The 288358-nt window shown below is 44.1% G+C and overlaps 3 protein-coding genes and 1 long non-coding RNA gene across 5 annotated transcripts; 2 read left to right on the forward strand and 2 right to left on the reverse strand.

Annotated features, from left to right (window-relative positions):
* Nucleotides 1-94076: 94076 nt before the first annotated feature.
* Nucleotides 94077-199973, forward strand: LAMA4 (laminin subunit alpha 4). The gene is made up of 38 exons (XM_033007996.2): nt 94077-94737; nt 119330-119431; nt 130955-131079; nt 135046-135126; nt 140224-140438; nt 144478-144573; nt 145883-146034; nt 146168-146278; nt 149686-149797; nt 153122-153289; nt 154024-154217; nt 156156-156272; nt 158257-158405; nt 160094-160235; nt 161330-161426; nt 162202-162321; nt 163352-163537; nt 168341-168480; nt 169707-169880; nt 170877-171019; nt 171392-171554; nt 173685-173818; nt 174962-175133; nt 176965-177096; nt 178192-178334; nt 181683-181818; nt 182912-183049; nt 184562-184695; nt 186013-186177; nt 186836-186989; nt 187691-187884; nt 189498-189687; nt 190561-190716; nt 191502-191661; nt 192705-192835; nt 194688-194781; nt 195678-195797; nt 197241-199973. Exons 1-38 carry the CDS (start codon nt 94537-94539, stop codon nt 197384-197386), a joined length of 5487 nt encoding a protein of 1828 aa, XP_032863887.2. The 5' UTR covers nt 94077-94536; the 3' UTR covers nt 197387-199973.
* An 851-nt stretch (nt 199974-200824) lies between these two features.
* Nucleotides 200825-201836, reverse strand: LOC116965334. Its single transcript, XR_004409294.1, has 2 exons — nt 201730-201836; nt 200825-200959 (listed from the first exon to the last, which is right to left on the reverse strand). It is a non-coding gene; the product is annotated as an uncharacterized LOC116965334 (long non-coding RNA).
* A 1588-nt stretch (nt 201837-203424) lies between these two features.
* On the forward strand, nt 203425-219254 carry TUBE1 (tubulin epsilon 1). Of its 2 annotated transcripts, XM_042795625.1 has the most exons (12): nt 203425-203517; nt 203702-203775; nt 205090-205142; nt 207790-207847; nt 208449-208564; nt 209576-209697; nt 211037-211224; nt 212051-212226; nt 214063-214203; nt 215763-215903; nt 216801-216975; nt 218046-219254. In XM_042795625.1, the coding sequence occupies exons 1-12, from the start codon at nt 203493-203495 to the stop codon at nt 218202-218204; spliced, it is 1428 nt and encodes a 475-aa protein (XP_042651559.1). In that variant the 5' UTR covers nt 203425-203492; the 3' UTR covers nt 218205-219254. The 2 variants fall into 2 exon arrangements, with proteins under 2 accessions (XP_042651559.1, XP_042651560.1); XM_042795626.1 differs by lacking the exons at nt 203425-203517; nt 203702-203775; nt 205090-205142 and having other exon boundaries at nt 207790-207864.
* A 618-nt stretch (nt 219255-219872) lies between these two features.
* CCN6 (cellular communication network factor 6) lies at nt 219873-224843 on the reverse strand. The gene is made up of 5 exons (XM_042796150.1): nt 224765-224843; nt 223790-224029; nt 223134-223370; nt 220552-220745; nt 219873-220154 (listed from the first exon to the last, which is right to left on the reverse strand). Exons 1-5 carry the CDS (start codon nt 224841-224843, stop codon nt 219873-219875), a joined length of 1032 nt encoding a protein of 343 aa, XP_042652084.1.
* Between the last annotated feature and the right edge of the window lie 63515 nt (nt 224844-288358).

Below are 288358 nucleotides of genomic sequence, written 5' to 3' on the forward strand. Positions count from 1 at the left end.
TGCCAGAAAAGATTGGATCAGATGATTCTTGAGATCCCTTCCAGCCTGGTATTCTATGATTCTGTGATTCTATGTCTGGCAGATGGATGCTTTCCAGCACATATATCTTCACCTGTATGTATCCAGTGTAATCTCAGGATATTTGTTGATCCCAGTGGACGCACGGAGGAGATTCAGCTGTCTTTCTCATTATATATTCTTACATACACTTCTCTTCTTAATGCTTTCAGGATTTTTGAGTTAGGATGAGGGGAGAGAGAAAAAAGAGGAAGGATATATTTGGTTTTAAATTATCTTGTGAAATCTTCTTTGTTGGAAATTGTATATCCTTTATCATTTTTTCATCACAAACACAGTAGTGTGAAAGAAATAAAAACCCGCCCCAGATTGATATTCACATGGGTGTTCCGTTCACCACCAAGTTTTTCTCTCCCACTAACTCAGTCTCTCTCTGTGTCACTCTGTCCTAGAACTGAGCACCCTTTGTAACAACAGTTTTGAAGTCAATACGTTGCTGCAGAAATTTCAGTTTCCCTATGCTGATATTCTTCATCAAGAAAAAGAAGAAAAAAACATTACAAACTTTTTCATCATCTCTACTTCTTTGGTTCTTTTCTGCTGACAATATATCACCATCTCATTCTGGATAAGAAGACAGTTTCTGTCTTGGAGAAAGATTCAAAGATGCAGTTTCACTTGCACATGCAGAAATCTTTCCAAAGCTGCTAGCTTTAATTTATTCTTTTAGCCCAGGAGTTGTATCCACAGCACTGTGGATGCGTGACGTAGCAGGTGAACACTGAGGTGGTAACTTTGGCGTGCTACTCCTCTGCCTGTGGAGGCTGAAGGATTTTTTCACAACAAAAAGCCTTGGATTTTTTTACATAATTAGATAGTTTCTGGGATTATTTAATATCTTCTGGTATGGGCTTTGCAATATTTTCTGGGTTGAATGACAGCCCAGTGCAGGCCAATAGGTTGGTACTTTATAACCATTTCCCCTTATTTCCATTCGGATCTGTTCCCGTGAGTCTTTCAAGCTGACAGGGAAGGATATGGTTGCACCCCATCTGTCAGGCCAGCTCTATGTCCCTCCAACAGAAGTCATTCATTTTGATACAACTCCTTGCAAACCTGAGTACTTCCTTCTGCCACTGTTAATACTGTCCTGCAACTGGCTTGATCCCCAAAAGTTTGTTCAGGCACCTCTACTTGTTCGAGATGCTAGACGTGGCCACAAAGAACTTTTTTATGCAGGGGCACTTGCCAACATCCATCTTCAGCAAGGATACTACTTTTACTAAGTCAATGCCATTACAGGCATTGGGCAAGGAGCTATCTTTAGTGCTTTGCTTAAGTTGCTTGGGACCACATGAATGACAAGTGGCTTTCTCATGCTTTTCCCCGTGAGCTCAGAGATATTTTTCTGCATTGTGTTTGGTTTCTTCTCCCTTGATGTTTTGCATTTGTTTTCGCACAGTGCTGATGCTGGGCTGTCTGTACTCTCATTATTACCGACGGTTTATCTCTGAGGCTGCTCCTCTTCTGCTCTGCATTTATGTATGAACTTTCAATTTGCTTTACCTGCCAACAACTTTTGACAGAGTTAGCGTGGGAAGTCTAAGTATTTTTCATCTAAATATCTGCATTTTACAGTCCATTTACTAACCTACCATGAATCAATTTCAAAATGTGTTAACTGCATGAGTGAGGTCACCAAAACATGGACACATTGTTTCTCCAGTTCTTGATTAGACTCACTAAATAGAAACCTCTCTGGCTGTTAGTTGAAAATACTTTTGGAATACTTGCAGCACTTTATATATACCCCCCTCATCTGCTCCACACTTGGCCAACACTCTTCAAACAGGGAACATATTGAGCTGAAAAAGGTAAGAATCTGGATGGAGTCTTTTTCCCTTTTACCCTCTTTTTTTCCTTCTTTTCACCTTTTTCCCTTTTTTTTTTCCCCTTTTTTTTTTTTTTTTTTTTGTTTGTTTGTTTGTTTAGCCCCATCAGAGTAGCATCATTTATCCGGCATTATCTAAAGGAAGGCCAGCCCATGGGCAACCCCAGCTCTGCCCCCTTATATTTCCTTAGGGTGATGTGGGCACTGGGGCTGCTCCTGCCAGTGCTGTGGCCTGGGGGAGGAGAGGGGTGTCAGTGAGCAGCAAGGCAGAGCCTTCTCCTCTGGGATGGGGAGATACGGGAGGACGGAGGGGTGAGGACAGCTCTGAAGCAACCGGCAATCTCTACCGTGTCTGCACATAGCGGTAGAGAGGGGCAAGAAAACCATTTCTTCTATTCCCAGCCACCACTGCAAAGAGTGACAGGGACACTGGCAGCCAGCTCCTGCTGCTGGCCGCTTCTGCCTGCTGTGAGCTAGAGCGCATCCACTCACTGAATGCAACTGCGCCATCTGCTCAGGGACAGGAATGTGACTTGCTGTTCAAATAATCTGCTTCGATGAGGTAGTTTTTGTTTTCCTGCCTGCTTCGTTTTCAAATAGGCTTTTTGGTGGGGAGGATCGGAGGAGGTTGGAAATACTCATTGTTTCTGATTTCACAAACCTGCAGGAGCCAGCTGACTCCTGATACCAGTCGGTGTTTGAGAGACGGCGAGAAGGCACCAAGACAACACGGCGTCCCAAGGCAACATCTTTATAGCCTTTTCTCCATGTGCAATATTCTTTTCCATCAAGCCCTGTCCGTTGCTTTCCCAGTCGAAGGCCCCATGGGAAGCTTTCTGTGCCAGTCAGTTGGATGCTGGGTTTGAAAGCATTCTCCTTCCCTGCAGAGAAAGCACCAGGGGCATGGGATTGAAGTGGGGAAGTAGAGCTGTGAAATGAGGCAGAAATAGCTCAGCTGCTCTTCTGTGGCCCACAAAGAAGAAATCCTTCCCCTTACCCCACAGAAATCCCTGCCTGGGCTGGGTGGAAGAAGGACAGCCAGGTGTCCCAGAGGACACTCAGGGAAAAGGCTGGGCATTGTACATCTCTGCTCTGTATAGACTGTAAACATTGCTAATGCACTTACTGCCTAGCTGCCAAGCTCTGCATCACATGTAACACATGGCTTAAAGAACAGTCCATGTGCACAAAAAACATTTCCCCACTTCAGTGGTAAAAGATACAAATATTTACTTGCAATAGGGGTCACAAATATTTGCCTGCAGAAGGGGTCACAAATATTTACCTGCAGTAGAGGCCACAAATATTTACCTGCAGTAGGGGTCACAAATATTTACCTGCAGTAGGGCTCACAAATATTTACCTGCAGTAGGTGTCTTCATACATAAAAGGCAACATCAGTAAAACTTTGGCAAATGCCTGGGAACCTCAGGCACGGGCACCCTGAAGGAAGGAAGCAGCTAAAGCGCCACCACAGGAAGCGGGTGACCACGGCTTGGATCCAAGCTTAGTCACTGTCACCCTCCTCAGCTTGCAGCTTCGGTTGAACTGTGTTTGGCCTGGGCCTCTGAAGAGCTGAGGAAACTAAGGGCAAAGTTTAACAGTTCCTAAACATGAAAAAATAAGAGGTGGCTAGAGCATATATTTTGAATTTTTTTAATACATTGGAAATCTGTTTTTTTCCTCTTTGATAGAGGGAATATTATTCAATTCCTATTAAATCCAGTATGTAACCTTATTTAAAATAAGTCATGGCAACTTGGACAGAAACAGTTCTGTTGCAGAAACTAAGCATAACCTCAAAGAGACGTTTTGTCCTCCTTTTCTGTGTCAGCTTCCATCAAAACCGTTCCATTGCATTCCTTCTTTTACACTCCTAAAAGCTAAGAAGGGATGAAATACCCAGTGCTAGAGCCTGGAAGACACAGGGGCAAACACAGCCCACTCCACAGAGCTTTACCCAGGGGGTCCCGCATCCTTCCTTGGACAGCAGGCACACAGCTGCTCTTACATGCCTTCCTCCTATTGTAACCACTCCGGGATGGGACAGGTATCCACCCTCACCGCCTGTGCGCCAAGAAGACCTCTTTCCGGGAGAAAAACCAAAAAGTGTGTTTTCCCATCTCCGTCAGGGAGCCCACCTCCTGGTCCAGTTCTCCTCCATCTCCTCTCCCCGCTTCCCTGTCCATGCAGTTGCTCCCACTTCCCTCCCGTTCCACCCCCAACTGGAAAAGTGCTGATCACTCTCTTTCCTGAAGGGGATCACATAACATCCCTCTGGCAATGGCACCAGCTGAGTGAGGAGGAAAGTAACATTAGGAAAATGTTCATGGTGCTTTGCTCCTTATGTAATTTAGAGCTGGAAAAAATGAAGCAAGCCTGAATGAAGCTCGCTGCCAGCTCCCCATCAACCAGCAGCCAGTGATCCCAGAAGCTGCGTTCAGGAACCGGTGACCCAAGGACAGGAGGGAGAAGGAGGGAGACATCAAGGGCTTTGGAAAAGATTACAGTATGCACAGGAACTGACTTTCCAGCCCGAGAGTCGCCTTAACTGGTGCCAAAGGAAGAAGTAATGAAAGGGATTTATACCGACACAAAGAGGAAGGAGCCGACAAAATGACATTCTGAGTCTAACCCCGAGGAAAGAGTTTAATGAAAGGAACAAAAATATGTGCTGAGAAGCCAAAAGGTCAGGAAGCCAAACTGTGAACGCTGAATGGGTCTATCATGTTCAAATCCTCAGTACTCCCAGAGACCTTGCTAATTTTACTGACAGAAACAGGAGAAATTAATAACTTACATAAAATCTCTATGAATATAAATTAAGTGTAGTTGGGTCTATATATTGACAAACATATAGATGGAATTCAGATTCAGAAAAAATGTCAGGTCAGAAATACCTTTGTAAACACTGCCACAATTAGCAGAAGGAAGTACATACAGAAAGAGAGACAGTATTCAGGATTTACTACCAGACAGCACAAAATACTGGTCAGTTATAATTAAAAAGCCAAGTGAGTCTGGACTTGGTCATGGAAATACCCTCAGGTGAAGCAAGATAGGCATGGGGACTTGACATTGAAAAGATTGTTATTTTTATGTGCTTTTTCTTTGGGGTGCCATCAGAAAATTATGGGAAGAATGTGTTGATCCACAGGAAAAAATACTTTGGTAAACCCTTTTTTTCAGTTTCTGTCGCCATCAGAAGTCATGGGCACATGTTTTCCCAGATGATCTTTAGGAAAATACTTCTCTGCAATGGCAGTGTATACCTTCAGTCAGTAACTAAAAGTACTTGTAAAATCAGGTAATTTCCCCATAGAAGTTTTTAACATCAGACAGCTACTGAGAAGTCATAACTATAAATGCAACATCACTCATAATTGCTGTAGCTGTGACAAAAGTGATGGATCATTTATACCAGACAATTTTTTTCTGTTGCAAGCTGTTGCGAGGGTAAAGCATGGAGTTATTTCCCATGAAACATAACTGTTTTCTGTGATAGATTATCTAATTTCATAGCCAGGGCTTGTGCTTCCAACATTAAGTTGAACTATTAGAAACTTTGTAAATTAGAACTTTGAAAAAATACTTGAAATACATTTGCAACTGGACTTGATGAACTTAAAGGTCTTTTCTAACTTAAATGATTCTATGATTCTATAAATAGTTTTACTTTTTTTTTTTCCCCTGGGAGGGAGAGGAGATGAATATGTTCATTTCTACTCCTAAACATGTAATCAAGATACATGACAAGGCTAATCCCTGAGCTCTTACTGAGACAAATGAAGTCAGATTTACTGTGGCAGATTTTGAATGGGAAAAATTGAGACAAGTCAACATGTTCATCAATATTTGCATTTTTCTCTTTTCAAAGTTGGACGAAAAGATGAGTTTTCCCCTCTACATAGGCTTTTTTTCACAGTGGATTTAAGATCAGTAGAAATCAGTCAGTCGTGTCTAGCACAGACAGCCAGACCTCGCACTCTCACTACCCCAAAACCAGATTTACCCTTTTAGGTCTCTCCAGCCTCCTCTCCTCAGCCCCGCTTCCATACAGGCACTTTATCACCAGGCTGTTATTGGAGGTCGTGCTGCTGGAGGCAAGACACACAGCTACACAAGGTCAGCATCACAAGGTATTTCTTGGTAGAAAATCCTGCTTCCTTTTCCTCCCCTGCCGCTGCCTGGAGACTGCTGTCCCAAAGCCTGCCATCTAAAAAGAGAGCAAGGGGATGGTTATACGAGAAACCTGCGCTGTTCTGTTGCCAAACTTTTTGCTTAACATTTTTCTATTTTTTTTTTTTTTTTTAGAGGATTCCAGTCTTCAGCTCACAATTTTCTGTAAATGCACTGATAGGTGATATTAACTCCAACGACCTTTTTTTGGCAGGGAATTCAGCGGCAGATATACACAGATACAGCTCAGGAGCCAACCCAAGTGACTACAGATTTTTTCTTTTTTCAATTCCTTTTCAAAAGCAATTATAATCACATTAAACCTCTTTGTTATTAATTCAGGCCCAATACAACTCAGTTCCATAAATTTCTTGCAGTAACAACAACAATTTTTTGACATTCATAAATATAATGAACATGATATATAAATATCATCAAACATACACTGAACATTCATTTATCATACTGAAGTACTACAAATGTATGATTGGAAGCACAATGAGCTGTAATAACTTCTGAATACATTCCATATTTTTACACTCCATGTAGTCCATGTTAGTCAATTAACATTTGCTATGCTGGAACTGGAATTTATTAAGGTAAATCAGGAGCAAGATGGGGATTCATATTTCAGATTTTTGTGCCATTCTCCCATGTGAAATCAGAATACAAGTGTATTATTGAGGCTGATTATTCCCACCACTGCTTTCTGGAGTTTCTCTGATTTCCTATCCAGCTGAGAAAATATTTTGCTGTGAAACATCTGGCTAAGGAATGCTGGGAGCTCTGAAATGGCTGGTGCATCCTCTGAAGTAGACAGCTTTGAAGCAAAGTAACAAAGTTTTAAACAATTCCAATAGACTGAAAAATATTTAACAAAAACTCACCAGAGACTACCCAAGATCCTGTAGCTGTTGTCATAGACTTGTCTGAGTATGTTGCTCTGGCACATGCAGATGTAACTGAGACTGTGAAGATATTATGAGCATAGAAGAACAACCCAAACAGAAAAGCTGTAAGGGGATGCACACTGGAGTAAAAGAATGAATTGTAAAAATAGAGGGAAATGGAAAATCAAAAGCAAAGAAAATCTGTTTTGTCCAGCTAACAGTTTTTCTCTCACAAACGTTTCTCAGAGGTGAGAGCTACCCAGGTCTATTGCAGTTACCCCAAAAAGAATGGAAAATTGTCAGAGAAGCAGAAAATAGTAACCTCTTTACCACATTTGTGCTTAAGTAAAAAATAAATTACTGAAAACAGAAAATCAGTAATTGAAGATAAGAATAATCCGGTATTTATTTCATTCATTACAGTCTTGGGCCAAATGTTGACCGCACATACAATTACAGCATCACCAGCCAGGGATGCCTGCTGAACTTCAGGCACTTGTGCAGCCACTTCCAGCCCTGTGCATAGTTAGTTAGATCTGGCTGAAAGAGCATTTAGCCTTTCTTGAACTCAAGGATTTTATTCTGATTGCTATTCAGAAAAAAAAAAATAATGAAGTTCTTCTGGTGTTGTTTTAACACAGCTCCCATTAATAGGAAGGACAAAACAGTAGCAACTGCTCACGTCTAATCCCTTGTGGGGCAGTGGAATGATCACAGACGATGTCCACAGTCAGTGAAGTCATGTGAGGTCTCATGAGAGAATAGGTTGAGAAGGAAAGGGGTTGAAGAGCAAGGAGTTCCTGGAAAAGGCACCAACATAAATTGCATCATCATGAAAGAAAGATACGAAGTGTTGCAAGGAATTATCTTGGCTAAGTGAGGTGTCCTTCACGCATCTTACACATCACAGCAAAATATGCAGGCAGGAGAAATAGGGTCAGATTACTAAGGACAAGCTTAACAGTAGAACACGTTGAGACACGACTAGCAGGTAGAGACATAGAAAATGCTCTGTTAAAGGTAAAGCTTATGAATATGTTCACAGATAAGAGGAAAGACAAAGAAAAGTTTGATTCACTAAGCAACAGAGATGAGAAGTTATTGAGACATTGCTCTAAAAAGATATGGAAGTCAGCTGTGATCAGATAGAGAGTATCATTAGTCCTCATAAACGAGCAAATACATCTGCCTCTGGTAGGGAAATAACAGCTTAAAAAGTACTGTAAGAAGTTACATTTTTTTCAGACTGGCCAGTCTCAACACAATGTCATCATAGAGCATTTTAAAAAGCTAGTTGCTTGAATCTTCAAGTCATTAGCAGTTATGTTTGAAAAGTAATGGAAAAAAGTGAGATGTCTGAAAACAAGTAGAGGGCAGATATGACATCTACCTTCAAGGAAGAGGGAAAATAAAAGGCTTCAGGGAACTACAGATGTGTCCACTTTGTTCCATTTTCAGGAAAAATACTGGAACAGCTAAATGAATAAATGATTACAAGCATGTAAATGGAAACAAAGTGTTGAATAATAACACATATGGATTTTTCAGGAGCAAATTCTGTCAATCCAATCTCATTTATTTCTCTGACAGGGCAGCAGGTCTGGCAAATAAAGGAGAAACAATAGATGTGATGCATCTTGACATTAGTTAGGAGTTCGACTATTTTATATCACATTTTCCTAAGCAGACTAGGGAAATATAGATGAAAAGCTACATTCTGCCTGTACTTCTGTGCACTGAAGACACAAAAATACAGACAACCGTTGACATGAGCAAAACAGTGGGTCAAGGGATCAGTGGTTCAATCTCATCTATAAAGGTGGCCAAAGATAAATACCTGGGGAAGAGTGGAAGAAAAAGTAAAAAATACCACAATCCTTTACCTGAATACTCTCCTTGATTCAAACAGCTTGTGGCTCAGGGACTGTCTAAGAAGAGGGTGATCTCTTTGTACTTTTTCCTTGTGAATTGTTTGGTTGCTTTTCTGAACCAGCACATTTTTCTGGTATCCAAAACATCATGAGGCAAGAAATAGTAGGAACTTAATTTTGTGGTACGTGATGAACTCTGTTATTTTGAATATGATTCTTGCTATTTAATTTGATTTTCCCTAGTTCATATGTTGGAAAATAGAAAAAAATAAATCTGTTTTCCCCTTTTGTATGGTGCTTATGATATGGCAGACCTCTACTATATGACCACTTAGCTACTCTTATCCTGTCTGAAGTTTCCTAATAGGATTAGCTGATTTTCATGCTGAAGCTACTTTTGATCATCTTCTCTCAAACTTCTCCAGTTGTGATGTACCTTTATTTTGATGGGAGATTAAATCTGCTTTCATTACATAGAAGTACAATCAGAACGTGTGCTGTTCTGAAGAAAAGGATTTGGATCATTGTTAATCAGAAATTGAGCATGAGTCAAAAAGGGCCTGCTATTGCAGAAGAAAAGCAAAACAATACCAATATGTATAAAGAGATGTAGCCTGCAAATCATGTGAAGTTGTCTTTCCATTCTGCCCTGTCCTGGTCAGGATGTAGTTGCAGTACTCCACTCAGCACTAGTCAATGATATCAGTGATGGAGAAAACCAAGAGGAAAGTATGAACCCGTTGGAGAAGAACTCAGTAATAATGATTAAGGTCTACGCAAATAAACAGGCTGGGAGGAAAGAGTAGGGAAACTGGACTTGGTGATGCTGTTGAGCATGATCCAGGAGGTGAAATGGACCAGAGGTCTTTAAATGTATGACAGAGCAAGGAAAATTCCTGTGTTCATTTCTGTAGCAACCAGGACAAGAGGTGATGCCCTTGCCTCAGAGCAAGGAGAAGCCCGGGGACACTCGAGAAAAAGCCGGTGGGTTGTAAGGAAAATGAAGCAGTGGTGCCTGGGGGGGCTGCGGGACCCCATGAGGAAAGACCGTGAAGACAAGGTTAGGCAGATCTCTGTGTGATTCAGAACACCTGATTCTGCCCTGGGACAAGTGGATGGAGAAGACAACCTCTCCAAATTCTTCCCATCCCTGGAGTTTTCTGAAGCCCTAAAAGGAGGGGAATCAGGAGAACAGCTAATGCTTGAAAGACTTTTTCTTTAAAGCATTGCTAAATTAACTTTACATAAAATTTGTGTGTTTTATTTAGCTTATGTGTTGAGGGTTTGTTTACACCTCAGCAAAGATCTCTGAAAAACTCACTGACCTCACCAGACACTTCCCATATTCCAGATAGCAAAGCCAAATATAATCTTTTAAAATAAGTAGTATTGCTTCACTTACCATTTTCGTTCTCGGAAGTCATTAATCTGGGTTAGATTATATACCTAGTTCAACACTATTTATGGGACTTTGTGTGACTCGTGGTTCCTGCATGTAACAGTTGGGAACGATCCCACTCTGATTACACAGCTAGCAAAGCTATCAGGCTTTGGGGAGAAGGCTCAAAAGCTCATTCTCAGATTTTTAGCTCATGTCTGTCTCTATCAATGCAAAATTGTTTTTGTTGTTCAGTCACCAAAGAGATGAAACAGTTTAGAGATGTTTAGTAAATCTGTTCATATCTTTATTTCTAGCTTCCTCTCCTGAAAATAATTTTCCCTGAGGAAATCTAGTACAGGATATGCTTATGCTTTCTTTTCACTCTTCAGACTGCTCAGCAAATGAATATTTTTTTCTCTTCTACAGGATTTCCCACTCAGTCTACAATCCATTAATAACATTTTTTCAAGAAACAGGAAAAAAAATCAACAATAGGTCACATCCAGCAGTTTCCACGGAACAGGGGTTAATAATACAACCTGGCTTAACATTCCCTTTTTAGCACTTGCAAGTCCTTGACTGGAGAACATTGCAGCTTCATCCTGAAAATAATTACTCTTCGTGTTTATAAAATATTTGAAATATTCCAGTGTGGAATGGTATTAAAAGGAAAGGCTAGGTGAGGGCACGAAGGGGTTAATGACCTTTCTTGGGGAAAGGGTTGCTTTAGAGTTTTCCCACAGCCTTTGCCAGCAGTGACAAATCTGGAGGAAGGGACCTTCCTGCGGGATGAGGGAGGGAGAGGAGGGAGCGGAGAATAAAGACCGGGAGGCAGGAGAAGTGTCGGAGAGGAGTCGGAGATTTTTCTGGTTTAAGGGGCTACATGGAAAAGAGCGGGAGCGTGAGGAAACCTGTTGCTATGCCCACATAGCCTTATCTCTGGTGTACAATAACAGCAACACCCCACAGCAGCCGCTGTGCCCTATCACACCTGCCAAATTAACTGACAGACAGGAAATCTCTGGATTTATCCCCCGCCTTTATCTGGTTCAGCATTTACTTCTAAGAATTTGTAAAACTAGGTCCCTCTGGGCATATTTTTCTCCTCCGAAAAACCAGTAGCAAGGCAGACATTTAACCTCCATCTTGGGTTTATCATCCCAACTTGCACGTGTCAGCAAGGTGCCTGGCTGCACCAGGCGACGCCGTGTCCCTCGCTGCTCCGGCTGGGAGCCTCGAGGTGGCTCCCCAAGGCCCTGGGTGGCACTGAACTACAGGTAAGCACAAAGAAACACCATCTACTCTTTTTTTTCTTTTTTTTTTTTTTTGAGGGGAGGGGCCCAGGAGGGAAGGAAAGCATCTACCCTTTTCTCAGCGGCTGATTTGCCCATATTGATAATAAGCCCCTACACTTGCCCCAGCCTGCAGGCAGGGCCAGGTTGTAACGCCTGTGCACATAGATCCTTGATGAGATTTTCCAGAGCACCTTCCCACGACGTGCCCCTTGCGCTTTGTGGGACACGTCTAAGGTAGGGCCTCGAGGAGGTATGTGCTGTCCAGCTTTCACTCAAAAGTGAAGAAACGGAAGAGGGAATTACCTGCCTGTTATTCAGTTACACCACACTGTTGTGAAACTCATCCGTTACACAGGACCCTTACAAAGCATCTTCAATTTTCTTCAGATATTCACGGAACTTCATAAATGTTTGAGCAATCAAAGAGTCCTTAAAGTGAGGAGGGGAAGCCTATAAAACTAATACCCAGACTTTAAGAACAGCTTGCTATAGAATGTTTTTGCAAGCACTAAAGGAAATGAAAGAGAGTCTTTCTGTACCAGGAGATTATTTTTCTCCTTTTCATGGTTAAATTTGAAATGACTGGCTCCAAGTAAACATCTGAATTTCATCTGGGCTTCTACTGAAAAAGAGAAATTTGAGATGTGGATTCATTTAGGCAATAAAAAAACAAGTAAATTGTGCTTTTGCTAAAGGTTACAGGTTTGGATTAATGTCTGAATTTGAAATGATCAGCTTTCACACTGCAAATAATCTCTTTTGAAAAATTAAGGGTATTTTTCTTTTGATTCTCTCAAGTCAATTTAGTTCTGGTGAAAGCTGCTTGATCGACAGCCCTGGAAACCAGCACTCTGTGCTCATAAGCAGTCTGGGCAGAGGGATGTAACGTGCATAGCACCAGCATAAATTTTCACAAATTGCTTATACATCTCAAAATGGACTTCAAGCATCTAGCTCCATGGAACACAGACGAACTGCCCAGGCAGATGCTGGCTTTTCAGGTCTGTTAGCAATGGTGCCAGTCAAGCACCTCCCATTTTGAAGGATTTCTGTGAGAAATCACGTGGAAATACTGGTGAGAAATTTGTCCTTCCAGAGGTCGGAGAAGGAAGAGAAGCAAAACCAACTCTGAACGCTTTTTCACAAGCTCTTCAAATTCCACTTTATGCAAACTAGTGACAACTTTCAACTCTGTCCACCCACCAGTAATTCCTGTTTTGCAGAAGAGTGGAGGGAAGGGTTAGAGAGCCAAGGTTCATTTCCTGTCTGCATCACTAGTGAAAAAAATATTCCTGCAGCTTTTATTATTATCATCTGTGCGTGCTGTACAACTCAAAGGCAAATTCATCTTTTCTGAACAAATTTAATTTACAAAGCTGAACTACATCAACACACAAATAGAAGTAGGAGCGGGTGGTCAACAGCTCCCACTCTATGTTGTTGTGTGTTGTTTCCCAACCTTTCTGAAGAAATTTTCCTGTGACAGTGTCCCAGAGCAGCATTCAGGAAGGAGGTTCTTTACATGTCCAAATTTCTATTGCTGTCCCAAAGGTGGAGCCGCATGCACCAAGGCTCCTACCAGAGGGTTAGTCTATGAGAACCCGGAGCTGATCCTTACGACCACACAGAGCCTTGAAAATAATGCCAGACTATTGTAGGAATGGGCATGTGAGGGAGGCAAAAGATTTGGAAGCAGCCCTCTCTTACCGTGAGAGCAGTTGTAACATACTCGCCCTATCAAACATCCACTGGTCGCAACCAGAATAGGTCGTAGCAGTGCAGTCCAGACTCTTTAAATGTTTCACACCTGAAGCGCTGCTCAGAGGGCAGCCAGACTTATCCTGCTCAACACAGCTTGTAAGGTGAGAGAAGGGCAGAGCCAGGCTTTATGTTCTCTCCAAACACCCCCAAACATCCTTCAAACATTCTCCAAACATCCAGGTGTCCTCTCCCCATAAGTGGTGTTAGGATGTGAGCAACTCTTGTAACGCCCTGAGCCCTGTGCCTCAGGCCTATGAGCATGTGATTGTAATAGTAATGCAACTAAATATATAGCTTCCAATATTTTTTGCATGTATATACACATATACATAGATATGCTGTTGCATTGCAACCAAATTCTCCATACGTCTCAGCTCCACTTGATACACTTTTGATGAAGCAGTCAAACCACTGCATTGTGAATCTGGCTGTTGTTACTAGGTATTAAAATTAGAATATATCTCCCAATCTCCAGTTTTTTACACCTGCTTATTATATGCTTTTTTACAACACAATATTCTATTGTGTCTCCCGTCTCCCAATCTACCAGTGTTGTTCCAAAATGTATGAAAAAAAAAAATTTTTGCAGTAAAATAGGCCACCTAACAAAATGGAAAGAATAATCATTTCAAGGCAAACGAGGTGTTTTGTTGCCTATAGAGCTACATATACCATTTTGTTCTCATATTATTCCATGTTTAAAAACAATGAATGGGAGCAAAATTTCAAAACAGGACAATTGTTTCAAAATGTTTTCTGTGAAAAGTTTCAAAATAAACATTTTCATGTACCTTCCAAATTAATCACCAAGTTCAAGACAAAGAGATATACGTTTTGAGAAGTATTCTGAGTTCCACTGCTCATTTTCCATTCTTACTAACAATTATCTCACAGTTTTTCCCTGTTACCCTTGATAGATGAAGCACATTCTTCAAAAAGATCTATACTCTGGCCCCATCAATATACACTTTTATACCGATGCTTTTAAGAAACTGCCAGTCAGGAATAACAATGTTATCCCGTAAGCAGCACGGAGTCTGATGAAATTCTGCCCTAATTAAGTCAGTGCCAATGCTTTCATTAACTTCAACAGACTTAGAATTTCACCCATGATATTTCTCCCATTTCTGATGCATCAGTATATGCTTTTATGGTTGCTTCCCTTCTCATCTGTTTTGTATTTTAGTCACTCACTGCACTTATTTTGCTGCTTTTTCTTAGAGCTGGGTTATGTGCCGGTAGTGTCTTTAGAGTCCCATCTGAGCCCCGAAGACATCGGGACAGAGGCATTTGCAGGATGAGTCCTGGTCTCGAAAGCAATTCAGAATAGGAAACGCTTTTCGTCTGTTATTGTACAGCACTCAGCATGAAGGTTGCCAGAACTCACGAGGACTTGGTTATCACACAAAAAATCATTTACTGTAACTGCTCAGAACAGAAGAACAGTGCAGCACATAATGCATAGCACATAGCACCTCGCTAAACCATCCGATGGGCAGCAGTGGTGGGTGGTGTGTACGAAGAGCAGGGACTTAAAGCGAGTTTATGCCCCACACCTATTGGGAATTCCTCATTCACGGGGAAAAAATTGCAATTCCCAATTCCCACCACAAATGCATGTGATGTGTAACGCACAATGCATTATGTTTCATTTTATCCAAATGCTGTAAAAATTAGACTCCTTGTAGTGTAGTATCCAACTTGGTACCACAAACGGCCTGAATGCTTTTCAATTACAAGTCTGTTGTCACTAGAATTTTGCCTCTGTTAAAACTGTTCTGTCAAACAATTAACGACTTTAATTGTCAGCTCAAACAGGCAAAAGGAAAGAACAGTCCTAGATCAGCTAATGCTTATACATCTTGCTATTGCTTTGCTTGGTTCTCCTCGCAATACTCTGTAACTGCCAGCTCTCATTTTTCACTAGGTGCCTACTTAATAGATTTGTTTTCCCCTGCAGTACTGAGCTTCGGTGCAAAATAGGTTCCCATTCAGTCGTGATCTCCAGCCGGCAAGGCTCATGTACCAGAACGTATTCCTGTGGGGGCAGATGGGTGAGCGAGGGATCATCCAGTCTGATTTCAGAAATTATCCTCTGTTTCTTTTAAAGCAAACTAAATCAATAGGTTCAGACATCATTTCAGGCTTGCCCATCTGAGACTTAAGTGGTTCTCCAATGAGCAGGGTGTATTTCCCATTCAGCAAGCAGGCAGTTTCACATCTGTCAAATTTTGCTGAGGTTCAGTAGAGAGAAGCTTAATTAGTAGCAGTAGCAGGTCACTTTACTTTGATCAAGAGCAAATCTTACAGAAATACTTCACTGGTTTCAGTGGGATAACTTGCTCCAACGAGGTGAAAAGGATTTGGCCCTGGAATTGTAAAATAGACTTAGACTGACAGCCACTTCTGTATTTGCTTTCTGCCTTAATGAAAGCTAAATGATACTTTAATGAGATCACAGCGGGGCAGGCCCAGGGGGACTGGCATGTAGACAGTCAGCACAGTTTATTCATAAGGTTACTTGCCTTCAAATATCTAAGTATCCACAATACATTCTGCAAAAAAAAAAAAGCAATGAATCTTGCCTCCACATGCATTTCCATAAGAGATACTCTCAATTTTCAAAATCCAGGAGGTAAATGCGTATCTCGCACCAACAACTACCCATCCTTTGATCACCTTGCTGTAAAAGGACTAGTGTAATAACCTAATTGGAGATGCCTATTTTCTGGGGCCAGAGCAAAATGCGATAGGCACACCTAAGCTATTCCATGGGATGGTCAGGTATTTTCAGTGAAACATTTTCAGGGGCCTGCCTGAGGACGGGACAGACTGTGAAAGCTTGGGGAGCACGTGGAAACTAAACCACAGCTGGATTCTGCACTCATCATGCACTGACACGGGGCGATTTGCTAAGGGTCTCTTTTGGGGCATCTCCTAACAGACAACACACCTGGAAACCAGACGGTGTCCGAATCAAAGCCGTTTGGAAGCCACCTGCCTCAGCACAGTGAAGATGCGGTGCACAAAGCTGTGCTACTGCCAACTGCTGCTGACTGAGCTTGTCATCACTATGTGCTGCTCTTCAGGTCCTGCCGTGGAAAAGCGGATTTGATACCTCAGCTTTGCATCTTCTCTGACAAGATGATACCAGCCTGAAATGTGTCAGGAAAGCAAGCTCCACCTATATTCCACCTCTGCCCTGACGTGTGCTCCCAAGATTCATTTTCTCACTCGTACAAGTGAATTGACAAGATACAACTTGTGAATCAGCAGAAAAAAAAAAATGTCTAAAAGATCAATAACCAACTAGATTTGAGACCAAGGGTTGGCACAGAATGCTGGTCTGGGTGTTAACCGGTGCCTCTTCCCACTATAGTCCCTTTTTCCTCTATCAAGCCATGCCAGTGCAAGTTCTCACAAGTTGTCTCTAGCTGAAACTGCAAACATTTTAGCTGAACGGAGTCACACACCTTGGGATATATGTCAGTTCTGTCTGACATCTATCTCTGAGTTTTAATTTCCTCTGCCTTTGTATTTGGATATTTTCTTTTGATCTTCCATTCCATATAAAGTACAACACTCAGATCGTCCCAAAAATACTTTCTCTCTTTCCAGTCCCTTAAAAATATCAAGTTCGCCATAACAGGTTACTTTCAACACCTCACAAAGCAAGTTCTTTCTCTGCCCACTCATTTTCTCATCAGCTACCTCTTCCTTTCCACTATGCTACTGGCTTCAAACCTGTAATTTGTCTCCATGAATTTCTTATTGGTAGATGTTTTCTGACATGACTGTGTGAAATACTCTGCTTGTAGCTATCTTGTAGCTATTATAATACTTTTTCTTCTTTTTCAGCCCTTCCAGTCTAAAACAGAAATTGATTTTTCATTTTAGCAAATTTTTTTCATTAGTCAAATTTTGAAGTTAAAAATGGCCATTTGGAAACTGTTACAAAGCAATAGAAAAATATATTTCATATTCCTGTGTGAAAAAAAAAAAAAAAGTTTTAAAAAGAGCTAAAGTGAAGGAAACACACCTATCTATTTTGTCCTCTTTTTTTTTTTTTTATTTGTGATGCAAAAAGATTTTTAAAAATAGTGTATCTTTAGTAAAAGGAAGTAAATTTTTTGAAACTACTTTGGATGTTCCAATAAACAAACCCTTTCCTTGTGTGGGGTTTCAGACTCGATAACTGTATCTTTTTAATTAAAGTAAAAACATCCAGGAGTGCCAAGACTCGGCCACGCCCACTTCTCCATTTGGATTCGCAGCGACAGGCAATGGGGTGACACTCCCCGTATTCGTTCCTGCAGATGCTGTTCAGCTCCTCACAGCCATCAGTGGAAGATGTCATATGATTGCACAGACCTTTCTACTCACCTGTATATTTTGCTCTTCCATCCCGAAGCACCAAAGCTCTTTATAGCGGAGGCTGTGCTTTTTCCATGCATTTGAACAATGTTTAACACCACCAATAAAACTCATAGTTCGTTACATTTCAGCGGATGACAGGTTAACCTGGCATTTTTTTGCACTATAAATTTCACTCTCAAGATCCCAGCAAACATTTCTGTTTTTGCAAAGATTGCTTTGGTCCAAATCCCATGACACTGGAGGCACACACAGGCATATGGGGAACCTTGCCTCACGTTTCACTCCCTCTCTCTCCTACTCTTATCACATTGAAATAATAATGCAATTTTCCCTGTTGGGTAGCCTTTCAATTTTGTACCTTTCTTACAAATAGAGGGCAGAAGTTCACAGAACAACCTTTCCAAGCTTCAGGGATCAGAAATTACACTGATGGGGCTCAGGAAATGCGACACTCTCAGGCAATGAGCGGAGTTGTCTCTGGATCACTGCATACACCAGCTTAGGGCTTGAATTTACATCTCTGTTTCAGTACAGAACTCACCAACTACGCTGTTGAAACTGAGACTTGCTGAGAAGCTTGGCTGCGGTACCTGTGAGGCTCACAGTCCCTTTGTCCCACTACCCAAAACTCACAGTAAAATTTCCCCATCTTCTGGGGGGAAAACAATGACAAACAAACAAACAAACAAACAAACAAACAAACAAGACTACTAATTGATTCTGAAAATCTGAACCCAGCCTGAGCTCCAGAAATGAGTTTCATGAGCTGTTCTGTCTCAGTGTTATGCTGTGTACAAACCAACGCTCATGTAAGCACATGGACCTACAGCACCATTGGCTAATTTCAAGGTAGACCCTGCTTTCTATAAATTTATAATCTTAATTTTTTTGCTCTCTTCATTTGAGCATAAATTGTTCTTCAGATCCAGGGTGAGCTTTGAGGAAAGAGAGGGAAAAGAAGCATCACTGGACACATCAAAAGGTATCTTCCCACAACTGCATTATAGATACTGTTCTCATGGGTTTTAAGTAGGGAGCTTGAGTTCTTTGTCATCTCTCTCTCAGCTGGAATTTGCTGTCTCACATGCTTCTGCCCAACTTCTATGTGGCTGTGGGCTAAAATGAGCCCCACACCATGCATTTCTGGGTAGGGTCCTGGAATTGACCCTTTGGTAAACCCCATCCCAAAACAGCGATGTATTTTTTTGCTCTTCCATTATAGTCCACAGAGATAGCCGCTTCCCAAGTCAACTCTCACTGCCAGGCTCCTTGTAGTCTGAGGCATTTTGCTCTTTATGGCAATGAAGAAGCAGTACAGCATGTTCCCGCCCCTCTCTCTCTTCCAAAACCCTGGAGACACATTTTCTTCCCCAAGATAACACAGCTTGGTCCCAGGCAGGATGTCCCATCAGGAACCATTCATTCCAGCCCTTGCATGTTGGAGGTCTGTGGCCAAGGGGTCTAGTGGGACACAGGCAACTTGAATGCATTCACCTCCCAGAACTGGCAGAATTCACTTTAATCTCCCCCTAAATCTGTTCACAAACCTAAAACTTTAGACGATATAACGTCTTCTTCTTTTTTTTTTTTTTTTTTTTTTTTTTTTTTTTTTTTTAACTCCATAAAATGTCTGGGAGCTCCAGGTTTGTGGTTATGACTACAGTATCCTTCTACATACTTTCCAGCCAATGTTTTGGGTTTGCCTACATAACCCGATAAAACGAGGGAAACAGTGACTTTGTCCATTCCTTGTAGATGAAGCTCATAGGAAATGTCTGTTATTAGACTCCAAGCCCTTAAACTAGTTCAAAAATCAGGCCTTCTCATGACCTCTGCCTGTTTCAGAACCACGTGCTGCTCGTGGCCCAGGTGTCTTCCCACTGAGTGACAGAAATTATCTTCTCAGAAGGTGCAAAACAGGGTCCCGTGTCACCTTTATCTCCCACTTGTTTCACATCTTCCCGCACTGGTTCCTGGTGCTCTGTCTTTCATTTCAGTACATCCTGCATATTCCCTGCCAGGGCAGAAGCAGCTTGGTCCTATACATACTCATGTGTCACTTCCAGACAGCTCTGAGTAGAATATACCCATTTGTTCTTCTCCATATGTCCCCCGACATGTTTGTTTTCACTGTGAAAGCAAATAATAACGAACTGTAAACCAAAGTGTCGACCAAAACATGGAGGTTTCTGCCATTCCTCTAAAAAGACCAGATTGTTCCAACACCAGTTTCAGCTGAAAAGAGACACTCTACTCTGTACTATACCCTATAGGTGGTAGGACACAAAAACGGAGGAAGAAAAAGTAATAAGATTTCTGTGGAGTGTTCAAGCATATTCCTTCTGAAACAGGAGAGAAATCCAGCTGCAATGAGTTTCTATCAGTAAATGGGGCCATAAGTAGACAACATACCTCTAAATGGCTTCGTCTCTCAACTGAAAAATTAATCCATGAGAAACCATATCCTTCCAAGTCTATAACACTATTTTCACTTAAACAAGTTTTTAATAAACTGAGTTCGCATTTGAGATTTATACATGCTAAATGGCAGGAATGTTTTTTTTTTTTTTTTAATGATCACAGCTAGATAGAGCTGCGACATGGCCAGGGGATGCGCAGTGGTTAGCCATCCTGTGCCCACTGAGTATCGCCTTGTACGAAATGAAAACATCTGGGGTTTCCTTATGCACTCACTGTTAGCAGAGATACTGCAAAATGACCAACCTGCTTATATTTAAGATATTGTGTTGTGACCCTTATTAGTAAAATAAACAACCACGCGCTCTTTGCTACCCACAGCTGCACAAGATATTGAAATGCAGATAACAAAGTTTAAGTCTGGAACAAAAATACCGAGCTCTTTTTGCTGCCTTCTTTCTGGCTGTGTACTTTACTTTGATTGCATTTGCTCTGACATATTCCAGCTAATCGTTGTGCTTGCACCTGAATGGAATATAAAATTACAAATACCATTAGAGGATTTTTACAGGTATCACATGACAAATACTGTGTATTTGATTTTAGTGATTATTTCAGAGAATTCTGCATCTACCTAATTCATTACCAGTGATATCCCTCCAAAATCAATTAAAAAAAAAAAAAAAAAGTACTATAAAGTTACATACAAATTGCAGCCACAACTGACAAAACATATATTTCAGAGACAGACTGTATCTCTGCTTAAAATATACCCATAACTGTCATGATGTATGCTAGTAAATCAAGCTCACAAATGCATGTGCTAAGATTTGAAATGTTTCCATGAATAAATCCATATCCTGTCTGTCTCCACAGTCTAGCTGACTTTAAAAAAATACATCAATTTGCTGAACATGTCTCCTTAGGATCAGTTTGCTGAGGGGGTAAAGGCTTTCGCCACTGCCTTACAGCCACTGGAACAAGGCAGCGCATCCCACGCATTCATGAGCAGTGAATGAATGCAGCGAGGTGCCTACTGAAAACAAAAACCTGGGAAGTTTTCTTTACGTGCGATGCCATTGTGCCCCAGTCCAATCTAGACAGAATGGGACGTCTGGGAAACAAGAGTTGACGGAGATTTCAAGATGCAGGTTTCTGCTTTGTTGCCTTGTAAAGTCTTGTGCCGTTAAAGTGTTCAGCTTAGTTTCCAAGCTTCCGTCAACATCAAAAGTTTCTGCCTAGCAGATTTTGAGTTTGACCGACATACACGTTTTGTTTCTTTCCATTTCCTTAATTCTCATCAATAAGTTGCAGAGATGAGTGCCTTGAAAATCATGTGCTTGCTGGCACGGTGAGAGAAATGGTGGTTAGTGGACTATCCCTGCGACTGGATCGCAAGTGTAGATTTCCCACTAAAGGCTTGACCGTGTTAAAATCAAAGTAGGAAGAGAGTTGATTTAGCCCTGCAAGCAGAGGAACTGCTCCTCAAAAGGCCGGGCCAAGTTTGGGCATGGAGCAGGCTACTGGGAGCTGTGAAACAGCGGCTGCTTATTTTGGCCAGTGCCCAAGGCCCAGGCAGCCAGGCTGGCTGGGTCTGTCCCTGCCCCAGGCTGCTCCATCACGGACAAGGCGGCGTGAAACAAGCAGGATGGGAGAAGGAGCCCTGCAGCCCCAGTCTCTCTGCCCCCTCCCCATCCCCTCTCGCCTGCGCTTTGGAGAACCCTGGTGTCACATTTGTGACGTGACAGGGGCCATGACATTGGTGTTGGGATCCATTTAGGCAGTACTGAAGAAGCCCTAATGCCCCAAATCATATAGATCTGTCATCACTCCTCGTGTGACACCCATGTCAACTCAGCCCAATTCTCTGCTGGGAATAAATAATCTGTAGCAGTTCTCAGTGGCAGGCAGCCAGCCTCTGTCTCGGGAAAAGTCAGATGTCTTTGAGGTTTCACATCCCATCAGGCACTAAGGTTGGAAACAATTAACAGCAGGGTGACAACAATCCAAATAGCTCAGTTAATTAAAGGGATTTGGAGAAAGACCATCCAGCAGGTGACTCTTAGCAGAGCTGGGGTGTTTCTTCAAGGATGAAAGAGTTTATTTTGAGTACAGTTCTGTAAATACAGAGTAACGCCCTGTTTGCAGTTAAACAGCCTCAGTGTAGTCATAAGCAGCAGCGCAAGATTTAGGAATTACTTTTGTGATGTCCCATGTCAGTGAGATTTCCTAGCTCAGATGCTCGGAGGTCCAGAGTGCAGGGTCCTGCCTGCCACTGCCATGGATTCTGGGACTGTACTTACACAGGGGACCTCACCGTATACGTGTCCAGTGTGGCCTTAAATACAAAGCTGCACAACCTCGGTTTTTAAGCGTGAACTTACACAAGGCGCTTGAGTTATCTGAAAAGTCTCTCCCTTTGCACCACCTCACACCAAAGCACTCCGAAGGACTAGTCACCTGGGAAAACGGCATCTCCTGGACCTTCTGATGGATTCTTGAGCAAACGTCCCAGGAGCGAGGACACGTGTAAACAGTTGGCTTAGACAAATGAGCATTAAGGAAAATCTCTTAATGAGGCATCATCGTTCACCTTAAATTCTGTAATGGTAAAGCGTTTCGAAACTCTGCACCGCAGCTCAGTGTGGTCCACAGGGAATCACGTCTGACATTTTGCTTCTCTCTTCACACAGCTTCTCCACACAGATCCCCGTTTTCTCCAATGTATCTGCTATCTTGAATGGTTTATTTTGTGCCTTATACATGATCCTAGAGAGGAGAAGCCTCTGCTTCATTGTCTTGCTATGACTTTATGCTCTCTATTTCAAAGAAAAACGCATTTATTCCTAGGTTTTGGGAAGCACTGCATTTAGTAAGTAAGCTCGTCTTTCCTAAGTCTCATAAGTCACATTTTCCCTATGATCACAGAAGCATAAAACTTGCTTTCTATGATCATTCATGCTCATATAATTCAGTCACAAAATGCTTGAATGTAACAAATATTAAATGAGTGAAGACAAAGTCTCTACAAACTCTCATTTACTTTCAGACAAATATTGGCAAAAATGTTTTGTGCTACAACTTCCATCGTAGTATGAATAAAAATTACTAGAATTGAATAAATTTTAATTGAATTTGCTTTTGAACATGACTGTGCCTTGTTTATCGTGTTTCCCTGAACCTGTAAAATGAGAGTTTGTGTAAGCACATGTAGGCCCCATGAGTTCGAAATTCTCCTGCATGTGTTGCAAAACCTGAAAGGAAATATTAACATATGTGGTAGTGGACATAGGTAAAAATTTTCAGGTCTTATTTTCACTGAACGTTTTCACTACAGAGTCCCCACAGAGATACCAGCCCCTCCAAGACATTATGCTGTAATCAGACTGACATTCATTAACTTGGAAATCTTTGGGCTCCAGAACCTTGGTTTGCAGGTTGAAACAATACAATATTTGACAGTAAGATACACTGCTAATCCTTAAATGTATGTGTCACAGATTTACTGCTGTTCTGGGCTTGTTAATTCAGTTCCTACTGAGAAAAGAAAAAAATCTGCCTCTCCAGCAAATCACCGCAAGGAAAAATCAAGTATTTGGTTTATAAGACAGAATCACTTATTGATTCCTCTCTAACTTTTTTTGATCTTATCTACTGTTCTGTATTCAGGTCTAACTGCCTTCACACATTAAATATACTTATAAAAAAGGAAGGCTACAAATTTGTCTTATCATTTCATTGCGTTAACTGCACATTGATAGATGAAGAGCAAAATATCCCCCACCCTGCGTGCATGTGCGGCAACAACAAATTGTGAGCTGCCTCTGGGCTTGGTGACCTAGAAACCAGAAATAAGGCTCATAAAAATCAGACACTGAAGAACAGCATCAGGGACAGTCTCAGAAAGGGGATGACAAATCATTTGACAAGGCCATAAGATATAAGTTCTTCTGAAATAAAAAAGATAACTCTTTAAAAATATTTTCCAGCACAACTTTTTTCTGTCATTTTTGGCTCTTTGAACATTCTCAGAGACCCCATCCTGTGCACAACAGCATGCTGAATGTCATATTTTTCATTACAGAATTAGGCATTTTACATCCCTTCTCCTAACTCACCTTCTTTCATTCACACTACCAGGAATGGCAGTTGTTAATGCACAAAATCCATGAGAAAATCAAGGTTGTGGAAGTACGCAGAAGGAAGACATCATAAGCGGTTCAGCAAGGCAGTTTTCAATCAGTGAGAGTTTCAAGTATGGAAATGGGCATACTCTTATCTTATCAAAGACCCTGGAAAACAGAGAAAGAAAGTCACCTGAATCCAAGCGACTGGATTTTATCTTTCACATAAAATCCTGCTGCTCTTGACCAGTTTCATCCTCTGAGGTGGGTCAGCTGGAGACACTGTCCACAGCACGTGATCTATAGCAGCCAAATAGTCATGAAACTCAGCCAAACTAAACCAGAAAATTTATATAGTTTTGGTTCATAATTCAGAAAAAAAGCATTCCTGTAAATACCCAGGAAACCTGAGGAGATTGGTTTGGAGTTGTGGAATGGTTAAAACTCTGACAAAGGCTTATTTCTAGGCTGGTTTAGCATTTTTGCAGGTGGGAGGTGTTTTGTGATTCCAGTATTTTGCATAATTTTAGATGACAGGCCAAGAAAGAATGAGGTAAAGGCATTATGTCAATACACTGTGTGGGTACTTACTGCTAATGGATTATCTCTTTACTGTAAATTGCTTAGACCTATTCTGCATGGATCATTGTTAGCACTGTTGAAATCTAAATAATAATAGCTAATTGACAGGACACAGAAATGATGTGGTAATGACAACAACATTACTTCCCAAAGAGAAAAGCTAAGAGGACACACACCATAATGTTTTAGCTGTTTCACACGTGGTGACAGTGATGATGCTCGTTACCAGGAACCCCAGGCACAGCTCGGGATCCCACTGCGCTGAGTGCTGCACAAGCACAGAATAAAACAGATTAAGCCGTTCTCACACAGGAGACAAAACATATCAAAAATAGTTCGATATCAGATCTTAGCCGTGCACATGTGTCTTTTCATGTCTGTGTATGCAAAAAAGACACAGGCAAGAAACAGCCAAGGATTTGCTGCTTTCAGTTTTAACAGCTTAACAAGCCAATTAGGTAGGAGCAACCCTTGGGCTTCTGGCACTTTCTCAGTGTGATTCGCATTTCTCGCCAGTGTGTTTTGCTCTTAGCCTGAAAGAATCGAGTACATTATGCCATTTTTTAAATGCCTTCTTCCATGCCTTTTTCCTGTGTGCTTTGTTTCTGTCCTACCCAGAACAACCTCTGCACCATAGGAGGTAAGCAGATAAAGGCTCCAGCAAGGTACTGGATAAAGGCTCCAGCTGTCCTGGGAGATTTGTTTCCTTTCTCTCATACAACCTTCATCTGGGAAGGTCTCAACAATAGAAACACAACCTGCACTTGCCACTATCCCCTGCCATCTTGGTGATTCACACGTTTATCTGCTTAATAGAGTTAAATTTACATTTTCTGGAATTGAGTAATGTACACACCACTGTCTATCAATAGGATGGTGTGGGAAGTCACCCCATAAGCTCAATTTATGTGGCCTTGTCTAGGCCATCTCAAATTTAAAATAAATAAATGCAAACGGGAGGAAATAGGTGGGAAACATAGCTACCTTCTCTCTTCTCTTGTTTACAGTAATTGTTTTAATTGTAATTGTTCAGTCACCTGGCCTGCCATCAGTTCCATGCTGGTGGCTGAGAAGGATAACAAAAAAGATCAGGTCCTGCTTTCCCACCCAGTGCAGACAAGAAGTAGGTCTCTGGAAATAAATCCGATGTTTCTCAGCTGATGCATTTGCTTTGTAACTGGTAATGATGTGGGTGAAAGAGGGGAAAGCAGGAGGGAGAACTGGAATGAAGGGCCCCTTCTTCTTCACTTCTGCCTCTCCTGGTTTCTGCAACATCATGGACAGGAGTGTTTATATTTCATGGGTGGGTTTGCCATGTGTTATTTCTGTCTTGATCAAAATCAGCAAGTGTTCAGAGTTTTCAGAAGCAGATTGTTTCAGATTTTTCAGCTTGTTTTGCAGACAAAAGAATCAAAACCATTTGAAAGGGGGCCATTAGGAGTTAAGTATATAATCTGTTTAGGATTTAGCAAATCTGACACAGACCTTTTTTGCATTTCTAGGCATCTACCTACCTCTGTAAAGTGGACACTGTAGAAATTTCTGAAATCTGGACGCTGAAGAGAACCAAACCACTGACTCACTCAGGTTTGCTTCACCGTTCCTGCTACTGCGGAAAATGTCTCGCCAGACCCCCCAGTCTGGTGGGTTGTTGTGGGGCAAAGTCAGGAAGAAGGAAAGGGTGCAGAGATTAGGTTGTTTTTTATGAAGAAGCGGAAGCCTCTGTTTCATTCTGCACATTTAGGATAGCACTGGCTCTAACAGAGTATCACAATTATAATAATAAAAAAGAAGGATTTTGTAAGACATACTTAAGGAATAGGATGTTGTCATCAGTTTTACTGATCTCACAGTGTTCTCAAATCTTTTTGTAAGAAAGATATTGGATTTGGTCAATGTATTTGAAGAAAATAAACATCTGGTCAAAATAAACGCAGTTTGCTACATAAGGATTGCTAAGGCACACTGCTGACAGCTGTTAAATACAGATGGCACTATCGTAATAGCTATGACAGCATGACAGTAAGTTATGACAGTAGCTTAGCAGTTATGACAGCACAAATAGGCAAGCACTTAATCACATTAAAGGACATACAGGATGACAAAAGTAGTGATTCCAGGCCAGAATGGAAACATTTCCACGTGCCTTCTAAAAATTAAAGACACTTGTACTGAGACGTTAGTTACTACAGAGATTATTCTAGTTGTGAAATGGCAGCACTCCCCAAGAGTGCTCAAATCACGCTCCCCGAGCCAACGCACAGGCTGCTGCAGAGGGCTGTTGGGATTTGCTCTTTCAGCAACCAGCATTCTCTTTCCTTTAGGTCAAAAAAAGATTAGCATCAAGCCCCTGGTTCTGGGTACCCGTAGCCCAGGTTTCAAGGCCCGAGAGGAAGGTGCCCATTTCTTCCTGACCCAGGTGAGTAGGCGGGTGTACATCGAGCCCTTTATTTTCAATTAGGGCCATACCCACGCAGACACCGAGCAGCCCCAAGGTGCTCCAAAACGAGCCAAGGGACCCTCCCACTAAATGGAGGGGGAGCAGAGGAGGAAAAGAGCTATGGTTACCCCTTTCCTGCCACTCTTCCCGCTGGCTGAGCGCCCTATCTTTATGCTTGACGGATGCCTTCAGCCCTCCCCCAAAGGCTCGTGTTTCACCAGGGGGAAGTGAGCAAAACCCCTGTAAACATGTTTTTAGGATGGAGGCCGGGCAGAGCCACGGGCCCAAGGCTTGGGTTGGAGAGACACTTCAGCGTGGCGAAGGCGCGCCAAGCGGAGAGCCCAGCCGGACTGCAGTCCTTGCCTCTGAAGAGCCGTCGTTTAGAACGCACAAGCAAAAGGAGTCGTTTGATACCGTCAGCTGCAGGTTACAAACTGATAGTGTGTGATGCCTTTTCCCTGGGTGAGATTAAAATGTATAAATTCTGCTGGCCCTCCCATGCACAAACAGTGGAATGTCAATCAGAAGATGAAAATATTGTTAAAATGGGTATTTTCACTCTACACTGAAATTACCTCGACGAGTGATTTATATTTTATTTCATCCTTCCCCCCTCAAAAAATAATCAAGTTTCTGTTATTTAAAACTGCTTATAATGTTGTGTATTTAACGTACACATAAAAAGTTCACTCTGCTTGTTACTTGGACATGGATAAATGCATATAATTCAACATACACTTGACAGTTTTGAATGATGAAAGACAACCTAGACAGCTGAAACGGGTCAGACAGGAATCACAATTATTTTTAGTAGTGCCTTCATATTATCTAACTGAATGAGCAAGACTACCTTTAACAACATATCTTTCTTTGCAGTATTCTACCCAGAAAAACAATCTCAGGTTTTAGCTGGGCCTCTAATACTCTATAGTTGACCTGAGCAGTTCTTGGGTCAAAGAGCAAAAATTAGGGCAAATGCAATATGAACAAAAGCCTGTAATTTGTTTGGTTCATTTTTTCTTTTTGCACAGTAACATTAAACAAAAATCTGTAGCCTGTCATTCATCTTCATCTATCCTTAATTACTGCTCTGAAATTAAAAGACGAGCCACAGTGGGAGCATGTATAAATGACCTCTGCATGCCAGGGAAAACATCTCATATCTCTTGGCAATGCCTGGGGCTCAGAGCTTTGCTATGGACCTGGGAGCTTCATTATTTGTCAGTCAAGACGACAAGATTTTCTCATTGATAACAATTGTTCTACATTTGTGTGGCAAGGTTTTGGTAGGGGGGGGGGGGGCTACAGGGGTGGCTTCAGTGAGAAGCTGCTGGAAGCTGCCCCTATGTCCAATGGAGCCAATGTCACTGCCTCCAAGATGGACCTGGCACTGGCCAAGGCCATCAGTGACAGTGGTAACACCTCTGGGATAATGTATTTAAGAAGGGAGAAAACCTGCTGCTCAACAGCAGCTGCAGCCAGGGAGAGGAGTGAGAATATCTGAAAGAAACAGCTCTGCAGACACCAAGGTTGGTGAAGAAGGAGGGGGAAGAGGTGCTCCAGGTGCCAGAGCAGAGATTCCCCTGCAGCCCATGATGAAGACCACAGTGAGGCAGGCTGTGCCTTGCAGCCCATGGATGTCCACAGTGGAGCACATACCCACCTGCGGTCTGTGGAGGTCCACGCTGGAGCAGATGCCCACCTGCAGCCCGGGGAGGTCCACGCTGGAACGGATGCCCACCTGCAGCCCGGGGAGGTCCACGCTGGAGCGGATGCCCACCTGCAGCCCGGGGAGGTCCACGGTGGAGCAGATGCCCACCTGCAGCCTGGGAAGGACCCCACACCAGAGCAGTTTAATGTTCCCAAAGGAGCCTGTGACCCCGTGGAGAGGAGCCCACGCTGGAGCAGGCTCCTGGCAGGCCCTGTGGACTCATGGAGAGAGGAGACCAGGCTGGAGCAGGTTTGCTGGCAGGACTCGTGACCCCGTGGGGGACCCATGCTGGAGTGGTTCCTGAAGGACTGCACCCCCTGGGAGGGACCCACGCTGGAGCAGTTTGTGAAGAACTGCAGCCCGTGGGAAGGACTCACATTGACGAGGTTTCTGGAGACCTGTCTCCCGTGGGAGGGACCTGCTGGGGCAGGGGAAGGCTGTGAGGAGTCCTCCCCCTGGGGAGGGAGGAGTGGCAGAAACAACATGTGATGAACTGACCCCATTCCCCATCCCCCTGTGCTGCTGGGGGGAGAGAAATTAGGAGTGAAGTGGAGCCCAGGGAGAAGGGAGGGGTGGGGCGAAGGTGTTTTAACATTTGTTTCTCATTAGCCTTCTCTGATTTGATTGGTAATAAATTAAACTAATTTCCCCAAGCTGAGTCTGTTTTGCCCGTGACAGCAATTGGTGAGCGGTATCTCTGTCCTTATCTCAACCCATGAGCCTTTCTGTGTATTTTCTTCCCCCCTGCCCAGCTGAGAAGGAGAGTGATAGAGCGGCTTTGATGGGCACCTGGTGTCCAGCCAGGGTCAACCCACCAAAACAATCAACTCTCAATTTAGCCTAAACTTTTACTGCTTCTAAGTCTTTCTCAGAGTTTTGCGGTGGCCTGCTGATGATCAGGGTCTAGTGGCCTAGAGGTCCAAATTTCTACAGCATCAACATAGCAATGTGATTTCAGGATGCATCTGATCGTGTTCTCATTGAATAGCAGCAGAACAGTTAGCAGCTGCTTATGTTTTGAAGCTGGCAGTCCCTGAAAAAAACACTTCACAAATGAATGAAGGAAATATGCTCCCCAATATTGGTGACATTTCTTTTCCATGTATATTGTATTTACAGCCTAATCAAAAAGAATACTCTCAGGCCATGCTTTGTCAACACACATTCCTCCAGAAAAAAGATCACGACAATAATAAAGAAAGAGCTAACAGTTCACATGGAACACAGAGAAACATCCTGGTAGAGTGAAAGTGTTTTATCTTCAACAAAGGAAACAGAGAGATAAACATTTTTTTTTGCTACCAGCAACTAATCAGATAAACTTTCTAGTAACAAGTTTTGAAAGGAAAGACACTATTTTAAAAGTTTGCCAGAAAGCCAAGGCAAGCGCAGCACCTCAATTAGCTGTCGGCCCATGTCTTCGCACAAAATCTCTACTGAATTTGAATGTTATTAATCATTCATGTCATGCTTAGCTTCTCTATGGTGTGTTTCTATTTTTCCTTTAAATATATGCATAAAATTCTCTAATTAATGTTCATATAAATGCTTAGTGTGGGAAGGGGGAAGCTGTTTATACTGTATTTCTAATTCAGCTAAATAACCAATAAACCAAATTTCAGACATCTTTCAAAAAGAAAAGAAAAAAAAAAATCGAACACTTTATTCCCAAAAATTTTAGAAATGCTTTGAGCAAACACATTGTGTGATCTTGAGCATTACAATCATAGGGCTACCTAAAAGTTGTTTGACATCTTTGCAAAACATTCTTCTTTTGACACGGAAATCAACAGATAAATTTGGTCAACATTGTAAAAGCTTGTAAACATTTAACCGATTCTTTTAAAGCTGAAACAGTATGAGCAAGAGAAAAACCTCCCTGGACGCTTGAAAAGATCTATATATTCTGGTTCTTTAAAGATAATAATAAAAGCATATTCTGTTTACATAGATCCTTAACACTGAAAACAATTTTAGTTTTCATATAATAAAATTTTAATTCATTTAAGTTGCACAGGAACCCAGACTCAGATTTCAAAAGTGAAATGCAGAATTTGTGTCTTTTTACAATTTTTGTCTGAAACTCTGATTTATAGGTAGGCTGCTTTGACTTGAGCCTGTATGCAGATGATACTACGTACTAACTACTAGTTGTTTTCCTGCTTCATCCTGCCAACAGAGTGCTTCCCCTATAAGCAACCCTGTGTAGCTCACACTGTGACATGAATTCAAAAGGCAGTGTTGCACTGTATGTAATGAAAAATTTATTAAAGTTTTAATAAAAGTTAACAGTAATACTTTATAAAATCTCATAAGAAACATTTGTATCATATCTGAAAGAAATAATTGCACTGCTGGTTTAATGGAAAGGAAAACATCTCATTTTAATTTATTCATTAAGAAGATATTCAACAAGCTTAAAGTACAAAAATGCTAATTTTAAACTAAATATTAAGTTAGTGTCTCCAGCATCTGGAGCACATTTCAAGGCTGTAATGAGGCTAACCAAGTGAACAATCGAATTCTTTCTGATATATTCAATTTAATTATGGATTTAAGAGGCAATAAATATATAGTCCACATTATCTCCATAAAACTGTTCTTTTCAGCTAGAGAATAAAGTAATAAAGTTCAGAGTGATTCAGTTTAACACTACTGAATAAACATTTATGCCCATATAAGAGGACAGATGATGAAAAAGAAAAAGGAAAGATTCTTTTCATTATTTCCTAAAATGGACATGATGATCACTTTAAAACATTTCTAGTTTTACCTGAGAAGCATCTATCGCCTGGGAAATCACATGTATTAGTTGCAAGCATCATTAGCTCTATTCACTGTTTTCACAGAACCTATCAGCATTAAACTGTTCTGGTTTTTGTCTAGTGCTACCGTGACAGAACAAGTACTTCTTCCCCCCCCCCCCCCCCCCAATATTTGTAGAGGAATTTTTCTAAAACAAAGGCTGTTAGGGCAATGGTACAGAGCACCGCACACAACACTTCTAGGCAGCGTCTGGGGATCGTTCAGGGGAAGCTTTAAACCTGCCCTTGTGTGTTGTCCCACCCGTCCCCCGAGGGCCGATGCTGCAGGGGTCACACCGAACCCCGACACAGAGCAGAGGCAGAGGCGGGGGGCAGGCTGCGCCCCGGGGTGCCTGCAGGGGGGTGTAGGGTCCCTCTGGGTGTAGGTGCCACTGCCCAGCTCTGCTCTGAAACCGGCACGGCGCCCAGCCCCAGCGTCACGGGGGGGGACGGGGGGTCGATGGCTTTGCCGTAACCTCAGTGCTTTCGGTGGGAACACAGCCCAGAATGCACGTTTTGAGCGCGCTCTGCCATCCAAAGCAAGAGACAAGGACGTGAGGGGGGCAAACCAGAGCTATGATGTCAGGCAGCTGTTTTAGGCTGGGCCAGCAGCGCTCTCGAGGTACCTATAGAGCAGCCTGACAAGCCCTGCGGGGTGAAGAGATGTGTTTCGGCTGGCTGCAGCTGCCAGCAGCATTTGACGGGCCCGCTCCTTGCTCTTCCTCAGCTGCCAGCTCCAGGCTAATAGGGCCAGTGGGGAAGCCAGGTCATACTCAGCTGAGCAGTGAAAACCTCATTCTACCTGAAGTAGCACAGCATTTATCTGCTTCTCTTGTCGTCTGGTGGGTTTATCTGCTGGTCTCCAAATGAGTGTGATTGAAAGGAGATGCGGCAATGTCTTGATATTTTATAATTTTGAAATGGGTTGCTACACCGCTGGAAAAAACAGTAATGTTCTGTCACTTCTAGTCGTGTCAGCTCTGTTAGATCACCGTGTGTGGCCACCCTGCAGTTCTCTCACCTAACCAAAGCTTCTCGCTCTGCCAAAGCCAGGCTGCTGGGGCAAGCATCCCGCCGTGAAGCCTCTCCTATCCTACCGATGCCTCAAGAGTTGTTAACCAGCTCCCATCCTGCCTGCAGGCTTCAGGATACGTATGTGTAGATAGACCAACATTCAAACACGGACCAATAAATGTAGTTCTGTAAGAAAAGGGTTCTGCTCTAGGTGTTAACCAGTATATATGTCGTTGTTTGGGCCTGGTTGGCAGCCAACCACAATGCAGCAGCTCTCTCTCCCTTCCCCTCCGGCAATGAGAAGGGACAGAGAGCCAGGCTTGGGGTCCGAGATAGGACTGGGATGGGGAAAAATCCCCCTTTATGGTCACGAGCAAAAGGCAGACTCGTTAGGGGAAGAAAAAAAGAACATACATTTATTACAGACACTAACAACACATAACAGAGTAGGACAGTGAGAAGCATTGCCACATCTTGAGCACACCTTCCCCCCACCCCTCCCTTCTTCCCAGGCTCAGCTCTGCTCCCGATATCTCTACCTCCTCCCCCAGGGGCGCAGGGGCAGGGAATGGGGGGTGCAGGCAGTGCTGCCACTTCCTTCATGTTCAGTGAGGGGAGTGTCCAAAACTTGTTCCCCCCTACTCCATCGTGGTCCCCCTCTCACAGCAGACAGTCCTCCACAAACTTTCTCTGACTCGAATTCCTCCCATGGGCCGCAGCGTTCCCCACACTGCTCCGTCATGGGTCACTAACTTCCTCCGACTGGATTCCCTCCCACGGCTGCAGCCCTTCCTGAGCTGCTCCAGCGTGGGACTCCCCCGCATGCTGCAATCCTCCCAGCGCTGAATTACAGCAGCGGGGCTGCCTTTTCCCACGAGACCCCGGCCTTCTTTGGGCACAGAACCTTGATCATATGAGCAGGAGCCACAGACCATAAATCAATGTCTGCTCCACCGTAGATCTTCATGGGTGGCGGGGGGGCCGCCCTGCCGTCTCACCACAGGATACAGGGGGGTCTCTGCTCCGGCACACCTCCCCCCTCCTTTCTTCCTCCGTTCCTCCACTGACCTTGGTGTTCACACAGCTGCAGCAACTCCTCCTCACCAGTCCCACTGCCCGTCACAACGTCCCTTCTTAAATACGTTATCGCAGAGGTGCAGCCGATGGGCTCAATTTCCCCAACAGAAGTGGAGCTGACGTGGAGCTGGGGGAGCTTCGAGAAGCTTCTCACAGGGGGCCGCCCCGATAGCCCCCTCCCCTGCCACCAAAAAACTCCACCACTCACTCAACCCAGGACAATATACCCAAGGAGGGCTGCAGTCCAGCCAATGATCTAGAAAGACGTCCTCTCTGCTGCTGTATCAAAACATGCAGACTGAAGAGTGGACCCCGACCGAGGTGCACGCCCCCGTCACATGCTGACAGCAGGCATGGGAATGACCCAGGTGGATATCGGTCTCCTTCCCTCTTGCACTAGCCCTGTGAAATCACTTCTGCCACAGGAACGTGGACACCTGGACCAGACAGGAGATGTGTCATATCCCAGCCGTGCCCCCCGCTCAGAGCGCCGTGAGAACAGGGGGGGCTGAATCTTGCTGTTGCCACACAGCCTAAGTGTGGAGTCCTGGGCCGTTTCTGGAGCACCAAAAGAAGACTATTAATCTCTCAGATGTGCTGGATAGAGGAGCCACCATTCCTGTCCTAAAAATGAAGGTCATTAAGGCAGCAGCTTGCACTCTGGGAACACTAACAGTTGGTTAAGACCAACGGTTTTAACTACCTTGAAGAGAATGTGATAAATTTTCCAGCCCTTCAAATCCTTAACTCAGGAACATGAGTCTTCCTGAAGGAGCAGCTCCTGTTCTCATTTAACAACCTGTTCCTGGGTAACATTTTGAGTGGGAATCTATGAACCACACACTGCAAAAAGTCAGGTGCTGCCTGGTCCTACCTTTATAAATGAATATGTGGTTCTCAGGTCTGGTGTTCATGTTGAGGAGAAAGAGACTGCAGACTGTTAAAGATAAAATGATATTTTCAATATGCTGACATTTTAAACTGGTTTTTTCCTTTCCTCTCCCTCCTAAGGTATCCCGGAGAGCTGCATATGGCTCAAGCAGATGATACATTTCATCAAGAGAAGTGACAGAAATGAAAAACACACCTAGACACTTCAAAGCTGCGGAAAAAAGAAATCAAGCTCATTCCATAAATTTCCCTTCTAGAAGACACCTCTATTAAAATGGAGAAGCAAAGGCATGAAATATTGAGGAAAAGGCAATGAATTGTGGAAGTTATCATAAATCGAGAGACATAAAATCTTGGAAATACACAGTAAGATCAAATTTCAAACCTTAATAATGCTTATATTATGGTTTACTGTGCATTAGAAAGTCTGATTTGCAAAATGTACAACTCCACACCTATTTCTGTGAAGCTCTTGAATACTGTCCTGGTAAATAAGATTCTCAGCTATCAAGCAAAATCATTTTCACAGTTACAAATACAATTTTACAAGTACTTAGTCAAACCCTGGTATAGATGTAACGATAATAACAATCCATGATCATTTCCTTTGGCTGGATATATGAAAGTAAGTAAATATTTGAAAGTAACTACTCTTCTTTTGATTAATGCAGAATAATTCTTTTTCGGTACATGATAAATATGTAACTGATGAGAGAATTCAATGCTTCAGAAAACACAGGTACTGATAGAAACACTTGTTATTTTGTTTAAATTCCAAGAAGTTGCCATGAAGGGCAAAAACCAAACAGATTCTATTTGTACAGCTTGTGCTAAGGCAATTCCATCATCACAATTACCTCTCTCCAAGTTGCCACTAAGACTGGTTGCATGGGAACCATCCCTGCAAGACTCGTTTCTGCGTGACAGCAAAGCACAGGGAGACTCCAGGGGCCAAAATAGCCAGTGGGGGCCCCACTACTTCTGTTATAAGGTCTATGTGCTCCCCCTCTAACAACCTCACACGGCGATTAAACAGATTGATACCAGGCACTTACGACAGCTAAGCTTCCCTTTTATAATTACCTTCCATTTGCTTTTTGCATCACATCTTCCCTTACACAATCTTACATGATATCCCTGATAAAAACATGACAAGTCATTGCTCTGAATTAGCCATTGTTCTCTAAATCACAGATTTTATCGTTTATGTTATTTTGACTACCTGAGCCCTCCCTAAAAAACATTTAAGACTTCTCATCTCCTGGCGACACATGCTTGTGAAATGTCAGTGTTTCCAGCATTTGATCACGTTGTGAGAGGGGTTGTCTTGATAAGTGCTGGAGCTCATCAGTCGCCGAGGGTGTCAGCTAACGTCTTCCAGCATCATTATTTCTATTTCATCTGAAATTCCATGGTAACGAGTCTTTAAACACTGGCGGCAGGGAGGTGGAATAATGTAATTTGTAATTTAAAAGCTGTGTGAAATGGGACGAGTTGTAGAGTATTTGAGGGGACACTCTCACCTCGGTGCAGCAGGCTAAGGCAGCTCTCTCTAGCGCAGAGCGCGCGGGGCTGAAAATGCAGGATTTGCATAATGCAGCCGTTCTCAGCTGAAAGCCAAAGGGCCCCAGGATGGCTCGAGAGCAGAAGACAGCGACGTCCTCGCTGGTGGCACTACCCCGTGTTGCGGTGGTGCCAGCATGTCCTGCCAGCAGGACGAAGGCACGAGCCTGCAGAGAGCCCGAGGAACGAGTGTCGGTGGCCAGAGGGCTGTCGGGTTCCTCACCCCCAGGCTCATCCCCCCGCGCCCCACCTCTGGGGGTGTTATGTGAGGGTGGGCTGCAGATCTGAAGCAATTTTTGCTACATCCCACCAGCCAGCTTCAACGACAGCAAAATGTGAGCCCAGCACAAACTTACTGTTTCTAAATTGTGAAAATATTTGCTGCCTGTTTTCATGTTCCACAGCTTGCCAGCTGAGATGGTCAAAATATTCATCATTTGTTTGACATCAAATTAGTGAGGGCGGAACTGTCATCAAAAAGAGTTGTGTTTTTGATAAAAATGTCAAAACTGAAAAACAGCAGTTAATTAATATTAGAAATTTCCATGGCAAAAACACGGTTTCCAGCTCTAACTGGTAGTGTTTATGTGCATGCAGCATAAGTTGTTGAATCATCTTCAATTAAAATAAACAAACAGAAAAAGTTCTAATTAGCCTTAAATATATTCCACAGATGTCCACTTAGGAATAATCATAGTGATGAGGCTATTAAACAATCCCTAATGAACTCCTTGATTCAAGATAGATTAAATATACTGGCAAAGCATCTTTGCAAACTGAAAAGCACGTTTCTGCAGTGCCCTCTTCTCTGTTTATTGTGACTATTAGAGGAAACAATGCATGTGAAATCTTCACCTAAGACTATGCAGCTAAGGAAATGTTTAATTGTGTGATGTTTTAGGTTGGACTTGCCTTATTGTGTCATTGTTTAAAGCACCATATAACTTACTAGTCATTAGTATTCATGCATTGTTATCTCTTGAGGTTTATGAATATTTCAGCAACACTCTGAATGCCTGTTATGAACGAAGGTGATTGTGGGAGGAACATCTGTTCAGTTTTGGATGCCCTTGCTCAAGAAAGATATAGTCAAGATTGAAAAACTCCAGAGACACACAACTAAAACACTGACTTAAATTGGAATTACTTAATCTGAAGAAAAAAAAAAAAAAAAAAAAAAGGAAATCTGATCTATAAATGGGAGAATAGCTGACACCCCTCTTCTGCTCTGAGTAGACCCTCAAAACTCAGAACAAAACCAAAGGCAAAAGGTCAATATAAGAAGGAGTTGTAAAGAATAGTGAGTCAAACCTGCCAATCCAGGACTCTTTTGGTGCAGAATTATACCCCTTTTTAATTTTATTGAACCTATGCATGTGCTAGGCTGTAGGACCAGACAACATTTTCTTGGAGAGGTAACATACACAGGCTAGCAGATCTACTCTTCCAGCTTTGTAGTATCTCAATAGTGATGGGAGCGTTGCTTTTTCCTTTTTATTTTGCTTGTCTCCAGAGTGACGATTTGTCACTGCCCAGAGTCCGGGACCAAACCGTTAGTAGACAAATAGCAACCAACAGCAGCTTGTTCCAGGAAAACCAGGGGAATTTCACATGTTCCTTGGCTGAGTTTGGAAGGAAAATCGCATCTCTCCGTGAGGGCTGCAGTGGAAAACCAGGACTCTGAAAGAATTTATCTGGCCTGAAGGTCACAAAGCAGCAAACTCAAATCTGAACTGGGAGAGAAGAGAGGCAGGGCAGGAAAGAAAAAGTAGCAGCTCAGCTAAGTGGGAGAAAATTTTGGATTTCCTACTGTTCCTCAGCCGCACTGCAAGGTTTCAGGCTTGCAGGATTTCCATTTCCCTAACAGTACAATATCCTGTCTTGTGGCACTAGCAGTTCAGGTCTTCTCTTCTGCTTCACCTATTTCCAAATGAGCTTAAGGAAGCAGCCTATCCGACTGTCAGAGGAATCACACCCCATTTCAAATCTTGCAGAAGTGGTGTCAGGGGCATTAAATTTTGTCAGACAATATCAGACCTCATCGAGAGTTAAGAACTCTATGGGGGATACTCTTGTGACTTAGCAGAGATTTCTCACTGATACTGGTTTGTTTCTTAAGCACGAGTACTAGTGTTTGTCTGTTCTGGAAAATTCAGAGTATTGTTGATATGAAGACTGCTGCAAGTTATCTGTGTTGTTTAATAGCTGCTCTTCTGAGACAAGCGGTAGAAAGATTACGGTCAGAATTTGCTCTTAGTTTCTAAAAAAAAAAGTGAGGGTCTCTGAATGCTAATGTTATACATTATAAAATCCTAAGTTAAGTCTATAAAGCGAATTTGAAACAGGCATTAGGTGCAGTGTTCTTGTTTCCCAAATCAACTACTCTGACTGATGAGCATTTTCACCAGCTCACAGATGTACAAACATCCCCACAGTGTTTTTGACATTTCCAACCGTTCAATCCACTCATGGAGGAATGGTATCCAGGGAAAAAGAAAAATGTAGTATTTTTGCTTGTAAATCTTTTGGCCTTTCCGAGGTGAAAGTCAGAGCCACTTTCTAAGTGAATGGTCATGACGTGGACATCTGGCCCCCAGGAACATTTTCTCAACAACACCTTGAGGAGCACAGGGTAAGCTTTTGCTGCACGAATTGCTTCCTGGAGGGATTCTCAACCTAATTCCCAAAAAGCTCTCCCTGTAGAGACCTGTTTGAAAACCAGCTTTTCCTCCAGTTTAGTGATTCCTGAAAGAGATCATACACGTTTAGAAGCAGATCCTAAATGAATCTTCTTGTCCTTCAATAGAAAGATCCTAAAGCAATCTTGTCTCGTAATAGAAAGAATCAAAATCTTTTTGTACACCTTCTGGTTGAAAATGAACCAGAGAGTAAAGATTCAATATTGAATAAGATCACTGACAAAAATAATTGCTATTACAGCATGGTTCCACACAAAATTCCCTACATGTAGATCATGTATTTGCTTAAAAAAAATAGTGACTTTCTCAAGAGTATTAATAAGACACTTTATTCTGGTTGGTTTGAGCCCAGAGAGCAACTGAGCACCACGTAGCTGCTCACTTCCCCCTTCCCCCAGCACAGGGAAAGAGATAAAAGCAAAAGGCTTGGTAATCAAGATAAGGACAGGGAGGGGTGGCTCACACATTATGTCACAGGCAAAAGACAGACTCCTTAGGGGAAGAAAAAGAACATCACTTTATTTCAAACACTAACAAAACCAACACTTAACAAACAAGGTGGGATGGTGAGAAGTGACCCCACATCCAAAAACATCATCTCCCACTCCTCCTTTCCTCCTGGTCCCGGTTTTGCTCCTGATCTCTCTACCTCCTCCCCCCCAGCGGCACGGGTGGCAGGGAATGGGTGGTGCGGTCAGTCCGTCGCTCCTTCCTTCTCACGAGGGAAGGTGGAACACTCTTCACAATTCTTTCCCCTGCTCCACGTGGCTCCCATCTCATGGGAGACAATCCTCTACGAACCTTCTCCAGCATGCCTCCCTCCCATGGGATGCAGCCTTTCCCGTGCTACCTCAGCCTGGGTCACACCCCCATGGCGCAGCCCTCCCAGTGCCGAACTACGATAGTGGGGGCCTCTTCTCCCCCCCAGAGTCACAGATTCCTTCGAGCACAGATGCCTGCTTTGGTGGGGGCTCCTCCACAGGCCACAGGTCAGCCCCTGCTCCACCGCGGCCCTCCATGGGTGGCACTGGGGGGGCTCTGTTCCAGGGCACCTCCCCACCCTCCCGCCTTCCTTCCACTGGCCTTGCTGCTCACACAGGTGTCTTCCTCGCAAGTCCCAACCCCCTCTCAGGTTCCTCTTCTCAAGCATGTTCTCACAGAGGCGCAGCTAATCTATCTATCACTAATTGGCTCAGTGTTGGCCAGATGAGGGGCTGACCTGGAGCCGGGGGAGCTTTCAAGAAGCTTCTCGCAGGGGCCACCGCTGTAGCCCCTTCCCCCACCGCCAAAAACCCTACCACACACACAAACCCAGCACGCACTTGCAAACTTTTTTCATTTTCATTAAAAGATTCTGTCAGCATCTCAGTTTAATGAAAACAATTGTTATTTTTTTCCAAGTTTCTTATTCTAAGTAGTACTTCTGCTGATGAGATCTTTTTCCATATTTTAGAAATTTCCATTTTTGGTAATTAGAATATTCGCCACATTAAGAGAAGGAAATATCTGTCTTGGTTGTAGAGAAAGAAAATTCAATCAAAACAAAGAGAACAAGATCTTTCCTTCATTTCAATTCCAGGTGATGCAAGCATGGTGTTATCTGACTGCTACTTGCCCAGGTGCAAAATTGGTAGTAAATGGAAGAAATAACCTCCTGTACTATCCTGGCTTTTCTGTCACTCAGTGGTCCATTTGAAAAATGTAATTCTGAAAAAAAAACCAAAAAACAAAAAACAAAACAAAACAAAAAAAAAAAAAAACACTTGGTATATTTGCTGAGTTCTTCTGGAAAATAACACTATGGTAGCAACTTAGCGGGTTTGTGAAATCCTCTGGAATCTGAATACTGAGACCGTGTTGTAAAACTAATTAGTCAATGTCCAAGTGTAACTTCAGCTACTGATTTTATCTAATAATGCTCCAAACCGTTTCCAATGAGTACTTTGACACCGGAAGGCACCATAACACAACTGTACCGCTACCAACTCCAGAAGTGCAGGAGCTGGCGCCCCTCTGGATTCACAAATCACAGAACGGGTGAGGTCGGGAGGGACCTCTGCAGGTCAGCTCGTCCAACCCCGCTGCTTAAGCAGGGCCAGCCAGAGCTGGCTGCCTGGGACCATATCCAGGTGGCTTTTGAAAATCACCAGGGATGGAGACTCCACAACCCATAAGAGGCTTCGGTCACCCTCACAGTGAAAAAGCGTTTCCTGATGTTCAGAGGGAACCTGCTGTGTCTCAGTCTGTGCCCACTCTCTGGCCCACTGCCTCTGGGCACCACTGAAAAAAGCCTGGCTCCATTTTCTTTGCACGCTCCCTTTAGGCATTTATATATAATGGTAACATCCCCCCTGAGTCTTCTCTTCTTGAGGCTGAACAGGCCCAGCTCGCTCAGCCTCTTCTCAAAGGAGAGACGGTCCAGCCCCTTCATAATCTTAGTGGCACTCCACCAGACTCTCTCCCTAATAGCTCCATAATTAAATGTTTCCATTAAAAACAATGCCTTCCACTTAAAACTCTCTAATTTGGAGGCTTTCTTCTTTGTTTTGTCAGTCCCTGTTATCAAAACAGTCCTGCATTAGTCTCTCACACATTCAGGAAAGGCCTGCTTCCTCGCTTTCCCCTACATACTCCTTTTGCTCCTACTTCAGATGGTCCCTTGCACCAGATCAAATTGACGGAACACATCAGGACCTGGTAAGGGAACTTTCATTTAATGTCACCATTATTTCCATACCAGATATCAGCTCAAATGTCACAAAGCACCAAGAATGAGCATTCTAACACTTACTCCGAAACAGAGCTATAAGGATAAATAGGAAAAAAATTAACTTGACATGCGAGTTGCCCGGATTATGAAGCAGCAAAGCTATTAAGAACACGAATCAAGGTGTGGAAGGCAAAAACACAGGTGAAAACAAAAATACCCGGGAACAGGCTTCTGCTGGAAGTCGCAGTCTGTTGGGAGGTAGGAGGCCTTTAGAGTTTCCTCCTGGTGATTAAGCTGCTTAATTCAGGGGCAGTTTCCTTTGCTGATTCAGCAGTCCTGATCCACCCACCGAGCAAGAGCGATGCTTCGGCGTGCACTGCTTCACAGAAGCCTCCTCCTCCTCCTCCTCCCCCACATGGAGCCCGGGGGGCAGGGGGTGCCCCCCATGTAACCCCACCGGCTCTGGACGGTGACCGGGGGGACAGGCGTGTGCAGCAGAGGTAATTTATGTCATGCACTGCCATCTACCGTGTCTCTGCTCAAACTACGGCAAGGAACTGAAGCCTAGAGAAATATGGAACTTCAAACAAAATTATCAGTGCATGTCACTCTCGTGCTTCAAGAGGGGATTGCATAAGAGTATGTAGAAAAAATCCAAACGGATACACAAAAAAATACAAATGCCATATATGGCCACTCAAGGTCCCAAGTGCTGCACAGTGAAGGAGACTGCCCGTATATTTTCATTTTGAAAATAAGGATTTGATGTGCATTATCACATTAATGAGTGATAGCACATATAAATAAACTAGACCAATCTTAAGTGTCATAAGCTGATTATAAGAATAGTTGGATGTCTTGCTGATTTTTATCCTACATGAAAATTTATGTTAACCCCCAAGAGTGAGCCTCAGAAAACCTGTCAAATACATTTGCTTATATTCCAGCTCAGAATCTTCCCAGGGCAGTAGCTATACTCTATTTATAGATAACGAGTTAGCTGATAATCTGAGGGAGCAGCTGGCCTTTTGAAGTGCTAAGAGCAGACCACAAAGTGTTACACGGCAATCACAGAGTGAGAAAATACAGAGACTCAGTGCAGTGCAGGACTTTGCGAAGGAAACATGAGATTTTTCCAGGAAAACCTTGGGGATATTGGCAGCCCCGACACACTCCTGCCAGCTTCAGTCGGACAAGCGATGGCATCACATTCTTCTCTCTGTAAAGCAGATATAATCCAGAGGTACCTTGGTGCATTATGCTGTAGCTCTTTGTCCTGGTTTTATCTGGGATAGAGCTTTTTTTTTTTTTTTTTTTTCCCTGCTTAGTAGCTAGAATAGTGCTGTGTTTTGGATTCAGTATGGGATTGATGTGAGAAGAATGTTGATAATGTACTGATGTTTTCAGTTGTTGATAAGAAATCATGGACTTTTCAACTTCCCATGTCCTGCCCATGTGCAGGTACACAAGAAGCTGAGAGGGAGCACGGCCAGAGCACTAGACCCAAAGTGGCCAGTGGAACACTCCGTATCATACAATGTCATGATCAGTATAAAGATGAGGGTTGATCAGGAAGCCCGCTCTTGCTTCCAAGATTGTGGTGTCAGGATTCTCTCTTCTCTGGGATCGCTGGCCAGGAATGGGCTAAGCGTTGGTCAGTGGGCACATTGTGCATCACTCATTTGTATTTTCTGTTATTACTATCATTATTATTTTAATTTTATTTTATTTCAATTATTAAATCGTTTTTATCTTAGCCTACAAGTTTCCTCAACCTACATGTTTCCTTACCCTTACTCTTCCAATTCTCTCCCCCCACTCCTCAGGGTGGTGGAGGGTGTGCGAGCGGCTGCATGGTGTTTGGCTGCCGGCTGTATTTAAATCATTACAATCTCCTTTGGAAAAAGCTGCAAGATCTGTTCATTTAAAACACAGGCTTGTTTTCCATCCAGGTGCTGTATCCTCACCATGCATACCATCATGGATCCATTCATAACATGGTTTGTAGCCCTACCTGGTTTTTAACTTCTTCATGCTATTTTTCTCTACCTGAACACTGTAATGATATACAAAGAGGAAGAATTCCTACTGGAAAAACAAAATTTCCTTACCCACACTACCCACTCTGCCTGATTCTACCAGTCCTCAATCTTATTTTTGCTTCAGGGCAGCAAAGGTTAAGTGATGAAAGTCATTTCAGCACATGTCCAAGTTAGAGATGAATAACCACACATTCAGCAATATATGAAGTCAGAATGAATGATAATTTTAAAGTTATTTTATTTTCATGACTCTTCCTAATATTTCTTCATTATGTCTCGGTGCCTCGCTACCTGAAGTCTCCTACAGCCTAAAATTATTTGCCATTCTTGCCAGTTATGACTTAGTAGAGGTGGGGTTTTTTCTTCAGTGCAACTCGTATGACCACGTGTGGACAATAATAGCTCCTATGCTGTTGGTCCTTTTTTCAGATTGTGGCACATGGCACTCTCACACTGAACCTAGAGGAATACGGACTACATCAAACTGCTATCCGAGGGCATAAAACAGGCTGGCAAACCATAGCAGAGGAGTTATATGCAGCTACTGTCATACACATACTCATGTATCATAGGCAGTCCCGTAAGGTAGACCTTAAGTCCGCTGCAACACGGGATTGTCACACTTGCTCTGGGTGATGGAACAGAGAGTGGGCTTACCACGTCTGCAGACATGGGAATATATTGAAAGACAGATAGAGGATTGAAAATGATCGTGACAAATCACAGGCACAACCCAACAGAAACATAATATTGTTCAAAGAAGGCATGCACAATTTACTGTAGTTAAGTAAGGACAGTCAGAACTGCACAGGTGCTGGACGGCAGATGACTAATCAGCAGTTCTGAAAAAAAGGAGCTGGCAGTTACTGTGGATCACAAGCTGAACATGACTCAACAATATCATGCTACTGCAAAGAAGAGAAACATCATGCCAAGGTGAATAAATAGAAATGTAGTCTGCAGCACTGGCAGGATCATCTCTCCATCCTACACAGCACTGGTCAAACGTCGGTTGGAGTAGTGCACTGGGTGCTGCTCTTAGGGAAATTTTAAATGTTTTGGTAAAGGTCCAAAGGAGACTGATAATTAAAAAAGGTCTGGAAAACAATCTGGGAGGAAGGAAAGAGGGTATTTGACCTGTTCAGCCTGTGGCAGAAAAGTCTAAGAAGGAACAGCCTGCACACATAAAAGACTGCTGCTTAGAAAGGACAAATTTGTTCTTTGTACCCATCTTGGAGGAAATAAGAGATAAGAGGATAAAATTTCAATGGGACAGTTTCATACGGCACACTAGAAAATTATTTCTGATAGTAAAAAAAAATGAAGTGCTTTGGAATTCTGGAGTCTCCATCCTCAGAGACCTTCAAAAACACGTTAGGCAAACCTCAGAGAGATGGCAGTGGTATAGTGGATGTTGTTTTATTAGGTCAGTAGGATGGATGACATGACACCTTGAAGTTCCTTTGAGCCTTGCTCTGCAGTGGTAGCTCAAAAAAAAAAAAAAAAAAAAAAAAAAAAAAATCATTTAAAGAAGATGGTTGAGAAGTAGTTGAAGGTGGCACTGTCTTTTTGACTGTCTTTTAGCAGAAAAGAGAAAACAAGAAAAAGTAAATAATCACTCCCACCAGAGCCCCACACTTTCACATATAATGGAGGAGCAAACACTACTGGCCTTAGAAAACTCTGCCTTTAAGGAACAGTGGGCAAAATGGAGCGGGAGTTTTTTGTTAGGATTGTTTTCTGGTTTGGTTGGTTTTGCTTTGTTTTGTTTTAATTCAGGAAGAGGCAAGCTGGTCAAGAGGATTGGAGTATATAACATACAAGAAGTAGCTGAGGGAACTGGGTCTGCTTAAGCCTGGAGAGAAGGGAGCTGCTGGGAGCTCTAACTGCAGCCTTTCTACAGCTTAAAGGGGTCTGTAGGGAAGCTGGAGCTAGTGATTCAGAGGTGCCCAGGAAAAGCAAAATGAGCACAGGCTGCAACAAAGAGAAGGTTTCACAGTGAGAGTGGTTAAACGCTGCGATGGGTGCCCAGGGAAGCGACGACGAAATCTCCATCCTTGAGGATTTTCAACACTTGACCACAAGTCAGCAGGCAGTCCAAGCAACTTTAAAATCCCGCGTGATGCTGGGAGGGATGGCTCGGTTCCCTTCGAGTTTTGGGGTTGGAAATGTTTGGGGTTGTTTGTTTTTACAAGATAAGAGGTTGTTTGGTTTTTGATTGCTAAAATAAAAGAGCTCTGGTGACAACAACTTCCTGGTAAGACAGCAGTGTTTTCAGCGAGATTCGTACCAAATTCCACAGAGTAAAATCTATGCAAACACTAGCTGCAGCCACACCCCAGCCAAGGGTTTTACTGAAAATACTGACTGCAATGACATGAAATGCTCTCTTTTTTCTACCTCAGGTAGGAATCAAACTTAGCAGTAGTTTGCCTTGATCTGTAGGACTTGACACTAGAAAAAGTCCACCACATTGGATTTTTCATTCCCTTCAAGTTGTTTGTTGTTTTGTTTTGTTTTACTTTTTGTTGTTGTTGTTCTGTTGTTTTTTTGTTTTCTTTTCCTATGGGAAAAGCTTTATTTTGTGTTATTTACTGCTTATTACAATCTTTAAAGAAATCTGTCTCTGGTACCCATGGTATTTAATTCCATGGTGTGCATGCTTCATTCCTTGGTGTTAAAAGTTTCTTCTAAGGACCCAACGGCTGGCATTGATTTTCTTTTTTTTTTTTTTTTTTTAAAAGACCATTACAGAAATATTTCTTTTGAGTCTGGAGAAAGAACATATGTGAAGAATTAAACAATTTTCAGAAAAATATCCAAAAGCAGCGGTCGCCCAGTGTTGCCAGCATGCCAGCCTTGACACTCTCTGTACTCATTGTCCAGTTGTTTGCAGGGATATTTCTGATAACATTTCCTACATCCATTGCAAATCCCTTTTTATATAAGGTGTAAGGTTCTATGCTACAGATCTGGGAGCTATATTAAATGACCTTGTTATAGGACAGAAACAACAAGGTAGCTAGGAAGCTGGAGTGGAAGATAAATATTTACATGGAATCTGAAGGGACTCCACAGAGATTGTATTTCAGTGGTTTAATGTATTGTGTGCGTTTTAAAAAAAAATATCTGGTAAAGGATTCTAACAAGCATGCAAAATACTATACCATAAGTCAGCTAAATAAAAAGAAAAAAAGAAAAAAGGAGGAGTAATTAAAAAAGCAAATTCCTCTGTAAAAGTGTTCCTCATAGCTACTACAAATTGACATCAAATACTATCCTTGCACTCACTTGTTTGTGCCCAGATTCATCTCTCTTGCCTGAGAGACCTATAGAGCGTAGTCACCACAGACTTGCTTTATATGAATGGAAGGGGAAAGGCAACCTCACAGGGTGATTTGCTACAAGTAGGATGATGATGTGCAATTTCCTAGATCAAGCATAGAACGATCTAAGAGAGATACTAAGCTTCTGCTCTGACTGTTGAGTTAGATGCCTACAGATAATTAGAATAAATGCAGCCAACAGGCTTATCGACAACATCTGGAACAGCCTTCAAGGAGGGCTGAGGTTCGCATCTCAGTAAACGCAGCTTCTTGCATCAACCAAGCTCTGAACCAGCTTTTAACTGAACCTGAAGGAAATAGGTTAAGCCTTCAAGAAGGTCAAATAGTGACAGAGAAAATGAGACACACATATTTTGCTTAACAAAAGAAAAATACCCCCCTCCTCAAACCTACCAAAAAAAAAAAAAAAAAAAAAAAAAGCCAGACAGCAGGCAGGGATCGGTATGCATTCAAAACAAAGTGCAAAGCAAAATAACTCTTTCTCCTTGGACCGCCAGCATCCTCCTTCAGCTGTCCAGTCGTTTCACATCAGAGGAGGAAAACCTTCCTCCGTTTATTCACGTAGTCACACTGTTGTCAGGACTTTATACAAAAACTCTCCTCCTGCTGCCTCTGCACTCCACCGGGGTCTCCTTAAGCCCATTAGTGAGGAGGGGGAGACCCCCCGGCTGGTCCCCAGCAGTGCTGGCCCTTTCCTGACGCAGCAGGGCCAGCTGCTCTCCCTGCCACGCCACGCCACGCCACGCCACGCCACGCCACGCCACGCCACGCCACGCCACGCCGCTGCATCGCAGGTGCGGCGCAGAACTGCGACATTATGCCAGAGCCACAGCTCGCAGTTTTGTCGCTGGCCTCATTTCTGACTTCCTCAGCATGGACACAGTAGCCTGGCTCTTCACCTCTCTGAGGTAGAAGAGTTGCTGCCAACTCACGTAATATTCATCTGATTATTTTAAACTAACCAAACAAACTCTGACCAGCTTACTTTTTAACACTGTTCATGTCTCTTTACGCTGTAATTACTATGATGCATACCACAGAGAAATTGAAATAATGGAGACACCATCAGAGAAAATTGAAGGTAAATATCAAAGTATGCGTAAAAAAAAAAATCCACCTGACATATTTGCAAATAGACTTTCAAAAATATAACATTGGCGGTATTATAGTAGTTGTTTATTATTAGCCAGCATATGTTTATCATGAGCAATATGATCATAACAAAATAAGGCAGTTTCTAGAAGGGAAAATAAAACGTGACTTTAAAATACACCAGAAGAGACTGATGCTGTTTTCAGAAAATGGTTTCAAAGAGGAAGGGCACTGACTCGCAATTGGTTCTCCTCCTACATGCTCCTAACGGGTGGGAAACAGTTCTCTGATGTTGCTTAGTCTGCAATGGAAGAAAACAAAGTTAAGCCACAGATAAAGCACGCAACTCGACAGACGTTGCTCGTGCTCAGGCCAAGTCATCAAGCCTGTGGGTCTGAGTCAACAAGGTCCAAGGCCAGGTACAGGCACAGCCATAATGCGGTTCAGGCGAGGACCAGCTTAAGCACAGTTCCCAAGGCAAGGTGGGGAAGCTGCCGACAAGAGGTGCCTTGGAGGAAGCTGGCCTGCACCTCCTGAAGCTGCCAGGCAGGACAGACACCGTGCAAGTCTGCCGTGACTGCAGAAACCTCTGCTGTCAGCGTCCACAGGGACCGATTGCAGAGATGAGCACAGCACACCGTAGGTGCTGATGAAGCGCTCCGAGTCACAGGTTACCCAGCGGCCAAAGCTTCTCAGCAAAGATATTTTTGATATGTCTGAGCTAGCATTACATCTTTTCCCTAGTTTCTTGTGCTCCAGCAAGAAATTTAAGTATTCTAAGATACTACAAGGAAGACCGCTCTAATGCTGTTACAGCTGTGAAATACATCATGCTGTTTTCACAAATGGCTTGTCAAGGCCTTTGCTCAGAAGATTTCCCAACTAAATTTTGCGGACTCATGGGTCTTTGATAAGTATCAAATCACATAAGAGCTTATCTCTAAGGAGCAGACAAGCCCTTTGATATCAGCCAGTTTATTACTTGATGCAGGATTTATTGAGTGCTTCCACAAGAGATCTCCACCCCTCCTTACTCTCAATGCATTTATATACCTTTTAATATATAAAAGCTGGAACACAAGGCATAAGAAGTATTTGGCTACTCCATCTTAGAGAAGAATTTGCACTCTTCCAGGCATCATTCTGCCAATCCTTCAGCTCCATCAAAAGCAAACAAACTTCCATAATGACTGCTGCCCACCAGGAATCGAGTAGTTGCCTCCTTTCACATGTAAGCACAAGTCCACTTTAATCAGCCTTTAATCGGTCAGTAGCCCGTTGATAAGAAAACTCTCCATTTTATACTTCATTAATCATGGCTTCGGCAGAGCAGACCAGGATCTGCTAGTCCTGCAAACAGAAAGGGATTTTGCTGGGTTTTTTTTTTTTTGTTCTTTTCTGTTGGTTTTTTTTTTTTTTTTTTTAAGGGCACAAAAAGAGAAAAAGCATGAGTATGTGTATGTACATATGAGTGTGTGAATGAGTTTCACCAGAGTTAGCCAGCTGGAGGAAAGGCATTAATGTGCATTGCATTACATTATATCATTAAGCAGATATTAGAAAAGACTGCTGCCATTTTTTCTCAACTTTTGATTACGTCTCTTCAGATTGAACAGGCCTTTACACTTTCAGATAGCCTCAAGACCTGGGAACAGAGCAAGAAAATAGAAAATCTTTCAAAAATATGTTTAAAAAAACAGAAAGGTTGCCTATTCTCATGGCTGTTCAGTTCATACATCTACTTGTCTTTTGGGGGCCTCAGCAACCTGGGAAAAACATCCCCACAATCAACCTCAGTTGCTTCAACAGACAGGATACAAGATTTGATAGATACATTAAAAATCTTAATTAGAAGATTAGGTGCAATTTTCCAGCTGGCCTCTGACCCATCTCAATTTTGGTACATCTACACCTAAAAAAAGAACCTGCTCAATTTGAACATGCTTATTGTAATCAGTGCCAAAGCTCCCGTGATTGTCACAAGGAAGTGTAATACCAAACTAGAAAGACCAGAAAGGTAATTATGAAAGGAAAAACAGCTGCAAGTTTACAAAAAACAAACAAATTCAGTGAGTCTCTTCTGCTCGTTGATGTTCCACAGCTTCCATGACAGCAAAAGGGAGACTTACATGTAAGCACTGCTTTAGGTGACTTTTGAATTTTGGAAATACATCAAGTGCTCCCCATGTTTTTAGCTTGGTTTTGTCAGAGTCACTGTTGAAACATCACTCTTATTTTGCTCTTGTAGCAAGCGCCACACAACCCAGTGATCCTGTCTTTCTCAGTGTTTGTTTATATAGTGCACTAGCAGACTGGGTCAACTGCAACAGCCTCCACGTTACTCTTTAAACTCCTGACAGGTACCACTTCGGTGCCTGTGCATGATAAGCTATAGACTTGTGATCAACAGAGAAGAAAAAAATCTCATAAAAGACAGCGATGTATTTTGCCAGCGTATTTCAAACAGCTATAGCAGCAAGATGCAGACAGACTCAACAAGTCATTTCCACAGGCTGCTGCCTTTGGGAGTCAGCTCCCCTAATTCCGAACACACAGAATACCAACATACACATCCTAGATGGTCTTTAAGACTTATACCCTGAAAAATACTAACCTGGCCTCCAGAGAAAAACACACCCGAACAAATGTGCATGCTAGCCTTAATACGAGATGAGCTGCTGCACAAGATCAATCCCACTCCATACGCCTGAAAACTTGCACTGCTCCCCTTGCTGTACCCTGCGAGCTGGTAGAGGATCCCAGCAACTCTTGAACCACCCCAGCTGGGACACAGCTGACACACAACCAGCATTTTGCACATTACAGACACCTTCCCCTGGTTTTCTCACTGCCAGCCTCAAGCTAAGCTTGATGAAGTAATTCTAGGAGCGGGATCATCTCTAGCTGTACCACCCCTGGTTATCAAGGGCAGCCACTTCCCCTCTCCCTGGCAGGGAAGCCCTCCAGAACAAAGGCCCATCCCCAGCAAACCCAATAGCCGTCCATTACGTAGCAGGAATCATCAGAATCTCACATTTCCAGAGCTCATCTCTCCGTGCGAGCTCCCCACAGGGTCTGGTTCGGAGGCCTGTTCCTGCAAGCATCACCCCCCGAGGCATCGGACAGCCCATCCGAGCGCAGCTTGCCCGCCGTGCCGGGGCAGATGAGGGCTGGCAGCACCGACGGGCACAGGCTGCACGCGGGGCGCGCGCTTCCCAGCATGCCCGGCCTTGTGCCTCGACGCCCGTGCAACAGCACATCAACCTCTCACCCCGCTGCTGCCAGAAATCCCCTGCAATTTTTCCCTAAACCCTTCACCCCCAAGGATAAGAAACCACTAGTCCCCGGGAACCGGCAGTTAAAATCACCGGCTGCTCCCCAGCTGACGGCTGATGCTGTGTCCCCAGCAAGACCCTTCCCCAGACCTCCTGCCCTGCCACCAGCTCAGCAGATGCCACCTTCCCCTCCTCCCCCCCCTAGAGAGGCAGGATGCGACCTCCAGGCCCCACCGACCCAGCCCTGCAGCCCAAGCTCAGCCCCCGGCAGCCCCCAGCCCCGCTCGGGCAGCGCAGCCCCAGCCTGCGCCCCTGGAGCGACGATGGGGCGACGTCCCTGCCGCGGAGCAGCCCACGCGCTCCTCTGGTCCCCAGCTCTACCCACACACCTTGCTCGTGCCCCACACCACTGCCTAGTCCAGCAGTATCTGCTAGTGCTCTCCGTCCAGTGCCAGGCATCATTTGACATTAATTTCTGTTCTCTTGTTTCAGTAACAGACGTGAAACATTTTGATAAATTCACTTCTCCCAGAGATAAATTCACTTCTCCCTGTTTTGGCAAAATCCTGAAGAAACAAACATCGCTAAAGGTTCAGCAGCATTAACAATTCATGTCAGAGGAAAATAGTATTTCCTCACCTCCCAGTGACAGCCTTTCTCTTTCTGCTGGGGTCTATTGCTGTTATAGCAGGCCAGTATGGTATTACACCTCAAGGCAGTGCTGTTCAGGGACCAGCCTATCTCCAGTTGCAGTAAAAGCCAGTAGCCCAGGCTGCAAACTGCACAAGTTGAGCATCTGGCATGTAGCAGATAGCTGCCTATCTTACTGTGGGGCCAGTAGTTTCCAGCAGAGAGGAAGGGAAGCAGTTGGGGACCACGGCATTTTTAATCATCACAGCCAGATTGAGCACAGCTGCCCTGGAAGCCGACAATGTAGAAAACTACAATGTCATTTGAGAAGATACTCAGGAACCATACATGTTATTGCAACTGCCTTTAGCCCTTCAGAAAAAAAAAAGAAAAAAACAAAACAAAACAAAACAAAAAAAAAAACAACTAATACAAAACGCCCCTCTAGCAAACTAATTAAACAAGTGGTTCAATACTTTGCAGGACCTAGGTCACAATTCATGTGAGGCACCATTTAAGTCCACTGGTGGTAATTCTGTGAAGACGAGCTGTTCATACAACTCAGGGTTCGAAGCAATGGGTCAGCTGAGAGCTGGAGACCTGTGGACAGTCACATACTAATTTTGCATTATGGGAAAGGGTGAAAAAGCTCTGACATTTGCTCCTACTACGTCTAAGAAAAAATGTAAACTGACAGAAAGCCAAAAGAAACACAGATGGATTCTGTTTAATGTGATGCCATATTGCAATTTAAAAAGGTCTTGTGTTGTGCTGTGTGACTTGCTCCAGTTGGAAATGAAAACTTCTGGATTCCTCTAATTTCCTCTCCCCTAAGCTAATGGCAGCAAACATTTGAAAGAAATTGCTCCCACTAAGTTTTACTCACTATTAAATTACAGACAAATTGTAATGCAGGTCAGAGCCCTTGAAGGCTGTTTCCATGTAGATGTTAGATCTGGCACCCTGATGAAGCTAACGAATTTAAAAAAAATGTCAAATTTATTGTTATTAATTTATTTATCATTATTTTTTCTTCAGGGAAAAAACGGTTAAGTCCCTTCAGACCCTTTTCAAGAGAGACTGAATCCTTGCTAAAGACATTCTGAGCTGTGGGGAAAAAAAACAGAAGAATAAAATTTCTAGCAGGCATTTCAGAACTGGTGGAAATACAAGAGCATTTGACATGTTTGGAGACACATGTTCCTGAGCTCTCTGCAAAGTACGCACATTATTTCTCCCGATCTTAGGCCAGATCACAAACCAGATTAAAATCCTAGTGATGTTTTAGTTGTTCATATCCAAGAATTCACAGCTACACTTAGCTACTGCCTAACCATAGAGATATTGAAACTGCCTTCTCAGTGCATTCCCTACTCAACACCTTCCCTTCAGTTTTGTTCACGGAAAATATATGCTTGACCATAGCTGCTGCTGTTGTGTTTTGTACCTGACTCCCCCAAAGGGTTTTCAGTGTCTGTGACCCCTCTTCTGCTCTCCAGGGGCCAACCTGCAAGACATTTTCAGAGTAGGACCAGCCATTTGGGACATGCCCACAACACAAGTTGGGCGCTGTTGACCATTCCTTCTACTAAGCAGTCCTGTTGATAAAGTACTGACACAAGTTAAACAGAACTCTAATGCCTTTTTTGTAGTAGGGATTTTGAAAAAAATCTGTTTCCTCATGTTATTCTTCCCAAACTAGCAGATTACTATCTGCTAGTTATCTACTTGTTGTTCATAGTGCTTCTCAATCTTGCTTATTGAATATCTACTGGGCCACAAGCATGGAAATCTAGAGCTCAGTGGGGAATATGTTTATCAGAGTCTTGGCTTACATTTGATTCAGCAATGAACATTTTGTAAAGATGAAACAGCCTCAGCTGAAGATAATGCAGTGGGTCACCTTGGGATATGCAGCCAAATCCTGCTTAAGAAAGCTCTCATGTGAAGTAATAAATCCTGTTCCCAGTCAGGCAGAGAAGGAACTTGAACTCATACCGTGTCATAGATAGGTTCTTTAATCCCACAGGTAAAGGAGAAATATTTTCTTAAAGGATCAAACAATTCTATAGAAGACTATGATAGCATACTAAGGAGACATGCAAAGCTGTGCTCCAGTAATTTAAAGAGTAAAATCCATGTGACACATCTTTTGAAACCAGGAGCAAAACTCAAGTAGTAATAGAATTGGGGATGACTTTAAAAGTTACAGTGGAAGTTTTACTCTTGAGGCTTGGGAGGCTTGTACTTGTAACACTAGTCGTGATTCTGGAGCATCATGTTCGGGGTTGCAGAGCTTCAGGCTGAGCACTGAGACTTAGAGCTGATCTGAGATCAGCCACACGTTAAATCAGGGGAGATGAGTCAGACCTCTCGTAAAATAATTCACAGGAAACTGATCTCAGTTTATACCATGTTGCTACTGTTCCCGTTCATCCTATTTTGTAAGATTCCATCCAAGTTAGCTCAGAGGTTTATCCCAACTCTTATTGCCAGCTAGTGACTTGCCTGCTAGGTTCACACTGACATTGACTGTCCAGATTTGCTGATAGCTACAGCATTGACACATGCACTGATTTGGGAAAGCTGACTTTTAAATAAGATGTCACTTTCTAACAAATTTTAATTCTATTTTTATATATCTCTGAAAGGCAGCAACTACATTTGTGAATTTGTGTAAGATTTTTCAGGAGAAAATGAGATGCTGGTATATTGAGACATTTATAAAAGGTCATTAGGAATTCCAATTAGTGAGGAAGTAATTTGACTGTAGAAGTTTGAGGGCATTTCATCAGAGGCAAATAAAGAAGGAAGATTCAATATCGGATTCAAATCAAATGAGACCATTTTGCACCACATGAGTGACATTTAACTGCGCTCCTAAAGCACTGTTGTGGGAAGTTCACCTGAGAGGAATGGCCATAAACTATAATTCACTGAAAAAACTCTACACGGCAAAAATAGAAGAATGGGATTTGGCTCAGAAATGGGAATTGTATGAGATGTTCCTCACAATGAGGAAAAGATGGCCCGACATGAAGGGAGTAATATTCTAAAAACAACACATTTGGAAAACATTTGCTGATTTGAGGACGAGAAAGGAAGAGTTACAGTGGATTAAATATGACAAATCAGAACAAACTGGATGACCTAGTCCTCCACTAAATGAAAGAGAAGTCTGGTAGCAGATGGCTTTGGGAAGGGCAATTCATTTAGTCTTTTTTTTTTTTTTTTTTGCTTCAGTCTTTCTACTTCCATCTTCATTAAAAAAGTAAACTGGGCTCAGCTGGCTGACACGATTAACGTCAGTGATAAAGTGGTAATGGCTCAGGATAGAACAAGGGCAAGTCAGAGATTACTTACCTATGTTACACAAACACCTGGTCCCACTCCCACCGTCTCTAGCATACTTAGGGACCTGAATGAACCAATCTTTACACCTTTCAAAATTCATGGAGAAAAAGAGAAGTTCCAGAACAGTGCAAAATGTCCATTATAGTGCCCATCTTTGAGAAGCGGGGAAGGACACACCAAAAAAACTGTAGAATGACTGACTTAAATGTCATGCAATGATAAATACTGGAAAATATAAACCATCTTTTTGAGGCAATAGGGGGATAATTATCAAGCTGATATAAATTTTTCAAAACCAGACTGTGAAAAGCAACAGAACATGAATTCTCAGTATGAAACTGGCAAAAAGGATGGATGTGATTCTTGTGACCCCTTTGTGTTAAGAGAGCAGTGAATAATGTAGAAGGTGATTTTACATTTGCACAGAGCATGTGCAGAAATATTGCACATAATACTGGTATCCATATTTTACACAGAATGGAGAAGAGAGAGGGTTAAAAATCAAAAGCTAATGGAATAATCTAAGAGCTAAAAAATTATTGCTAGTAAGAAACCTAAGATGTTGAATCTATGGAGCTAAAAAAAATGCCCCAGAAGACTGAGATGTCTTGCTCACAGCAAGCACTTTCATGATGACAAATAGCATATAGAAGGGTCTTACGAACCAGCAGAAAGGGAGGAATGGCAAGAATTAATAACTTGAAGTTAGATGACAAAAATTTCAATTAGATACAAAATGCTTTTAGGAAAGACTCTCCATCCTTTCATTATCTTCAAATCAAGACTAGCTACCCTCTGGAACTGCCACAATTTGAAAAAAAAGTAAAAGTATGCTGAAGTTCAGTAACCAGTACAGGGAAAAGTATGTTCACTGCGTAATTTTCTCTTCCTTTTGACAGAGTCTCCAAATAAGCTAGAACTATTTAGATAGGATCTTAATTCATATATGCAAACAAAAGCTTAATTAATTTAGCAAGCTGTTAAGCTTTTAACATTTAACTGGAAATAGAAAATTCAGCAATCAGAAAATTAAATAATACCATGCAGTTACCAAGGCATAAGCAAAGCATCATTTTTTTGTAAAATAATGCCTCATTACAGCTTTCTCCTGTCCCTCAAATGTTACACCAAATAGTCTTTCATGGCCCAAAGTCACAGTGTCATACAAGCTTCATGGAAGATTACAGGCATAAACTGACATAGTTATCCAGTTGATTCAGATAATGTTGTACTTGAGTTGTAATACACTGGTACCAGCTGAAGGTTTGGAGAAGTGTAGTATTGTACAGAGTCAGAGCCACATCGTAATTCCACTACTGCTTATGTGTACATGAATACACACCAAAAGATAAACCCATAATTTAAACTAATCAGTGAACTTAAAATTACGCCGATGCAGAGCTGATGGGTTGTAAGTCACGACGGCGTGGTAACATTTGGCTTCCTCTGACAAAAGGCAATAGAGATGTTGTACCCTTTGGTTGCACGAGCCTCACATAAGCACATACCAGAAGGAGTGGCCCTTCCCATGACAAAAAAAAACACCTGTATGTATATGTAAGGGGAGGCTGAACATTAAATGTGTGCCTGCCGAACCAGAGGGCATTTTTCTGAGCCCAGCAGCACCAGCAACAGAGAAGTGTGCACCATGCCAGGGTGCCCGTGTGAGTAGAGCTGTTCTCCCACCTGCAAACCCGCTCCACGCTGGTGCTCCAGACATTTCAGGTACTAGATGGTAATGTGAACAGGGCAGTGTTTTGTTGCACCACCTAAAGCAACTGAAAGATGCTGTTAATTTATAGTACCTTCTTATAGGTATTTTAGTAAGCAACTATGTTTGTGGAACACAGTGTCCTTCCTTCAGAGTCTGTGGAGGGGAAAATATCCTAATCCAACTCCCAGGGCAATGCAGACCCAGCCTTTGCTGTGAACTAGAGCAGGAGAGGGTTATTGCACTGTGGGCGCATCTCGTGGGGGGATGACCTCCACAAAGACTACCACACGTCCATCTTCCCTTCAACAAAGTCGGAGGAGATGGCATACCTAGGCCTGGGATTTCTTGACAACCTGCAGCTCCAGGCTTACACTGGGCAGCTGGTCATCCAGAAATAGCGGGGTGGTGATGGTACGTACACAGCAGCCGGAAAGTTCCGAATTTTCTGGATGGTGCGGCGCAGTCGCTCCCAGAAAAAGCGGGTTGTGTTGCACGGCCCTCGACTCTGGCAGACTCCCAAGGTGTTGCGTTGACTGCACGCATGGCACGGCACACAGCCTGCTGCCTTGGAGCCCCCGGACTGAGGTAACTGTAGTCCTGCCCCTCTTCCCCCTCTAAAGCTGGGCTTTGGTGTGAGTTACGCTGCAGATGGTAAATCGCACACGTGCTGAAAACCCGGCCTCGCTCTGCCCGGGGGGGATGTTTCCAAGAAGCTGAGCACCTCTCCAGCTGCCAGACAACCCTCGGGCTGCAGTATCTGGCCGGGTCTTTCACAAAGTTACGCACCAGCTTATCTTCAGCAGGTCTTCCAGCCTGAGCAGACTAACAACTGCTTTAATGACTCTTTCCAGCATGTCGCTGGGCCTGTTGCTTTATTACATCATAAACCTTTTTAGAGTTATATCCATTTCTGCCAAAGGGTTTGCACTGACTCCACCAAGCAAAATTATTTCTTTCCATATTCATACCATTATAGCTATCTAGCCAAAAGAGAAGGATATGTGACAGATTTTAAATGTGAGCTGCTGTGTAGACCTATAACATTGGACCAAGGAGAAGAGATGGTGGCAGCGAGGCCCCAGCTGAGCATCGCTCTGTTTTGTTTCTCTCTCCCCTTGTTCATCCCTTTTGTGAAACCAGTAACGTGCTCTAGTCTGTCATCTCAAAGTGTTTTTTCAGACAGCTGAGGGGATGCTGTAGAAGCATTGCTAATGGCATGGTTTGCCTGAAAGTGCCTACACAGATCATATATCATTTGGGTTAGTCTCAGATGAGCTAATATGGAAGACACGGATGATCCCTTAAATTGCAGTGGGAGAGGAATGAATTAACCCTTTGACACACTCCAGCAAACCTTCCTCAACTCGGCTTTTGTTTAAAAAATAAGGAACCAGGTGGGAGGTTGAGAGAGCAGATGGGAGAGCAGCAATTTGAGACTAAAGGTGATACAAGCATAACCTCTGGAGGGTTTGTTCTGACCTGTGTGTCCAGGCGAGTACAAAGGGTGGGAAAGAAATACTGAAATCCAGTTATATGAAGGAGAATGCCTTTGAGTAACAATGGGCATAAATTAAGCGTTAGCAAAAAATATTAAGAATAAACATACTACAGAAATCTCACATGACAGAGCAGGAGAGACAAAACTGTATTTCTAACCTAACCACCATCACTTGCATGTTACCCTTGTCCAAAGCTGTCCATCTCCTCTTTCAAGGAGAGGGTGTAGGTACAGAGCCAGTAGCACAGGCAGGAAGATCAGCTCAACAAGGAGAAATGGCAATTCATTATTCATTTGATTGAGCTACTCGCTAGGCCAGAAAACAAGAGAGAAAATAAAAAAGGAAAAAAATATATCCTTAACACAAATTAAACAAACAAAAATATCCTTGAGTATTTTGTAGTGGTAAATTGAATGTCTTCACACTGACGGACGCAGTTTAAGCAGCTTAAAGAAGACACAGTGCAAAGAAATTCTTGACAGGTCCATATCTGGGAGCTCTGAATTTTCATTTAGAAAATCCAACTCTCAATAACATGGAAATTAAAACATTCCAGATGTTACAGGGATTTGACATAGTTCAGCAAGGATAAAGTTACAGGTTTATTAACTACACCAGCTGGTATTGGAGGATTTACGATTTTTTATGAGACATATAATTGGTGCATGTAAGCACACAAGGGGCATGAAAAAATGTTGTGAAAGACAACAAAACAAGAACTCGTAAAAAGAGGACTTCTAGGAAAGTAAAGCCTAAGGTGGTGTAATAAATTAAACGAACAGCAGAGGTCCTTGTTAAACTCCCTGCAGCCACGCAAGGATGAAGGCATGAAATAAAGGATCATTTATTTAGTTTGCGAGCAAGGGTTTTTAAAAGCTTTTCTGAATTACAAAATCTTGTCAAATTATAGCACTTGTAATTATATCCATCTCCTTTGAACTGAATAGAATACGGGCACTGTAAAGCTGTCCCCAGACCAGGTCAGGCAGGGAGTCTGAGCTGGAGCTTGGGGAGCTTGTGAGGAAGGCCTGCTCTGCAGGCACGCTCTTGGGACCATCCTTACACCTATTAAGAAAACATTTACATGGATGCCTAACTTACATTTAAGCAATTTTATTAATTAACAGGGATGAATGTAAGGAATTTTCAGCTTGAGAATTCACAACCGTGCTTTTCTAAAATAACACAAAAATGCCTTATGACACCTATTAGTTTATTTTTTTTCCTTGGTCACTTGAAAAGAGGAGGGAGTAAGTAGAATGGTTTTGTTTCAGAGTAGGCAGAATGTTTCAGTTAATAGCTTCTAGGGACAGTGGGCTTTGCTGAGGCATACTGCTGTGCAGATGGTGGCATTCAAAAAGCACCTTAAGTTAAATGTAAAGGGAAAAAAAGGGCATATCCTTGTCAGTACTATGTAGACTAGATTATATTCCATCTGTCTGCAATGCATATATATGCAGATAGATCACTTTTTCGTGGAAAAGTATATATAGGTAAATACATTCCTGGCATAAAAGTGCATAAACATAATAGGGTAGAGCAAATACAAGAAAATAACTTAGTAGAAGTGTGTTATGAGATTATGTCACCAAGCTGGAAGCCCAGCCTGCTGCCAGCCTGTAGCACTTCATGCTCTGCACCCTGCATTTCACTTTATGGCTTTGCCAAACCATCACCGTTTGAGGTTCAACATTTACATGCCAACTGGTACGGCTTTAGGATTTATCCCTCTCAGTCTTTATTGAGGCCAAGGAGAGAAACAAGTAACGCTCAGTCCTGGTAAATCCTGGCAACTTTTTCTTCACAATCTTGAACTTTAGAGCACACACTTCATAGTGCTCACACTGACAGCACAGCTTGTCTGTCCATAATTTTTTTCCTACCCAGCGAAAACCTGAACAAATTGGGCCAAGTCTCAGACCCTTCAAAAGTACAGTACATGCATGTTCAACAGAAACCATGTTGACTTTTGCAGCTAAAACATCTGAAGACTCTGCACACTGAGACACAAAACTGCACTTCTGAGCTAGTCTAGTTTTGGCCTAGGCATCTCACCTGAGAGCCATATTTCTATATATTTTCACTGGTCCCCTTGCTGGGTCTAAGTAGAGCAGAAGAGAATGCTTAACTCCACAATGCAAAAGCATCCTGAGGAAAATGTTTTCTGTGGAAGGATCGGAGAGCAAATCCTACTATCAAGGACACTGGAAAATCAAGCAGAGATTGGTACTATCCACCTCTGACTGGTCATTCAAAATCACAGACAGTTTTATCTCAACCTCTGTAGCTGTTTCCCATTTACCGATCATCTGGCTCATCTAGCCAACTTGTTATGAAAATAAAGTCATTAACTCTGAAAAACCCAGCTTCCCGAGTGATGAGTGCTACAGAAGGCCCCAGAGAAGTCAACTGCTTAACAAGCATACAGCATGCATTTCAATGTCGTGGTTTTGCATGCAGTGATTTCTATTACGGTGGTGCTAACTAGGAACAGAGCCACGTCGTGCTGAGCACTGTGGGGGGGATTCCTGTTCCCAGCTGGAGATATCTGTGCCCCAGACGCCCACCCAAAGCTAGGCTGGACTCCTTCTAGAGCCAATGGAAAGGAATAGGCACCTCCAGGTGATTCGTCTGCCCTACCTCAGGCAGGAGGAATCACTGCCTGAAGGTGACTGCCTCGCTGTTGCATATAGAAAGAGCCTCAGGGAACTATCTTAAATGAGACAGCCACCTCTTCGACACCGAAGACCTGAATCCAGCTCCAGAGAAGCACTCTGACAAGCCTTTGGTGTACATTCTGTCACCTCACATAACCAGCAGTCAAAAGTGAGGTACCCAGACAAAACTAATCAGCTTTTGCCCGTTGCAGTCAACGGAGTCACCCAGGGTCTGATACCTCCCACCTGAGACACTTGGATTAAACTTCAGCATCACCTTTATGATCATTCATGTTAGGTGAAGTAGTGGCCTCCCTTCATGCTTTTCTAGAGAATAATAATAATAATAAAAAAAAAAAAACTATCATAACCATATTTAAAAGTGGAAAACAGGTAAAATATGCCCTCCTACTACTATTGTAGCTGCAGTACAGTGTAAAAATCCATAAGACGGATTCATACCACCCAGGCAGGTACAGCTTGCAATGAGATATATTAACCAGAAATTAAGCATACATGGCTGGACCCTGCTAAGAACCTAAACAAACAGTTCATGCACAGCTATGGGCTGTGGGGAGCTAGATACACCCACACTATACTGAAGAAAGGCAGTGGTCCTCACGTGGCCTGGAAAGGCAACTGCCTTGTCTGATGGTAACGTCACGTTGCAAGAAGGTACAGCACTCTCAGCCTTTCCTATTAAATCTGATCTTGGTGCTGCAACTGCATCAACCCCACTATCAAAGCTACATGCTTCAAAACCCAATTAATCTGTACAAGTTCGTCACCAGCGATTTTTTTATCACTGTAAGCCACATGTTAAGAGTCAACCAAAGGTCAGGCTGGAAATTTGGAACAGAGCTCCGCTGAGTGCTAATACCTTCTTTTACAAGGCCACGTCTCCTTTCAGATTCAAATGTGTTTCAGACGAAGTTCAGCCTTACAGATAATTCTAGGTATTTTTAGCAGCGTGTTATTTCTTCTTCTGTCATTCTTGTTAGGGGCAAAATATTGGACCACATCTGACAGCCTGAGAGAGGCCAGGCTGATGCACATTAGTGCTCCCAATTCCAACCAGTAGCAAGACTGAAAATGTATGGCCCGTAGGCATGCTTACAGAGAGAGCATCTGTGCATGTGCACAGGGCTGAACACGGATCGGACAGACGCACGGAGCACTCACATGGGCACAGACAACACCCGTGGCCTCATCCTGCTCCCCTCTCTGGCTGAGCAGGGTGGAGGTCTGCGTGTGTGAAAATACGCGCACACAGACACATATGTATTTTCACATACACACATGCATACAGATGGAGAGTCTCTCGCCCAGGAAAAGGTTAGAAAGGAATTTAGCAAACAGAGGAGGCAGGCCGTGCTGATTTCAGCACAGGGCACGGCCAGAAAAACATACCGACCAGCAAACTGTTTACAGGGACTGGTCCTGTTTATCCTCTTATCCTTATTTTCCCATACTTGTTCCTCCCCAAATCACACGAATCCCTTCCCAATTGGCCCCCTGAACATCCCGTAAGTTGTCCCGTGTGATCCTGAAATGCTCCTCCGCGGTCTGTCCCCCCCGTGTCCCGCGCCCCCGGGCAGTAACCCCCCTTGGCATGGACCCACGCTGGTGGGTGTCTCCTGGGACAGACTGGGGAGGGCTGGAGCCTGCAGCTTGGCTGCCCACCCGCCTTCGCCCCTGTGCTCCTCCGGGCACACAGGGACAGGCTGGTGCTACCAGGGCCGAAGGCTCCTGTCGTTATTTGGGCTCCTCTCCCCGCCCCACCTTGCCTCGGTACCCCTCCGTGGGTGTGCAGACAATTTTTTACTTAGCAATTCTCATTTCTGTTTCTAGTACTCTTCTCCTCATGTCTTCGCTGCTCTCTAAAACACTACCCTGACAGCTGGAAATTTCATAAGGATGTTATTCACTGCTTTCCAGGTCAGGAAATTTAGAAGTGAGGAGCTAATCTTGACATCACACAGATAGATATCTTTTTCCATTTAACACATTGTTCTTTTTATAGCCTTTCTATTGCCAGCTAGCCAGATTTGGATCCACATGACGGTTCATACCACAGCAGGTTTAAACTGACTTTGAAATATTATCTAATACTTACTAAAATCCAATTACATTTCATCTCTTTCATTCACTTTATCTATGGATTTGGTCATCCTGTCATTAAATAGTACTGAGTTCACATGATAAAGCACTTATTTATAATTTCTTACTACTTTAAGGCCATGATCTGTTATCATATTTAGCAAAACAGCTCATATGCTTAAACATAAGCATATGCTTATGTTTTCTTTTTTCCCCTTGCAATACTAAAAGTTAGAAGACTTCACTATTTATATCATATTTGCACTTCTCATATCTCATACACTAGTCCTATATTCATTTCAAGGTGTAGTAAGTCACTCTATGTACGGATCATTGGCTGATTCCCTAACAAAATGCTGTTCCAGCACATTCAGACACATTTATGCCTCTCAGAAAAGTGCAGAGACCCAGTCCTGAAAAGTACAGTTTCACACATGAGATTGAACACCTGTGTTTTCAGATGCAGGGTCTGTGATGAGGCGCTTCTGAATCACAGGCAACGATTAGACCAAACTTTGCAGCAGCTTTTGATGCAGACAAACAAGCTGAGGAGATCACCTTTGGCAAGGACGATTTGGTGTACTCAAACTTCAAATAGTTTAACTTTCTTCTTGTTTCATATCACTGGAGAGACAAAGAGAAGAAACTTGTAAAGAGCTGGTGTGATATTACACAGTTTTTAGAATATGTGTCTGTGGTGTCCTCAACACCCAGATTTATCATGTCTAAGACCAGAACATGGTTCATATCCATCCATGCCATATGCTTTCCAGCATAGAAGTTACGGGGAACTGTCTTTCTGAAGCATCAGCCTCATTAATTACCCAGGCAAATGAGGTAGGATTCAGCACACCTCAAGTATAACTGCATCTCCAGCAAGTAAAGGTATGGAAAAAAAAGAGTGGTGATACTCCATCTTTCCACTCTGTTTTCATATCCTAAATATGGCCATTTATTTCAGTCATTGGTGTTTTCTGTTTCCAAAAGTTCTATCACTCTGCTTTTATATCAACAACTCAGAAGTTTTGTCAAGTTTCAGAGTCCTCCCCTGAAAATATACAAACATGGTATTACCATGTGAAAACACTGCCAATGAGTTTAGCCAGAAACACTTCAAAATCAAACAGGATGCAGAGCAAATACGTGAAAACAATTTCCCATCTATCGGTGCTTTATGTAACCAAATGATCAACTGATTTTCAAGTAAGAAATTAACCACTGAGTGAACTGATGATCTTTGTTCCACATGCTGTGCATTTAGTACTGATTTAGCACCCCTGTAGCAATATGTGTTCTGCTAACTAATCACATGCTGACTTATGGTTGTTACACTTAAATGTCAGAAATTTGCCACATATGGTATGTAACCTAGAAAATTACAGCTTCCCATACAGATTTGCCGTTATTCTTCCAAATAGTTTGGGACTCTGGAGTTTGGGGAAAGCTGAAAATTCGCTATTTATCCCAAACACTAAGGTTTTGCAGAAGAATTTCATTTATAACAAATAACTTTTGCATTTCAGTTTTGTTCTTCAGAGGTAGACCCGTTTTTACATGCGATACCATTATCCATACCCTTGTTTATCCCTGAATGTTGAACGTCCCTTTGGCACCTCCCTCCTTTAACGTGAGCAAGGGTGCATGGTGTCACTTTTCCTGTTCCCAGGGTGACTGCTGGAGTTTTCCCCCGGCTGGACCAACGGGAGGTGACACATCCAGCCCCTCCGGGAATTGAGTCCCATCCACTGAAACCCTTGCTGCTCTTTGCCCCTTATGTGCAGTATCCTCCAGCCAGGGCTCTCTCCTGTGACTACATATCTGTCTAGCAAATCAAGTCGAGAAGGGTCTTCATACAAAAGAGTGCATTTATTATCAAGAAGAATCCCTCACAAAGGCAGAAAATCTCATTTGCCTTGTTGGTTTTTTTTTTTTTTTTTTTTTTTAACTGAGTTTCACTGACGTAAACATCAACAGCGAGAGCTGGATATTAATTTCTTCTTACTGTGCCATTTTTTCACCCTTAAAAAACAATCATCTAACATACGATTTCAACGAGAACAGCATTTGGTTACACCACACTGCCGGAGAAATGATGGGAGACTGTAATTTTAACTAGATAACAGATAATTAAGGGGGAAAACTTTATTTTAGCAAATAGCATCTCTCTCTTTCAAGCAACTACACATTTATTGGTATGGTTGCTTTTTCTGAACCTCATTAAATGAACAAGTCCCCATATAAGCTTGCACAGCTGTATTGCCTTCCTGCAGTTTCAAATATTTTTATAATCTTGGGTGGAGCGTGGGATACCAGGTGCTTCAGTAACTAACTCTGGAAACAGCTGAATTTTTTAAAAAGTATGTTATACTCCCAAAGTGGAAATAAACATCTCTGCATTCCCATGACTAAAGAATCCTCTTTTATTCTTTACCAAGCAGCAATCAGAATACAGACTATTAACAAAATAAAACAAAACAAAACATACTGCAGGGTAGGGTAGGGAATTTTTAATGTTTCCTGGAAAGAAATAAGCTAACATTCTTCCTTTCTTTTCCTTATGTGAATAAAAAGAATGCTGAATTTAAACTTTTTATCATACATCAGCTTCTCCCTTGATGTTAAAAAGTGACACGGGCATTTTAAAGCAAGTAAATAAGCTTTCATTTTTAATTTGCTACCTATTAAAAGTGCTCAGTATTTTGGGAAAGGAGAGGAGGAGAAACAAACGAAAGATGGGGAGATGTTAAATGATTTTCAAGCTGTTTAAATCTAAATGTTAATCACATATACACAGATGGGTTGCAAGACGAAATAATACACTAGTGAAGCACCTCCAGAACTTGCTTTTCATTTTTCTGTTATTTTCTCAGGGATATCACATTTAATATAAATGAATAACCAAAAAAAAAGAATGAAAAAAACCTGCTAGATACCAAATAGCCTTTTGCAGAGTGTGTGATAGACACGATTACTGTCATGATGGAAGAGCAGATGAAAGCTCTGGTAACCACAAAAAGCCAAAGGATTTGAGAAGCTCTGCAAGCGTTGGGAGTTATCTGCCTGTTTGTTATGGCTTTGATTCCCCGCTCAGGCCTGTGCCCACGCTGCCAGTGACTCCCACAGCCACATGTTGACGCTGTGCCCACGAATGGTCCCTCCCGAGCAATTTTTAGCAGCTCGAATACACCCAAAGCTCAGCTGCCAAAGGCTGCTCCTACAGCACCGTGCACATAAAGCCGCTGGGAGAGCGACCGAGTCGTCCATGATTTCTTTTGATATTATTCTTACCACCCATCTTTGACATCTTCCCGTCTCGATGCCAAGCAAGATCTCTCACTGCAAGCACAGCCCCCCTGCCCAAGTTACCGTTTTACCCCGAAGCAGGTCGCAGGGGAAGGGGGAGGCATTTTGTGCCCGTGCGGCAGCAGGCGAACCGACTGTCCCTGCCAGCTGACTTTGCTGCTTGCCAGCCGGCTCTGGCTCCGCGGCTTCGGTCTCACACACTTGCTGCAGAAAGCCAGAACGTCCGTGCAAATTACGTCTGTGCAGTCCCGGTCCACCTTGGGAGGGGGTTTATTGCCTCATTCGGAGAAGCCGCCAGTCGCCGGTGATGCCAAAGGTCTGCAGACGCCGTCAGCCCTCAGCCTTCCTCCACCTCCAGACACCCACAGCAGAATTAGTACAAACACTCCGCCAAAGCCAGAGCCTCGTAGACTGCTGCCGCCAAAGCTGAGCGGTGGAAACTGCTGAGGGAGGCAACATTTTACGTGCTTTGGCGCAAAAAATTCGGGCGTCTAATATCTAGGTTTGCACACCTAGTCTCCATTCCCTGCCGCCTTGCAGAATTCGGCATCTCTGAAGGGCAACCCCAAAAAACCTGTGTGCCCCTGCCTGGAGAGAAGGCCTGCCTGAGGCCTGCACGTCCGATCTGCATCCGTCTGTCTCAGGGTAACAAGCAAAGGGATGAGGGGAACCGGAGCCTACAGCCCACAGACCGACCACACGGCAGAGTCCCCTTTCACACCAGGTCCCCGAAGCCGTGCACCGTCAGAGATTTCTCCTGCTGGGTTTCGTGCATCCCGCCTTGCCTTGTGTGTGATTGAGACAAAAAGGGGCCCAAACAACAGGCCTCAAACCAAAGTTGACTTCTGAGTGAGTTCCCCGACCAGCAATCAGCATCTTACCAGCAGACTGAAGCAACCAGCATCTTATCAGCATGAAAATGTAACCCTGGGAACAATCCTTGGGAACTATAAGTAAACAATAGGAAGTAACTATAAATCCCAAATGTAAAGAAAAACAGAAACTCCTCAGACATGCCCGGATCCTGGCCAGATCCGGACGTGCCCGAGTGAGGCATATCAATCTACCAGATATCTCCTGTGCGTTTTGTTTAGACTTGTTTGTTAAACTGTATAAAAGCCGGACCCTCTCACAGCACAGACGGAGACCTTACCTACGAGTGGACGCCCTGCGTGGGACTTCCCGATTGCTCTGCGACCCTTCGCTGGGACGGGGCTCCCCAGCTGATGCACGGGTCTGGATGATGGTAAAGCATGAGGGCAATTGGTGATGGATCTTTCTTAATCACTACAGCTAGCTTTAAATAGTAATGTCTAGGTGCATTACCTTGCTTATTCTTTCTGCTATTTCTACTATAGTAAAATTTCTATTTCTACTAAAGTGAAATAAGCCTATTTCTTTAGCTTGGTGCCTGTGTCCTTTGTGTTAACCCCGTCAGTTGGCAAAACAGTGATTACACGGCGCGTCTGGGTGCACAGCGCGGGCCTGCGACGCCAGGCACAGGTAATGCCAGGGCGTGGATAGGCAGCACTTCCACTGACACCGCACCTTGCTTCTCTCTCCCCCGGCGTGTGCAGAAGACTACAGCCCTTGCAAGAAAAAAAACTTATGAAGTAAAGGCTATTTGTATTAACAGCTAAAAAAACAAAGCTGTGAGACTTTGCTTTGGCTCACATGAGTTTTGCCTCAGTGTGTTCCCTTGCTGCAGAGGAGGTCAGCTTCTGTCACTAAGAAATTAACTATGCCACCTCTTTAGCTCCAGGCTGTGGCCTAAGAGTAACCACTGGAATTACTTCGGCTGGGATGCAACTTTAATGTCAAAAAGCCACCTCCAACCCGATACCTCTTATTCTTTCATTCTGCCATTCTAGACATATGGCTGGCACACCTTTTTATGCCTGTTCTGGGAAGCATGTCCAAACACTGGTTTATATCCAGAAAATTTAAAATAATTGAATTTTTCACAGTTTATATTTACTTAAGTTTGCTTCACTTATTTACCTTTTATCTTTATATTCCTTTTTTTTTTTTAATCTGAAACTCAGAAGCGTTTATTTCCCATCCTTTTTCAGTGTGCTCACACCAGACCATGGTGGAATACTGCCACAGTTAGTTTCCACAAGGTATGCATTACAGAACATAGGACTAATGAATTTGCATCTGCCTACGCATTTAGCTTCTACAGTCACTACTATTAATTTCCACTGCTTCTCTTTTGCCAGGCCCCAGGAACCACTGACAGCTGTGGAACAGTAACACCCTGCTTTACCCGCAGGAGAGCAAGATCCGGGAAGGAAGAAGACAATCTTTCCAACATCGCCAGGAAGCTTATGTCAGCTCTAGCCCAGAGGTAGAACAGCTGACAGAACAGCCAGAGTTTACTTTAGAAATCCACTTAGACTTCTTCTGGATGTGTTCACTCCTGGCTCTTTGCTAAGACAACTGGCTATCTGTATTTGACAATTTCCTCAATGGTTACAAGAATATTTCTTGGTTAGAAATTTCATAGAATATTGCATTCAGAGATGTTTCTAAATCCATCCCTTTTGTATTTACCAGCCTGGAACATCTTGCAAACACCCTTTCTTACACAAAACACAGTTTAATTGTCTATGGGAACTGTTAGCTCTGAACAGTTGGTGTGACCGAAGAGCAGCTGGTTTTCATTACCAACATGAGCCTGATAAACACTCCAGTTAACCCTAGCACATATGATCTATACAGGTCACAGTAGTTATCAGTGGTCTTTTTCATTTACAGAAATAATATTTGCACTGACCTGTCCATAATGCAATGTGTAGGATGTGAAATGAAATTCTCAGAAAAAAAACAACTCAGCTGTTCTCAAAACTGAATCTCTTGTGTGTTTTAGGACTTAAAAAAAAAAAAAAAAAAAAAAATCATCCATTTTTAATAAGCAGCTCTCTCACTTTAAGTGAAAGGTGCTATCTCTGACAAGGGACATGCACATGCAGAAGCTGCACTGAAACAACTTTTTAAGACAGCTTTTTAAGTCAAATGTGATTCACCTGAATTTGGCACGTTTCTGCATATTTATTAGGACACTGCCTCTAATTACAGAAGTGGAGAAAAAGCTTGTCTATGCTTGTCCAGCACACTAGAGGATGGTGTTCACTTAATGAGCATCCCACTGATAATTTGTTTTCTCCTCATTATTCACTATCTGGGCCTCGGTTTCATGTACAGCATGCTGCTCAGCTGTTCATTTTCCCGATGGGTTTTTCCACAGGCTTGGCACAGCATCTCAGTGATTCATAAGCAGCATCCTTACATGTTGTGGGAACGTGGCTATATTTTACAAAGAGGAAGCTGAAACAGAGAGATATCCACAGAAAATGTACCCGCTGATTTTGCAATACTTATGATTGGAAGGTAGCTGCCTAAGTATTTTTAATTAAGATATTGCCTAAGAAGCAGGAGGCATCAAATGTCACTGGCTGGTGGTAGCAGACCCTTGCACAGAGCACTGTGGAAGCAAAAAATTAAGACAAATTCCAAATTTGATCAGAAAAAGTCAAGGAAGAAAAGTCCATAGAAGACCATTTGATACAAAGACAACAACGCTGGGTCAGAAGACTGTTGAACACTAATTTTTGGAGACTGGGGAAATACCACAGAGAAGTATTACTACGTGACAGTCCTGTTCCTACACATTTTCCAACATGTGCGCTCTTGGCCACTGTCAGAGGTGGGATACAGGGGAAGATGGATCATTGGTCCTGGTCTGGCACAGCCAATCCTATCTCTGCTCTTAAATAAAACCTGGCTTAACAACAGTTCTGAGTTTTGCCTAAGACTTCACGTGGTTCCACGTGGTTCCATAGCACAGTATCAAACTTTAGGAGGCTTTTAGCATACCCAGTAGCAATGTCTGGCAGAAGGCGGATGGTTTATTTTGTCACTGGAATTCAGAGGCAGGCAAATACTTTTGGTTCTTAAGGTCTTGGCCTAGATGATGTAGGTGATTAATAAACTTTGACTTTCAGAGTTGTTCCGTTTCCTCAGTGACACTTCTGCTTTTGAAAATATTAGCCTTTGGCTTCCTACAAAATCCCATATAAATGCAGTAGCTTTCAATTGCATAACTGGAAAGTGGTACCAAATAGGGTATACATAAAAATGTCATCAACTCATCATGCTACCTGACACATCTTTACAGTACTCCTAGGCAAATAAAATTAATGCATCTAACATGTGCAGCCTCTTTTAGGTAGGTCATCTTTATCTCAGGTTTTTCCTGTTAGAAGTCACTAGATTTTTTTTTTATTGTTATTATTTTTTATTTCTTCATTTGTATGCAGCAAAAACTTGACATCTAGCTATCGGCATGAATCACACAGGGGACTGAGAATCCATCACTCAATACTGGTAGAGTGATCTGCTGCCTTTCTCTTTGAACGTCAGCGTGTTACCTTGTGTTCAGGGAAAGATTAATTTGATGTCCTTAGTCCACTTTGAAGTATATATGTTTAGGAAAAGTATCTGGGCATTTCTTTGTCATACATCCTTAGAGCCTTTGAAAAACAAGAGCATCGGGAAAATTTTCCACAAATAGCTCTCTACTCTCTGCAGATTTATAAGTCCTATGCAATAAAATTCTGACTTGAAGTGATTGTCTAATGTCTTGATGCTGTTTCTGTCATTGCTGGGAAACGTCTCTGCCAAAAGCATGTTGATAGAAGGGATTTGCTGGCTTTGAAAAAAAGCTAGTCAGAAAAGTTTTATAAGATTCAGAATGGAATGACAGGTCTGAGCAGTCTCTATCCCAGAATAATACGCTCCTGGGAGTGTGGAAAGGACAGTAAAGAGGCAGTAAAGGCAATAAGGAGCAAGAACAGGAAGGGTCCCATACCCTGGGTAAGACTTTGGATGTGATTACTGCCTGTGGAACCTTCTCTCCTTACAGCAGCTCTGCACTGTAGAAATCATTAAATAAGCATGGGTCAGAGGAGGCAGACAGGCTTTACAGCTTGCTGGTCCCAGCTTGGAGAACCCAGCAAGTCCCAGTTCCCGATCACAAAGGAGAAATATAGAACAAGGGTCTAAACCTGGCATTTAGGTGTCCCAGATGAGTGCCCTGACCAGAAACTTGTTGCTTGCTTGGGTTGATCTAAGGGAGAGAGGTTTTGTAGAAAGGGGTTTGGGAAGAGTTCTTTTCATTTAACTTTTGAAAGCCTCTGAACTGTTTCTGCTTCATTTTTCCTCTGAATGGCAAATCTTCAGAAACCACAGGAAGCCCTTCAAGATGAGAGAAGCATCCCCGTTTCTGCCAGCTTCCTTTCTGCCACATTTCCCCTTTCCTCCTGGGGTCCACCAGAACATGGCAGCTCCATGCAGGTTTATACATACAGAAACCTCTTTTTTTTGCCTGGAGTTCTGATGCATGGGTACACATACTCCTTTCGGGTCAGGTTTTGAAATAAATTATAACCTAGCCTAGTAATTTAGATACAATTTCCACCTGAAAGGACTGATCAAGACACGTCTTTCTCTACCAGTAGGAAGAGTCTCATCCTCTCACATTATAGCCAGCAATTCTTTCATGTAAGCGGTTTTGGGACAAAGAGAAGAAACCAGGTGTCCTCAGCTGGGCAGACTAATCCCAAAGACTCATCTGTACAGGATGTGGAACAGGACATGGAGCCAGACTCTGGAGCATGATCATTCACTCTCTTAAATTATTATAATGGTTCCTGGTCCAATTTTGGCTCATTCAGCACAGTTTGGAGGATAGCACAAGATAAGGACTGTTTTCAGTAAGCAGTTTTTATGCAGTTTCCTTATTTCAAGGGAAAAGACAAGTCTGTGAATGCAAACTCTTCATTGTGCTACTTTGCTTTAGGGAGAGGACTGAGCCCAGGACTGTTCTTTTTTTCTCTAGAGATAGCATGTGATCCATGTGGTTTGGGGTGAGGGGATTAGCTGGCCTACGAAGTATTGAAATCTGCATCATCTGATAGTTAAGGCATTCTCCTGCAAAGTGGGACCTCCAGATATGAGTCCCACCAGGCAAAGGGAAGATTTCAGCTTGGATCTGCTGTGAAGATAGATTCCCTGAACAAGCCAGGCAGCCTCTGCACATACACCCCATGGCTTCATTTCAAACACCCCGCAGTCACATTTGCATTGGATTGTGCCATGTTGAGCCTAAATGCAAAAGGGTTTGAGAGCATGGGATTAGTGCACACAGAGAGCAAAAACAAGTCTAAACCAGGGCAATATAAATGTGTTAATGCTTCACTTCTACTGTCTACAACAGTGAATCTTTATTGGTGCTGGAGTTCAGTGCTGTTACATTATGACCAGACACTGTCTGGAAATAGTTAAATTTTCTGCCCTCATTAGAGATCAGAGTGGATTACTAAAATGGCATATGTTACAGCCCTGCTCATGAGCCAGCCCTATGGTCATTCTTCCTCAGCTTATCCTGACACTTGAACATAGTCAGAATATCCCGATACTTCTGAAATATGACATTCATAAACTCTGAAGAGCCAAACTGTGGGCATAATTCCTTTACCTACTATGCTCTCAGATACATGTTGGAGAAGAGCTTTCTTTATGTTGGTACAATAATCTACTTCACAATTACCAGCATCAAAGCAGGCTTGTCTAATTGAAGAGATAATGTCAGTGGAATAGCTTCCTGTTGGAAAATATTGTAAACTGTAAACAGAACTGTGTAGAGAAAATAGCCATTCTGACATTTTTTTATTGGTAGCATTTTACACCAATAACTCTGCCAGTGTTGCATTAAACTATCAGCATAAAGAAACAAAGACTAGATGATGCTGATTTGTTTTACAAACTGACAATTCGCTGAAATGCTGATCCTCTAATTAAAAAAATAAATTAATAAATAAATAAATAAATAAATAAATAAATGTGTCAGTGGTATCCCTACCGCAAATATATTGCATTTGGATCAATAAGAAAATTCCGCAGAATAAGACTTCAATCCTGCAGAGCTTAAATGTATGTACTGACCTCACTTCTTTATTATCAATAGTGCTATTGAAATTAATAGTAATCAAGCTGAGCCCAGGCAAAATCTTTGCAGGATTAAGAATAAGGCACAATTTAAGGTAGCTAGCATTATCAGTCAGACGCTGAAAGAGCAGATGTCACCTGTTTTTATTAAGCTTTGGCAATTCGCCGCCATTTCATTTTTGGAAGTCATTTTGACAAGCTGACAATCTTCTCCTTAATTTCTGAGTTATGTCAGGCTTGTGGAAACACACAGTAATGCTGTCACTTTATGAAATTTTGTCTTCCTGAAAGTCTCATGTAATCCCATTTTTACAAGATGTTACCCACTGCATTTCAAAAATAACTCAAGCTAGTTCTGCACCACAGAGGCGTAGATGTAAGTATCTGAGAAAGCTTGGTGGTGGTAATTATGTAAAAAACCACTTATTTTATTGTTCACTAATTGTCCTTTTGCCAACTGCTTTCCTACCTATACGCTTCTCTGTCAAGTGTCTCAGTTGCAAGTTCTCTGGGGTGAGCAGCTACAGACATTGGCCTCACAGGAAAAACAGCATTTAATGATATACGAGCTTAAATTTAAAATCTGGTCTCTATGGCTTTGTCCCTCTTCTTAGTACTGTAACCCATCAGTGACAGAGACTTATGCTTATCGCAAAATATATGCATGTAATGCAGCAGATGAAAAATAAGAATTCATTCGTTGTCTCTGAGTGGGTGCTGTTCTGAATAAAGAGGGCCTTGGTGTTCAGAAGAGAGGAAGACTAGCTGTTGCCCAGCTACCTCTCTTCAAGAGGAAAAGTCAAAGGAAATGTTTACTTAAATGTCTGTTACCCTTTCCTGCTGTTTGACACCTGTCACTGCCTGCTGCGACTGTACTTAGTCATATTGCTACTTAAATTTCCTAAAATAAAGGCCATGTCCTGTATCTGAGCATTACAAGGACCCTCCCCATAGGCTTTTTCTCTGTGTGTGCGTATTCAGGTGCGTACCTTCATGACGATACTGTAGAATCACATAATCACAGAATTTCAAGAGGTCTTAAAGGGACCTCTGGAGGCCACCTAGTCCAGGCTCTGCTCAGTGCTGGCTTACCTGCAAAGTTAGATCAGACAGCCAAAGGCTACGGCCAGCTGAGTTTGTAATAGCCCCGAGGATGGAGATTCCAAACCTGTCCTAGCAACACCTCCCAGTGCTCAAACAGCCTCATGTTGAAAAACGTTTACCTTGTGTATAACAAAATTTCCCTTGGTGCGGCCGGTGCCCACTGCCTCTCACTCCCGGCGCTGTGCACCTTCAAGAAGAGTCAGGCTCTGCCACCTCCACCACAGCATTTTGGCAGCTGAAGACAGCAGCTTGCTTTCCCTGAGAGAGCAAAACCTGCTCCCTCAGTCTCTCTTCTCACACCACATACTCCTCCTAAACATCTTTCTCAGCAAGACTCGCCCCCAGTTTGACAGTATCTTTCTTGTACTGGGAGCCCTAAACTGGACACAGTATTCCACATACAGTCTCCCAAATGTCAAACAGTGGAGAAGGGTCAGTAGCCATTCCACTCAATCTACAGCCTGTGGTAATGTAGCCCAAAATGCAGCCAGCCTTCACTGCCGCAAAGGCTGACTCGAGGTCAAATTCTTGTCCACCAGATCCCTCGGGTCTTTTGCTGCAAAGCTGCTTTCCAGCCAGGAAGCTGCAGTCCCATCTCCTCCCAGCTCCATGGAGAGATCAGCGTTGCTTGATGTCGTTGGAGGTTTGAGTGGCAGACCTGGGGAGTAGGGCCAAGCTGAAAGACACGTTCCCCTTCCCCCTGCACCATAAGCAACATCACAAGAGAAGCTGGGAAAAACGTCTCCTGTAAAAGTTCACAGTGCTTTACAGAGGAACTTGGGAAGACCTGCTAAAAAGATTTCCTAGCACTAAGCTAGGTCCTCAGATCCGTTCAGGAGGGAGCTTCTTCCCAGAATCCAGAGGTCTTGGGAGTGAGAGCTGACCAAGTTCACATGAAGAAGCTGACACTTCCCAGCACTGACATCTCTGACACTGTTTAGGTGGTGAGGATGTCAGTGGACTATTTTGTAACAGATGTCTGGCTGTGTGACTGCATCTTTGCGTGCACACACGTGCCTGTAACCCAACATAGGTATAAAAGAACAACAGCAAATAAAACAAGAACAGCATAAGGTACTATCAATATGCTACTCGCAAGGTGAGCACAGTTAATTGTGATACATTGGAAAACAGAAAAAAGGTCATCGCCCTGTAGAGGACTTATAACTTACTCAGCTACTCCTTTTCTGTGCTCAGTGCCCATCTGTGAAAGCTTGGGAATAACCAGGAAAACCTCCACACTGTAAACTTCCATTTCCAATGGGCAGTGCCGCTGGACTTGCTGCTAGCATGTGCGCTCGCTGTGCTAAACACAAGAGGGAAGTAAGACTGAGAAAGATTTTACTGAGAGCTGTAAATTCTGCCAGGGAAAGATCCTATTACCCCCAAGGTAAGAGCCATATAGGTTTTTCAACCTAAGACATAATTATTTTCAATCAGCTTATATTTGCAATAATCAAAAAAAAAAAAAAAAACCTGCGTTAGAAGGGACAGAAGACACAGATGAAATAACTCATCTGAAGCCACACGAAACCAAAAAGGACAAAGAACTGAACAAGTGCAAGCCCATGTACTAACCACTGCATCATTCTTCCTCCCAAACCCTTTTGCTTCCCTTCCACCAAGTTTCCCCTTCTGTGTTTCATGAATTGTTTTATTCCTCAGGAGAAATGGTTGCATATGCTGATAGAAAGGTCAAGGGGATGAGAGGGTTTTTTCTTATATTTTTTTTCTCATTGACATGCTTTGATTTTTTTCTCCAGAAATAATAAAACTAAAAATCTTCTCTCATCTCTGCTTCCAAACCCAGAGGTGAACAGAAACTGCAGGTTGTAATGCTCACAGCTTAATGCAGATTCTATTTCCATTTCCCTTTTTCTGTCTCAGATCAATTCTCTTTTTATAGCTTCTGTGCAACTTAAATTATCAACACTAACCAATCACTGAGAATTTTTGAGTTGAAAGGCACACACGAGATGCTTCACAATATTCATTTCACTTCAGCTTTGATATTGTCTGGTCCATTGAGCACTCACTTTCCTCAACAGAATGTTAATACAGTAAGTCCCCCCAAGCCCTTTTCTAGACTTTCTAACAAAGTTAATAAAGAAGGGTAAAAGTATGAAGAACAAACATGTCAGCTATCGTATCTCTTAGAGCTTTTATCTCTAACTCTTGAATTCTACTTGCCGACTGGTAGACCAGGAATGTCGACCAATTATGACAATAACATCACCCATTCAGAGTCAACCCCCATCACTTCAGGGCACTGGATATACAGAGTAAGAGCTACTATGGACTTTGAAAAACTTGTTTGCCCATTAGGACCAAGAGGCAAGAGCAGGAAGAAGAAAGCAGTATCATCCTACTTTACAGAGGTATATGGTTTGTACTCTTTGGAGAATTTCTACAGTACAAAATAAATGAGTAAAAAATAAAGTACTCAGTTTCAAGTACTAAAAACAGAGAGTTTTTTAGACATTCAGGAACTGAATCCGTTTGGTCCCACAGCTGCACGTACACCCCACTGGCGTCAGAGATGAGGCTGTCTAACCGCTGGGGTGGGTTTGCATGCGGCCGGGGCACAGGCTGCCCCTCGGCCAGGGCTCAGCCACCGGTGCTGCGTGCTGGAGTGCCCTCAGCCTGCCTGCACAGACCCAGCACTGATGTAGGGGAGGTCTTCCGACGATCCTTCACTTGCGTGTCGAAGGGCACAGAACCCGGCCTTTCGGCTCCAGCAGCAGCAGCACAGCCGGCTGCGCCGCGGCGCGAGCCGAGCAGCGGCGCCCTGGGTCAGGCAGTGTTTGCCCTTTGACTAGGAGCACATCACATCCACCAAAGGAATGTCCCCTTTGCCTGTTGGGCTCCGACCTCTGCCCAGCCCCTTCAGGGCTCTTCCCCAGGCCCTGCAGTTGCAGGCAGCCCTTCCTCCAGGAGCAGAAAGGCGTCTCAGTGCTGAAGTCTCCCTTTCGTGGGAAGCTAAGGGAGGCTTTGTGCACGTAACCCCCAGCCTCTGAACATCTACCAACTGAGTGAGGAGCCCTCTGCCAACGTAGGAAAGAGAAGTGAGGAGCCAACTCAAAGCCTGCTAACCTAGAAAACAGAGACATAAATTTAGCGTCAGAATACCTCTGTCACTACCTTTGGGTGAACAAGGGAAAGTGCAGATGCTCAGAGTTCATCCGCATGCACTTCTCCAATTGAGAGTTACAGACCTGGTAGTGTGCTCATTAGGAGGGTGATTCACCCTCCAAACATTTCATATCCAGGCAGGAAAAATACTTTAGTCAAAGATACTGAAGGGAGAGCACTTTATATAGAGTTCAGTTGTGCCAGCAGAACGTTTTCCAAAGGCAATATGCTTCTTTTGTCTCCAAATAAAAGTCTTCTCTTGTTTTATAGAGCCCATTTCTGTGTTTTAGGCAGACTCACTGCACAAAACGGGGAAACTTGCCTGTTAAAGGTATTCAGTAGCCTTGGGGCCATTCTGGGTGAAGTCTGAAATGGATATGGTTTTTAATTTTAAGAGTAAACACAGGATATCTAAACCAAACTCCCAATGCTGCTAGCACTTTCTACTGTCAGGGTCAGGCAAAGCAATGAGATCTTCATTACTCAAGGAAATAAACTAGAGAGTACATGCTATCTTTGTATGTGTGTGTGCTGCTTTCTTTCCCTGCCTGTCTACCTCAGGCATGAAACATCGTATTTTAGCAAACATTTAGTCAAAGATGTCTACAGTCAGTGTACTCAAGTCCAAAGATTCCAAAGCTGGTTTCTTACATGTCAAAAGATACCTTTTGTATCCTTTAGTAGGATATGTAAACCAACATATCAGAGAAAAATCTATAAATTTGTGTTGGTTTTCCTCTCCCTCACAATGCAAAGTAAATAATTGTCAAAGGAAATACTTGTCAACACATTCCTTATTTCACTCTTCTTACTATAGACCATTTGAAAGGTCTTGTAAAGGATATTAAGAGACCTTTGCCAACTAGAGACAAGAAAGAGCCAAACTACATTCAGCATCTAAAAAACAGCCTGGGATTGGAGCTCAAAAATGTTTCCACTGCCTATAATACAATCACTTTCAGATTACTTAACATGCTGGTAGTGTCTATGAATGGTCAGCACATTTCCCTTTCACATCTCCACACAACAGCGGGGAATGAATTCAGAAATATGCAGAAGGATGGTGGCTTGGGAGGAATAATCTCTGTATTTCCCATGGTCTAGGGAGTGTGATGGAATCACTTTTGCCTGAGAGATGTGGGAAAGATATTTCCAACCAGTTACTGCCACTCACTGCTGGTATAAAGGACTGCAGCTCCACTGACTACAGTGAAGTCCATCATCCCATATCCCAGCATCCCACATACATTTAATGATGGCCATTGAGGAGGAGACCTTCGCTAAAAGGTGGTCGAGTCCAGTTTCTTGCCAGATCTACTTTCTCTGAATTCACCAGGGGTCAGAGAGGAGCAGCATAAAAAGTCCTAACAGTGAAGTTATGTGTCCAAATTCCAAGCCATGATATGATCCCTCTTAAAAAACTTTAGAGAATGTTTCAAATGTCATCATATGGGGATAATTTGGGCCTTGAAAGAGCTATTGTGCTTCCAGTCACGTGAAGTCTCTTTCCAGGCCAAATTAAATCCATAGCATTTTTATGTGTTGACTTTTTCCTCTTAATTTCTCCTCCTCCTTTCCCCCCCTCCCTTTTCTGGGAGAATTAAGTTGCAATACAGTTGAAAGGAAGTGAATGCATTCAAGTGGAGGGGGAAAAAGATGTAATCCCTGATGTCCGTGATTCTGTACGTGGAACCTCCTGTACAAGAAAAACAGTTGCCAAACACTAAGCCTCTTAAACTGCAGTGTTGTGTACTGGCACGGTCTCTGGAGCGGATTAAGACAGGGTGGAGACCAACAATACACTCTGCCAAGTACAACCAGTATTAAACACCAGTTTTCTCTTTTCTTTCTGTTTTGTTTTGATTTGGTTTTTCGTAGGATCAATCACAGGTATGCTGAGGCTCGGTTGTGCTCTGGCTTTCAGTCTTGACTGCCAAACAACTCATAGCTCTGAATCTTCTTTTAGTTCAGGTTATAGCTTCGACCTTTGAGAGCTTTTTCCAGATTAAGTGTTGAGAAATATTATTCATATTCAAATTGACATAGTTATGCTGAAAAGGTTGTTTTACCTCTGCCCAAATAATCAATGCTATGTTAGAATAGTAGCCTGAGCTTGACAATATCCCATCCAAGAACGGGATCAGCCACAATATCTGCATTGTTTCCTTGTAATCTCTTTACACATCTTTGAATTTTTTGGTGATTTTTATGAACAAATAAATGTAAGAATACAAGAATGCAATTTCCGGGCTTTCTCACCTGTATTGTATTGTATCCCAGCAAATCACCTGGTAAAGAGTCTCACTGGAACAGACAACTGATTTAGCTGGTAAAGAGTTAGATCGGATCTGTAGATATCCCACTACAGCATATGCTATCAAGGCACTACACTGAAAAATTAAGATTTATTAAATTAAATTTCTTAAGATTTTTTTAAAGATTAATTAAATGCTTACTAAAGCATTCATTTCCTCATAAACATCACTTGTTTTCTTGGACTTTATATTGCAATGATAACTATATATATGGACAGTTCAATAGTTTCTGATTTGATTCAAGAGGCTTATCCCTTCTTTCCTGTTTTAAATCCACGTTGTGCTTCTGCATATGCGAGCTTTCTTTTATACAAACAAATATGTTTACATAATCAAATATGTGAGCACCACAGATGCAGAGAGAGTAAATTCTGATTTTCTGCTTTCTGTTGTAAAAGAAAAATCTTTGCAGTCAAATCCTGGTTCAAGTAAATAAAAAAATTCCTATGGATTCCAGAGGGGTCAAGACTTTACCTTATCTGCTCACTTGGCAGAACTATGAAATGATGCAAATGACCTGGTTAACAAAATACAATCTCGTTATATTATGAAATATTCTACTTACATTTTCTTACTGGCATGTGGATAACTCCTCGATCCATTAAGTCAATTCAGTTATTTCCTTTGCATTTTATTTCATCAAGGTGTGTTCGAATGAGTCACAACAAACTCAGTGTTTTGGAAATAGAAAAGCAAGTTATCCTAGTAAGGAAGTTGATGAATCCTTATTTATGTTAACAAACTCTATTCAGAAACCAGGGATCAGCTAAGATTTAGGATACCCAGCTTTTTTCCTAAGATACCCATTAAACTTGCACCAGCACTGGTGCTTGCTGATCTCTTAGCAATCAGGCTCAGGGAGGCAAGCTGACTGAAAACAATTTGCTTTGCTTTGTAAGGTTAGTTTCCTTCATCTTCAGCTCCCTAAACTGGCTCGCCACAGGATCAGCAAAGTGCCAGTACTAGCACATGGACTTAGATCAGCATAAATTGTCAGGGGGTTGGAAAACAAGGCTTAAAGGCAGTTAAGTAGAGTGAGAGCAGCACAGTAAGAGTCTAAGTCACATCTGATGACTGCGTCCAATGTTTCCTACTTACCACATTCATCGTCATGGACAGCACTATTGGACTAAAGCAGCACAAAATTGTCAATAGGTCTACGTAAATACGTAGTAAGTTTCTCCAGAAACTACTCATGAAAAGACCTGCCAGAGCAATTTCCCTTTCTTTTTAACAGTTTTAAGGACTTTCATTATTCCATATAATTCTATAAATGAGGTACAGCTCTATATGTCATTATTTATGAGGTTTTAAAGAAGCCTATGGAAAGATTCTTTTTTTCTTTCATGACACCATTTTCTGTTCCTGACAGCACCAGTGAAACTACGTGGCAAATTTGCAATGAAACTTTAAGAGCTCATTGGTTTGAGTTTGCTTGGCTTTTTTCTGCTGCCTAGAGCAATAACCTCAGGCTCTCACAGCCAAACCCAGGATAGCCTAAATTCACCAGCAACCAGCAACAGGTGAGAAACAACCAAGAGGTTCCAGAGCTGACCTTCTAGTGCTAACCCACGGGTGAAATCTAGCCTAAAACATCTAGCCTAAAAATCTAGCCTAAGAAATTAGACAGCTCATACCAGCTAATGACAGTCCCGACACCATGAGCTTAAAATCTTAAAATATTTCAACTTTCCCTTTTTGCTGCATCAAAGAAATAGAGCTAAAGGAGAATGTTAGCACAGAATAATATCCTCGGATCAAAGAAGCCACATGCTGATATGTGAGGAGGTGAGAGGGCAGGTACCACTGTCATCACAGGAAGGCAAAATAATCAGAAAGTAAAAGATCTTGTATGATGAACAATGTTAAAATCATCTGCTCTGAGAGAGGAGTCAGGCTGGAGTGTGTCAGCCCTGGAATTTGGCAAACAAAAGGATTTTAGATACCTTGATTTTATCCACGGGAAAAATTTCTCTGGTCCAGCAAGCTCCGAGGACTCACATAATGAGGTGCACAGCAATTATGTTTGTCCTTCTGCAAACACAACCAAAAAGGGAAATATCCTTTATTGAATTTGATGGTCTGTATGAACAACTGAGCCTCGCATGCAAATCCAGCCTTCATCAGGGACTGTTTCCAAAGCAGCCAAGTGTGATGTTGGCTGCTATGGATACAATCAGTGCAGTCACTGCAGCAGCCATGAATTCTCCCACCACACAAATAAAATTTAAGAGACCACCGTGTCACCTGATCCAAGCATTTGCCAACCTCAATAAGGTCTGGAGATAGGGAAAGAGCATCATGAAAGACTGTCACAACAGAAAGCAATCTAAACCTCTACCTGTGCTCATCAACTAAGGAAAACAGAGAACAGAAAATGGCAATTTAGACAGCTTTTGCAGCTGCAAGTAAGAATATAACCTAAGTGGGAAGTGAAGAAACTTCCTGGCAGCTAGCAGCAATTTCTCAGCTATGGAAACTAGTGATAGTCACTAGAGAAAGTGGTTGGTTTTCTTGGAAACCACAATGGGAATAGTGTCAAAGCGTTAGTGGGTTTTCTGTTGTCTCTGTCCCAGGAATTTTGACAGGGTGTATTTTTTACCATTAGATTGGTGGTAAGCAAAAAAATATAAAGTGCTTTGGATCCTGCAGCTTTGTCAGGAGTTATCAGAATGATACTGGTCACACAAGCCTCATTTGGACTTCCCATCAAATACCAGGATAATGGGTGATGCTACGGAGACCCAGTATGTGTGCTGGAATAATATAGCAGACTCCGAGTCAGGAGGACTGGGATACATCCACTGGCACCGCTTTTAAAATAAATATAGAACCTGAAAACTCTGAGCATACCTCACTGCGTGGAATTAAACGTCTGGTGAAGTGGCTGGCTTGTTACACCCCTGCCTCTTGTGTGGGTGAGTCAGCCAGCCCTGATTGCATCTACGTTGCAGCTGGGGGCCGGGCTGGATTGCTCCTTTCATACAGCACGCAGCAACAAGCTCCGTGGGAACAGAAGGGGAGCACTGGAGCTGGAGCCCATGTGGCGTCCATCCATGCTCATTGCTGGCTGTTACACCAGCCAGCCAGGTAGCCTGAAGTTACAGACCCACATGTGCGACCCATTTGTTAGGGCTGTTAAACACTTCCAGCTCAGAAACCGAGTCTTGTTGCATCATAGAATCACAGAATGGCAGGTTGGAAGGGATCTCAAGGTTCATCTCGTCCAATCTTGATTATTGCTCTTCACCTTAAATATTAAGAGCAGATTCTTAAAAACGTATTCTCAGTTTAGCCAGAAGAATCATCTAAGCTTAGTGCAAAGCTTAGAGAAGTCTAAGGAAACATTTCTAAAAGGATATAAACAGTTCACTCTTGCTCCAAATGTCAGGTATCTATCAGTGAGACCTTCCCAGGAGGCCTGAAATTCCAACGTACAATTGAGGAGACGTCACAGGGACAGTTTTCCCCCAAAGCAATAGCTCGTACCATCAACACAGCCTTCAGCATCATGCAGCAGCTCTGCCTTTAAAACTCACCGCATCATGTTTGTGATCAGCCCAGCTGAAGTTAATAACTTTCTACTACTTAGAAAAAGCTACCAAGTAAAGCTTCTGATTCCTGTTAATGGCAGGCAGCTTTTCCTGTTTCAGATAAAGTCTGCCTAAGACACTAGAGAAGGAACAGCTGCCTCTGGTCGTTGACAGAGCATATGCACCTAAGGGCAGTTGCCTCCTAGCACTGATCTGTTTGGAGTTTTACACAATACCTGTTCACATGCGTACACGTTCAGATCTCCGATAGCTTAATAAAAGTGGACAAAGCAACGTGGGTTTCCTCACAGCTATGAAAGCAAGAGCCTAAAATTGAAGGGACTGGCTTAATCTGGAGCTGCCTGACTGCATAGCTAACAGCTTGGCAATTAGGGAGCTACCAGGATTCGTTTGTACGTGTAGGTTGGTAACTAAATCAGCTAATTTTCAACATGCGTGCACACTGCTCTGTCTGTTGGCTCCATCGTGGCTGGCTGCTGTCGTAGCAAAACACTTCGTGCCAGCTGAAAGATGCCGGCGTCTCCTAAACTCTTTTTCATTCTGCTTTACCTGAAAACTTAGCACGGTGGATGTGTGCTGTCCCATAAGGAAAGTCACTGTGGACAGAGCATGACCTACATGTTTGTAATGAAATCTTTCGGTGGTGCAGGATCTCTCTCGAAGCAGCTGCTGTCCCAAAGCTGCTGTTCTTTTTCCTCAGACCTGGACAGATCTGGGTAGCACTTATGCAGTTCATTATCCATCGAGGCTCACTGTAGAGTGGGTTAGCAGCTGCAATGGTGTAGCTGTTGCTGTCAGCCTTTCCTGGCAGTGGGACAGGGGCCAGCTGCTCAGCCAGCCCCGTTGCTAACAGACAGGCTGGGTTAGCTGGTATTGTGCCTCCTGTCAAAGGGCACTAACTGCTTTGTTATGCTATTGAATCCATCAGTTGGCCAGGGTGAAAATCGCAAAAAAGCACAACATCCGAAACAAAAAAAAAAAAAAATCTGAAAAGAACAGTTTTTACTGTATGTGAAAGCAACCTCTAAACAGCCTTGTTGTTAAGACAGGACATGAAAATCCTGCAAAACTGTGAGAGAATTATTTTTCTTTTCCTTATTACAGGTCTTAGTTTCATACATATACTTTCAGCTTATTATGCAAATTAAAACTCTCTTTGATTGAAATGAAATCAACAGTACAGTTATGTGCATTTGTGGCCAAGACTTAAACGTCAAGGACAAATGCAAAGTATAATAGACACAACAATTCCCCAAAAATCTAATTAACTGTCTTAGTTTACTGCCTTTCTCATTTAGAGAGCTTCTATTATTCTGACGCCTTTGATTAAGCTCTTTCGGAAAAACCCAGAGAGCTCCAGCTGTCCATCATAATCAATGAGCTCAGCTAATTGCATCATACCAGCCAGTGCCCTTCATCAGATGGTCAAGACTTTCATGAGCATTTGTTTAGTGCCTGCAGACTTGACATTAACAAATTAAGCTGTCAGGAATACAGGTGGCATAGCTTAACCAAAATTTATTCCTCCTTCTTGCTTACTGGGCCATTCAGGACAAGTAATTTTGGCATCCAAAACCAATAAGCTAAGACAGAGCACATTCACAGCTCCTTCCACTTAAACAAATGTAAATCAGTACAAGAGAAACCAAGGATTTTAAAAATTCCCCATCAGATCATACAGCAATAAGCGTGGTACAAAAATCTAGACTTATAGATGTTCTGGATCTGCCTTGCTGAACTCCTTATATTACAGGGAAATATTTATCTTTCCCATCACAGTAGAGAAGTTTTTGACTGCGTTTTAAGCTTGCTTTGCAAGCCAGCTAAGGCTGTTTTTAAACACTGCTGGCACAGAGCAGTTTTAAAGCCGGTGCAATGCTTAAAAAGGGAATGACTGAGCAGACAGAGCTCACTAGTGTTGGGATGCCCTCCTATGGGACATGCAGGGCTGGAAAAGATTGTTCTTTCAATTTCAAACTGCTATCTCTCTGCTACATCTGGCACACCTGGACATGTCAGGATAAGCCCAGAGATCAGTGGAGGCCACAAAACCCACTTAACTTGCCAGAAAACAAGATGCACCAAGTGCTTTGCTGCCCTGGTTAGACTGTGAGTGTTCTCAGTATTACTTCAGTTAGCTCTGTTAGATTACACCGTTTTTGCTGTCACCTGTAGGTGACATACTCCTTTCTGGCCACCAGCATGCCTTTGGAGTGCATAGAAGAAACTTGAAGGGATCTGAGACAATTTCTTCTTTGTGCTGACCTCGCAGGATCGATGGGAAGCATTTTGGCAGTAAATTAGAATATCTACTTCTGTGTGACTTCATACCCAAGGCTAAGTTAAGCACTGTTGGATTCAGGAGAGTTGTTAGCCAGTTTTCCAGGGTCTGGGGTTTTGGGTGGGGTGGGTTTTTTTCAGTTTTGAAAAGTTGTTTTATGAAGACTTCTAGAGGGGATGTAAAGTTCACTGTGGATTTTTATGCAACTCGTTTTTTCTAGCCAATGTTCCGTTATTATGATCAAACGACGACAGATGAGGAAGGGTGGGGAAGCTTCCCTGGAGGGATAATGGATAATTAAAAAAAAAAAAAAAAAAAAAAAAAAAGATATGTAACTTGATTTAGACAAACAAATTGGGAAAGAAAGGGAAATGTCTGAAGGATCCAGATGGAGAGGAAAGCGGTCAGTGTAGGTCAAAGCATAATGCAATAGGAAATGCTGGGCTGTGAGGGAATGCAGTAATTAAATATGCCAGTTTATCAGGGTGTAAGTATGAAAAACAGGTTGAGGATGAGCGATTAGAAATAAAGCAATCAGGCTTTTTTTTTTTTTTTTTTTTTTGCTTTAATCTTCTTCTTTGTTGTTGTTAGAGTAAAACTTCCTGACTTGACCAGGAAGAGCAGCTATCCCCTTGTACCCAGCGTTTCAGTGAAGGACCTAAGCTAAAATCAATTAAGGGAATCATTAGGCTAAGATAGCAGGCTGACCAAGGAACTGTTGTAGCTTTGAGGACTCTCCAATAAAAAAATCTTCAGAGGCAGTAAGAATATGAATGAAATCATGAAGGATTAACAAATTAAGAAGTATCTTTCTGGAAATTTGGAGAAGATTTGTAAGGTAAAGAGCGAGAGGAAAAAAAATACAAGAAAATATGAGTTTGGGACAGGCTTCCACTTTAAGAGAAGGATTTTTGTGAACAGGATCATTATTCACTTATCATTAGTTTGAATGTGGTTAAAATGTGCAAAAATATTTCTCTCTCCCTACGTAATCTTTTTCAGAAATAAATGAGTACACAGTTAACAGCAGAAAAGAATCCACCATCCACATCTTAGACTTTCTGCATTATACTGGAGTGCTCAATGATGATTTCTGTCTTGACTAATACCCAGTGCAACTTCACTAATTGTAACAAGACATTAGTTTCCCTATCTGCCTACAAATAACATCAAAATATCTGTCTGTCTAACAACTAATCTCATTGCCATGTCTTTCTCCATCTATGTATCTACCAATACTAAGTATTGTCATCATCTATGAGCAAAACATGGTTGTCCTTTTTCTTCCTAATCAAATTCCCTTTGGACTCACACAAACCTACAAGTAAATTTGATAAAATCAGGGACATTTCTATAGCAGAAAAAACATCTTATTTTTAAAAATTTCTCACTTACTTACTATTTTGTTTTGTTCTAGCAGAAGGTATCACTTTCCTGGCTATAACAGACTGAAATGATTTTTCTTGGCTTATTTTCTCTTAAAAGATAAGAAGACATGCCCAGAACTTACATGGGAGACCATCTGGAAATATTAGGTGCTGGATGTGCAAGCCAAGGTGTCAGAGCCAAACGCTGGGTCACGAGAAACTGAATGATGGGAATATTACATTGGTCCTCTTGCCACAGCCAAGATGGCATGAAAATTGTAACAAGAAATGAAAAGATTCAACTGTTTATCCATAGAAGACAGGAAGCACAGTCTCCATCCCTGTAAATACCCCTTCACCTTCTCTCCAGACCCACCTCTTCTGGCTCAATCCAACTCACTTTTTAAGATGACCAAGTCTTTGCTATTTATGCAACATTACTTGTGATAGTGTTTTCTCTTCTCAGGCACCCTTCTACAATGGAAGTTGGGCTAGCGCTTCTTACCCCCCTCTCAGTAATTTGGGTAGAAAAACTGTCTCAGAAGCAGACAGAACCTTAGGATCTACAAAGAATGGAGTAGATAATATCATGAATGGTAATATAGTACCTCTACAGTTCAGGCCACTCAACAGGAATAATGAATGATACATCAAAAGTATGAGAGGGTTCGGATGTGGGTGACAAAAATGACCAGAAGTACTGAAAGCCTTTCACATTACAAAGCTATGAAAATGGTGCTATTGCTTATAGGTTACCACTGAGGAGAGGGTACTGGATTGGGAAAACCACTATCCTAAATCTGATTGACTTTTAGCAACCATAATAGGCTGGATTTTTCAAGTAAGCTATCCAGTACTACATGATGCTGTGGTTCATTTTTAGTCTTACCAAGCCCATACAGTTCCCAAGGACAATGCTTTTAGCAAGAAAGACAGACAACTCTTTCCTTGTTACACTCCGGAGGTGGAAACCTTGATAAATCCTTCTCAGTAAACAAGCTTGCCTTTAATACTGTGATACTAAAGAGTAATGGCATTTTCATCGGACTTGAAAGATTTTTATATGCTTAATTGAATTTGAAGAGTTTGACAGAGGAAAAAAATGGTCAATATCAAGCAACAAGGCAGTAAAGAAACACTAAAAGGTTAACTGAAAGTAGCTTGGAATCAGCCAGACCTCAGCGTTGCCAGTAACTAGTAACATGAAGGATGAGTTGTTGGCTTTAAAGTTTTGCCATGTGGGAAATTCATTAGATGATGCCCTTAACTAGTACAGCAAAGAAGCAAAGAACATGCTTGTGCTTCCTTGCGCCAGATCTACAACTTGAAGGCTTTAGAAGGTATTGCCATCCTTGAACCCTACAGCATAAATTCTATCTTCTACCTGCAAACTTAGACTTTCCTAGTATGACATAATCCAAAACACACGAACTAAGTTAACAAAGGTGCTATTTTGCTTGCATAACTGAGATTTTCTAGCATGTCTCTCTGGCATGAACTGTGACAGACAGATAATTGCTTGTTGCCCCTCAATTGACATAGGTTTCTAGTGCAGGTTGTAGATTGTTAATTCATTTGATGACACATAGATATGCTGCCAACTTCTTCTAACCTTTACAAAGGTACTTTGAACACTGGTTCCAAAACATCTTGGATCTCAAACATCAGTCATCTGTCAACATTTCCATTGGACCACCATACAACATCATAAAACGTTTAACCGGTAACTCTTGGCACTAGAGCTCGACAGACTGCTTGTAGATCTCCCACTGGGACCTGACAAACTACCAGTGGCCCACACACAACAGCTTGAGATTAGCTAATTTGGAATATGTTAATTGTAATAAGTCTTGCACTGGATTCTTCCTTTTGTCTTTCACTAATCCTACTGTCTATCACAGTGAATGAAAACCAAATGTTAAAGACGGAGGAAAAAACTCCTAAAAAGAACAGAAGATGATACTGTGAAAACAGAAGGAGAAACTCCTGTTTCTGTACCCTGCCATATTGAAAAAGTCCCATTCCAAATCTGAGGCTGCTGACATAACACACCCACATCATCTCTGCCAAGGATAAGGAAACTGGAAGTCCATCACAGCGTAAATTTACATTGAGAGGCTTGTGGGTTTATGAGGACCCTATGCACCATCTAATTTTTTTCTGAATTTCTACACAATTCTGCAGGTTTTGAAAAGGAATACAGTATTTTAAAACATTTAAAATTAAATGCAGGAAATGGTTTTTGTAAGCCGTTGTTTTTTAGCAAGCTATTCCACTGTATAGCAATATTTAGGGAAATATAGATATGCTATTTTCTGCTCAAAAAATGTTGGTTATAATTTTTCTGGTATGGAACTAATACATATTTGTGGAGAGATTTAGACCTTCTGAGCTGTAATGAACTGTGTCTTCCTTGATTTCTTGTATTTCCTGTATTTGATAAGAATAAATTATTTATGATTTAATAATTCTACCATTTGAAGTTATCCTTATTTCCTTCCTTATATAGACTAATAACGTAAGATTTTCCAGATTTGTAATGCCTTGGGCCAGTCTGAGATTTTTTAAAGGATCTGATTTTCCAAAGATATTAAACAGGCATCTTCCTCCTTTTAAGAATTTGATCTTGAGAATAATCACAATCTTACCTCTCTCAAAGTACTGTAAACTTGTATTGTGAACTCTTTTGCAGGGATATGAATATATTTGTTCCAATAAAGAGGTGTGATGGGTAACAATGTTTTCACTTCACAACTTTTGCCCGTTTCAAGAATGGTATTTCCTGTTTCCTGTAAATATGTTTCAGAGTTTTTTCATTATTAATAACCTACTAGGTGGGAAACCTTCATCATACACTGAGGTTCATTTTGTTACCTGTTACATGTGTGCAATAAAAATAAGGCTTTACTTGGAGAACTTGTAATTCAAGCATCCTTAATGATATTGCTAATGGTATTTCTTGCTCTAGTAAATCAGATGCGTTCTTGAAGATGACAGTTCCCCAATGGAATGCTCAGGGTGCAGACAGTCAGTGTGCTGCACTGAGCAAGGTTCATGAAGCTCAGTTACTCTGGTTGAATATCTCTTATTCAGCACCTCATTGACAATCCTTCCCTATTCCTGTTGTTGCAGGCAAAACAGTCTTGACACGGGGCATTTCACATAATTTAATTTATTGGAAATAAACAAACAGAAATGTTTAATCACTTGTTTAAGTACTGAGAAAAGAATAAGAAAACAAATTACTAAATCAGCACTCAGAGAAAGACCTTCCTTCCCTCTCCCCAGGCTCAACTTCTGTCCAGCGCCTTCCTAGACCCTTCCTAATCTACACCCTCAGGGATGTCCCTGACCTGCACGGGTCACACAAAGGCTGCACTCCCTCAGGATGTCCCTGCCCTAATGTGGGGCACCCTCAGGTGGGCACCCAACCCAGCAACAAGGGTCTCCTTCCAAGGCTGCAGCATCAGCCCTCTCCCCAGCAATGTCCCCTACCACATCTTCTCTGCTTCCTTCCTCAAAATGCAGCTCTTCACATTTCTCCTCGTGAGTCCCCTTTTTGCCTCCTCATACCTTTCTTTTTGTGTGTCCTCAGTGCATTCTCATGTCTCTCCTCCAGTATTTCCTGCTCCCGCAGCTACTGCACTTTTTAGCATCTGTCTGAGCAGAGGAGCCACATTTTGGGGCACTGGGGGCTGTTTCCATCAGTTGTTGAGCCAGCTGGACCAACCCAGAACACCCTGCAGCTGCCGCCCCCCAAACTCTGTTATTGGTTCCCAATAAAACTACTTAGTTAAGCCCAATTGTGCAAACACATAAGCCCTGAACTCTTTAAAGTCATTATGTGACTTACATACCTGACTGCAGAATCTTGACCTAAATTAATATGCATGAATACACTGTTCAACTTCCTTTCACCATTCCTGCAGTAAAAAGGCTTTAAAAAACAAATTCAATTGCCAGGGTTTAATAATTAAATTAATTTTAATTCCTTGAATTAATTAAATTATCAAAACTATGAATCACTCAAGATAATGACTAGTATCTACCACCGGTCTCCAACGCCTCTCACATGCTGATATTTCTTGCGACATACTCCCAGTCTTAAACTGTACCCAAACCATGTCACTAGGCAGATGAACAGACACAAAGAAACCTTATATGCTCTGCAAATTACCTTTCCAAAATTTTATCTTTTAAAGATTCTTCTATTCTGAAATTTTATTTACTGAAATTCTCCCAAAATCTTCTGGAAGGAAACTTTTTTCTTCATTGTTGCAATGCAATACATAAAAAAAGGGAAAGAAAAGAAAAAAAAAAAAAAAAAAAAAAAAAGGGCACAATCCCAATCCATTGTAGAAAAACAGTGCTACATCTTATTTTTGTTCCACTATAATTAGAAGTCTTGATCTCCAGAGCCAAAACCATAACAGTTAATGACTTCTTAGGAAAACTAGAGCTCTCAGAGCTAGGAAAACCCTCAAGAAACCATTTAACACAGTCCTCCACCTTAAAAAATGTCGCTTCTCAGATTTATCCTTTGATAACTTTCTTTGATGGATATTGAACCAATGATCTCCCATATCTTTCTCTCACACCTATTGTCTTTAAAATTACATCTCATTTTCTGACTTTATCTTTCAGCTTTTATCTCGATATGTTCTTCCTGTGCTCAGGTGTAGTCTCAGTTTTCACTTCCCACATGTTTCTTTCTTGAGCTTCAGGTTCAGAAAAAGCTCACAGTTTGGCCAAATCTTCTTGTCTTTCCTGTCTTTCTCATTCATGTAATTTCTTTACAGATCACTTGCTGTCTTCAATTCCTTTTTCTGCTAAGCAAGAGAACTTCCCTCTCAAGTCTCTGAATTTGTTGAAAACTGATTGCCAGAAATAGGTAGATTTAATTTTCCTGTTCTTCCCATCCAAAGGTTTATAAACCTTAGGAACTATTCCCCAAGTTAACTTTCTCAGTCGTTTTGTCAACGGTTCCTTCCTAATGCCTGGGAGCAGATGCAGAAGATTCTCTGGTGGTTGCTTTTTCAAAAAAAAAAGTATCCAAAAAATTGTCACACATGTATTCCAGTAACTTGCTGCACAATTCACTGGGTAGTTAAAAATCTCCACTGTGACCACAGGAGTAGCGATTCCGTCACTTACTGTCAAAACGTTTTATTTTCTTTCTTGTCCTTGCTCCAATGTTATCTTTACACCTCCAACTTGTCCCTGTAGCAGGAGGCCTAATGGAAACCTCATGGGGTTCCTGCCTGGTGCCTCCTTGGTTTTCTGCTCCCTGAGCCTTCAGATCTGCTACAGACCATTCCCAAGACTGCCGTTAGCAGAAGGGGATGGAAGAGTCCTGGCAGCCAGCAGCAACGTCTCACCCTCAGGCTCCTGGGAGGCAGTACGCTTGCCACCATACCAGGTCCGGGTAAGAACGACACGTTTCCATTGCTCTTAGGACACAATTGCCTCCAACCATCATTGCCGTCTTTTATTTCCTTCCACAAACCTTGGTCCTGAACCTCATAGCCTTGGGTCACACAGCTTTTTCTCCTCTGCCGGTGTAATACTTTGTCCCACAAACCTGCTCAGCTCCACCATTTCTGAATCAGGAAATTTCTAGGTGGTTAGCTTCTTTCTGGTCCCTGTATGACATCTGTACAGCATGTATGGGCTTAAAGCCGTCCCCACGGGTGTGTAGAAGTTAACAGGTCACCAGAACGTTTTGTTTTACCCTTAATTGTCTACTGACTGCTTCCTTGGTTCATAATATCTTCAATCAGATGGGAAATGGGGGAGGGAGGGAGAAAGAATGAATCCACGCCCAGAATGAAGCCCCATAAGCCAATTTCTGTCAAGATTGAAGAATGAAGCCTGACAAGCCGATGGTGCTACAAAGCCCTGTACACAGACAGCAGAGGGACGAGGTGCTGACTCCTTGGCTGAAACAGTGCACATCAGTATAATTATACCCTGACTTTGTCCCAAAACCTAGCAAGGGTTACTGCGTTGTCTTTTTGAGATTGTGGTCACAAAATTAAGTCAGTGGTGGGCAATATATTCAACTCGCTTTCATACACACACTGCAAGCCTTGTTACCAGGGCCTCACAAAGCATCTCTTGAAAAAGGAATACAAGATGCTCTTTGTAAATAAAAGTTCATGAGTCTGAGGAATGAAGTCATTTTCCAAAATCGCAGTGAACGATAGTCTTTTTCACAAGCCGACAAGAAGCTGAGGGGTGGGCTTGAGGGAAAGGATCTGAATGAAGCATGTTAGAGAAACCACTTAGCCCATGGCACAGCCAGACTGCCTCCCTCCTCCTCCTCCTCCTCCTCCTCCTCCTCCTCCTCCTCCTCCTGCCCACAGCTTCCCCTCCCCCATGCCAAAAGAAAAGGTTGGTCTAGAGGGTTTTTTAATCAAATTTGGCACCTTTCTGCCTTTCACCGAATAAACTGGAGATGTGAAAAAATAAACAGTCACGAGAGTCAATGCTTCACGTGGAGCCGTCGGATGGGGCTGTGGGAGGGTGGCGTGGAGGAGGGAGGAAAGGGTGACCTCACTTTCTGAACGGCAAAGTTTGAGTGGGAGGGTCTCGACACGAAAGGTAAAAAAGGGAATGATGTGAACATGTGAAGGAAGCCAGAGCACCGAGCAGAGCGTCAGTCTGTATCCTGACAGGGTGAGATAAGGTAGCTGAGGAGCCAGCGGTGCTTTCCTGGAATACAATCTCTGTTTGACACTCTCTGCTTAAGCACTGCCCATCTGTATGTTATTGAGCTGGAGCCTCTGGGGAAAAAGAGGAGCCACAGGCACAGAGCGTGAACGAGGGAGGCAGCAAAAGAGCACTTCTTCCCTTCTTTTACTTTTTTTCCCACCCCCCCTTTTTTTTTTTTCTTTTAAATCAGGATCTGGTTAGACTGCCTTGAAGTGCCACATCTGGAAACTGAATGCTGAAAGAAAGTTAAAATAACTGAGGCACCACTAAGCCAAGGGGGGCTGATTGCAGAAGAGGGTAAACAATTACTGAGACGCTAGAAGACCACTGCTGGATGTAAGGGGAGGAAATGGCTTTGATCTCCGCCTGGCCCCTCGTTTCTCCTATATTATTCTTTTTGAGATGCTTCTCCTCCAGCACAGCCTCAAGTGAGGGAGGCGGTTTTCAGTTTGACATTGAAGGTAGCTCAGCGGCCAGCGTGCAAGAAGCTACTGTTATCAGAGGGCAGCAGCAGGCAGTAGCTACTGGAAGTTGGGTGCCTTTTGCTGAGGTACAGTAACTCCCTTCTCTCTCTAGCGTCTGTGCTTTTCTGCTTTCATCTGTCTCTGTTGAAGCTCCCATCTGGTTAACGTTAGCTTAATCTTTCAATCCTTAAAGCGATACCGGAGGATATTTTGCGGGGGGTCCGAGACGTTGCATTGCGGGACTAGAGAGATACGGTTCCGACTTCAAAATGTACACATGCCCTGCCTGCTGTAAGCAGACAGCTGCTGTGCTTTGCAGTGAGGCTGGCGTAGCACGTCTCTGCCTTTCCTGCCAGCGTAACTAAACGGGCCTGTCCAAACAGAGCTATTTTACAAGGGTTAATTGTCACAACACTATCCTGCTTGCCTTGTTGTAGTTCCTGCAATTGCAACTCTCTTAAACTTCCAGAAAGAGTTTGTTTTTCGGTGGCAAACACTGTACTGTAGAAGTTTGTGCTTTTGTCTCTGAACGCCACAATCTGAAGTTCCTTTTCGTGGTGAGAGTGCGGATAATAAATCAAACGTGTGTAGGAAACTGCCCATAGAGAAAACACCTGCAGAGATTTTAAGATTTACAAAAAGTATGAGGTTGAGATTAGTGACAAATTAAAATGGAGAGAACTGAGGAGCAATCCGACAGTGGAAAATTTTCCTGAAACCCCTCTGGTTTGGGGTTGGTTGATACTCCTCACTCTAGCAAGGCTGCATCAGGAATGGGCTACTCAAACATACAGCTTGAGAAAACAAAAAATGACTCCAGCACAGACTAGAAGGGGGGGACAGTAATGTCTCATGCGTGGGAGATGCAAAGTAGGAGGCAAATTGAGTTACATAAGGTCATGGGAAGGGAAAGAGTAGTTCTTCTAGCATAACATCCAAAAATGAGGTGAGATTAGCACAGCCATGTCTCTGTGACAAAATCTGGATCGCAGGTCTCTGATTCACTAATTTTCCCCCCTGCACTCCAATTGCCAGAACTAACAACCATGGAAATATGTGCCCAAGCCCTTCGGACAGCTGGGGTCACCGCAGAGCTGGGCAGAGCTCATCCCCCCCTCCGCGGAAGCTCCAAGCAGCTGGGCAGCCTCAGGAAACGCCTGCCCACCCTGCCAGGGGTTTGGTGCGAAACACGACCTGTGTGAGAAAACTGGAGGCTAAACCCTGCTCTGCTCAGCACAGGGGCTCTCGGGACCCATCCCAGGCTTGGACGGGCTCCCTGATGTGGGATGCCCTGCTCTTCTCTGGCCTGGGCTCAGCCCCAGGAAGCTGCATTGCCACCTGTTGCTTACAACGTGGAAAGTCCCTCAATGAAATGCCTGATTTAAGAGCTGGATGGGTTTTGTAGCTGCTTTGCACAGGATAATGGGCATAAGTGATTATTAGCCTTTTCAACACGATTGCGCAGTATGGTTTTCCCAAAGACATGTTTCGCTTTAATATTTTAGACTTTACTTTGGGAAGTGCTGTGAGATATATCGGACGCTGCAGGGAAATGACACTTAAGTCTCCTTCACCCATTGCAATCCTCCCTAAAGTTTCATTTCTACAGTCTGATCTAATAGACTCACTAGCTGGTGTGTGCTCTGGCAGTTTACTTCAGCCTCTGCGCTGGCAGCATTTAGACTCTGGATCCCATGTTGTGAATGAATGATACTGCCTGCTATCATTACGCCAAGGGCCTTGGCTGCAGGATTTTATGGTTTCATGAGGAAGGAGCCAGGATTTCAGGCCCCTTTTCTAGCTGCAGATTCACCTTATTATTGCATTTCAGGGCCCGCCTCCATGGCAATTTCCAAGGAGGCGCAGTAGGATGCTCTTTTGGGATAGGGCTCGCAGCTCTGTAACCGTGAGAAACTGCTTACCCACTGACCCACGTACATAGCTGGTAACAGGAGCTGGGGAACCAGCTCTAAGCCCCGAGGTTGATGCTGCAGCCACAGAGTGATGGTCTGGTAGTCCCTCACCCCAGGAAGGAATGTTTCCTTTGGTCCTCAGAAAGCTTCCCCCCTCCCAAAGCCCACCTCCCCTCCCTCGGCCCCGGGAGCGGGGATCATCCCAGCAGGTTTGAATCAGCCTCTTTCGAAGCCCAAGTTCTTAACCCGCAGCTCACAGTGAACCGCAGAGTAAACTCCCTTACACAGCGCAGTTTGATTCAGCTCCTTCATCTAAATATTGACTCAGGCCTACAGCTCTCCCAAGCAGACAGAGGCTGTTAGTCACATTGAATAGTGCCAAATTATACAGAGGGGGCAGATTTACAAGGCAGAGTAACGGAGCCACAGATGGGGCTTCGTCGTGGACTGTGGTGCCAGTTAACCGCATCAGGAAACATTGCTGCTGTAAAGCCGGAGCACAGATCAGGGCAGACAGAGACCAGGACATTTCAGCGAGCTGGACGGCACGTGCCCCACGCATGATTCTGCTCTACACAACATCTTCAGAAATCTGTAAGGTCTGAAACAGTGCTGGCGGGAGTTTCCAAGCTATAACTGGCGGGATGCTCTTAAATCCTGGTTAAGAGTTTGATATTATGAACCTATAGAAGAACAGGACATCCTATTTAATGTAAATACATACTAGTGCATATTTCCCAGTTATCCTCTCCTCTTCCTCTCCCACGTTTGGCAACCCTAAACTCAGAGGAACTGGGACAAGTGGTTTAAAAATTCAGAATGAATGTTAACGTGGAGTTTTCTGTGCCTTGGATTTGAATGAAAGCTTCTTAACAGCAGAGAGAAGAGGACTAACTGCATTTTCAATACTACGCTAATATGCTGTACCCACTCACAGTATGGACCATGGGACTGAGTCGGACTTCAGGCAACATCTAGGAGCTTGGTGACCAGGTTGTTAATCAATATGTGACCCAGTACACCTGAAGTCGGTACATAAACAGTTCATAAACTTTTTCAATCAGTCAGGCACTGTCTTCAAGTATAAACCCAATTCCCCATACAGTAATGGAGACACTACATTTTTAAAGCCTTTCATTCCTAGCGGTCTTCCCTGGAGGCCCTCAAAGGAGCCTCTTCCTCTGTAATGCCTATGTTGAGTACTCGCTTCAAGACAGCTTTATTAATCAGCTAAAGTCTGGGGCACAAAATGTCGATGTTTAAGTTAACTGACTAGATTCCACCCAGTGAGGTTTCATGTTACCGGCATAACGAGCACTGGTAGTGACCATCACGGAATAAGATATCTACCTCTCTGCCTCAGTTTCAAAAAGAATGCTTATAAAGTGATGAAAATTATTCAGAAAAGTATCATGAAAAAGATTACAGTGTTAGGAATTAGACGATAGCTGAGATACTCTACAATCCAATCTGCTTAGCTCAGAGGGAGGTTAAGAAAAAACTTTGAACTTATTGTGTAAGCACATACACAGGCAAAAAAAAAAATAATAATAGGCTCGCTAGACTAACAAATTAATGTCTCATCATGTGCAACAACTGGAAACTGAAGATGACCCAGTTTGGACTACCAGTTAGTTACAGATTTTAATTTCAAAGGTAATTAAGCACTGGAGACTTTATCCAATTGTGTTGGATTGTCTATCAAGAAGCAGATCAATATGAAAAGCACTCTCAAGTACTCAGTTGCTTGTGTGCTGTTTAGGATAATTAAGTTCCTTGGCTCACAAAGGCAATAAGGGGATGTGGGGCTAATGGAGATATTACAGTGTCAAATGCTGATGTGTATGGCGGGACAGTGGGAAAAAGAGTGAGCACAAAGCATTGGATCCAGTTCATCAGTATAACCCAACAACAGTTGGTGACATTAAGTCAGAGATTAATTTTTTCAAATAAGGATAGATTAAAATATTTTACAAGGAAGACTCATCAAAGATGGAAACAAAGGATTTAAAACTGACCATATAGGTATCAAATGAAAGCAAATGACTGGCAAAGATCAGAAAGCTTTCTTTTGGGGTTCCACTCATGAGCTTGGACACAGCAGAAGGAAAGGGGGTGGTGAGACACTTCCAGTTTTGGTGAGACATAATGATAAAACTGAAAACTAGAGGTAACTTCTGAGAACAGTTATATCCCGCTGTCAAACACATGCCTTTAAAATAAGAGGCAGATCATAGATTACCATGTGGGTCTGAAGCCCGCCGCTGTCAACATTTGTGTTTGTAAATTCCATTGTCATGATGGTTTTAATTATACAGGTGTAGATTTTGTGCCCCGGTAGGAAGAAAGTTCCTTACAGAGTCTAAGGTGAGAATAAACATGAGGTACAAGACATAAAATACTAGAGAGTATGGCAAATGATTCACTGTGATTCACATTGTGCAGTCACTCACTGTAATGTAAAACGAATGTAAGGAGACATCCAGAAAAAGACTCGTTTCATTGTGATATAAATGACTACATGAGGTCAAGAAAATAGTGAAGAGAACCCAGTAAAGGAGACGAGTGTGGGAAGGATTAGTGGAAGAAAGGGATGACAGACATTCTGTGGAGATACTTGCCAGGCAGGAAAAGATAATTTCAAATGTTCTCTATGGAAAGAAAATGTGAAGCAAATAGTGGGAAAGGAAGCAAACTAGAGCAGGAAGAAGACAAAAGAGAGGAAAAAAAATAGAGCAAGAATGAGATAATCAAGAGCCTTAAGAGTAAAGAAAAAAACTAAGTAGTTGGGGCAGGGCAAGAAGCCAATTCCCAGAGTGAAGGAAGACATGATATTGTTGGACAGATGGAAGAAGAAAACTGTTTCCAGCATCAGTGTTTTTGATTTGGGGGAAAGGCAGTGAGGCAAAAGAAGTCCTTTAAAGGAAACATTTATCATAGTCAAGTCAAAATTAGCCATATATCATAAGAGAAAGTAAGAGACAGAAGTTATCTGATGGTGCTTGCATGTTAAAATTACATGTTTGACAATGTTTTTTCCCACTTGACTTCTACCAGCAGCTGCTGATCTAAATTTTCAAAAGCAAAAGAAGCGGTGTTTGAGGTGCTTGCTTTCTACTTCTCTAAAGCAACAAGCAATAATTAGCATAGGACCTGTGACAAACTCGCCTCTCTAAAATGGCTTACATTAAATATAGAAAAAGAGAGCAGTCATAAGTCCCAATTCACTTGTTAACAAAGACGCAAACTATCACCAAATTGCCTTCACCCTTTCCCCCATAAAGGTCGGAACAGAAACTCTTGCAGACTGTTTAGAGAAACCACAATTTGATCCTTACTTGTGGCATTAATCTGTTCAAAACAAACTAGCACTAAAAAGAAGCAGCAGAAGACCTAATCCTGAGGTGTGAGCCAAAAAGGGTTTTAACTTGACATAAACCTTTACACTCTTTTAAGCTAATGGGAACTGCATCTACCTTTAAAAAAGCAGATCTTTAAATGAATTCATTTCAGACCCTTAAGGTTATGTTAGGTTAACTCCCATAATGGGCAATTTGGATTTCTAGCTGCTGTTTTTTTCCTGGTACAACAAGGTTATGTTCTGAGAAACATCTATTAGTGGGGAGGAAGTTTTACTGCAGATGTTTGTGATTCCAGCTTAAGCTTCTCATCAAAGCTTTAATGAAAATCAGCTGCTTGGAGTAGAGCCGCCAGACCCCAAACCTTTTAAATCATAAGAAGCTGAAACAAATGGAAGCACAGGACAGAGCAGATGGATAGTGGGAAACGTTCTCCATTTCAAGAAGGTACATAAAGCACACACCAGAACAATGTGATTTAAACTCCACTGCAGTGAGTTCCCACAAAGTTTTGGGCAAATACCAGCAAAGTTCCCCAAAGCTTATTCAGGGTTGTGAAAACCAATAAAAGGCATTTCATGCCCACTCTTATTCATGACATGGCAAGCAAATAAGGAATTAAAATTCCAGTTTTTCCAGGGGGCATGAGAAGCAATAAAGGAATTGGTTTCTGATGGAGAACTTGTCCTGATTTAAGCAGATAACAATTAGAGCTTCTAGTGTTCAAGAACTGTGTAAAATAGGTCTAGTTTCTGACTAATGTAAAACCAACCACTGATAATTTATAATTTGCTTCTGGACTTAGATACCCAAGTATAGACACCCTTGTTTTTTGCATTTTAATTGGTCCTCTTGAACATTTGGATCTGATCCCAGTTCATTTTCAGACACCACCATGAGCTGGGGGTGTTTGGGTTATGCATCCTAATGCAAGGTTCAACAATTGCTGATGAGGACTGTACACAAAGCTGTTAGAACGCCACAGATTTTGAAATCTAATTCTTTGTCATGAAATGATCTCAAAGAGATTCTCCTAACTATCAGTCAGAATACATGAGTGTATTTGGCAATGCAAACAGAGATTGACTAAAATGCAATAAATATGAACTGGCCTTGTTGTTCCTGTTTAGCTATATTGTGTAATTCTTTAGATGTTTATCTTCTTACAATGAACACTTCAGAAATACTAGAACTCCATTCTTTAAGAAACAGTGCTAAAGATTCAGCATTCAAGAGTTACTAAGATACCTAAAAGAACCAAAGAATAATAGAGGGTTGTGAAAAATATTTTAGAAATTGCTATTGCAAGTTTACAAGACTGTAAGAAGAACAAAAATACTATTTTTTTAAGTCATGACATATGGAAGTCAGGGAGTATGGGAAGAGCTGGCACACTTGAATGTTAATCTGAAACATAATTTAATAATTACTGAATAAAAAGACTCTACCTGCACGAACAGCTTCCAATATGATCAGTAATCATAGCCATTTTAACTAAAACCGTAAGGGTCTGAATCATTGTTTGACTCTGTCTTCCTAACAAAAACTAATAAAATGAACTTGTTCAGCCTTTCACCATTGGCATCAGGTGGAAGAAAAAGCTACACAGAACCAGCACCTAAACAGGGTAATTTCTGAGCTGTGTGGTAACCTGTTACCACTCTAAGATGCATCCTGTTACTGTTGTATGAAAGGCCGCCTGAGTGGCAAGAGGTGAACAGACTTCTTTCCTGCCAAGGCTAATGCACAGCCAGTATGTCCTAGGGATTCCCACTGTGGTTTTTCACCTCTGATCCTGGATGATGGCCCACGGAGAGCCACAGAGAACCTGCCGTTCATGACTCATTTATGCTGTGCTCCCCGCTCCTGGCTCCAGGAACTCTGCCTTGAAAGGACTCTGTGAAAGCAAGCATTTGCCCACAGAAGATCTGTTCCACTATCCAAAAAAAAAAAAAAAAAAAAAAAAAGAAAAAACAAAAAAATAAAAGAGCTGGCAGGGCAAAACATGGCACGGCCCTCCCTACACCGGCTATTAAAATCCTACATGCCCCCAAAAGGCTACCATAGCATGGCCCACTGAGACTTGGCAAGGTCTCCAGGGCACCAGTGCTTGGCTCGGATCCATTCAGGGGGAGAGGTGGGCAGGTGGTGAAGCTCTAGACATGGTGTAAGGTCAGAGGGGATTTGTGTGCCCTACTCAGCTTTTTGCAGGTTCGTGGTTTTCTGTGGCTCCCTACTTCCCGTCAATGGCAAGGATTGTCTGCAGAGGCTCAACAGAGTCTTTAAGGCACCAGCTAATTACTTTTAAGTCAGCTGGAAAGATGGGCGTGGGCAATGGATTTTTGTGAGGGACAAGGTAAAAAATAGGTGGGTTTTTTCTCGATGCATCTATTCTTCCCCCTCTGAGCCAACAAGAAACTAATTTCTTCTTTATCAGACTATGTTTATGATGAAACAAGCCAGGGATCGAGAGGCAGTGAGAGATCAGGGCAGGTCACCCCTTCTCCTGAGCCCTGGTCTTTCCTCCCTCCTTTCAGAGCACAGCTTCTGCCCACCTGCATGCTGGGTGTAAGGCACGTAGTACAAAGGTAACCACGTCGAGCTGTCTCCCTTCCTTCCCACACATCTGCAAAGCGCTGGGACCATCAAGGGGGAAGACCTGTTACTGAGAACGGCCCAAAAACGCGGCACCTTCCCATCAACCATCCCCAGCAGCTGCCTGGTTTGTCCACGGCCGGGCCGCCCTTGGGAGGCAGAGGGGGATGAAAGCTCTTTCTCTTGATCTTTCGGGATTTTCACATTGACTTGAGTTTCCTGCTAACAGGTTTTTAAATGGATCCCATGGCTATTGGCCAAGTAGATCACTGTATGTATCTACTGCAATTCCAACATTTCAAAGAGCTACAAAATCAAACCAGGAAATACTAGAAATCTGGGGTGAGGGGAAATTGCTGCAAAAGGGAAATCAAAGGAAGCTTCAGCTTCACACTCTGAGTTTTAACTGTCCCACAAAGACAGTTGTACCTGCTTTAAAGGTCACTTTTGGGTTTTTTTATCCCTTGCAAATTTTTGTCTCTATCTGGAAATCTCTCAGGGAGTGCTGTAGTTTGTCAACTGATTATGTCTTACTTATCTGGGGGACTCAAGGATAAAGTATGACTCAGAACATGCATTTCGTGTGAGTGTTTTGTGGGGACTGGCTGGAGAGTGGTTGATGAGGAAACAACACAGAATTATTTATCCCTTTTCCTGTAAATTGCTCTCCTTGAATAAACTTGGCATTTTCTTTGAAAGAGGAAAATCAAATAGCTACCTTTCCAACTACAGTTTTTCTATTTCCAACAGAAAGCATCTGTAAGAGTAAGTTTTTTATTTAGTGGCTGTAGTAATAAGTACACTAGAGCAGAAGCTGGCATTAATCTCTAATCTTTAGCCAGCTTGCAGACAGCTAAAACATTTTAGCCCTCCCCCTTTTTGGGGAAGAATGCCTTTTAAGCAGAGGCTTTGTCTTTCCCACTGTATATGGAAAAAATGACTACACACTTCTATGGAGAATGCCTAGCTGAGAAATGTTTATGTTGGATCCAGCCCCATCTCTGTTGCTGAATGGCATTTTGTTTTCCACTTGGACTGGGAAGGGGTAACAGTCTGGAAACATTTTCAACACAGGAAATTTTTTTAAAATTAAATACAATTACTTAGTCAAGGTAATAGATAACGTTGCTCTGCATAAAGCCATCTGTCTTTCAGCTATTGCTTCTTTTCACAGGAGTCACCATGTGCCCACTGCAATGGAGGCACGCACAAGCCCACTCAAGGAACAAGCATACAGAGTGACAGTGGGCTGGGGAGGGGGTTCCTCGTCATTTTTCCCTGTTGCCCATGCTCTGCTTTGCTTATTGGTTTGGGTATTACCCATGTGCAATTAGCCATACTCACTCTCTCTCTGACTGCTAGTTCTACTGTGCAACAGGAAGAAAGAGAGGTAACTTTTGTTTTCTATCTCCCCTGCCATAAGGATTTTACCTTGAATCGGAGCAACTAGGTTCACTCTTGTTAGTTTTAGTTTTAGCAGTCTATGAGCTCTTTGTCTAAAACTTTGGGGAGATGGTCTCCATCAGCATCATAACCTGTTCTTTATTATCATCAAAAATAAACGTCTGTTTTGGAAGCTGATGAGTTGATAATTCCTCGGGTGATACATAAATATTCCCAATTGTCCGGGATAAGTCAGCAAATGAAGCTTCCAAATTAGACTGTTATAAGTTATGGCCTTGTCCTGTCTCCCTTAAGGCCATCACAATTTTTTCAGTAACTTCTGAGGAGAGCTCAACCTCTCTGTGTATATAAATGATGGAGTTCTTCTGGTGTTGAGTTGTTGCTTAACACAGTACCAGTTGAAAAACCAGACTAAATTCAGCCATCAGATATATTCTTTAGCAGCTGGGGACTGGCTGGACACGGCGTGCCTGGCTCCAGACCAGCTGTAGCCCTGTGCTCTCAGGTGGGAGCATCACTGAGGATGCTGACAAAAAGGGACGGTATTGGGATCCAGGCACAGGGCGTGACAGAAAGAACACCAGTAACAGAAAACAAGGCTTCACTTGTTTCATCACTGATTGGAGAGTTCACTTACTGAAAAAGATTACAGATTCCAAACCCTTGTCACTGCTTTATTTATATTTTTTTTATGTTGCAAGATGCAAATTACTGAGCTTCATAGAAACACACTGCTGGAGCTTTAATGAGCATTTCATATCACTTACCTAGAAAGCCCCATTATTATATTAATTTGCCCAGATCTATGGCAAATGCACACAGTGAGGCTTTAATTTTCATCGAACTTATCTCATCTTAGAATTTAATTTAAAAAATAAGAACGTGCAACAGTGTTTAGGGTTTTTACTGAATGACTATTTCAGCAAGATAGAATTTGCTTTTACATTTGCAAGCTAAATAACAAAACAGAAATCTTGTTATTGTGTAATTCACATAATTGCTTTAGTTTGTAATCTCATTAAATGCAATTAGAACTGAGATACCTGTCAAGATAAGTAGATAAAAAAAGATTACCAGCATTGTGCCCAAAAGTCTTCACCAACTCTGGTTAATTCCTAATTTACAACATCAGTGGGGCACTGGAAGTAATAAATATCTCACAGTTAACAATGTCAGAAGTTTAAGAGAACAATCCAGGAATTTAATGTAGTACACCAGGGTGTTTATTATAAAACTATCATGAAGATTGATTTGGAGACTAAGCTAAAAAACCTGTTCCTCTCAGAAATGTTTACAATTTTAAAAAGAAGTTTAAAATTGCAAATGTCTAATTTGCATGAAGTTTCTGCCCTTGAAATGGTAGCTACTAGAGAGTGGCTTTTTGCATGCAGACAGTTCTCTAACAGCTGTAGCATCCTATTAAGTGGGGTAATTAACCATCTAGCTATGATTTCACACACTGAATTAATTTCTCCAGTAATAATAGTTAGAATGTGACCTTTCTAGTCCAGAAGAATTTGATACTGTCAACCAGAGGTAGTGAAGGCTTATAGAAATTATAAATAGAACTTGGAGGCCTAAGGGGAAGCTGGTGAGCAAGCTTGTTTGGTTTTAATTCTCTAGGTTTCTGAGGCTTCAAAGCTCAGATAAATTTATCAAAAATCAATGGAGAAGAAATAAAATTGCAGAGCAGATGCTTGATTTTGTCTGCATGTTGGGGAGTACATCACAATGTAGAGCCGGACTTCTGTCCATCTCTATGATGACTCTGACGGTAGAGCATGTCTGGCTAACAGGTCAGTTATTAACTTCTGAGAGTCTCATTCTCCAGAGAAAGACAAAGATCCCTCTGAAATGTCACTTCATAGGGATTTATAGGTTCAAGTACAAAGAGAGTCTTGAATTTGCTATTACTCAAGGTCTTGGAATTTGAAATCCATTTATTTCTTCAAATGCTAACTTAAACTAGAGTGAAGTATGACAGCTCTTAGAAAGGGCAGCACCAGGGCATTTTATTTTTAAAATTAGTTATAGTTTAACTCAGCAGTTGGAAGAACTCACAGCAACCTCCTCCATAGCCAAGACCTAGTCTAGGAAGATGCATGTAGCAAACTAAAAGAAATTAACAGAGCAGGTTAAAAGGGGAAGTTATCAGCATAACTTATGTTATTTGTACCTTCAGTAAGAGCTCCAGCTCTTCATTTGTTTTTTCAAGATGAGGAAAATATTTTAATCATTGTATCTAACAAAAACAAATGTCCTGAAAGATATTGTCACAAAAAAAAAAAAAAAAAAATCCTTATATATCAAATAGACATTTCTATATTCATATTTCCTTCCTTTTATGAACTGAAGAAAACAGATTTTCCTTAAATATCTTAAAGCTCTCCTACAAAGTTAGTTTCAACTTTTAATGTGAAATTTTAACAATGAAATGTAATTATTTCTCCGTACCCTCTTTGACTAATCTGTTTCATCTATCTGGTATGCTTTGGCAGTAAATCCTCGCAGGTCACTCATAAAAGTTGCCCTCAAATACCAAAGTGTGGCCCATCCCTTAGAAAGGATGTAGAAAAAAAATGGGAAATCAGCACAATGCCAAGCAGTGCTGTATAAATATACAAATGGATTTAAAACATGGCCATTTAGCTGGCAGCCGAGAAGTTCTTTCAGCACTGGATTAAAAAGACTGGAAGTCTGGGGTACAGCAAGAGCTTTATATTCGCCGCAGGCATCTGAAACAAGCAAATCATGACCACCACAGATCTCTCCCCGTGTGGGGATATTCATTATTCCTGGTGGTTCTGACTAATTATCTTCAAAGGCCTGAGGTTGTTCGCTTGTGTTACTGCTATGGATTACACTGGGTACACCTGGACACGGTCTTGGCCAACCAGCTGTAGGTGGCCCTGCCTGAGCATGGGGGGTTAGACCAGATGACCTTCCAATGTCAACCATTCTGTGATTCTGTGATTCTGAGCGATTGGTCATTATTCCATTTTGCAGATAGAAAAATTGAGCGAGAGCAATGTTCATGGTCACACACGAGGTGAGTCGGAGAATGTGTTTTCTTGAGTCCCAGTATCCTTATGAACGTAGCTAGGGAGAGAGGAGCTCATGAACAGAAATCAGGTGATGAGTTTCTCATCTGTTCAGTGAGAAGGAATATTTTTCCTTACGTTAATTTCAAACAACATAACGAAACTATTGCTGTGGAGATGTTACTACATTAGAGGTGAAGGGTATGTCATGAAGTGAGTGACTAGAACCAGGTGCAGGGAAAGGCAAAGTGGAGGAGGACCAACAGAAAGCAGGACAGGGAGGACTTGAGCATGAGTAGAGAACTAGGCAACAGCAGAAAGGTTGTGGGAGCCAATGGGGGCAGGTGGAGATCCACAACCCATCAACATAATGTTCAGATGCTCCATTAATAGAAACATCCCAAGAGCAATACAGAGGCCTCCCCCAAGAAGGGCCAATGAACGACCATCTCATCTGGTTGGTATTTACTGTAAGACCGTTTAAATGACATTCAAGACTCGTTGCCAACAAGAGAGACATATAATATAGACAAGACTGAAAGGTAACCTATAAATAAAAACTAGAGAGAATGTGTGCTATAAATACAAACTGAGGAGCCATGGATTTAATCAATGCCTCACTATATATAAACAGACCTATTGGAACATGCTGTCTGCAGCAAACCTCTCATTGCTACAAGTGTTCACTACTCTTTTGAGGAAATTGGAACTGCACAAATCTCTATCCACATGTTTATTCTTTCTCCTTTGGCAAATTCGAATCCTTCCAAATTTTAGGGACATGAGAATTATAAGAACTTGATAAACAAATGGTTCTCAACTATATAGCTGATTGTAAAAATGTGGCAGGGATATGAATGGCAGTTAGGACAGTACCAGAGCTGTCATCAAATACTTGTATATAAAGAGACCAAGGGCACCTAGAAATATTTTCGCTCTCCTGCCCCCAAAAAATCAGAACAAAATAAAGCAGAGAGAAATTCATTAGACAAATTTTACCCCAAGTCATACACTTCATATAGGATCCCTCAGATCATCACATCCTTTGTCCACATGGCCTACCACAGTTAGATCAAAGGTAGCTGTAGAGATGGAACCTTTTGGCAGGGTGGAGGAGTAACAAAAATCAAAGTGTTTAAATACAGCCATCTGTTATCTCAACCATTTCAGCTGTTGAGAGACAGGGACCACCCTCTCAAGCTTCTCCCATAGCAGGTATTACTGGATTTCTTGATTACATTGCCGGCAATGCTGTGAACAGTCTAGTGTTCATGTGTGGAACAGATGAGGATAAAAGCTGTGAAGAAGAGGAATGATGCCAAATAATATTCAAAACAGGAAATAATATTACAAGCACTGTTTTCATGCAGTTATCACTAACAGCCCTACCCTTTTGGAAAGCAGGAATCAGGAGTCTTATCATACAGAGGTGTCTGGCAACATCTGATGCTGGGTTCAGTGATATGTTATCTCATAGTTATGAAGTGTGGCAACTCTTTCGTGGTTAGCTACACCAAATAGGAAAGGCAGATTACCTGCTGATGCACAATGCTCCGATATCTTACATGTACCTGTAAAATACGTACCGTCTCCTGGGAACAGACAAAATCAGCATAGTTCTAACCTTTATCAGTTAAATTCATCCCCAAGCTTACTTAACAGTGTTTCTCAGCTGTACTCAGTATTTGGTAAAAAAGTGTTTCCAACAAGAGCTGGTAAGCTAGAGCCAGTGAGTTCTTCACCCACAAAAGCGGAAAAGTCCAGGTGTGAAGAACTCCAGAGCATGACACACTGCCTGGATGAGGGGAACGTTGGCTGGAGAAGACATGATATGGGGATGAAAGTTTTTGACAGTTCATCCCCTGCCAGAAATAGGGCTCCACCTCCTTAACTTGAAGGCATGCCCAAGTAGAACATTCAAACCAGAGCATTAATTAATAAACACCTTATCTATCTGGTAAACGCAATCTCTGCTGGGCCCTGTGCAGCTGCCTGTGCGCTTAGAAAAGGAGGAAATGCATGCAGGTTTTCCTGTCTGCTGACCCTATACAGCAAGTGCAGTTCATAGGTTTCCTAGTGAACATGGGACTCCATCCAGTTCTCTGAGACCAGGGCAGCAACCAGCACAGCTGAGTCAGCACCCGGGTTCTGCAGAGCAAATATAGCAATATCCTTTCCCCCCACTTAACCCTTGCCCATCCCCAGGTACACATGCATTTTTGAGACCCGCTGCAGTCACACGATACTCCTGAACACTACATGTGCTGAACGCTCGAGCCAAAATTTAACCTCCAGCAGTTAAGGTCCTTTTTCATGGTCAGTAAAACGCGTGGTGGTTGTGTAAGAGGACAAAGAGCCCGGGGCTCCTGAGTGTGCTGTACACCCGTAGCATGGGCCAGCACCGGGCTGCAGTCGCACACCGTGCGTACTGTACGGATGATGGATTTCATGTTTTGGCAACAAATGGGGAGAGGTTTCTCCTGCAGGTCACCAAAGGCAGGAAGGTCAGGACGGTGGGACACAGTGTTATCACAGCTCTTTTTGTTTGCATAAAGTTTCCCAGCAGACTGAAGAAGAACTAAATCTTTGTGTCAATGCTTATGAATAACACATCTTTGACCTGAGGAATTTGAAATGTCTGTTACTTTGCTCCCAGGGAGCAAGAAATGGGCAAAGGTCCATCAGTCTACAACTGGCAGACTGGATTTTAAAAGTCGGTGTTTAAACACACTGGAAGTCAATTAAGTCCTGAGCTGAAAAGCAGATGTAGAAGTCATGTTGGTGCCTTCAGTACTTTCTTGCTGAATGAAACATCAGAAGCAGACTCATATCAGTACAAGGTAAAGATTGTTTTGTAGTTAATTCAAGATTGATAAACCACACAATTTGTGCCTGCCCAGAGTGGTTTTCAGCTAGGATGTCAATGGAGTCAGGCACTTTGTTTGTTCACATCCCAATTTGGCAAAGCAGTATTTTTAGTGCAGCAAAAAGTGCGCCTTTTAGAGCGAACCAGAAGTTGTCCTTACAATAGAAGTGTGCTCCTTTCCGTGCCACAGCTTTTCTGCATAGTTATTTGGGGAGTTTTACTCCAGTCACCAGCTCTGGAGATTGTCAGATTCACTCACAGCGTCGGAACTCTTCTTCCCAACTGTATCTACAGTGTTTAACCCCAACTTGAGCCAGGAATTAACATGGCAGCACTAACATGACGGCAGGGTTCATTTTGCTTTCTGTAAAAAGGGATAATCTTGCATCTCGCATGCATGTATTACAACTAAAGTCACTGCAGTGAGCACCAAGTATTTTGGATGTCAATACAAAGTCTTAATAGTAGTTTCTTACAGATTTCTTTCATGTTCTATGCTGTCTGAAATCATCAAGGTGAAGCAGGACTGAGCTACTAGGAGCAATAAAATCAATTTCCAGATAATAATGTCCAGTGATATTTTAAAATTCTTCCTAAGAATTATAGCTTTACTAAATGTGTTAGCATATATGTATGCCCCCCAAGGAAAAAAAAAAAAAAAAAAACATATCTCAGACATGGCCTGAAAAGATTCTGTTTGCAGATTTTCGAATGCACGAGTATTCAGTGGGGAAGGTGGCAACAGTGCAGAGTGATATAATACAGCTTCCTTGAAGAGCTAGCTACCTGTAAATATCAGGGGAGACACCACCCGGACAAAGGGAAACATCCCATGATCATGCTCTGAACTGGCCAGAATCAACCTAACTCAAATGTAGACAGACAATTGCTTGGGCTTGTCAGACACCAAGGTTTCCTTTAGGTGCACCCACTTTCCCTACCTGAGGATGCCTGCTGGTGGAACAGACTGTCAGGAGCCTTTGTGCTTCCCCAAAGCTACAGGGTGTCCAGCAATTTGGCCTGATCTGTGGCGCAGCAGCCGTAACCCGGACCCCTCTACACAGCGCAGCACACCTGACACACGCAGTAGGGTGCACCCCCCCCAGGCTCCGCATGCAGTGCAGGCATGAGCTAGCAATGGGCACAGCTGACCTCCTTCACTTGCATTTCAGTACAGAAGAAATCAAACCATACAAAGGGTGTCTCGCTGCCTTCTCCTCGCGTGGCTGTCTCCGTGCTGACGATGCCCAGCCTGCCGTGGCCGCAGCCGTGCCCCCCAGCCGCGGGGGCTGCTGGCCAGGGTGCCCCCGCACTAGCACGGCCACGGCTGGGTTCGCACAGCACGTCACCCAGGGCCCAGAGCTCCCCTGGGCTCAGCCGGGGACTCTCTCTCTTCCTGGCTGACGTAGACACGCCACGGGACACCTGCTGACTGCTGAAAATTTGGCATGCTTCCTGTGAGCGCTTGGCTGGGGATTGAGGATTTCTGAAAGTGAAGACCCTACTGTAGGTAATAAAGACCAGGAATCTCTTTGGAAAAGAGTCTCGATTATTCTGAGGAAAACAGAGAAGCTGAAATAGCATCAAACGGACAGTAGAGGATTGCTTTCTCAGACTTGTTTCTCTAATGTTCTTATTTCTAATAAATAATTACAGAAATGAAAGTACAAGCAGGAAAACATCTTTATTTTTAGGAAGGGCAGTAAGCTATTTATCATAAGCTGGCCTAAGCAAACAATCTTCAAAAAGGCCTCAAGACTGTGGCTGCCAATTCTAAATACTGCTCATCAAAAAAAAAATAAACAAAAGCAAGCATGTTTGGATTGGGTTTGGAAATGTCCTCAAGGAGCAGAGGGCTGTTGTTTCCATGGCAATGCCACGCACTTCCAGCAGACTGGTGTCTCTTTTAGACACACAAATTTAAAAATGGGTGGAGGATGGTTAGAGTATTCATTCACCCCTGTATAGCAAAAGATGGAGAGTTTCAGGGAGTTAGTATTATGATGAGTCCTGAACTTCGGTTAAACCATTCCTCCCAGAAAACATTACACCTTGATGTGGAGCTGTCAAGTAGGGACATTGCTCCACTCAATTTGTCTGATTGTTTTCGTCAGTGCATTAAAAACTCAGGCTTTATTTACTCATGTGTCCTAATTTTACAGGTATCTCTGGCTGATATGACACTTGTTATATCAGAGGAGCAACATTTTTCTATTTTCTTTTCCCTGGGCTCTGAGGTGAAGCAGATAGCAGGGACTTCTGAGTGTCCCATGGTCCTGAAACCATTGATTAATCCATGTCAGGTGATAAATACTATTATGCAAGTAATTCACAATACGTGTCACAGTTCTCCATAGATGTTTTGATTGAGAGATATCCTGTCACACCAGACTTCACAGTTCTCGGACTAAGACTCTCTTAAGTATATACAATATTTTAACCATCTTTAGAGAACAGGTCAAACTGCAGAAAAATGGAAACTTGATGCACAAAAATCTTTCCAAAATGCAACTATATGACAAATGAACTTGCTAAACCATCAAGATAAGGCAGGTGAACAAGCTGTGATATGTCAGCTTAGCCAGAAATAACTATCTACATACGTTCTTGACCATCATCAGATGGCAGCTAATGAGAATTAATTTAATTCTCTTCCACCAAAGGCTAAAAGAGCATGATCAGAAACAGTTACTATGACTTGAGTAGCATACCATAAATTATGCTATAGTCATTTCTCTAGTCTCTTGGCATTTGCAGAAATAACGTGGCGGGGGACGGACGGACGGACGACACTGACAGAAAACGTGCACTTTTGCCTCTTGGCATCAAAATATCACTCTTCTACCAAAAATACAGGTGTTTATGACACAGGATAGAACTTCTTTGTATTTTTGTAAGTAGATTTGGGATATTTGGTTAATTAAGTTAATTTTCATTTCATCACAAACCCATGATTTTATAAGATTCAGCTGTGCCCAGGATGCTTTCACGAGCACTTTTACTAGCCGGAACAGACATTTGAAGTGAGAATCTACTGAGTAATACCGTAACATTTGATCTTTGCCCTCTTGTCTGAACATCCATGCAGCCCACTCGGGATCCTTCTCAGACCTGGAAGGAAGCACGCCTTTTGACTCTATCTCTAGCAGTGAAGAGCATAACACTGTTTGCCAGCTACAGCCAAGTCTCAGCTGACGCAAAACTTAGCAGTGACTTGACAGCTGATGTGCCATGACTGCTACTTTTGAGTGCTGTTCTTCAGCTTCAGTTCCCCCAGGGCACCAACTGTCTCCTCTTTTACAATGGTCCTGGAGGCAAGCACCATCTTTTTCTTCTGGGTTTGTTTTGGATCAAATGTGATGAGATTCCTGGCCCAAGACTACTAGGCATGAGTATAATGAACATGACAAAGGCTGACGTGTCTTAAAGTAGACCATTTAGCCCTAAATCACATCTACCCCAGCACTCAAGAGAAAACTCTGGAAATAACAGACACTGGTGTGGATCCAAGACAGCCTTTTATTGTGGGAGAAAGAGACCCTTCGTGCTTTTATATATTCACAGGAAAGTCACAAGTTTCAGTACTAACTAAAGAAACACGCCATGTTTTCCTACCATTAGATGAGAGAGTCAATGACTACATCTGAATTACAGAATAAAGCACTGTGGGGACCAACTAGACAAGTAGCGTAACACAGCCCATGTCCACATGCTGAAGCCCTCTCCGTGTTCTCCCAGAAAAGAACAGTCCCATTGTGGAAAACACAGGCATGATTCGTGTCAAGATAGAGTATGGTGTGAAAAGTGTAATTGTTGTATCCTGTGTGGATCTGGGGTGATTTGTGATCACTATGACCTGTATAATAATTGTAGTGAATGTCGGAATCAAATCGAGAATGGGTAGGAATATAGAGTGTGTTTCTTGCTTGGAACAATGTCACTGCCTTTTAGAAACACTCCCTAAAGCAAATGTAAACCCTCCCTAGGGCAAATGTACACACTCCTTAGAAAACCCTCCCCTAGAGCTGATGCAATAGCTGCTTAGGAAAAGCCTGCGGAAAGATGAAACCCCGGGAATTTCAAAAGGTCCAATAGGAGGAAAGCGCGCCAAGAGGTGGAAACCTTCAAACTTCCAAAAGATCCACGGGGAGGAGGACACTACCCCAGCAATTCAAAGGACCCCATGGAAGAAGATCAGGACGACTATCTGATGGAAAGAGTATAAGAGACCCTGCTTTTAGAACTCGGGGTGCGTCGTGGCAGAGCTGAGGCTCTCCGCGCACCCAGTGCTACTTTGCCTATTGCTTCTTCCCCTGAATTGATTGAACCCAAATAAAACTATATACTTTTTATAAAGATTGGCTTCATTCATTTATAACACCATACAGACCACCCTGTGGGAACACGTCCTAACAGATGCCGTGCTCCGAGCTGTGCCTCGACACTGTTGAGAAAATCACAACCTGTCAAAGAGCAAAATCAAGGCAGAAAACGAACCACCAGTCAGTATGGAGGATCACAAGCCAGTGCCTGAAACCATGCCTTGCACTTCTCCAGCTGGCTGTCGGAGGTGTAGCCACAGAGAACGCTCTGTGCACGCCGCCAGCACAACAATTTTCTTTTGGGAAACGCAAGTCAGAAGAGGCAGGGTCACGGCAAGCACGCCTACCCCGGCACGGCTGCACTGCTACTGCTAGCTGGCAACGGGGAAGGAACGGGGACTTCAGTCTGCCCTCAGTCATGTAGGCGAGGATCAGGAGCGGCTGCGATGAAATCAGTGGGACTGCTCGGATATAGCTTGAGAGTAAACTCCTGCCCTGTGTCTGTGGGTTGTCTTCCATCGTCAGTCCCATCTTGCACCCACAGCAGCAGAAGAGTCTGGAGAAACAGAATATGGCTACGGGCTCCACAGCACTTTCAGCGCTGCAGCTGTTTCTTGTTTTGAAGAAATGTAATAATTAAATCCAGATGCAAGGTGGGGGAAAATAAATGCACCATGGGTGTAAAACATTTTCAAGAGCTCAGCAAAATCCACATTATACTGGATTTTTCATCTTGAAATGGAACAAACATTGTCCCTCGGGGTGGGGGGAGGGAGAGATCTAATAATTGTGAAGATATAATTGCTAATGCAGACCTAACATTTTGTCCTACTAATTGTCTTCACCATTCAGAAACAGACAGTGGACGGAAATGTTCCTCACTCAATTGCGTACATAATGATTTTTCAGGGAGGGTATTTCCATTTTGTTCCAGGCCCCAGACCCGTTTGTCCTTTGTGTGCAATTCTTTTGTGATCCCAGAATATTTGACCATTTGAATCCCTCAATTAGCTCAACACTCTGACACTTCTTTTTATAAATATGATGTTGGCTCACACCCTGGAACAACTAACCAATCACCCCATTATCACTAGTAGGGCAAGGAGCAACAATAATATATCAGAATAATTGAGAATGCCTGAGAAAACTTCTGAATCCAAAGGAAACAATCTGGATTCCATTTTCCCCTCATTCCCACTTCCCTCATAGCATTGATTGTCAATACCTCATTTCTGGTTTAAATTGATGCAACCCATGGTTTAAAATACTGTATTAAAATAGTGAGCATCAGCACCTTCCAAGTTTATACGATGAACTGAATAATACGGGGAAAAAATATTGCCCAAAAATACCCAGGTGACTTAGGAAGCTGCATCTCATTTTCAAGAGTGGCTCTGACAGCGAATAGCCGAGGCACCCAAAACCGAGACAGCTGTCTTGAGGAACTGAGAAACGTGTCTGCTCCGAATAGGGGGTAAACTGGTTCCCAGTGGACTTCAGCAAAGACTGTGCAAGCCTGCCCGTACAGCTGGAGCCAGTGGTGTTGCACTGAACTGCATCTAACTTGTTACTGCTGGGTGAGTGGACTAGGTGAAAGCTCAGTCGTGGCTGCAATGCAGGAATACCCTTAGTTGGAGGATCAAGGAGATGATCTTTATGGCTGACTGAAGGATTTGCACAGACACCTTGACACACAGTCATACGTTTCCACCACTGTAAGTAACAAATGATCCTGCTTAGACCTGCAAAACCAAGAAAGCTTTTGGGCAGACACTAATGGATCAGCTAGGACCACCCACCAGTCGAGGGGCATCAGAGAATTTGTCTTGCCTTAGAACTGGATGGGTGGAAAGAAATATTGCCAAGACAGACACTGGGATAAGAATCTGTTTTCAATTGAGTGACTGTCTCCCTTCCACAGTGTGTGGCGTAATCATTCAGCTGAAATCCCTAGTCTGGTGGGAGCCAGTCCTACAACTATGTGTTAAGACTAAACAACTGAAAGAAACAAGCAGTACAAATAGACGGTATTTCTGCTGTCCCAAAGTGGCTATGGTATGAAAGATTTTCCTCCTAGGAGCTATTATCTAAGAAAGAGTTTCCAAAGCAAACCAGATAAAATATTGTGTATAAGAATGGTAAAGGCAACTGAGTTTTCCATTTATGTTCATCTCAGCTTCTCAGAGCTCCCTGGGACAAGATTGGATTAATGATTCATTTGTAAACCTCATTTTTAAAGCTTGTTGTTAGTCATCTCAAAAGATACGTTATTTTCTAAACAAGCAGTTTATCTGGCTGGCTAGCAGTATCTACCCACCCTTGAGAACAGAAGCTAACATGCAGATGAATCTCAGGAGTGCTGGCTCTTGCGACCCAGTGCCCCACACCAATAACTGCAGCACCATGCAGACGTACAAGCTCGGGTGCCAGAAGCAATATGGCCACAGCACTGTGCCAGAGTTAATTAGCCACAGCCAGCAGCAGGGCTCTTCAGCAATGCCACTCACCCCCTAGTTTTTGCAGCTGGTGGAGGCATCACTGCGTGGTGTTGCATTTGATATCGTAGACTCGATGTTCGTGTCATAGCTTACAATGGGCCTGAGAAGCAATGGTTAGCTCAGCGTAGAAAAGAAATCATCCTTTATTTCAGAGCAACCCAGGAAAATGAGGAAGAGGGAGACACAAAGGAAATCCAATCCTAATTAGATCAGTACAATACAGTAAGAAGCCTCATAGCTTATACAAACACTGGATGGATCGTTTCCTTCTGATTCACTTGAACTTCCCACTTTTTCCCACTTTTTGCAAGGGTAAGTGACCTCAACAGCCACAGAATATACAAATCTCTGTAGAGGCAGCCACAAAATATATTCCAGGAGGGCCTGGCATATTTTAGGCTCTGACAGCCACCTCAGGGATAGTATTTGCAACTGCTAGCAGAAACAGGGTGTGGTAATAATTTATGGAGATCTAAATGACATGTTAGGGTCTTCACATCAGCTCTGCAACTACACTGCAGATTTAGACAAGGGTAAGAAATTTAGGAACCAAAAATTCATGAGTCTTCATGGATCTAACATAATACATGTGACACAGGAAGACTGCCCAGGGTGAGCAGGTGTTGTCTGATGCTCCTGAGGTCAGGCTGTGCATGTCTCACCAGATTTACATAATGAGGTAGAAGCTCCTCAGTGGAGAACAAGAATTTACACATAAAGTATCAAACAGAAGCTATCCTCTTTCCTTTTCCTTTTATTTTTCAATCTGAGAGGGGTATCTTAATAGCTTTGTTTGTGTTTCCGATTTCTTACATAATTCCTCTAATTGGTGTTCAAAAGAAGGTGATTTTGATATTTAGAATCTCCTGTTTAACCTTGTTAAGCTTTGGTAAGTTATCAAAAGTACTAAATTATATATTAACTCAAAGAGATGTGGTCAACGGCTCAATGTCCACGTGGAGAGCGGTGAGGAGCGGTGTTCCTCGGGGTGTGGTATTGGGACCGGTGGTGTTTAACACCTTGGTCAGTGACACGGACACTGGGACCGAGTGCACCCCCAGCGAGTTTGCCGGTGGCAGCGGGCGGGGTGGCGCGGTCGGCACGGGGAGGGCAGGGATGGCACCCCGAGGGGCCTGGGCGGGATGGAGAGCGGGGCCTGTGCAAACCTCATGGAGTGCAACAAGGCCAAGGGCAAGGGCCTGCCCGTGGGTTGGGGCGATCCCAGGCACAAACCCAGGCTGGGCCATGAGAGGATTGAGAGCAGCCCCGAGGAGAAGGACTCGGGGGTGTTAGTGGATGGAAAACTGCCCGTGAGCCAGCAATGTGCACTCACAGCCCAGAACCCCCCCGTGCCCTGGGCTGCAGCCAGAGCAGGGGGGGCAGCAGGGCCAGGGAGGGGATTCTCCCCCTCTGCTCCGCTCTGGGGAGACCCCCCTGCAGTGCTGGGGCCAGCTCGGGGGCCCCCAACAGCAGAAGGACCCGGAGCTGCTCGAGCGGGGCCAGAGGAGGCCACGGAGATGCTGGGGGGGCTGGAGCAGCTCCCCTGGGGGGGTCGGGCTGAGAGAGTTGGGGGGGTTCAGCCTGGAGAAGAGAAGGCTCCGGGGAGACCTTCGAGCAGCCTCCCAGGGCTTAAAGGGGGGACAGGAGAGGTGGGGAGGGACTCTGGGTCAGGGGGTGGGGGTAGGATAAGGGCTAACAGTTTTAAGCTGTCAGAGGGCAGATTTTGGTGAGATGTAAGGCAGAAATTGTTCCCTGTGCGGGGGGTGAGGCGCTGGCCCAGGGTGCCCAGAGCAGCTGTGGCTGCCCCCTCCCTGGAAGGGTTCAAGGCCAGGTTGGACGGGGCTGGGAGCCCCCTGGGCTGGGGGAAGGGGGCCCTGCCCGGGGCAGGGGGGTGGGACTGGGTGATCTTTAAGGTCCATTCCAGCCCAAACCATTCTGTGATTCTATGATATACACCAGGCACAGACACACATTAAGAAATAACAAGAAATTTTCATGCAATCTCCCACCATTTATTTATTATGTCATATGAAGAATGATTGAAGAACTGTTGTATCTCTCAGGGACTGATTATTTCCCAGAATAACAACAGGTTATTGCTGGCACATCTCACCAGCTTCACGGACAGATACACAGACAGACCTGCTTTGGTAGCCTCCCACAGCAACCAGTCAGCTTTCATTCAGAAGGGCATCGATCTCTGTGGATATGTTTCTGTCTCCTCTAAGCTCTTCATACAAAGCTCATCAAAGCTTTGATGTAAAGCAAACTTTCTAAAGCTTTTGTATTTTAAGTAAAAGTTATGCCTTTCCTATAAATACACCTTCTTTACTGAATAAGGATCATCATTTCTACTAAACTCATCCTCTAGTACAAAATGCAGTAAGAATCTGCCAGCTGCTCACCCACAGGCAGGCACCCACTGCTGGCCAGGGGCCGGACACGGGTGGGAAAGCTGACAACTTCAGTGCTGTAAGGCAAAAAAGCAAGCACCAAGGCAGGAGTGAAAGAACAGACTCGAGCTGAGCAGCGTGTGTGTGGTCTGCTATGACGGGGTTGTGCGGTGCGCTCTGGGGAGACCTGGTGGTTGTAATTCTTGCCGTCCCCTGCCTCTCAGCCAGACCTAACCCTCCAAATACATATGCATAAGAAATACTTTATTTTTATTTTTTCATTGCAGGGATGCCAAGAAGGATTTTACCGTACCACATCGGGAAAATGTTCTCCTTGCAACTGTAATGGTAATGCAAACAGATGCCTTGATGGATCTGGAATCTGTGTGGTAAGGAATTCCTGTCTTCTCTGCTGGTCCCTCACTGAATAACAGTACCTTTTTTCTTGGGGTTTTTTTGATAGCATGAACCCTTTCACCTTCTTTCACTGTTGCATGAGGCTTCACATGAAGGAAATATTTCCCAGGGAAACCCAAGAAACCATGGTCTGATTCTCTTACTAACACCAATGCTCAATTCCAATACACAGCAAAAGCAGCGTCTGTTCCACAGGAGCTTTTTGCTGAGAGGCAATCATAAGTAGGGCCAAGATCAATAGAGTAATAAGATTATCCTGGCCAGATTTCATTCTCACTTACTTAAATTATCTCTGCAGGTTCAAAACACTTCCTGCGTGCAGTATTTGTGAAAGTCAGTATGCTGGGGAAAATTTTTAGTCCATCAGAAATATGAAAAGAATTTTGTATACCTCTGGAGAAAAAAAAAAAAAAAAATTATAAATTCAAACACACTTCATTCTCCCCTTTACGAATACAGTGCTGTATATCTTATAAACAATTTACAATGGTCAGTGACCCTTGTGAGTGTATATACATGTTATCCACAGTAATTCTGCTGCAAGGCAGCTTCCTGCTGTGAAGAAACAACATGAGGAGGTTGAAATAATACACTAAGGGAAAAGCATGTTGAACTCCAAGGTAGTATTATGATTTCCCATATGTTCAATCTCACTCATGATCAGCTCATACAGAAAGCTGTGAGTTAGTATTGGTAATTGATCACTTGTGGCTTCAGAGCAAAAATCTGTCTAGTAAAATCAACCCCAATTACTAGTGGGCAATCAGAGCACTAATACACTAAAAAAAAGGATGGAAGTTAATACTATAATGTATCTAAACCACACAGCAAGAGCTAAACACTAGAGTACTCTTTACAGGCTTGTAAAGCAGGAGTGGAGCCCAGAACTCCTTCCTTTGCAATGTGTTACTTCTGACAACTCATAAACCTTCGCCCTCAGTTTGTCTCTCCACAGAATGGCCTGATAATAGCCACATACTTTGCATCACTGCAGCCTCTATCAAGCTTTCAGTTATACAAATACATACAGCCATGCTCCATGGCATATTTCCTACTGTTTTTATTTCTGAGAGAAGACAGTGAGTCTGTTCAGCCCAAGAATGGTTATTAATGCTTGGCCACTGTGGTGTGCTTAGGATTGACTGGTTTCTGTAGAACGCATATTGGATTAGTGCTTTAGTATTAAATTTTTTAAAGTGGTTTTACACTGCCAGGCATTCCCAGCTATTCTCTTTCATGTGCATGAGGCTTTTGCTCATGGGATGATGCCTAGAGGAAACTTCCAATGGAAGACTTGGGCACAAGAGACAGATCTTGACAAATGTCTGCTTCTGATGGCTCTGGTGACCAAAGAGTTTCTGGAGTAGAATATATAAGGTAGGGAAGTGATTATGTCCTCAGTTTACAAACACAACAGAAGGCTTGTTTCCTATGTTCGACAAAAATAAGGCTGATGTCAAGGGTTCAGGAAGAAAATAAAACAAAACAAAATAAAACAAAAGTTACTTTATCAGCAGGAAATAATCTGAAAGTATATTTGCATTCCTGACTGGTGTCTCTCTGGGATACTAAACTATTGGCACTGGCCAGGTAGTAAAGAACAAAACTAAGAGCTAAACCCCAGTTTACTACTTCAGTTCAAATAAACCATTTGACAGCTTATCTGAATGATTTAAGAAGCCATTAAGATCAGGACATTTACTTCTGAATAAAGAGGAACAGCAAAAAGCCTTGAGTGAAATAAGTGAAAGAAAGAGAGAAAGAGTGTGGTGCAAGGAAAGGGCAGAATTAAAAGGGGTTTTGAAGGTTTGATAGCATAAAACAGAACCAGATATACCCATGGGCACTGCAGTAACAAGACTTTCCTGAGGATTTGGAAATTTCCAGGGAATATGGGAGACTGCTGAAATTGATAAACTGCAAAATGTGACTGAGAAAGCCTGGGAGAAGTAGGGCTTAGAGAAAAAAAAGATGTAACGAATTACAGCAGGAGGAAGCATGTTAGATGAATGAATGCAAGTAATTTCGGAAGAGGGGACTTGATGGTTGATAACGTGAGTTGTATTAAAATCAGTGGACAAAGCAGCTTTCCCTAAGGACCATTCTGGAGAAGCACGGGAACAGATCTGGCCAAAACCTGCTGGGGCTGAGGCTGGAGCAGAAAGGAAGGGGTACCTATATGGCTGGGAGTTTCTGCCAAGAGGTAGGACCACAGGGTATGGAGAGCTCACTGCTTTCCCGGTCCTCAAATTTTTAGGCAAATTTCTCAGTGTTAATCACCACACCTGATACTAAGATGTAAGACTTTCTGCATTCAGTTAGTTTTTAATAGGCTGCTAAATATATATATATACACACACACACACATTCTGTATTTATCCCATGTAGTCATTGTTGTCATCCTTCATTTGTACCAGTATAAACCCATTATCTCCCTGCTTCTGAGATGCAAGAGTGTTCTAAATTTTTATCATTTATGGACTTTCCACTGTCATCACATGTTACCCTAGCCACGAGACGCAGTTGTTATGGAATGTCCTTAGAAGATCTTTAGAAGAACTGATATTCCCCAAAGCTAAAAGTTTCAATGTCTGCATATTTATTCACACAATGGAATGATTTAAACATGGAAAAAAAAAATAATAATTTTTTAAAGTGAACTCTGCTGGCAATGATGGAAGACAATGTGAAAGTAATGATAACATTGTGTTCATCTGGTAGATAATTATTTTTTATAGTTTAAATAACAACCAATCTATAAGAACCGAATAAATGAACAATGAGAAAGTACTCTACTTCAAAAGGGATGAAATATAAGGGTCAGACTCTATACAGTGCTCTAAGACCATCGTATTATGCAAATCGCCTCAAATCAATTTGGCAAATGTAGTTCCCACAGCATACAAATTAATGAAATTTTCATTGGCCTCTGCCCTGAATTTGAAATTAAATAAAATTAAACCCCTATTAACGATGCCTTAGGGTAAAGTACTCACATCTTTTATTTCTGCTGGCATAAGTATCTATCTTAGGGTTCTCTTTCAAAACTTCTCTCAACTTATTCATAGGGTGTAAATCAAATCCCTGAGTCTTTAAAAGCTTATTGAATGACACAATCAATGAATCAGCAATCTCATTAGGGAACCAGGCAGAAGAAATTATTGCAGACAGAGCCTTTCTTGCATAGATGTCCACATAAAACTGGTGCAGAAATCAATCATGTGGTCCTGTGATTAAAACTGAAGAGCCACTCAGTCCTTTTTGCTAGTATAGAAAAACACAAGTGTTAGAAGAAGAGCAGCCAGAACAGTGTAAGCTCTATTTATGATATAGTACAGTAGAGATGTCAAATAATGTTTCATTTCAAATACATTATCTGGTGATGCACTTAGGGCTAGTAGAGGAAGAAACACCAATTCTTTGTACTGATTTTAGACTTTGGATTTTTAACATAACTTTCTCAATCCTAGCTAAGAGAAGAAAAGGAAGTCACTTGTAGGGCCCTCTAGATTATTATTTTGGAAAAATGCACATCTGTGATGTTAACTGAGTGAAACTGTAACAGCTGCAAGTGGCAGTCTGCAGGCAGTGATGTGCATTTCTCCTGTATAAAGCCCACCAGGTTTTGCTGCTAATAAGATATGAAGATATGAAGGGAATGCTTTGCCTCCTTCACCATCCCCCAGATCCTACCCCACCAGCAACCTACAGCTGAGCTATTTCTTTACAACACCTCCACTGACGGTTCAATGTCATTTGAAAGTTCAGACGTGGAAGTGAGCTTCAAATGACTTGACAGCTGAGTAGAATGTCAGACTGGCCATGATGGTCAACTCTGAAATGAGCAGCACGTGGAGATGAAACAGCTTGTCTAAAGCAATAAGCTCTCATCCCATATGCAAGCAGTATAATGGCCAGGGCTTTACCATATTAAGAAATTTGATCGCATACACTAGGGAAGAAAGTTGCTTGAGGTGACTGCAACATACTGTGGCGATGACTCCAGATGAACACAGTAAAATCGGTTGAAAGAATAAAAGGATTTAAAAATTACGAAGCTGGATATCCAGATGAAATTTTCATTGGCCTGAATTATCAGTGTCCTTTCTGAGGTTTCTGCTGTTAATGGAGGTTAGCTCTTCATAAATGCGGGAAAACACATAGAGGAGAAGTAAGTCTGGAGAGAGCACTATAGCAGAGGTGAAGGTAAACTTGCTGGTGTCTACCTAAAAATCTCTAAAGTGCTTTGTTATCATTTCAGTCTTGTATATTTGATCAGTCAGCATACATATAAGGCACCCGAAGACTGCTCATATGTAATTAAATAAATAAATAAGCAAACAAACAAATTAATTAATATATCGAATCTTTTTGGAAGAAGAAAGACCAAAGGAACATAACAGTGGAGAGGATAAATTCCCTGGTATCCTTTTCATCCTTTTATGGAATTTTTTACAATAGAATGTATTGTCATGTAAGTGATTTGTGTTTAAGCTTTTGGGTTTACAGCTGAGTGGAAAGGTTGGAATGGATTTGGCAGTGCTGCCCGAGAGGATAATATGTTCCACATGATTGCCAAGGCAGGTCTGGAGAACAGCCAGTGGATCTACAACCATCCACCAAGCACGAGCAAAAAGCAGCAGGGAGCTAGCAAAACTCTCCAGATTATCAGGTACTTCTGGCTTCACAAAGAGCCATGCAGCTCACCGTTTCTTTCTGTATAGGTGGGCTGCATCTATCTATAGTGACCGTGGTGATACATGTTTGGAAAGCTGACCAGAACTACAAGAGCCTAGTGCAGCCCTTCTCCAGAGTGTTTTAGTATGCAGTAGCTGTCAGAAGCATTAGTGTTAATAAACTAATTTTCTCAGATAGAGGTATTTCCCTCCCTCTTAGCTATGTTTAAACACAGTATTTGTTGTCCTAACTTGTTTACTATTAAAAACTTGCAACAGCCAACCCCAGCACGCGACCTCTTTGCAGCCTCAGAGGCACGTAGGAAGTCAGGCCAAGACTGCGAGGAAGGGCTGCCATTGCCCTCACGCCTCCGCAGCTGCATTTCCCAGAGTTAGCTAAAACAAGTTATGGACTGAGAAAGTAGGGAGCCAGGTGGTTTTGGCAAGACATCGGGTCACGTTTCACTCACTAGTACAGGACAAGTTCTACAAACCAAACCTTTGACATAGAGGGGGTGTGTTGACCCAAACTGGATCAGGAACTGAGTTTTGTTGCTATTCTTATTTTAGGTTGACAGTTGTCTTTACTTCAGTAAAAGTTGTGCAATACTTAGTGTTTCCTTTTAGTGCCTCATCTCCTCCTTCCATAAGAAATTCTGAAAAGTGACACTGCATCTCATTCACAGTGTCTGGAGAAAGAAGGCTTGAAATCCTAAACCTCAAAGACAAAAAAAGATAAAACATTCCCAACTCTTGGCTTTCAAGACATTACGTTGAAGTACTCTTTCTACTATCATTACTCTGGGGCAGCAATGAGTTCTGGCGTGCTGCCACGTGCAATACTGTGCAATTCTGTAACCTCAGATATGAGGGCATCTCCCAGATTTGGGGAAGTCTAAATCTACATCCAGATATTATACCTCAGACCAGCTTCCAGTGGCCCAGCAATAAATACAGACAGACTACACAGTAATGTAAACCACTTGCATGTCCTTACCTATATGATTTATTTATCCAGCAGTTCCTGCTATATTGTAACAAAGACTGTTTTCAGCTGCAAAATAATATTTAGAATTCCTAACCAGGGCTTGAGGACACCGCAGATAATATTCAAGACCCTAGGATTCCGGGGGGGTTGTGTTGTATTAACTTTACCAGAGGTAGGGCTGAGTATTAATTTTTCATTGCCCCTGGAGAGTCCCCGTACCATCCAGCATTAGGTGCCTAACACAGAGGCTCTGTAGCACTCTGACTTTCTATAACTTTATAGGGTACACAGAAAACCAGGTTGATATTTGTTTCCTATGGAGGAGGTCCAGCCTGCCTACATTGTACTGTTAAACGTCTGATGAAATAATTTCCCTAAAACTGCCTAAATGGAACATTTAATGAATCTTGTGCCTTTGAATACCATTCGAATAAGGTCTTCTCTCTTAACTTCAGGTTCCTAAATTAAGGTGGGACAGATTTCCACCTCTCAGATTTTCAGTTGTATTAATTTACAGCAAAGCATGCTTGTCTGGTGCTGGGAAACTTGTCCTAGTACCATTGCTTGAAGAGAGTCAACAAATTTTTAATTATTACTTGTGCATAAGTGTATTTACTGAGCAGAACTGCATCACACTAAGTGCTCTATGGTCTCAGAAGAGCAATTCCAGCTTTACTTTCCAAGCAAATGAGTTCAGGAGCTCAGTGCTGACAATCATTCCCAAGTAACGCTCCATATTACCTTTTCATGTGCTTTTCATGCGTGTGAAATATAGATAGTTACAGTAAGGACGAGGTAGAAATGCTTACCCTGACTGATGGTACTCGGTGAGAGCAGAGTAGCAGGACCAACTGGGGCATTTTCTAATGTAGGAAAATACACTGCAGCCGCTCTGTCATCTGACAAGCTGCTGCTGGTGTACTGATGGATGAATGATTATATAATATGGCCTCATATAGAGGCTTCTAGAAGCCAGGCTGCTATTCTATTGGATTACCTCTGAAGCTGAAGGGTCAGTGAGGAAGGAACACCTCTGCCTTGACTTTTGCTTCATGAAAATAGAGGTTGTAGTAACACGGGCATATGGAAAGAATTGAGCTTAGAATTTTAACTTACTGTACTTTAAAATACTCTGCTTTTTGTAAACTGTTTCAAAGTCTGGTCGTGATAGTTCTAACTGCATGGTTGTACTTGTTTTCATGACCGTTACCATGTCTCACTTTGTTCTGTACAAAGAAAGGCAGCAATTTTCTGCTAAACTTCAGATTTTCTAGATTTTTACTTCAGTCTTCCCTGTTTTTCAAAGGAAACCAAACCAAAAACTATATACTGAGCCTCTTTCTTTGAAAAGTAGACACTAAATCAGTAAACATAGTTCTACAATTTTGTGAGTAAACTTGAAAGAGCCACTGAGACAGGGAAGGCCATGAGCAATCCCATACATAGCCTGATTTATAACATCAGTCATACACGGTGCCTTTCATTCTAAAGCATGTCTGAATATTGGGACCAAGAGTAGCACTTGCAACACTTACAGCAAAGCAATTTTTAAATTCCAATTTTAAAAACTTCACCATAAGTGAAATTTCATTTTTTTTTTCCCTCATCATTATTTCTCTGTCAGAAGTGGTCCATTTAGAAGCAAAATACTTTTCTCAAACTACCAAACCAGTGCCACCCAGTGCTGAGAATCACCCATGAGTTTCAGGGAGGGTGTCCTCCCCGCCTTCAGAGAGAGCACCCAAGCTTATTGCTGTTAGCAGTTTTGTTGGAGATGCAAGCTAATGGAATATAAAATATAAGGACACCATTTTTTATCACTGTGAAGATATGATCCTAAATACCCACAGGAGTTTTGCTTGTTAAATAAGATAGAGTCACTTCTACATAATCACTAACCAGAGAAAAACTGCAAAAGTGACTCAAGTATTCAGCTAAGAGGGTCTTTGGGGTAAAAGGGCCTTTTAGCACTTCCAGTTTAGAAAATTAAAAACACTGCAGATTTAAGGACCAGCATTTGCTGCCCTGCTCTGTCCATCACAGTAGTACCTGAGATTTCAAAACCAATAACAGATTTATTCTGATAATAGCCATGTGTTCTTTGGAGAGCCGAGAACAAGAGAGGTGAAGTGAATTGCTCGGAGCACAAAGGAAGAGCGTGATGAAGGCTAGGACGGAGCGAGCGCAGCCCACCACGGAACGCAGCCCACCTGGGGCCTCCGCCAGTGCTTCAGATACAGGGCTCCTCTTTCTCTTTGAGCACGCAGAGCCCACGCTCCCACCTCTCTCTCGTGGTAGATCAACATCACTTTTTCACTGAGCTATTTTAAAAATTGTGTTAGCCTTCCTACGCCTTCTGGCTCACAGCGTCTGTCTTGCAGTTAGTGCCCTGGCACCAGAGAGGAGTGTGAGGTTGGACACCTCCCCAGCGGCTGCCTGCCACTCTGCCCTGCTCTGCTCTCACCAAGTTTCTTTCCTCCTCCTCCTCCTCTTCCTCCTAGCCCAACATTCTGTACTCCCTCATTTTAGAGCCTTTTAGTTAAAATAACCTCTGGTTTTCTGCATACTAAATATTTTCTTCTTTACAGCAAATGAAAAAACCACCTTTAAACCACCATGTAAAACCACCTTTAGCTCTACAGCTATTGGTATCTAATCTATTTAAAGATTCATGGAAAAAGAGATTGGCGTTTTTCCTTTCCTTATCATATTCTACTTGCTGTAGAGTTCTCTGGCCAAATCACAGCCTTGTAGAGATAAATAATTCCTGTGCGATGGGTTCTGTATGACTATAAAACATGCAGAAAGACAAGCAAAGTCTTCTAGAATCAAAAAGGGTCTGAGCTAAACTAATGAATCCTAACTGGGGAGCTTTGATGGGATTCAAATAAGGAAGATTGGCTAAAAACCATCAGATGTGCTTCCACAAGGACGAGTGTCCTTTACTAAAATGACACTTTTCAATGGAGATTGATGAAGGCTGGACACAGAATTAGGGGGGGGAGGAAAACACAAACCAACCAACCAAAAAAAAAAACACAAAACTACAACAAAAAACAAACAAGAAAACCCCCACACATCAATGTTACCAGGAAAAAATTCTGCCACTAAATTAAAGTTATAATACTCGGATACAAAACTTATTCAGCAATGCCTGTGACAGTGAAACCTGACTATCTGTTTTCGTTAAACATCTTCCCTAATCGCATTTATCTCTCCGCGTACCCTTTCCTCCAAAGGACGCAACATGTTTGGAGTAAAAAGCGAAGTTCCGACTCCGCAGGGACTGGCTCGGATGGAGAGCTGCGCTCAGCCTCCCCCAGCCTGGGGCCCTGTGCTGGGGGGGGGTCCCTCCCGGGGGGGGTCCCTCCCGGCCCCCAGCTTCCCTGTCACCCCACGGACGGACGGCTGCTGGCGGCGCAGCGAGGTCCGTGGCGGGATTAAATGACTGCTGGAGAACAAACCGGGGCAGCGTGGTCGTCGCCTGGCACCTGCGCCAACCCCGAGCCCAGCACAGGGGGGTCCCTTGCCCGGCCCGCCCCAAGGTCTCTGCAGCCCATACTGGCTCTCCAGCAGTGACAGTAGGAGACGTGGTTTCGGGAGGGCACAGAGCCTGGCCCGTTTCTGAAGTCTCTGCTTTGTACTCCACCAGCACCCACAACCGTTGTATTAGGGTATGTTCGGCATCTGCGTGCCTCCTGAGTCCTTTTATTATCAATTTATGACTCCGCTGCCCACTAATTTCTCTACGAAACCCCCTTCTTATCCCTGCAAATACTGTCACCTCCTGGCAGCAAGTTGCAGACGTTTCTTACCCCCTGTGCAGAGAAGTACCTTTACAAACCAGTACCCCCCAGCTCTTGTATAGAAGGATTGGTGTGAACTACTGTCCTGCATTCAGCCTATTTACCAACTTCATAATTTTACATAACCCAGACACACCGTCCTGTCAGCCTTCTCTCCCAGCCGAGCTGCCTGAACATTTTTGGTCTCTGTTTGTAAGACATGGGTGAATACCAAACAAAACTGGTCTCAGTCCCAAGGCCTAGATGACCTGAACTGTGACTCTTCCTCACTCTGTGAAGTGACTCTTACATCCTACCCTTCTCTTCCTAGTCTTTATCAGCTTTCAGTTTGTAAAAGAAACTTTCTTCAAGTCCCCTGACAACTTAGTTGACTTGTTTGAAAATCCAGATGTGTTATAGCCTCTGGCTCCCCTTCATACACTTGCTTATCTGCACCACTATACAGCAGGCTAGTGAAGCAGAAGTTCCCGAGTCAGATGATGCTTAGTCATGTACTCAGAGATCTTCTTTTTTATAGCCACTGTCATCTTACCAGGGATGGAAATCATATCCATCAGTCTGCAGTTTCCCTGATCTGTGGTTTGTAGGTCAGAAGAGGAAAGACTCAAGGACGCTAACCCAAAACCACAGCAAATATGCACTGACAGAGCAGCCCTTCACATATTTCTGCCATGCAGCTGACTCCTCTCTGCCTCAAGCCTTGCACAGCTCTTTGCATCTGTACTGTATCAGTACAAAATGGTGCGACTGGAGAGTTCCGATTCAGGGACATCGCAAAACCCATTGCACAGTTGCAACAAAGAAAAGCACTTCTGCACCTTTCCTACTCTTTGAAATTAATTCAGCAAGACAGGTAGAATTTGGAGAGTCGCGGGGTTTTGATGGCAACTTCTGGGTATTTTGCTGAAGTGGAAAGCGGGGCAGGAGTCTGCGGGAGTGCTGCAGCATGCAGGGGCATTGTTCACGCACTCTGCAGCAGTCACCCCCCACCTTGTCGTGTGCCTAGGGGGAAAGACCACGTAATCTGCGGCATCTGAGGTCAAACCAAACCAGATAAAAAAGCTGACTTAAGCATGCAGGATTTACAAACCCTATTTAGAATTGTTTACAGCAAACCTTGACGTTTTCTTTGTGATAGAAAATATTATCTGATAGGCACAATTTTGTACCTAGCATTACGAAATATTTTGGAAAAAAATATTCTGTGTGATTTACCACAGCCTGATCTACTTCCACGAAGCCCCAACAATATCAGCTGGTGGCTAATTTGCCTCTGCATGAGGAAGCTTATTTCCTCACAGGCATTAAACCAGGGAGACGAAACTTACTTGTAAAGTGAGTGACATTTTCAACAGCTTCTATGTATCTCCTAGAATGGCCACTTATAGAAGACTCCTGCTTCTTCCCTCCATTAAGTGGACCTCCTTTAAGCCTGAGAACAAGGTGTAGCGATAATACATCCCCTCATGCTGTAACGTTTTTCATCTCAGGAGAAAAACATCAGAGCCATTGGTGTATTATCCACTGTTTGCAGGCAGATTCCCCCAATGCTCTTTTCCAGTCATCAAGTCCAAGGAGCAGCCTCGTTGAAACCTGTATCTAGGTTGAAATCTGTTGATAGTATTTACCAGCAGATATTTTTCATTTTGTTTTAGGGTTGGTAAACGGGATTTTTTTCCTCCTGGCACATGCAATTCAAAACAGGGCTGCTGGCTACATCTGGGTACCTCTGACATCTCTGATGGCAGGCAGTGCTGCTTCTGCTCCAGCACCTGGCAGGCACAGACGTCTGCTCTGTCCTGTACCCGACCTTGTCAACACTTGCTGGCTGGCCAGTGCAATCATTTATAGCACTCTCATTTGCAGCAGGGCTAGCTGGTTTGGCTGCAGCCGTCAGTGCTGTGAAGGGTCAGGGTCTGGCATCAGCCCCCGTTCTGCTTGGCCGGGACTTCAGCTAAATGAATTCTTTCTGAATTAGGCAGCACCTCTGCTTAACTTCCACCGCTCTCTCTGTTTCCACCGAAGGACTGCCAGAGGAACACAACAGGAGCGCACTGCGAGCTGTGTCCCGATGGCTTCATTGGCGACGTTGTCAGAGGAGTGCCCACGTTCTGCCAGCCCTGCCCCTGCCCCCTGCCAGCACTTGCCAAGTACGTAAAGAGTCTTTGCTTCTCTTTGATTTGGGCTGGCTTTGGCCCTTTCCAAGGCTGGGGCCAACATCCCTTCCTGGATGCAGGAGACAAAGGCTGCTGTCCTTGCCAACCAAAGGAAAATAAGAGGACTTCCAGCTGCTCACATTTATAACCACAGGAAACCGCATTTCATTTAGAAGGTGTAAGATATCCTTAAGTGCTCATATCAGTTCTTACCAAGAGGGAGGAGAAAATAGTTGAGCAAATTTGAGTTCACCCACTTTGACGTAGGAGAAATTATTCTGCTGTCTGGTAACTTTTAACAAGCCCTTAAAGACCAGTTCCTGGGGAAGGTGGCAACAGGTATGTATGTGGCCCAGACAGAAAGATCAATCCATGACCTCTGGAGGGTAAAACCACCCACAGAAATGCATAGCCTGGCCGTCTCCTGGGTCAACAGCAGCTGGATCTGGTTAGTACAATAACAGATAATAGGAAAGGGATGGAGGACTCTGTAGCAGGCACGCTGCCCCTCCAGCTGATGCCCAGCTACCTTTGGGTAAGAAACTCCGCAGCCTGACAGAAAACTCAGACCAAGCCAAAGAGGTCCAGCTGTTATCCATTTTGTGCCATCAGAAGAAACAAATACCTACAAACCGTGACCAGCTATTAGAAATGGTTAGTGGCACGTCAGTAATGCAGCTGAAAGAAATTATCAACTTCCTCTTGTTCGAGGTCCGTGCTCTAGGAGAGAGGCAGCTATGTAAATCTCACTATAGTGCACAGAGGAGGTGCTAGTAAATACTTTCCAGTGGGTTGAAGCTATTTTTTAGTGAGCTACTTACTTCCCTTGTGTTGTTTTCCATTCTGCTTTCAGCAGGGCTTCTCAGCAAAGGGGAATTTCCTCACTGTATTTGTTTGCTGTTGCTATTGGATTACTCGCACGGCCTTAAGGTGGGATGAGCTGTGTTTTGCTCAGCTTCTCAGTGGCATAGGCTCAAAATGGCAATGGAGCAAAATCACTCTGTCCAAACTCCCGCAGATCACCTCTTGGCTTTTGCAGTGAGCTGCAGACATGTGAGGGGGCCCGTGGGGTGGAGAACAGCTGCTGTTGAAAAATTGCAGCTTTGCCTGGATTAGAGAGAAAATACTCCAGAGACAGGGGAAGAACCTGGCTTTGCTCACATGTAGAAAGGCTTAGGAGTGAGCACGCTCACAGACAGAGCAGACCACTTCCTCCAGTTTCAGTAGCGGGCTGTAATGCCCCAAATAGTAGAAATACATCGGCCAGAAGCAGTGCTTTTCCCTTAGCAAAGGAAAGCGATTTTTTTTTTTTTTTTTCACCCTGTTGGGCGCAGAGCACCCACTTTGGTGTAAGGAGCTGCTCTCTCAGCCCCAACCTGGGCTGCACGCGCCCGAGCCACGACCACGCCAAACCTGGTCTCTACCGAGCATGGCCAGTCAAGAGAGGTCTCGCCTGCGCTGCCTGCAGTGGGATCTGACAGAGCGTGGCTGGGTTTGCATTCACCCAGCCCGGCAGCCCCCCGGGGCTCTGCAGAGGTGCCCCCCACCAGCCCGGCAGGGCTGGGGGCAGTGGGACCAGTGGGCACCTGGGCTACAGGTTGTCTCTGCCAGTGCTATGGGAGATGGGTGCGGAGGCCAGGGAGCGTCCCCCGCTTCAACGTGCTCCCCAGCCCTTCCGCGAGGGACATAACGCCTCTCCTATTCCAGACCACTCGAGATAAGGAAACCCTGAACCCAAAAGGACAGCAGCAGGTTGGGAAGGGAGAACAAAAGTTGCAAGGAGCCTGAACACAGACGTTTCAACATTAGCAGGAATACAGGAGTTGGACTTGGTGATCCCCGTGGGTCCCTTCCATTTCAGGATATTCTACATTCTACCTCAGCAAAAATCCACTTTGATTTTTTAGGGTTGTCCCTCAGAAAAGTCCTGAAGGCAATAGTTAAAGAAATATTCAATCCAAATTTGCCTCATATGACTATTTAAATAACATGCAGAAATTGCCAGCTCAGCTTCTTGCATGAGAGAGACCTGACCACAGCAATAGCCTTCAGCTGGGGCTGGAACAGGCAACATTCAGCCTTGCATAACTAAATTCAAAGAACAACAGTTCTTTCTTATTTTTTTAATTTTTCCTCCATTAATCCTAGGCAAAACAGTAACTCTACCACAAAGCAAGGAAGCATTAAATGAAAGAACATCTTTCAACAAAGACCATCCAGAGGATGTTGTTTTGTACTCTGTTTTACTTTTGAAATAGACAGTGAAATCATAAGAGTTAGACAAAGTGACCAAATGTGTAAACTGACAGACTCATCAGATACATATTTTTTCCTGGGATTCATCTGCGTGTCTAGATTTTCCGACGAGACTATCTTCATATCTGCTATCCTGGGAACTTTTGGAATAACTTTTGGACATTACGCATGGAGTGTAATGTCGTCTCTTGGGAATAAATAAAGGAGGATGGAGATTGCTTCATAGTCCAGCAGATGTTACTTCTTTTCAAACCTGAGGGAATTATATGAACTTTTTTTTTTCCTAAAAGTTCACAAAAATATAAAACTTCAGGAAGGCTTTGCTCTTACTTAATAACTTAAGTCCACAATGTGGTTTTTTCAGCTATGTGAAGGAATTAGCCTCTGAAAAAGAAGAGGAAAGCTGCCAGACTGTTATGATTTTCTCAGTATGTTCTCATAAAAGCTTTACAGAAGTTAATTTGTGAATTCTGTGAGAAGAATCTCATTTTATGTTCTCTCTGATTAGATGAAATATTTTGAGACAACAGAGATCCAGGCACAGATTTATTTGACTCTGTTCGTCCAACCAGCTGAGAAATGTTGGTGGGAACTGAAATCATGAAGGAATTCTTGCCACCTCTCAATGCTACTCGTTCCTGGAACGAGCAGGGTGTGGATCATGCTCTTTCCCATCGCCCCGAGTCTTTTGTCCTTATGTGTGAAAGGGATGCAGCTTGGCCACAGCTGCCCAGCACTGTACAGCTCAGGACCCACATTTTAGCAAACCCAGGACAGCCTGCAGCTGGCAAATTATGCTACTCACTACTCTTGTGGCATTCCAGCGCTGGCAGGAATTTACTCACATGTATTGCAAAGTAATTGGAAATATCTTTAGGACTGCATGTCTTTCTCCTGCAAATGTATTTAAGCCGTGTCCATCACTGTGTTTGAAGTGTAGGCCCCTTCCACATCTGGCTGCTGCGGCTCCTCGGGTCTCATATTTAATTAAGCATTTGTTAAATCCTGAAAACATAAGAAAGCAAAGGAAACTATGATTTAGAACCATGGCAGTGAACGTAACAGCCCAAGCCATTACTGCAATCACTATCGCTACTTGGCATGTTGGTCTCAGAAAAGGCCTCAGACTCTTTCCAGCTTGCTCGGAGAGGTGTCAGAGCAGCCTTGGTTACTGTAAATGAGGATGTCATCACTGAGGTCAGTTTTCACTACTCAGCATTTCTAGACTGGATTGAAGAAAACTGTAGGATTTGCATAGGAAACTGCTGCACCCATTCCAGAATCTCAGTTCCTGAAGTGCTCACTGCGGTGCATCTCATAAGCAATATTTTACCCCTTAGAAGAAGAGACAGGAAGGAATTAGGTTTGCATGATGTATACATTTATCCTAAGTCCCTTACCTAAAATGTGTGTATCAAAGCCTGTAGGTGTGTCTGACCTACACTGCAAGACCAGAACTTCTGTATGTCTGTATTTATACAGCTCCAGTGCTACACACTAATTAGTGGCTTCTACATTAATTAAAACGACCAAAAAAGGGGTCTAATGTGAATAACATACAGATCTTAAGAATACCTATTCAGCAATGAGTAACCAAGAGCCAGAGCTCATGCTGACAGCAAATGTCCATAATGTAATAAAGAAATACTCCTAAGCGTTTGTCATTGCCTGCTATTCTGACTATTCATTCTAATGAAATTCCAGCTCTGCAGTCTCCTGCTACAGAAAAAGTGGAGGCGTGCGCTGTGTCTGTAAGGAAAACTATGCAGGACCCAACTGTGAAAGGTAAGAAACTAATAGGATGGCTCACTGGTCAACAACAGTGAAGTCCAGAAGTCTTTGAGGGAATACTCCCATACGGGGGAGAAATCCTGTGTGTGTGTGTTTTCATCAGGTTGAGTCATATCTATTAAAGGAACTCATTCAGTTCCTACTAAAAACCATAAGAACTTGCTGTGGAGACATGTCAGGGTAAGGCAGACATTTATATCTGCTGTATTCAAATCGAGTTCTTGCTCTTTGTATACCTTCATGTGGTGATCTTCCCGAAAGGAATGCAATTTACAAATCAAAATACAAGATACAAATCGGAAACAGCAGCTGAAGTGAAAAATAACTACCACATAGATGCCTCTTGCAATTCACTACTAAAACATATAGCAGGTTTCTACCAAACAAATTTTTCAAAAGCAAAGGAGAAAATGCATGATCTAGTCAAATCCTTAATGAGCAGATGCAGTTTTTTTAGTTGAATTTTAAATGTACTTCACAGATGTAATTCAAGAAAGTCAAGCAAACAGCCATAGGCCAGTGTGACTTTTCAACTTTCCCTTATGCCCATAAACAATTTCCAGTAAATATCCTCTAAATAACAATGTACACCAATAAATGGAGCTATACAGCAGAAACAGAACTTATTCTCCTATCTTGGAAAGGGCCATCTTACTCACTATGAACACACATGGATAATGTTTCAATGAAATGTCAGAGGCCTGATTATAATTCAGAAATTTTCCTTGAGTAGCAAATTAAAACAGCTCTAACACAAAGACTGAGGGGTGTAGGATGGCTCAGACGCTGGCTTCCTGAACACCTCCTTTTGTTTTTCCTTAAACCCCCTGAAGTACTTGAGACTTCAGTCAACTGTCATTAATGGGCAAGTCTTGAACTCATATGATACTTAATGTAACTATCAGAGAAGGGAGAAAAGGGATGCCAAAGATGCAATGAGAAATCAATACGAAAAAGATAAGATGAAAAAGAGTGAAGGCTTTTGCCCTTGCAGATGATGTAAAAACACCGGCGTATTACCTCTGCATCACTAGCATGGTGACAGCAATATTGAAAGCCCTTTAGACAGATGGCACAAAAATAAAAAAAAAAAAAAAAAAACAACCACCCTTGTTTCCAGGCTTATGGCCGTATTCTTTTGCTCTTCCAAAATGTCAGATTTATACACAAAGGATAATGCAGACAATTAAAAGGTCAGCGAGGTTTCTTTATGGTTATTAAAATGTCAAGCTAGACTACAAGCAATTCAAATCCTATAAAACGAGCAGGAGACGCACAGTAACAGCAGAAAATAGCATCCCCTTTGTTGTCGAACAGCCACTACCTGCCTGACACAGTACATCTGTCTGAAGGAAGGAAAGCTGTGTAGATGGGTTAGAAAAAAGCTACAGAAAGAAATCAGCCTGTCCTGGTCACCGTGTTAAGCCCTTGACTAACTGCTGGGGTGAGTGTCAAGCAGTGACAACCAGGACATCTTTCTGGTAGGCTCCTGGTCCTACTCCCACTCGCGTCAGAAACGACGAAAAACATTTCAAAGACTAACGAGAAGTGCATTGCCTGTCCCTGTCCACTTGGTAAAGAGCGAGCCCCCGCCTCGCACGCGCTGCTGCTGGGCACCGCCACCACCCCCCTGCTCCCCACTGGCAGGGGAGCTGGGGGCTCCGGGATGAGCAGGGGCATCGCCCCGTCATTCCCCGCAGCCCGGGTGGCAGCTCGTGTCCTCGGGGAGGGGACACGGGCTCACGGGTCTCCCTCCCAGCTCTCAGCCGAGGCCGGCGGTGGGTGCCGTGGGGCGGCGAGCCGGGGGGGGCAGCCCTGCCCGGGCAGCACGGGGGATCCGTCTCCTCCGGCGCTCGTGGAGAAGGCTTCCCCAGGCCCCTCCAGGGGCTTGGCAGAAACTTACCCGGGTCATGTTTGCCAGCAAGTGGTGGTGGGAAAGCACGGGGGCCGTCGCCGGGAGCTGAGAAACCAGCTTCCCAACGCGAAATTTAGGGATGAATCGTTTTGCTCCCGGACTTCAGCAGTAAGGCATTAAGACGGTAGGGGCTGAAATCCAGGCTTCGTTAATGCCCAAACGTTAAAAAATATAACTGATGGCTTAGTGGCCAAAGTGAATGGATGAAAAAGGTTCTTTTGGCATTGCCAGGGATGAGGAAGTTAATTTCTTACTCAACAATAATTACAGGAAGCAAACAAGGCGGCAGAATGAAACAAAGATAACTTAGCAGCTTTATTATGGGAGAGGAAATATTCTTTGTTAGCAACAAAGACCCATTTATTGATGCAATGGAGGAAAAGACATTTACCACAGGCCTCTGCTTTTCCAGGCCATAAAGTGCAGAGGTGGATCAGTATATCTCCATCCAGCGGCCTCTGCTCTTCTCACATGTTACCAACTACTCAACAGAGGCCAAGTGCAGTTCAGCCCTACGAGATGCACTGAGTGGCAAATTGAAGGGGAAAGTGAAGGTGACACATTTAATTTCAGCTCTAAAAGTTTCTATTTGTTTTAGACAGTTACTCCAGATGAGGAGATATGGCTAATAAAAGTGAGTCAGATGGTCATAAAAAGCAGCACTTACAAAATACATCTGTGAGGAACTGTCCACTACACTTCTGGCAAGTGAACCGAAGTCTATATTTCAGAAAAGAAGAAAAAGAAAATCACCTTGTCCTGATGAGAGGGCAGGCACTGTGGGCCCGATGGGAATAGCATGCAGTCTTTGGTAAATGCCAGCTGGAGGCCAGAGCTGGGGGGTGGCAAGCAAAATGCTGGCCTGGCCCCAGCACTTCTCAGTGGCTTCTGTGACTTGGTGACCACATTAGATAGATGCTCGTTTGGAAAATATCTAACTACAAATAGCTAAAAAGCAACTCTGCAAGATTTTGAGAGTTCAGAGTAAATCAAATGGTTCTACAAATTATATTAAAAAAAAAAAAAAAAAAACAAAAACAAAAACAAAAACAAAAAAAAACCACAGAGGGTTTTTTTCCTTAACGTACTGAAATTCTGAAATTTGGCAAAACACTACAATCTCACATTGGTTGAAATAGTAGAAAATTACATCAGGACTTTTGGCATGACTAAATAGTAACATTACCCATCACGGCATGCTCTAACTCCCATGGGAATGGGGAGTGACTCCACCAAAGTCAGTTAAATCACACTGCGCTTCGTGTCGCATTGACAGGTCTTTGAGGGTGCACAGAACTCCAGGTCACATTTAATTCTTTACAGCTGGGTCACCCAAGTGATAAGATCTGCACCAAAGATTCTGGCAGTGCCGCAAAGACACAGAGAGCCTTTGTCATTGGCAAAAGCAGCATTTGAGGCAGCCAACTGTTTTATATTAAGATGCTTAAAATTTTATGTGTTTTTACTGTGGGGGTTCAGGACTGGAACATGAACAAAGCAGCGCTGAGGAAATTACTTTCCTTATTTAACAAATAAAAAAATCAGCAAATGTGGGAACAGATCAAAACTGGAAACTCTTATCAAATCTTCCACATTCTCATCATCCAGATACCATCATGGCAGAACCAGGATTCCACTATGTTTAGATTATAGGAGACAACAGACCTCGGCTCGGGTCCCCAGCCAGAACCTGGGAAAATTAAACTAAACTGCCTGAGATCTCACCCTCCCCGCCCACAAACAGCAGAACAAACAACGTCTTAAAACAGGACTTTATGGACGGGAGAAAAGACAAGGACAACAGGGTAATAAAACGGGATGAAATACATTAACTACTCCTTACCCACATCACTGCAACAGCTATTCGATCCTCCGATTTCTTCAGCCAGCAATTGCTACACCAGCCAGTTATCCCCCTCCCTGCAGCAACTCCTCGTTCCCAGCTCGGGGGTCTGATCCCTGGTCTGTTCAGCCCAGGCTGCTGGGTCGGGGGCCCTCCTGCCACCCCGCCGTGACACCGTGAACGGCGTGGGCTGCCCCTGTCCTGCCCGCTGATCCCCCCATTCCAGCCACCACTGCTCCACGCTGCTCCGGCCACCGGCTCCTCCAGCCAGACCCTGGCTCGAGGATTTGCCCCCGTGAGCTGCCCCATGCCCCCTCCCTTCACCGGCTGTTTGCCTCGCTGCTTGTTTTCAAAAAGTTCTTCTTCTAGCTTGTATGATTAGGCACGTTCCTTGCTACCAGCAGAAGCTCCTTTAATTGAGACCCTCTCCTTTCTTTCCAAATGACGACACCAAATCTATTACCTGTTGCCTTAGCTGAGGGCCACCGGTCACCCAGGAATATTACGCATTGCTGGCTTGTCTAGACTTTCAAAAAACACTACAGTTTCAACATCTCTCTCATTTAAGATGTAGCAAGTTTTCAACTGAAACGCTTCCCAAATGTGACAAGGCACGAAAAGCAATTTGGACCCGTTTCAGGCCTTCCCTGTGGTTCTTGTTACTCACCTCCCTCTCTCCCTCTACAGAGAAATCCTCCCCTCCAGGGCCAGTGGCTGCTCTCAGCCTTTTGCCATCAGGCTAACAGAGAGCAAATCTGAAAAACTGAGGCTGGTTCAGTGCCTGTCCTCTTTTGCAAAAACCAGAAACCAGTTCAATGCCTCACCATAGAAGTATTTACATAAACCTTTTCTGGTCATTACTTTGTTATATGCATCAAACTGGAAATAAGGTCTGAACTTCCTCTGAGTTTCAGCACCATGAAATGCAGTCTCTTACCCCAGTTTCCTATATAACACAATACAGTTGGTGAGATCCAAAGCTGGAAGAGACCAAAATAAACATTAGAGCTGCCTCTCTGCCAAGGTCATTCTGTCATAGATTTTAAAACAATGGGGAGCAAATCATTTTAAAGACACACCAAAAAAACCATAATGCAGACTAGTGTAATTGAGATACCAGGAGTGTTCAAGAAGGAAAAAATACATAACTGCACAGACTGAGACTAGAGCACAAAACAGGCTCTGCAGGAATACAGCTCCTAGTTTTCCTTCTGTCCCTTAGTAGCTGCAGACCGTCATCAATTCCTGGTGACATAAATAAGGTCAGAACAAAAACGGTACCACAGATGGGAATGTCATCGCTCATCATTGCTGGGTTTGCTCTTCCTTTCAGGTGTGCCCCCGGTTACTATGGAAACCCTTTGCTAATTGGAAGCACTTGTAAGAAATGCGACTGCAGCGGCAACTCAGACCCCAACCTGATTTTTGAAGACTGTGATGAAGTGACCGGCCAGTGCCGCAACTGCCTGCGCAACACCACCGGGTTCAAGTGTGAACGGTGTGCTCCGGGTTACCATGGGGAGGCCAGATTCGCTAAAAACTGTACAGGTGAGTGTAGCAGAGCCGAGCAAAATGCAGCACAGCACGGTCCACAGGTGACCTCGGAGGTGCCTGAATCAGCCATCAGATACCTGTGGCGCTGGGAGGCAGGAGGTGCTCTCAGCCGCCTACCTGGCAGGATAATTTGGATGCCTGTTCAGCTGAATCATCCCATCCCCTTTCCATTGCCCACAAGGAAGTCTCAGACCCCAGACTCCAACATCTCAAACGCCTGCGCAGGACGAATGTAGGCATTGCTGTGTCTCTGCAGCTTGTTTTAAATAAGGGTCTCTAAGCCTTCTTTGGGCAGGGGCTTCACTTTTCTGTTTGTTCACACCACGTGCTGCCCAACATGACCACTCAGACTGATGGACTTAAAGACTTGAAAACATTTTTTTATGGGAATGGGATCATCCTTCCTGTTCTGACCCAATACCTGCTCAGTTTCTGATAGTTTTCACACTGGTAATGTGTTCTACATTTCCCATGTGTCGGCGTAATCTCGCTGGTTACTGTACTTCCACGCCAGAGATGACTGTATTTCCAGAGTCTGGTAAAGTGCTACCTAGAGGATCTTACACGTACCTACACAGAGGTCTCAGAGAAGTTTATGTCCTCTAATATAATTATTCTCCTAATTTACATGGAGCTCGATCCGAATAGGACTTTGGCCTCATGCTCTTTGTCCTTGCTTTGGCTCTGGGAGACAAGATGACATTCTCTTTCAAAGCACCGAGGAATAGCCGCTGCTAAGGGCAAAACGCAGGTGCACAGAGCAAGGACTTTGGGCATCCTTCCCAACTTCGTTGCCAGGGTCCTTCCCTCAAGGACCAGAATACAAATGGGGGACATGGATAACTCCTGGTTCGTGGCCTGACCCAAAGGTAAGACACGGCCAAAGCACACACCCAACCCAGATCTCTGAAGTGCTCCAGGGTCTCAAGCTACAGAGCTACAGGTCTCAGGGCCTTAGCAATGTCTTGATCGAACCTCCATCCTTCTTGCAACTCACTGTACACTTGGACTTTGCTTTTTACTAGCTCACTATAAAGCGCTAAGGTGTGTTCTGGGACCTGCAGGATGGAGGTTGTCAGGATGCTCTGTACTCAAGAGCCCTTTGTGCTGCTGCCTTCATTTGTAGGGGACTGCCCGTGATACCACTAGTGGTCCCCCCTGGTTTTGTCTTCTGGTGACAGCTAGAAGGTGAGTGTCCATCTCCAGGATGTAATTCACAACCCTAAGTCACGTGCTTAAATTCCATTTACGCTGAACAGAGAGGGATCATGCTCACACACAGCAATCCCAAAAGCCGATCCCAGGTGCCCAAACCAGCCAAACAGACAGCAGCCGTAGGGAATGGCGTGTCCCAAAATGCACCTCCTGCCTGGATTTTGGTACCCAAGACCTGCCCGGAATTCAACAGCTCTGTGATTTTGAGGTTGCAAAGGCAAGCCTCGTTTGTGCGCTTCACTGCCTAATCCAGTTCACCGGAGACGATTTAACTGCAGTTCTCACGTAAGGAACGACAGGCTCTGGTTTGTGGCTCCGTGATGCCATGAGGCAGGAGAAACGCACCCAGCGCTTCGGCCTCAGCAGACCGCAGCAGTCATGCCCTGGCCACGTGCAGAAGCAGAGCTTCCAACAGCTAAGAGTGGCTTTGCCAGAATTTTGGGTATTACAGGGCATTCCAAGTGCCTAGGCAGATTATGCAAGCCATCATTTTGGAAGGCATCTCTCAACGTAGGGTTTCTAAACTGAATTTAAGTCAAACTTTCAGCACCTTGGTATAGTTTTGGGTTGTACCCTTAAGGAGTTGCAGGAATTAGAGGCAGAATGCCTCGGTATTATTTATATTTCTGAGGTACAGTTTAAGTGGGATTTCACAGTGCTCGGGACTTCTCTATGCAGGTTTTTCATGCAGACTATAAATCAGCTTGGTAATTCTCTTCAGAGGCAGAGTTTGATCTTTTCTAAAAATAAAAAACGCCTGAGCACTTGAATATGTTGTGAGAGGTACAGCTTTCCTCTATTTAGGGGTGAATTTAATCTCGTATTTGACTCTAGCAAATCCTGATTTTGAAGTATTATGTTTCAGAGAATTACACACTTCTCTCTTCATCTTCATTTCTGCTGAACACCACAACATGCTGTACTTGACTGTACTGCACAGATTGCGTGCACCACTCAATACATCCATGACTTCCAAACTATTCAGTTGTTTACAAGGCAAGCTTAATGCTTTGTTTGGCATTTTTGAGCAGTTATAAACTCTTGTTTGGAAAAATACTCATTCTGAAATAAGACAAATACCTTCTCTGAAATACAGAAAAGAAACTACTGTAAGAAACAAGAGAGCGTGCATACCTCATTTATAGAGCACCTCAGAAGGTTTATAGAAAAAAAAAAAATGCAAAAAGAACTAAATGAGCAAACAGCTCTATCCAGCTAAATTCATCTTTTTTTCTTTCAAGCAAAAGACAAAATCTGTGTAGCTGTGGACAGTAGTTTTCAGTTTCTTTTCAATGATTTCTTTAACTGTATGTCATTTAGCCACACTTCAAAGCTTTCCATAAATGTCCCTCAGAAATAAAGGTAAATTTAGAAGTTTCCTCCAGCAGTAAGCCACAGTAGCATTGAAAGTCTTCATTCCCTACTAAAAATGTGGTACCTCCAAAACAAGTAGATGAAAAATGGTCAGGACCGCTTTTGAAATTAAGTTACTATAAGCATCTGTGTAGCAAATGAAGAGTTATCCATTTAAATAAGAAGACACAATTTTATTTTCTTGAGTATCAGTCTGATCCAAATTTTAATCTTGTAACTGTAATCTTGCCACCTGGAGATAGCCTAGATCCTGTGATACAGGTAAAGAGAAATCTCTGCTTTCAACTGAGACTTTTCTTTCACTTCTTAACATAAGAAATAACAAATTAAAAGAAGTAGTAGATTCAAAAACTGGGAGGTGCCCAGTTCATACAGATTGTGGTGAGGTCAAAACATCAACTGCCCCACAAAATTCATAACCAAGTCCTGTTCTTCCATTAGTACAAAAATTGAGTAGTTCTACTAACATCGGTTCATTTACAGAGAATTTTTCCAATGTCAACGCATGGTGTTGACTTTAAAGCTGTATTACACATTCTCCCTGATAATTCTAGAATGTGCAATGTGCAGTGTAAATATAAGGCTAATTCATAGAGAACAATGAATGGGCTGCAATAAAATGGCCATAAACAATTTTGTTATATGATATTCTGCTGAAACCATGAATCACAAGAGCAAAATGAATTCCAGATAAGTCGCTGCTGTTCCTATGTTCTGCTTGAGTTTTAGTTATTCTATCAAAGTGTTCCAAGAATATTTCGATCTTTAAAATAATATATTTTAAAAGGCCAATTAACTGTTGAAAGAGACCCTTTAGATTAAATAATTATACATTTTTAAAAGCCACTTGTGTTGGCAATAAAAATGTAGCTTACTCACATTTTTAAAAACGTAAAACCTCATTTATCCTTCATTGTAAGCGGTAGGAGATATTTACTTTTTGATATGCTCAAGCTGATGACAGAATGTGAGTCCCCTATCAATCCCTGATAGCTGCAAAGCTTATGTAGTGGCAGCCTGACTCAACATTGATAAATTCCACAGGGCTATGGAGAGATTTGTAGCTATTAACTTTAGTTGTACTGCTTTTCTTTGCCCATCTCCTAAATGTTGCCCTCTCCAGACTGTGATGCACAATGGCCCAGCTGGGCCATTCTGGCCTCGCTGCCTCTGTGACCAGCTGGGAAGCTTTGAGCAAGTTGTTTCACGGGCAGCTTTCTGGTTCTCCTTCCCACCTTACATTTTACCTTGTCCAACTCAACCATACTGCAAAAGCCACTTTTTTCTACATACAGAAGGAAAAATTGGTCCAAGAAGTCCTTGATTTTGCTTTGACTCTTCATGCACAACCCTCCGTGCAATCATTTCACGAGTCTTCGGAAGGGAAAGGTGAGCTGTACATTTTGAAGCTGCTTCTTTCAAAAATCCTTTCTTTTTCCCCCAGCATGTAACTGCGGAGGGAGAATGTGTGACAGCCAGACTGGAGAATGCCTCGCAGACAGTCCTGATGTTTCTACTGGCACAGACTGCCCAACCATCAGTAAGATTATCATGAGAATGCTAAAAATTAGTATCACTCTTGTATTTAGATGCTTACAAATACTAAATTAAGAGCTCGGTTCTCCAGTGGGCTCAGCACTTTGATCTTGGTCCCACGGGGCAATTAAACATGTGAATATGCACAGTGCCCCACTGACTGAGTATTTAAATATGTTCTCACTTTCCTGACTGAGTACACGCATACATCCAACTCTATGATACAGGCTGAGTGTTTAGGTCCAACCTGTGGAGCAGTAGGGAAGTATCACCAAAGCCACTTCTAGAGACTTGGAGACACAGTGCCTGCAAAACAATATTCTGGCCCTAAAAACTGCCATCACAACTTCACCTGTGCATGCAGTTTATGGTTTTCTAGTTGTACGTCTGAAATAAATTGTTGCCGTTGGCAATTTGAGATATATCCATCACTCAGTTGCTTTTCCACTATCATTTCCCCTATTCTTCTGAGAGGAAGCCTGGGGAGTTTCCGGAAGCACTACGTTGTGACTATTGGCAACCACTGATATTTTTTTAAATGTCAGTATAATTGTGCCTGTGGTATAATGCGGACCGTGTAGCACACACGGGTTTGTAAACTGACTCCCAAGAAGAGGGGTTGTGTGTCTGGAAGTGCAACCAGAAGGAAAATATTTGGAGCTGCTGCCATCAAGAATACACACTGTACAATACCAAGCAAAAGTTCCTGTAGGAATATGTGTTTCATGTCCACCTCAGTCTCTTGTATTTAGTGGTGGCACCAATGTCACCCCTGAAAAACAAGGTGCTACTGCAAGCATGCCGCAGGGACACGGATATAGTCCTGCGCAAGCATATTCCAAACATAAATGTGTTTTTTAGAAGCTGCCTTTCCAATCAGCTGGGCAGCCAAAAGCCCATCTGTCGGACAGCCTTGCTTCTCACACCACTAAATTTTAAATGCAGACTTCTGGGTTCTGACAAAACGAAGTTGTTTTTTTGACCCTCATCTGTTGTTCTTTGGGTCACAAACAGGCAGAGCCTCTAGGGGATAGCCAGGAAATACCTCCCCTCTCTGTCCCTGCTGACCATGGGGCCGCTGGGGCAGCCTCTCAGAGCAGCCCCGTCGGGTGCTGCCCAGCTGGAAGCACCCTGACCGTACTGTGGGACCCTGAAAGTCGGCGGATGAAAGAAAAATGGCTATCCATCAGGATCCAGCAATGCCAGGACAGGGGACACCATGGGGCAGGAGCACTCTAACGTCAGTTTAAGATATTTGCTGTCGACTGACACAAACACTGAAGAAAAATGACACCCTTTTATTTTCTCATCAGGCTGCGATAAATGTATTTGGGATTTGACAGATGACATCCGATTAGCAGTTCTGGCTATCGATGAAAGCAAATCGACTTTACTGAGTATTTCTACAGGTGTTGCAGCTCAAAAGCGCTTGAATGACTTGAACCTCACTGCCACCCATCTCCAGGTACAGACACTGATGACATTTTAGTTTTCAATCTATGAAATTTCCACTCCATTCCTGTAAATTTCAGTCCCTACCCTCACTAGTGAAATAATTGGGTTTGAGATGCACTGACACTTTTTTCCCATGCACGCAGGAAGCAATGTCCGAAAAAAAGAACCATGCTGTGCTTTGGACCATCCAGGTTGATGATGCTGCAGATGAAATGAATGATCTCCTGAGAGAGGCAGCAACCCTTGAGGAACAGGTTTGTTTACAGCCCCCTGCCAGAGCTCTGGGGGTTTGCAGCTTCTCATAGTCGCACGCTGGAGTAAGAGGTTAGTATAGAATAGTTCCAGCTGGAAGGGATCTACAGCCATCACCTAGTCCAACTGCCTGATTAATTCAGGGCTGACCAAAAGGTAAAGCATAGTATTAAGGGCATTGTTCAAATGCCTCTTAGACACTGACAGACATGGGGCATCAACCACCTCTCTGAAAAGCCTGTCCCAGTGTTTGGCCACCCTCTCAGTAAAGAAATGCTCCCTAACATTTAGTCTGAACCCCTACGCTCGCCAAGCAAGAGTTGGGGTGCCCTGAAAGATACCTGGGGCAACTTTCTATTTCTATTATCTATTTCTAAATTTTCTACTTTACCTCTGAACTAAAAGCAGAAATGACCTATCAAGCCGTCTTCCCAGAAAAGGAAGGATGTAGGGCCAAAGTCTGCTGAATGCGGGTCAGAGGTTTGTCACCAATCACAAAATGTGTCCCCTCAGCATCTGAGCTTCCCCCTACACAACACGTTTGATCTGAGATAGGCACACTGCCTCTCTATCTCATTTTTATTTCAAATTATGCTTCTAATTAATTTTATTTCATTTTTTATTTTTAATTTAGCAAAGCAACAAACACTAAACTAATTCAGATTGACTTTGGGAGTATTTGTACTATATCTGTTTTACGTGCATGCTCTCATAAAATTAAATTAGCCCCAATTAGACACTTCAAAATATGTTGCAAAATGGCCAGTTTAAAAGGTTTTTCATGTACCCACTGAGATGGGAGCCTCATCAACACTCAAGGTATGTTTTAACACAATTTCAATCATAAATGTTGCACCCACATTCAATTGCCAGGCTATAAAACTAAGGTTATCTGCTCCCAGCTCGCATACATAACACTTTCAGAGCACTCTGGAAGAATACTGATATGATATCTGTTTAGAGAAGAAATAGAGGTCAACATTGCTTCTACTCTATTTTAAAGAGATAGTATTAAACACCTCTCTGCTGCTAAGATATATATATATATGTGAGATACATCACTCTATGTTATTCTCAGAAATAACCACAGCTGTAGTAGGACCAGAGTATATTTCATGCTTATTGCAAAATGCCAGACCTTACATTCACTTACCAATTTCTTAATTCCTTCACAAGACAAATTAAAATTATACCTTAGACTAAAATTCAAATATAGGTGCAAGTAGGAAGAAAAAAAAAAAAAAGAAAGAACAAAACACAAAGGAAGAGGAGAAAGGACTGTATAGAGAGGTAGAAGAGAAAATCTGGGTTTGCCTGTCTATAATCAGCACTTACTTAGCAGAAAGGGCACTGCAGAATTACACAGACTGTGCATGTGTTCAAGAGAGGTTTGATTAAATAAGCTCACACACCCACACTCCTCTGTACCTGCGAAAATCCAGCAGAGCTCACACACCTCTGTGTCCCTCTATGTAGTTGGTAGGCAGGATGATTAAGGCATTAGGTTTTTCTAGGAATATTTTTGTCATCTTCAGTATTTCCTGGGGATTTCTTACCCATTCTCCAATTTGACTGTCCCCCAGCCAATATATTCAGCATTTCCTCTGGTCTTCTCTCCCCAGTTATTTCTGATGCTTGTTCCACATTAATACTTGTGACTCCTTGTAACGGCAGGGAGATAATGACCCCAGACTCTCACAGTGGAAGGAAGACCACGGTAATAAGTCTGAATATATTGAACTTTTTGCTCTTTCCAGGCACTTTTATGGAAAATGGATGCGAGGGCCTTGAGTGGGTTTTGCAGAGCTACGCTGCACCTTCTGTTCAGAGCATTCCACGTGCGTGCCCACACCTCTGAGGGGCTGCTGCAGGTTCTGATCTGAACCCCTAAGGCAGGATGAAGGCGCCAAGTGTAGGCAAATCCTCCTGCTGAATGAGAAGAGCAAATGTGACTTGTAACTCCCTGAGTCTGCTTGGGATGAGCTTAGAGTAAACCAGCACACAGCTCGATCCTGAATGTTTGGCAGAGACTTGGGGGAACCTTTCCTTCCTGGGCTTTTGGCAAAATTCAGGATAAGCCTCTGTACATCAGTGGGAATTTGAGGGTCCCTAAGAGCACCTCTCACTCGTGCTGCTGCGTTTCCTTATGGCAACTCATGCTGCTGGCAACTCATGGCAATCAGCAAACCTGTCTCAGCAATTCCCCGTGTGTTCAATAGTTAAAGGAAAATCTGGCAAGGGAAGAGTATTATGTAAAGGCAAGTATGTGTAAAAACAGGAACAAGTTGCTTAAAATAAGCGTGAAGTGGCGATGCTGAGCAACAGAGCAAGAAACCCTGATAGCAATAAAGGAATACGCACCATAGTGCTTGCCCTTCAAAGACTAAAAACCCAAGTAAATAGAAATAAAACCTTTCTATAAGCCCTTCTACTTGTTTTATTCGGGCTTCAAGGGCCACCTGGTGCCACTGCAAAGCCTGAGACAAGGCCGGGGGGGGTCACAGCCAAGGGGGGGAGGAGAGGGGGGGCAGAGCCACTCCTGACCCTGCAGCCCTGCCTGCAGGATTCAGCAAGCACACGCATCTGCTGGCACATGAGGTGTCAGGGCACCCCAAACCCAGAAACTAATTTTACAGTGGGAATTTTTTGCTGATGCAGCCCCAGAGGGACCGTGGCTCAAACACCTGAAGTGTGTGGTGCAGATTTACATGTGCACGCACACGCACACACACAGGGTCCAGGAACCACCCGTGGCACAGCAATTGTAATTTTTTCTCTTTCGTGGGAAATACCGGTGAAAATTAGATCTAAGGACTCCCAGAATCGGTGATCTTCTTGGAAAGATGATACCTATGACATGGTAACTCTTCATTTACTTCACGTATAAGGGAACACAATGCAGAGTACAGCCTCCAATGTGATATAGTATAGGAGAGTGGCTGTGCTCTTCAGAGTATCTTGAATCCTCATGCTTTTTCTTAACAAGTTGCAGAGCTGGGGACTTCACTTGAGGGAGACACTGATCTAAAAATGGTTGTGAGCTTGACATCTTATTCTTCGGTCCATATGCTTACTCGGGAAACGCTATACCCAGCAAAATGAGCCAGCCCCGCCGAGTGCCTAGGAGACTCAGCAGATGGGAGTTTTACAACTGCACATAATTTATGGCAATGTGATTGCAGCAAATGATAGATAAATATGGGACAGATTTTAATTTCTCACTCCACAATTCTGAAAATGCCGACAAGACAGACCCTCACTTCAAACACCTCTGTAAATAGCGCTTTATGTGATAAATGGGCTTTCACATGCTCATCAGGAGAAAGCAAGATGTGTGTTTACTCTGCTCATCCTCACACATGCATATGAATATGAAATCTAATGTCTAGCTCACATGGTTTATTCATAGGGGAAGGAAGCATCCAGCAAAGGCCTACTGGTACAGAAGGAAACCACGAAGACCAACAACCGTGCTACCCAGCTTGTGCAGCAGCTCAGTAATACGGGCGATAACATTCAAGGTAAAGAGATTTCTTTCTGGTTCAGTTCAGCGTCAGGCATGTATTAATGAAAGCTCCAGTAAAGAAATGGCATAGCACCCGGGCGCTCCCGCAAAGAACGAGGCTTCTGCAGCCTGCAGTGCCATGCCAGAAACTTGTCTCTCTTAAAAGGCAGCTGACGCCATGGGCCGGCACGGCCTGACACCCAGAGCAAGACCGGCTCTTTCTTTTTTTCTCTCTTTCACAGAGCAGAATAGTAGAAAGTTTTACACAAAAAACTTCAAGCTAATTCAGTTTGTGACCTTTGTTTGTTTGAATAGCGGCTCAAGGTATTTCTAAACACTTGTGGTAAAAAAAAAAAAAAAAAAAAAAAAAAGAGTCAGTGTCAGATTGGGGCTGGGCAGAGCCACACACAGAAGCACAGGCTGGGCGAGGGGAGTGCTCTGTGTCTCACTTGTCAGCAGATTCAGGCAATTGCACTTTCCCCATCCTGCTGATACGTAATGGAGGCCATATGAATAGCTAGACAGTTTGGGGTTTTTTTTTTTTTAAATTGTGCTTTCCCTTTTGAACCCAAGGCAGTCAGTCAGGTCTGGCTAACTCGAGTGGTTGCACCAGTGAGTGTTACTTTAAATCCAGCTTTTGCCTTTTAGCAAACTGTTGCTGAGTGGGATTGTGCTGATTGATTGATACAACTTAATGCAGATGCTTCTAAAAAGAAAAGGACACTGAATACTGAATAATTCAGTGAACTTATTTCTTTCCCAAGCTCAGTGTGAGAGGCGGTGGTGATTTTGTTTTCAAGATGCTAATTGCTTTATCTGACCAGAATTTCCAATTGAGTTTGGGTCCAGACACACATACAGAGCATTAGAGACTAGCTGTTGTCCCCTTATTCTTTTTTTTTTTTTTTCTGAAATAGAGATGTAAAATTGGAAAACTGCATTCTCATTGCCTCCTTTTTCCACAAAGAAAGCACTACCTCTAGTAAAAGTGAAAGGCAGAATTGTAAGCCATGTGGCTAGTGCAGACCATCAGAAATGGTTATAGTGGTGCTGTTGCACAGTAGGAGAAGCAAACATGATGATAAACATCTCTCAAAATTAGGAAAAGAGTGAAACCAAGAGCTTTTTCCTGTTAAAATGTTGGGACAAACTGTCACCTGTTGTCTCGGTGTTCTGCTCATCTGTCCATATGATATGAGGGGATGCAGATAAAACTTATAAAGTCTGTCCTTGGGGAACATGCTAGAGCTATAAAAGCGCCTCTAGAACTAACATAAATTTTGCAATATAACTTCTCTTCTGACTGCAAATGTACAGATTTTACACCTTCCCCGATGAATTTTTTTTTTTTTATTTAGAGCCTGCAAAACCTCTTGCGTCTTTACTGTCCCATATATCAAAGGATAAATGACAACAGTGAACACCTTCCAGAGCACAGCTGCACTTAAGAAAGGTTTTCTAGTCAGAGATGAACATCCTCATCTAGAACAGCTATGACATATCATTATCATGCTGATATATAAAATTGTGATTAAACCAATTGCAGCCTCTTCTTCTGTACCTACAGAATGTAATAAAACCCCAAGTGAATGCACTCAGAAGCATCCCTGGCCCCTGTGCACCTGCATCATAAAAGCCTCCATCCTGCTGTAGAGCACGCTGATTTCCCTGCTTTGGCAACGCCAACAGTACCCAAAAGCTGCATACAGCACCAGAATAGAAAGTCCAAGTGGCAGTTGAAGTTAAACAGCCCTTTTTCAACAGAAATACTTGATTAACAGACCTGAGTAGTTCTGGCTTAGAGCAACTATTGCAAGCTCTGTGGAAACTTGTGTAAGGCAGGGTGATTACATATCAGCTGTTATCCGTGCTTATCCCTATCTCCATGGGTACGTCAACCATTACTTGATTTCAACAGACATAGTTAACACATCCCATCACACCAAAGAGGCAGGCTGAGACCAGGCTGATAGGAAGTTACGTTTTACTACCTTCTTACCCCTGTGATGCTACATCACTTTTGCATATCTGGCCGTCTGTCACATTTAATTTCTACAATCACTGAGCAAAAGCGTCGGCATGAGCCTCATTGTATGTCACTGACAATCACTGGTTGACCTCGGTGGATTGTCCTTCTGCATTATCAATTGGTTTGGGGCAGGACAGGAACCACAGAAGGCAGACATGTATGTAGTTTGGCACACAAATAGCACAGTCAGGTTGAGATATCGTAGAAGAAGCAACACCCATGGCTATGAATAAAAAGGGAGTGCTTGTTCACCCAGAAAGTAGTTGGAGAGAAGTAGGTGAAAATTATTCTCGCCATGCTCCAAACGTTCTTCTTGTAAAAGGTAAGCCACTCTTTACTGATGGAAATTATACGTGCGCACACACACACACACACACACACGCATGCATGTGCCAGCATGAGAAGGGAAAAGAAATCCATGGAGCCACTGGTCATGGCTAGTTACTGCTTAGTACGATCCCTTAGAGCTTTGCTAATGAGCTCAGCAGCCAGCAAGAAACTGCGTACAAAGCCACTCTGCCAAACAAGCAGTTGTGCCATAATTACAGGCCTATTTTTTACAACAATCTTACAGATGCCTAGTGCCGGCTTTGCCAGCTCTGGTTATCCGCAGAAGTAGTGATGAACGCGTGCCAAAGCTGCTCACATCACAGGGCATAAAAGAGGAGGTGACTGGTATTCAAGGCCAGGGAGTGAGACGCGGGTAAACTTTGTAGTGGCCACGGTGGGGATGGGTAAACTCAATTTCAGCTTCAGGGATCCAACGGTGCTTTCTGAACTGAGACCAAAGCCTTGAAATAGGATCTGTCTCCAAACCAGCCAGGCAGTATCAGGCCAGAAGCTGTCTGTTACCTCTTTAGGGTGTCTCAAAGTCCTTCAGATGGAAAAAGAGGTTTCTTCATTCTCCTTGCCATTGTTGCTATTATAACAAACATAACATTTTTGCAGCAGCGCTTAAAACCCACAATCCTGGACAAAAGCCCCAGCCTGCTGTACGCCATAGAACTCAGAATAAAATGATGATCCCAGCCTGTAAGATCTGCCAGGCCAAATAATGCACACAACCCATGCCTGCTTAATCTCATCCTCTTCTGATGAGACCCCAACATACACCAGAAAGCGTGATTTTTTTACGGGTTTAATTTTAAGACTGGATTAAACATAATAATGATCTACTAGAGTTCGAAGATGATTAAAACTTTATTTCACCAGCAGCATGATCTGGATTCACAGAAATAAAAGTACTCCACAGTATTCACTCCTCTGAGCCATGCTGGATTGACCATCTGTTTCTTTTAATTTTTCCTGCAGAAATCAGCAGCAAGATGAAATACTATGCAATTCAACAAGAGCTGAGCCCTGAAGAAATTGCCCAGAAGCTGAGTGCGGCTGAGGAGATGCTGAAGGAGATCAAAGGCCGTAAGCCTTTCACTAATCAGAGGCGACTTGCAGATGAGGAGGAAAAGGCAGCGGAGGAGTGTGAGTTTTGAGCCTGTTTGCCATTCACCCGCATGTTGGTGCACGGCTGGCACGAGCTGAACGTGGTGCTGAGCCCCTGGGGAGGCCCAGGCTCGTGTGCTGAGGGTGCTGCTGCTTCCCAGTGCCTGCCCCAAGCCTCTGCCCGTGATCGCCGCCCCAGCAGCAGAGCAGGCAGAAGAAGTGTGTGTGTCCGTGGGTGGCTGTGCACTGCAGCCCCTCAGCCATCGCTGCTTGGGAAGGGTCGTGCCAGGGCTGGCATGGCTCGTGTGAACAGCTTCCTTCCCCCGCTGCCAGCTCTGCCACGGGGCCAGTAAACTCCAGCAGAGAGAGAAAAACTGCTGGTATGGGGAAAGAGTGGCAGCCTAATTCTCACAGCTCGGTGAACGTGAGTCAGAGCCCCAGGACAATAAGGACCGTCTTCTCCAGTGCAGCCTGGTTAGCTGGGACAATGGAAAACAAACTGAGAGCAAGGAAAGCCAGACCTGATTTCTTTCAGGAGAAGCGACTTGAGAGGGGGAATTAGCGGTATTAAAACGCGATACTGAAACGAGAGGCATCTTTCCTTTTCAAAAGAGGAGGGAAAATTAAAATCGAAGCATACTATCTCTCAAGTGACCTTTCAACAAATGTGTTTGACTGTCTCCTGAGCAACAGCAACAGAAGTTGTTGCAGGGGTAAGTTTTGCCAGAAACCCAAGCTTTGGATTAACCAGTAGTTTCTCATTTTTCTGTCAGCGCTACAGCAAGTTGAACAGTTTCATGAGAGGTACAATGACACCAGATCTCTCGTAGCTGATGTGCTGGAGCAGCTCAGCGAACACGATGTGAAGCTGTCAGACCTGGAGGGGGCATTAGACCAGGCGCTTGACTATGTTGTACAAACGGAGGATGTAAATAAGGAGAACACAGCCCATCTTCAAAGGCGTGAGGTACTATGCATTTCATTTATCATAACTGTTTTCTGTGAACACTCCGTCTCTGACGGTGCTCGAAAGAGTAGATTGCAAACAATTTAATTTCAGGAATCACCACAACAAAAAAAAAATTTCTTGGACCACTTAGCAGAAGGAGTTTGACACTCCAGTTCTATGAAACAAGTTGTGGAAGTGCAGGGTACTATTATTTATTCACGGAATGAAAAAAAAAAAATTGAGTTTTGGCATGGCATGTCTCAGCAGGCCGCTGAAGAGATGGATACTAATGCCTAAACTAAGAAGATGTATTACAACAAAACTCAAGAAGCTTAAAATTCCATGTAGTATGGCTGCTATAGATGTTGTGGTGGAATTCTTTCACCTATTATGCACTGATTTGTAATGCGGAAGGACTTAAAGCTCACAAAAGTAATTAAATTCTGTTAAAACAATTATTTATAATGACTCTGCACTGCATTCGTGCCCTGGGCTGAGTGCATTCAGACCTTCTTGTCCAAATTTTCTCTTTGGTCCTCTTTGAACAAAATGTATTCCCATTTTTTCAGGAAGAGCAAATTATTGTCCTTGCATCTTCAAGCACAAATCCATTCTCTAACTGCCCCACAACAGATTCCTTGAAACTGGGTTTCCTGCTTGCTGGGCGAACAGCTTAGCTGTAAGACTACAGCAGTTTTCCCTTATGCTCTGTTCAGGTGAATAGTTTTGGTATTTTGAACAAAGTAACCACTCCAGAGGAGGCCTGTCCCCTACAGCACAGGAGGGGGGGCATGTTTGCCTGTAAGTGGTGGTATTAGGTTCAAATCCCATCTGGCTGATAAGGAAATTGAATTTTCAGGTCTCTTATCCCAGAAAAGTACCCAATCCATCAGCCATACAAAAAGATTAGTTTTGTTTCTCCTCCCAGCAGTTTTGCGACTCTCTCTCTGTTTTCTTTAGTTTCCTTTAAGGGATGCAAAACCAGAATGTCCCACCTAAAACTTTTCACTTATTTTTTCAGCAAGGAAGAAAATGACAAAGAGAACAACTTGGGCCAAATTGAAGTGAACTGCTTTCATTTCAATGGCTGAAATTGTTTGGATTCTGGAGGAGAGGGGCTTAGGGAGCAATTCTGTGATCTGAAGAACAATCTTGCAAATTCAGGACAGCCTCTGGGCTTCGTAGCATCAGTGGCCGAGTTTTGAGCTCTTGAAATTTGCCGCACTAGAGGTTCATGTTGATGTGGAAGGTCTAATAATCCAACAGGGAAATCAGTCGTGCTGTTCTCATGAATTCTTCTGCAAGCAGCCTGGGATCCCTATGTACAAAGCCTCTTCGGTTCTTCCATTGTTTCATAATTATGGTGCCAAGCTGCAGCTCACCTCACACTCATGACGCAGAGCCTGAAGTGTGTAGCTGCAGTTGTTCACTGGTTTGAACCACTGGGATCTCCATTATTCCTCAAAGGCAGGTGCTGTACCAGAGAGATAGCTCACATCAGCTTTACTATTGACAAGGAAAAGTGATCTCTGTGCTGTAGATTTAAACAACCGCCAGAAAAAAAGCTAGTCTCCAGACCACTAGGTCTTCCACCATGGAAAAGCCATGTTTAATTTGTCTCTGCTGGCAGTGCACTGAATAATGTTTCATTCCAATAATTGTTCATGCTGTATTATAAAATCAAATGAATCAATTAAAAAAAAAAAAAAAAAAAAAAAAAAACAAAAAACAATATTTCTCTCATAAAGGCAAGAAAATGCATTGAGTCACATTATAATATGCCATTATTAGAGATGTCTAGGAAAAACTTAGACTTCAAATTTGTCTAAAATCTATTTAGTTCACCACCTCACCTTTTGAATTAACTTTAATAAATTTAACAAAAATGTTAACACGTTATTTTAGCAATGCACAGACAGTTTTGGATGTGATTTAATTTTATTTTATTATTTTTAGAAAGAACATGAGAAAATAAAAGACCAAATAGATGAAGTGAATGTCATTCTGCTAGGTGCCACGACTATTTTGGCAGGACCACAAAAGATCAACTCTGAATTAAGTGAAATAATAAAGGTAGGTGCCTCAGTGACTTGTTTATATGGTATGTCCTGATTTTCTGAACTTTTAAGTCATGTATTTAGACCACTAAATAAAAAACTCTTCTTTTTTACACTGCTTCAATGAAATACTGATGAATATTCCCCCCAAAAAAGTGTAAGTCTTCCTGGATGAAAAGCTCTGTAATTACATTTTACTGTCTCGGAAAAATAATTGTATTATAAGGATACCTCAGCGTAGGCAGAGCTGAATGGAGGGTTTTGCTGTACAGTTCTCAATCATTTCATTACAAGCAGCTGCCAAAAGGTGCTCTGGTAAAAGACTGCACTATATGCAAAATTCCTTTTCTTGTGCCCGCAGCGAGCACAGGAGAAGGCTAAAGATCCCAGGTATCAGTGTTAAAACGGGCCACTGTCAGAGTGTAAAATATAAATAAACAGATCGTCTTATAGAAATCTGCTGCAACTGCAGACTAGTATCCAGTGTTTCAAATGAGACAAGATGTTGTAAGAAATGTTTAGAAATTTGAGGTGTTTGGTTTTCCTATTAAAAAAAAAAGAAGAAAATAAAACTGGGATTTTGCTAACTAAAATATTTACCAAAGCTGCTATGTGCGTGTGTGCTTTATTTTTAAATTTCGAGATACTGTAAGACAAATGAAAATCCTCCACAAACATTCATTTTGGTCATGGTTGCCCACTTCTTTTTTTTTTAACATAAAAACAAATATCAAAACTCATTAATTTTTCTTTGAAAAAGTAATTTGAGAAAACAGAAAGAAGACAGCTTGCTTTATAACCATCCCTGGGCGATCCAGCGATGTAATTTTTTTTTTTTTTTTCCTCCTGTCTTTTGTGCAAAACAAATTGCTGCAGTTTATCATTCCGGGTCCCCCCACTCCTGTGGATCAGTTTACACACAGGGGACGTTCACACTGCGGGGACAGAAGTAACACGCAAACATCACGCATCCTCCATCCTCGCCGGCAAGAAGTATTTTCGCACTTTGCTCGTTCGGCCTTTTTCTCACCCTCCATCCCATTTGTTTTTCGCGCATTTTGAGGACATGCATATGTAACTCTCAAACGTACCATCAGGCTCGTGTATTGGAGAGGAGGTGAATGCAGCCCATGTGGTCTTCCCCAGAAGTATTTCAGAGAAGAAGTGTGGCTAAGGCAAAGGGATGCCACTTCTCCTTGCCTACGCCGGCACCCAGGCAGCGCTTCGGCGGACGGGTTCACGGATCGCTCTAACCCAAGGTGTGGGGTGCCCCTGGGCGAGGGGGCAGGACGGGGCCAGGGCCCCTCTGCCCCACGGCGGCACAGCTCGCAGCCCCACAGCTAGCCCCCCGCCCCGCTCCAGCGCTGCCCCCGGCTATTGCGCAAGGCGGCAGGTTTGGGAGGGCCAACACAGGGCCCGGGACCGTGCAGTGGCAGGATGGCGAGCCCCACCGCCACGGCATCGTTTAGCTTATTCACACAGATATCAGTTGGAAGTCCCAAAGCCTAATTGCTGGCCTGCAGTCTTCACAGAGGAGAAAACAAAAAAAAAAAAAAAAATGTATGGGTTCCACATCCCAATTTAAGACCACTCACAAGGAAAGGATTTTTTTGCAAAGATCTGGTTTAATTATTTCACCCATTAGCACTTCACTCTGGAAGACTCATCGCTGGCACCGTTCTGGAGCAAACATAAAAGATAGTGAGACATTTCTCAACTGTCTGTCTTTGGTGTTTTACACATATCTCACTAATGTCTTTTGAAGAGGTTTCTGGAGTTTTGGTTGATTTTTATCTTCCTGCATTGGTCTTGCCGTATTGACATTCATGGGACAGACTCTTTTAGATCTTTCTTCTCTTCGATTTGTTAAAAATATAATATAAAACAAATATAACAGAAAACAACAATATTATAATAACATAAAGGTTAAAATAAAACATAGTAAAGTACAGACTTTTTAAAATTTTCATCTTCTTTCCCTCCTTCCATATTTTGTTCAGAATGTGTCGGGGTTCTACGCAGAAATAGATGGAGCGAAAAAGGAATTGCAAGAAAAACTGGCCAATCTGTCTCTGTTTGACGATGATTTGGTAGAAAAGGCTATGCAGCACGCACACGGCCTGCGGAGGCTTGCCGACGAGCTGGACCGGTAAAATTTCACTTCAGAAGATTCTGTTCATACAAGAGCTACTGAGTGCAGCTGAGTGAACCAAATGGGCTCGGGGATAATTTTTGTTCAAGAAGTGGTTTACAGACGGAGTAGTTCTGATACTCTCGGTTGTGTCCCAGTGACAATTCCCCTGGGACTTACTGTAAGTCTTCCTATTTCACCGGAAGACACTAAATGCATCAAATTTCCCCCCAATTCACTAAAAAGTCACTTCCAGACAGATTTGAAATATCAGTTTATTTGCAATTGGAAAAATGGAAAAATCTCTGCTGCAAACATCTTAAATGAAATATTTCACCCAATTCTACCTTAAGTAACATCATGGACATATGTTTTTGGAAGATAAACTTAAAACTACTCTTCAAGTATATTAACTAAATATCAGTTGTTTCTTAATATTAGTATGCCCTAGATAGGAGATTAAAATAGAGAAAAAAATAACAGATGGTTTTATTTCATACAACTGTATAAAGCTGACATCCGAAACTCTTCTATAATGCAACACCAACTACAGACAGCCTAAAAACCAAACAATATGTTCAGTCTGAGATCAGCTAGCTGGGGGCAGCAGAATCACTTGAAAGAAAACCCCCCATATGGCTAGCCTTCATCCCTTACCAACATAATTTTAAAATGACTACCAAGTCCAATTCGTTAGGAATTTAACAGAAAGCAAACAGAAATAATTACAAAATATCCAGACGGAAATGTGCTGACTGTTTCATTTGTTGAGAAGATTGTCCTGTAGCGAAACTTTAATCCTTTAAAACATTTAGCCTGCCTTCAAATCACTTGGGTCTTATGGGTTTGTTTTATAAGCCTGTCTGTTAGGCTTGTATTTGGTAGAGTTCATTCTTTTGTCTAAGGGCCATATAGCAGGAAATTCCTGCAACACTGAACCTGGAAATTTAATAATCCCACAGTGTGCAAACACTTTGAAGTGAATACACACACGTGTAAATATATATATATATATATATTTTTTTTTTTTAGAGTCTTTATCAAAAAAATACTAAAAAATAATATTTATTCGAAGTTGCTAACAGCTGAAGGTTGAGCCGTGAACCAACTGCTGTTTGGAATCTGCCCTGAAGACCAGTTATCGCTTCATATGTAAACTGAGCTTTACCATGACAGCAAACCTATCTTGTATTTTTTAAATCTAACTTTTTGCAAAGTTTCATGACCATGGGCAGCTCTTCATCTGATCCTCCCCCCCGCCTTTTCCCACCTGCTTTTAGAAAATATAAATGGCCCAGTGAAGCAGCTGTCCTGACCACTGGCACACCCAGGTCTTCCCATTCATAGCCAGGAGTTATCCCTAAAGAAGGACAACCAATAGATCCATTACTCTGCTAATTTATGGAATATCTAATCTAGATTAAAGAAAGATAAAAGCTCAGTAGTCACTTGTTGCTGCTCACATAGATGTTAAGGGCAAGATTCCCAGAGTTAAACCACTGGGAAATACCTTCTATCCACATAGTTTTCACCTGCTTCAGCTTGACACAAATGGTCATACACAACGAAGAGAATATTGCTTAGGCCAAGTATATTTATGGGCGTGATTGTGTAGCCAGAATTCACATCAGGTTAACAAAATGAATCAATTTGAAACTACTTTGATTCAGTTTGGTTTCTTCCTCCTTTTCCTCCCCTTTTGACAGGAATTTGTATGGCGTTGACACAAATGGTTTGGTACAAAGGGCAATAAATGCTTCAAACGTGTATGAAAACATTGCCGGTTATATCGAAGAAGCTAATGAAGCTGCATCGCTGGCACTGAACACAACAAACCGGATCAAAGATGTAAGTAATTTTCGTATTATTAGCTTTTATTTTGCGATGTTTCAGGGACTCCAGACACATAGGTATAGTGAAAAAAAAAAAAAAAACAAGATTTAACCTAACTGTCAGCACTGGACTTCTCACTGAGCATTTCGCTTCGCCTACTATCTCCTGAATGAAATCACAGGTGGTTAATTATTCTGCCAGCCTAAATCGCCCTGATATTCAGAAACACGCAACCGGCGCTTCTGTCCCTAAGCGCAGGGTGGTGCTGCTCTGTGTTGTAGCTCCATCTGAGGCATTTCTGTGAAAGTCCAGATAACTGCCTGGCCCTGTAGGAACCTGAGCTGGCATTTAGTGCTCAAGTCCTCCTACTCCACAGAGCAGCATGCGGCAGGAAAGGGGGTCAGGACATCTAACAGAAGCATCACTGTTTCTCATAGAAAGTCAAGTGAAAATGGGGCGAATAACCCACCCACACACTCAGTGCAGGGATGAGGAGCCTAATTTCGTCTCTGGCCTCGACGTTGTAAAATATTTTATATGTATTTCTGTATGTATATAGCTTTCAACCCATCTGCGTGTTACCGCACGGCAATTTATTAGTGGGACAGCAAGAGGATTGGGTCTGAACCCCGGGGAGCCGTGGGATTTCGAGCCCAGTCCCCTGCTGCCAGCATGCTACTGCAGATGGCAAACCATGCGGCCAAGTGTTCATCACCCCGCTGAGGCGACAGCAGAAATGAACCGCCACAGCGCCTAACAACTAACTAACCAACTAACTAACTAACTAACATGGAGCATGAGTACGACGCAGACCGTACTGGCGTTGATAAATTGAGAGGCCTCCTCTGCTTTCTGTGTCTTTGTCGTTCAGTGGTGTCGGGAAAAGCGTACATTTCTCTGAGCTTCAGTTGCAATCTACAGAAAATTTTGCTTTTCGGACTGTTCGTTCCAATCCAACTGCTAATCTTAAATGTTAACAAAGCAAATGAAACTGCAGTGACTTTGCAGTTGCGTTTATATGAAATAATATGCTGTCCATAATGAAACACAATAAAGAGGAACTTTTGTTAAGTATTACTCTGACTTTCTTTTTTGGAACATACTTGTAGGCTGCAGTTGGAATTGATACTCAGATCATTTACCATAAAAGTAAAAGTGAAGAACTTCTCAACCGAGCCATGGAGCTACAGCGGGCAGCTGATGACAGTAAATATACATCCTTTCTATTTTCCTAGTCAGTTTATAAGCATGCACGTTAAAATAAATTTCAAAAGCACGTCACTGAGGCAGAACTACTGCTGTAACAGAACAGCGTATTGATTGAAGCTACCACACTTGAAACAGCCGCAGGCACAGTTTGAGTAGTTCATGTATTATCATCCTGCCAGATGCCAGAAGTTTATTTCATTCACAAAAGAACCGTTTCAGATGCAACCACTGTTTAAATATGTGATCCTGCTAACAGTTGTTCACAGGTAAATATACTCAATCGAGTAGTTCAGCTGAAATCAATTCACAACAGTTCACGTACTCGGAAAGCTGGATTTCACCAGTGAAGGATAATAATAACTGTTAAAGACTTTTGGCCTTTTTTCACTGAAAAGTGAAAGAAAACTCCAGAATTACAGAAACTACCTCTCCAATTTTTCAGGACCTTTTGAGTTCTTTATAACTTTTCCCATATACTTGTTGCGGCTATTCTCAGCAGTTCTGGTAAAGCAAAGAGAGCTAGTACTGACTGGGATGCAGGTCTCCAGATTTTTGCAACACACCTTGTGGCGAGCAAACAATGGCTGGGAGCTGCAAGGTTGCTTTTTCCTTTAGATTGCGTGAAATCAAGAGTGCTAGCACGCCCTGTACCAAAAGAGGCCACGGTATATTGCCCACAGTGTATTAATAACATACAGACGAAGGATAAAATTTATGGGGTTTAATGCCACTTTGATGCCACTCAGCTATACCTCCTATTTTCTCCCTACAGGTAATGCTTTAACCCTTGCAGACACTAGCCAGCGTGCTAATGGTACTCTTGCTAGAAGGAATGCCCTGCACAGCCAGCTGATGAGAGCCATCACAAAAATGCAATCAGCAGAGCCAGGCTGTAAGTGGAACTTCATCTTTATGATGTTTTATCTTCATACATTTAAGAGCGTATTTTATCTTTGCACATGGCCTACGAAGTTGGTAAGGTTTCAGTTCCAGGGAAGCCTAAAGGAACTTGACTGAAACTACAAGACCTAGATAGCAAACATCCACCTTTAACACATTCATAATGAAATTATGTTTTGCCACCTGGAATTATTGACATTTTTCTTGATCCTCCTTATTACAATCGACTTTTCCCATGTCACTCTTGATCCTTCGGGGGCTTGGAGAATCTACAAGTCTGTGGATTTATTGTACTGATAGTCAAAATCTAATTCACATATGCATCACACCTGGCAAGTAGAGTATTTGGCAGGTAATTACTAGCAGTCTTCGTTGACAAAACCTCACCTTAGTTTTTCAGAAAAGAGACATCACAGAGCATTCAGCAAGTGTATCTGAAGGCTTTCAAATTTGACATGTTCAAGACTTCTTCCTGAACTCCAACTAGCAATGGCTGGGTTTTACTGCCATGACATTATCATATGCAAAATACTACAGGTTTCACAAATACAGTAGTTGGTAACTCCAAAAAAATAAAACCCCCAAAATGACAGGTATGAAAAAAGAAAATGACTTCAGTGTCTTGGGTTTCTCTCCTTCAAAAATAACTTTCATGAAAAATATTCAACAAACAGATGCATTTTCTTTTAAAAACTCGATGAAAAACAATGTATTTTTTCATTCCTGTTCCAACTTCCTTGGCTATACAATATCCATCAAAATCCAAGGACACTGGAAATTTCTAACAATCTAGAATGGAAATGAAATTTGTTACATTTTAAGAATTAATATAACTGTAGACCAGCCACAGGAAGTTTTGAGTATTCCCTGTGGAAATAAAGAGAAAACCAACCAAGCAAGGTTGGGTGCCCATTCTACAGAAGGTAAGATCCCCGTAGCCTCACCACTTTCTAAGAACTGACTATAGCTCGCTTGAATCTTTGAAAGAGTTAATTTCCTCTCATCCCCTGTTTATTTTGTAGTGGAGGCCAGAGAGCGTTTGGAGCAAGCTAAACTGAAGACTGAAGAGGCTGTAAGTGCTACCATGACGGTAACTCAGGCTACGACCCCCATGGATGAGAATGTGAGGTTGTGGTCTCAAAACTTGCAAGACTTCCAGCACAATTCAGCGGCGTATGACAGTGCTGTGCATTCAGCTGGGGATGCAGGTATGGCGACCGGAATCTTGCCATTCCTTAGCATTAAAAGGTCAGAGACGCATTGCAGCATCATGTTGTATAAATTGTTTACGTTGCCTATTCATTGCACATGACCTTCGAGCAGCTAACTTCCATGAAAACCATTTAAAATATTGGCAGTTGTCTAGAGACTTGACTATCCTCTAAAAGTTTGGGCTATTTGGGCAGTTCCAAAGAATGACTTGAACACTTAAGGGCTGAAGTCTTATTGGCCTCTAAGTCATTTTGATCAGGGCACCAAGGTCACACTGAATGGTAGACCGCTTGTTTAAATATTTCTTGCTATTAAGATTGGAGGTTTACTTATTTCTTTTAACATCAGGAGGCATTTGAAAACAGGGCCCTTCTGTCCTCAGTAGTACAAACATGGAGAAGTGATCCCTGACTTGATGAGCTTGTAGTCTAAACAAAGAGGGCAAAGAGGATTAGAGAGGAAATATAATATTTAAGAAGGGTGATTGCTGAAAAAGCTTGTAAATATTACATTAATTCCACTTCTATTATCAGAAAGGAGGAGAAAGAATAGAGTAAAATTTGGAAGATTTGTCTTGAAAAAATTTGATGTAAATAAAAAGACAAAAGAAAAACTGAGGCAGGCTACGAAACTGAGATGAAGATGATAGGAAAGAGTGGAAAAAGAAGCAGGGAGAGTGAAGCTGAAATGAAGTGACTGGTGAAAGAAGGAAAAGAACAACTAGGAAAGAAAAGAATCAACCTAGAATTTAAAATTATCAGAATAAAAACTTGCTGACAAGCACCGCTATTTATTGCTTGATGTATTCCTGGCTCTGCTCAAGAGGTTCACCAATCCCAAGTTATTCATGGCTACGGAAGCTGGAAATCCAGAACGAGAAATTTCCTGAATGTTTGATGGCACGTACCATCACCTGCAGCACTGTCCAGTGATGCCTTTCCTCCTGAAAGCGCCTCAGAGAAGGTCCATAGCTCCACCGAGTCTACCTTCAGAAAGTCTGAATCTCAGATCTACTGCCCCACATCCCTTCTTCTTCTTCTGTCAGGAGCTCTGCAGCTCGAGTGTCATTCTACTGCAAATGGTGTTGTGAGTACCAAACCCAGCATTGCTCCTAGTGCCCCAGAGACACACTCTTGTCCAGAGACGCCCAAGGGTCATGTTATTTCTGGAATTCAGTAATGGGTAAGACCCTCACACTAAGATTTTTGGTTAAGTGAGTGCTCCCAAGAACCGGTATAAAAGTGGTTCCCTCCACAAGAGGAGGTTCAGTACTATTCAGCATCCCAACTTCTGGCTCCAGAACTGGAGGCAACTCACAGCTCTCGGCGCCTTTCATCCAAAGGTAACAGGGAGCCCCTCCCTCCGTGAATGGGCAAGTTCACCCCTAGTCACTGCACAGAACTCCGCAAGGGTGGAGTTAATATAACAGTAGTTGTACTGCACTGATGTGAAATATTTTTGATCAGCACAGAGCACAGTTTAGGCTGTGGGCTATGGGCTCCAAATCCCACTTAAGATAATGTAAATGGGGATATGATTGGCATCCAGGAAGAGAATGGTATGAGGAAAAACATCTAAGAGAAACAATCTGCTATAGATTACACACGAAGGTTTTTGTTTTTATTCACCTTTATACTTGATTTACATTTAACATTTACCAGTGCCAGCTTAGGAGATAGAGCAGCAACATAAACTACATTTGGCTCTTCATGCTCAGAATGTCAGCAGGCTTTCAGGATTCAAAAAATCTGCTCATACTAGCTGTTATACTGGAAGAAATATCTCCAGTATCATTTGAGAGGCTCCGCAAGAGTGGATAGACCTAAGATGGCCCAACTCTCCTGGCTGGTTATGTTCCCCAAAAGGCACGTACGGCACATGCGCCCCAAGCTGCAAAGAACAGCTCAGCTTCTATGTGATATGCCTGGCAAAACTTTCTCCGTGATCGTGGGTTTGCACACAGGGAGGCACCCTGTAAGTACTGTGATCATACCAGAGTGCCTGGAGTGCCTGCTGACCACCGACGACCTGTCTGAGAGATGCTAACATGCAAACTACAGCAACGTGTGCCCTACCACCTTTGGGGAGGCAGCTTTTCCATGGCGTTTTTGGTCTGAAGGCATTTTTTTTTTTTTTTTTTGTTTTGAGTCACGGTGATTTTTTTGCCAGAAAGATCAGGTGGAAATCAGACGGATCGGTGCTACGAGAGGCTAGCATGGGTTGTGCTCCCGTCAGGGGTGACTGTGAGTCACAGCCTGGGAAGACGGATGTAGAAATGCCAGGGCAGGGTGGAGCGTCCTCAGATCAGCCGTGTAGGTTGGCAGGAGAGGTTGATGTGGCAGGAGGAGTGTCCATCAGAGCCCAAAAGAAAGTCACAGGCAAGGTTCAGAGAGGTGTCTGAAACACCGAAACCCCTGATCACCCCGCCAGCACCGCTGCCACGGCAGCGGACGCCTCTGAGACGGCGCGTCTGTATCTCCCCTGAACAAACCTTGCACTTGGTTGTTGGAAGGGTGAGAGCAGGTCTCGGCTGTGCAGTTTGTCCGGGAGGACTCCCTGTGTCGACACTGTGCAGGGAACCTCAGCAGGGAGGATGAAGGACAGTTTGGGAGGGAAAACGTGAAAAGGGAAAGTGTCCAGAAGGTTATAGTTAAGGTATGTCCTCCCTGCCAGCTTCCCTTGTATTCTTTTTTGCATTTTATCATTGGGTAAGATTAGTTTTCCTTCTTCACTCTTAACTTCATCCCAAAGACTAAAATAAAAAATCAATATTCTTCTGTGTTGAAGAATGCCATTATAAAGGACAAGAGATTTATGGTGAAATTTCGTAATAGTACTAGTACTAATATATGTTAGTTTTGTATTTTCATGTTACAGTCATGTTTCAAATTTAATACCTCAAATTTCAAACAGATGAAAAGCCAGTTTTTCAAGCTATCAGATCAGACACAATTCCAATTCAGTTGCTGATTATTTGAAAAAAAAAAAAACGGTTGAAATTTGCTAAATCACTTCTGAGCTAGCTATTTTTTTTTTTTTTAACTTTAAGAATAATGTGAGCTTTTTTACAATGCAATGGAATATTAATTTCAAAAAGCAGAGAAAACTTTCTGTAAATCGATTATTATACTAGGGGTTTTTTTCAAGTAGAAATTTTAATGTATTCTGGAATTAATATGCTACCCAAAATTCATTGTAGTTCTTTGAGGATTTGCTAAAATAATAGCGTTTTAATGTACAGTAAGCTTTATATGGAATGTCTGATTACTGACACCCAGCACACAGGGTCTTTCAGAAGTTAATGGGAATAACTGGACAGTCAGAAGCTCCGATGGCCCACTCCTACGCCGGACTTGGCAAGTAAAACACAGGCGAAAAGAGCCAAGCAGAGAGAGGGCAGGACTGTGGCAAATGCAGCATTTCACTCCATCCAGAGAGAAGCAGGACCTGTAGGACTCCATGGGATCGTCCTCTATTATGAGGTTACTCTGAACGAGGCCGAGAGCTGCTGCAGACTTTAGTCAACACAGAACTGGAAGCACAGAAAGTGACTGGGGGCTCCTCTTCCTTCTTTCCCTTCTACAGTCCCCGTACATCTGAGGATTAGCTCCTCTACCCCTCTGCTGTCTTCTCAGGCAGGAGTAAAAATACGAGGGGAAGGACACAAGCGCAGGCGTACACAAGTTGACAACCCCTAAAATAAAACTGCAAACCCTACAAAGGTGGTCTTAACATTTAACACTGGATCTTTCTCATATGCAGGTAGCTTGTGGCTAAAATCACATTTCACTGCACTCAGTTTGTTGTACCTACGTCTAATTAAAGATGAAAAATGATGTGATGTGTAAATATCCTTCAAAGGGCAGCATGTCATTGGAATCTGATGTGCTGAAATGGCATTATAATTAGGGGTTGTTCTTTTTCTTTCTCAGTAATTTTTCTGCCTGCTTATCTTTCTGGGAAAGGACTTCCCTCCCATTGAACACAACAAAGCGCCTGCATTTCCCTTTGATAATTATCCTACTTGCGCACGTACCAGAAGGCACATCAGTGAAAGACTGAAGGTCCAGGACTCTGATTCGTGGCTGCTAGCAGGTAGAGGCAGGGAAGCTGAAGAGGTTACGACTCGCAAGGGCTGGGGCAAGGCGTAAGCACAGATCAGGGGCACACGTATCCTCAGCTACAGCTTTCTGCCCTCGTACAGCACAGGCCCTGTGCAGCCGCTGCTGCCGTCTGGGTGATAACCTTGGGGGAGATCCGCAGAGGAGAGCTGAGGAAAACAACCTAATCATCTCCTCTAAAATGAACGCGAAGAGCTGGTGAGCCATAGCTCCCGGATGCAGTTCCCAGGTCAGCCGCGGACAGCCGGTGAGGTGCTCAACAAATCACCCTTCTGCTCCAGTTGTCACATCTGTAAAATTCGGCTTAACGTTTATTTGCCTTGAAGGAAGACGAAAAGGTTAAAATTATTAACATTTGCAAACCTCCCTGAAGAAAGTATTAGAGCGGTACAACAGCAAGGTAGCACTTGGGAGTCCCATGAAAAAGTAACCTCCTTCGTGCAAACTTCTTTCCAAAAACTCTTGCAATGTTAGATTCTGATAAAACACTACCCTTTCAGAAATCACTGCCTCTCACTCACCACAGTAAGGACTTGTTCTTAAAGCAGGAGGAGGGAGGTGAGTTAAGCTAAGAGGGTAAGGAGGAATGGTGCAAAACCAGTGTTACAAAGAGGGGGGAAAAAAAAAAAAAAAAAAAAAAAAAAAAAAAACAAGCTATCACTTCTTTTCTAACTGCAGTGAAGAAGCTCACAGAAGTCTTCCCTCAACTCCTGGACAAACTGCGCAGAGTAGAACAGAAGGCACCAGCAAACAATATTTCTTCCAGCATTCAGCGGATCAGAGAGTTAATTGCTCAAACCAGGAGTGTAGCAAGCAAGGTAAAACTTTTGGATGGGACCGCTGGTTAGTAGTGATAATAATCAAACGCGTCGTACTAGGAGCCCCATTTTCTTGGGCTACCTTAGAAGCCCAAACCTTGACATTATCACCTCCCAACAACTGGATACACAAAGTATAGTGGAAGCCATTAAAATCTTTACAGTTGCTATTTGCAAGCAATTAACAGTACCACGGCGTTCATGGTGGACTACTGCTACTGCAGCAGCAACTTTAAGTAACTGGCAGAGTGTTAAAATGGCCACAGTAACAAAACTATTTAAAGCTAAAACTAACAGGTCATTGCTCAGCTGGCACCATTAGTTACTAGCGGTAGTAATTACAGCAATTTAACGCCAACTTTTCTGAGATGCCAGTATTTCTTTTTTTCCTTTTTAATTCATTTTCTGCAGGGTAAGGGAATCTTTGGCTCACACATCTTTAATAGAGAAAAACACTTTAATTATCATACATAAATTATGAGAGATTTCTCTGTAACAAGAACACTGAGGTAAAAAATTAAAGCAGTATATTTGAATTCATTCCGAGAAATCAAAAATTCAGTGCGTTATTGTAGGTTCGCAATGCTGAAATACACTGTCCACATACATTACTTCACAGAAGAGAAGGAAAAATCAGTTAGCGTGTGCACAGTGCTTGACTGTTCTTTAAATGCATTTTGTCATTCAGGCATATTGTGCTTAAATTTGAAAATGTTATTTCAGTTATGTTGAAGGCATTTTGAATTAAAATGAACATGTTCTAAAATCTTATTAGCATCTCATATATATCACTGTAACTTCAGTAATATAATAGGATTACTTGTGAACAGAAAATTGGTCATACCACTCCCGAAGCAAAGAAATAAATTATGGGTTGAAGTTTTATAGCTATGGGAGAATTTCATTATGTGCCGTACAAAACGATGTAGCCCTGATTCAACTAAGCACACACCTCTGTCCTACTGAAATTTAAATTAATTTATGAATATGCTTAAACACAGTTAATTAGGAGCTTTAATTAATTTTAAAATTAACTACCTTCATCTTCTCTACAGTATCTTCCAGAAGTGATTGTTATAAACATACAATTTTGCATGGCCCATATAGAGGTGCAATTCCACTCTTGCAGTAAGAAAGGCTGCTGGCTAGGTATTCTTGCACATTTACCTTAAGTAATATCCCCAGGCAGCAATCATGTGTCTCACTTGGCACACTTACAACTGCAGGTCCAAGTTTCTATGATGTTTGGAGGTCAATCAGCTGTTGAAGTCAATCCAAAGATCAACGTGGAGGAACTGAAATCCTTCACTTCCATGAGCTTGTACATAAAGTTTCAGAAAGACAACCCACAACTGGAAGCATCTCCGGACAGATTCATTTTGTACCTCGGAAACAAAAACGTAAGAGAATAAGCCAGTTGATTTATATATATATATATATATATATATATGAATACAATTTACATAAAAAGAAAATTGAAATAGGTTTGAAGTTTATTTGCCCTTGGTTTTATCCCTCACTGCTTCTCCATGTTTCAAAATAAGACGTGTCTACTCTGTGACTGACACTGACTTTGGGACCAGCAAAGAGCAAGGGTTCCCGAGACCCCCGTGCTGAAGCTTCTCAGGCCAAACGATGAAGGGTTCTCCCTAGGAGGGGACTCCGGCTGCTGGTGCGGGGGTCCTCGGGAGCGGTCAACACGTCACCCGCCCGACTCCTCTGGGTCCCGTTTTAATCAGGTGGATGCTGCTGACAGTGTCATCTCCCAACCTCTGAGGTGGCAGGCCCGCTAGATGAGCGGGTTCCTCTGCCCGTGGCTTCTGCTGCTGCTGTACCCTCTGTACGTCGCTACTCCGAAACACCTAGAAAGGGCATATACTCTCACCACATGCAAGTGCTGTGAAATAATTGTTCTTTAAATTGTGGTTCCTAAAAGAGAAAGCAATCACACCTCAGAAGCCAGGTATAATCCTGGCAAGCTGTTACTTGGGAAGAGTTCAAGAGGCAGGCTTTTCTCTAAAAAGAATGTCTACTGAATATAAATCAAGTGAAACCCCTCTTGGCAGACGATTTAATTGCGGCATAATACCTAGGCTTTGGGCAAATGTTTCTTCCTATTTCCCGCACACGACACTGCACACTAAATACTGAGGAACAGCTTCCCTTTGAACGTGACCGCTTCCTGCTCAGAAGACATCTCATGATGTTGCATCCGTAAGAGACTTTTTCTGTACAGTTTTATCTGGTGAAAGAAAGCAATCTGAGAACGAAGCTTTTGTTTATTAATCATATTTAAAGGTACTATTTAGTCTATCAAAGCCTACCCTTCACTAATGTTCTTCATTAAATCTCTTTCAATGTTTTACCTCTGACACCCTTCTCCATTGGTGTTTTAGGCAAAAAATTACATTGGTCTTGCAATTAAAAATGACAATCTTGTGTACATTTATAATCTGGGGGACCAAGACGTGGAGATACCTCTGGATGCCAAGCCAGTCAGCACCTGGCCTTCTTACTTCAGCATCATCAAAATTGAGAGGTAAAGTGATAATGTGCATTTCCCCAAAATCAAACAGTTAATATTAGAAAAAAAAAAAAAAAAAAGAAACAAAACAACAAGAACCAAAAACCAACTGAAAAGGCTGGGTTAGAACAGCTCATCAGGAGTCTTCATGAGCCTGGATCTACTCCTGATGAAATAAATGGAAATTCTCTTTGCTTTTAGAGAGCCAGGAACCAAGGGGCCACAGGGGGGAAGAGAAAGTGTCTGTAGTTTCTCTCATTCTTTTCCCCCCAGAGTACCAGTCTTCTAGTGAGGAAATAAAAACCCTTTCTGGAGTTGGAGGCTTGTTTGTCCTTTTTTAAGTCTAGACAACACAGAGCTCACTATTATTACAATTCCCTTCTACAGGATTGGAAGACATGGCAAAATGTTTTTAACCGTGCCCAGTCTTAGCAGCACAGCTGAAGAAAAATTCATCAAAAGGGGAGAGGTTCTTGGCCCTGGCTCTCTCCTGAATTTGGAACCTGAAAATGCTGTTTTCTATGTCGGCGGAGTGCCTCCAGACTTCAAGGTTTGTCGGATAAATACTCTATGTTCAAAATGAAATAACGCAAACTTATCTTGCTGGGCTTCCCTTTAAACATAGAAATGGTTAATAAATGAAATGTCCTTATTTAGTCATTTATCATCTTGGGACTCCACCTTCTAGCCATGGGGAAAACTACTGTTTCCTTGAGCATATCATGCCATACAGTAAGATGATCAGATTCCTGTTACCCGTCATTCAGGTTTTCTGAAATGTAGTAGGAAGAAAAAAGCTTGCTGGCTGTTAAGTAGTATGCATAAATTAAAGCCTATTAGCCCAGTTTAACAAAGTTTGTAGGCTACCAGGTTTTCTTCCATGCTGACGCATTCTTGCTGCTTACAGTTTTTCTTTTACAGCTGTCACAAAAAAATAAATGTATTGCTAATATTAGGACAGTGTGGGACACTAGCAATATAGTGATTTGTTTAAATTTAAATTAGCATTGTTTTAAATCCAGCCTTACAACAGCATGAAAAGTTGCCCGTGCAAAACGTATCTGAAGACCTGTGCGAGACAGTTGCTTCGGTCTAGTTCCTAGTACTCATGAATTAGCACCTCACTTGCTTCTGTGAACATACCAGGCCCTCCTTTCGGATTTAGAAATTGTTATGAATGATCTTGGCTATCAAAATTGCACGGGTGAATGAAAACACACTTAGAAGGACTTTAAAGAATGCGAAATTCTTTAAACTAAATGTAATAGGTGCTAAAAACATCCAACTGCTGTTCCACAAGCAGCCCTCCTAACAATATAAAAACAAAATACACTTACATATTCCTGAGCTTTTGCATTGCGGTGACTACCAGATATATGCCGTGGTTTGATTTTTAGATTACTGAGCCCTGGGTACAAATTGCCTGGAAATGGGACTGAGGACTGAATAACAGTTGCACAGACACACACACACACACACAAACACAAAGTAATCCAGCAAATGAACCCTCCAGGTCTGTTCCAGAGCAAGGCAGAGGAAAAGAAAAAGGGAAAAGCAGAAACAAATGGGAAGGGGAATAGGGAGAAAAGAATTCATGGAATTATTTGATAAGCATATGGGTCTCTTCTCCCTTAGGAATGGACATTTCGCATTTTCATTTATTAACATCCAGTTTTATGTGCTAAAAGCTTTTGTCTTTTCTTCCCTGTTACACACTTTGTAAATATGAAATGTACCACTTAACCATTAGAAGTCTCATACTTACTGTAATTTAACAGAATAGTAGAAGAAACAAAGGAAAAAAAAGAAACACAGTCATTTATCAAATGTATGTGTGCTGCAGATAAGAATCTCATTTTCTCTTACGGCTACACATATTCTGCATTGCTATATTACCATTATTATATCATAAGCAAAATGGAAATAATGAGAAGCCAAAGGAAAGTTGCTGGCAGTGATCAGAGTCTGAAGTACAAGAGGTGTTAATAATATCACACCTGTTCCACAGGGCAGAGTATTTTAATATTAAAAGAATGATTCACAAGATCTCTCAGCTTTATTCTTTTGTACTTCTCCCCTCACCAATGTGGCTATTTAAATTCCATTTGTAGTGACCTCTGTTAAAAGAAGGAGTTTCTATATCCTCCTAACTGTTCAAAATAATACCTAGCGAAGATTAGCGACTGATAGAGATTTTGAATCCATGTCCCCTGGGTTTAAAAATCTCTCTCATTTCTCTCTCTTTCATCGCAGAATGGAGTTATTTTTCTGGCAGTGAAGGCTGTCTATACATTAGATATGAAATAACTACTGAGAGATTCAAATACACCGAGTGAGATCTGTGATTAGTCAAATCTTAACCCTTTTCCCCTTTTCCAAGTGAAGTCCCTTCAAAACTACAAAAGAAGTTTTTGCTTGCAGTTGCCTTCCCTGGTCTATTGTTCTCACTGCGAGAACAATATTTATTTTTTTACATCATTTATGTGCTCCATTTTAATTCACAGCACAATGGCCACATCACGATAAGGACTGCAAAGACTGTTCCAAGGTAGCATCATCCCATTTGTTTCAAAATATGAAGAGCACAGAGACAAATCTGACCTCAGGCACAAATGCTTTCGCGGTACCCGAAGAAAGGGTGTGACCTTTCTCCTTTTACTTTTCCTTGTCCCCTGCACAGCTCCCTCCCAGCTTAAACCTACCTGGCTTCGTCGGCTGCCTGGAACTGGCCACCCTGAACGATGTTGTGATCAGCCTGTACAACTTCAAGCAGGTCTATAACATCGACACCACCACATTGCCACCTTGTGCCAGGTAGGGGACAGTCCGCCCGGCACTCTGCCGCCCTGGTTTGGTGCAAGTGCCGGACCTGGTGGCTCATTCCCGGTTTAGATTTACGAAGGTGAAGGCGATGCCGAGTTGTCCAGAAGGAACTCGGCCGCTTTTAACTCCTAGTTTAACTCCAACAAGTTGAGCTTACATACACACGGGAGCTGGGCTCGATGGTCCTTATGGGTCGCTCCCAACTTGAGGTGCCCTATGGGTCGCTGCCGTCCCCATTAACTCTCTCGGCACCTTCCTCATGCTTTCCAAAGGCAAACTGCTGGGGCACGGTCCAGGCTCCCTCCTCAGCCCCGCTGCTTGCCCAGGACAGGACTGCTCCTGCCTCCGGTTCCGCCGCTGCGGGCCCGGCAAACCGAAGCGCAGTCCCACCCCCCGCTAACAACGCCGGTGCGGAATTCATCTTTCTGCCGCCCGCTCTTAAACCCGCAACAGAAGTTCCTCAGGTAGACCATTCACAGACCGGGAAACGCAGCCCCTGGAGTAGAAGTAAACGTCAACCACGGGGTTCACTTAGCACAACTACCGGCAGGCATTTGGCTCCTACAGCAGGCAGCGCCCGTAGAGCCTCGCTGCACGGAGGGCAGGAGAGAAACCCGCGGCTCTCACCGGGAGGAAAAGTAGGAGGGTGTTGGGACAGAGGAAGGATTGCTGCTCACACCATCCCCACAGCCAGGGCAGTGCATGGGCCAACGCTGGGCTCCCCGGCACAGCCCACGCTCGGCTAAAGGCCTCGGAGAATTCACACGGGTTCCTGCGCGAACCAGGCGGGTCCTTAACAGAAATGTATGTGTATCCTTAGAACGAGGCGGTGTTGTGGGCCTGCCACTTCACAGGGATGAGCAAAGCGTTTTCCTGCCCTCTGCGTGTGACACAGGATAAAAGCATGATGTAAGAGGAGTTCGATACACCTTCAAAGCTACACATTATTTTTCAGAAAAAAATCCCCAGAAAAAAAATTTGAAAGAAAAAGCCGTAAGTCTCACTGCTGCCAGGAAGAAGTGGTAGTTCAGAACAATTATTTCAATAAAGTATTTTAATGGCAGAGGCCTTTCAATTTCCCCCAGTAAAATGGCGAAATGCCAAAAATTGCTTCCCTGCTTGTTTTTTTCATAGAAATAAGTTGGCTTTCACTCAGAGCCGGGCGGTGAGCTATTTCTTTGATGGCTCTGGCTATGCCTTGGCAAGAAACATTGAGAGAAGGGGAAGATTCAGCCAGGTGACTCGGTTTGACATAGAAGTTCGAACACCTACAGACAACGGATTGATCCTGCTGATGATTAATGGGGTGAGTATCAAAACCTGCCGGTACCCTTCATCCATGAGCACCACAAGTTCCCCGGTACCTACAATATCATGGAAAATCCAAAATGCTTATGTCCTCACGTTTAGCTTCTGGAAAGGGGAGATACTTTGCATTCATCTGGTGCCCACAGACATTAGGAGAGAACTGGAACACGCTTTGCAAAGGCCCCGGGAAGCCAGTGCCCTGGGTTGTACTCTGCTCTCCTCCAGAGACAGGCAGGACTTCAGAGCAGTCACACCCCTGTGAGGACACTGCGAGAGAGGCTCCAGTTAAGCCGAGTAGTTACACCTTTATTTCCATGTGAATGCACAACCAAAACGATAGGAAATTTCTGTGAAGTAACACCCATAAAGCAGTCACTTTGTGGTAGCTGCCACTTTAAAACTGTGTGTCAGGGTGTACTAGAGGTAAATAGTTATTTCAGTTACTGAAAATAGAAAGTAGCCCAAATAAAAAGGCTTGCTCCAAGCAGCACCAGCTTTTCAGAAGTCTGAGGGTGATGCAGACGCCATAAGGATTGGAAGAAAGTAGACTCAACACACAAATTTCTGTGCCACCACTAACCTCTTAGGAGGTTTTGGACTCAGCAACTGCTGTTAAAAGTTTAACAGCTTCTATTGCATATCAGCCGTTTTTCTTCCAAGCAAAAGTGCCCAGAGGTTTCTCAGAGATGTAGGCACTTTTTGTGTTGCAGTAGAAACTGCAATCAAGTTGGATGTTAGCTGTGGAGGACCTTGCCTGCTCACAGCCACTTTTAGAAAGACCGTGCAAACCAGCCCACTACTCAGTCCTGCAAAGACAGCACATAAATATTCTGAATGTAATCCCGGGTTCATTTTCAAATTTAAGATGTTCAAGACAAACCCAAGCTGCAGTTTCCTTTAAAAGTGCTAAATTAAAGCCTGCTTTCGGTACTTTAATAATGACTTCTGAAGGTAGACTCATTTGTGTAAAAGACAGCCATTCTTGGCCTGCAGTAGTTTTTTTGAGAATTATTGTTCCTGTGTTTCCATTAGGCATGGGAACAACAGCATGAACACTAGGAGAGAAGATGAACATTAGCATTAAAAGCATTAACCCGGATGCACGGTTGCTGTAAACTCTCCCTTCTGCTTCTTTATGTTCAGACTTGGAACGAGACGAATTCTATGGTATAGATCTTCATTTCAAGCACTCCCTAAAGATTTTCTAGAGTAGAGGTCCTGTTTACAAATTTTAGGTCACCCAGCCACCAAACAGAAGCCAAACCATGAAGCAGGAATAGTTGGGAAATCCTGAAACCAAATACACAGTGAATACAGGCTAGCTATTGCTCAGCCTTCAGTAAATACACCAGTAAATACACCAGTGCTGATCACGACTGCGAAAAGTCCTGAGCTGTTACAGGCATCGCGACAGAAGCTGCCGATACAGCTACGGCCATTCTAGCACACCACTGCTTTTACCATCTTTCATCTGGGGCATGTGACATTGCGTGAACAATAAATAGAGGTGTTGGCATTAGAAATACTTTGCTGGTAAAATATACTGACATTACTGTGCTATTCCTAAATACTATTCCTACCAGGAAACAGTTCACAAAGTCTTCAGATAAGTGCTGTTTATCGAACAATTATGTGTGCATGTGTACATATACACATATGTTATATATTTAAAAAAATAAAATCCAGAAACCGTGCTACAGTTTTGCAAATAAAGAGGCCTTTTCCCAGCATGCCAGTCACAATGTCAGACACTCTCATAACATTATTATTTTTCTTAAATTGTTGTCACAATCATCGTGCTTTTCTGACTGCTGTTTTGTTTTGTACAGAGTATGTTCTTCAGTCTAGAGATGCACAACGGTTTCTTGTACCTTCGCTACGACTTTGGCTTCAGCACTGGCCCTGTGCTGCTAGAGGACTCCTTGAAGAAGGCTCAGATTAATGACGCCAAATTTCACGAGGTAGAGATGCAGTTACAATCACAGCCATTTGACCAACTATCCCAGCGGCTCCAAAGCAGCAATGATTTGCGCCAACACGAGTGAGAGGAGCCGAGGAATGAGGGGCCTCCTGGTGAGGCAGCAGCAGGGCAGGAGAGCAGAGCGTGGGTCTGCCTGGCGTGTGAAAGAGCACACGCAAGTCCCACCGCCCCTGAGCGGTGGAAAGGGAAGTCTCCCCCTGCCTCCTCCCAGATCAGTGCCTGGGGGCAGACTCTGCATATTGCTAGCCAAGGCTAGGACAGTTCGTGTGGGAGAAAAAGTGTTATTAATTCAAAATTAAATTATATTCTGGACAACCGTGTCCATCAAATATACAACTCTCCTCAACTAAACCCATGTCATTGTGTTAATTTGACCACCTTAGTTGTTAGGCGTTTCATTCGAAGAAAGACGGCACTTCTGATTTCATTTGAAGGGAGAATTAATTTGACAGCGGTCCTTTAGCTATTCATAGTATTTTAGGGACTTTGGCAGATCTAAAATACCTACTTGTATTTTGTTTAAAATAATTTGCTTTAAGCTAGTGTAACTGTGACAGTGACAGTAGCAAATCACGCTTAGTGGTTTGCTCCTCTTGCCATTTACTTGATGTAAATTCAAAGTCTGATTCCGGATCCACAATACAGCTACAGTTCTGTTCAACCTGTTTAAGCAAAGCACAATTAAGCCTTTTATGCTTTGAAAATGAAACAAGTTTTTTAAGAAGTATGCCCTAGCTTCTTGGATAAATCAAGAATGCACTATGAAGTTAATGGAGCTTATCTGTTTGCTGCAGTGTAGAACTTGACACGGGGTTCTTTCATGTGGATTTATTCATAAGTGAAATATGCTGGGTTTTCAGTCATCAGAGAAATTGCAACATCAAAATAAGCCCCCTACTAGTAATTGTTGTCAGCCTCTCCTGATTTACAAACAACTTTTTTTGATAAACAGGAGGAACTTTTAAAACAAAACAAAACAAAATATATAAAGATGCAATCAGTTTTGCAAAACCACTATGATAACTTACAGAAGATGGCATTTTGGACACTTTTAATCACATGTTTTTCTTTTCAGATTTCCATTATATATCACAATTCTAAGAAGATGATCTTGGTAGTAGACAGGCGACATATAAAAAGCGTGGACAACGAAAGAACAGCAATGCCATTCGCAGACATCTACATTGGAGGAGCGCCCGCTGAGATCTTGCACTCCAGGTTGGTGTGCAGCTAGGATTCAGTCATTATCTTCAAGCAGTCACCACACTTAAGTTATGTTGTATGACCTGTGTTGAAGTGCTGACAATAACACATTTTTCCCAGCCTCGACACCTTACGTAAAACAACCCCTCAGACACTCTTCTAAGTGCCTCCCAGAGCTCTGAAGATCAGGGCAAAGATTAGGCCTGATCCAACACAGGTGAATTCTGCTGAAAGTGGTCTAGTTCCAGTGAGGGTGACAGAAACTATTGTCTTCTTCAAACAAAAAGGCATTTTCAAAGAACACATGAATACACAGAATTGTTATTCCTCCTTGCTCTGCAGAAAGCGATCTTTGTAAAATAGCAACACACTCGCTGAAGGATCAACACCCTCTACTAAGTGCACTTTCAAATCTAAAGATGATATTTTTCCTACTGTGTACTTCAGTTCTGATCCATCTCAGGTTCTCTCTAGGCCCAAGTCAGCTGGCTCTGTGTAGGCATGGGAAGAAAAGAAAAAGCCTCATTTTCCCATGGTACCATTTGACAGAAGCCAAATTTAATCCCACTAGACTGCACAACTCTCATTTCCTGCAGCGGGAATCCGCCAGAGCAGGGTCAGGCTCTGGGAGTGCAGACTGACTGCTTGAAGAAGGGTGTGCTCTTCCGACAGGCAGCATTCATTCCCGGAGTCACACAGCAAGGACGGCATTTTCAGAAAGCTCCAGCTGCTGTTTCAAGTGTCACAACTGCTAATAGAAATACCATTTCTCTTTAAAATACCCTCTATGTTAAAACAAAACAAAAAAAAAAAAAAAAAAACAAAACAAAACAAAACAAAACAAAAAAAAAAAACAACACACAAATGAAGATAGCAAAAGTTGCACAACAGTTTCTAAGAATTAGTGGTAAATCTCCTGAAACCTTCTTTTGTTGTCAGGAGAGCCTGCAGAATAGATAAATAATGTCTGAGACATAAAATACTTATGGATTAAGCTTTTAAGATAGGGAGAAATTTCATGTAAAGGAAAATAATGCCTTTCAATTCCATGTAAATATTTGAACATGCAAGCAAAATGGTGGGCAAGGGAGAAACAGAGTATATAATTTATCTGGCCTTTCAAATAGTTCTTTAGAAAGGTCTGTCACAAGGGGCCATTAAGAAAACTAGTGGGTTGGAGAGGGGTAAGACTGCGGTGGATTAGAAAGCACCTAGGAAAGAGAAATTAGGACATAGTAGTAACTCTTCAATTTTCACAATATAAAAAGTCTACAGCACATGCCCAAGCAACCTCTCTTAGGGCTGGTATTAAATATATTCATGATCTAGAAAGAAAGGACAAAAGGATGGTGAAAATTACTTCGGTTAATCAAGCTTAGAGAACACTGAAAAAGCCCAGAAGAACCTAGAAATCCAGGCAATTGAGCAACTCGATGGCAGATGAGACTTGTTCACAAGTGTAGGATACGAGATGAATCACATGAATTATGCCTCCAGTTTTCTGAGTGAATTGTGGTTATTCTGCAAAACACCTGGAAGGTGCTTTCAAAGCAGGAAAAATATCATCTCAATAAACAAGTCGGGTTGGAAAAAATCCATAGGCATTGTAAAAATATCATCAATTATGATACTGAAAAATGCATACAGAAATTATTTCAGTGGAGCTACACCTTTGATATTGTGCTCAGCTTTAGTTCTCATGACAAGGGCAGACAGCAAAAAGTACGGTCCAAATGTGGTGACATTCCATTTTCATCAGGAGCATAAATTGGTATTAGAATTATATCACCTACTGGTGATCTGCTACTATCTCTCTACTATTACTACTATCTACTATTGACATTTATGCTTCTTTTTCTAGACAGATTTAACTGACATTGGGGTGCAGGAGCAAAACTAACTCTAGTCTTAGAGGGGAAGTTTAATATTCTTTCAGAGCAGGCTATTTTCATCCGCTTCAACAGCTCCTTCCTCTGTCAATTGCCTTTTTTCCCGAATACATGAACCTGGAAACACAGCTCTGTGTTTCTCCCACCTCAGGCAGTGCAGAAAGCAGAAAGCTAAGGAGAGGTAGGAGCACTGGGCGCTGGGAACTGCTAAGGAACAAACTTAGAAGCCTTTCTTTAGGTTAAAGCCTATCTCCTACAGTTCCTGTTGCTCCTAGGAAATGTTAAGTTAATGGCATTTATCAGAAAGGTGCATTTGTGGCATCCAGACAGTCTCATGGTCAATCAGAACAGAGATTAAACTGGCTGACTGATACCAAGTCCCGGAGAGGATGGCAGAAGCCTTCCTGGTGACTTTGCCTTCCTTCTGATGTAACTGAGGAGCTGGTTAAGCCCCCACAGCGCTCCTCCTCTCACCTTATTCCACGTACATCTACACTACTTCACCTGATTTTTGACAATGTAGAAAAATAAGCATTTCCCGAGCCTAATTCATCTGTTGTGTTCCCAGTGCCTACCTTATAATGAGATCACTCACAGACAACTAGCACCCGAGCAGCTGTCAACACTGTCAGTGTCATCTCATATGAGGTGAGAAGAATCCCACTGCTAAGGTACAGCCTGCCAAAAGAAAAAAGACCATTTACAGGCAGCCAGGTCAAACCTCCAGATTTCACATTCACTCCTTCAGCATACTTCTTCTTCATGCAACCTGAGTATTGTGAGGATAAATTCAATTATATTTGCCCTGTGACATACTGCTGTGATGTCCTGGTGAGGGGTGGAGTTGAAAAACTTGGAGCGGTGAGTAGGAGCAGTTGTGGTACACTGCTGTGCTAATTACCTCAAATCTGACATAAAAAGGACCCTGGAAGCCCACCTACTGCTCTCGTTTACAATTATATAAACCCATTCATCAGCCAGTAGAATTTACTCTTACTTCCCTGAGCTCTGTTACTATTGTTTGTTAAGAAATAGAGATGCATTTCCTTCCGAAGGCAAGAAGGGAGCTTGCTAGTAAAAGCAAGAAAGGAAAACTAAACCAGAACTTTTCTAAAATGATAAAAAATTGATATAGCAATCCATTGATTTTCACTGTAAGTGAGCAGAAATACATTTTAAAGTAAGTCTTTTCAGCAGTTATTTTTTATCTTTTTTAAGTTATTCCCTATGGATCTCCTCTCTGAACTCTCACATATTTCTCCACATAACATTTATTACAACTGGTGCATCCTGACTTTTCAAAACACATAATGTGGTGAATTAGTTGTTTTTATGTAAAGATGCAGGAACTGGCTACTAGTGCAGCAAGCGACTGAGGATCTTACAAGTTCTACAGAACACCTTGGTGATAAAAGTCTATTTGGAAAAGCACGGGCTACCTAACTGCAGCTTGTTTGGCTTTGTTTTCCAACAGCATTAGCTCACATCTGGCAGGAAGTATCGGCTTTAAGGGCTGCATGAAGGGCTTCCAGTTCCAAAAGAAGGATTTCAACTTGTTAGAAGAACCAGGAACCCTAGGAATCAGCTACGGGTGCCCGGAGGATTCTCTGGTAAGCATAACAACATTTGTGAGATAACAACAAAATTTTGGCAATGGATATAGCCGTGAGCTTGAGTTTTACTCCAAACAATGGAAGGAAAGTCTTCAACCAAGGAAATGACAACGCTGTCATTGACTGGCAGGGGAGTGTGTGTGTGTGTGTGTGTGTGTGTGTGTTAAGTTTGCTGAAATACAGCACAAGGTGTTTCGCTTGATATTCTTATCATACGTGAGATTGCAATGTGAAAGCTGGATCTGAAATAAATTGTGTGAAAGGAAATATTCCAATGTAATTTGCTTTTTCTTAAAGAAACAAGGAAAATTGCCCTCATATGTACCCTAATACAGATGTATGAAATGAAAAAGACAGCAAGGTATTCACCCTTCGAATGAGTTCTTCCCTTAAGACAGGCCAGCTCTTCCCTTGTGATACACAAACCAACCGCACCAGCATTAACACCGAGAAAATTGCCATTTCTTTTCCGATCCCTTCCCTCATTCATCACTTGTCCAATACAGTGCAAGGCTGGTAAATCTAAACTGTGTCTGTGGTCTCTATAAAGCCATGTCTACCCAAAGCCATGCTGCAAACCCGTGAAGATGAAGGAACCCACCATTTGTAGAACTTATCACACAGCCTCACCCTCCGTCAACAAGGAAGCTAGCTGAAACTTGTCCTACCCCAGACCCAATTTTACTGCTGAGACCCAGAGGGTCATAGACCCCCAAATCCAACACCTCCGTGTCCCCCCCCCCGCCCCAGCACTCAGTGCTACACAGCTCAGACAGGGGCTTGAGCCCCCTCTGCTTCTAGTCTTCATGCTCACTAACATCAGCACACCTAGGATGAGGCCAAGAATCTCAGGAAACAGAATAATTTGGTTTACATTGTCTAAAATGGCTACACATTCTTAAGATTTACACAGCATGACGGGGAAAGCCTATATAAATTAGGTTAAGACATGCAGGAAAAATTGAAGGTTTTACAGAACTGAGCTGGATGCATCTTTTTTAAAAAAAAAAAAAAATAAATAGCCTCATTCTTTTTACGATTTTAATGGTTTTTGAGGTTTACTTGTAATTTTGTTTTATTTAATACACAGATGTCCCGCAAAGCATATTTCAATGGAGAAAGCTTCATTGCATCAAGCCAAAAAGTGTCCCTCTTTAGTGAATTTGAAGGAGGCTTTAATTTCCGGACATTGCAGCCTAATGGGCTGCTGTTTTACTATTCTGAAGGAGTGAGTATATATTTCTTTACAGTTTGTTTTATTTTATCCTCGCATTGTTTCCCGGGAGAATACTAGGGGAATAATACAATTTCTCACTTCATGGTTTCATAATAGAGAAAGCAGGCTGCAACAGAGAAGCATTCATCGATGACCTCATTTTCACAGCTCACATTTGACCTACAGATGAAAACCAGCAATGCTTAGACATTATTTAGATGCTGAGAAGAGAATCTGATCATATGCCTACAATTAGCACGCATCCATTTGTGGTTAATAAAGTCCTTAGGGCAGAAACGCAGAGCAGCTCTTGCTGTGCTAAACAGCACTGCAATCCCTATCTGGACCTGAAGGTGCTACCAAAGTACAAATAACGTTGAGGGGCCGATGTTTTCCATCCAGAGACAGTCCCCTGGAAGCAAAGACAAAGTTTGTTTGAATCAGTGGGATGGTATTTTGAGCATCGCTGAGTTGACAGAAATGAGTCAGAAAGCTGCCTATATTTCCAGACAGTACTTAGGCCTCCGCGCGTGGAGGTGCTCTCGGTAATAGCTCCTTGCAGTTATGGGGAGCCAGGTGGTCCTAAATGCGCCCTCGGAGGTGTGACATGGGCAGAAATATGGACTCGCACTCCCAAGACGTGGTGTGAGCCAGAGGAGTTCCAAGATCCTGCAGGCTCAGACTGACACCTGCAGCAAGCACGAGCTCAGATGACAGAACATTTGCAGCCACCCCCAGAAGTCTGTGCTGATATGCTTTCGGATGACCATCTGAAGGCTGTAGGACACCCATAACCACCCCTGAACTTTTACATTTTACAGCCTGGAGTATCACCTTAAACTGAAAACAGTAACCGTGTCGGTTATCCACATAGTTTGCATGAATGAGGTCCTACACACACCCCTTTGGGTTTTAACTCAGAAGCTCTAACCCTGTGAGGTGCCAGGTGCCCTGCTTAACACCTGGAGGCTCAGCCGTTTGGCACCTGGTAGAACGAGGCAGGACGATTCCCAGGGGTGCACAGTGGCACTGCTTGCTCCAACGGGACAAACACTATTCCTGCCAGCTGGCACAGTGGCCCCGCACGCCTGACCCAGAGAGGAGATCTTATCTCTGAGATAACTTTGAGTGATTGAGCGAGTCTGATCAGCGGGAATTAGGAAAAGCAAAAAATGCACTGGCCTTATGACTGCAGGAACCTTGCAGTAACAGCTCCTCTATGCAGTACCAGTGGTACCAGAAACACAAATGAAATGTAAACATACATCCCTGCTAGGTGGAAGGAGCTGACGTGACGGATACATGAGACATAATCAGCAGCAGAATTCCCAGAATTCAGACTTAAAAACCAGCAAGAATATTAATGCTAATGAGATCACCTCCTGTTTTGCTTCTCAGTATACCTTCCTGCAGATAAAGCACAAAAGAAGAAAACAACAGGAAGCAAAATAAGTACAACAGGAAAATGCACACAGCTGTTAATTTTTTCACTTGCTTATGAATATGTTTTTGTCTGTATTTCAGTCAGATGTATTATCCATTTCTATGGACAGAGGTGCTGTGGTCTTAAATGCAAGTGGAACCAAAATTCAATCACCAGACCGAAATTACAATGATGGAAAAAATCACTTCATCATTACTTCTGTCACCCCAGAAAGGTAAAGGTGTCCAGTACCTTTTATTCCCTACCTTTAGAATACAAATATTTCTTGTTAAGCACATTATCATTTACTATTCCCTTTCAAAGTGATGTTTAAGTGGGGTTTTTTTAAGGGATATTTCTAACTGATCAATTCAGTTAAAAAACCACAAAGACAAAAGCCTATGTGATCGAAAACTAGCCAGCTTGGCCTGAACACAAGATGCTGGGAATTTTTAGTAAAAGTAAAATAATAGCTTTTCTAAAAGATTAGTCCTTTTTTGTCCTCAGGCACAAAAGCAGTTTAATACAACTTAAGACTAGCATGAGATTCATTTTTCAGCAGGATTGATTGTTCCGACTGGTGAAAGCAATCCCACATTGACCCTGAAGTAATTGAGGCATCTTCACAAAAAGTATTCATTTGGGCTATATACGGTGGATCATATTCAAAATATTTTTAGCACTGGCAGCTACAAATGTAAGACTACATAGAGCAGTAGGGAATAAGTCTCTCTGTGTGCTTCTTATAAAACATGTTTTATTGATAATGTTTTACTGGTGTTTTCTACGTTTAACGTTTTCTTAGAAAGTCAAATAATCAAAGCATCTTTCCTCAAGAATCTTGCCTATGCAGACACAACCAGGTCGTTCTCAGTTTTCTAATGGAAATGGAGGTTTGTACTTCTGACTTCTGACATCCAAAAAGCAGTCTGAAAAGCTGAAGGTGCAAAAAGGTGCCTTGGAATAGCCTTGAGGACTGTCACATTTCCCTGAGCGCGCTGAATTCTGAACGTGCCAAATAAAATCCATGTCTGATGCTTTAGTTATACTCAGTTTCTCATGAAAGCAATAGAATCCTTCCCGACTTCTGCAGCAATTAGCGTGTTGCAAAACGAGATTAAGTAAAAAAACACTGTAGAAACTCAAACGTCCAAGTACTGTGATAAAAGAGAAGAAAAAAAGCGACAGGGGCATAAAGAAGGAGGATTAACATTTGCTTAGATCCTGTTTTGCCCCAATGGTGGCTCCATCCATATGTTAGTAATCCCTTGCTCTTACTGTCTTCACTGAGGGGACTGGATTTTTTTTTGGACTTCACAGTTAACCCCAGAATGTTGTGAAAGCCACGGGCCTCTGGACTCAGCTCTGCCAGCGGGCTATAGCCCTGCTGCCCGGGGCACAGCTGGCAGCCAGGTGGCCCTCCCGTGGCCTCGAGCGCTGGCGGTCAGGGACGCAAAGCACCGCGCCGAGATCTCGGGGGCGTGCAACGCGCTGACCGCTGGCGCTGGCACTTCCAAAACCAGCCTACGAAACGGACGCTTTGCCCTTGCAGATACGAGCTGACAGTCGATGACAAGAAACAAAGCAGGAAGAACCCGGCAAAGGACAGAGCAGGGAAAAGCCTGGACAGCGTCAAGAAATTTTATTTTGGTGGCTCTCCTCTCAGAACGCAGCAAGCCAACTTCACTGGCTGCATAAGCAACGCTTACTTCACTAGGTATGTAGCATCCTGACAGCTCAAACAGTAGCTCAAGAGAACCGATTTACTGTCACAATAAAAATCCCCGTCTCATTTTTTGAGGCTACGTGTGAGTGAGTTTCTTAGCTTATTTGCCATGGGATCTGTTGGCACAGACCTACTAGGTTAAGGTATTGTTAAAGTGGGAATAACTTGCTGTAAATCAGATTTCAGTCCTGCACCTGCTAACGCTGCTGGTGCAACGTAGAATTTGCATAGCTGTAATTTACATTTATATTATGTAGCTTTCAGCTCTGCCTATGAAACAAAATTATATTAAGGCATCTCACAGAAGCTGGGGAAGTTAGGAGTTTGGTCATGTGAAAATGAGCAGAATTTTTTGATCTTAATCACTTTGTGAAATGATCTTATATAGAAGATTTTACAGTGGATTTGATGCTATAGGTTGATACTTTCTGTTTATGCAAGCATGGATAGAACAAGCAGAGGTAGTACAGACTGTCTGCATTACCCAAACTTTGACTGATAAATCTGTACTTTTATCCATGATCCAAGAATGAAAAAAACCCCATCCAAACATCATGTAAACTATAAGTGCAAAATTCTGTGATTTTTATGAAGACAATTCCAACACTTCGAAAAAAGCTGTTCTTGTCATCCCCTCTTTGAAACACAGATTGGATCGAGAGGTTGAAGTGGAAGATTTCCAGCAGTACTCTGAGAAAGTTCAGACTTCTTTGTATGGATGCCCTGTTGAATCTCCTCCAGTTGCTCTATTCCACAAGAAAGGAAAAAACTCATCAAAAGCCAAAGGAAACCGTAATAAAAAGGTTTGCTACAAACTGCCCCAGTATCACCCTAGAGTTTTCCAAAGTTGATACGTACTGTGCCATGATCAGGAATTCTCCAAATCACGGATCCAAAACGTACCACGTGAAGACTAGTTCAGATATATGAAGGAACAGATCCTGTTCCTTTACATATTCCATCATTGCAGACGACTGCCCTGACCTGATCTATCTGGCCTACACTTGAATCATTCTCTCTTGCTAGTACTGTAAAACAAAACTTATGACATCTTCAGAAAGGTACTGCAGAAACAAGCCCTTCTTGATTTCTTCTACATTCTAAAGGCAACAAGCTTGCTTCTGTTCTCAGCTACTTCTGTGTGGCTCTAATGGGTACAAATAGCACACATTAATATGAGTGTGAAAAAACACCTTTTTCCAGAACACAGAACTTTTAGTCCATGCATGTCCTCTTATGCCTGTAGTAGAGCTGATACCATCAAAAGCATGGAGGAAAAGATTAGAATTATGTTCACTACACAAGTATTCTCTTTATCCCTTCTCCTACCCTAAATCAGCATCTATAGTAGATCTGTTCACTGAAAATTTGACTTGGAATCATTCCCGCTATTTCTGTAAGGAAAAAAAAAAATATATTACTAGCTTAGATATAAATGATACTGTTGTTTTATCCTGTCCAATCTCAGTTAAAATTTCTGGTCAATGGTTCTCTTTCTGTGAAGGTGGGAAGAGATAAAGACAAGATTTCACAGCCTTCAACTGGCCTCAAACCACCGTATCAAGAAGTGAATATGCAAAGAGATCCTCAGTGTCACTTGCCCATGAATCCTAAGGCAACCGAGCACGCATATCAGTTTGGAGGAACAGCAAACAGCCGGCAAGAATTTAATCACATACCAAAGGATTTCAGTCAAAGGTAAAGAGACCTTAGAAATAAAAATTAAATACACGGAGGAGGAGAAATATGTAGTTCAAACTAAAAAAGAGACACATTTCTGCTGTTGCCCTGGCTTTTTCCTATATATCTTAGGCCAATTTTGTATAGAGCATGTCGTTAGGATATATTTAAAAGTGCTTCACTTGAATAAGAGCAATAAATATAATGTGCTTCCAGTTACATCCCTCTTGTGGAGCCTTCGTCTGCATTGTTTATTAACAAAATGTGCCTCCTCGCCTACTTGTATGTAGGCTTTGAGGATGCTAGTTCTATACATGCAATGTACCTTTGGTCTCTTTACAGAATAAGAAATGGCATTACAGCAGAGCTAGAAAAGAATACAGCAGTTCACCAAGAAATTAAGCAGTGACATGTTGAGTGGACCTTGTCAGCTGTTTAATGGCTAGGAATCTCCACAGTGCAGTAGGACAGAGGGCTATGAAAACCATGTCCAATTCAAGCCATAATGGAAATTCAAGTAATTAATAATGAGTCCAGATATTGTGGACATTTCATTCTCAGGCTCCCACAGACTATGCCATACGGTATGTTATGACCAACAAAGGATTTTGGTTTAATACTTTCCATGAAAGACTATAAAGTCAACAACGTAGCGCTTCCTGGAAGCATACCAGACCACTAACTCAGAAAAGAGGAGTGCTATTTCCTGACTTAAATAAAAAAACCCATCACATTTGTTTAAATTCAATAGTGTTTTACTTAGGGTGGTCCTGATGGTCCCCATATGAAGAAGGAAGCCCCAAACTCTAGCATGTCTCTTCATCCCTGCAAGACATATTTGTTTTACAACTGTTATTACAGCCTCATTGTTGTAATGTGCATTTTAAAAATAAACAGTGACCTGTGATATTTTAAAACAACTGATATTGGCAAGGGCCTAAGTGCGTGTGGAATGCACACACAGATGCAGGGAGGCACGTATAGATCCCTCAGGCGATACAAACAATGGAAGCTAGACTAGTGTCCCGACGTGAGAGGCAGGAGTAACCAGCCCTGACACTGTCCCACACCAGTACAGCTTTGCCATTTTTTAGACCGAAAGAAATAATAGCAATCACTCAAGGAAACTTCACTGCTGACAGTGTCAAACCAAGGCAGTATAAACTTGCCATGTTGTCTTGGACTTCACAAGGAACTACAATGAAGGAGAAGCTTAGTAGTGAGTCTGCAATAACATTCAAGATTTGTGAATTTTCAGGCCTGTGAATTCAGGCAATAACATTCAAGATTTGTGAATTTCAGTGCCACCACAGTTACAAAGCCCCACAATATTGCTGCTCAGCAGGAATGGAAATGTAGTGCACATAGTGTCAGTCACTGGTGGCCTGTATTGGTTTTACTCGCTCCAGAGATTTTAATTTTTGAAAACAAGTTCCCTGCAAGACAGCTTCTTCTCCAACTTTTACTTCTGCTCCAAAAACCAGTATGAAATGTTTCTCAGAAATGCCACTTTCATAAAGGAGATACATATTCCTTTGGATGAGAGGAAAACCTCAGTCTTCCTCTGCCTGCAGTTTGATTTAAGTCAGTTATATCTGCTCTAATTTTAATATTGTGTTTCTATGTGCCAGAGCTCAGTTCTCTATCAGCCTGAAAACTCACTCATCTCACGGAACGATTTTCTACGTCTCGGATCAAAAAGAGACCAACTTCATGGCCCTTTTCGTTGCTCATGGCCGACTCATTTTTATGTTTAATGCTGGTCATCAGAAGATAAGGATTAAGAGCCAAGAGAAATATAATGATGGCCTTTGGCACAATGTAAGTAAAAGCAAGCAATCATTATGATGGCACATATATCAAGGCTGCAGCAAAGACACCGCTGATGTGACACCTTTGGGAGTTTTCATTCATGTGTTAATAACCACACCTACACGATGAGAAACTTCCTTCCAGTATTTTTAAATCTTCCATGCGGCATTTTGTCAAGTCATTAACTCCGCACAGGGAAGCGAGTCAGTTATAAAAATCCAGTCATTCCCAACACTAACAGCTGAACAGCAGTGGCAGAAACAAGCAGAACCGTGAGGGAATCAGGAGTTAAGTTAGCTAGGAAAGGAAGGGCTATGATAATATTCTTCAGCAAACTTCTCTGAAGTGCCCAAGCAGAAAGCACAGCTGTCTTAGGCTCCCTCTGTAGTCTACAAAACTAAAATACAATTTTAGAGGTCAAGGTAAATTTCCACCTGTAGGTACCTCTCTCCTCACTGAATACAGAGGAAATCAGCCGTTATTAAGATTCTAACTTGGGCACTTCAGTGTTTAAAGCAGGCCAGGTGGATCCAGACCATAAAACTGGCGGAGAGCGTGGAAATGCTAACAGTGATAGCACTGTAGCAGTGAATCATATATGCAAATATAAGATGGGCAGATCTCAGTAGACCTTGTGACACCTTGATTGCTTCTGCCTTATACACCAAAATGTAAGAAAGACGGCAGTTTTACTATCTAGCCTTTACATCAGTATGAAAGGATAAGGTTGTCCAGCGAAGAATATTGGCAGTTAATAAAACAGGCTTGCAGAGCACCACTCACAAGTTTTTCTTCTCAAACTCCTTATCTTCTTCTACTGCACAGGGGTGTTCCCTCAACAGATTAATCTCCCGATGTTTTTTTTTTTTCCTCCCTTTCTAGGTGATATTCATCAGAGGCAAAAATATTGGTCGCCTGATAATTGATGGTCTCCGAGTACTGGAAGAATCTTTTGGTGGTAATGCCAACACTTGGCAAGTGAATGAACCACTCTATATTGGGGGGGTGGCTCCCGGAAAAGCTGTGAAAAATATCCAGGTAAAGCAGACACCCGTTCCATCACCCCATATCTCTATGCACAGCTCATGCAAAGCTGACGGGAGGGACGGGTGCAGGCAAAAGCACACAGCTCAGCTCGGGGGGATAGCAAAGCTCCCTCCCCCGGGGCTAGGCCAGCGGTAGCTGGGCTCCACTTCCACAGACTTCCAGCAGCAACTGGAAAGCCACTGGTCCCCCAGGAACAGAGGAATCCTAGTGACATCCAAGCTTAGATGAGACAGGTAAAATTAGGTGAGATCAGGTTCACCCTAAGGTCGGAGATCTAGATGAGTTTCGGAGAGGTTTTAGTGTTGCCTTAGTATGTCTGTTCTAAGACAGTACCTAGAAGTCAGAATTCTGCTCTACATCTTGGTACTCAAGGATATTGAAAGGAGTGTTAAAGCAAAAAGGAACATAACCAAGTCTCCTTCAAAGTAATCTTTAGTGTTAGGTGCTTAACAAGATAGATGCACTACTCGGAAAAAGCAGACTCCTGTCTTGCCTTGAGGGTATGAGATATGTGTGACACTGCCTGACTCCCACTGCGCTTTGCTTCCCACGGTTCAGTGAGGATTATTTGAGAAACAACACAAACTGGAGTTATCTTGAAGTCATCAGAGAGACATGAGAGGCTACAAAAAGCAATCTGCCCTGCTTCTCTTCTCCGGAAGCTGGTTTTTAATTCAAAACTGATACACCAGACAATCACGGCCTTACAAACCATAACAAGTACAAATAAGGACAGAAGAGTTTACCTACTAATCACCCTTTCTTTCCCCCCTCAGATTAATTCTGTCTATAGTTTTAGTGGCTGTCTCAGCAATTTACAGCTCAATGGAAGATCAGTTACTTCAGCTTCGCAGACATTTAGTGTAACACCTTGCTTCGAAGGCCCATCAGAAGCGGGAACATACTTTTCATCAGAAGGAGGATATGTCGTCCTTGGTAATACACTACTAAACAAACGTATCCCATAATAAGAATGTATTAATCACTATGCTTCAGAATGGCATATTTCACTAAAAGGTATGGCAGTTTCTGAGGCTGTGAGCTGGAAGGATTATTAGATGCTGATCATTATTGTGGTAAGCCACTATGTTGACAGGTCACAATGTCACCATGAAATTTAAGTTGTTACATAAATACATCTGTACGTATGAATTTCAAATAATTAGAATAATTTCACAAGGGAACAGCTTATAATATGGTAAAAATTATCATAGCCACGTTGACTTCTATATGTCTAAGACCAAGCACACCAGCAAACGGTCATCCCTTAGTTTTTTAATTAGTGAAAAAACATTGCCCAAACCAGGACAACCATGTAGTTCAAAAATCCTAAGGAAAGGCTTCCTGCATGTCGTGATAATGAACAGCATGACAGAACACATACTTTCTGTCATTTAGGCCTGCTGTGTTCCAGGAAGCATTTTATGAGAGTTTTTTGGTCACATAGGCTCTGATCTGAACCAGAAAGGAAACTGCACAACCCTATTCTTTGGCAACACCGAGAAGAATTAGACGGTGTTTCTAATTTTCTCCCTGGCCTGCCACCAGATTTGAAAAAGGGATTTTCTTCTACTGAATCATCAAAGCTCAAGGGAACTCCCACTCACTGTATAAAGACTGCTGAATGTCTAGCAAATTGCACAATAAGAAACTGCCCAAAAATACAGATAATTTACTTTCTGCTGTCCATTTAATTGCTAAGAAATATTTTTAAACAAAATACTTTACATATAATGAGAAAAATAAAGAAACCTTTATTAGTACCCTAAGCAAACATAATCAGAACAAAAGTTGAAATGGGTCATTGATGGCACATCATGTCATCTCTTCTAAAACATCTACTGGCACGTTTCATCAGTTTTAAAGACAGGAAAAATAAGTTCCACCCTGGGTTTTGAATTTCTATTTTGACTTTAAATAAATGTCCAATTTCATCCCTAACTCGGCACAAAAAGAATGTTATTCTTTTTCCCTCACAGATGAATCCTTCAGTTTAGGCCTGAAATTTGAAGTTGTTTTTGAAATACGTCCCCGAAGCAGCTCAGGAATTCTACTGCACGGTCACAACGTGAACGGAGAGTACTTGAATATGCACATGAGAAATGGACAGGTATAATGAAGGTCCCTGTTCCTCCACTGATTTGACTGGTTCCTCTCCTACCTACTTGGATTCTGCTGTATGCAGTTTTTGTCTTACAAATTTGCCATTAATTGATTCTTATTTCTCTCCTAACTATATTGACCTACTGATAGCACCTATAAATATTTAACGAGCATTTGAAAATAAGCAAGAGCTGCTCTTTCATCCACGCACTAAAAAAAAATGTACAACAGTTACAAGTAAAGTACCTGTTGATGAGTTTTTATCTCTTGGTTGTTAAAAGAGAAGTCTGAGTTGTGCTCAGTGTCTTCTTCCTTTAACGTAAATGTGTGTGATGGGGAGAGTGAGAGAAAGTTCCGACTGTCTGTTGATCTGGTTTCTAGAGCCTCTGGATTTTTGTAAGGCTGTCAATTGAAACAGAGAGGTTTGAAAAGAACTCACCAGATAGTTGTTGCTGCTGTGATATTTTTATCACGTTCCTCATTAAACTCTGGATCCCTGCATGCTATGTGTTGCACACATACAGGAGGAAGTTGCAGTCTAAGTAGATAAAACAAGCAAAGGTTTAGAGCACAGAAATTTTTTTTTTTTTCCTCTCTTCTTTTTGCAGGAAAAAACCTCCAGGCATAGTCAGAAGACTAAGCAGGGTGACTATTCTTTAACCAATGCAATACAGTACCCAGTACCTAACTGCCAACTAAAGTGGTGGGGTGTTTAAGTGAGGCTAGCTGTACCTCAGTTAGAAATGCAACACCTGAGGAAACATGCAGTCACCTCTCTTACAAGAACAAGATCCTACAGTAGAATGACTGAGTGAACAGCTTAACATGGTAATTCATCCTATCCTAAAGCAGGTGCCTAATATAGGTGACTAAATGATCTGTCATTCAGAGGATCTATTTTTCTGTATTGACTACAGAGAGAACAACAGATGCTTCAATTATCACCTAATTTCTGACAGGTGATTAGGTTAAGGTAAAGCCCATTCTTACAGCTGTAGCTGGTCCTTGGTGGATTAACAAAGAATTTAAAGCATATTGCAATGCTGTGCATTATGCCCCACTTAAAGGTTGCCTCTGTATACAACTGGTCCAGCCTAGTATTTCTTGCCTAAAGATCTGATGGAAGGTTTGCATGTTCAGAAACTTGGCGAGTTTTCCAGCTGTCTCAGTCTAACAAAAGATACTGCCACACTTACTGCTTCAGACATCGCTTCCTGTATAACATATAGGCAATTCATAAACAGAATTAACCCTGGGAAAGCAGCTCTTCCCTGCTTGTCACTGCAACAGAAACCCCAGTTACATCCTTGATAAGCAGAATTCAGAATTAGGTTCACTTTCTAGCTCTGCCAGAGATTTGCTGGTAAGCTTGAGCAAGTACCTTCAAAGTCATTCTCAAGTTCCCTATTTATTCCTTTCTCCGATCTTGTCTGGTTGTTTATACTTTGGTTTTTCATTACTGTTTTCCTTATTGAGTGGCTAGCAAGATGCCAAAACATCATCTGATGCCTCTAAACACTAATTTACCACACAGGAAATTATAGAGCAGAAGTACTAGAAATTTTTAGTGAGATTAGCTGTTATTTTTTAATCTTTTTTTGAACTCTTCCTTGAGTTCAAATCAGAAATGTTGCAGAACTACTGAATCTAAAAAAAAAAAAAAAAAAAAAAGACAAACAAACAAACAAAAACCCCAAACATAAACCCATGAACGTTTCTTTAAGAATTTAATGAAAACATGTTTTTCTTTCACTTACATGCTAGACATGTTTTGAGTGGGGAATACAGCATTATTACAACAGAAGGAGAAAGGAAAATAGGATGGAGTTTACAGTGACAACCACATTATTTTCTCCCAGGTTACTGTGAAACTGAATAACGGAATCAGGGATTTTTCAACTTCTGTGACACTGAAACAGAGTCTCTGCGACGGCAGGTGGCACCGAATTGCAGGTCAGTAAAACATGAGCATCCCCTAAATAAGGCGACAGAAAGCAGCTCCCCCTCCCCAGCTCTCCATCTCCATGGGCTAGTGCACTGGGAATGGGGTCATACTTTCAGTTCTTCCTTTTCACATGTCAAGACACAAGTTTGTGTGGAAGACAGTCGTATTTGTCCCTCAGATAAAGGAACTGTAGAGCTTCCCGGGAGGGCAAGCACGAGCTCCTGTGAAGAACAAGCAAAGAGGGAACCTCTTTGTTCAAAGAACACAAGTCAGCCTAGCTGAAAGGCTGGCAACCGTTCCTAAATCGCATAGCAGACGATATTCCTCTTTTCCCAATTAGAGGTTAAATAAGTCGGTAGAATGTAGCGGGCACAAGCATATAGGTCAAGTAACTTGACTTAAAGGTCAAATAAGAGCTCAGATCTGAAGAGCCCTGCCTCACCCAGAGAGACGCCTACAGTCAGGATTTTGCCCGTGCCAGACAGCCATCCTCCATTCCTGGGTTTGAAAGTCAAAAATCACTTCTAAAGCTCAGTTACTTTGAACTTCCTTGCCCTCCTGTCTAGCTGCTGACTTGGGACATCTCCCAGTGACACATCCAGAAGAGGTCCGAGGGTGCACTCTTTCCCCATGCATTCCGGCTTTCTTCTGAAGGAAACGCAGGCACACGTCCCAGGAGAAAACCTCACTGCGTCCTAGTACCTCCCCTGTGGGGAACGATTTGGCAAACCGTTTTTTTTTTTTCCCAGCCCCACACCACCGTAGGCTCCGTACGCTGCATCAAACCGCGCAGGCGGCGCGGCTTGAGCCCGGCTGGCCGCCAAACAGGTAACTCCCGCCTGCCACGGAAAACCCACGTGCTACTTCTCACAAGCTCCTTGATGCCTGTTTCTTCTCCTTTCAGTGATTAGAGACGCTAATGTGGTGCAGCTGGATGTAGACTCTGAAGTCAACCATGTGGTAGGGCCACTAAACCCCAGGGCAACCGACCACAGGGAGCCAGTGTTTATTGGAGGTGTACCAGGTACGGTTTTGGCAGCTCCGGGGTGCATTCTTCTCTGATTTCAGCACAGTTTCCAGAGAAAGCAGAGAGACTTAGTTTTCATTTCAAAAGAGAACAAAATGAAGAACCTGGTAAAATTCAAAGACTCCAGACCTGATCAGAAACATTCGGCCTCGAGTTCTCGAAGGAAAAAAAAAGTGCCGCTTCACCGAAATCAAAACATTCACAGTTGCTGGGGGGTCAGGTATGGACTCAGTAGTCAGTCAGCTAGGAAAAAATCACTTTTTTTCCATTTTACTTCCAGTACAGACTTACTGTTTTTAAGAAGTCATTTATTTATTTATGGGATTGTTAAACTCACTGTCGCTGTAGCTGGATTCTCAAGGTTTTGTTGCTGATAGGCTTCTCTCCTTTTCTTCAAGCAACTGTGTCTCTGAACACAAGACAAAACATGAAGGTTCTTTTTCTGACTAGTGTTTTCTATTGCACAGATGTCTGTTAATGTGAATTTGTGACTCACAGACCATCTGTGTAGCGTGGGCCAAGATTACTACATTTACTTCCCTTATTCAACAGACAGAGCTACTCTGTTGGGGTTCATATACAAACTGTAATCAACACTACGTGATTCAATTTTTAAGTCACCTCCTGTACATTTCTCACTGAAAACATGCAGCATTATTTCCCTGTGCCTTGCATGTCAATCATGAGCAGCTCTCACTACAAAATTTAATATATTGCTTATCTTGGATTAGTGGTTTGAGTGCATGATGTTCTCATCCATCCCACACTACCAGGAGGAAAAATGAGCCTAAAGAGAATAGTAAAATCTATGTGCAGATGCCTATTCACTCTTTAAATCCAAACTGGAATTTTATTAGGACAGAAGTCTTCCCAGAGAGGTAATATAGAGTGGTAATTGCAAACGCTGTTCTGCTTCATAACAGAGCCTTCTATTTCTACATTTATTATAGAACACTAAAGCAATGCCATACATTGGCTCAATAATGCTATTATCACCCTGTCCCAGAAAATCTTAGAAAGAACTTCACAGCAACAAAGGATATAATACTAACGACTACCATGTAAACATAGTAAACTAAACGCAAACTTACAAACCAGACACAGGTGACAATACACGTAATGTTAAATCACAGACATCCACTCTGGGATTCATCTACTCTGTTACTTAAAAGAAAATGCATTTGTCAAAAAATACAAGATTGGGCCTCCATTGACAATGTAGTGTCAAGGGTTTTACATAAATGTAGGTAACTCCCCATACTTAGTTTAATGGCCTCCAGGACGCTGGCAGTAGTCCAGACATCTCAAAAAACCCACAGAAGATTTAGAAGAGCTGCAGTTAGTAGCAAATTGAAAAGATTCTGCCACCAAACTGATGATTTTGGTCACCATGAGCTCTAATTTCTTATTTATTTATTTATTTAAATCTGCTTCTTCCAGAGTCTCTGCTAACATCCAGCCTGACTACACGCAACTCCTTCACTGGCTGCATTCGTAACTTCATGATTGATGAAAAACCAGTGAGTTTTAGTAAAGCAGCTTTGGTTAGTGGTGCTGTAAGCATCAATACCTGTCCCGCAGCCTGACAGTGCACTGCATCAATCCCATAAAGTTCCTTAGACCACAGAAGAAGAAGAAAAAAAAAAAAATAAAGAACAAAAGAAACTGTCTTCGTCGGGAAAAGAATGAAGATATCAAGGATCTGTCTACAGAAAGCAGTATGTTTAAGGGTCACTTCTAATGTTCATGTGCAAACAAAAATCACGGAAGAATAAAGGGCTGTTGCTTCTGCACTTCTCTTACTGTACCACAAGAGTGAGCTTTACCATTTCTTATAGCGCACGTGTGGCCAGTACGTTACATGAAAATGAGGGATTCTAAAAGAGATTAAAATTATATTAAGTATGTTACTTTCAAAATAGATCCTCTGCATCATTTCACGCCATACCTTAGGTCACCCTTTGTTTCACAGGAAAAGATCTACTAATGCACGTTAAAAAATAATGCTAGATAACAGACTTGCATTGCAAATAACTGTGTTCAAAGATACATTTCTTTTTAATTTTCCATTCAACTCATTTATATATTCCTCAATTAAAGTGGAAGGCAGAGCGCATACCAATTATGTAAGCTTACAAACAATGAAAATTAAATTTTTTATTCTATTTCTAGACTTCATGGATATGTTCTAGCACAAAGTGAATATAGTATGTATATCTTTTAGGACAGACACTTTGTAACTGATCATTTACCTAAACTAGTCATTTTAGAGCAATACTTGCCTTACCTAGGAAGGGAGAGACAAAATTCAACATTTCAAGTTTTTTATCTAAATTATAAATTCACTTACATACAAGCACAGCACTAAATTCACAATCTCACTGTGATTTCATCTGCGTTAATATAACACAAGTAAACACAAAGCACAGAAAGCAGAATCACAGTCACAGTTTCAGGCAAATCCCTGTGACATAAAATCGTTACTTCCTTGTGAGACTGCTGCAGGACTCCAGTTTACAGCAGAAATCCTCAAACGAGGAGCATGTTCCTGTGGAATGTGTCCCAGGAGACAGGCTGCTGCCGGGGACCTGGGGGCGAAACGGGCAGATGTAAACAGAAGGCAAAGGGCTGCAAACCTGAGCTACGTTACAACCACAGAAGGTAGATGGAAGTTACCATGAGGCTTTAGCTCACGGGAGGCTTGAACACCAGCCACAAGTCACTTCCACAACTTTGTCTCTTCAGTGATAACCTACAGGCATCAAAGCCATTTAAGTTTATTTTCTTTAAAGAATAAACGACTGTTGACGGAAAGTTTTACAATAGCTGGGCAAATTATTGTTGGAACCAACTCAAAGCATGACCAGCTGCAAAGCAGGAAAGTATGAAAATTGAAAACAAAGGAGAACACCCTACAGATGAAAAATTAGTAGAAGCTCACCTGGAAAACACACGAGCAACAACCAGGATCCAGAGTTCTTGAATCTGTGGAGAGCTGGAGGAACCGTCAGACTAAGACATAGATGTAAGCACTAATCAGTAGCTTCCCTACTACTCTCTCAGTAGGAAGAGGGTTTTCACAGGTTGAGGTGGTCTGGGCTTACTCCGGATAAAGAACTGCAAGCTTTGGATGCGCTGGCACAGGAACCCTCTGGCAGCTGGGACCCCAGCACTGCCTCTCCACTTGTCTCTACAGTCCAGCGTTGGGCGGTGAGTGGACGAGAGAAGACAGCGTGGCTCCAGCAGCCTCTTCTTCCACCAGCCCTGTCAGCTCTGCTCTTGCTTTCAGCCCCGTGCCTGTTCTAACTGTCTTCTCCCGGACACATCTCCCATTCCGTTCCCTGCAACTCTCAGGCAATATGCTCCCAGGACTGGTTCCCTCCCCAGCCCTGCAGGGAGGCTCCCGATTTCAGGGAGTGGTACGCAGACCCCTCTTGTCATCACTCCACAGCCCACCGTTCAGACTTCAGAAGCCAGCAGTAAGGGCACCCCCCTGCAGTCCCTCCCAATTGAGCGCATCACAGGGCCCCAAATCCAGTTACATTCCGATGCCACCTTTGTCTCGGATACCAAAACCAGTATGCCTGCTCAACTCTTTCCCGATCCCAGCTACTGCCCAGACTCTGAACAGAAAACAGTTAGGGCTTTTGGTGTGGGAACTTTTTTACTGTCGGGGCTGAGGGGGGATGTCCTCAGGTCCGTGAGCTGGGTTCCCAGTGGGTACCAGAGGCTGTGCATGGTGCCAGGGCGGGGAGCTGGGGTAAGAAAGGAAATATCTCTCCTTCCAGTGGCAGCGAGTTGTTAGACCGGCTCAATCAATCTCACGACGCCACAACCTGAGCTGAGCTTCCTCGGGCCCTGGTCTCCAGGACCCTAGTGCTGGAGGGAAAGGCACAGCAGATTCCCTGCTGAGATAGGTTCCTTACAAGGATAACTGAAATTTCTTTCAAGGTTGTCTGCAGCTGCTAAGAAGGAATAGCCAGGAATAGCATATGCTTGTGCATCTAAGAGCATCACAGTTTAGTGAATGCTGGTATTAAGTGGAGCACTGTATGTTAACTGGTACACACATTCTCAGAACGTTTTTCTGTCTTACACCTACTTCAGACTAAAGCATATTTTCTCATATCCACACTCAAGCTCTGTGAATAAACAGTATTTTTCGTAGCCATATTTGCTGCAATGAGATTTGCTTTTGTTCAGTGGATTTACATTTAAGAATTTTTTTTTTTTGGTTAATCAGTCCTTTGCATACTTTACATATGGAAAACTAAAAATACAGTAAAATAGTATGTGAATAAAAAACACATTAAAATTCATAAACTGCTACCATTCGATTTGCTTTTTACTATATCATCGGCTAAACAAACACAGCAGTATCTGTGGAGGATATCTTCCTCAGTTTTCCCTTCTAGGCCTCAGAGATGCAGGTTTTCCCTCAGAACAGTTTCCAAAGAAAAATACTATAAACTAGAGGATACTTGCAGACTCAGGAGAGAGCAGAGAATAATGAAAATTTCCCTGCCCCCAGTATACACATAGACCTTGAAATTACCATTCCATATGCACCAAAGGAAGTCTGTCTGTGATGCATTACATCGCACACACCTCCACATTAATTTCAAAGCTGCTGGTGTTTAAGAGAAGGCAACTGCCTAAGCAGAAATCTTCCCAGAATTCAATTTGTCTTCTGTATCTATCTTAAAAATTATAGCTCCAAAACCCTTCATCTACAAAGAGAAACCTCAGAATTCTGAGACACGTTGTCAGACTGTCCATTAGCATTTTCAATATGAATATGACTATCTCAATTCTGCAGACAGGTTACCAAAAAAATGAGCATTGACCGTAAGATTGTAACTTTTCTCTGTCTCCTTCGAGGTTTTATCAAGTGTTGTTATAGACATTGTCTAAATCAGGGCTACAACTACACTGTTATTATATCATGGAATATTCTGAAATTTGACAATTGCACGGCTATATAAGAAATAATCCAATTTCAAACTGAAAGAGTCAACAAACTGTTTCGAAATAGAATATTTAATTAGGATCTCTGTCCCCTCTATCTCTTATTTCTGAAGATCGGTAGAGATCTCCCACAGTTAAAGGCTCTTACCAACCTTTCCTTCTCCTCAAGGATCAAGAGTATGGACAACAGCCTGAAAAGGAAAATGAAAGATGAAGGGTTACAGGTCTGACAGTAATTCCCCAAAAGCCAACCATTCCATGTAAAACACTAAAAAACCAACAACTCTTCATATGTGAACAAAGCCCTGATATAAATCAAAGAATAAAATTAGTTCAAATTCGGGTGTATTCTCCCTACAGCAGGATGTGGCCTAAATAGTCAAATGACTGCCACTTAAAAGATGCTGAAAACATAGCACATATATTTAACTTGTGATGTGCATTTGGCTCTTGTTATAGTTGGGATTTAAGTGTTATTCACAGATTCACAGTGGTCCATGTCAACTCATTTCCTCTCAATAACATAGTATGTTATTCCTACAATTCAATTAGTGTTCCAAAGCTGTGGAATGCTACTACTGTATAGCATCAACAACAAAAAGTTAGTCAGAAAATAAGGGTAAGAAACACACATTAGCATGAGACTGCTGATTAAATGATTAACATAAACAAAAAGTCTCTGAAAGGACCTGACTAGATTTGTGCATTTATACTGTGGTATACAGTGAAACAGAAAGTCAGTGTGCGATTATTTCTTTCACATAGTGGAGCTGCTTGTTTCATTAAACCTCTGAGCACATGCATCAAGCCAAACTGGTTGTTATACATCCACTTCCAGCCCTTGGACCTCCTCTGGAAGCTAAAAAGCATTCCCACATGAACGTGAATCTCAACTGCATCTCTGATTCACAGTGTTTCCAAGCTCAGTAAGAATAATCACTTTACATTTGCCATCACAGACCTCTTAATAGCATTCAGGAAGCCAAAGTTTCTTGCTGCAATCTCACGTTCAATGGAGCGAATCCCATGAAGCTGAGTCTTGATGGGACATAGAACACAAAAACTACACAAAACTGGAAGAACAAGTAGAAAGGGTAGTGGACTACACAACAAGACAGCAAGCCAAATGCAGCACTAAGAGATTTCTGTAGACTTTACATTAGACTTTAGAATGCTTACAAGAAATGCTGCACTGCACCGAGCCTAAGTAAGGCCAGAAAAGCATGTGAATGGAAGACTTTAAGGACGTGCAAGAAGTACCGTAACAGTTTCACATCTGGTAACTAAAACAGACCACAGCCTACAGTTTCAGACCAATTCAGGTAACCACAGGGAACAAAATTAGCCTATAGGTTACCTCTAGTCTGGCCAGAGAGAGATGAGAAATTACTGCCTGCTTCCTGATGAATATTCACATAGTTTTACACTGGTGATTAGTTTATAAAAGAAGTGTTTGAGGCACTAGTACTCTATTCACGCTAAACCTTCCACCTTCAGTGGTAACGGAAGCCATTCGTCCTTTGCAACTTCAGATGTGAAGCTTGAGTAAGCTTGAACCACTCGTTACTTTTTCTTAAGAACAATACCAATTTCCAGTAGATGGATTCTTCTCTTTCAATTAAGATTTTAAAAATTAGTCTTGACATGTATTCCTTATATATAATGCGATATTATATTATATTGTACAGTATTGTATTTGCTGCAATATATAATCTTTCCGGGAAAGTTTTTTAAAACCGTCATTTGGTATAAATTTATTTTCCTGGGGACTTAGAGTTGATCTCTACAAGATTCTAGGTCATGTCCAGGAGTCAGCACCACCGTTTCTCCAGAGCAAATAAAGGATTAAGAGACACTGAACTTCCTATTTCTATTAAGAATTTCGTTTAGTAAATTTTGTTTGCACAGCAGCGCTAGAAGTAATATATTTGGAAAAAGCATATTTTGCTGGATAGTTTTAGCCATAAAACCTAATGAACTGGGTTGCATGGATGTACTTTTGTTCTCCCACAGGTAGCAGAAATGCCATCTGTGTCACAAGAGAGCTTTCTGCAAGCGACGGCTTTGCATATCACACATTCTTTACATCATTTTGCAGCGTTGCTACGCTGTGGGCGAGTCTCACCACGCTGAGACAATAGCATCTCGGAAATTTCTCGTCTCTCATTTCTAGTCCCAAAGTTGTCCCGCTCTCGGTCCCAAAGTTCAACGCGTAGGCAAAAGCACCTCCTAACTGCACTGTGGACAATTATTTGCACATGAAACTGAGATTAAAGAAAAACATAATTTGCAAGCCTGATGGGAGGGTACCTCATTACAGCACTTCCACATGACCGTTTTTTCATTTCATTTTTGATTTGTATTTTTATATAAATTCGGCACACCATCACTGTGAATAATGTATTTGGGGAAAATAAAACATCGCACATTTTTAGCCATGAAAGGTAATGAACTGTACTGTACGGAAATACTCCTGTCCTCCCCCCCCCCCCCCACACACACACCCACACACCCTCCCACACCCCCCAATGGAATGTTCCACTCGCGACCGCCCGCGGCTAAACCAAGGAATGGGACGTTCCACTGCAGGAGGAAGTGGGGGGGGGGGGGGGGGGGGGAGGAGGAGGCCGCGCCGTTGGAAAAGCCCGCCCGCCGCCGTTAAGGGGGCGTGGCTTCCGTGCGCCGCGTTCGAAAGAGGCGGCGGCGGCGGCGGCCCGGCCCGCCATGACCCAGTCGGTGGTGGTGCAGGGTGAGGCGGGCGGGGGGGGGGGGGTGGTCGTAGCGGCCCCCAGAGCCCTTCCCTTCCTTTCCCTTCCCTTCTTTTCCCTTCCTTTCCCTTCCCTTCCTTTCCCTTCCCTTCCTTTCCCTTCCCTTCCTTTCCCTTCCCTTCCTTTCCCTTCCCTTCCCTCACCCGCGTCTCTTCCCCTTTGCAGTGGGTCAGTGCGGGAACCAGGTGGGCTGCCGCTTCTGGGACCTGGCGCTGCGGGAGCACGCCGCCGTTAACAAGGTAAAGGCCGCGGGCCGGGCCTGGGCGGGCCGGGCCTGGGCGGGCCGGGCCTGGGCGGGCCGGGCCTGGGCGGGCCGGGCCTGGGCGGGCCGGGCCTGGGCGGGCCGGGCCTGGGCGGGCCGGGCCTGGGCGGGCCGGGCCTGGGCGGGCCGGGCCTGGGCGGGCCGGGCCTGGGCGGGCCGGGCCTGGGCGGGCCGGGCCTGGGCGGGCCGGGCGCTCCGCGGGCCGCGTCTCTTGCTGCGCCCGCAAAGCGCTCGGGCGGCTTCGTGTCAGCAAAACCGTCCCCAGCCGCCCGACAGCTCGTCTCTGCTTGGGCTCTCTCTCTCGCCTTTCCGCCGTGAAGAGCCCAGGGGGTCCCTACGGGCAGGCTGGAGGCGGCTGGGGAAAAGAGGGGGTTGTTGGGTGCAGGTTCTCTGCCACGGGCAGCGGTGCAGCGAAGCAGGCCGCCGAAGCCCGCCTTTGTCTTGTGGGCCGTGCCCGTGCCTTACTGGGCAGTTGTGCTGAGCAAAATAGCGTGAAGAGGGCCTAGGGTTGTGCTGAGTACCCTCACCAAAAATGAGCTCTTCCTGCCGGGACTGCAAAGATACTGTTTCCTGGTAAGCACCGTATGTTACCAGGTAGCGATGAGCAGTCCTCGATGCCTTCTGTTGAAGCACCTGTAAAAAGGCAAGGGATGAAGTTCGTACACATATGGGGAGTCTCTTGGTTTTAGTGTTGTAGCGAACAGTGGCTTCCAAATTCCGCTTCATCAGGTGTTTAGGAGTATGGTAAACGGTCACTCAAATAATGTTAAAAGTACTTAAACTTGCCAGATCTCTGGTGGAGTAAGCAATTCTGGTGCCGCCTCTCAGCTGGAAGTTGAGGAATCCTTGATACAGTGCAGTGTGCTTTCCACAGAACTTCATGGGCATTGGTATCGTGGGCCTGGAGCTCATGATTAACTGCAAGTTTATCAGTGATGAACTGAGTCATCTAAACAGCAGCTATTCAATTTAATGATTGAACTGGGATCTTCAGTAAAATCCTAAATCTTTAGAAATGAAGGAAAAATGGTTGTTCAATCTTGCGTTGAAAAATTAATTCCCTAGTTGCATCATCCTGTCAGTTTTTAGTATCAAGCTGATGCTTTAATGAAATGTTCTTTTTAGTGCTGACTAGAGCTAGTTGGATTCAACATAGATGTTCACTCTGTTTTGAGTGGAGAGGTTTGACGGGTGGCCTTCAGAGGTCCCCTCCAACTTAAATTATTCTATGAAAAAGCAGTGAGAATTTCTGACGTTGCACATCATCTTATGTCATGTTGTTTCCTTTTAGAAAGGAATTTATGATGAAGCACTAAGCAGTTTCTTTAGGAACGTAGACACAAGGTAAGTCTTCTTATCAAGCAGCTCATGAGTTTAACACAGTAGATCAACAAGTCTAGTATCTTCTCTTAACCTAAGTTACAGTTTTCTTTGTTTCAAGCCATATTTAGTTTGTGCTAGAAAAATATTTTGCTTTTTTATATTCTCAAAACGCTACCTTTAACTTCCCATTTTAACTATACTTCAGTAGTTAAAAGTGTTGAAATGGTTTAGTTTTGTTTTCCTTCTGTACCAAAAATAAAGTCATGATCTGACAGCTTTTGCCCTTGTGAATCATGATCAGACTGCAAGCCCTCTGAATACAAACTAAGCAGCATTTCTTGAAGAGTTGTAAGAGGAATTGTATATAAGGTAGTATAAAAGGCCATGTCACTTTTTAGATCCCTTTTCTCTGACTAGTTTGTTATGCAAGGAGTGGTGGCTATGATTCTTTTTAAGTGAACCAGTTCATGCCATAAGAGCATTCAGTCATCTATTATCTGTCCAATTACAAAAATGCTTGCAATTTACAAGAATAAAACAGTTGTGCGCTTGGATATTGCGATTGCATTTTAATTAATTAAAAAGCATTTGTCCAGCCTCTGTTTCCTTCCATCATATGGCCGGGCTGCAGTACAGCATGCAATTTTAACTAAAACGGCATTGAAATACTAATTGGTTTGTCTCAAATTTTATCTCTTTGAAAGAACGTGCAAGTGCATTGGAGTTTATCGTTGCCATTCCTGTGGGCATTGCCTAGAATTTTTTTGTTTTTACCAAGAAATTTTGTTTGTAAAGCAAAGTTTCTGTGTGTGCTAGATGAAAACACCAGATTTATAATTGACAGGTTGTCTGCAATAGAAACATCTGTTTTCTGTCTGTAAAGAGGAAGGACTTATCTCACTGAATACTGTAGGAGTTGCAAGGAAGATTCCCCTACCTGTGAAACAGAAGAATGGTTATTCAAATCTCATCTTCTCCAGGAACTGTTCATTTTCCTGTTTGAAACAATTCCCACTTCTGACTGTAGCCTTGAACCATCATTTACTTAGGGAGAGTTGTTCCAAATTCTGTTGCTCAGGCTGTGCAGTTTTGGCCTTTTGTTATTGTTGTGGGGTCTGGTTTAATTTTACCAGTAAGAACTAGTTCACCTCCCAGGTCATTGCAAGCATAAAACTCTGTCACAAAAGTGACAAGCTTCAGTCTTCTAGGCTATGCTGTACCACCATTTAAAATAATTAATCCAGGTGGGCTATCCTGTCAGAAATGGCTATGAGCAAACACTCTGCCAGAACCAGACAGACTTTTTTTTCTGTTATGGTGATGATTAAACTGTGTAATATTGGGCTTGTGCTTATGCATATGGATGGTTTTATATGCAGAAATGTTTGTCTTCAGCCTAGGGGATTCTAGGGAACATGGGGATTTATTCCAGGAATTGAATCAAAGTGATTGAAAGTATGGGCTGGAACAAAAGACCACAAACACAGTAATAAGAGAAAGAAGTGTTGGTTTTCTGTTTTTTTGGGGGTGGTTTGTGTTTTGTTTTGTGTGGTTTTTTTTTTTTTTTGTTTGTTTTGTTTTGTTTTTTTAAGTTAGTCCCTGAAGGGAAACAGAATTTCTCTAGCTGGATTTACTGGAGCTGCAGTGGACTCTGAAGGGAAGTTAGGCAGGCCAGAGGAATCACGGGAGTACTGGAGGCTGCTGTGAGCTGCTCCGCTAATGAGAAGTGTCTGGAGAGCTTTGAGAGAGAGGGTGGAAGATCCTTGAGGAGTCCAGTGCAGCCCCTCTCTTCCCCTCACTCCTGATGGGATTGAGCATGGTCAGAACATATGATGCTGTAGCAAATTTCAGCTGATATTTTTGGAATATTGCGGTTGAATGTACAAAGGTATTAGATACTTTAAATTCAGGCTTGACCAGTCCCCAAATTAGGTAAATAACTGAGAGGAAAACTAGATTCATCTTCTAGTATCCTTGCCTTGTTTCCCTGGATTGACTATAGTTTGGCAGGACTAGAGTATCTCATCCTTCGAGTGCAGAAGCACCAGCATTCACTGTGGAAAAAATGCAACTGTGCACAAAGCGTAGTCCTCCAGGCTGGCCCAGTACAACCAGCCCTGGAAAAAAAAAAAAAAAAGTAAAATTAAGTTATGTCAGCCCAGTGTGATTTCTGAACTGGTAAATCTTAATGGCAAATTGTCAAGCAGGGAGCTGTGCTCGTGCAGTTACACAGCTCTCACACCTTGCAGGGCAGAGCGGTGCGGTACTGTCCCCAAGGAGAGAGTGGTGGTGCTGTTTGGTGCGCTGTGTTCCTTGTGTGCTGCAGAGGTACCCGCCGCGGGCTGGAGAAAAGATAATCCTTCTCCCTTTGGGCAGTGCTTGTAGAATTACCGCAGAGCAGAGGCTGGAGCTGAGAGAGCTTTCAAAGCTTATGTTTTCAGTTTCCTAAGTACTGCTTAGGGTACTCCTGCTCGTGTCCTGTAATTGCCTTCAGGGAACTGCGAGCTCTGTCTCCGCAGTGTGTGTTTCTGTTTGTTTACGCTGTAACAGTCCACTGAACTGATTAAGGAGTCCTCTGAAAGATTAAGAAGGAGGGAATTTTATTCTAATACATACTGCCTTGTTTTCTGTTGCGATTCCGAGCTTGGATTTTTTTTCTTTTTTTCAGAAGTGGTGGTGATGGTCCTGATATTTACAAAGGAAGAATCTGCTCTTTAAAAGCACGAGTAAGGCAATCTATCAGGTCATTCTTTTTACACTGCATATTTACATTCAACTGCATAGGAATTTTCATAAGGTCCTTATAACTGCATATGTTTTTAAATACTACTTCGAATACTAAAATTTCTAACAGTAACTTTTATGGTTCAGTAGAGTAATGCAGGTTGCTGCCATTTCTTCTTTGAGTGGTTATAAATTTAATAAAATGATTGCAGATATTCCCAACTGAGTTTTTATCTGAATTTTCTGAGGAGCGGGTTTCTCTGAACCAGTTTAAGTGATTAAAAAGCAAGAAAACTTGAAACATAAAAATGCTTTAATTGCTTTATTTCTAAGTGTTGGGGCAAAGTATAAACTTTAAACAAAACTGCATTATCGGAAATGTTGTCCTAGTGAGCAACTTTTAGCAAATCAGCCAAGGTGAATCTATTTGGTCTCCCAGTTCTTAAAAAAAAAAAAAAACAACCAAACAAAAAAAACGTTTCTCTGGAGCACAGTAGAAACAACATACCTTTTCTATTGTAAATAATTTAATATTTCTTTGTGTGATTATTTTGAAGGGTGGTTTGCTTACGTACTGAATTTTAATTCTTTCCTTTCTCAAAGGCACTGTTGATTGACATGGAGGAGGGTGTTGTAAATGAAATTCTTCAGGGACCATTGAGGGATGTGTTTGATAGCAAGCAGCTTATCACAGATGTTTCTGGTTCAGGAAACAACTGGTGAGAACCTCTTCAGAAAGCATTTCTTAGCAACTAATTAAATGGTATTTGAAAATGGACATGATAACTGTAGCTTTCTAGTTCGTTCTGCACCTGGGAAGCTGTAGCATCTTACCAGTAAACTTTGGAGTCACTGTTGCCTGGAGGAGGGCTTTGAAAAGCCTTTTACAGAAGGATAATTCTGCTGACACATCATTTTGTCTATTTTTTTTTCTTCCTCTTTTTTGATTTGCTTTTTCAAAAGAACATGCTTTTTATTTTTGTTTCTTTGGTCTTCAGCTGCTTCCATTGCTCAGTCAAAGCCATAATCTAGTTTGAGACTGTTTATCTAGTGTGGAAATTAGATATGTAAGTAAATTCACTTCTGATTTCTAAGCATCACAGAGTCTGGCTTTGTGCATATAAAATACGTTACCAGAAAGAGAAATTCAGAAAAAGATTGATTAACATAATGAATTCTAAATTTTCACCAAGATGTTAGTTCGCGTCTAATAATACTCAGTGCACTACAGACTGGAAAGCAAATCATCAGCAAATGTACTGAGAGTGCAACACAGGGAATAAAGCATCCTGTAACTTCATCATCTCTCAGGCAAGTGTATTGAAAATGAGCTGTTTGGGGATTTTTTTTATTACTGGTAGCAGCAGACTTACATAGTACTCAAAAGAAAATCAGTACTTGTATTACATCGGGATATCCTTATTGCTGAGGAGTGTACAACTTTCTTTCCATAATGACAAGTTGATCATCCACTGTGGAAGTTTATTTCCTTATGGGTACAAAATAATAGTGCACGCTTCAAAGCTGTGAACTTCGTGTTGCTTGCATCCTCAAAATTAAAACCATATCCTGACTCCCGTATTCACATGGTGTAGTCACAGCTTAGCGACTCACAAATCAGGTGTGACATCCAGCTCTGGGCTCTGAACTCTAAAAGGTCAAATAGGAGGAGTTAAAATAAAAGCTGAAAGATTGTTAGATTTCTTTAAGTACTTTTTTTATATCCTCAGGGCTGTAGGTCATAAGCTATATGGCTATCAGTATCGGGAAAACATTGTGGAAAAGCTGAGGAAAACTGCGGAACATTGTGACTGTCTACAGTGTTTTTTTATAATTCATTCTATGGGAGGTGGTAAGTAATTTTTTGATGGTTAGTATGATGGCACCAGCCACAGATGAAAAAGAAAAACCTGGATCTTGAAAAGAAGATCAGTGTAATAATCTACATCATTCAGAATAAAAAATTCAACATGGTTAACTAAGCGGACCAGTAATTATCTTTGTCAGAGCACTGAGGAGCCCTAATCATGAATGAAGTGCTGCCCAGAACAAAAATACAGCTAAAATTTGAAAGACAAGGCAGTGGGTAGATGAAGACAGGTACTAAATACAAGGAAACACTGAAATATTACTGATGAGAAGAGGGGACAGTGGCCTCGGAACACTGACATCATTGTTGTAATCAAGGCATTTTTAATCACAGGGAAAGAGTTTTCCAAAAGGCTTTGAAGGAGACTTCTAATGTTGCTTAACTTTAGAAAAACTTTGGTTTTCTGTTTTCTTTCCACATGATTCTCTTGAATCCAGTCTAGCTACTTTGTTAATAAATCAGAAGGAAGAATCCCTTGCAGTGACAATTTTGTCATTGCTGTACTGCCGCTCTGCCTTCCTCCCCCAGAAACATGGGGGGAGCACGTGTTAAAACTGGTTACGATGTTGAAGAAGACACAGAAAATAGCTCTGAATATGAAGCAAGAGTTTTGTCAGGGGCCTTTTTTTGTGGCCATTTGCTTAACTTGAGAGACCCTGCAGATACTGTTTCTGTTATTGCAGAAGGTTGCTGTCTTGTTCATACATGAAATTATCTGCTGCTGAGGTTGTTTGCTGTCCAGGACAGAAAAAACACAGTTCCCTGATTTGAACTCAGTGCTACGTGGTTAGTGCTAATGAGGAAAAGAGCATGTGTGCTGGGGTAAAGGGGTGGTTCCACTTTAACTGGAGAATAAGAAAACGTTACAAAGAAACCCCAAAAGGAAAGTAAATAATTCTTTGGGTCAGTTCAGTGTTTTTAAACAAATATTTTACGTAAAAATCCAAAATAAAGATTTTTAAAAAAATAAAAATACTAGGTCAGAAGAATGTTGGCTACATAATGGGACTAGTTGTTTTGCAGAAATTTTTGAGATTGTATACTGTGGGAAATACTTTTATCACTTAATTATTTTCCTGTCTGGGAAAAGCCTTCCAGCCTTAATTTACATCTGAGTAGCCTCCACTGTCAGCCAAGTGCTACAAAAAATATTCATTAATATATATATATATGTATATATATATGTGTATATATATATATATGTAATTGAATAGTTGTATGTTTCCAACATGTGAGACTTAAGGCTTAAGATAACAGGGGGAACCTTTTATCTTCTCTCCTTCTGTCTTCATAATTACATTCTGTCTTCATTCATAATTAGGGACAGGATCTGGTCTTGGAACTTTTGTACTAAATTTGCTTGAGGATGAATTCCCAGAAGTGTATAGATTTGTTACTTCAGTTTATCCCTCTGGTGAAGATGATGTTATTACCTCTCCATATAACAGTGTTCTGGCTATGAAGGAGCTTAATGAACACGCAGATTGTGTGCTACCAATAGAGAATGAAGTAAGAAATAATACTCTATTTCTGTCAACTTCTTTTTTTAGTAGACTGCATATAGGAGGTGTTTCTTCCTTCTGGGTATTGAATGGAGTACCAAATCCTAAAAAGCATGGTTTCATTTTTTAAAGTAGTAATTAAACTCCCAAGTCACTTGCAGGCTTTTTAAATTTATATGGGTATCACTAAAAAGTTGCTCTGCAGCTTCAGAGTAGTCTAGAGTTCACTTTTTCATGCCTATGTCAAGGTAAACGTGAAAAGCTTTTATTTACTGAGGCTGTGAGAGTCTCGTGTTCCTTTATAAGTCTATGTGTGTGTAGTATCAGTAAAGCCCTGCAAGGGGAACGACTAACCACTCCAAATTCCAACACTTGACTTTACTGACTAGTGATATGGGTGGGCACCATAGGCATACCTGACCACCCGAACCACTAGACTCATTTGACTCTAACTTTGACTCTCTTGCTGTTTGCTTATAAAAAAAGCAAGAGAAAGTGGATTACGATTAGAGAATATATTTTTTGCTTTCACAGGAATTATGAAAACTTAAGATTAATTTTAGGAGATGAGGGTTTTGCATAGTTGAATAAAATTCAAGCTTCTGAGTCAAGCCCTGTGCATGTTTGTGACATGTAAGAACAGACTTTTAGAAGCATTTCAGTCAGTTGTAAGTGGTCAAAAGTTGGACTTGCACATGTAAAAGGTACTATCTTTGAACTGGCAGTACCATGTCAACTTTTTCTTTAAATAAAATGAAAAATTGAGATACTGAATTTGAGAGCTCTGTGATAAAGACTTATTGTATGCTTTTTTTTTTTTTTCTCTCCCAAAGTCTCTGTTTGATATAGTCAATAAAATTCATCAGATGATCAATTCTGGGAAGCTAGGGTCGACTGTGAAGCAAAACAGCTTGGTAACATCAAGCGCAGGCGGCGCGAAAGCTGGGCAAGAGAAGCCATTTGATGCGATGAATAATATCGTAGCCAACTTGCTGCTGAACCTGACAAGGTAAAGTTGCGTGTTTTTTTCCTCCGTAAAAGCACTAGGGCTGGAGGTGGTGTGTGCTGGAGGTGGTGTGTGCTGGGGGTGGTGTGTGCTGGGGGTGGTGTGTGCTGGGGGTGGTGTGTGCTGGGGGTGGTGTGTGCTGGGGGTGGTGTGTGCTGGGGGTGGTGTGTGCTGGGGGTGGTGTGTGCTGGGGGTGGTGTGTGCTGGGGGTGGTGTGTGCTGGGGGTGGTGTGTGCTGGGGGTGGTGTGTGCTGGGGGTGGTGTGTGCTGGGGGTGGTGTGTGCTGGGGGTGGTGTGTGCTGGGGGTGGTGTGTGCTGGGGGTGGTGTGTGCTGGGGGTGGTGTGTGCTGGGGGTGGTGTGTGCTGGGGGTGGTGTGTGCTGGGGGTGGTGTGTGCTGGGGGTGGTGTGTGCTGGGGGTGGTGTGTGCTGGGGGTGGTGTGTGCTGGGGGTGGTGTGTGCTGGGGGTGGTGTGTGCTGGGGGTGGTGTGTGCTGGGGGTGGTGTGTGCTGGGGGTGGTGTGTGCTGGGGGTGGTGTGTGCTGGGGGTGGTGTGTGCTGGGGGTGGTGTGTGCTGGGGGTGGTGTGTGCTGGGGGTGGTGTGTGCTGGGGGTGGTGTGTGCTGGGGGTGGTGTGTGCTGGGGGTGGTGTGTGCTGGGGGTGGTGTGTGCTGGGGGTGGTGTGTGCTGGGGGTGGTGTGTGCTGGGGGTGGTGTGTGCTGGGGGTGGTGTGTGCTGGGGGTGGTGTGTGCTGGGGGTGGTGTGTGCTGGGGGTGGTGTGTGCTGGGGGTGGTGTGTGCTGGGGGTGGTGTGTGCTGGGGGTGGTGTGTGCTGGGGGTGGTGTGTGCTGGGGGTGGTGTGTGCTGGGGGTGGTGTGTGCTGGGGGTGGTGTGTGCTGGGGGTGGTGTGTGCTGGGGGTGGTGTGTGCTGGGGGTGGTGTGTGCTGGGGGTGGTGTGTGCTGGGGGTGGTGTGTGCTGGGGGTGGTGTGTGCTGGGGGTGGTGTGTGCTGGGGGTGGTGTGTGCTGGGGGTGGTGTGTGCTGGGGGTGGTGTGTGCTGGGGGTGGTGTGTGCTGGGGGTGGTGTGTGCTGGGGGTGGTGTGTGCTGGGGGTGGTGTGTGCTGGGGGTGGTGTGTGCTGCAGATACACAGGCCTGCATCAACTCAAAGAGGAATTGTTTTCCGTTTTTGACACGAGACTCCTCTTTTTGAGAATTATTTACTGAATGTTAAAGCATTTGGAGGTCTTGAGACCGTAGCGGCGGTGTTCTAGCCACGATCGTCTTAGAACTGAAGTAAGGCAAAGTTTATAGGCAGGAAGGTACCGTCTTCTGTTAATGCTACTGGAGCCCAGGGAGTTTTGCCTTTCTAGGCCAGTTGTATTATTTTATGAATACCATCAGATCATTGTTGTTCCTGCAACTGTCTGTTGCTGCAAGAAACTCCTGGTGAAATACACTTCTGGAGTATTGACCTGCTTTTCTTTTAAACACCTTGTCAGGAATGCTGTCATGCATGTTTTATTAAAGCCTAGAGATTAAAAGTGGAGCTCAGCAGCTCTGTCCACGTACTGAAAAACAGTGCGAAGGACTACAGTTGGGAACAAGGTGTCATTCTTCATGATTGATTGTTCTATAATGAGAAGTGTAAGTAAATAAGATACAGCACTGTTACTGCCCAATGTGAAAGTTTAGTAATTATACGTGAACAGTTTCTTGAACGCTGTGCTGTTTAACTGTTTGATTGTACCAAACAGTTGAAAAACAGATTTTAATGAATGTTTACGTTATAAAAGTAATTTACCTGGTTTGTAACACAGTCTCATAAGAGTTTGTTAATTTTTTAGTTCTGCTAGGTTTGAAGGTTCCCTTAACACGGATCTTAATGAAATCAGCATGAATTTGGTTCCATTTCCTCGACTCCATTACTTGGTTTCAAGCTTGACTCCTCTGTATACATTGGCTGATGTCAATGTACCTTCTAGAAGGTAAGAAAAAAATATTATGGAAGCTTTACTTTTAAAGTTTAATTTCTGATTCTTCCATAGTTTTCATTTTAAAAATTCCATTCTATAGCAAAACTAAGGATAGAAGTCCTAAAAGTTTTAAGTCTGCCACGTTTTCAAATTTGTCCTGCTGATTTTAGGAACATCCTTTGTCCCTTTTCTCTGTAATGACTGAGCCAGTAAACTTGAAATGTATTTTTCTTATCTCTGCTGGGAAATGTTTCTGTTGGAAAAATGCATTGCTTGGAGAGAACCTACAGCACAAGTCCTTTTGAGTAACAGTTTGCACTTGACTCACAAAATACTATAAAGACAAACAAGGTATTAAAATAGACTCCTCGGGGTGTAATGGTATCTCACTTCAGTCTGGAGATGCAGTGAGCCTATTTAACATCTTGTGACATAAATTGACACTTGTCAATTTTTGTGAGATTATTTATCCCACAGACATAGCAGAAAAATAACAAGATAAAATAGATTTTACTGGTTTTAGCGAATTAAGTTCATACAGCAAAAGGTCCAAGTAGTGGTAGAGACAGCAGAGGGTAAGTGATGGAAGTATGCAAAGTGGAGAAGAAGGCAGGACCACCCCTCTTCTGCGACAGCAAGTTGTGACAATCAGTTGGATCCCTTGAGACCACGCCCTGAGGAGACCATACAGTGCTGGAGAGAAACTAACGGACTGTGGGGAGAGATGCTCAGTCAATCATGTTTCAGAGTGAGGTGGGAATCGTAATATTTTTGTCCCCTTTAGTTATTTTTTTTAATAGGCAGATTGTGGCAGAGATGATTTAAAAAAAAAAAAAAAAAAAAGATAGATGCAGGGAGTTTGGAACAGATTGAAAGAATAGCTCAGATGGTGTGGGTCTGCAGAAACCTCCGCAAGACACTGTCCTTGATATCCCACAGTAGACTGGAGTTTGCTTAAGGAGGTGACGAGAGAAAGAAGATGATCTGCAGTGTCATCTTTTAAAGCAGTCATGCATGGTAAAATTAGAATTAGTAGGCAAATATGTATAGTCTGCCTTTTCCTATATCATTAATCAAAATTAATAAAGTTCTGTGATTCATTGATCCTTTTAAATAATGAAGTGTAACAGGCAGATAATCAGTTCTGTAAGGGTCAGCAGCAGTTTGGTATTCCTTGTCAGATCCTTCACAAGTGGTGAGATTGTCCACTCAAATGGGAATGTAGCCAGAGCCTCAACTATTTAAATCCTTTTACTTATTTCTAATACTTTGTAACCATTGACCTGAAATTGTCATAATAAAGGTCTCTTAGTCTGTCTACTTCTTGGACTTCAGACTCAACCGTGGCCTTGTAACATGCAGAGAGGAAAAAATAGATCTGGTGTGTTTTTAAGATCTTCTAATGCCAACATATGTACATATAAAGGTTTGAATATTTTTCCTGTAATTCACGATCTCGGGTTAAATGTAACTTTATCTGCAGAATTTTATGAACTTTTAAACCCTGAAGCCTGTCAGCCTGAAGAACTTTTGCCTTACTAAGAGTAGATAACTGTTTTCTTTTCACTTAGGTTGGATCAGATGTTTTCAGATGCTTTTAGTAGAGATCATCAACTAATTCAAGCAGACCCAAAGCGTAGCCTCTACCTTGCCTGTGCACTTCTTGTTCGAGGAAATGTGCAGGTTTCAGACCTTCGCAGAAATATTGAAAGGTTCGTAATACTATTCAAAGTAGTCATGGAATCTGTTATTGAAACTGTTACCAGTTGTCCTGAGCACTCTCAACTTTTCATTTGAAGATTTTCAAGACCAAATCAATTTATTCAGAAATATTTTTCTTAATTTCAGAAGGGAAGGAAATGTAATTAATTGACGTAATAAGTTAGAATAAGTCACAGCATTCTTGGATTTCCAAATAAAGGGAGCTGACAGATGTCCCTGTGCTGCTCCTCTCATTCTCAAAAATACAAAAGAAAGCCAAGCCTGACCTTCCAGAGGTCACCTGCCAGTAAAAGATGTTGGAGGAATAGGTTCTGTAGTAGAAGTTTGTTTTTACTGAACAGAAGGCCCTTCTCTTTCATGGTTACTTTCATGTAGATAGGGAATCATCCTTATTTTGACAACTTTGTATTATTAGCACTCTATTTCTACCTTTTACACTCTCAGTCGACATAGCTATAACAGGAAAGGTAGTCAAGCTTCACATACAGAATGGAGGTTTGAGGCAGACAGGGGTGCACGGGGAAAAATTTCTTAGAATCTGAAGCATTTTACTTATTTCTAAGCTAAAGGTAGGCTGGTTGTTCCCACATGGTGTTAATCTGCTCCTCTCCTAAATCTGAGTGCTTGCAATCCCTTTTATAGAAATAGGTGCTTGTAACTTTATTTTTCAAAAATTAAATAACAAAACAAAATTGTTGTCTGCAATTTAAATTTTAAAATAGACACGGTGTTTTAGTCTGAAGTCTAAAATGTCACATTCAAAATGATAGTTATAACTGGCAGTTCTGAAAGCTTAAATGTTAACCGTGTCAGACTGCTTGTTAGCAAAGGAAACTTAAGCTTTGTGTTCTTTACACTCCTTTAGTAACTAAATTTTTGTATCCCAGGTTGAAGCCCTCCCTGCACTTTGTCTCCTGGAATCAAGAGGGCTGGAAAACTGGTTTGTGTTCAGTACCTCCCGTGGGCCATTCCCATTCCCTTCTGGCTTTAGCAAACAACACCTGTGTAAAACCAACATTCATTGAACTCAAAGACAGATTTATGAAGCTCTATAGGAAGAAGGTACAATCTTATTATCCGTAGCCTCTAATCATTAGCATCTTGCATTACTGGGAAGCGAATGTTAGTATCACAAAGGGACTGCTTAAAAGTAACAGCTTAAGATTTTTAATTGTGACCTATCAAGGAATAATTCCAACAGCTGCTGCTCAAAAAGCATAATTAACCTTATTAATCTGTACCTACCAGGCAATATACTTCCTTTCTTCATCAGGGAGGTAGTATCTGAGAAATCTGCCTACCAGTTTGTGGTGGGTTGACCTTGGCTGGCCGACAGATGCCCACCAAGCTGTTCTCTCACTTCCCTTCCTCAGCAGGACCCGGGGAGAAAGTACGAGGAAAAGCTCGTGGGTCAGGATAAGGACAGGAAGATCACTCACCGGTTACTGCCATGGGCAAAACTGGCTTGACTTGGGGAATATTAATTTAATTTATTGCCGATTAATAACAGAGTAGGAGAATGAGAAATGAAACCAAAACTGAAAGCACCTTCACCCCACATTCTTCTTCCAGGCTCAATTTCACTTGTGCTCCTTCTTTGCTGATCTTGGTGTCTGCAGGGCTGTTTCTGTCACATTCTTCTGACTCCTCTCACAGCTGTTGCAGAGCATTTTTCACCCCTCTGTAACTGTGTTATCAGAGAGGCATTACCAGCGTTGCTGATGGGCTCAGCTTTGGCCAGTGGTAGGTCCATGCTGGACCTGGCTCCGTCTGACGTGGGGGCAGGTTCTCACAAAAGCCACCTGTGCAGGCCCCTGCTCCCCCCCCGCTCCCAAAATCTTGCCACGTACACTGAATACACAGTTTGGTCAGGTGTACCCAAGAAGACAGAATATAAAAAGATGGGTGTGTAAGAAATCAGTAATATCAACTGTGATTCCATCAGGGATTGTTGGTAAATTTACAAAGTATGTGAACAAGGGATGTAATGATACAGGTCTTTACATCTACTTTCTGCAGCGCTTGTGCTCCCCTCTTCAGTGCAGGCTAAACGGTACGTGCTGAGCCAAAGGAGTTGGGTAGCAGCAAAAAGAGTAACTGAATTTGGTTTTGTTTTTTTTTTATTCTCTTAGGCTCACCTTCACCATTATCTGCATATAGAGGGGATGGAGCAAAGCTGTTTTTCTGAAGCCATATCATCTTTGTCTGACCTGATAGAAGAGTACAATGAACTGGATGCCACAAAAGGTGGGCCTAGAACAGATCCATCGAGACTGAAGATAGCTATTTAAAGAAGGAAGAACTGATTTAAAAAAAAAAAAAATCATTTCCTGCAACGACTTGAGTTACCCAGAAGGAATTGCAGCGTGTGTAGCTATTGTAATTCCAAAGTGAGACTGGGACAGCGCCCTCCTCAGCTCTGAGAGGTGTCGTATGAAGTGACAGGCCCAGCCTGTGAGAAATATTTGAAAGACCCCGAGTTCTGGCAGGTGTCGGTAAGAGCGGTCTTCCTAACTGTGCATTGACATCCTGTGTGCTGTAAAGAGAAGGAAGAGGTGTAGTAGCAGCCAAAAATGCAGGTTTTTTTTTTTTTTCTCAGACTTTCAGCTTATGGTAAACTAAAGTCAGGCCTTGCTTCGAAGAAGGATCACTGTTGCTAGGTTTGTTTTTTAACAAAATGAAGACTATGAAGACAAGAAAAGCCCACCTAGTCCTGTCAGAGGTGAAAGGGAGCCGCTAAGGACACTGGTTGCTTGCACTCTGCAGGGCAGTAGTCATTTCAGAGTCCTCTAAGCTATGTTCAGGCTTTTAATATTTGCTTCCGTGTTGTACTCAGCTGTACTGGAGCATTCAGAGTTGATGTGAAAATTGTCAATATCGGAAAACTCAACAAAATAAATTGTTTCAAGTATTATACCTGGATTGTTAATTAACATATTTTAATGGTTCATGACTGCCGAGTTGCACTTGATGATGAGACAATACAATATACCTCTGAGTGAAACGTGCACTTATAATGACTGTTTGGAGAACAGAGTTTGTATGAATAAAAGACTGCAAGTAAAACAGCTGTTTTAATATTTATAATTACCAGAACAAGTAGATTTTTTTATATTACAGTAAGACCTTTTACAAACTAGAATGTACAGCTCTTTCCAGTTGCTTGCCAGCCTTGGCTGTCTTCGAGCAGCAAGACCAGTGAACTGTTACAAATCAGAATGGGTCGATGCAATGATTGCTTAAAGCTTGAAATCCTTCTAGCGGAGTTGGGATGGGCGCATAAGCAAGCACACTTTCCAGTGCATAGGCCCTGGCGTAGTCAATAAAACATTGCAATAACATTTGTTGAGAGCATTTTTTTTTTTAAGAAAGCATTCTAAAAACAGTCGTTTCCTTGAAATACTGCATCTGTTATCTGCAGGTGCCCACTTATTTGTTCCTTGTGCATTGTTTGTATTCATGACACTAGAGAGAGATCATCTGCTGCAAAAAGCAATCTGAACTTAAAATTGACTTCCGTTTGAAACGGCATTGATGTGTTTTCCTATTGCAGACACATGGTAGAAAATCTTAATTTGCGAATCAAGAATGATAGATGAAGTGTTAAAAGGTTTTGGGGTTTTTTTTCTAATAGGTCAGAGCATCTGTGAATTTACATCTGTTTGTGGGCAACAGCTTGTTGCACTGCACTATGAAGCTATATTGCTGTATCTTTTTTTTTTTTTTAATTACCAGAAGTTCCTGTTTTGACGATACTAGTGTTATATACACCCTTCTCAAGAATGTATTTCCACGTATAAAAAGAACTACCTTTAAAAAGATGCACTCTTATTTGCATTTTCCAGGTGTTATTGAAAGCTTATGACGCGCTTTGCGGCGGCAGGGGGTTATGCTAGCCTAGGAGTGTGACTGTGCGGTCGCACCCCCCAGGATGTTCCAGTCGGGGGGGGGGTTGCTCGTCACACAACTTTGAGTTCAGAAAATACATCTCCTGGAGCACTGCACACCCTCTGACACACACACGATGTTATCCACATCATCTTCCACTTGAAGAAGCCTTCGTTGGGGCACTCAAACTGGACGGTGATCATTTTGGACTTGTTAGGTACGCAGCACCTCTTGTCCAAGCACGCCCCACAGAAAGTTAGCTTGTAGCTTTGAGTGGTCGAGCATCCTGAAAAAACGAGTTTCTCCGCTGTGGGAAGCTGGAACGTCGGTTGACATGTTTTTCCTTTGGGGATCTTTAATATAAAAACAAAGAAAAGCCTCACTTTTTTACAGGTTAGAGCATGTAAGAAAAAATTGTAACATTTACATGGAAATGTCTTGAGAATTACTCTTTCTGAAAGCTGTCTTTCATTATCAGTCAACAAATAGGAAATATTTTCTGAGTGACTGAGCGCTAGGACAGCATTAGAAGCACTTAAACTTCAGGACATCATACTGTTTTGTTTGAAATTGCACATCCGTAGTTTACCACTGTAACCTGAAGACTGAAGGTAGAAAACAAAAGTTTTTTAAAAGCCTTAAAAAAAAGGAAGAAGTCATTTCATACTCGTAGTTGTTAATACATCCCTTTTCCCCTTACTTGCAAAACTTCGATTTTCCATTAGCAAGTCATTTAATATTAGGAAATACCGTTACTGTCTTCAGCACGTTGGTCAGACAAGGCTGGATGAAGCACAGTCTCTTTTCCTTCTTCATTTCACATTTTCCGTTGTCGTTGGTCACTCTGCTGGACATGCCCATGCCGCAGGTCCGGGAGCAGCCTGTCCAGGGAGTTGCCTGAACCAGGCACTTTTTCTTCAAAACCAGCGGTAAGCTTCTGGAAGCTAAGACAGCAACGCGTTATTTGTGCAGCTGAACAGCCCCAGGCGGCTTAACTGGAAGTAAAAGGAGAAGCGTTTGGCTTCTGGTCGTGAAGATGCTTTTGTGGGTAAATCTGGGAACTGAGGCACAAACCAAGTTACACAGAAGCCAGCTGAGCTGCCGCTGGCTGCTCGGATCCCAGCGAGGGCTAGGAGGTTGTGCGTGTTGTGTGAGCCTCCGCTTAATGTAGTGGAAATGCTACGTGGGGAGAGTTACTTGTGGAATTTTTATGAGATGTCCAGAAGGCAAGAGGCGCTGAAAATTATTTAAGACCAAACATCGCTTGAAAAGGGGGGCTGAAAGCGTTAACGTCGGTGTCTTTGTGGAGACTGCGGAGGCTCTAGGTTTTGTGGTGGGGAGTAAAACTCTCCAGTCGCCCCTGGGTATCGCCAAAAAGCCTGTTTTCTGAAGGATTAGGGCTGGGTTAGGTGGAGCGCACCTTAAAAAAGAAAATTGCAGTGCGAAAGCTCATGGTGAAACTGCAAAAAAAAACCCAAAACCCTGACTATATGGGATGTGTGCATTTGGGTAAGAGTAGGGGCAGAGTGGGATGCCTGGAGAGGAGGCAGCAACTTAAAGATGTCAAGGCAGCAAGCACTGTCACAGGTCTGCACGAGACAGAGGGAAGCTGAACGGCCGTTCATACTCGGTACGTTTGCAGCAGCATGACCGAGGTGCATTCCTGCATTTCCCAATGTGCCAACTCAAATTGCCAAGGAGGGCCGGAAAGCCGAGCAAGAGCGGGGAAGCGGCACTTGGTACCCGCTCTGACGGAAAACAGACCCTTCAGAGCAGCCCCTGGCCCGCTGAGCCGTTCACGGGACCCCTGCCCAAGCCGACGCGACGCTTCTGCTGCCCAGGGAGAGGGAGGGGAGAAAACCCTTCTTTTTTTTTTGGGGGGGGGGAGGGAAATGAAGGTGCTTTTCTGGAGAGGGGTTTGTGTTGCCTGCAGGGCGGCGGCGTCCCGCCGGCGCAGGGGCCGGGCGGCTGGGACGTGGCCCGCTGGGCGCCCCGGCTCGGGTTTGCCTTCTGCTCTTGATCCGGGCCCGCCCAGCGGAGCATTCTTCACCGATTCACTGCCCCTGGCGCTTCAGCTTCTGGCCCCACAGAGCAGGGGGGTGCACGCTGTCCCCCCCCGGCCTCGCGTGGGGCCCAAGGGGGGGGGGGGGGGGGGGCCGCTGCGGCTTCTGCTGCATCGGACTGGCGACTTTCTCTAGGAGTGAAGTCCGTCCGGATGCCAAGTCAGCCGCCTCACTGAGTGTGTTTCTACGGGCAGCATTCAGTGCATTTCTGTAAAAAGGCTTTGATATTACTCATAGGCATCGTATCGTAATTTTGAAGAAAAGGCGAACCGTTTTTATTGTTGCTAACTGGCATAACCACTGCTAATGTGTTAGAAGTTGTCCAAACAGATTTTGTAAGCGGGTCTATTTATCTGCAGATCTTCCTGTTCCCTCAGCAGTCTCGAGGAAAGTTTCCCAATTTTTTTATTTTTTTTTCTGCTTTGCGATCCCTTCAGTTTTATTTTATTGATTCACGATGACGGTCCAGCCTGCAATCTCCCCACGATTCAAGTTGCCACCAGATAAATGGCTCAGCTCTCTGGTACCCACATTAGTTGTAACAAAGATGAGTTTCCCCACGGAAACCTGCACACGTGCAGGGAAGGAGACGGCGCAAGCACCGGCAGCTGCGGCCGGGGACGGGCCAAGACAGCAGCTCCTGGCCCTGGTGCTTCCCTAAAGTGAGAAAGAGTGAGCAGCAGAGCAGGAATGAGTTTGAATGGAGCATCAGCCCACTCAAGCAGCACACGTATGCTTTTGGCCAGGCTGAACAGAGAATAAATTGGGGGTAGCGTTGTCCCGGCAGCCACCTGAAACTTTGTGAATTCAGGAAAGACGTTAAGGCAATTTTTGTCATTTTATGCTTTCCACTGGCAGAAGAGGCCTGCAATACGTTAATGTATGTCTGTGCAAACCAAGACTCCCTACCACCACGAGGCAGGACAAAGTGAGGGTGTTCCCAGGCCATCAAACAGCCGTCCACCCCCAGCCCTAACCAGCCCGATCCGAGGGGAGCAGCGAACCTCTGCAGAAAAATTAGCTCGGCTCAATTCCCCGGAGAGACGGAAGCCAGAAGGCTTTTTGCTTTTTGTGTTCATCAGGCTCAAAGAAGAGAGTCTGTGACCTAAGGGGAAGGGGAGGGGGGGCAACAGTGGGGCAGCCCTGGCAAAGGCCTTGAGCGAGGGCGGAGAGCTCGGCAGCGCCCTGCCCGCCCGGCCGCGGGAGCCGGGGACCCCCAGCCCGGCAAGGCTGGCCCGGGGACGCGGGTACCGGAGCGGCCAGGCACACCTGACGTCAGGCTGTAGTTCGCCGCTTGAAGCCGCCTGTGGTGTCCCGGGCCGCAGGTGGATCGTCCCGGCTTCTGCCCGCCCGCGGCCCCGGCGCTCGGTGCTGAGCTCGGCGCGAACACAGGCGTACAGCCAATGGCCCCGCTGACACACAGGCACTTGTAAAGCGGGTTAGGCTGGAAGCTCTGCCCGTTGAGATAAAAAACTCCATTGAGCTCGCATCCTACAGCTACCAGATCTGCAAATGGTAAACAGCGGTTACTAACGCCGGAGAAGCGGGTGGGTCCCGCTAAAACGCCAGCAGCCTTCACTGCACCCGCAGCTCCAAGCTCTCCCCGGCCCAAGCACTTTTTTTTCTTTTTTAATTTATGCCCAGGGATAACTGCAGCAAGCTAACTTTAAAACAGTCATCGGCATGTCTGCAAATAGCAGGCTTGCGTACGACGAACTGGTTTCGCTGAGGCATACACGGGTAGGATTAAAGACAGTCCCAGCCCTACTCTGAGGTTCTCTGACTGAGCAAAGGGCTAAGTTAGGCTGACTCGCCCCGCACCCCCCCGCGCGGCCCCAGCAAGCGGGGTTTTCCTCCCAAACCATCCACCCGCCCGGTGCCACCCTCCCGGCATTTCAAGGAGGGAACGTGAAAGACCAACTTACATGCGCACACGCCCGCCTCGTACCTCGGCTGGTCGGCGGAGTAGTCGCAGTAGAGGCCTTTGTGGGGGTCACAGACGTCGGCGGCGCCGCAGGTCTGCCCCGCCTGCCTGGCACAGACCCGGCAGCAGCCGCAGCCGTCCCGCACCAGGCTTATCCCGGGGCTGCAGGCGGGCACCGGCGGGCACCGGCACGGCCAGCGACAAACCTCCCTGCGCCGCCGGGCTTCGCCTTGTCTCCAGGCTGCACTGGCGGGCTGTGGGAGAACTTACACACAGTGGGATTTTTTTTTTTTTTTTTTTTTTTTTTTGAGAGCCGAACGCCTTAGGTATAGCTGGGGTATAGCAGCAAACGAAGCTGGGACGGAAAAAAAAAAAAAAAAAAAAAAAAAAAAACCAAACAACCGAAATCGCATGGAGACACTTAACGTTCCTCATCTCACAGGATCCAGAAAGTGAGAGGCTGGGGGGTTTAGGTAGGAGGCAGAGGACCCGTTTCATCAGCCACTGCCGTGCACCGAGGTGTCGTTGCAGCAGTGAGACTGGCCTACTGCCTGTGTGAAACGCAGTTCATCGGTCTTTCCTTTGCCTCCGATAGAACAGAACCTATGGTAGGGCTAAAGCAGGAAGAGAAGTGTCTTAAAGTAGACAGTGGTTTTATTTTAAATACTCCTTCCCACAAATCTCTTACCAAATTACTTTACTTTTGGTTCCTCCCGCTGTTTGATAGCCAACCTGTGTGCAAGAACCTTTTGCAATAGTAAACCCCTTTTGAGCGTTGCTTTTACTCCAAAATTTGAATAGCTGTTTGGAAAGGAGCATTACAGCGTTTACAAGCTCTCTTGTGCTAGATGCAAAAATTGAATCCTAATAAGGGAGGCTAGTAGTTGCCCTGAGTTCAATAGGTCATTTTCTAAGAAAGTATCTATTTGCACGCTAAGCATTCGTTGAATCCGGGGCTTACAGGGCAAAGACCTACCTCTAAAAGATATTTTCATCAGCAGCAAGGAGTCAAGATCTAGCCAGAATTTACTGTTTTCCACATTCCGTCTCAGCATTCACGTTTGTTTTGTGGGTTTTTTAAAAGAAAATTAAGTCCTAAATAATTCTTGACGAGCTCAGGGGGGGAAGATTAAGACAGCACGGTGTGAAAGGATCTGTTTGAGTCCGCTGATACTCCATCGGCCTTTTTTGAAGAGCTGCATCTGAAACGTGACGGTCTAGACCTTCGCGCTAGATGTGTTCCCACTGCTGATTTCAGCAGCAGTGCGGGCCGTGACCCAGTCACCGACCACGGACCCCGAGGGGCGTGGGGCCGCACGCAGCCCTTCCAGCTTGCAGGGAAAAAAAAAAAAAAAAAAAAAAACAAAACCAAACAACCCCAAAACCAAAGCAAACCCCCTCTCTTTTTTTGCGGGCACGCGGAGGCCCCGCTCTCCGTGCCTCTCCGTCCCTCCAGGCTGCAGGAACCACCTCCCACTAACGGAGAGCTGGCCACGGGGGCGGCTGGGTCTCCTTTCAGTTCAACTTCCAGACTGGAAGTATCTGCAGAACTCAGTGTTTCAGACGTCACATCCCACGAAAGCTCTCGCAGCGTAACCGGGCTGGCTTAATTGCATGCAGCAGTAAAATGACCTTTTAAAAGGCTTTTTTCTACCACTAATTTCCGTTTTTCATGGACATTTGCAACTATATTTACGATATCTTAATCCACAGCTACTAATGGAGCTCCAAAATAGTGGCTTTCAAGCTCCTTCGGCTGAATGGTTTTTAATACACGTACTAATTCACACAGGCAATTCATCTAATAAATGAATATGAAACAATGTCACACGGTATTCCCTGCAGCAGGCAGAAGATAGTTTCATAAATGTGTTACTTTGTTAATCGTTTGCTGATAAAGGATTTCTTCTAATCCTTTTTACCTAAATGCAGCAATAATAACGAAACAACTAAATTACGTATACTTTTCTAGGCAGCTAAGCCTGTTCTATAAAACATAATGTTAACTTGATGAACGTGTGCATTGAAGTGTAAAGCTTGTTACAGGCTTGTTCTGGAAACAAGACACACAGGTGTTCCTAAACATTTAACAGTGCTCAAGACTGCATGGTTGTTTTAGGAAACGCTTTCTTGCTGCTTTTTTTCTTTTTAGGCAGAGTATTATTATTAGGAATTTGGCCGAGTTCCAGCTATATGAGGTGATGTGGCTGAAATCAGATATCACGTTTCAGAATGGGTATGTGTAGCAGGAAATAATCGCTGTGATTCAACCAGTATGTTTAATTTGTATTACAAATTAAAACATGCTTTAAGCCTACAGAATTTTACCTAAGCAAGTGATTTTTCTCTCCTTTTTTTAGGCTACGATGTCAACTGAAAGGTGGGAGACTACAGAGTTTCCCAGTAAGAAAAACACCATCAGGCAAATATCTGACAGTTTTAACTGTGGAATTACCGAGAAGCTCAGTCTACTGGAAAAATCTTCAAAAATCTATTAAGTTACAATGAAAATTTAAAGTTTGCTTGTAAGGTTTACAGGCCAAATATTTTCTAATCTTCGCTTCCCAACGTTTCTGTACCAAAGCTATCCACATCACACAAGCCCACTGCATACTTTTCCTGATCCTATGGGCAGGTCAGAAAATGAGACCATTGTGTAGCAGCCCTTCATGTGTTGTTGTTTGTTTTCTTACGTTTTAAAGATTGAAGAAGGTCTGTATGGCATAAATAAGCAAACAGCAAAAGTAAGCAGTGTATTATCGCTGATGTTTGGTTATCTTAGTCTGACTTTAAATATGCAGAAAGTTAGCAGAGGAAGACAGTCGTTTGAAAATTCTCCATTTGTCATTTATTGTGACCATAAAGGAAAAATACACGATGTGCACATAAAGTGTATTTTCAAAATTAAGTCAATAAATAATGAAATTGGCCTTTGCCACAAATACTGTCAGCAAAAGCTATCACTTAAAATTTTCTCAGAAGAGACAAAGCATAACACAGCCCAGGTGCCTTTCTCATTTGTAAAATTAGCCTGAAATCAGACCACTGTGGATATATACATATGTGTATATATATATGGAATATGTTTGCTTTCTTACTGCATCAGGTAACCAATTGTGCATATATTTAAAAAAAAAAAAAAAAAAAAAAAAGCAAGGTCACTGACAATTTAAGCTTTCCTAAAACTTTTTTTTTTCACCGAATCATATTAATATCCAGATTAGAGAGAAAAAAATACCAAAATCAAGACCGATGCAGTAAATAAGCTGCAAATGAAATTTTCTCAGGAGTAGGGACTGGCTTCTCATTCTTTATGAGGACTTTGCTTCTCTGAAATTTATTTTGTCAATAAGCAAACAAAAACTTTAAACCGGGACAGGGTGAGGAAGGGAGAAATCTTTTTCTTCTTTTTTAATGAACTTACCTGCTGCGTACAAGGGATGATGAAGATGGTGGGAAAAAGGAGCCACCGCATGTTCCCGCACACTCAGGAGTGAAACTGGGAGATAGGGAACGGGCTGAGCTGTGTCAGAGGAAGCACTGAACACAAAGCTCTCCTCTGTCTCCCCTGCCAGCCCTGCTCTCCCCAGCACATGCACGAACACATACACGCATTCACACTTGAAATTCTCCACTTCATACAGAACCAGCTTCACATTGAAATTTCCAAATGATCCTCTTTCCTCTCTCCCCCCCCCCCCCCCCAATAGAACACAGGTTTTCACACCCTGCTTGATCCCCTCCAGCTAATTGAGGTCAGGTGGGGTGACATCTGATTCTTAAAATCTTGCTGCTGGAAACTTAGTGTTATTTTCAACTTGGCCTTAAGGCCCTGTTACAGGAATTTCTGAAATCTGAAGGGCAGAGCCCCAAGTACGTGTGTTTTGCAAAACAGAGAAAGCGGAGTTTCTCAGGATTTCCGACGTGCTGTGCCCAGCAGAACCATAGCGTGAAAATTAACACCATCAGTACGTAGGAAAAGCGACGCTGCGGCGTTAGGGCGCGGGTAGGCAGTCCGCAGGGCTCCTTTCCATGGAATCCTAGCAGGGAAAGCCAGACTGTACTTTCCCCCGCAGCCTCGCTGCCACGCTGCCCCGCTTGAGCACAGGATCCTCCAGATCCCCAGCGCTCCTCCTGCCAAACGCTGTCGAGGTGCTGCGCCCGACTCCCAGGCTGACAGGCGGGGGGTCTCTCCAGCTAAAAGCTCCACCGTGGCACCGGGGGGGGGGGGAGAACCCCCCCCTCGCCTTTGCCCCCTCTCAGCCCCCCCCTCCCCGGTGCAGCCCCAGTTGCGGGGGGGCCCCGCTCCCGCAGCAGCCGGGTGCGCGGAGGGGCAGGGGTGGCACCGCAGAACCCGGGCAAATCCGGCTTTGCTCCCCGACTCGGAAGGCCACGTGCCCTCTGCAGGTGCGGATAAATGCTGAACTGCCCTCCAGACCCTAAAAACTGCTCCTCTTTAGCACATCCACCTTGCCACGCGGCTTCAGTAGAAAGCCCAAACAGCACCGGGACACCAAGCAGATGCAGCAGATCGGTTTTTTGCAGCGACGTTACTCTGAGGTTCCATCTCTGCAGACCTGACTCCAGCCTTGTGTTTCCCATTAAAAGCTTACGGACGCAGCAGGTAGGTTTCTCAAAAATCTCTTCTGTATAAGTTACAAAACGTAGCTTGTTCCATCGGATCAGAGGATAGCTGAGGTGGGAAGAGACCCAGGAGGTCTCTAGTCCAACCAGCTTTCAAGCAGGGTCAGCTCGGAGATCAGACCAGGTTACTCAGGGCTCTTTTTGGGTCTGGAAAACCTCCCAGGGTGGAGACCCGAAGCTCTCCTGGCAGCCTTTTGGAGGCATAATAACGAGCAATGCAGGCTGGCCGAGAAGATCCCAGGTGCGGTTTTCCCCTGCAGACCCAAAGACATCCCTTCACCTCTCCAGCTTGGAAGAAGTGAGGAAGGTCAGAGGACCAGGACATCCATCCTCCTCCTCCCAGGACTGCACGGGAGCACCGGGCGTTCGTTTGAAATGTGCTGTTCCTCTTTGCACCTCAGGAATAAAGCAGGTGGTCAGTGCGAGGCTGGGAACGCCCTGTGTGAGCTGGCAAAGACTGGTCTGCTGGGCAGAAGGGTCCTCAGTCCCCCTGAAACAGGAGACACGTGTTCCTGTAGGATTGTGCATTTGTTTCATGCAGGCTATTTGGCTTGTTTATATTTTTTGGTGTGTTTTCTGTAATCGCCTGGAGAGCAGGGGATCCTCAGGATCGGTGAGACTTTCAAACTGGGGTATGATCATAATCAAGCTGATTGATGGAAAATATTGGGTTTGGGAGAGGTGGGAGGAAGGTTCCTCCCTGAGGAAGATATTTTGGTGCTCTAACACATTAAAATGTGATTTTTACATAGCTGGCTGGTTGCTCACATGCGTGCAAAGCCACCGGCATGCTGCCTCAGCCTGGGAGGGGCCGGATGCTAAGCGCAGCACTCCTACTAGTAGGACTCAGCTCTCCAAAGTGATGATGTGTCTTCTTTGTCTCTCCCTAACAAACGCTCTTGCACTGAGGCTGGCTGGGGTTTGCAGTACCTGCCGCACCAAACCCTGGGTGGATTTAATAAGGAGCCATAAGGCCGTAAAGACAGCAGCACTGACTCCTTTGCATAAATAATGCGCCAGTGCTTTCACTTAGCATCAGAGTCTGTGTCTCTGCTAGCATTGGCTCTGATTTAAATAAATGGAAGCTGTGTGCCCTTTCCCTCTTCTGCGGATCTCTAGTGATCCCCCACAACTTAAAATTAATGTTCTTAATGCCACGTCCAGACTCGGCAATAGTTTGTCTGCACGCCTCCTTCTTGCCAAATCTTTCTTGCAGATTTGATTACATAAAGCATCATTCATTTCCTGAACTAAACTTGCTCTGTTATCTGGTGCCATTTTAATACTACCCTGAACGGAAATGTAATTTGGTTGTATAGTCAGTGATGTCTACATACTGCATACATTTCTTCGGTGCCAAAAGATCATCTTCCTGTCTGTGAAATATGCCATGTAAACCCATGGTCTTAAGAGACAGAAAAGCACGGGCTATAAACCCGTAAATGAATGTAACCATGCATTCTAACAGGATACCCTGTCTTGGACAAAATGCCAGAAGTATTTACTGTTGATATTTGTTATGGGCCAGGACTTTCAATATTCCCTGCTGGGCTCGGTGGGGTTGTTGTGACAAAATCCAGGGTTGGGTTCAGTCATTCCTGATAGCTGGGTGTCAGTCCCAGACGCACAGCAGCGCTGGGGGCTCACCTTTTGGCAGGAAGATTTTAACACGCTGTCCTGTTTTGTCGCTCTTTGTGCACGGACGCTCCAGAGACTCCACTGTTTCAGTCAGTGAAGCCCACTGTCTGTGTCTCTTCGCTCAAAAAAAAAAAAAAAATAAACAGATGAGTAAAAAGAAAGAGGCACATTATATGACAACATATTGCCCTTGGATCACCCTCTCTCGCACGCTGTTTGCTCACCTGGGCTTGGCAAAGAAGCCGCCTCCTTCAAAACAACCCTGCTCAAAAAAATCCCAGTGGATTTCCCTAAGAGGTATGATTGCTGTTGCCGGCAGCTTGGCCGCCCCAAGGCACAGAGAAGCTCCCTGCTGGGAGCGGCAGAGCTTGCTCCCAGGCAGCATGAAGAGCCCCAGGTCCTGGGCTCAGCCGCGCTGGAACGTGCCGTGCCGTCCCCAGCCGGGTCACCGAGGCTGGGCACTGTGACGGGTCCTTGCGGGGGAGCCACCCACCCACCCCCCCCTACAAGCTCCTGTGAGGTGCCTCCCTTCCTGGCTGGTCGGCTGCTCCACTTCTGTCGGTTTGAGCCGCTTCTGCTTCTCTTCAAACTGACGTGACATGACGTGAGTCGCACGCAAAAAGGCTCCATAACTCCCGCTGGCGCGCCGCCCGCGTCACAGCACGTTTCCCAACACAGGTGAGTAAGAAACTTCTCCTGAGAGGATGGGGATCTTGCCAGTGGGACAGGAATTCATCTTGCCCTTCACACCCCCTTCAGCAAGGCCACGTGCAACACTCAGGTCGCTGGCGGAGGGGTAGAAATGCTTTGTACGAGGGCAGCCATAATATGTTCCCCACAGCGTGCTGCTGTTTCTATTTCAGCTGCTCTCTACTTACAAACTAATTTATAAATCTTCTCCGAGCCACAACACGCTACTTGATTGATGAAGATATTTACGCACTGATCTAAGATGTCTAGGTCCCATTTTCAAAGCTGACTTATGCAGGTAGTTGTCTATACCCTGTTTTCTTATAATGGGCCTTAAACACAGAAAAGATGCCGTAAGGTGCTGGTATTCCTAAGGAGGCATCTCTGAAATGTTTTTTCTTTCCATGACCATCAACCGTGTGAAACAAGAAACTCTCAGAATTGTTGAATATCTGTCAGCAAAAGAGGGGCTGAGCTTTCATTTTTCTTGTTAGCAGAGCATTTAAAAATATCTGTACATGATGAACAGGATCCGCCTGTGCTCTGCCCAGCTCTGTGGGGCAGACTCTGTGCAATCAAGCCAGAGAGGGACAGACTATAAAATACTGGCTGGGAAGAGCGCAGGCAGAGACGGGAATAAAAATGAAGACAAATTGGGTCCCCACCAAGCCAGGCAAAGAAGTGTAACTGCACTGAGCTAACCTATTACACGCTGGAATTGGCCAATTCTGCGTACAGAGCAGCGGCTCTGCTTTCCCTTTTTCATTTGATGCTGAATTCGCCGTGACGGCATAAACTCAGATGGGCCCAAATCATATTTGCAGAGCAGCTTTCCCCCTCGCAGCCCGGCTCCCCCAGCCTCTCCTGCCCCTCTGCCCCCGCGGCCGGGCCATGCTGGGCAGCCGGCGGCTCCCCGGGCACAAGCGCCGTCAGGATAACCGCCGGCTAATCCTGCACGTCAGGAGACGTGTCAACTTCCACCGAGGCTTGTGCGGTTCTCAAAGGGTTTCCACTGTTAGCTATAGGGGGAAATAGTAAAGCAGCTTCCCAAACTCCTCGGCTATTTACACAGGTAATTTGTGCGCCAGCTAAAAAACATTCCCAGTGGAAATGAAAACATGGTCCCAGCCAATGTCCTACCCAAACCCTCCTTGAGGGTAGGGCATGGGAGAGACACAGAAAAAGAGTTGTATTTTTTCCCAAACTGCCGGTTGTGGAATTTATTTTTTTTTTTTTTTTATTCCCAGTACATACTTTATTAACCTTTTAAAAAACATCCCACCTAAATATCGGCGTATATCCCACTGCTGCCTCCAGATTTATTTTGGCACAAAGTCATCCAAAAGACAAACTCGGGTCTTTGGTCTACAAGCGAAGGAAACGACGCTCTCTACAGACACAGAGACACCCATAAATTGTAGGGCACCAGCTGGATCTGGTGCCCATTTTGCATGAGAAGTGTCCCGAGGGGCGAGAAACTCCCTCCCAGGGGAGGGGAGGCTGCGCCCGTCCCTCTGATTCCGGCCGGTGCGGTCAGCATCCCCCCTTTCCCCTCATGCACGAAGGTCACCTCCACCTCTCTCCTCCCATGTACAAGGAAGCTGCTCTGAGTTTCGGGGCTGAAGGGATTTGTCCCTTCATTGGATGGGTCCGTTCAAAATAGCAGAAGTTGGGGAACTGTTGGTGGAGAGCCCAGCGAGCAAATGTTGACTGGGCACAGCGGGTCCAGGCAAGATCCAGGGTTCACGAAGATAGTGACACCCTGTCTTCAGGCTCTTCTTGTAAGGGAGGATTTCAGAAAGGGCATAAAAGAGTTCCTGCCCCAGACCTGAGACCACGTCTTTCTGGCTCTAAAAAGTAATGAAGTATCCAATGGAAAAAAAAATCCACACTTCCTCATTGCAAGGGTATGGAAAAGAGTGTGAAATTTCTTTATTTTTACTAGTTAAGAATCTCACCTCAGCATATGCATATGAAAGAGTGTAAAACCTATGGGAAACTCAGTTTAAACAGTCACGTTTGATTTCTTTTCAGTTTCCTTTATAGAAAAAGCATCAAAATCTACAAAATGCCCAAGCAAAACACCGTATCAACTTAAACTCTCCAGAGATGGTGCCTAGCTTGCAAGAAAATGTTGCTGAGTTGTGTTGCATTGACCACCCCAGCAATCCAGTTGCACAGTTACCCTTCATTTTTCATGCCTACAGCAGAATTCCTTGTGAATCACCAGGGGGAAAGAAAGCAACCACCTCCGTTGCACAACTGTGTCCATTTTCTTCTTCCCAAACCTTTGGTCCAAGTAACGCGCCAGCCACCGCCAGGCTGGAGCAAGGAGAAGAGACAGCAGGCAGGGGCTGTCTGGTGGGTGGCCCAAACTTCATTTGCCATGTGGGTAGAACGGGGGGGGGAGGAAGAAAAGCAGGAAGGGGCTAAGGCTGAAGTCTCCTAGTGAATGGCCGTGCCTGGCTCACTCATCTCCGATCCCGGAAAAGCCCGCGGGAGAGCTCAAACGTAAACAAGTGAATAATGGATCCAGGATCCACGCTCTCAGTACCATTTTGCAGAAAGGATCGTTTCATTTGCATTTTCTATAAATGAGCCGTGACCTACTGAGAGCTACAAATGCCTCTGCATTGCTTCTGCACAAATCGGGCCTCGGAGATGTCGCCTTGCTTTTATTTTTTTTTTTTTGCTGCATTACAGTTCTGGCTCCCCGTGAGGTGGGAGCGGTGGTGCTGACTGCAGGGGCCATGATGCAGTGGCAGAAAGGAAAACCAGGGCAATTTAAATGGAAAGAGGGGAGAGAAACAGAAAACAGAAGGTTTAGTGCTGCTGGAGCCAGATCACTCACGGGGCCGGCTTTAGAGCCGGTGTCCCCCCGTCACCGCTCTGGTCTCCTGCCCCAGCTGGGGCCGAGGGGCGCAGGCACTGCCCCAAACACCTTGTCCGGCCTCTCCTGCCGACCAGTCGCCAGAGGAAGGCGACCCTGGGAGCTCCTGGGCACACACCCAGGAGGCCTCCGGATAAAGCAGGCGTGGGCCCACGCTGCAAAGCTAAGAAGAAATCAGGAAAAGAGAATAAAACTTTTCCGGCGTAACTAAAAGCAAGAAAGACATTAGGGTTTTCTTTTATATACGCTCGATAATGCATGGATCCCTCAATCCTTGCCTCTCAAAATCTCTTGAAGACCATCTTAAATTAACTGGAGAAGTGCTCGGTCTTGCATTAGGTACAGCCCTACCATCTGCCGGAATTTTTTTTTTTTTAAATGAAATGCTTGCTTAATATCAAAGAAAAAAAAAATAAAAATCAAAACAACCTGGCAGCAGTTTCTTGTTTTTTTTTTTTTTTTTTTTAATTCCAGTCAAATATGTGTTTACTTTCCTAAAGGAGTTCAGAAAATAGCAGCAACCTTGACATTTTCTGGGGAGCCCGGTTCATCCGGGGCCCCGTCCAGCCTGCCTGCGCCCGAGGCTGTGCTCCTGCCCCACAGCCTGTCTCACCAGAGGTGTAAACAGGCTTCAGCGACAGCAACATCCCGCTTCTGCGGGCATCTTCCCACATTAAAAGGAAAAGGTTCCTTTCAAGGGGAAGAGGTTGGGTTTTTCACCTAAAACTAACAGATCATCTGTTATGTACATTTGTCTAGGCTCCAGAGAGACTTTCTGTGGGAAGAAGGACAGGGTACTAAGAGACCCTTTAACCTAACGAAGATCAGGATAAGAAGACCAGCAGTGGGCATCTCGGCCAGACAATTGCTTATTAGACACAAATATTTAACAGCGGATGAACTGTAACACAATATATGGAGGGAAGTGTCAGGTCTCTGCCTTTCTGGGGTGAGATTCCCCTAGATGTCCTCCAACGGGGACACCTGCATGCCAGCCAGGAACCCCTTCTGTCTCTGGAGAGCAGCAGGCACTTCCAAGGTGCAGTTCAGTTCTTCAGATGGACACTTCATCCTCAGGAGCCGGTGAACCACGGCCTTGAAGAACCTCTGTACCTTCTTCTCTCTGGTGACCATGGAGGGAGCTTGGGACGATGGTCAGGGAAGTGTGCCTTTTGTGCCTAGGCATCTCTGGCAGAACCACTCGAACGAAACACCGGTAACGACGCCCAAGGCTCAGATGACCGGGCGCAGCGTAAAATTTGGTGCTTAGATGTCCTCGGGTGATTTCACAGCCCCTTCTGGCCTTGCCCTCTGCGTTTCTGGGGCTGGCACCACAGCAGAGCCATAGACATGGTGCAGCCTGCAAGAGGGCTGAGATAGGCAGTCAGGGCCAGCCCATGATCTGGACGACCTTGAAAAGTGCTTTCGGGTCCTTGCTCCAGGGCGGGGGCAACGGGAGGGGACGCCCTTTTGGTGGTGCACGCTGTCAAGTCACAGAAGAAACCAGCCACATCTACCCAGCAAACACTCCCTCCGCAGCTGTGCCCAGCACAACGCTCACCACCAGCTCCTTCATTTCACCGCGAAGAGGGCTTCAACGGAGAAATCAGAAGAGGCTCACCAGAGAGCCTGGAGGACTTGGCATGGAGGATATGTTCGTTGCCATCATTCTAATTCCGGCCTGATGATTTTGAATATGCTCATACTACTTGTTCACTCTGAACGGAAGAAACGAGCACTCTGGCTTCTGTTTTCATGTACTTAAGCTACATTCAACAGAGAAGGAGCCCCAAGTGTGTTTTGTTGAGGGACCCGGGTAAGGTTAGTTAAACTGACAACTTTTTTCTTAAGAAAATATGAAAAGCAGGGTTTAGAAACCTTATTCAAGATGCTACTGCGGCTGCAGACAATGGCAGAAGAAGATCCCCGAAGTACACTCTTGGAAATAGGATTTTTAGAGCAGTTGGTGCATTCACAGCAGGGAGCTTGCCCTGTTCTTCCCATAGACTTGTCCAGTTTCACACTGCCACTGTTATTTCTGTGTCAAGACACAGGCAGATTTCCTCTCTGAAAGCCAGCGAGGCTAAAGAAAACACTGCAGATAACGCTGTGGGGTTCCTGTGCTGTAACAGGAACAACAGGGAAAAGCTCCTCTCTAGACCGAGCTTGAGAGGTTTTCTCGCCTCCCAGAAGTTCTTCCCCACAGTGGACTCATTCGAAACCTCTCAAGCGACCTGGTCCTGCCCGAACCGCAGCTGGAGCCTGACAAAATAAGGGAGAGCCCAGGCAAAAACGCTTCCCCGAGGCGCGTGTCTGATTGAAGGCCGGGGCGCGGTGGGCTGGGAGACAGCCCGGGGCGGACACGCACGGCTGGGCGGCCGTGCCCCACACCCGGCCTGAGTTAGGGGGGCAGGGAGAAGGGGACACTGGCTGGACGTGCACTCCAGACCTCCACCGCGGGCAGATGCACTCCTGCAGACGCGGCCCGGAGGATGCGACCACGCCGGTACGAAGGGGTGAAGCTCAACCGTCAGTTAAAAACCTCAGCAAAGCCTCGCTTAACATCCACACTGCTCGTATGCGTGTACGGGCAGCCTGAACTTTGCCCAGCCAAGGAGGAGGCTGGAGGGGAGGACAAAAAGACGCACCAGGTCAGGCGGGGTGCCCGCACCGTCTGAATTAAGCCGGTCGTGTCTGGGCTGTGACACCCCAGCTCCGTGCACAGCCCCCCACGGTCTCCAGGCGTCTTCAAAGCATCGGCCCGGCGCGGAACTTGCCCCGGCGATGCCGGACCTCCAGCTGCTCCTGCTCGCCCAGGCAGTTCCCGATCAGGGCAGGGCTGGCACCTTTGCCGTGGTGTCTTAGTTTGGGCTGAAATAGAGTTAATATTCCTTTTCAGGGACTAGAGGAGCGCTGTGTTTGGGATTTAGCTTTGGGTTTGGTATGGGAAGAATGCTGACAGCACGCTGATGTTTTCAGCTGCTGCCGAGACTCCAAGGACTCTCCGACTCCCCCTGTCCTGCCCGTGTGCCAGGGCACAGGGAGCAGGGAGGGAGCACGGCCACAGCACCTGACCCTAACTGGCCAGTGAAATATTCCATATCATGGCACGTCATGCTCACTATATAGAGGAGGGGTGGTTGGGAAGGAGCTCTCTCTCTCGCTTCCAGGATTGTGATTGTGGGATCTTGGTATCTCGGGGTCGCTGGCCGGGAATGGGCTGGGGGTTGGTCAGCGGGTGGGGAGCAATTACGCTGTACATTGCCTGGTTATATATTTCTTTTTGTTTTCCCCCATCATCGTCATTGTTCTCGTTTTATTGCCATTATTAAACTGTTCTTATCTCAGCCTTTGAGTCTCCCTTCACCCCTCTAATTCCCTCACCCCATCCCCAGGTGGGGAGGGGGAAGGGAGGGGGATTAGCTGCGGGGGTTGGTTGCCGACCAGGCTCAAACCACAACAAGTGGTTAGGGCGGAGATACTGATCCAGTTTTGAGGGTAAGTGAATTTAGTAGTAGGGACACGAGCTGTGCTGCACCTGCTGGCCTCAGGGCCAGGTCATGGTCTCTGCTCTGTTTGATTATAGTGGAGACGCAGCCTCGGGGTCTAAAACGTACCTGATCATTTTGCCATGTACCTTCTGCTAACAGGATCTAGAGCAGAATCTCCTACCGCGCATTAAGTTGGGACATTCCTATAACTAAAAATCACTTTATTCAATCAGTTTAATAGTCGTCTGGCAGTTACCAACTTCCGTCTTCAAGTGCACACTGAAAGTGTGTCTACGTGACTGTCAGCCCTCTGTAGGTCTCATGGAAATACCAAGTACACCTTTCAAAAGGCTAGCTGGGGTCCTGCAGACAGAGTTGCCATGGCAGCGTGGAAATCTGGCCCGGCAGGACGTGTTTGCTTGCCTTTCCAAAGGTGACAAACCATCCAGCGCATCTAATGGATGCTTCTTTTAAACAAACTGGGCTTAAAGAAAACCTGGCTTGCCCTGCTCCCTTAAAGCATCAGCCTGAGACCTCAGATCACTAGTCACATACGAAAGGGGTAAGCCCATAGCATGAGAAGCCCTGTGGGATCAGACACCCGTGTAAGCCTGCTGAGAAATCAGAGCAAGCCCCCAGCGGCGAGGACGAGCCGCGTCGCTGCTGGGGGCTGGAGCAGCTCTCAGCACAGCGGCGCTGCCGCTCTCCCCCTTGCCTTCTGCAGACGGCCGCTGTGCCAGTGGTTACTGTTGTCGAGGCTACCTGCCTCTATTCTCCTTCATTACTTTCCTTCTGACGGGAGAAATTACTGCACTTGGAAAGTAAACAGCTTTTGTTGCCGTTCTGAATATCAGTGCTGCTACAAAACGTTTAGAAAAACCACACACAATGCAGGAAAATAAATGATGCTGAACACCAGTTGTTGGTATTTTCATCATGACGCAGGAGTGCCTAATATTTGCCTGGAATTACACAGAGAGCTGAGAGCATCTGACCTCCAGGACCTCTGGCCTCAGATCTTCAAAGACTTAAGGACGTGCTTTTCATCTGCCCAGAGCAGTTGTGCAGAGGGGATGTTTGATGTGCATAAACCTCTGTGCCTAAGTATTTGCAGGGCTGGAGCCTGACCTGACGAGCACAGACAATAGGAGAAAACTAGTAAGAGTAGCAGAGCAGTTCAGTCTTGACTGGACAAAATCTAAGCTGAGGCACTCACCAGCATCAAAAGCCATTTCTGACGAAAAACTCCTGTCCCAATGAGAGAGGAATGCAGGAGCACTTCTCAAACGCTTCAGCTAATTGAGTCCCGTCAAGACCTGATGATCCAGAGGGATGCAAACATCCCTGGTTTCGTCAAGTTGTTCACACTATACGTGTCCAGCTGTGCAATGATGAACGCAGAGAAGGAACAAGGGAATCCCTCCTCATTTACGCCCTGAAGCTTGACCCATAACTTAAAATCTCCAAGACTCCTACGTCCTTATATTCAACCCCACCCAGAGCTTGATTTTAAGCCAGATAGCTCCAGAGCTGAATGCAGAAGCCTCCTGTTGACCTACGGCATTTCTGTCTGCAGAGCATCAGTCTGAATTTGAGGAATCCTCTTCCCCTGTGTAAACAAATCCCACACATATTCCCAGCCTTCCCGGATCTGAATTTCAACCACTGTACTATCGTGTTCCATCTCAATACTGAGACACTGACTCCTCTCTGAATGTATTCCAGACATTTGTTTATAGGCCATAAGGAACGCTCGCATTCATCTTCTCTTACACTGGCTACAGGACTTGTTGCATCTTCTGTATTTGCCTCCTCATTTTCTCGTGGTGAGTGTAAATCCATCAGCCTTTTTATCTTCTTTTCGTGCCTCAGCTCACACCTGATCCGTGACGGAGTGAGCTCCTGCCAGTGAGAGCACCAGGGAACAACCCTGTGCTGGGTGAGGGGCTCCCTCTGGCCCAGGACCCCCCAACCACCAGGTCCTGCCCAGCAGGGACCACGCACATCAGTTGCACAGTAAAATAGGCGGCCACCTACGCTGCAGCATTTTTCCTAGTGCTGTGTTTCTTCCTCTAAGAAATGCTCTCTTTCCTTAAAGCAGGGCGGCGCGGGGGTGGAGGAGTAGAAACATGTCTGGGTCGTATTTTCTTTGTTCTTGTTTTTTTTTTAGCCCTCCTTTTACTTAGGACGCATGAGTAATTTCGGAGCCCTCAGTGACATGGTCTTGTTAGCAGCGGATGTGCTTGCACCAGGGAAACTCCCTGCCAACGAGTTGGACAACTACCACTTAAGGAGTCAAAGCAACACAGCATTTATTGGAAAAAAAAAAAAAAAAAAAAAAAACAAAACAAAACAAAAAAAAACATAACAAAAGGCTCCTACAGGTTTTCTGCAGACTCAACCACTGCACTCAGCCAAGGCTAGCTGCCTCTCAGGAGCCCAAAGCAGAAGTGCCCCGTGGGGTGGCCCAGCTGCCTCCGTCCCCAGCAGCACCCCAGCGAGCCCCGGCACAGGCTGGCCACGCCAGAGGCACCACCCGCAAAGGAGCTGGTCACGGCTTCCCAGGTGGGGATTTTTCGGAATTACTGGGTTTTAGATAAACCAGTCTTCCTTGAAACTGGGGGAGGAAAGAAAAAGTCAGGGTTTTTTCCCTCTTGTTTTTGATTGCTGGGGAAAGGACTGGAAGGCAGGGTTAGTAGAAGAAAAGGAGAATCAATGAACCAGCCCCACATGGGTGCTTGCATGCCCAGCAGCAGCAAGGGCAGCTGTGCAGTGGTGGCTCTCCTCTGGCCATGGCCACTTGGAGATCCGGGTTTTGACTCAACTGTCATTATGAGTGTCTCCTGATTTTGTCCAGGCTCTCGTAGGCAGCTGCCTGGGTGAGGCTGGCAGGAGAATCTGAAACCCCACGCTCCTGAGGCTGCCTACTTTGTCTGCTTGAAGTGGAGGTGGCAGCACTGTGAACCGTTGTTCTCCTTCACAGGGGAGCAGGAGGGGAGGTTGAACTGAACTTAGTACTGGAGGAAGAGGGCATGTTTCACAGTCCCCTCTGTGTCCTGCCAAGGGCTTACACGTTGCAGAAATTATTTCTGCAGAAGGTGGGATATCTGGTGGGAGACAGGAGAGAGCCATTGCCCTACATCCAACAGCAAGTCCAGCAGCTCCAACATTTCTCACCGCTTGGGTTATTAATGCCAAACAGAGCACTGTGGAGGAGACTACATTCTGATAATCAGGAAAAAAACTACAGCAAACGGGAAAGTGGCTTTGTTATGATATTCTCAGGCAGCTACAGTGCTGAGGGGCAACCACTGAAGATTTCTTTTTATAGCAACAACAGCTCCAGTGTCACCTAACGGAGACTGAGAGTTTGGGTCATGCTAAGGGGGAGCTCTGGCAGAGGCTTTTCCAGACGTGACTCTGCTCTGCTCAGTGCCACGCACGGAGCACCAGCAGGTAGGAGAGGAAAAGACAGCACTGGTGTGCCCAGGTAAACATTGCCTTTACGACCCTGGAGTATCATGACTTAGTAGTCAAAACTGCCAGAGGGACGTTTTTCCCATTGCACCACGAGGCCTGGCTGTGCATCACATGGGCAGCCTTCAGGTGGCCTGGCCAGGAAAATTTGCAGTGGGATTTGCAGGCGGACGGCTGCTTGCCTTGCCTAACGAGGAAGGACACGACGGCTGACACGGACGGTGCGCTCCTGCGCTCCCTGCAGCAGAGGAAACCTTTTTCTGGACACCTTGTTCCTAGGGAAAAGCTATTTAGCTACCGCCTAAGCAACTGTCCGTTCACACTGTCAAGCGTGGAGGGCAAAAATGTGCTTTTTACAAGGGCAGTGGGCGGGATCCTGCCAGCTCAGAGACTGTTACTGCTGGATGATGGGTTGCTCTTTCTCCGCCTGCCTCCAGCCAGCCCACAGCCGCGCCATACGTGCCTCACATCAGGAAAAGGCGCGGAGCCACGCGCCGGAGGAGAGCCGGGGCAGGCCCGGGAGGGCGGGAGGTGCTGGGGTGCCCATACAGAGGGTGCCCGTGACACAAGCCCGGGCTTTGGGAAGCAGGCAACCAGGCCAATTAATAGAAGAGGTGTACCTGCTGCCCTTGATTTAGCAGCTTACTCGGCACTGTCACAGGGAAGCAGGGAACTATTAGGATATTTGTCCCAGAGACATTTTCGGAAGCTGAGTAAGTAAAGAAGAAGGTGTAAGCTCCAAATTAGTTGGGAGACGGGAAATATTAACAATAAGCGGAAGCTTTTCAGAGTGGAAATATGTTAGTGAAACAGGCTGTTCATCTGACCGGCGGTAATCTGGGAAATGACGTAGGCAACGATGTGTTAATTGGCTAAGAATAGAAATAGGTATCATTTCAATGCAGCTGTAATGTGCCACTGAAGCTACTGAGGTGTCTCTGCCGTGACCATCGCTGTGGTCTCACATGAAAAAAAGTTTTGAGTCTTAGGAGATATTTTGCGGTCTATGTATAACATCTGTGCATGTTTTCTACCTTTTCTCCCTCAGCCCTTACTCTTCTATCAGATCCTATAAATACTGAAGAGCCCCATTGTCGTGGTTTAGGCCTGGTTGGCAGCCAACCACAACGCAGCAGCTCTCTCTCCCTTCCCCTCCAGCAATGAGAAGGGACAGAGAGCCAGGCTTGGGGTTCAAGATAGGACTGGGATGGGGGAAAATCCCCCTTTTATGGTCCCGAGCAAAAGGCAGACTCGTTAGGGGAAGAAAAAAAGAACATACATTTATTACAGACACTAACAACAACACATAACAGAGCAGGACAGTGAGAAGCATTGCCACGTCTTGAGAACACCTTCCCCCCACCCCTCCCTTCTTCCCGGGCTCAGCTCTGCTCCCGATATCTCTCCCTCCTCCCCCAGGGGCGCAGGGGCAGGGAATGGGGGGTGCAGGCAGCGCTGCCACTTCCTTCATCTTTGGTGAGGGGAGTGTCCAAAACTTGTTCCTCCTGCTCCATCGTGGTCCCCCTCTCACAGGAGACAGTCCTCCACAAACTTTCTCTGACATGAGTCCCTCCCATGGGCCGCAGCGTTCCCCACACTGCTCCGTCATGGGTCACCAACTTCCTCCGACTGGATTCCCTCCCACGGCTGCAGCCCTTCCCGAGCTGCTCCGGCGTGGGACTCCCCCGCATGCTGCAATCCTCCCAGTGCTGAATTACAGCAGCGGGGCTGCCTTTTCCCATGAGACCCCGGCCTTCTTCGGGCACAGAACCTTGATCATATGAGCAGGAGCCACAGGCCGTAAATCAATGTCTGCTCCACCGTAGATCTTCATGGGTGGCGGGGGGGGCCGCCCTGCCGTCTCCCCACAGGATACAGGGGGGTCTCTGCTCCGGCACACCTCCCCCCCCCCTTTCTTCCTCTGTTCCTCCACTGACCTTGGTGTTCATGCAGCTGCAGCAACTCCTCCTCACCAGTCCCACTGCCCGTCACCACGTCCCTTCTTAAATACGTTATCGCAGAGGCGCAGTCGATTGGTTCAGTTTCCCAAACAGAAGTGGAGCTGACGTGGAGCTGGGGGAGCTTCGAGAAGCTTCTCCCAGGGGGCCGCCCCGATAGCCCCCTCCCCTGCCACCAAAAAACTCCACCACTCACTCAACCCAGGACACCCATAAATACAACTTCTTTTATCTAGTATATGCTCAAACTTGTCAGTACAGATAGAGACCATACTCTGGCTTTACCAAACCTGTACAGCCCGCAACGTTACCCCCTCCTGTGCCAGGCAGAGCAAACGGGGGTCTCCTCCGCACATGCCCCCTGGCAAGTGCCTGGTGTGGCCCCAGGAAAACCCAGGCCCCCAGATTTCTGTCGGACCTGAGGTGGCTCCGGAGTTCGCTCCTGGTTATCCCTGCAGGAGTTTCGGAGGGGGCCCTCTGTCTTCCCAATCCCCAAGGGCTGGACAGGAAAGCTATCTGCACATCAGGAATTGCACCAAACAGCAAAACGTCGCAGGAAAATACACAGTAAAAAAGCCAAACTTCTTTAATTTTAAAAACTGGCCAAAATTCTCTCCCTGACAGTGCTGGGCCAAGGGGTGACCTGTGTCCAGAATGAAGGGGCAGCAGCCAGGTTAGATGTCCCCCCACCTTTTAATCTGGGGGAGAAGGACACCGGCTCTCTCCCACAAAAGGACAACAAAACTCCACACTTTGGCTGGAAAAGCAACAGGTTTGGGCCACAGGGCCGTGACTCCTTGGAGTATCACGTGAGGGCCCATAATTTTTCCTCAGCAGAATGAGCAGTCCCCGTGCTGGCATGCAGGGGAGGAAGAGTGGCATCCTCCCAAATGTAGACTGATACTCCCAAACTAACACGCTCAACAATCATGCCACAAACCTCAAAACTCACAAAGTTGTTTTGAAAAGCACATGATCTTCAAAAAATGAACAGTTTTTTGTTATTTTTCTGTTTACTCAGTCTCTAGACTTCTGGTCCCTGAGGATGGCTCTGCAGCCAAAGGGCTACGGACTTTTTCCAAAAATGAAAGCCAAGCTTGTCAAGGAATTGTTTAGTCACACAAACTGAGACTTTAAGAAAAAAAGAACCAAAGATCACAAGACTCCTGATAATTTTCTGGACTTGGCATCACACGTGATTTGTCATATAAGCCTGCAGAGAAAGATGGTTTCAAAATCCTCAGAAATGTTCTCTGCTTTTATGGAAACTCCTGAAGAACTGAGTGCTGGATTTCCTTTTTAACTTTTTCTTTTTTTTTTTTTTTTGGGGGGGGGGGGGTGGGGGGGAAGAAGAGGATTAGTGCTGTCCCTGAAGTACTTACAGTATTCATATACTTAGCATTTCAGAATTTGGCTATGTCAGGGAGCGTTCAGAAGGAGGCAGTTTTCTGTCTATCCAGCTGGATTCAACTGGGAAACTCTGACTTCCGTCTTCAGTCTATTCCCTAGCTCAGATTCTCGATTAACATGAGAGTGGAGTAAATACTAAATTGGCTTCTTTTATTGTGCAAATGGACAGATGGAAAATGGAAATACATGCAGAGTACGGGAAAAATGAATTTGTAAAACAGGCAAAAAGAGCTCTGTCAAATTTTCTCATTTGCAATCCCACACATAGTTCTGTTAGCCTGCTTAAAGAAACAATAAAATTACCTAGCTTACCACCAGTGGGTTAACAGTTGCCTTAATAGGAAACGGGAAACAGCAAAAAATGTAATTACGTCACATTTTGTCTGTTTGCAGCCAGGAAGACAGCAGAGAGAAGTGGGTAGAAATCAGAATTGCATACCTTCCTCTCCAAAGTCTGAGCATGCATGAATACTTGGTACCAGGCATTAGGAGTCACCCAGCAGAGGCGATTTTAAAGCTGTGGAGTCGGTGTGTCTGCCCCCACAAGGCCCTTCATGCTGGTGAGTGCTGGGAAGGGGGCAGAAGGCACAACCCTCCCAGTGCCTTTATGTGCCCCCACATCTCCGTCTGCAACTGTTGCCACGGCCCTGTAACTTCAATAAAGCCACGATCACACCAGGTCTCTCCCCTCCTGCTTCCCCCCCCGGTTTAAAAAATAAACTTCTTGCAGCACTGGCTAAGCTACTGACAAACACGCTTTTCAGAAACGTGTCCAGGGAGGCTGCAGCTCCCTTTCCACTCACCAGTACATCTGTAAGGACACTCGAATAATGTGCCCAGCCTGTGCAATAAAATGAAATCCTGATTTTATCGTAATACTCTAGCTTTCCAACCTTTCTCACTAAAATAAATGAAAATCTCCGCAACACCTGTCCTCCCAGCAGCACATGCCGCTTTCTCAAGGTTAAATAGCTCACATTGCACTGCCGTGTCCGCTACTTGCATGTAATTATATTTTCTGTGTAAGTCTGTGTGTTTTTCATCTCACAGCAATTCATAGGGACATACTCTGGTGGCATACTCTTGTGCCAGCCTTTGGAAATTGTCTGTTTTCTGTGAGATTAAGTTCTTCCCTCCTAATTAAAAGAATTGCTCAAATTTGGCAAAATTAATTGAATATACTATTAGCTAATTTATTTTCAGTTAGACCTAGGGGAAAATCCAATTTTAGCTTATGAAGTTCTACCGCGTGTCTCCATCTTCTCTCTTCCCCTCAAGAAACTTTCCAACGAGCCGGATCCTCCCAGTGTTTCCAGCCTCCAGTGCCCCCCTGCCACTGCAGGCTCCCTCGAAAGCCGCATGCAAACCCGCCTACAAACCAAGCTGGCCCCAAGGACCTGGGGTCTGGGTAGCAGGGACTCTGGGCGAGCGCAGCTCCCTCTGCTAGCCCGCGTTTTGTAGAAATCCAGGCAGTACCCCCCTTAACCGTAGCTGCAGTGCCTGCCCTCACTGGTGCCCATCTGTGACTTTAAAAGCATTCCCTGGAGGTTTAATTGGCTATTTGCTGAGGAAACATGTCGCTGAGGGTCAACATTTCCTCGGTGACTAGAGGGTATGGCATTTCTCCAGCCTGACGCTTGGTAGCTCTCGCCCCTTCGTGGCTTTTAGACGCCCTGGTATTTCTCAGGTGAAGCTGATGTGCTGGTGCACTGACAGTTTCCCCGGTCAGAGCTTTTGTCTTTGTAGAAAATGGGCAGTACTGCAGCACCATCTGCAAGGCTCTGCTGGGAGAGGCGTAAGGAGCACTGTGCACGGACTGCCCGCACACGTACCGAAATTGCCCCAGAAATGAACCACCCTGCTAAAAGGCTGAAGTCCAAAAGAGCTCCGTTTTACCAGCTGGCAGCTGACAAACAGAGACATGATCCTCCCCTTGTCAAGATGAAGGTGAAGTAAATAAAGAGTGCTGTGATAGCACTCACCTGCGAGGCATCTGGCACCTGGGGCCACGACAGGAGGTGCACGCTGGCTTTAGTGGGACCCTGGCAGGAGCAGGACGTTTTGTACAGCAGCAGCCAAAAGGGCAACGAGTCCCTCCTGAACGTGAGTGATTTCAGACATTCAGGCATTATGGAAACATAGGGGATGGGGATGTAGAGATAAGGAGTACACTTCAATTTGAGAGGCTCCTTCTCCCACCTGAATTTACCGTGGATTATCAGCAATGCAGCCGCTTCTGCTGTTTGTCCTGTCGGATTCAGTGTATGCAGAGGGAAGGAAGGAGGTTTCAGTGTCATGGTTTTCATGCACAACTAAAATCTAGCTGTTAACAGTAAAAGATGCATTTCAAAAAGAGGCTAACCATACCAGAGTTAGAAAATTGCTGGGTGTATGCATATACACAGCACTACTATGGATGAGTCGCACAGTATATCTAACCAGTCAGTAGCTATTATTCAGGTCAACAAAGAAGAGAAAGAGAAGGAAAAAAAGGAAAATAAGAAATGAGGATGCTATCACAGATATACACAGTAATTACACTGACTGGTTGCCGGGTCCCCTTCTACAGCTTCAAGGCCAAATTCATTGCCTGTCCAGAGGCAGAAAGCGCCAGAGGCTATCAGGGAAACCATTGCTATGTGAAGTTTCTCTGTCCAGATTAAAAATCTTGTATCCAGTAGCCTGTGTGAAAACTGGATGCTGCTGCTCTTATGCGGCCATCCTCAGCACCCAGCTTTCAAACCATGCCCACATTTCCCTCGCTATGGGGCAAACCAGGCTCTCCCCTCACCCCCAGCATAAAAGCGAGTGACCTGAGGGCCGTCTAACCCCCCCTAGGGTCGGTGAAAGCAACCCAGGTCCCCCCTTCAAGAAGCTAGGCTCATCCCAGAGAGGCAGCAGCAGCGCCAGGTGCCCATCGCCTGGGCACAGGTACCTGTGGTGCCAGCAGCCAAGTCACTCGTGCTGGGCAGAAAGAGGGCTCGGGGGCTGTACTTGGGTGGAGACGGCCCCCTGAAGCACAACACGGTAAGGTTTGCTGCATTTTGGAGGATCACATGGGGCCCGGGAGCAGCGTGGGTCGTTGCAGGCACAGCCTTTGCCAGCCAGCTGGCCAGCAGGCAGCTGAGGGCGGACGGCCACCGCCCGGAGCCCTGCGAGCAGAATCCCTCAAAGAGCTAGTGGTGCCCTCAGCAACGTGGCACAGCTGGCGAGTGTCCGGTAACTGGGGAGAGGTGGTCTGCAGCCAAAGGCTCTGCAGGTGTGTGGGGGTCAGCAGTGACCCACGGGAGCCGTTGCCGAAGCGTTTCTTTAGTCCTTGTTGTGGGGTTTTATCTGCGGGTGCTGCGGTGACCGCCAGCTCCTGCCAGCTGGGGCTTGGCTCCTCCGCCGGAAAGGCTCGGGGCTGTAATTTGTCAGGCCAGATGCAGCTGTAGGTCTGCTTCTTTTTTTTTTTTCCTTTCCTTCCCCGTGCAGATCCACATTCAGGCAGATGTCCACTCCAAATGCGCATCTAGGATATCCACCCTCCCTCTGTCTTCAGTGGAAAATAAGGACTTTTTGAGTGCGGTTCGTCCCCTTGGGAAGCAGGGGTCTAAGCAGCTCAGGGGACTCGCATGCAAAACGCCTCTACTCCTGCCCTTCAGCTGGAAGGGGAGCGTGGGGTGCCCGGGGCAGCAGCAGGCACCGGCGGTGCGTGGTGCCACGCAAGCAGCACCTGAGCACCCCCCAGCAACCCCTCCTGGCTCCCAGGGACCCGCACAGAGATGGGCTTTACGCCCGGTGCAGCTTTCGCTGCTGTGACCACCCTTACGAAGGCCGGCTCGGAAGGGCCACTGGAAATGAAATGTCCTGGGTTTGGGCGTGCGAACCGTACGCCGTCCTCTGGCGTCTGCCCGCCTGCCGAGGTGCCTGGGCTGCGGTTCTAGCGGAGCGCTAGAAGTTAAGCACATCGAAACGGTAACACCTCCTCCAAAGACAAAACCTAAAAATAGGTTACTTTACTTGCTTGGGTTTATATCTCCTTAGTCATAAATTTGGGCTTTTTTTTGTTGCTGTTTCTCATCCTGCTGCAGTATTTTAGTCTAACAGTGATGACCAAGATCTTAGATTGCAATGGGCCAAGCTACGTTAATCACTAAATTTTAGTCAGCTGGCTACTTGTGATTTCATGAGACTTGCTGATAACCCTTTGTTACAGAGAATTACAGATTTTCCCCGAGGACTAAGATCCTGTTCTGGAAAGGTGACATCCAAGGCTTCGCCTGGTTTATAACATAAGAAAAAGGCAGAAGAAAGTTTAATTGCTGCATGAGAGACCAACAAATCTTGTCTATCACCTTCTCAGTGATTTCCGGTAAGTGAAAATGTCTGTCAAACTGTCCACCCAATACAGCTACATCCCCTTTTGTTTTGAGACAACCACCTATTTTAACTCTTACTGATAGATGGCTGATTAAATATATTAGCATAAAGATTTTTTTTTCCAACCCATAGATGAAATAATTTCATTTCAGTCAAATCTACAGGTTTCTTAAGTGATACTCTCTAAGAAAGATTACAGAATGGAAAGCAGAGGCGCTGCACAGATGCTGCTACTTATGCAACTTAAATCTCATTAAATAGAAGGTGGGAAAACGCATTTGTTTGGATTACTTATCCAAAGGTCAGTGGTAGGAGCAGGGAAATATGTAGCTAAACATGATTGAGACTTGGTGTAAAGATGAGCCTTACAGTCCGGGGCCCTTCCTCTTTAGCTGGTTGTAGGACAAGCTCTCTCCACATCAGAGAGGTCGAACAACTGAGGTATTTCAAGAGGAAGCTTAGTTTGCTAGTGGTGATGCAGAAGGGCAGTAGGCACAGCGGTATCACTGCTCTCTGTGTCTATGTTTTCTGGCTGTCACGGTGCAAGTTTCATCCAACACCTGCCCAGTCCCTCTCCCAGGCTCACAATGCTCAACAGTAAGCAGGCTTTCTATTTTATTGTGTTTTTCAGGGTGATCAACTCGATCTAAAACACAAGCACAGAGAATCCTGGTTGTAGAAACAGAAATGTATATTTTTGTGATAAACCCGATGGATATAGCAATTGCATGCATCACCTCTTTATGCATATCTCTATCCTGGCAGTTCTTCATCAAATACGATGTCTGCCTGGGTGAGATTCTGTCTCTTCTCTGCTGCAAAGGGGTGCATCTCTCCCCATCCGAGTTCTCATTTTCCCGGCATGCCCAGAAGGTCTCACATGGCACGGGGAATAGCCAGACACCTGTGCTGTGTGCAGGCTAGCAAGTGTCCTCTCTTTTCTCCCATAAGAATGATAAGGCTTTCTCTGGGTGTACTCAGAAAGAACAAACCTTACTCTGCTATCAGACGTTCTCCCTTATGCAAAATGCAAGCCCCAGGAAATAGTTATGGCTCTAAATCATTTCAGACAGGGCCTGGCCACAGCCAGATTTTCAAAGCACCAGTTAAAAATAGGTTTTCACTCCCCAATTTCATTTCCTATCCAGTTTTCTTTCAGTACTGCACCACACCCACACTATTTCTCCTTAAACCGAAATGCTTCCCACCACTGCTTCCTTTCGACACCCCTCACAAGGCTTGTCATTTACTGTACATCTGCATTTTGCAAGCCACAGCCAGCAAACAAAAGGACTGAGCCCTTCATGTTTTGCTTAGCACCAGAGGGGAAAAAAACAACATGTTAAAAGGAGGACCCAGCAGCGGACAAGCCACCCCAAATGGGCGCGAGGCTGAAGGAGGGGTGTGGGAATACTCCAGTGGCTCTGTCATACTTAAGCACAGAAGACACAGGAGCACTCTGACACATAAAAGTTATTAAGGGCTAAGAGCCTTTCTTGAGGTAAATGTTCCTCTGCAGTCACCAGAGAGGGCAACTTCCATAGCCAGGTCAGTATTGCAATGAGTGAAGGTGATGAGATGGGCCTCAGTGGGTCTTATAAAAGCCCCAAGTTCATCTCTACTCGATACTGTCGTACTGTATGAAAGTACCATGTGAAAATCCACAGCAGAGTTTGTGGATGATAGAAAACTGACGAGTGATTTGGGAGAGAGAATTAAAATACAGCATGAACTAGAGAAAATGCAGGAATCGAGTGCAACCAAACTGAGATTTAAAAAGACAAATGCAAAACGCTTCCTATCTAAGGGAAACATCAGACGCATAAACACAGAAAGTAGAGATGTTGTTTTTGCGCAGCACAGCCCAGCCCAGCCTAGAAGGAGGGCAGATCCGGGGCTGCACGGGAGGCACTGGCACAAAGGCAAGTGCGTCCCAGGCAGGAGCACTGCTGCCACAGGCAGGTCTTGGTGTGCACACAGAATTCATCTGGGGGCATCCTTCTGTCAGAAGTGACAGGAAAAATATTGGAGGAAACTCAAAGAGAGAAATGGGAAAAAAAAAAAAAAAAAAAGACAAAAAGTTAAAAAAATCTGACAGTTGAAGAAGGTGAAGCTGAGTGTGTTCAGGAGAGGAAGGAAGATGTGCAGAGGTCAGTGAGTTGCAGAAGAGTATCTCTACAACTGCACAGACCACTGCCCTATCCGTTCGCCGAGGACAAAATAACAAGCAGGGGGCACGAAGAGAAAACAAGGACAAGAGTGCGTGTATTTTTAAGCAGGTTTGCGGAATTGCCATACGTGGTGGAAACAGATGGGGCGTCCTGTGTCGTCGGATCAGCTCTGTGCTCGCGTGGGCAGAGCGCAGCCGCCCCGCCGGCTCCGGCCGCCGCAGGGTGCTTGGAGCTCTGGCTGGGGCTAGCCCGGCCCCCAAAGCCCCCTGCCCCTTCTGCCACCTGGGGCCTCACCCCACCGCCCCTCAGGTAGCCCTTCCCGCACCCCAGGCCGTGTAATTGTTTTAACGGGGGTTTTCAGCTCAGGTATCCTCAGCGGGATTTACCCACTTACAACCAGAGGCGCTTCGGAACGTCACCGGACTCGCTTACAGAGGCTTTCATTTTCCCTTGGTATTGAGCTGAAAATAACGCGGATTTCTTTTGAGCGGTGATCCAAAGCAACACATCAGCCAGCGCTGAGAGGTGCTGAGGGACCTTCCCGCAGCACCACACCTTCAGTGGGGCCCCTTTGCCTCACGTTGGAGCTGAACGCTGTTTCTTGCAGAAATGCTGGGCTGCTGTTGCGAAAGGCTGAGAAGAAATTTGTAACCCTTTTCCTAACTTCAGGGCTTAATTTTTTTTTTTTTTCCCAAATGTCGTAATGTTGATTTCCTGAAAGTTTTTCTTAATTATTCAGGGGGAAGGTTCTGCTGTGCTGTGGTTTCCTCCCACGGCTCCCTGCTGCAGAGGCTGGGGAGTGGGAAGCCCCTTGGAGCCACCCAACGCTCTGCAGCTCCGCAAAGCCGCTGGGCTGGTGGGACAAAGGCAGATGGGCTCATCCACTGCAAAGCGAGAGTTCTGCAGGGAAACTTCTTACGGGCCCAGTGAGCAAGGACACCAGGAGGACGAGATTGTCGATGGCTTCGGCTGCCCAATTTTAGGTCTGCTTCTGTGTAGCGAGGGTCGTGCTGCTCTTGTCTTTCAACAGGCCCTTTGCTGTTTAGTTTTTATATTTAGACAGCACCTTCCGTATTAGAAACCGCATGTGCGTGTGTGCACGGAGAGGTTATCTTACTTGGAGGCAGAGGGTACTGCAGCAAGGTGTGACAGATGCCTGTCGGATTTTAAATGTCTCGCTACACCAGTGCGCAAAAGCCCCGTCCTCTGTACAGCAATAATGAGAGGACCGCACATACCGGGTGATGGCAGGAGGTGTCCTGGAATCCCAACAGGTTCACTCCAACATCTGCACAATAATAGATTTTGCTTTTCGTTTTTTTAAAAAATTTTGTTCGGTCTGAAAAGAAGAAAACAAGCAAAACCACAGGGCACAGTAAACTGCGCAGAAGGGCAATGGTCTGAAGTGGTAGAAATCATCGCAGCGCTGCGCTAGGACACTGGGAATTCAAAATGTTCAACCACAAAAAGAGAGCTCACGTTCAAAGGTGACATTCAAAGCAATTCAGATGGCATAATAAAGCAGTGTGTAATTAGGTACACAGTTCATATCAAAGGTCTTCTTATTAAAGAGCTGCTGAGTGTGCTATGCAAAAGGATTTAAAATAGACATTTCTTGTTAAACAAGGTCTTGTTTCTAACATATCTTCCGTTTTGACTTGCTCCTGCAGCCAGGGAGGTCATGTCATAAGGCTAAATTTATGATGACATAACTGTTTCCATGGTAGCAAACTATTGTCATAAACACTGAGCTTTATGATTTCACAGCTGGATTAAGAAAAAAAGAGAATCAGGCTGGAGAGGGAGGAAGTTTTTTATTCCAATAAGAGTTAGGGGAATACAGAAGATTGCAGGCAAAGAAAATTGCTTTTTGCGTAAATGTTCTTTTTTAAGTTTACCCCAGTGTGAAAGTCCCTTTTAAGGGATATAATTTGGGTAACGATCCCTCTCCTATTTAAATGCTCATAAGGCTAATGAGCAAGCTTGTCTATTTTTGGAACTCTTCGGCAATAAGGCTGGATGTTTTGCAGCAGGAAGCCAACTGTACTGAAATGTGTTTTCCTCGCTTGCCTGAAAGCTCCTGACCCCTTCCTCCGCGAATTTCTTCAACTTCACCAACTAGAAAGCAATTTACAGGTGAGGTTAACTTATTTATAACAGCGCATTGAAGCTACCAGCCACCATTCACCTCCTCATTCTTTGGATTACGGTTTCTTTTTGCCAACTAAGTTGAAACATCTCTGAGTACTGAATGGAAATACCTGTCAAGACGGACAGATTGAAATATAATCGTGCTTTTAGGAAGAGCTGTTTTCCTGACATGGTTATTTATGTCCTTAAGCTGAATTAGTACTGGTAGTTATCAACAGCCCTTGAATATGAAAATGCAATCGGGGAAATTTTGTTGTGGAATGTCAGAGGTGCCCTGTGCTGCCATGTCACCAGAAGATGTGATATACCATCACACCTTGGATGATGGGACTCGCTCTGCCAGGGCCAAACCCTGGCCCAGCTTCGTGGGGACATGAAAGACCCGTGGCTACATGCCCACCCTTGTGGCCCCTCCATGGCTAAGAGAGGGGCCTGGAGAGGTCCCTGGTACCCATCCCCTGCCCCTGGCGAGCTCCTCTCCAAGCACCATCCCGTTCTGCTCGCAGGGGAGACAAGGATGGGGGGGCTGTAGGTCTTCTGGGTGCTCCAGGGCGAGGGGCAAAGATGCGGTTCTCCGGGAGCCCTCGGCGGTCTACGGAGGGCCCCCTCAGGGCTGCCCCTCTGATCTTCCCAAGCCACCCTACCCCTCTTCGCTGGCAGTTAACCAGCTGTGGGAGAGGCCCCCCCTCAGGCAGCTACAGTGGGACAGGACGACCTCCATCCTCACTGACCGGGAAGGCGGTGTCAAGGAAAGCATCACGCGATGAAACACACAGTATTCCTGCAGAAATACAAGTGCTGAAACGTCCTGTGTTGGCCTCCACCGAATACAGAGCTCAAAGCTAGAGAAGGATGATTACTACGTCTCCTAGTGATTCCCCTGGAATTTATGCAGCAGAAACAAATTAAATCTAACTCATCTTACAAGTAATTAGCACATTTCATTTCAAGAAATCCCAGCTGACTTTACCTACTAGGCACTAGACTAGTATGTCCTGCACTAAAGTGTGCCTGTGATTTAGCTTTCTAACAAAGATTTATTCGTGTGCAGGTAATCTACCTTGTCAAAATATAAAACAACTGTGCACGCAGTGCTACAGGCTGCAAAATTTCTCCCTGAGCCACACCGAAATGAAAATGCTTAGAGCACAAGGGCTGGGCACCCGCAGATCCAACATGCAGATGTTGCTCTCCTATCAACTATCAAAGTCTCAAGGGAGCATTTTTTGTTTGCTTTGAAAGGAATCCAAAAGAAACAGAAAGGTCACTTTGTGAGGCTGCTTCCTTCCCATGAGGTGGAAAATGGCCTTGCTGTGTAAGCTAGAAATGCCAGGTCTGGATACTGAGAGCTGTACACTAGAGGTCACTGCTATAATAAAGGAAAGAGCTAGCTAGCAGGTAAGGCAGGGTTTGTTCTCCACCTTATTATAAGGTGACTCATAATGAAAAGCAAGAGCTAACTGAATTATACTGTACTTCATCAAATGTAAAGAAACACTGAACGAGGACTATTCAGCTATAGATGAAAAACTGAGAGATCTTCAGATGTTTGGGGAAAGGGATAAAGAGTGAGGTGTGGGAACCTATATTTTGAAACACCAGTTCACTTTCATCAGCTTCAAGTGGTTTAATTGGAACTGGAAAATTATGTCAGCCTGTAGGATTTCTGTCACGCTGCTCTTCTTGCCTTTTTTGTTTTTTGCTTTTTTTTCCCTTTTTGTTTCTCTGCAGAGTATACTACTGGGTTGGCTCATCTTGACCAAAAGCCCAATGCTGCCTTCATCTCCCACATCCAAGTTCTATCAAACAGTGATGGTAATAAATAGACAATAAATGGGCACAGAGCACTTTAATACAAATCAGAGATGCAAACCAGTGAGTAACCAGTTGAGGATTACAGGTGGAATGCGAATGAAATAGCTGCCCGTGGAGAGACTGTCACTGCTAACCGTGTGCCAGTCATCTCATTCCAAGGCTTCCTAAGTCTCCAAGCATGCTCGCCTTTTTGTATCTGTTTCTGCATACTCTTAATTAGTGTCTGAGACTGCCTATTTAATGAGGCACGCCACACTCTGGCAGCGCTAACTGCTCTCTCTCGCATGTTGTTGCCGAGCAGACATGATCAGCCTGAATTTTCAGTCTGTCTTTTCTAAGCTTGTGTCATAATGTTATGATGCTATTTAAGTATCTTCTTCCCAAACCTGGTAAATTATTAATTTCATTCGGGATCGAGCCACGTAACCTGTGCAGGGCCTGCTTGCTGATGATTCATGACATGTTTCCTGTTTTGTTTCCTTTATGGGAACTATGGTTCCTGATGATTTTGCACATCTTCATGCGGCACATCCTGTCCAGGGAACTTCTTATCACAGTGGTCACCAATGTATTTTGTCAGCTGTTTCTCCTTAGTCAGTCTTAGTTCCAGTATTTCACATCCTTCTGGCACTATTTTATCCCGTTGACTTCATTTTCACCATTCTGTTCTTTCCTTGTGTCAGACGGCATGTCAGGCACGAACACGAGAGGGGAAGGTATTTCCATGGTGGGCAGCCGTGATACCGGACCAGCTCGTCTCGTAGTCCTGCCCCATCTCCATGCTAACTTCTTGTACGTTCTCTCATGTGTCATCTTGATCAGATGTCACACATCAAGAGACGAGCCCATCACCACTACAGAAGCCACCTAAGGTCTAACCAGTTTCTGCACAGATCACGCCGTTCCTGTACAGCTTTCTGCCAAAACATTCTCCATGACACCTCACTTTATGTAGTTTTTTTGTAGCTATCATCTTTCTTACCGATGAGCAGTCTTCCTTCTTTGCCTCTTTTCCCCAGCTAAGGCTAGCCAAAGAGCTTCTCTTCATCTCCAGTGGCAATGCTGTTCAAATATCTGCAAATTATTTTTTTCCTTCTGACATTTGATATGCATTTAGGCCTTTTATGCTTTAGATCTGCAACTGAAACTTACAGTCAGTTTTTTAAAGCTACTTCCTCTTACAGTTCCAGGTCCAGTTCATCCCTTGCCTGAGTCTATTGTTTCTCCTATGCCTTTTCCAGCATGATCATTTCCCAAGTTTCCTATCTCTAATTGAGTATCCATTTCCAATTTGCACACACCAGAAATTATAAGGCCAGACTGTTTCCAACATTAATCTCATTGCTATGAGTCTCTCCCCGCCCAAGAAAAAACAATTTGAAAACAAATGATCATGTTTTATTTCGGTCTAATAATTTTAATTTAAAGTAGCATTTGTTATATAAAGCATGCAGCGTACTAGAGCAAATTTTGGTAAGAAGCAATTTGGAACTACGGGTGCTGGGAGTGTTTTCTGTGTAGTATAAGATCTCTTTCTACCCAAATGTCTTTGGTCATGTCCATTACCTTCCTGTAGCTGCAAACAACCTTGCTGCTGAAGTGCAGAGAGGCTAGAAAGAGGAGTGGAAGACTAACTCTTTTCCAGGCCTTGCACGGAGTAAGCAGTCCGTAATACGGTCGTTCGGAGCAATCCCCGTCACGCCGCAGTTCCGCCACTACCGCACAAGAATCGCAGAGGTTTTTCCAGCGAGCAGATAAACGCATCCTGCCCTGCCCTCTACCTTCTGTGAAGGGCCGTCCCCACGACCAGCCCGTCAGCAGCCCAGCGTTGCCCCCCCTCTGGTACCCCCTCGAGCGTCAGGCGGCCAGCCAGCAGGGATGCTGAGGCCAGCGCATCGCATCCCCCCCCCCCGGCCCCTTGTCACCCACTGCCAGACACCCTGCGGGGACCTGACCTCACACTTCTCTGGGCCTCCCCGCAACGCGAATAAATAAGAAGCCAGGGGGTTTGCCACGGAGCTGCTGCCCGGGTGGTGTCCCCAGGTCAGCGGGTTCCCTCTCCGGGGGCTGTGATCTTGGAAGCGCTCGTGCCAGTGAGGCTGCCACGTGAGGCCGCGGAAGAACAAAGTCATGAGGAGAAAAGTTTGAAAGTCAGTGCTCCAGATGACTGTAAATTTTTCTCAGAAGGGACTTTCTTTCAAATGCTTTTAGAAATTATTGCTCACACCGGCCTTTCCAACGCGCCATAAGAAATAGCGGAGACAGCATTAAGGTTGGGTGCATTTTGATGCTGTTACATGCCATAAATCCAGGATTTCACTCCGTTTCTAAGCTGGGCTGCTGTACGGGCTCCAAATCTACACACACTCTTCATTCTTCTTCCTGGTGTCTAAACTTGGGTGAACACACATTTTGTTCAGCTCATGCCCCTACTCCTGTTCTTTATCAGAAGGTATTTCAGGCCCTGAGATCTGAAGTAGATTTTGCACACAAGCATCATCAGACGGTTCTCTGGAAAGCTTTTTGGTAACACACGCATGACACGTGGGCAGGGCAGAGCACTTGTCAGAAGACCACAATAGGAAAGTTTCTCGGGTTTAATCATAAAACAAAAGCAGGCTAAGTAGTGCAGTGCCTTCATTCATTTTTCTAATGAATGTAACTAACAAATTCATCCTGCAAAGGAATGGTTTGGAAGACTCTGGTAAGCCTAGGAGCCAGGCACATTATATTTCAACTCCACTTTTTATATAATACTTCTGTTGGACAGCTATCTCCCATTTGCATTTACAGAAATTTTAAGCTTGTGTATAAAGAGAAGAAGAAAAGGGTCATAACATCTGTTGCTTCATCACAAATTTACTCGGGTTGCATGAAGATACCTGGGTGTAAATATAGACAATCATTCTAATGTCAGATTAAAGAGTTTCCAAAGCAGGAGTGGAGGAAGCACTAACCCCCTAGTTAGCTTTAAGATGGAGCTGGGATGAGATTGGCGGCACAGCTTCCTGCAAGCACGGGGACCTGACCTTAGCAAGCCCCAAGGTCTTTTCTGGGCCGGGATTGCCACATCTGCTTTATCCAAGTTCCCCAGCGGATAAGTCAAATCACACTGCACTTCTCCCCGAGCGAGGTCACGCTCTCACGTGGTATTTGTATGGATGAAGGTTTTCACTGTTTTCAAGTGATGTCAAGGAATGGGATCGCAACCATACACGTGACATTTCATCCTATCACTTGGCTGAACGCTTCCTGGGTCTGGGATGGAGGCGTATGATGAATTTTTGGATGCTAAACAAATCAGTAGCAACATTTAGCATGATGTACTGCTGAGCTGTGGAGACATGTGTGCAGGACTGCATTGTCTGAATGGTTTTGGCTTTATTTTTTTCCTGGGTAGATTTTTGAGAATGTTAAAGGCCTAGCACCAGCCTCTTTATAACCCTCTGCTTGTTGTTTTTCAAGCGTGATTTTGGAAAGTTCTTGGAGCCTAATACCAGACTGCAAAGACAGACCCGGAAACCACAGAGCTAAATCTCAGTCATTTGGGACATTCTCAGGCTTCTGGGACAGGAAGCTCTAAACCACTTTTGATTCCCCCATAATCTAGGGCTGTTTAGGGGACCGATCTTTCTCCATGGTATAAAAATAGCCAAGAAGTTCATGTGGCTCCGGAGTGTTGCCCCTTTGAGCAGTATGTGCCGGCCACCATCCCAACGAGACACCTTCACTGGAAATGGCCAGCATGGCAAGTGTGCAGCCCTCGGGAAGATCTGAGAAGACTAGGGAAGTCCTCTGAGCAGCAGTAAGTTTTCTCAGAGAGACTTTTGAAAACCATTTTCAAATCCCTTTATGTTCACTGACTGGTAGTTAGCACAGGCGTAGGCTGTGGAGGTTCCCCAGCCTCCGAGACTTGCAAAGGGAAGGTCCCCCCACTGTTTGCGAAGGATCAGAGGTATGCAGGCCACTGTTCAGCCAAGCCATGCAGATGCCCCACATTACAGAGGAAATGGCATGAGTCCTCATAAAGACTTTAGTTTGGCTCTGACCTGCTATTCCTGCTTTCCCATTCCATTTTTCCCTGGCTAAAATAAAGCTGTATTGATTGTAAGCATATTGCTGTCCTTCACGTGTGGAAAACATGTCAAAACAACAGAAAGCTATCTGCAAAGGATAGTATTAAGAAAGCCTCTCTGCCTCAGAGGATTGTGGAGAAGTTAATTAATTTATTTGCAAGATGTTCTGACTGGAGTAAGGATTCTATAATTAGCTTCTACTTCTGCACTGCCAATACTTTATGCGTTCTTAGTAGAAGACAAAGGAAAACATAAATCAGCAAAGGTACTCAATTTAAAGTAAGACATGGGAGGGACTCTTCTGCTCACAGGTGATATGATGGAAACTGAGATGTTTCTGCTAAGGCTTTGAGTACCCAGGTCACTTTTCACAGACTTGGGGCATTTCATAAACTGCAATTCCATGGCCACAAGGATACAGGATCTATGGAGACAACACAAGGTGACCCGTGACATCTTATCCCCCATGCCTGTGTAACATAGCGTGCACGAAACAGAACCATCAGCTCTTTCCCAATAGATGACTACTCTTGATCTACCACCGTGCCATGCTGGCAGGACGCTGTCTCACCCCCCAGCCATGGCCAAACGCCCGTGCCGCAGAAGAGCTCCACCGCACCCCGTCTCGTTTTGGCAGACCCCTAGCCCCCTGGTACACGTGTGCCTCCCCCCCTCCTATGTTTGCGTGGGCTCTTTCATGGCACTGTGACACTGCCGGCACCAATAATTGGGGTTAATTTTTTAAAAGGTGGGAAGGGGAAGACTTGGTAAACAATGCTTTATTCTGTTATAAAGTGCTTACGATTGTACACGCATTTTGAAGAAGTCTGGCTGGCACTAAAGCCTGGTGTCACACGTCGGATACAAAAAGTCACCTTTTGTAAGAAAATAAGAGTTCTGATAATTAATTATTAAAGTATCACCAAGAAGTTTGCAGAGGCAAGGGCAGGGTGAGCACACCTCCCCATCTCAAGGCTGGGAATAAGGGTGATACAAGCAAGGGAAATGACATTACCTGGCCAGGGCGAGCCCTCTGCCCTGCCAGGTGGTGCGACGGGGAAGGAAAGCCTGACAGCACGACTGCGGCACTCCCTGCCTGCAACAGGCTGCACGCACCGGCAGGGATGTGTTCCCTGCCCACAGGTATAGATTGCGAGTATTAGGGGCAACAAGGGAGTACCAGTCGCCCGGATAAGCGCAGAGGAGAAACAAAACCAAAATTTAATGGGTCACCCAAGCTTCCCAGCAGGACGGTACCAGCTAACCCAGTATCTCCAAAGCCTACGTCTAATCTAACAGGATCACCATTTCCTCTGTATGTGATTTATGTACAATTGGAGAACTGGTTAATCAAGTCATTTACAGAGACACGCAGGGTGGAAGTGCATCTTGGTCACTAATCTGAAGTACTTCCGTTTTAGATGAGCTGTTGGTGGCAAAGTCTTGAGAAATTTGTTAACGAAAACCATTGCCCATCATCACTGACCCCTGTGTGAGTCTGCATTTCTGTGAAGTCTGAATCAAGACAGTTTTTCACATCAGAGGAAAGAAATTTATTTAGTACTGTTTTCACGCAGAACAGTGCAAGAAATATTACCTACAGACTTTAAACGGGAAGCACTGTAGACAAATGAGTTCCATGGAAGGAGCTAATGGGGCTGATTTTTACAGAATCTGAAGGAGATAAACAGTCTAAAATCTAAAACCAGGCTAATTTTCTAAAATGTTTTGGGTAAAAAGGCAAAGAAATCCACCACAAAGCATAGGTCTCTCATGGCAAGTCCAGAGAAGCACAACTGCTTTGATTCATTTGTTTCTAAGAAAAACACCTCTGCACAAAGACCTTTCCTCAACAGCTGCATACTGAGTATTACTGTACTCACTGCTGCTACTCAGACCGGACAAAGAGTTGCCAGATGACCATTTTCCCATTTCGGTTTGAAAGATGTCATCTCAAAAGAATATTCTTTGTCCTAACAGCTGTGCAAGAAAAATGTATATTCCAAAATAGAGGAACAGAGGGGAGTCAGATCGTCAGCCCTGGTAAAATTAGAAAGAAGAACAAGGAAAACTATTAATGCTACTCACAAGCAATTTGGAGAGTAACATAAAACTGGGGCACAACAAACTGCACAAGTACAGATGCAGCATAGGGACATCTATGGGAGAAGGAGCCATCGGACACAGTCCAGATAAAACAGAGTGCTTAGAAACATAATTTCCCTCTCCACAGAGTATTGAAAAACTTAATAAGCTTGGTTATCTATAAAGATTAGAACAAGTTGATCGGAAAGAATAGCTGCTCCGGAGAGAAGAGAAGGGAATGAGGACTGGCTCTAGGGTGGACACCGGAGCAGGAGCTTGCAATACACAGAGGACATCATCACTCTCAAAGAAAAGATGAAACCTTGCCATGCAACCACATTCCCAGAAGGTGCTCAAGTGGCAAACCAATATTATTAGAGAGCACTCAAGTTGGGCAAGGATCGAAAGAGACAAAACTGTGCTCATACGGGAAGAAAAAGAAAGATTTTCCACTGCTGCAGGTTATCAATGTGTTTGGCTGAAGCACACTGCACACCTATCAAGAATGCTGCATATCTCTAATCTGTGTACAGTCAAGACCAAAGTGAAGATTTTCAAGGAGCAAGTGCAGGAATTTAAAGATCCATTTGAAAATGAAGCATCTGCTCAGATAAGAAATTTCTATAGTAAATATTATTTTGAGGTGGACAAAGTGCAAAAGAGGAATATAACCTTAAGAACTTGATGTGGTTGATGCTAACATGTCCACCAGTGGCTACTGTATTTGCTCAGAAAATGCTTGTATTTCTTTCCTCTTTCCCCACTGGGTTTTAGCCCACAAGAAGTAGCCCTTAACTAACCAACAGCATCTATTCTGACTACCAGTCACAGAACGTGATCTCTAGGAAATCAAATATAGCAACAAGAGAAGCAAATTAATCTTTTAAAAGATGTAGTAAAGTCAGGATACCATGCCTTCTCTATCAGAATCTTTACCTAAAAATAATTAAACTTCAAAGACTAGTATTAACATTATAAAAGACAAATGAGTCCTCCAAAGAAAATGAGCCCAGAGATTTCCAATAAAGACTCGTAAAACACAGACAAGAGTATTTCCATGCCAGAACTCCCCTGGTCTCATGGTCATGCACAAACAGAGGAAATAGCAGTAGCAGTTGTGTGCAAACAGACTTGCTATGAATTGAAGATGATTCATGATGTCCCATAAAGGGTCTAACAGCAATAGTCATGGGATCTGCTTGAACACAGTGAGAATCACCCACCTTCTGACTGAGAGTATCCACTAAGTCAATGCAAATGAGCAGCAGTGCACTTAGCATCCCAAGACCGTACTTTACTGAGTATCATACTTAAGACTAACTTTTCTGGACAACAGACTGCAACAGTCTGCGGAATCCTGCAGGTCAGAGGGCAGTCTTCCATTTTAGTTTTTGGTTTAGTTCTGGTTCAGAAGGAAAGGTAACAGAAAGGCTCAGGGGATACCCCCAGAGCCGTGCGAGTTGGGTGCCCGTGGAGAATACCCACCTACAAGCAAAACTGTACGGCCTGAGGATTGCTCTTACTCGTGCAGGGTAACACTGAAGGCGAGTAACTTGAGGGAGGAGACCACTAAATGTTCTTTTAATGGGCCTCACGTCCACGGAGAAAACTAGACGCAGAGCTACAGCCAAGAAACAGAGCCATCAGGAGGCACTACTTGCAAGGACGACTGTAATACTTTGACCAAGCACAGAAAAGGTTTAAGCTAGAGACTAAAAGGGTCATCTGGCCTAGTGGTCTTGCTTGACAAGAGTGTCAGTGATTGCATTCCCAACCTTCTGCTTTGTGAAGGAAGGAAGAAGTCATGCGTGTTTTAAAAAAAAAAAAAGGGATTTGGCCATATGTTCTTCCTTCAGAACTGCACAAACTTACAACCTCATGACTGCTCTGCATGTGTGTGTGTGCGGGGCCATGGAGAGCAAAATGAGTTAGGAAACCGGATGAATACAATTTTATTACATTTACCCTGCCCAGTATGGAAGAGGGGCCTAGCTGATTCCTCACTGCTAGTGCAATCTTCCCCATTGAATGAACACCACCTCACAGGTAATATACCTCCTTTCCAAACATAGTATTGCCTCATACTAAAACGAAGGAAAACATATTGAAAGGTCAAAATAACAGTAACAAGTTATGAAACTCTTTTACTTATTCAGGGTCTCTATTTCCAATAATCTTTCTTTAATCTTCCACTTTCAATATTTGCATAAACTTCTGCAAACTTTATTAAGCTGACATTTTGACTTTGGGTGGACAGTGTTAAAGTGTTAATCCCTGCGCACATTTAAACATGCAAACCAGACTGTGTAACTAAAACATTTAATGTCTGTAGGGCTCTCTCCCCATTTTCTTAGGAGCAGGTTTGCTTAACCTAATCCCGAGTGCCCTAGCAGAAGCTCACTTTATGGTCGAGCTGTTCCATCAGCATCAGTAGATATCTGAGCCTCATCACAGGAAGGATAAGATGGGGTTGGTCCAGATGATGGAGACCTGAGTGGAGAAAGATGTCTTTCCCTCACAAAACGAAGGATTCGTTCTGATGGAAACCAGATCATGGAGAGCAAAAGGGAATTACCATTGTCCAGGCATTGTCCTGACTGGGCTGGCAAGCTCTCCCATGTCCCGCAATCAAACACAAGTTAAAATACCATCTCACAGAGCAGCTTCTAGGAGATAATTCACAGATACTCAAGGAAGCCGTATCAAAGGAAGTTTCCAGTGCATTGTTCTGAAAAATGTGCCTCTAAGCAATTTTCCCCCAAAACGTACAAGAGGCCAAGGTAGATCTAAAAATGGGATTTTGGTCTTCTAAAGACAGGAATATAAACCACCAGACTTCGGTTCTTCAGCATCACTCACTCTCTTTTCTGGGACTTGGAGCATGGGCACATAACTGAGTGTGAATCGAGAAGCAGCAGCTTTAGGAGTTGCGGCTGATCTGCTGGGATGCCACACTTACGTGCAATATTCACAGAGCACACGCGCTTTTGAAACTGTTTATCATCTGTCTCCGTGCTGTTTATCACCACCTCCCTGTCACTGGCTACCAGCTACTGTTGTAACGCAAGCAGAGCAGGACACACGCAGGCACGCACCTTTCAGTTCCCAGCCCCCTGGATTAGCTCGTCCCATCCCCTGCAGCAGTTCGGGCTTCATCACTGCAGGTTTTGTCAAGAGAGGTCAAGATTGCCCCAAGGGTCCCTGCCTTGACCCAGCTGTGGGGCTAACTGCTCCCAAGAAAGGGTGGATAGCACATGGCTTGGGTGAGAATGTATGAGGAAAATGGCAGTAAAATTTTATATTTTCATATGGTTTTGTTACGCAAATATTTGAGGTGAGGGGTTAGGTTAAACCCTCAGACTTGTCCAGAGGCAGAGTAAACCTGCCTTAGGTTAATCCGCCCTCACTGAAGCTTGGCACAGCAATGTTACCTTGTGCTGGGGAAGGCTATGAACATCACCAGCAGCTCAGCTGACAGGCAGGTACAAAATTAATTTGCCCTAACATGATTACGTGCTGCCTGTTCCTTCACACCCGAACAACGAGCTACTTCTTTCTTATGGTATCACGTGAAACATAGTGTTTTAATTGAAACCTAAAAGCTCTGAGTCTTTGATGGATCCTGAGGTTTCTGTGACAATAAAATCAGGTAATGAGTCAGATACGAATGAAAAATTTCAAATATGAAAGCTTCGACTACAGTTTCTCAGCTCTTATCTGGCTCTTATACCAGTTAAAACTCTAACTCCTGGGAGAAATGCAAAACCCTATAGCATTTTTGCTGCAGTCTCCAAATTCCTGTGGCTATTGTAAATGAAAAGTGGTGGCGGATAAGAGGTATGAACTGTTCATTTGCCCGGCACTAAACGAGCTGATGTACACGCCTATACCTGAGCTACAAGCGGTTATACAGACGCTTGGGACTGGCTCCTGAATCTTCAATAAAATATCTGATACTTTCAACTGTGCACATTCAGGAAGCGAGCCAAGTAAACTTCAGCGATCTCCTTTTGAACACAGGCTTAACCCACAACGGTGGTACTACAGGAAACCTTCGCGCCTTTGCAGCCGGGACGTTACTTTTATCTGCACGGATCAAGCAAGTCACAGTTTCCCTCGCCCGTCCTCCACGCTTTGTGTGCCCTCCGTAGCGCCTCGCTACGCGGGGCACGATACCGTGTGCTCGTCGCAGGGAAGCGGCAAGCCCGGGTTTGCGCCTCGCCGTAGGCGCCCGCGTTGCGCCGCGGCACTGGAAGAAAAGGGCAGGCCGAGGCGGGGGGAGGAGGAGGCAGACGGCGGTGGTTTCCCCCGGGGGAGGCCGGCGGGCACGGGTGGAAGCTCACGCAGCACGGCAGGGCGCCTCGCCAACACCGGCACGCCCCTCGGTCCCCCCGCAGCTCCCCGGCCCTTCCAAACCCCTTCCCGCCGCCGCGTCACACCAGCGCGTCCCGGATCCTGCCCTCCGTGTTTTCGAAAGAGGGGAGACGGGTCGGGAGGGGATGGAGCCCAACAGGCAGCTCCCCGGAGAGGCCTCGCCGGGCTGGCAGCCTTGGCCTCGCCTCAGCCGCCGCAGGGCTGATGAACGGAGGAACCGGAGCCCTGGAGGCAGGGTGAATCATATTTTCCGCGTTCGGCTGTAACCTGTGCGGTTTCTTTATCACGGGGCAAAAGGCGCTGCAGCCCGAGCTGCCGCGAGGTAGCAGCGCTCTCCGGGCCGCACGCCGGTTTTCCTCCGCCGTCGGGAAGCACTGTCGGGCAGGCTGCCCCCTCCTCGTGCACCTCACACAAGTCCGCGGGGTGCTCGCGCCTCCTTCTCCCCCTTTGGCACATCTGCCTTCCCGCCGCGGGGCTCAAGGGCGCTGAGAGGTGGAAACCACCGCCCGGCCGCTCACCCTTCGAGCCCTGGGAGCATGGACCCACCCGCAAAATGGGCACGGGGAGCGTCCGGGGGGAGTTTCTCAGATCTGCAGCCCCACGGGGCGTTCGACAGCTTGCCTGGCCTTGCCGTTGGGCGATTTTGGTTCCTCCTCCTGAACGTTGCTCCGGAAGGAGAAGGACCGCGCAGACGAGGAGCTGCGGTGCGTGGCATTCCCCGCTTGGCTGCTCCTACCCCTTGCTGGCTCCGGTGGCACGAAGCGGCTGCACACCTCGGCTGACCGCCAAGCCACCGCTCCTGAGCACATTTCCAGGACACGCTGGGTCTGGCCGTTAGCCTCGCCAGGCCCGGAATAGCCGAGCTCTCTGCGTGCCCCAGATCTTCACCACCGGGGCGGATTTTCCTTTTTAATCTTGTCACAGTTGTCGCTTGCGCTGCCCAAGTTGCAGCAAACTTCGCAGTCATCCCCTTATCTTCCAGACACAATGCCACACCGGTCACTGTGCCTTTCCGTGTAACGGGGGCCTGTTTTCAATGTTCTGGCTACACCTCCACCAGTAATGCTGTGTCCTGGTTCCTCTCCTGGTGTTTTTCTGCACCGTCAGTGGGATTAAGCAGCACGCTTCAGACCCGCGCCCCACGGTGCTCTCCCAGACAGTGACCCGGGCCACTGGCATCGGGCACTGGCCACCTCTAATAGTCACCCTGATCTGGAGAGTGTAACTGTATGAACACTGCCCATGCTGCGCCTCAGGGACAACAGACGGATCGTAGCCCTTTTTATGGACGGGGCTAAGGACTAGAGAGGCAAACTTCTCCTTTCTCTGTCGAGTTATCGCCCCCTGATATTCACTGGATATACATCTCAGGGTGGGCTTCAGCTCACCAGCCTTCGTCTGTTTAAATCTAAACTGCAATCGTTAGTCTCGTTCCTTAGTAAAGGGATGGAAACAGAAACCTCTCATTGGCAATCTAAAATAGATGGGGTGAGTCAGGAACAGGAGACATATGTTACTATCTACTAATTAAAGATGGAGCCAAGAGGACTAGCTCAGACAACTATCTTCACCCAGCTAAACTTGGGTGATGTGAATCTTGCTTTATGGGTTTTTGCCTCTAACTAGCTTACTGAGTCCTAGGACAAGTCAGAGTGATACGCATGGTGTCAGACAAACAAGTGTACTACTGGTGCAAACGTACTAATGCGGAGTTTCCTACGCATTTCTGAGCTGATAGTTCCTGACTTCTGGATGATTATTTGTGCAGAATTAATGTTCTGACCATTTGTCTTTCCTCAGGGATATATGTCATGCCATACAATCTGTGATGTGCTAGATTCTGCATTCGTGTCATAAATTATTTCCAGGTATATTTTTAAACAACATATTTGCTCCCTGGGTTATACCACATAGCTGAAAGAAAATATACACTTCTGTCCAGTTCGTCAGACCCCTTAAAGTTAGTCTTCCCAACAGCTCAAGCAGAAAAGGATCAGTAATAGTGACTCTGTCCAGCATATATAAGGATAAGCTAGCAGCAACATCATTTTATACCCACTGATGGTGGCGGTTGTGACAGCATGGAATAAATGAGAAGCTGGAAAGTAGATCTGCCTGAGCCCTGTTCCCTTCTGCTGTTTGACATCTTCCGTTGTTGTAGCAGGGATGAGGAAGGACGGTCAGAAGAATGCATGTTTGCCTCTCCACAGGCCATAAAACATTGGCATGACAATTCTCTTTGAAATAGCCAAAACCTCCTTTTCCTCTTGCCTCCATGTGCTCATGAGTGTGTGAATAAATATAAGCTGACATGGGATTTGTATGTGTGCAGTAGTGTGAGGCAGCATTTTACTTCGCACCGCCAAGCTTTTAGCATGACCTCATGTCTCATGAGGAAAGGAATGGTTCACAAGCCATGCAAGTCTTCCTAAAACACACATCATAAAATCTGTGGCGTGCTTCAAGCCACTGTGCACTCTGTTTGTTCCACTGACTCCCTTACAGTGTTAAACTTCATCTTTCAAATTCCTCTGATTTCCCCCCTCTCACCGAGGTGAAACTGATCTGTGGGTACCCAGCTCGGTGCTATGCACATGGAAGGGATGCTTCCCAGGAACCTCAGTATTGACTGGATGGTTATATGTCAACACTGCACATGGCTTAGATTTTGTAAATACCCGCAGGAGATCACCGAGGGAGGAGAGGTAGCAGCTGAAGTTATGATGAAAGAAACCCCAAATCCAGCCACTGGTATGTTCTGCAGTCCCATGACCTTCCCCGTGACACAGCCCTGTGACTCAGAGGGAGAGAAACCAGAGGCGGGCTGTGCTGGACCACAGGACTGCGGATCCCTCCCAGGAACAGCTCCATACCGAGAGAATCACACAGGGTTTGTGGTGAGCTTCAATGATGCTTACCAGAGACCTGTTAGCAAAAGTTAAAACTAACTAAAGCAAAAAAAATACCACACACAGCACGCCAAAAATGACTGTGAATTAGCTAATTCACAGAGGTTCTTTCTCATAAGATAGAAGTTCACCTATTGCAGAAAATCCTTCGTGGAGATGCGCTTGGCTAGGTGGTACTTTGCTGGGCCGCTGTACGGAGAAGAACCTCTCAGAAGAATCGGGTCCACCTGCAAACAACCACAGCAGACGCAGCCCTGCTCGCGGGTAGGCAGCATCCAGCAGAGGAGTAAGACCAGGCAGCAGCAGGAATCGGCCCCCCCACCAGTGCCAGCCCCCACGGCTCCCTGCCGTCACTGGAAGTCACCAGCCCCACCGGCCCGCGTGGGGATGCCTCTTGGCCTCACTGCTCACTAAAAGTTGTTTTCTGTTCTCATTAAATAAACCCACTAGGTACCAGGTCCCTGGGCACGGGCAGGAAGCTGGGCAGACGGGCGTGGGGCAGACAACCCCCCTGCACCCCAGGCAGAGAGGGACCTGTGGGGCAGGTGGGAGGGAGGTGGTACTGCAGGCTGCGAGGCAGAAAGCAGGGACGGGGCAACTGGGCGCAGCACAGTCTCAGCCTGGATTTATGGGTTCTCAGCCCTTGCTTTTTGATGGAAGTGTGAATTGCTTTCCAGAACAGAGGCGCGCGTGCTGAGCTGGGGCACCACGGTGCAACCAAAGGCACGTGTTTTGGAGCAGCGGTTGTTCATTCATGTAGGGTTTTTTCCGACCACGTTTCCAGGGGAGTAGGAAACATACCCAAGCATCACAGAGGAGAGCTCTGCATCGTTTAACAGGCCTCACAAAAAGAGGCAGGGAGGCACTGGGGGCGGCAGGCTCACAGACAGGCAGGGCCAAGCCTGCTGACCCTGGGTGGGAGCCCAGGGCCCACCGGCGCAGCGGTGCCTGACACACAAAAACCAGAAACTTGCGTTTGACAAGATCGGGGGGGGGCGTTTTACATCATTGCAGAGCCGGTGTCCAGAAACCCATCCTGTTCCTGGTATTAAAGAGTCTCTCCCAGTGTGTACCAGCACAAGTAACTGCCGGGGCCAGTGCTGCCGAACAAGTTTCCTACCGGAGAGGGCTAAAATCCTCAGACTAGAGGGGTTGTTTGACTTGTTTTGAATTAGGTTGGGTGTTTTCTTTAATACAAAGTGCCTGTGGTATTTCAGTTCACCTACAGACCAGGCCAGGTGGCTGTCCTAAGGTACCAACAACCCTGTTTCTTTACCTGGATGCATAAGCAGTGGCTGAGGGGCTCCAGGCTCCCTCCCCGACCCTCGCTGCTCACCCCCCCCAGCCCCAACTGGGGACCACTCGGGCTGCCCTCCCTTCGCTTGAGTAACCCAAGCAGCAAAAGGCTGTAGTAGATTTAGAGATCAATGGCTGAGAATGAAATCTGATCCAATTGCAAGATCCTCTTGAAAGATTTTTTTTAAAAAAAAAAAAAAAAAAAGAAAATAAAAGCTCAGTAGTTTTTGGACATTGGTCCCATTACACCAGTAATGACCTAGTATGGGCAGTAAGGTAAAGAGGTACAGATCACATTTCTTAAGACAGTAAGTGGAACTGTCCTCAGAGACAACCGAGTAATTTAACACCTTGCACTGTGCTGTCACATTTTCATTTAGCAACCACACCAAAACTCATCATGTCCCATTTTTAGATGGCCACCCCCCTGTTCCCGCTGATCCTTATAACGAGCAGGCAAATGCCCATGGGTATTTAGAGTGGGCTTTCCACAGGACCCTAGGAATTTCAGCGAGACAGAGATTTGAGGCTGAATATGGAAAAACACGTAAAGTCCCAAGTCTTGCCCAGTTTGCCTAAACTCCCAAAGCCCGTCCCCAGGCTCCCCTCTGGCACTGCCCCCCGCCTCCCCTTCCCCGCCCTCTCAGGGCATTAGCAGGACACAGGCTAACCTAGCCAGGGGGTTGGCTCTGACACACTCCCCTTTAATTTCCTGGTGTGCCGACTGTAGGGATTTTCCAGAGGGCTTTTTTAGATCCACCTGTTGTTTGTTCAGCCAGCCCCGCAGAAACAACACAGAAACCTGTTTTACTTGAAAAGGGAAAGCGAGCTAACCTCCCTGTGCAATTAGATGGGGCTGTCTGTCTGCTCTCAGCCGAGAAGGAAGATGCCAGCCGGACTGAAGGAACAATTTACCTGGCTGACATCTGAAGAGGAACAGAGTGAACCTCCTAAATGAAACTTTCTCTGCAGCCACGGGGCAAAGAATCTGTCCTATTCCCACAGTTTTGGCTGTTGCCCTCCAAGTCTGCCTGAGGAATGATGGCTCTGGTCTGTTCTTGCTTGAAATAAATCGGCTGGCCCATCCCTAACCAAAACCAGTGTTTAAAATGCGACAGAGGAGCAGCTGTCCAAAAATGAGCAGCGAGCGGATGACCCAGATGTGGAACATAACTGCCAAAAACTCAGGCTCTAAAGTACGTGTATTCAGAGTGAACATTACATTACTATTGCTAGATACCAATAAGGAAGCTACAGAAATAGGCTGGAAAATTGCGTTGATGGTTTTGTAGGAATCTTATGTGCTACATACACTTAAAAAAAAAAAAAAAAAAAAAAAAAGGGCAGCAATAGCAAAATCGCACTTGATGGGAAATCAACTGGCTGGAATTCATGCTGGTCAGAAAGAGAATGATTGCATGTTATCATGAGTTGTGCTGAGCAATAACTGAGTGGAGAAGTGGAAAGAAAACTGAACGGCAACATCTCCCTGTCTTTTCTAACAAGAAGATGTCTCAAAATTTATTGTCACTTTTGAGATGGTAAAAAGTAGCTTCAGAGCAGCCAGTGGGAGAGGTGACACCTCGGAGCTGCAGAGTCCCAGACAGAGTGGAAAAAATGATGCTCAATGTGATTGCTAACTTATTCTGTCCCTACACAAGGCATGTGACAGGAAAAGGCAGTGGAAAGTCCACAGCCAAGAGGCGCAATAAGGTCAAAAATGAAAGCAAAGAGAGGAAAAAAGAGGAACGGAAGGGCAGCACCATCCTCTGGTCACCTGTGTCAGCCAGCGAGGCCTGCCCTGTGGTTAGATTCATTCGTACCCAGCTCTAGACTCGGAGCGGAGGGACTGATTTTTTATTAGATGAGGCGCAGAGGACGGCAGAGTGTCAAGGTCTGAACGGCCCCGGTCGAGCTGAGCGGGACTGGGACTGCTCTCCAGAAATGCTCCGGGAGGGGGTAAGCACCAGGGGGAGGGGAGGGCCATTTCGGCTGCGAGAGGAGGAAGAACAACTGTCTGTAAAGCATCCAGGAGGGCGTGGGGGGCCAAGCGCCAGCCTGCAGAGGGGAGGGCTGGCTTCGCCCCCGTCGGCTGGGATCAGCAAGCACGATGCAGCCCGCGGGCGTGAGGAACCCGCCGAAGCCCACCGGCTCGGCTGAGGTGCTTTGGGGTGGCTCGGCACAGCCGGGGAGGGCGAGAGCTCAGGGGCACAGCAGGGACACGGGGACCCCCGGCACCCTGGCCCCGTGCGCCTTTCCAGCGGCAGCGGTCGCTCAGCTCCGCGCAGGATGGCCGCACGTTCAGTAAAGCTCTCCCAAAGGCCCTGGCTGGGAAGCCCGCTTTTCAACCCAGGGGATGGAGTGTCCCCACGAAGAGGCTGCCAGCAGCATCGACTTGGAAATAAATAGTAAAAAGACAATAAGTGCTAAAAAAATACTCAGAGGAGCGCCACAGCACGCTTCTGCCCTTCTGGTGTTCTGCACCTGCAGCACAAGATTTCCGCTCACCGGTAAAGCACTTTTAGCAATGAGGTGAACTGTTACCATTACGTTTAAAAGGCTACTGTCAGTGCTGTCAGGTTACAGATGGTTCTCTTCTTTTTTATCTTTTTTTTTTTTTTTTTTTTTTTTTTTTTCCCCCAGAACTTGAAGTAAATAGAAATATTTTTAAAAGGTTTGCTGGGGAGTGGGGTTCTGTTCCAGTAAAAACAGCTGGGTTAGGCAAATAAATATTATGTTACTATGTAATAGCCACAGCACAAACAATGCGGCACCAGGAACCTAACAGCAAAACTACCCAAATTAAAAACTGCATTTTAGTCCCCAAGCTGAGAAATAAACACAGAACGTAAAGGGAGATTTTTTTTAACTCATCTCAAATTTAATAATTTCAGGTGTTGCTGGTATCACTAGTAAACAAGTATGTGTTTAAAATATAAATTTTCAATACTGAAAGCGAGAATGTATACTGCAGGGTATAAAAGTTTCCCAAAATGAAACTCTTCCTTTCCAAAACTGGAAGATAGAAGAGATCTGATAAACATCAGACTCTTGGGGTTTACACAGGCCTGGGCTGAAGTATGCATACAAAGCAGGAAAGTGATTCTTCTGTAAGAAATAGTGATCTTTAAATTGAATCCTTTTGTTGGTTTCCATCCAAATTCACCTCATTCTTGGTGGGCAAGATCACACCAGAAAGCCGACCGGCAGCTGCAGTCATGGCTTAGCAGCACCATACATTGTAAAATAAAGCTTTCACCAGACCCGTACCATCTTCCGCTGCAATTGCAGAGGTTCACAACAAATTAAGAAAATGGTTTCATCTTGCTCTGACTGCACGATTCTAGCACTGTAGGATTTGGGACCCCCTCAGATGGGTGATTTGGAGACTTCCAGTGCTGGAGTTGTTTGAACAAGCAAAGAAATTGTTGTTTTTGTGGATTTGTGTACATGTGGTACGCATCTGCCTTCCTGGCAGGCCCATCAGTGGCGTCGTTTGCAAAATGTGTAGGTGTATTATACTTGTCTGTAATTTGCCTCACCTAAACAGTCTATTTCATATGGTTAGTTTGCAACGTAGTACATCATAGCAAAATACTCTTTTTCAGCTATGTAATCTAGAGTGAATCCAGAGTTTATCAGTCTCCTCATCGGACGTCCTACATCCTATATCAAAGCCCTTCACTTCTCTGCTGATCCTTTCAAACAAACATAAGAGTCTTTTCCTAAACACGGGATTTATACAGCAGGTCACACTGGGATCTCATTCGTAAGAGAAATCATGATGTAAGAGGGATGGCAAAGAGGGAAGAGCTAAACAGCTTGCCAACTGGGGGCATGAGATGGTGCAATTTAGGAGATGCTGCCGGGCTAGAAGGCTTGATAAAAACCAGCCCAGCTCAGCCAGGACAACCCACCTGTGTGAGCCGGGCGTACCATACGGCTGGCTGGGAGGAGAGGAGCTTTGCTGCAACTCATGACAGAAATCAGCTGCCACCCTTCAAATTTCGGTAATCAATCACACGCATTCCTTCTTGACACGCTGCCTTTCAAAGCTCAGTCTGACCAGAGCTTTGCGGAAAAACCTCAGGATGACCAAGTGTTCTCCCTTCTTGTCCAGAGCAGGCTCCTCCCTGCAGTTCATGCAGGATCAGCCTTGGCTAGGGTGATCTGAAAAGCTGACCTGAGCTGTCATCTCCCTGGGCTCCCTAACCCCCCTGGTCTCTCCTCTCACCCCTCAGGACACGGATGTTTATTGTCACAGCCCATTCTGACGGCGGTGCAGGGATTTGTTTCCTTTCCTTTCAGCTGGTGTGCCGCAGGGGTCCTGCTGGGAGCAGCAAACATCCCCATCCACTCGCAGGGATCAAAACCCGCCCTGACGCGACGTTTTGGGAGTGGAAACAATCAGCTTCAAAGGAAAACCGACCAGAAAAAAAAAAGTTTCCAAGCGGTGCTGCTGATTCGAGGCAGTAGAGAGCTGCTGAGTGGGGCTAGTACAATCCCACGAAGCCAGCCCCGCAAGCCACCCAAGGGCAGGGTTAAGGCAGGATGGGAGCCACCCCTGAACGCGTCTGCGAACCGGTCCAGGCCCGCCAGAGATCACGAGGGGATTTTTTTTTTTAGCTCTGCAACCAGCACACCTTCAAGGACCATCTCGACCCCATCAGCTGCCGGGCATGGTCCGTGGGGCCGTGCCACGCGTGGGCTCCTCGGCCCCCGCCGCCAGCTTGCCTACGCAGCCAGGGGTGCGCGGGGCTGTCGCATCCACCCGTGCTGCGAATCAAACCCACCTCCACCCCACGGCACGGAGGGGGGCCTGCCCCTGCGCCCACCGTGGCACAGCCCAGGCCCCCGTCATTTGGATGGGGCCACCCTGCTGTGGAAGGGGGCAGGGATTTGCCCACATAAGCATAAACTGTCCCCCACCGCCTGGCCTCAGCACCGTGAGCACTTTTTCCTGGTTTGTAAGTATACCCAGACAGCATTCTGAGGTCAGTCTTGCCTTCCAGTCACTTCCTCAAAACTCGTACAAAGAGGCATGGTGCTACAGCAGCAGATAATTTTAGAAGTATATCATCTTATAATAATTTTTAAGATTCTCTCGTCTCTCTCAAAGGAGAATGTCAGCCCTTTAGCTGAAGAAGAGGGAGATATTCACATCCCTGAACACGGAGTATTGGGCCTCTCCCAGTGACAGTCCCTACCACGTGGTCTAAAATTCCTGTTTTCCTGCCCCCCAAACTGGTAGCAAACAAAAGCATTTGTTTAGGGGGGAGCCTGTTGAGAATGACGCTGTTCTGAATAGCAGTCCCACAGAGAAGAGAGAGGAAGAAAACACGGCTTAGGTAGGCGAGGTGGGAGGCTAAAAGGTTGAGTCCAATCTTTCAAAAGCGGGTATGAATATGAAAAGGTGGGTGCCTCTCGATGCGGAAGCCTGTCAGCTCCATCACGGGAGGCTCCCTTCTGGCTAACCTCCTGCCCTTCTGCCCATGCACAACCAGCAGTCCAAGCATAAACCCCAGGCGCAGCTACACGGGGAGACACACTGCCCGTTTTTTCATCACCCCCAAGTCTGCATCGGGGGTACGCAAGCCTGGAGAGGGAGTAAAAGGCGGGGGAAGTCACACTTGTACCCCTGTGTGCTGGAGTGGAACAGCAATACGAGCGACGCCGGGGAGAGGCGCGACTCCTCCGAGGTCGCCAGGGCTGCTGGCTGTTTCTGTCGGCTCTGGCTTCGCTCTTGGGAGCACCACGGAGCAGCTGGGCGCACGTAAAAATAGGGTGTGGAAGTGACCTTATCTTGTTAGCTGCTTTCCTTTTTACATTTGCTGCGGAACTGCTTTAAAGCCCACCCCAGGGGCCGGGCAGGGTTAGTGCGGAGCTGTTATGCCAACTCACTCCTGCCTTCCTGGCGAGGGAATCCTCTCCCTCCTTTTTTGTAGCGCCCGAGTGCTGCCAAGGGATCATCACGGGGCTTAGCACAGAGCTCGTGTTGATGCTGTCTCACTCCAGATTGTGCTGTGTTGTTATCCCTGTGCTTCTCTGCCTAAGCAACCACTGCAGTAACTTTCCACTCCCAGGTTAAGTCACCACCAAACCCAAACCAGGATTTCCATGGGGTCGCACACACCTATTTCTGGCCATATTTTGCTTTGTTCGCCTCCGTTAGTCCAGGCAAGAGATGTGAAATTCTGGCCAGTGAGTAGATCGGCGCTAACCCTTGGCTGTCAGCTGGCAGATGGACAGACAGACTCCAGGCCCAGAGGGAACACGTGCAGATCTCAGGCACTGCCAAACTGCCTGGTGCCAGAGAAATATCCCTTGTCATACCAGGCTTTTTTTAACTTCTCACCACAGATCAAAAGCCCTGTAGCCAAACTAATGTTGTTTGCCTCAAAACCATTTCCGTCAGAGGAAAGAAGCGAGTACCTGCTTGGGGACATCTGCTGTACACAGGCACTTCAGGCAGAACAAAGGGAACTGCAAACAGAGGAGCCTGCATCCTGAGAAGGGCAGCCGGAGTAACAAGCCGTGTCTTTCCTGAGCTGTTTTCACCTTTCTCTTCTCTCATCAGGCCTCCTTGATCCCAGCCGTCTGTGCAGTCGTCCAGAGAAAGGAGAGGAAAGCTGGAGTTTTACACCATTTGGTACTACCCCTGGGAGGGATCCCCAGCCACCCCCCTCTCTCATCATTAACGAAGTAGCCCCGTCAGATTTACGCTGAGATGTTATGGGCTCTCACTGCCACTGCCACAACTGCAGTGGTCTTTTTTGTTTAAGGGTGCCATGGGATTCACACAAGGCTGCTAAAGCCTGGCTGCCCGCACAGTTAGTGGGGAAAAGCAACCAAAGCCTACCTGAAGCCGCCCCTAGAAGGCCACAGGCGATGTGAAACACAAGCTGCTGGAAAACAGCAGGACAGGGACCAGTAGCATTGACTAGTTCTGCTTTTCTTGAGCGTGATCCAGCTACAGCATGGGCCTTGGCTGATTCCCCCAAGGAAGGAGGGATCTCCCCCAGGAGGGGACTCTAAAAGAAGCTCGGTGTCTGCAGCCAGTTATTACACAAAACTTGGCAACTTGAAGCACAAAACCTTTTGAAGGCTTTTTTTCCCCCTCCTCTCTCTGCCTCTACCACCGCATGCACATCATGCCTGGGACCCCAGAGAGGAATCAGGGCAGGAAAACATTATGACTAGGAAATCTTTCCAATGTCAACATCCTCCATCCTGGGGCCTCGCTTTCCGGGAAAAGATGGACTTTGTGTACACATTTGCATGCACTGGGCTTAAAGGCAAAGACCCCTCTTGCAAGTTTAAAAAAGAAAAGGTATTCTACAGACTAAACAGATAGGGCTCCCTGAGTATTGTAGCGATGGATTTAGCAACGTATTTGTTTAGACTGAGCAAAGCCTTGGGTGTTTCAATGCACGGGGAAGCCCTGGGGCCATGGGATCCTGCACCACACTGCATCTCCATTAACGCTGTGGACTGCTGCTCCGGTCCTCAGAGAAAGCTGAGGTGAGTGATTTATGGACACACGGGCTATTCAGACTCCCGAGACCTGGGCTAGGACACCTACGGCTACACAGATCCCGGAGGCTTTCGTGTCCTCACCCTTAATTTCTACTGGAGCAGCAGAAAGCTAGCTTGATGGGCTGCCGTGACTTCTCCACGTGGCCAGTCCGGCTGGGGCAGAGGTGAGAAACTGAACCAGCACCTTGAGGTGGCAAGTCAAACTGGTAGTGGCTGGTCCTGAAGAACAACCGAGCAAGATCTGCTGAACTGCACCAGTTAGTTGAACCGGTGATTAGGAACTGCCGCAGCATCGTTGCCTCTCTACCGTGCCCTGTGCCTCCTCAGTCTCAAGGCTGGTGAAAGGTGATCCTTGAAGCAAAGTTACCCAAACTATGCTTCCCTTAGGGGCACATATCCCTGCCCAAAAGAGAATCCATCAAGACAGAGACATTCATGACCGCCATGCTGAAATATTGCCATTTCAATAGAAATACTATTAATTCTGCAAGGCAGGGAGATGTAAGCGTTTTGAAAGTGCACGACACCAAGAAGCAGGTTACTTCACAAGCCTGAGATGCGTATTATTTTGAAGGAAGCTCTGGCCATGACTAAAAATAAACCTGTGCCATTTCCCTGTTTGAACTTCCCGTAGATCTTTAAAGAATACATAGACCCAACCAAGTCATTCTCTTTGAAGGAAACATTTGAGATCATTAGCAACTTGCCTGCTGGGCGGTTCTCAGATCCAGATGTCTTTGTGGTAAATTTGCACAGAGCATTTGATATCCTATTTATCCCCTCATTTACAAACCATGTGCAACTCATAAAGTCAGCACTGCACTAAGAGAGGCACGACCGGTGGTAGCTTTACTTACAATAGGCAGGCATTGGATTAAAATGAGGTTTCATTGTTAAGTGAAAAGTTAACTTCCAGACACAGTTCTTAATTTAAAACATCTGAAAAATTACCATTCCCATTTGGGCATTTTTCCAGGTCAGATGGTAGTGCCTGGATGTTCTCTGGACAAGCTATCTCATCCACAGTAAGTGGCTAAATGTTTGGCTGGCTTCTCTAACGTATGCAAGTAAAGAATGATGTTGTTTTTATTAATCACCCCAGAATTAGTTCAGCATCCCACATCATAGGATTCTGTTCCCCTGCTGCTTCTGGCTTGCTAAAACACTTGTGTCACACTCTCTGACGCTCCCCACACATTTTGGCAGTTTCAGATTTGGATGACTTCAGTTGCTTTCATTTTGGATAACTTCTTGAATCCCTTCAGCACTTGTCACATCTACATCTTAAATACACTATTGGTCTGGGTTTTTTTTTTCCTAGGACAAGTTATGATCTCTTAACTCGTTTCTGTTTGATGAATCCAAACCAACTGGAAGTACAGAGAGGCCGTCTGCTCAGTGCTTCCCGCTGCGGGTCCCCACACCTTTGGTTTGCTTCCCAGGATTTCCTTATTACATCTCCAACGAGCGCCTCTGTTCACGGTCACCGCGAGCTTGTGCGGTCTGTCAAAGGAAGTGACTGGCACCTCAGCCTGATGGAAACTTGGGCTTACAGGACTGATGGACTTTCCATGGGCTCCAGCTGGCTCCAGTGAGCCATGCAGAAGAATTGTCATTAAAACACATAAAATAATCTTAGTGTTCTATTTGATGCTGATGTCTCCACCGGACAATATCAACCAGTTTTGGGCACCAAGATTCACAAAAGATGTAGAGTAATCAGACAGAAATAAAAATGTGAAGGCATAGGAAACATGACCTGCTAGGAGAGGTTGAAGTTGATCAGTCTAGCAAAAAAAGAAAACCCTAAGGAGAGACATTAAGAGCCTTTAAGGACACAAGAGATGCAAAATGGAGAAAATAAATTAGTCATATGTCCTTTGGAGATAGAACAAAACTAATGCATTTTGATTGCACCAAGAGAGACTGAGGTTTGGTGCTAGAGACAGATTCCTCTAGCGATAAAGACAGTAAACAGTGGAAAAGGATGCCTAGGGAGGCTGAGGAATCTCCATCACTGTTGGTTTCTAAGAGCAAATGTGACAGATCCGAGTTGGGAATCATTCTGGTATAACTGGACCTGCCTTCAGGCAAGAACTGTGGACACGTTTATTCCTCAAGGCACCTTCCAGAGCTGCTTATTTAATACTTGGTGATAACATGCCTCACAGAGAGGATTAAATATTGAATATTGCAAACAAAACTATCTCGGTAAAATAAGAGTAGAAAAAAAGGCCTTGGACACTGTCAGGTTTTGGGGAGCTAGAGGTGTGCTTTAGTCTTCAAAGAGTCATCTGTTCTGCTTCTGGTTTGCATAAAGTTAATATAAATGATTACTTTGTAGGCAGCATTAAGAAGCCTGTTGACTTCAGAAAGGTCACGTAAAGGGGATAAGCTGGATGGGTGTTGGAGTCGTTTCAGATACCTCACTGAGTTTCTCATATCTGTCCCAGTGGTGGGCGTATATTGCCTGGCTGACCAAAGGGTTGTTCTGTGAAATGCTCAGAATCTTTTTTGAAGAGATTCTAAGCTTAAAGAAAAGGTTTTAACAAAAAAAGTACAAAAAACAGGCACACAGAAATCCCAGTTCCAGGAAGCTGAACTAAAGTTTAAGGACCACGTCCAGAAAGGAAGAGAGAAGTAAGGTAGCCATAAATGTTTATGCTAGAAATGTTAGAGATGTGGTCACAGTTCAGGTCACGGTGCCCCCGTTTCTCATGTCTCATGTTCTATACAAGGATTCCAGAGTATCCAGGTCGGGGAGGAGATGGCTGGGTTATCCCCCTTCCCATGGAAGAAACAAGAAGATTGTCTTGCAAGGCCAACAGGACCATCTTTTAGAATTCCAGTTAATTTCTTTTACTTCTTAAATCATCCGGTACTTTTATATAAGCCTCCTAAATCTTCTTCACTGTTACTTCAGCAAAATCCAATACCACATCCATCATCTTAAGATGCCTTCCCCAGTAGTAACTCATTAACAGATTTTCCAAATTCTGACTTCACTGGCACACAGGATTTAATGAACTGTTGAGATTCAAAGCAGAATTCGAATGGTAGGAAAATTGAGGTCTAAACCAGCAAAGACATAAGACGACATATTTCTGAGGGCTTCACAGCCTTTATTTCTGTGAATATTCTCATCTGCACTAGTATAAACTGGGAGCAACTCCATTAAATATAGCAAGTAGTCCCACTGTGACACCATGATCAGTCCTGAAAGTGCTCTCGTTAATTATCATTTAGATAGTACTTTTTTTTGAAAACCTCTGGCAATAATTGAGAAGAAAACAACTTAAATAAAGGCACTTCACAGTTCTACTCACTGCAGAATGACAATTTATGAAAATAGAATATCTATGTTTTTTCATTTATGAAGTTGATACGCTTCCGAATGCATACAGCAAAACCAAAATACTTAAACCAATAAAGTATTTCCGAGATTAATATTGCTAGTGTGGGATTATCATAATGAAAAGTGGCTGAATAGATGAAAAAATGGCATTTGAGAGGTTATGGCTATGCATGAGATAAAGAAGAAAAGGACTGCTTAAAATGATGTGCAGGCTGTTTTAACAGTCAGGATTTTCAAGCCATGGGAAGTGGACTTGTAATAGCAATTAATGCTTCCCTTTCCTTTCCAACATCTCAAATCTGTCACAAATAGCATTAATTCACAATAAACAAGCAAAAAACTTGGAGAAATCCGCCTGTATTTTGGTACTAGTGTAAACCTGAAACTCAGGTCTGACCAATTGGAATGGTTTGTACTTCTTTAAATAACTTTAAATTAGGAAACTTTTCTTTTAATCAGGCTTTAAGGACCATTTAAGTCTCTCATAAACCACATCCAACTTAGTCATTTTTTTTTTTTTTTTCCAGCTGGAAAGGCGGAGTTTCCAACAAGTGTATTTTTAAGTTCTTGGGTTTTTTTTTTTTTGAAATAAAAAACTAAGGTTTGAGTCCATCCAGTACAATGCGAAAGCATAATCATCAAACATACCTAATACACAACCTAAATCTGCCAAGTTTGCGTCACAAAAAAAAGGCGGGGCGGCAGGGAAGAAAGAGAATGGCTTTGCAGCTAAATGACAGCAGCAGGAGAAGATGAAGAAAAGTGAATGCTATGTGTTTATATTGTGTGGAATAATTTATGGTGCTTGAATGTCTTTGAACGCTCTTACCACTGATATATGAATACCTTTGATCGAGGAAAACGCTCTTGGTTAAGAATAAAGGAATTACTAGATTTCAATGCTCCAAAACTGCCTATGAAAAACCCATGCTACGTAACAATAAAAATCACAGCTTCTTATAAATGAGTGCAACTAGTCATAGTTATATAACTGTAAGTATGCATTCAACTGGTATGTATATATATTAAACGGAAATTCCTTAAAAGAGAAAACTGTTTTTCGGAATAAGACATAACATACTGAGCACAATTACAGCACCAACAGGGAATCTCTTTCACAGGAGAAAGCCTGGGTGCCGTTGCAATAGAGGCCCCTGGGGCTGCCAGCGTGGGCTGTACTGCAGTGAGGGCTCGCCACAGAAAACGTTTCCCCTCCTCGGCCACCAGTGAGGATGCCAACACCAACGCCCCATTCTCTAGGGGCAGCTCCACTTACACAGAAGTACAGACCGTTAATTCTGTATACGTTAACTACTGGAGTCAAAAGGAGTAATTTTTTTTTTTTTTTTTTTTCCTGCTTTGTTTGAGCTGACGAAGCAATTCCACTAGCCTGCTGCCCAGTTCAGGTGGCCAGGCCAGCTCACTTACATGTTTTTAACACTGAACAGAGGCTGTTTAAGTGAACGAGAAGAGGTATCTATAATGCAAGGGACTTCTTGATCCCCTACTTCTTTTATTAGCTATCTGTCAGGTGCCCTGGAGTCCCTTGAATTTGCGCCTGAGCCTCATATTTCTATTCTAGGTCATGAATTGGTCAAGCTCCTCACAGCTACTTCCACCACTCCCTTTATTCTTCTGTGAATGTTTAAACATCAGATGTGAATGTTGTAGTTACTAGATATGTGATGCATCCTCCAATGGTATTTATCGGACATTTTGCAGCATCTCAGCCAGCTTTCAGCTGACGAACCGCTCTTGAAAACCATTTCTAGGATTTCATTTTTCACTTCATGCAGCTACTGTTTAAAAAAACAAAACAAAAACAAAAACCAGCAAACCCAACAAAACAACCTTGCTGCAACACATTTGCTTCCTTCCTTGCAGCTTTGTAACTGCTCCATAATTGCCCTAGCACAGATTAGATCACTGTCCGTAACTTATCCTTAGATTGGAAAATGACAAAGCGAGGTCTGCAACTTAATACCAGCTGCCACATTTGCTGACCGCAGTCCCGAGACAACTTTGCTCTTTGGCGTCCGAGTTGGCGTGAGTGCTGGGGAAACCTGGCTGGGTTTGTCATTCTGCAAAGGCCCCTCTCAGCGTCCGGTGGGAGCGTGTCTGGAGGAAAGCCGGGGAGCTCGCCAGAATCAGGGCTGCCCCGGGGGGAACAGCCGCGGGCTCCGGAGGCGCGAGGGAGCTGGTGGCAGAGCGGGGGGCACCCCCCCCCCTCCTTCCCCACGCGGGACGAAAGGCTTCAGGCTGGAGCCCGCTGTGAAACCTCAGCACGAAGCAAGAGCTCTTCGGAGGGCTGTTTGCTCGATGGCCAGGCTGACTGCAAACTGGGATATGCACCAGGAATTAGCGAGGTGCTATCCAAAGGCTGTTTGCCTAGGCCTGTCCAGGCACAGCTGCTCCTGCAGACATCCTTTCATTTCGGGCCATACGCTCCCAGCCGCCTCCGGCCAGCAAAAGGAAGGAAGGACCTGTCGTGCTTTCTGGAAGGAAGCTGGAGAAGGAGCAGTTCTGACTTTTCCTTATTGCCGAGGGTGTGAGACACAGCCAGGTTAGTCGTGCGACTTGTCCTCGGATCTTTACACAAGCAGCACAGCAGACCTCCACAAAGAGCTCCCTCCATCCAGCAAAGCTATCCCAGCACATACGTGTCACCACAGCTGCTGGCTTCCAAACTGATATTAAGGAGGACAGAAATCAAATTCTGTTCAGGGTATGGGCAAAATAATCACTATAGGCAAGTTTTAGTTTTTAGCTACGTCGGCCCTCCAATCTTGGTGCCTCGTTTTTTCCCAGGAGAATCTTACATTTAGCAGCTCTAGTTGCTTTTACAGGCTGACGTCCTCTGACGAGCACAGCATTAGCATGCCTGAAACCCACCAGTCGTGCTCTGAATTGCCGGCACATGGCACGAGACATACGAAGCACCCGGTAGAAATTTTTGTCTGGGTTCCTGAAGCAACACAGCTTCACCAAAGTAGCAAATTTGGTTGAAAAAAAGCAGCACAACGATACAGTGCTCCTGTTCCAGAAGAGCTGATGTGACCGTCCTGGGGGGAGTTCCGCCCTGTGCTGCACTGCACAGTGTTAAGTGAAAATACCCTCAGTTTCCTACTGTCATTAACACTGATCAGATCTTGAGTCTTTGCACTCAAGAAAGACGTGGGACATGACACAAGTAGTCTGCCAGCAACAGTTCAAAAGAATAGCCTGGACCAGAAAAAGGGGAGAAGCCATAGATTGCCAATTTTCTGGGCGTTTGCGGATTGTTTATGTGGGGTTTTTTAGCACTAGTTTTTTCAGTGACGGTATTTAGCAATGCATATTTTACAGAGAAAACCATCCACAGGGGTTCAGGATAAGACTGTAAGTGATCACACGTGTTGTGATATAAAATACGGGTTTTACCTAACTGATCCTGTTTCTTTACACCCATGAGATGTTGATAGCAAAGTCCCTTGTTTTGTGAACTCTGCTGAACCTAAAGATTCCCCTTTTCCTACGGCAACTGCCTCGGTGGTCAATTAACATGGCGTTTTGTGAGGCTGAGATTCTGGCCCATTTGAATCCGAGTACCTGCGACGTGCTGAAACGCAAACCTCGGAAAATTAGATTGCTTTGTCAAAAAATCAGCTTTCTCTTAAAATATTCCAAAACCAAGGGATGTCAAAGTAAATTTTGCATTCCTCAAAGCAGAACAAAGTAAGAGGCCCCAAAGAGAAAATGGAGACTGCTGGCTTGAGTTTTAAATTTTCCTTTCTTTAAATTTAAATAACAAAAACATTTTTCAAAGTATGAACCTCTTGGGCACTGTCATGTTACGTCACCAAATAATTCATTAAAGAACGTTAGCTCTACTGCTGTTTGAAGTGACAGAGGTTTCTTTGCCTGAAACGGCCTGCTATTCCCAAGGATGGAAGGAAGAAGGGGGCTCTCTCTGTATTTTTCTTTCACAGCACAATGGGTTAAAACCAAACAAATACTCCTTAATAATGAGATAACAGTGAGGGAACTCCTTCGGAAGGATTCTAGAAGGCTGCAATAGGACGTCGCCATCCACAGTAGGGCAGGGCTCTGCCCCCTCCCTGTGCACAGGTGGCTGGATTGCACTCACAGCCACAGCTTGTTTCCCAATATCCAGCACGACATTTCCTGTTTCTAGCCTTGGGCTAAAGTGGGTTTGGTCCAGCCTGCCCTGAGGTTAATGGGATATGTGCTTCAGTGTCCCCTTTTCCCTCTTGCTGCAGCCTGTTGACTGCTCCAGTGATTTCTCCCGCCTTCATTTTGGCCGGCCTTCAAGTCCTTCCCAACAGGTCGTACCTCTTGGTCTGTACACAGGCGCAGACAGAAGGAGGGAGAGACAGGAGAGCAAGGTGTTCAGCTCCGATCCCTCCGCCGCGTGTGCTGGCCAAGGGGCACGGGGGGGCTCACGTGGCAGCGGTGGAGGGAAGGAAGCGGGCCCCCCCTTTCCAGGCAGCCCTCGGCGGGCGCCCCAGCCCTCCCCGGCTACCCCCCACTCTACTGCAGTTGCCAGCACCAGCATAGCCAAGAGCTGCTCTGCAGCTCTCTCTGCGTTTACCAAATGGTGCGCATTGATTTTCTGAGGTCCCCGGATGAGATCCCACACCCAGTCCTGGTATAATGCCCCCTTCCTGGGTGATTTTCCCTCTAACATGTCATTCCATCCCCCGAAACGTGAGAGTGTGAACGCTGCTCCTTGTTTACATTATAGTACTTAACCTGCCGTCTGCAGAGATAATCTCTCCTGGGGTGACCTGCTCGTTTGGCTGCAAACCCCCCTGGGTTTGTCAGGTACTGGAGAAAGGCAGGTGCATACTTTCCGGGTGCTTGATATGGAAATACGTATCAGGTTTTTCTCTCACTGACAACCAGCCCTTCTGGTGCTGTGGTATTTAGTCATCATAGCCTAATACTTCTTCATCTGGCTTTGTCAATTTAACATCAGTCCTTAGAGGGCTGTAGCTTGCCCACAGTGGCAAGCTTTGGCCCATAGGTGTTTCTCTTTTGTCCTATTTCTTGCTCTTACTACCACTGCTGCTTTCCAAAGCCAAGTATCACAGGTATACATTCATCCTGACAGCAAGCATTCTTACCAGACTGCTGTTAACACTTTCTGAGGGGGAATGTTTCTCCGTTCAGAAGTGCTCTGACATATGTTTTCTTTTTAGCGGCCTTCTTTCACAGGGCTGCGGCAATTTTAAGCCGCAACTAAGCTTTGTCATTGCGACGTGACGGTGAGGTAGAACTCTTCAAAGGTAAACCGTCTGAACCGAGCGGCCCAAGCCGGGGCCGTGATCTGAAAGCAGAAGGCTGAGGGTACCGGGGCTGCCGAGGTGATGCCCGCTGTGGTCCGTGCAGTGTCTGAGAGCCGCCCGCTTCCCAGACAGACCGCGATGTGTGCGCAGGCAGGGAGGGGCGAGCAGCCGGGGTGATTTCAGGGTTGGGTCAGCCCTGTCGGGCGGGAGTGGGTGTGGGTGAGAAGGGGATGAGCAAGCCTTAACGTCTGTCTGAGGCACCTGTAACCCTCTGCGTCTGCACCGCCGGGTAAGGGGGTGCCGGGGACGGATCCCCGGTCCCAGTTCCCAAGAGGAACGGGCTGGGTGATGTCCACCCCCCTGCGGGGCGGTCACCTGCACGGGAGACTGTCCTGAGGAAAGCTGAGGTCGGGTCGTCCAAGAGGAGTCACGAGCGACGACTCAAGCGTGGACAGCATGCTACCGACGCTCAAGCTCGTTCCCAGGCCGCCCCTGATTTCGAGCGCAGACAGCCCAAATGCTGCGTACGTCTCGTCAGCTTGGGGGTGGGTTTGCACCTCCCCATGTGAACCCCGGCTGTTTACCAGGTCTTCCTCGGTAGCCCTGGCCGCTGACACCCCCAGGTTTTTGGAGACACACTGCAGTCTCAGAAGGCACTCTGAGGAAGCCTCTGTGATCTGAGCACTGCGAGCCAACTGCCTCTGACTATGATGCGATCTCGTATGCTCAGACTGTCTCAATAATTCAAGTACTCTACGCATGTGGGTGGGAGCTCTCCTTTGGCATGTGCCCAGCTCCACAAAATGATAGATATGAGCACTTGTTTCATACGGTTTGTTCTCAAATTCCTTTCAGATGCCTCCTTGACAATGGTAAATAATTGGCTTGATTGCTTTCTGTGCCTTTCTGTTATCCATTTTTCTAGCAATTTGAAGATCTCATATTTTGGTTCATTTGCCGTACTTTCATGACCAGGAAATGAAGTCAGCTATGTATATCTAATTCCCTCTTTTCATTGTGTACCTCGAAATTGTAGCATTGCAGTTTCAGCATCATGGAGAGTCACTAGCAATAACTCCTGTAAAATGCTCTCTAGTGATTCTGTGTCGTTTTCTACTTCAGTTGCTTTACACCCTCAAACTTAATGATAAAACGACTCACAGCGAACACGATTGCTAGACGTTTCTTCTTGGTTTGGGTGTCTCTTGGTTCTGTGGTGAGAATGAACTCAGTCCAAAAGCTACCAGCTGTCTCTGCTGTAGGAATTGGTACTCCAAACTACAGCTCACGAGCATCACATCATGTGGAACTGCTTTTTCAGTCACACGGCCATATTTTGGGACAGGATAAACAATCACCTGTTCCCTGGTGGTATGTAATGGTTATATGCAGCGACCATGTCTATGCTATCTTTTTTCTTTTTTCGGAAGTCAGCAGCTGTCTGATGGTGGGAAAACAGTAGGGATAATGTCAGCTAGCTTAAAAACCTAATATTAAACCCCTTTAGAAATTATCTTTAGATACAGCTGTGTTGCTTTTACCTCTTTGGCACACAATCCTTGGGAGGTCAGCAAATGCCGGTGAATGACATGGCAGAAAAGTGCATTTTTTTTTTTTTTTGCTGTGTTTTCAGCCAAATTTTCATCGACTCCCTGAAGTCTCTCAAAACAGCTTGTGGCCATGATCAGCTCTAGCTGCTGCCATGAGGTTTCCTTGATGGTGCAGCAGCAGGCTGTGAGATACATGCTGCTCCCGGCAGATCCAACTAACCCCACTCCTATTGTTGACAGGCATTACTCACTCCTGCAGGCGGGATCCTAAATGCAATTCCCAACTTTCTGTATCTAGATGAGGCCCGTGACCTTGCGGAGGAGTCATCTGACCCAACCCGAGTGCTCTTGCCCTCACCACTGTTTGCCATGAAGCTCCGGTGACCGTTCTGCTTCTCCGAAGTAGCTAATCCTCATCCGGGGAGGTATTTAGTCAAGAACTCCGGTTGTCGGCAGATATACAGCTTGTCTGGCTACGGTGCTTGCCTAGATTTTCCTCATCCAGTCACAGCATGGGGAAAGTGGAAGCACGCTCACCGAAGTGCCTCAGGGACACCTGAAAGGCACTTTTGGGCAGAGGCAGTTTGATTACCAGCCAACTCTTTGAAGCTCTCAGACGGAGGAAGCGCTAAAGTGAAGCAGAGCGTAGGCATCTGAAGAGAAAGAGCATCCTGTCGGGTAGGGAAAGTGCACCAGAGAAGGGTGCAGCAAAATATTCCCGCACAGAGAGTCACTAGTATCAGTGTAACAAAAGACACTTATCCCGCCCAAGTTGGTACAGTCGTTCACGCGGTGACACCCACGACAGCCCTGTTGACCTCACCCTCGAGGGACTCAGAATAATGAGGGCAACTCGAATTTATAGCATCCTACCACCGTCACAGTGTTCTAGCTGGCTGTGGTTGACTGAGTTCGCCTCTCAAACGATGCTGAGGAAGTCTTTATCTCTTCACATGGTTACTACCGCCCTGCTGCTTGTTATGCATTTGATTTCCTGAGGGTTTTTTTTTTTTGTTTGTTTGTATCATGGCATTTGATTTCAGGCAGCGTTTTTTGATGCCATTTTGTATTTGTACCATGAGGTTGTCTGAGGTTTACAGCAGCATTTCTTTTTCCACAGCTTTGCACTGCATTAATGTTATGTGACTGCAAAATCTCACTCTTGGTCTCACTTCCTGCTTCCTTGACAATGCTATTGTATAGTTTTTCTTTTATTAGTACTTTTGATCTCAATGACTTCTCTTTCCATGATTATTATATTCAAAGTCTTTATGCAGAACATTCTCTATTACTGCTCAGATTATTCATATTTCCCTTTTAATTTTGTCCGTCTACTTTTTTTATCTCTATGCATTTGGTTTTTTGCATTCGCATGGGTACATTTTCATGTTTTCTCTCCTCTGC

Source organism: Tyto alba, unplaced genomic scaffold, assembly GCF_018691265.1.
Source record: "Tyto alba isolate M040663 unplaced genomic scaffold, T.alba_DEE_v4.0 Super-Scaffold_22, whole genome shotgun sequence".
In the NCBI taxonomy this organism is placed as follows: Eukaryota; Metazoa; Chordata; class Aves; order Strigiformes; family Tytonidae; genus Tyto; species Tyto alba.

What these genes read in the sequence shown, in the direction of transcription:
- TUBE1 (XM_042795625.1), top strand. Translation starts at nt 203,493, where the DNA reads ATGACCCAGTCGGTGGTGGTGCAGG. An exon ending in TTGCTGCTGAACCTGACAAG is followed by an intron (nt 212,227 to 214,062) that starts GTAAAGTTGCGT and finishes TTAATTTTTTAG; the next exon opens with TTCTGCTAGGTTTGAAGGTT. An exon ending in CTTCGCAGAAATATTGAAAG is followed by an intron (nt 215,904 to 216,800) that starts GTTCGTAATACT and finishes TTTGTATCCCAG; the next exon opens with GTTGAAGCCCTCCCTGCACT.
- CCN6 (XM_042796150.1), bottom strand. Translation starts at nt 224,843, where the DNA reads ATGCTGAGACGGAATGTGGAAAACAGTAAATTCTGGCTAGATCTTGAC. An exon ending in CGAGGCGGGCGTGTGCGCAT is followed by an intron (nt 223,371 to 223,789) that starts GTAAGTTGGTCT and finishes TACCATTTGCAG; the next exon opens with ATCTGGTAGCTGTAGGATGC. An exon ending in GAACTACAGCCTGACGTCAG is followed by an intron (nt 220,746 to 223,133) that starts GTGTGCCTGGCC and finishes TTGCTGTCTTAG; the next exon opens with CTTCCAGAAGCTTACCGCTG.
- LAMA4 (XM_033007996.2), top strand. Translation starts at nt 94,537, where the DNA reads ATGGCTTTGATCTCCGCCTGGCCCCTCGTTTCTCCTATATTATTCTTT. An exon ending in TCACTGCCACCCATCTCCAG is followed by an intron (nt 146,035 to 146,167) that starts GTACAGACACTG and finishes CCATGCACGCAG; the next exon opens with GAAGCAATGTCCGAAAAAAA. An exon ending in AGCATCATCAAAATTGAGAG is followed by an intron (nt 171,020 to 171,391) that starts GTAAAGTGATAA and finishes TCCCTTCTACAG; the next exon opens with GATTGGAAGACATGGCAAAA.